The sequence below is a fragment of the Pyxicephalus adspersus genome, chromosome 1 (genome assembly GCF_032062135.1).
Source record: "Pyxicephalus adspersus chromosome 1, UCB_Pads_2.0, whole genome shotgun sequence".
In the NCBI taxonomy this organism is placed as follows: Eukaryota; Metazoa; Chordata; class Amphibia; order Anura; family Pyxicephalidae; genus Pyxicephalus; species Pyxicephalus adspersus.
Window position 1 is genome coordinate 5,658,659 of NC_092858.1, and position 272,229 is coordinate 5,930,887.

General features: G+C 40.4%; 1 protein-coding gene across 4 annotated transcripts; it reads right to left on the minus strand.

The window, feature by feature from the left end:
• Window positions 1-70,565: 70,565 nt before the first annotated feature.
• Window positions 70,566-222,875, minus strand: TENM4 (teneurin transmembrane protein 4). 4 transcript variants are annotated; one of them, XM_072401461.1, is made up of 29 exons: window positions 222,578-222,875; window positions 213,408-213,654; window positions 203,973-204,071; window positions 200,985-201,220; window positions 184,521-184,691; window positions 176,447-176,652; window positions 175,606-175,816; window positions 158,805-158,906; window positions 157,725-157,919; window positions 155,892-156,092; window positions 146,374-146,559; window positions 136,288-136,314; window positions 131,462-131,608; window positions 122,615-122,831; window positions 112,605-112,724; window positions 108,406-108,667; window positions 104,311-104,578; window positions 102,635-102,778; window positions 101,761-102,010; window positions 99,851-99,871; window positions 95,034-95,266; window positions 91,500-91,654; window positions 85,980-86,857; window positions 82,937-83,109; window positions 82,591-82,826; window positions 79,596-79,892; window positions 77,121-78,735; window positions 74,905-75,047; window positions 70,566-71,413 (listed from the first exon to the last, which is right to left on the minus strand). In XM_072401461.1, exons 1-29 carry the CDS (start codon window positions 222,594-222,596, stop codon window positions 70,655-70,657), a joined length of 7,818 nt encoding a protein of 2,605 aa, XP_072257562.1. In that variant the 5' UTR covers window positions 222,597-222,875; the 3' UTR covers window positions 70,566-70,654. The 4 variants fall into 4 exon arrangements, with proteins under 4 accessions (XP_072257562.1, XP_072257590.1, XP_072257571.1 ...); XM_072401489.1 differs by lacking the exon at window positions 203,973-204,071; XM_072401470.1 differs by lacking the exon at window positions 136,288-136,314.
• Between the last annotated feature and the right edge of the window lie 49,354 nt (window positions 222,876-272,229).

A 272,229-nucleotide genomic window follows, 5' to 3' on the forward strand; every position in this document is an offset into this window, starting at 1 on the left:
TGTCTTTGTAATTCAATGAAGATTAGCTGGTCAGTACAGATTGACATCTAAAGGATGCAATGCCACATCCCAATTAATTGAATCAATGTTCATATTTGTGCAGAAGAACGGGACTTTTTAGGCATAAAGTAAATTTGAACAATAAATACTTTAATAATAAATCATTTTAAAAGCACAGTAAAAGTTTGTACAATTGCTTATCACTTGCTTGTCACAAAAAATGTTTTCATCACAAATCTTTTTAAAGATGCTGAACAAGGATCTCTTTCTAACATGTGGTCTCTTAATTGTACTATTCTACATCGACGCGTTTCGCGACTATGAAGTCGCTTCTTCAGGATGAATCAAAATTTAGAGACTACTGTGCAACACTGATAACCAAAATGCAATGGAGTACTTTTTCCAGATGTACAAGCGATCCACAGCAAAGAATGGAGAGCGATAATAGCAGCAAGAGGGGCAGAAGCAGCAGATGTAATTAAGGAGATAGTTAATTCAAGATGAAAGCAAAAAACCCCATAGGGAATGTTCTGTTTGTTAAATAGTGTCCTGGATGCCGCAATGTCCGTTCCAAGAAAATGATTTGTTATTTAAGTATTTATTGTTCAATTTTACTTTATAAAAGTCCCATTCTTCTGTACAAATATAAATACCGTTTCCAAGTTCTGTTTGGGCTGACAACGTTGGATCTGCTGAATTGAAATCACAACCAGCGTTGTCAGCTGGACTATCCTGCTATCCCCCACCCCTTCCTGTCCTATCACACATATATGTCTCCTAGATTGTAAGCTCTTCTGGGCAGGGTCCTCTCCTCCTCCTGTGTCACTGTCTGTAACCAATATTTATTGTACAGCACTGCGTAACATGTTGGAGCTATATAACTCCTGTTTAGTAATAATACTATATGGGTGAATCTCTTTCCCAGCAAGTCAATACCCGGCCTGGTATCCCAAGGGCCTCCCTTATATTGTAAAAATGGGAGATTATCACCGTGTATTTATACAGACCAGTTATAATTGGACATCCACAACAGTAGGTGGCGCTGTTGTGCCAGGAGTCTGAACTACAAAACCGACTCTTCCTGAAGAAGTCAATTTTTTTAGCAAGTTCAAATCTCACTACAAGAAAATAAATATTTTATATAGGGAAAACGATGCAAAGAGGCATTTATAATGAAGTGGCTTTTTAAGCTGGTGATAGGCCCTCTTTAATTAGGCCCTTATTTTTACACTGAGGAGAGAATAATAATTTGTATTGGGAGGTCGAAGAATGAGGTTTTGACCGGTGTGGTGAGCTCTGCAGAGATAGAGGTCACCTAGCTCTGTCCCAGCATGATGAACATAGCAGCATGGAGGATCCTTATAGCAGCCACACAGCTTAGCAATATATAAACCCATGTCCACCTTCCTATCTCACCTCACAGACCTCTCCCGGCTCATCCCCTCCTCATGTCACCGGCTGTCCCTCCTGTCAGGAGACTGTACAGCTTCACATCACCATAGACACAACATCGTGTCTTCAGCAAATCCCATAACGGCCATTTTGGAGAAGTCCAATCTTCATTCAAATGTAATCAGCAGGCTACACAATAATGGCCGCTAAAGTGGAGACATTAAGGAGACTGTAGAGCGTCACATCACCATATACGCATCACCGTGTCTTCAGTCAGTCCTCCGGCGACCATATTTGAGTAGTCCAATTTTCATTAAAATGCATATGACCGGCCACACAAAAATGGCCTCCGCAATGGAGACAATTAGTGACGAGAAAGAAGCACGGAAGTTTGGGGAAGGAAGCATGCTGGGAAATGTAGTTTATTATTTGCAAAGCTTTTTTCACTAATAAGTGAGTTGTGGGTTCAGTCAGACGGTCAGGGACTGCAGACATGGCACGGGAGACTGTTAGGGACTGCAGACATGGCACAGGAGACAGAGACTGCAGACATTGTACAGGAGACGGGCAGAGACTGAATCACAATACAGAGGCCACCATTGGCCTACAGCTTTTTCCCATCAAGCTTAAATACATTTCTGAGTTGAGTGCTGCAGATTCATAATATCCAAGTGCCTGGAAATATAAGGCAAGCACAATCGTCTCATATCGGTTCTTTGGATTTGAGAGGTTTCTTCATATCAGGATCCATGATACGCCGCTTGAAGCATCTCAGAAGCTGCATTGTAATTGCATGGCAGAGAAATCCTTGTAGAAGAAAAGTGATTTCAGGCGCCCTAATTAGTTCTCGTTAGGACTGGTTGATGCAGCGCATGGATGGAATTATTGACAGCTGTCAATATTCTCCAAGCAGGGGCCACAGAGAGGCGCAAAGTGTGCAGCTTCATGAGCCAATGGGGGGCGCCCATTGGGACTCCAGGTCAGTTCAATGGGGGTCTCAACTCTAATCTGCACCAGGGCTCCCTCTGTTGGCCATGTCTGCTACTGCATAGCCAAACTCGATCCTGTTGGTTCAGTCACTTCATAGAGATCTCAATGAGGATTCACCCTGCAAATACATAAACATTATAATTAATAATAATAATAAACAGGATTTATATAGTGCTAACATATTATGCAGCGCTGTACATTAAATAGGGGTTACAAATGACAGACAGATACAGACAGTGACACAAGAGCTTACAATCTAGGTGGAAGTAACTCACACTCCATCCGTGCAGACAGCTGAGCCGCTTCCTCCCGGTCACTTGTTGAAATACGATTGGCGAGCCTCGTTTTACTTTCATTGTAATTAGTAGTAGATATGTGCTTGCTTTTAGCTACTCAATTTTATTAGCAGCATGCTACATCCTGAGAGCGGCCGTTAATAAATCGTATATTATCTGTACAGATATGGCTTGATTTTAGCTGCTGGGCTGCATTGGAGATGTCTACGCGTTTCGCAGCATAGCGCAGTTACGACGCTGATAAAGGCGCGCCTTATCCTTACCGTACAGCTGAACCTCCAGCAGGGAGACAAGTTCCCGGCTCTGCTTTTAGCAGTTTCTGTGCTTTGGGTTTCATTTGTTTGTTTGTGAATGTCACCGGTCATAAATGTGTGCAATAAGTCCGGGGGGAAAAATAAAGTTAACAGGGCCAGACGATGGGACGCTATGTATTCACAGGCAGTACGAATGAGTTTGTCACCAAAATTAGGTGTAATTATATGATAATATATATAAAAAAAATCAGAGAGTGCAGAATAGGCTAATGTATGCAAATACCTTCCTGGCCCCATCCGATGCATTCTTGCAGTGGTGGACCTGCCCACCAGTGGCCCTTGTGCAGAACTGGCTTTGGGCTCCCCTACCAAACTAACTGTGAGGACCCCTGTGAGGAGTGTCTGGGGCCCCCGTGCACTGTGGGTAATGATAGCGGGTTACACACGGCTGCCATTCAGAAATTCCTCCTATCTAGGGGTCTATATATAAAGCAGTGAATCTGCCATTCACTGACAAATACCCTGGTGGAGAATTTTCCAGGTCCCTGTGTTACAATGTCAGTAGTTGATTCTCCACCAAGGAATATTTCAGTGAATGTTAAATACACTGCTTTATAAGTAGACACCTATTTGTGCACAAATTTTGCAAATACTGCACGTTTGCAAGCAGCTTTATGTTAATAACTAGCTCGCCTTTCTAACTGATTTCTGACAAACTACCCCCTGCTAATAAGTAGGCTGCTAGCAGTGCTTCTTGGACAGTTGCTAAAGTAAACACCAGGCAGAATTTCTATTGGCTGGTGGTTGACAACCACCAGCCTATGGTAAGGCTACTCACAGTGAACATTACCTCCCCTAACAACCACAAGCCAATTAAGATGCTGCTTGCTATGTACCTTAGCAATGGGCTCTCTAGGGAGACTATTTTACGGATTTGTGAGTTGGCTTCGAATGGGTTTGATGAACTTCAAAGAATATTAGTCAAGCCTGCAGAACATTCACACAGCCTCTCCCTTGTTACAATGAAAAATATGAATGGATTGAGTTTTGTTTGGAATACATTTAGAATGGATTGGATAATAAGGATTGACCTTGTGATATATTTTGCCAAGGTGTCACCATCATGCCATGACCTCTGCATCCACTTCCTGTCTACATGCACAAAGGCTGCATGCCATTACTCTAGTTTCCTAATAGTGACAGCATTGCACCAATTCTGCTTCTTGTGTAATAAAATGACCACCTATAACCTTCATCAGAATCCCATGTGACAGGGTGACACTGCAGAAGCTGCATTGGGAAACAAAGCCTGAGCGTTGTCACCCTATTACAGGAAGTGCCTGAACCCAAACCTTAACAATAAAAATTAAATAAATGACAAATGCAAATTTCCAAAGATCACATGACTTGCCAAATCATTACAATGTAGCAATTGCATACTGATTGATTTGCTTTGTAAATCGCTGGAATGGCCGGATCACCAGTCTGGGCCTGGTGTGAGTATCTTCCTCCTGCCGGTTGGATGCCGCCCCGGTGTTTTCATGGCATGTGTGGGCACGGAAGGGTAAAGCCTGCTGTACAGTATAAATTATGCAGAGTGTAATAAACATCCGCAGAGTACATTACTGCAGAGATAATGCTAATGAGCATTCTGTGGTTTTGTCGTTTCTCCCAGATAACCCAACCAAAGGCCAATTCTCTTATTTATTCCTCCTCTTATCTCTGCCTCTTCATTTTTATAAGCTCGGGATGCAATAAATTAAAGGCCCTTAACTAGAAACATAGAGGCATGGGAGCCAGATGATCACTTGCATTGCTGCTAAAGCATGAAATAGACCCTTAAAGGATAACTGTGCTTTTATAACACATTAGCTCCTTCCATATATATCCAGAGCACATATACCCCTCTCTCCTTCTGCCGGCTCAGGTCAGTGCAAATACTGCAGTGTTTACAGTGTGTTTGTATCTGCACTAAAACTGCAGACAAGGACAAAGAAGGCCTTCAAGCAAAGAAAGGCATCCAGAACTCTATTTATAATTTATTCCCGTTTCAATTTGCTGATAAAATTTGATTCCTTCCCATTCTTTTCCTATTGTGACCGCTGTGCACTTTTGATGATTGACCACTAGATGGCAGAATGAGTCATTGTTTTAATTGGAGACTAGAATTCACCACCAACAAAATTTCAGAGAATTCAGCTGGGGAATAATTTATAAATGGAGCCCTAAACGTTTATTCTGCAATCACATGTGATGGGGGATGGTTTATGAAAAGTTTCTTCTAGCAGTTTGTGGTCTCTGATGATTATATGAGTGCAGTGCAGCATAGCTCTCATCATTTATGGCACATTGCTAGTGGGTGACACCTGAAATGGGACCAAACAATCCCTGGCAGCTCCTATTGGCTGACAGCTGCTCAGTTACATGGACCACATTGCTCATTCCTAAAGAACCAGCATCTGCAGATTTGGCAGTGAGATGTAAATGAACTGGTAAGCGGTAACTGAACTGCAACCTCACTGTCATTCTGAACGTAACTTTAGTTCAAACAGAATATCTTTCAGCAGTTTGTGGTCTTCAGTGATTATGTGAGTGCAGTGCAGCATAGATATCGCCTATTATAACACCTTACTAGTGGGTCAACTAAGGTAATCCAGGATTCTTCTAGCAGATTGTGGTCTCCGGTGATTATATGAGTGCGGTGCAGCATCATTTATGAAAGTTTGCTATTGGGTCACAGACAAAGTCCAAACATTTTCTCTAGCAGTTTGTGGTCTCCAGTGATTATATAGATATGGCATTATTTGGCATCTTCATGCAGGGTTTACTCTAGCAGCTTGTGGTCTCTAATGATTATAAAAGTGCAGTACAGCATTGATATGCCCATTTATGAAACCTTGCTATTAAGTCACAGTACATGCAGGGTTTCTTCTACCAGTTTATGGTCTTCGTTGATTAAATGAATGCAGAGAATGCAGCAGAGTAATCCCGGTTTTTGTTACTTTATATAAATGTAATGCAGTAAAGTTATCATAAGACACCTTGACATTGCGTCACAGACAAAGTTCTTGCAGTGTCTCTTTTAGCAGTTTGTGGTCTTCAGTGATGATATGAGTGCAGTGCAGTATAATTATCATCTTTTATTATACCTTGCTATTGGGTAACAGACAAAGATCATGCAGGGTATCTTCTAGCAGTTTTCAGCCTACATGAAATACCTAAATGCAGTGCAACACAGTAATCATAATTTATGGTACCTTGCTAGTAGGTCAGGGTTTCCTCGGCCAGTTTGTGGTCTTCAGACAGTATATGAGTGCAGTGCAGCATAGTAATCCCCATTTATGTTACTTTATATAAATATAATGCAGTATTGTAGTATATAGACATCCTGTCATTGGGTCACAGACAAAGTTCATACAGAATTTCTTCTAGCAGTCTGTGGTCTTCAGTGATTATATGAGTGCAGTGCAGCATACTTATCATCCTTTATGATGTACATGGATTACTTTACTTTAATGCAGCACAGTACTCATCATTTATGATACCGTGCTAGTGGGTCAAAAGGAAGGTTCAAACAGGATTTATTTCTAGCAGTTTGTAGTCCATAGTAAATATATGAGTGCAGTGCAGCATAGTTATCATGCTTTATTACACCTTGTTATTGGGTCACCAGCAAAGATCCTGCAGGGTATCTTCTAGCAGTTTGTAGTCTTCAGTGATTATACGAGTGCAGCATAGTTATCATCCTTTATTACACCTTGTTATTGGGTCAAAAGGAAAGTTCCTGCAAGGTCTCTTGTAACAGTTTTGATCTACAGTAATTATATGAGTGCAGTGCAGCATAGTTCTCACCAATTATTATCCTAAATAATAACAACACTATAAACCAGTCAGTCAGTTCTACTACATTGTACTGTGTTTACAATAGGAGAAGACAGCTGAGTGATGACCCCATCAGTGTGTCCCTTCATTGCATCTGCCTCCAGCCTGTTGATTGGAGGATGGAGGAAATTGACAGTCCAAGACAGGGCTGGTTTTAGAGCGGGGTAAAAGGGCAATTGTTTCTATGGCCCGACTGGCAGGGGTGCTAGAATGCTGTGTATTTTATCCCACACTTCCTTTTTGTTTTTATTCTACCCCTGCTCCTCATGCATATAAAACCTAGCTACCTTTTTTCAAACAAAAACATCTGAATCACATGGGGCATTCACAGAACCAGCAGATCAAGAAGATCCCAGCACAAGCAGAGCGATTCAGATAGAGCAACACACACACACTATCATATAAAAGTAATATAAATAAAAGTTAAAAAAGTAAGTCAATCTGTCGAGGCTTCTGGTGGTTTCCTCTTTTTCTATCTGAACACTAGAGGGCAGCAAAGCAATCTCAGTTTGCTACAGCACAATAGGGTGGCTACAAATGAAGACATTCTCAACGGAGCATGAATTGTAGACATTACAGATATGCAGCTCTGGAATTGATATTAGGATTTTATAGGGACTGGTTTACTAACAGGAGGAAGGAATTAGGATAATATTAAAACAAATATGATTTTCTTTTCTGGTATTTGACTTTAGTGACACTTTAAATGTCCTTCTTGCAGCTCATCCCCAACTTTATCATATTCGTTGTATGACGTTTGCATTAGAAAACTTTGTGTGTGTTATAACCAAAAGAATATTGTAGAGTTCACTTTTAATTAAATAAGCGCAGAACAGTGCGGAATGTTCTATTTTATTATCATTAAAGCATTGTGAAGAGTAGCATTGTCCCTCAGGACAGCAACTGTTGGGTATAGACCTTGACCATGCCATGTCACAGTGCTGAACCAATCCAAAATATTATCCATACCTGTTAGGTTTAGACAATGTCATGTGACAGTGCTGAACCAATCCAAAATATTATCCATAACTGTTAGGTATAGACCATGAACATGTCATGTGACAGTGCTGGGCCAATCCCTAAGCAGCAGTGCTCCCACATGTGGACAGACCACAGACCTGATGATGTGAACAATACATGAGTAGAGCGTTGGGAGGCTAAGGAAGAATGGGAATGTGCTGCAGGTTTACTATAAGCCAATTATGGATGCTGCAGTGTAATATTAAACCTTCCTAGTTACCGATCTCCCCTGAGCCAGAATTATTATCTAAGGGTCAGTGCACCATCAGTCTGACGGCAGTCACTTATAACCTTCTAGAAGAACTCATATCAGCCGCTTGTATTTAGGACGTCCATTTATTTTGCATTCACCTTGCAATCCCATCGACTAAAAGTAATACCAAATTGTTCTTAATGTTGGAGATTAAAATTTAAGCACGGCCTTCCAAATCCTTAAAAAAAAAAGCTAGGGAGGCATTTCAGAAGCAAAACATAAACTGTGCAAGGTGCAGAAGCTTCAGATTCAATGACAATGCTTCCAGGGTCCTTTAGAGAACAATGGATTTCGGGGAGGACTGGGAAGCTTTGCCTCGGGGGCAAATTTAACCAGGAGGCCCTTTTACGGTAGGGTGAGGTTTATTTGGTCTAAAAAATTCGAAAAATGTCCATTGAGCCACAGTGAGTGGTGGGCATGGAAAAAGGTGAGGGGTTCCCGGACACCTCTTTTCACAATGTCCATCATCTTATTCCTTTGTGGTTCTCCATATTTGGCAACATCTTAGATCCAGTTCTGGTGGACCTCCCTTTTCCAGGTGCCACGGTTAAGGATGGGAAAAAGGAACAGGAAGCTTTTGAGCAGCATGTGTCCCCAACACTTTAGGTCCCTTTCTCGTCAATATCTGAATGGTAAGGTTTCTTTAATCAGGGCCAGCAATCCAACATATCCTAGAACTGACAGCTCTGACCCCGAATTCCATTTAGTACATCTTAAGGGTCAAAAACAACCAGGAGTCCCTTTTTATTTTAGGGTCAGGTTTCTGTCTTCTAAAAAAGTGAAAAATGACCATGGAGCCACGGTGAGTGGAGGGCATGGAGGAAGGTGAGGGGTTCCTGAACATCTCCTTCCACATCTTCCATCATCTGTTTTCTTTATGGTTCTCCATATTGGGCAACATCTTAGGTCCAATTCTGGTGAACTTCCCTCTTCCAGATGCTGCCATTGAAGATGTGAATAAAGAACTGGAAGATACAAATTTACCAGCATGTGTCCCCACCTCTTGGGGTCCTGCTCCACTCAATATCTGAATGGTAGGGTTTCTTTATTGCCACCCAGACCAGCCTTTCCTGGTTGTGCTTTACCCCATGTCTTGGTTCTTAGTTCAGGGCCAACAACCCAACAAATCCAAGAACTGTCACCCCAGACCCAGAATTCCATTTAGTTCATTTTGGGGGGGGGGCAAACACAACCAAGAGGCCCTTTTTATTTTAGGTTCAGGTTTCTATCTTAAAAATGTCCATGAAGCCATAATGAGTGGTGGGCATAGAGAAAGGTGAGGGGTTCCTGGACACCTCCTTCCACATTTTCCATCATCTGTTTTATTTGTGGTTCTCCATATTTGGCAACATCTTAGGTCCAATTCTGGAGGAATTCCCTCTTCTAGATGCTGCCATTAAAGTTGAGAACAAAAAAAGAAAACGGAAGCTACAAAATTACCAGCATATGTCCCCACCTTTTGGGGTCCTGCTCTACTCAATATCTGAATGGTAGGGTTTCTTTATTACCACGCAGACTAGCCTTTCCTGGTTGGGCTTGCCTCCACATCTTGGTTCTTGGTTCAGGGGCACCATGCCAATAAATGCAAGAACTGTCACCCCTAACCCAGAATTCCATTTAGTTAATTTTGGGGGGCAAGCACAAACAAGAGGCCCTTTTTTTTAAGGGTCGGGTTTCTATCTTAAAAATGTCCATGGAGCCACAGTGAGTGGTAGACAAGGAGGAAGGTGAGGGGTTCCTGGACATCTCCTTCCACATCTTCCATCATCTGTTTTCTTTGTGGTTCTCCATATTTGGCAACATCTTAGGTCCAAAAATGAATAAACTGCTGGTAGACGTCCCTCTTCTAGATGCTGCCATTGAAGATGTGAACAAAGAACAGAAAGCTACATATTGACCAGCATATGTCCCCAACTATTGGGGCTCCTGCTCTACTCAATATCTGAATTGTAGGGTTTCTTTATTCACCCAAGGTTTCTATATTGCCACCCCAGACCAGCCTTTCCTGGTTGTGTTTTCCCCCACAACTTGGTTCTTGGTTCTGGGCCACCAACCCAACAAATCCAAGAACTGTTACCCCAGCCCAATTGTCCCATTCATGCATTCCATTTATTATGCCTTGAGGGGGCAAACACAAACAGGTGGACCTTATTTTAGGTTCAGGTTCCTGTCTACTAAAAAAGTGAAAAATGTCCATGGAGCATTTCTTTTTTTAGGGCCAACAACATATCTTTTTAGATCTGCAACCCCAGACCAGACTTCCTATTCATGAAATACATTTAGTACTTTGGTGAAGGTTCCCATTTATCCAGGTCTTAGCAGGTTTAGCAGCATTCATCTTCAGTTGGACCTCTCAAATGCTGGAGATGTTTTACTGATCATCCAAACAGCTTCTCTCAAACATCTACTCAATTCTACTATTTATAAATTATTCCCCCAGTCAATTCATCTGAAATTCGCTGACAGATGGCCGAATCTCCCTAAGCTTCTCATTTCAGTTCCTGTTATGACAATGACTCGTTCTGCCACCTAGTGGCCTATCATCAAAAGTGCACAGCTATCACAATAGGAAATGAATAGGAAACAATGAATATCATGAGTGAATTGACAGGGGAATAAATTATAAATACAGCCTTAGTGTCAGGAACCTACCCCACCATTTATAGCCTTATAAGTCAATCAGTCACCTGAAGCGAGAGATTAACCAATCAAGTGATTGGTTTAATGAGAGTGACTTTCCTATATGGTTCTAAATTTTAGGAGAGGATCTGGATACTCACGTCAGTAGTAATAGTAACATGTAATTAAAGACTTAGGGGTCTATTGATAAATGATTCACCCAACTTTTATCCAAAATTTACATAAATGATTTAACTATTATTTTTTTTAATATTAGTTAACAAGATTTATATAGCTCCAACATATAACACAGCGCTGTACATTAAATTATGAAATCATTTACACATTTTCAAATTAATTTGTGAATTTTGTGTAACAAATATTTATAAATGCACCCCCTGCACAAGATCCCTTTTTTATTAACACACTGCACCAAAATGCTCTACCATATTTTGCACTACAACCCATGTGCATTATCTTGTAAGCTCTTCGGGGCAGGGTCCTCTCCTCCTGTATCACTGTCTGTATTAGTCTGTCATTTGCAACCCCTATTTAATGTACAGCGCTGCGTAATATGTTGGCGCTATATAAATCCTGTTTAATATTAAAATAATAATTATCTTAATGCGCTGAAGAAGGGGGTGGGGGGTTGTTCATAATGTGGCAGCGCATTTTACGCTGTTACCACTACTAACAGATCTCAATAGATACAACATTTTAGCTATTACCCCATCTGATAACACAATATTCTTCCCAAGCTGCTATTTGCAGTAGTCATCAGTAGGGGGCAGTGTTGTATTACATTTAAATATTAACAAGTGAACTATTCCTTTATTGTAGGCATTGTTTTTACATGTTGTTTTTATCTTTTTTAGTATTAAAGATGCCCTTGTGTAGGAAGAAATGGTTATTTTTCAAAGCAGATTATTCTTGTACAAATAAACCAATTTAATTTTTTTTGTGTGTTATTAATATTGTGATAATAGAATGCAGAGGTCTATTTATAAAGTAGTGAATCTGACAGCCACATTCCCTGGTGCAGAATCTTCCATGTGTTTTAAATGGCAGTGATTGATTCTCCATCAGAAACTCTTGATAGCTAAAAGATAAGAGAGCCAGGTATTGAAGAATTCAGGTTTTCATGTTCTCATGTATGATAGTAGATTGAGACATTTAAATAAAAGTCTACCATCCTTCCATTTCCCATTGATTATCATGCAGCTCTGATGTGATCAGGGACAGAGCAATGTTTAATCAATGTTCAGGGCAGGTGTGACTATAACAGCATTAGTATGCCCCCTGCTGGCAAAAGAAGAATGCCCCATAGGGCAGCTCTCATTAGATTTGAGAATCATTTCTATCAAGGCTACAGATGAGAATAACAAATAGAGTACCTGTGTGTTATATAGCTCCATTTACAGGGGCCAACCAGAAGAATTATAACCCCCCCCGGTAGCTCAGATAATGGTGTAATGTCTCTTCTGTCCCTGCAGATCTCTGAGCTCCTAGATGCAAATTTCTGTGTGTGTGTTATTTTTTGTAAGAAATCTAAAATTTAATCTTTTTCTTAATTGAAATCAAAGCTGGCCATACACTTGTATAATATACTTGCAATATTTTAGTCTATGAGATGATCAATTTGACCAAAACAATGAAAGTGGTGATCACATTTTGGCCAGAAAATTATTAAAAAATTGAGGGGGCATTTATAAAAAACAAATCTTCATTATATTTCAATATGATAATATACAAGTGATTGAATATTGTAATGGAATTTCCAGGATCAGTTTAATAAATTGTAACTGCGCTTGTAATATTGGGAGGAAATCACATGTGCACACCTAGCAATATTTTGAGTTTTTGAGATGATCCATTTGAAATCATTGATTCCATTGAAAATTGATCCAATTAAACATAAAATCATATTTATAGCCCATTTTTGGCTTGGTGTTGCTTTTTTTTTAATTGGTTAAGTATCGTATTTTATGTCAGGACAGATATAGGTCTCTGTTTATAAATTATTCCCCCAGTCAATTCCTCTGAAATTCACTGGTGGTGAATTTTAAGGTCATATTTCTCTTACCGGTACAGGTCTCCTATTCAAACAATGACTCATTCTGCCACCTAGTGGCTGTTTGTTAAAAGTGCACAGCTCTCACTGAAATAGCAAAGAAACTATCTTTTTAAGCGAATAGAAGAGGGAATAATTTATAAATGGAGTCAATACTGATGAAGTTGATCCTAATACTGATCAAACAGGTGGACCCTACATCAAATATTTATAGTCGATCGCAAGGATAGATTAATTGATTGAAATTTTGATGGTAACATTATTCAAAAATTGCAAAATGTACAAGCTGAAGGGAGATAACCATACACTAAGGGCTCTATTTATAAAATATTCCCCCAGTCAATTCCTCTGAAATTTTCTGGTGGTGAATTTTATGTTCATATTTCTCTACAGGTCTCCTATTAAAACAATGACTCGTTCTGCCACCTAGTGGCCAATCATCAAAATGGCACAACTATCACTGAAATAGGAAAGTGGGAATAATTTATAAATAGAGCCAATACTAATGAAGTTGATCCTAATACCGATCAAACAGGTGGACCCTACATCGAATATTTATAGTCGATCGCAAGGATAGAATAATTGATTGTATTTTGAAAGTAACATTGATCAAAAATTGCATATTGTACAGGTTGAATGGAGCTAATTATACACTAAGGGGATCATTTATAAAACAGTGAATATGACATTCCCTGGTGGAGAATCTTCCAGGTCTATTTGTTTTCAATAGCAGTAATTGATTCTCCACCAGAGAATGCTTAAGTGAATGTGAGATTCACTGCTTTATAAATGGACCCGATGTGACATTTTCAGTTCATTAGACAATGAATTAGACAAAATCATTGAACTGATCAAAAATCATTTCAATGTTTGTAAATGTGATTTTTTTTTGTCGGTTAACAATCAAATTGACAGCAAATCTGACATTCCCTGGTGGGAATCAATTACTATCAATTAAACAACTGGACCTGGAAGATTCCCACTAGGGGAGGGGTGTCAAACTCAAGTACACAGTGGGCCAAAATAAAAATTTGGACAAAGTCGCGGGCCAAACTTGAAACTGAAATAGCACCGCTACTACAATTCCCTGCGTCTATAAAACAGTCCAATGTGGGGCCACACATAGGCAGAGAGCCCGCTGGTCTATAGACGCGAGTGATGACAGGAATTATAGTAGCGGCATTATTTCAATGCAATGGCGGGCCAGCTGCAATTCATATTTAGGATTCATTTGGGGGCCAAAAAGAAAGGCTTTGCGGGCCAGATTTGGCCCGCGGGCCAGAGTTTGACACCCCTGCACTAGGGAATGTATGATTCCCTGTTTTATAAATAAAACTCTTGGAATAATAGGCCAGTTACAAGAGTGGCGCAAAGTATGTTAGAGCAGAGGTCCCCAACCAACAGATATAGAGTTCTAAGATAAGTGATAATTGGGTTATCAAGGATGTGGATTTCATAAAACCTAAATCCTACTAGCTACTGATGCAAGCTACTGGTTTGATGAAATCCACATCTTTGAGGGGCATACCTGATTTCTTTTACTAGGGTGGATTAACTCCTATACATTGTACTCACAGGCATTCTGCAAATACTCCTATCAGTCTTTGTTGCCCTTCTTATTATAGATCACCAGATGACGTCCAATAGGAATCGAGATTTCCGGCAGGCATTTCAGTGCTTAGTCTTCTTTCTTTGGCATATGAAAGGATGACACCTGAGTTAGATTTTATTATTCGTTTATTTATAAAATGACAAATGGTTTTGAAATTGCTTTGTGCAAAGGTTTCCTGATGGGAAACAATAATGTTCTAGTTTTGTCTGTACAAGTTATGTATAGGGTGAGAAAAGGTTAAAGGTCACTTCCTTGTTATAAGGATGCAATAGGAAATAAGAGGAAATCAATCCATAGTAAAGAACTGTTATATTTACTGTTATAATGTTATATATAATAATAACTTACCTGGGAATAATGACTCCCAGGGAAGGTAATAATATATTTAACGTTGTAACCGTATTTATATAGCGCCAACATAATATGCAGCGCTGTACATTAAATAGGGGTTGCTGTAAATAGGACAGTGACACAGGAGGAGGAAGGTACCCTGCCCCGAAGAGCTTACAATCTAGGAGTTGTCCCTGGAACAGATGTCCTTACTAAAGGAATGTTATGTTCAGAATGTTATGTTTGCCCCATCTGTCACCATTGGGGGGGGTAATTAATGTTTAATAAAATTGCCTTCAATGAGTGAGAAAAAAGAAGAAAAGTACAGCAAATAACTTTCCCAATAAAGTACTTTTGTATGATGAAACTTTCAAATGGATGAATCTTGTTTGATACAGTTTTTGATGGGTAAATCTTGTTTAAAATGGTCAAATCCTAAAAATTTTCAAAATCCATTGCGGTGAAGAGATTGTGAAAAAACTGGCCAAATTGTGGTTCAAAAAATAAAACAAACAAGCTGAGCTCAAACAGCACTTTAAAAGAAACATCAAACCCCTCTCTGATTCACCTGTACAGTGTCACTTGTACTATGTAAGTCCTATTGTGAGCCCTTGTGACATCATTACAGGGGCTGTAAACGATCCAATCATAGAAGCCAGGAGGAGCTCCTGCCAGTCTCTGTACCCAGTGACCAATCAGAGGCTGGGACAGTGCTGGACAGACAAGGACAGATCTCTGCACTGCTCTCATAGCTCAGCACATTCACCCTTCTTTGGTGTCATTCATGATTCTCATACTCTGCAGTCATGCTTTATTATCAAAAAGTGCCCCCACATAACAATTATCAACCTAAATTTAATTTTACCACCTCCCATTGGTATTTAACAAGCCAAAAAGGAGACAAAACACCCAAATGCTGGGGTAGACCAAAGAAGAGAGTTTCAGCGGTATCAATCATGAATAAAATCATCAAACATGCTTTATTATTGCAGAATGCCATAGACAATGCCACAGATATCACAATCATCTGACTTTAAAGGTCTCTATCCGCCCTTTGGAATTGTCAGTGTACGTGTGCTACAACATGAACTATGTGTAACGTTTAATTGAATCTTTAATATATGGTGTCAATACTATTTGTAAATATTCATGAGCATTTTCTTTCTGTTGTTTAACCACCTGGGCGTTTCACTGATGTCTGGATTTCTGTACCAAAAGCGGTACACTGTTTTTCAATAAATTTTTTTTTTATATTGTAGACCTGTAACTTACCGACATATGTTCAAACAAAGGTCTACTACATATCCTAAATTTAATAAAATTTGAAACACACAACCATGTAACAAAAATAATTACATTTTATAATACAATGAAATAAAAAACACAAAAATCAGCTTAAACAAGAATGCATAAATAAATCAAAAATACTGACAATGCAATAATTCTGTATACTGTATAGTAATATATTTTTCTAAAACACCTCCCAAGTGTGGTACGTCACATACCTTTAGACAAAACAACATAAAAATATTTTGTATTATTTTGTATTGGTTTGGATACAGGAGTTTGTATTGAATCTAATACAAAATATTTGAATTTCCCGCCACGTTCCCCGTCGACAGGCGCACACACCAACATCATCAGGAATCACCCAGGGATGTGAACGCAGAGCGTTTTAATTCTCTCCGTATTTCCATGCAAAAAGCTTTACATTTGGAAATGTATTTTACATTGTAGGCTATAACTCACCAAAATATGTCCAATATTTAAATAATTTAATAATAAACTTTAAATAAAAAAATAAAATAAAAAATGTGTATAATGTAATATAACTGTACAGTAGCATGTATAATAAATATATATAATATATAAATATTTATAATATATAAAGATTTCTTTGTATTGGACTCAATACAGCTATTTTGTTTTGAATCTGATACAAAATTATTTGAATTTCCCGCCCCGCCTCCCGCACGCACCGACGTTACCAGAAACCCCGGAGATCATCTCTGCACACGCCGGGTGAAGACAAAAGACAGAAGACGAAGGTAAGTGTTTTTTTTCAGTTGTAATCTGATTGTCATACAATGTTGTATGAGAATCAGATTGCACTGTAACGCTTGTTTCTATTTTTTGATACCCCGAGCAAGTTTTTTTACCCCGAACTAGACTCAAGGTAACGGCCCAGAAGGGTAATATAGCATAAACAAACCAATCTGCAAAATGTATTATGCCTGAAGAAGTGGCCTTTCCGCGAAACGCATCGGGTTAAAAAAAATATCCGACTGTAACATCAGGAAGAGTGGCCTAGTTATGGATTTCTTTTTAAATAAACTCAAGTGTACTGAATTTACTTTTACAACTAGTTACCCCAGCATTTGGGTGTTTTGAATGTCTCCTTTTGGCTTATACAGTCATGCTGGTCATTATTGAGTGGAGACTCTCCTTTACCTCTCCCACTTACTGAAATCAGAACAACCTCTCATCTTTGTTAACATTAAACTGTGGACAAACCTAAAACTTGCACCTTAACTACCTTCTCCTATGTTAAACCTGTCAATTCATTCTCCTCTGCCACTGCTGACAGAACAAAGTTATATCCCTCAGGTGCTTTGTATTGTTTTTGTGCTTGTGCAGGCACTTAGTTGGCACAGAAGGTACAACCCTATAGAAGAATGACTCCTTTAGCTGCTTAGTGACTCCACGGAGTGCAAATTTAACAAAATTCTGTGTGAAATAAACACAATGACAGCAGAATAGCAAACATTAGCAAGGGCATAAGATTCTTCAGCTCACATCACTGCCTCTCACTCACTGTAGCAGTCCTGGACAGACTACCCTAGAAATTTTTGATATATGAAGCCGTGACTAAATGCTCGACAGTACAGAAGACAAATAGCTGAAAGGGAAGAATCAGGGCAACACAGATTGTCCTGTCCATCAGTCAGGAAATGAGTTGGGCTCATGATATCTGTTGCAGCTTCTAATGCTTATTGTATGGAACTCACAATGATACTAATTGCGTTCTGCACAGAGAACTATAAAAAACGAAAGATAGGGCTGGAGTTCAAGTCCCTAACTACAACTGCACCTAAATAAACAAAAACCTAATTAAAAAAAAAAAAAATTGCCAAATCAACCCACTGATGATGGAAAAATGATCATTGTTAAGAATAAAAGCTGGGTAACTATAAAAAAAATACCTAATATTACCCAAAGTCAAGGTTGGGAGTCATTGTGCTGCTTTCTGTCAATTCTCTATTACCACAAAGAAGAAGTAAATTAGGAAAACCTTTATTTCCGGATAATACCGTCTCTCATCACCACCACACAGACAAAAAAACGCCTTTTCCCCGATAAGAGGTTTCATTAATTACCTAAGCAAAATAGCTGCATTCATTGTTTGCTGCAGTTCGCATCAGGTTGATGAATGAGGACTCAGAACAAAAGATGAAGAGATGAATTAGGCCAGAACTGACCCACTGACGATACCAAATGAATTAATTGGACCGCGGATAACATTGTCCTGCAACACTGCTTGTATGGGTTTGAAAGCATGGAATATTTACTTGTGTCTGGCGGGGAAATAAATTAATTACCATTTAATAAGGCAATGGAAAGAGAAGCACAATGATTAATGAAAGGTTTCTATGGTTCCTGCACTTTGCACTGTACTTTGTGTCTTGTTATAAAGTATAGTTTTTAGAAAGCACAATATTGGGTCATTATTTCAGTATTTATCCTAAAAGGGATATTTAGAGGTCATCTTTATTTCTTATATTCTAAATGAAGAATAATTAAATTTTCATTACATTAGTGTGCACAATGAATGCAATGGTATACAATGTATGGATAAATATTTGTGGACACGTGGTCATTACACTCATAGGAGCTTGGTAGAATTCCCATACCAAAACCACGGGCATCAAGGACTATTCATTGGCAAACCTTTGTAAGATGTTTTGCTTTTCCAACATTGAAGCAACATTTTAGGGAAGGCACCAGAATGACGCTGCCCCTTGTGCACAAATTCAACTCCAGACATGGCTTGATGAGTCTGTTGTGGAGGAACTGACCTGAACCTTATGGAATAAATCTGGGTTGACCTGGATTCAACTGCCCATTGCAAGCCAGATTTTCTCTTCCATATCAAAATACAATCTTATAAATAACCTTTGGACAAAAATTCCCCCCAAAAAAGCCTTCCCAGAAGAACTAAGATTGTTATACCAACAAAGATGGTGGAAGGAGTTGTGGCAACTCTGTCCTTAAGGAAATGTATAAGTGTTACTTTTCTTTTACTTTTCTTTTTTTTCCTTTTTCATTTCTCATCAAAAAATGATCTTTTAAATAACATTTAGGGAAAAATTTCAACCAAAAAGCCTTACCAGAGGAATGGAGGAATGTTATACTAACAAAGATGGTGGAACAAGGTGGAGGCAACTCTATCTTTAGGGGAATGTATATGAGTTATCTATTTTTCTTAATAATTACAATACTATATAATGTATAAATAAACATTTGTGTCTGCCGTAATCTGCCGGCATCTGGCTGCCGTAAGAATATGCATCAAAACAGCCTTCCTCGTTTCAGAAAGTTCGGTAATAGGGACATTCAGCAAATGGTGGACAAACAGTTTTGAAGGCCTTACCATCACCCTATACAAGCTTGTTGGTCATCCCATTCCAAAACCATTGGCAAAAAATCAAGCACATAGCCATACAGGTCCATTGACAAACTAAAGACAATTTGTGCGCTGACCAGGATGAATGTAACACCCTTATGGAGAATTCCAGCTCCACAAAGACATGACTTGATGAGTCTGGTGTGGAGGTACTGACCTCAACCCTACTGAACACATCTAGGGTTGATCTGGATCCATCTGCCCATTGCAGACAGGTCTTTCCATCCCACAAAAATTACCACCAAGAAAAGCTACCATAGAAGACTGGAGACTGGTATTCCAAAAAAGATGGCGGAAGATGGGACGACAAGTTTAGGGAAGTTTATTGTAACAACAGACTAGGTAGGGCACCAGAATGACTCTGCCCCCTGTGCACAAATCCACATCCAAGAACACGTGACTTGATGAGTCTGTTGCGGAGGAACTGACCTCAACCCTACTAAACACCTTTCTAGGCTGCCCATTAAAAATTCCTGCCAAAAAAGCCTTCCCAGAAGACTGTTATAATAAAAAAGATGGCAGAAAGTGAGGCAACAATTCCATCCCAAAGGGAATGTTAGGAGGTTGTGTTGTCTTTCTTTACGTTTTCTTTCTCAAAGTACATGTAATAGTATATAACATATGGACAAATAAATTTTGAATGCCTGACCATCATCCTATACGAGGTTGTTGGTCATCTAATTGCAAAACCAGGGGGATGAAAGCAAGCTCATAGCCATGCATGTTCATTGACAACCCAAGGACATTTTGTTGAATTCCAGCTCCGCAAAGACATGACTTGATGAGTTTGTTGTGGAGGAACTGACATCAATAGTACTGAACACTTTTGGATTGATCTGGATCAATTACCCATTGCAAGTCAGGTATTTCCATCCCACAAACATTCCCACCAAGAAAAGCCTTTCCTAACTTTTATACCAACAAATATGGCGGAAGGTGGGGGTGACAATTCCATCCTAAAGGGAATGTATAGAGGTTGTGTGGTCTTTCCTTTCTTTTTTTTTCTTTTCTTTTTTTTATAGGTGTGACCATCACACCATTATGAGCTTGTTGGACATCCCATTCCAAAACCATGGGCGAAAAATCAAGCTTATTTCTACGCATGTTCATTGACAAACCAAAGACATCTTGTGCTTCCACCAGGATGACTATGCTCCCTAATCAGAAATCCAACTTGATAAAGACATGACTTGATGTGACTGTTGTGGAGGAACTGACTTCAACTCTACAGAACCCATCTTGGTTGATCTGGATCCAACTGCCCATTGCAAGACAGGTCAGCATCAATATCTGACCTTTTTCCAAAAACTCCCTCCGGAAGAGTGGAAGTCCACTTTCCCTTTGGTGGATGAGGTGGAGACACCTCCATATTAGTGGTAACATTCTCATATAGGCGTGATGGTCAGATGTCCGCAAACTGTGAATTCTGCAGCATTTAGCCCAACCATTATTTAGAGCCAGTCTCATTTCATTCACATCTTTACCGGTCTCTTTTCATTCACATCTTTACCGGTCTCGTTTCATTAACATCTTTAGCATGTGCATACTTTATGGTGTGGTGACACATTATGGCAACAATACCCACATCTCAACCCTAGCAAGTTTAAAACCACTTTCCTATTGACAACCAAGTCCAATCATACCCATACCAGTCTTGGTTGTTGCACTAGGCTTGTCCACCCTCTTTGCCACAACTAACATTGAATTATTGGAGATTGCACATCCAGTATTTCTGAATTCCAATTTTCAGCTTCGACATATCTGGACATATTTGAAGGATTTGCATCACTAGGCACATGTATATTGGTATAAGCAACCTGTTGGAAATATTAAAGGAATCAGGAGAAGACTACCATACGGGTCATCCAGGTCACCTTGCCTTTTCCTTGCCCCATGTAGAGGCTTTGCATTATATCTCGCCCTATTTATAGGAAGCAATACTCTGCACCTCATCCTATAATGAATTCCGCAGGCTGTAACCCTTATCCCTTATGGAAATGATGTCACCATGCACCTGTCATGCTGCTACATCGTCTTCTGATCATCCGCTGACAATCACTTTGTTATCAGTGGAGGGGCTGTCACCAACCTATAATGAAGCAGCCTGATAAGCTGACACTCACTGCATTGTTGCTTATTATACATGTGTATATCGGCATATCTTTTTATTATGGGATGTGTCACTGTTTATTAATATTTTGTGTCTTCCCCGGGGTGATTTCTTAGCAGATGTCACATTTAATGAAAAATGACATTTTAGAAACACTTTTCATCTCCTTCATTATTTGGCCTTTCTCTGGATGCTTACTACTTGTGTGCATATAGATTTACCTGTTCCCTCTCCTAAATTAGATCATAAAATTGATAAAACTTGGACACATCTGTCTGGCTGGAAGTTTTAGGACTACAACATTGTCTCCTAATGTGGCAGAAATATTGCTCTTTTCTGTGTTTGTTTTGTTGCATTTTGTTGCATTTATTATTTTAATGCATACACAAGTTATATATATAATTTATCATTATTACTAATAATTATAAACAGTATTTACATAGAGCCAACATATTGCACAGCGTTGTACATTAAATAAGGGTAGCAAATGACAGACAGATACAGACAGTGACACAGGAGGAGGGGAGGACCCTGCCCTGAAGAGCTTACAATCTAAGATATATAATGAACGTTATTATATAACCATTTGGAAGCATTGAAATGGGTTAGTCTGACCATGCACCTTGCAATCTGAACCTCCTCTGCAGATCTGCCAAATCTATTTAAAGAGAAGTCCTATAATCAAATAATTAGACACTTGCCATGGAATACTTTATAATCAGATACATTTTGTGTAGCCAGCTTAAAGACCACAGTACAGTAAAAAGAATTTTGTATTTCTTTATTCTCCAATAATTCCCTTGCGATCTGTCAGAGGGCAGGGTGACAATGCTATAGATCCAGCAGTAAATCCACCGCAATGTTGTCACCTTGTACAGCTGAGGGTTATCTGCATTGTCACTGCCAATCAGAATATTGTATATGTGTGATCCAAAAGAATGCACGTCATGTGCATATGTAGGATGACTCTTTCCAACTGAAGACCCAAGCAGCCCTGGTCATATCATTAAAGGGGTTTATTTCCTCCCAGAGGAAGATAAATGATATGAAATGCATCTAAAGGGGGAAAGTCCCAAATATCAAGGGACAATAAGGGACTTATGGATATGTTATAAGGCTGTACACATGACTCTGGGCTTATTCTTAAGAAATCTGGCAGACTAGTTTAATTTGCTGAGCTCTTTGGGGAAGATGAGCAGCAAGAGGTGGACTTAGGCTACGTACACACATGAGATGGTTCTTGTTCGATAATCGGCTTAGGGGTGATATGGGACGAGAATCTGGTGTCCTCCGAACGACCATCCTGGCGGATCCACAGACGACGAAAAACGAACGATCATAATGAAGGTGAAGGGGAGAGAGCACAGTGGGGTGCTGCTACGTCCTTCTCCCTTCTCCATAGAGCAGAATGACGCTGTATGTACAAAGCTCGTTCACGCATCCTGCAGTCCTTTGCCGTAAAGGATCCTTTCCAACAACAATTATTGCACATGTGTACCCAGCCTTAGAGTTAGCTTTCGCTCTGCTGGGCACAACCTTTGCTCACTGGGCTCAGACAACTTTGGATGTGAACGCCGAAGGGTATAACTTTAAGCCATAGGGGACCATGCACCTGCTACGGGCCCTGACATACTGGGGACTCACAAATATCTGCCGATACAGTGATTTATGCAAGTAGTATTCCTATTTGGCCAATACATTAGGATAAAATGAATGGCTATGACATTAGGGAATTGAATGGTAATTCCTATGAATACAATTAATTTTCTTCATCATCATTGGAGGAACTGCCTGCACTCTTTGGGCAAGTCCAGTGATGGCTAAAGTTTATACTCAAGGCATTGTTTGGTTTGAGGGTAGGAAAAGTTTCCGACTCATTGGGCCTGATTTATTAAAGCTCTCCAAGCCTGGAGAGGATACACTTTCATTAGCGAAGCTGGGTTATCCAGGAAACCTGGAATGGAGCTTGTCCAGGATTTAAAAATAGCAAAAAGCAAATGACTTTTAATAAATCCATTCCAGGTTTGCTACATCACCCAGTTTGACTGATAAAAGTGTCTCCTCTCCCTGGAGAGCTTTAATAAATCAGGCCCATTGTATTTCCCCTTATTTCTCATCCCTATAATTCTTATAGGAAATAGGAAAGGGTTGTTTTGTCGAGAATAAAAGTCACTTTTCAAAAAATGATGTTTTTTTTGTCTGTCTATTGGTGAGATCTCCAAAAAAATGAAAAAATATCACCAACACAGACACAGATGATAATAAAAACCCGGAAAGGCATTGGAGGATGGAGATTCCAATCCAAGCCCAAAACAAGCTTTATTTGTGTTCAATGGGCCAAACAAGAGCTGAAACAGCCCAATACAGAATTAAATCCTCCATTACTCCAGCCCTGATGAAGGAGCATCTCTAAATCCCCCTGAAACGTGTTGGCACATTCTATTGAACACCAATGAAGCTGCTTCTAGACTTGTATCAGTACAGTGCACATTTATCTACCAATCTCCATAAATCTACATTGACCACCCCAAATTAGGTCATTGGCACCAAAGTGTTCTGAGTATAAGTCTAGCACTACTCACTTTCACTATTATACAAGTAATAAAAACCTTACTGGGAAACTTTTTAGAGTAGTTGGCTTTATTGGTTTGGCTGAGGTACCCATAACACATAGTAAAAGTCCTATAATTACACTTGCAAACTTTTCAGAACCCCTACTTCTCTATGCCAGGCATCATTACTTACATTATTTCCATAATTTTTCATACTGTGATTATTTTCTTCAGCCATTTGTCTGACATCTGAAAGATGTGCATGAGGAATACTTGGCAGAACAGATGTCTGAATACCCTTCCGCCAACACTGCCGCTGCCTATTACCATTCACCTTTAACCGTTCTCTAATGGAAATCGGTAGCTCGAGGCTGCTGGTTGTTGGAGGATTGATGCATTTATCAGGGGGCTACAGATATGTAAAAGGCAGCACATTCCACCAGCAAGGTCACATTTATTAATGTCACTTAATTACTTAATTTAATAGGAAACAATTAGCTGACATTTTGCTAAGAAAACAGCGCAGTTAAAAGTGAACTTGCAATTTGCTATTACTGGGAAAAGTCACAGGTTCATGTTATAGGGAAAATGTATAAGGTTTTATATCTGTTTTGTTTTTAATGTGAATACAAGTTTTGGCTCTATTATATATATATGTGTATACTCGAGTATAAACTCAGATTTTTTTGCCCAGGAAATGATATTGGAAAAAGAATCTCAGTTTATACTCAGGTGACACCTAGTGGCATGTCCTGGAACTGCATTTGTCTACACACTTTACCTAAGTACACCAGCTCCTTTTACTGGTGGCCAACAATATTACAATAACAATACAAAATACATTACTTGTAAAAGTAGGGAACAAGTTAAAAAGATTGTATACACAGACACACACACTCTTTCTCTCACTTTTTTTGTTGTACAAATAAACTATTATTAAATGACAAAGATTTTTAAAGCATTATGGGTTAGCTAAAATGACAGTAGAACAACTGGCTTTGCTGCTGATTTGTAACTGAAGCCTCCAGCTAAGCTGTATGCTCATTTCTGATGGTGACTCAATGGGTCTGATTTAATAAAACTCCAAGACTGGAGATGATTTACTATCATAGGAGAACCTAGGTTATTCACCAAAACTGGAATGGATCTGGTCCAGGATTGGAAACATTTGCCAGTTAATCCCAAATGATTTTTAGGAAATCCATTCCAGGTTTGCTGAATCACCCAGATTCTCCCATGATAGTCTATCTTCTCCAGTCTTAGAAAGCTTTTATAAAGCAGGTCCAATAAACATTGGGGGTTCTTTCGACCTGGGAGTGAAACAATTCTTTGCTTATGTAAAGGATTAAAGTTTATTAGCCGGTTATATTGATTCCATTGTATTTTAATTGTATTTTCTATATTTACGTGCAGGCCAAGCTGTACAGCAGGACAAATCCTATAATATACAAATATAGGTGGTTATGACAAGTCTGGTGAAAAGCTTTACCCTATGATGGTATAGTGAAGATAAAAATTAATGTAAAATAAGAATTTGGCCCCACAATGTGGATTAGGAAGCATTTATAGGTCTTGATCCCGGAACACCAATTCTTTATTTTTATGTTCTGTCAAGCCCCTATCTAGTTTGCTTCTTCAGTCCCTTGTTATGTATTTAATCATACACGCACCTCTCTGTTGTTCTCCACAAGCCGCTCGGCATTTTCACCATTTCAGCAATTTATTGATTGTGCCAGTGGATGATAATTTATTCTGAGATGTAGAAATTCCAATTGTAGGCAGTTGGCGGGGTCACCACCATCTTGTCTGTCTGATGTTTTGACAGTAATGAGGTCATTGTTGTCTGTAAGGATGAAGAATAACAGAAACTTGTTCTCATCTCCCTACACATTAATGCATAATGTGTAGAACACGCTACATGACAAGCGCAAAATTCCCAGCATAGCCGGATGTCAGCGTGACGGTTTTTGGCCTTTTTGTAGAATTAATGTGTTAATTAAAGAAAATAATAGGCTATCGCACATTTTAAATTGTAAATCCAGCCAAGTAATCCTGGGTGGGATTATTTTAAAAGTGCATGGACAAAAATATAACCCAGTTCGCTCTTGAAAATTTGGGGAAGAGCCATAATTGGGTAACTTGACTTTGATCAATGGTAAACCAATCCCAACAGTATTGTTAAAATTTAGACAAATTTTAGCGTACACCAGTTCAATATTTGGTGGAACCAATGGGTCGTCAAGACTGGCGTTGATTAACAGGCAGGACACAAGGTAGAGTGGTGACAACACTCAGGGTCATCAAGCTGGTGACTACTTGCCCTTTTGCCCCATATATCTTGTACTGAATATAGTGCCACTTGAGGCCGAAGTTTCACTTTGCCTTGCGTGTAGGTTTACAGATCAACTGCAGCGGGGATAACAGGTTAATGGTCATGATATACACTTAGTACAAACACAGGTAAAAATTCAAACGAGCAATCTGTTCAGGAGCAGACAAAGTACGACCTAAGGTAATCGAGGGCATAAGGAGACTAACCTGTTGATCAGCCCGGCACAAGGTGAATGTCCATCAGTCTAAGAACTGTTAATTAGTAAAAGTGTGCACCTCAGAGACCTGAGCTAAGATGAATAGGACTCACAAAGGTTGGGGTTGATCATCACATAGGGTCTTAAAGACTTAAGGCACTGGAACCACAGAAGTCTTGAAGACTTGAGGCACTGGACCTTTAGAAGTCATAAATACTTGAGGTCCTGGACCCACAAAGGTCTTGCAGACTTGAACCACTGGGACCATAAGAAAGTCTTGGGGTACTGAACCCACAGAAGTCTTGAGGACCTAAGGCACTGGAACTCCTGAAGCATTACAAAATTGAAGCATTGGACTCACAGAACTTTTGAGGACTTGAGACACTGGTCCCACAGAAGTTGTGAAGACTTGTTTCACTAGACTCACATTAGTCTTACAGACCCGAGGCACTTGATCCACAGAAACCTTGAACATTTGAAGCACTGAACTCACAGAAGTCTTGAAGAACTATGGCTGTGGAATTTACAGAAGCCTTGAAGCACTGGAGTCACAGACGTCTTGAAGAACATGGGCACTGGAGCCACAAAAGTCTTCAATACCTGAGGCATTGGATTCACAGAAACCTTAAAGGCTTGAAGCACTGGACTGCTGAAAGCATTGGACCCACAGAAGCCTGGTAGACTTGTTAGAAGTCTTGGTAGAAGTCTTAATGACCTAAGACATTGGATGTAACAAACATGTCATTATTACAGTCTAAGGGCAACTTTGGGGGGGGGGGGGGGGTAGTCAATAAACCTAACTGTATGTTTTTGGAATGAGGGAGGAAACCGTAGTACAAGTTGGAAACCCTCGCAATCACAGGGAGAACCTGCAAACTCCATGCAGATAGTGTCCTGGCAGTGATCCAAACCTGGGACTTAGAGCTGCAAATGCCAGAGTGCTAACCCCTGAGCCACCGTGCTGCCCATAATCACTGAATATGTGAAGCTTTAAAAATTGAGCACAAATTTTACTCAAATTTGTAACTAGGTCAACTTAATTATCATTTCTGACATACCCATAAACAATGGTTTTCAATTTTTTTCCCTTGTCACTTGTATGTTCAGAGATACCCAAAATGTATTACCCACAAGTGTGGCTAAACATAGCTGCCCTGCTGACTTATTTTATCCCCTTTATTTCTATGTCTCATAGAACAGGTCCTTGGCAGTGCAGGATTTATTCCATTTTCCCCATTGACTAAAATCCAATTATGTAAAATGGTGAAATTTTACCCAAATATTATACTAAAAGTAGTTCAATAGGGTGAATCTTCCAACCATAAGTATCATTATATTAGGGATTGGTCCATACCATTTCATAAAATAATACATTTTTGCTAATTGTTTCTTATCACCCTAGTGAGGTATAGGACCAATTTTGCCCAGTTGTCCAGATTTCCAGTCAAAAAGGAATTCCCAATTTTTCGAATCTCTAACTTTGATTGTAATGTACAATAAAACCTTAAAGTAAAAAAATAAACCTCCCACGTACCTCCCATGGTAGCATATTGTAAGAATCTCGGAGTGATGAGGGTAAAAAGCCCCTGATTTTTATTTATCCCCATCATCCTCTGTGCTCGGTGCAGGGTATCAAAGTGCCTGAACACACAGCATGAACAAGTCCTGAATGTATCGTTTGTAATCAAGAAGCTGTGTAAATATATTTTAAAATCTGCATGTATTTTTATGGGCATGTCAGCCGCCTAAACCTCATCTAAATATCACGCATTAAAAATACATTTGCCAAGCGTGTGTTATCTTAACGGTACGATGAAATATGCAGTTTTAATCATGCAGTGCACCGCATTGATTTTCAGTTCACAGCACTCCACTTAGATGGTGAAAAATTAATGTATTGTGGAACCGAGAGCTGCTGAGACTATGCACTACGACCAATAACGGCACATAAATACGGCAAAGAGCAAGAGAGGTACTGTGGCCAGCTCCTCATTTAAAATGTATACACAGCAATAAACACCGTCTCTGGCTTTGTGTATTAAAGGGAACTCATTCTATGCTTGAATATATTACTTTGTTTGCAAGCAATGCGAAAATAGCCAAATGGGCCACTTAGGCGTGAGCATATTATCTTGGGGAAAAGGGTCACAAGGTCACATGAACCTTCATGCCTTTATATACTAGGGTTTCCAATAGATTAATGTAGGTGTGTGTGTATGGAGAGGGGGTTGGATAGCTGAGGAACCTGTAACTTTGCCCAAAATGGATTCACTTTTGTCACTCTTGTGACCCGAGGTCATTATTCTTTTGGGACTTTTGTGACATAGATGTCCAAGCCACATTTAGCATGCATGAGTCAACTTATAAATACATAAAACATTCTAAGGGCTATTTATCCATACACTGTCCTAAATAAAACCCTGCTGCAATTAATTAAACCATTTTTAATGTTGTGATTGTATCTGACAATTACAATACTATTTAGATGAACTTCTACATTTAGGCTGCACTGACCTCTGCTGGCTAAAAGCTTATTTTGTCCATTAAACCTCAAGCCTGCAGGTGTATAGCTGACATAGTGATCACATGACCAGGAGCCACTCAAATGTCAGTGTGATCAGTGATTTTGGCTGGTCGCTTTCAAAGAAAGGATGTTTAATAAAGTATCCTCAGCAAGAGGCGTTGCTGCTGAATTCATTTTGTATCCTCACTGACATTAAGTGCTGACAGTAAGCTTTTTTTTTTGCACGGGTGCTGGTTTTTCATTTGCACCTAACTGCAGCCTTGCATTTGTTTAATATACAATCTCATTTTGCTTTAATCACACAGATTTCATCTGATTCAGTTGTTACTTGAGTCCATTCAAGCAGACACATTTTCTCCAAGGTATCTGCTGTTTATTTCGAAGACGAACAATGAGTTACAGTCCGAATACATACAATGGGTTTCAATTTGACATTTTTCAATATTATATTTTTGTCTGATGCTATATTTATTCCAGTGGTGACAACAGGGCCAATAAGCACACCCTTACATTTGAATATAAATTTGTTTTACATTTACATTGATTTTATATCTATTTGTTATTTTATACATAAATAAATGCTCTTATTGAAATACCATATTTTAGTTCAGGCTTTTTGATTTTGGCAAGCCATACGTCGTAGCATAATGTCTACATTTTCTCCATCTTCTTTGATGCAAACCCATAATCAACATTTAATATTACTTTATGGAAATCGATTATTTTATGTTTTGTTTGGATTCATCTTTTTTTCCATCATTCACATATTTTATTGTGGTATTATATTATTGGGATCCTAGTGTTTTGCATTGCTTTTCCATTTGTTTTTTTATAATTTGAAATTTTTTCTGAAAAACTTATAAAACTTTAAGCAGATTTATTAGGTTGTGCCGATTTTCATTTGATCCTATGTTTTTATTTTATTTTTTTTTTCATTTGATCTTATGTGATATGTTTTTATGCTTTTTATTCACATTTTTGTGGCTTTTTTGGGGGTGATTTTTGGCTTTTGAAACGTGTTGGTTGTTATGTTAAATTATCTGATGAGTGATTGAAGTTTTCTTGAAGCTGAACTAAACTTGCCATACCTGCCCCCATCCCATTAGAGGTTGCTGCCATCCTATTTCTTCTTTAATTACTAGTTATGATCTTTGACCATTTTATTTGGCCGAGCTGGGATGATCTAACTTCCGTGCAGGTGTGCCAGAGCTCATTCAGTCCCGGCATGGAAAGCTGGGATCAACCAAAGCTGTCCTGTGTAAGACCACAGCAAACAAGCAGGTAAGATGAAGTATTGCAGAAAGGACATCACTTTTCCCTTTCAGCAATATTAACCTGGCAGACTAAAAATTCCTACAAATGGAACCGCTCCACCTTCTGCTCAGCAAGCTGCATGCATCACCTGCCTCCCTTTAGCTGTGCATTTTCCACCATTCTCCTGCGTGCGTCCCCTTTCACAGAAAGGCCCTGATTTATTAAAGTTCTCCAAGGCTGGAGAGAATACACTTTTATCAGTGAAGCTGGGTAATCCAGTAAACCTGGAATGGATTTCCTAAAAGTCATTAGCTATTTTTCAATCTTAGACCAGATCCATTCTAGGTTTGCTGGTTTACCCAGCCTCACTGATGAAAGTGTATTCTCTCCAGCCTTGGAGAACTATAATAAGGGCCATACTGAGGCTGTGCACAACTCAAGGGGATCCTGGGGTATGAGTTGCAGCCAATGAGCAGATTGTTCAATCCTGTCATGCCATTGAGTGTCAGACCGTTTTAAACTGCTCCATTTCCAGGCTCAGGTTGCTGGATGCTCAGTGATTTTCCTGCCTCTCAGCCAGTTCTCTCTTCGGGATCCCTGGATTGACCTCAGTCTGACCTGCTTTGTATGCTGCTTGTCCTGACCTTGGCCTGTTACCTGACCTTGTCTTGTCTGCCACTTGCCCTGGCCACGGCTTGTTCAACTACCTTGCTTGACTCGCTGGGCTCTGGTCTGATAACCATTCCTATGCTGAGGTCACCTGATCCCCATCACCCCTTGGTGGGGAGAGCCTGAGGGCTGCAACCTGGTGGCCTCCTTTCAGCAAAGCAGCCCGGGGGCCACTAGGGTCATCAGCCCATCACTCCTTGTGGTGTGCGCTGGTAAAAACCAAGGGGTCATCTAGATTCCATGCCTCAGGTAATCCTATGTCACCTACCAGTGGGAGGCAACCTGTAAAATGACTTTAGCTCCACTTTAAGCTTTATGCACATGTCAGATAACTGTGCCTAGAAATTATTTTACATGATCATTTCCAGTGACAAATGAACAAACGAGAATTGTACACACAGCACTATTTTGTTCGATGGAGAGGAAGGGTGAGTGGCACCCCTCTGTGCTCTTCTTCATTGGAGTGCACACCGATCATTCCTGATCTTCCATTGAGCATTGATGAATGGCATTGGGGGACATTGGGGGACCGCTCTACGATCATTCCAACCCTTCACTCTATACACAAAACTAGATAAAAAAGAGAGGTTAGGTTATACATTTACAGTTTACCAAACTTCTGCACTGCTTAAACAAATCTAATCATTGGTGGAGAGCAGGGAAACATTAAGTATTGAGTAGCCAAATATTGTGAGTTATTTTGACTTGAATTGAGTCAAAAATATCATGAGATCAGTGGTGGACGTAGTCAACAGTGGGTCCATGGACCTCCTCTGCCGAAACTGACTTGGGGCTCCTGAGGGTCTTGGAAACTTTGCACCACACTATGTCCGCCCCTGCATGGGATGTAGATCCTGGGGAAAAAGAAGGCTATTATTAACGTGAACCTGGAATGGCGTAAACTCTTTCTAAGCTAAAGATAGCAAACTGTAATGCAGACCCCTTATGGTGACTTCATATAACTGTATTGGTCTAAATGGCTACTTGTGTTAGTTAATCTCCGTACAGACGTTCAATAATTGTCTCTCTAACGATTGTTAGTGTTCCCAGTGACAGTGGGAACAAATGAGCACTGTAGGCTGCTCAGCTGCTGGAGAAGAGAAGGAGGAGGACGAGCGGCAAGGCAGATCGATTAACAACATCATGGGAGACCCGTACTGACGATAGATTTTCTTCCAAGATGGTCACAAGAGAACGTGATGAAAATCTAGCAACCTACAGAGCTCAAGTCTTTGTTCTGTTCTGGTTAACATATCTAAATAAAGACAAGATCTCCAGCAGATTGATGGAAAAATACATCTGAAATATGTTTAAATGTAGATGGACAATAAGGACATGATTATCAGAGCAGAGCTTACATGGAAATTCTTGAACTGTCGCCCCAGTTTCATGTAAATCCATTAGGTGAAAAAAAATACTGACCGTACACTTTAGTTTCTGGTGACTTCTGCCCTTGTTGAGATTAAGTCCTTTTCATTTTGATATTTAGCCCCTTCCAATGCCATTCAGTTGTCAAGTTCCAGAGTCTCTGTTGCCCAGGTAAGGTTCCAACTGGAATTTTTATTCCAAATATTCATTGGAATGCCATGGCTTTATTTCAGGAAAGTAATAGCTTAGAAATCACCCAAATAATTCAAGAATCTTATCATAGCATGAAACAAGGGACGGCTATCAAAAAAGGCAGGTGGTGCCCCTTCCTGCCTTCTCATACCATACCACACCCATGTCTTCCCGTAACATTATGGCGCCCAATGTTGAAGGACAGATGTGGGGTGCAATGAGAAAGCCTCCTTTGTAGGGGTGACCAGATATCTATGCCCTCCCAGTGAAATGTGTACAGAGGTATATCAACCCCCTTCCTATCCCAAGAAAAAGTTACACGTACAGTGGCTTCAAAAAGTATTCAGACCCCCTTCACTCTTTTCAATTTTGTTATATTGCGGCCTGATGGCACAATCATTTCAATTCTTTCTTTTCCCCATTAATCCACACTCAGTACCCCAAAATGACAAAGTGAACACAGAAAGTTAGACAATGTTGTAAATTTTGTACAAAAGAAAAAACTAAAATTACCCATTCACATAAGTATTCAGACCTTTTACTTAGTTGAAGCACCTTTGGCAGCAAAACAGTTTCAAGTCTTTTTGGGATGCAGCAAGCTTTGCTGGATTGAAGGATATTCTGCTTTTTTTTTTTGCAAATCCTCTCAAACTCAGTAAGTTTGGATGGAGACCATAGGTCTATAGCTATATTTAGGTCTCCAGAGGATGTTTTATAGGACCAACCCGATTATCACCCAATCACAATCATGTTGCTAAATGATACTTCCATGCATTGTTATAATAGTACAGAGAATCCTGAGTGACATCAATAGAACAAATGTGGTCAATTAAATCACCACATACAGATAAAGGTATCACCCAAGCATATTTGGAGATTTGTGTATTTTCAACGTGGCATACAAAGACACATTTTTCATCCTAGGTCTTTTTACATTTTCACATGTCTACCATTGTCTTGGCTGGAGAGACTGCCGATCTTCTACTATATTAAACTATCACTGACTTTGTTGTTACCCGACATGCAGCTTTTCATATAATTTCACCTCAGCCGATGTGAATGCACACTGTGCGTTTTTAGGGTGATGTCCCACTGGTTCTAGGACTGGATTTCTCCCAAGTTTACCTAGGGTGCAAAACCCATTTGGGGTGGCATTTGTCCTGCTATGGTAGTTGTAATAATATCTTTATAATACAAAAAAGTGATCATAGGACTGTTTTGCCCACAACCATCATGGCTCCCATCAATGTCCTTCAACTATCATCAAGGCCACCCTCCTATATTCACCCAAACTAGCTGGCCTAGGGGATAAAAAAAGTCTCAGTCTGTCCCTAACTGGATCACCTTATGTCCATCATTCCCTCTTTGGTGAAACTCTTCACAGCTTTACCTGCTAACTAGTGAGTAGCAACAAAATGGCATTTGGCTGGTTCAGCCAGTTAGAATTTAACACCAAGGCTTGAGGTATATTAGGGATCTTTTAGTTGTAAGATCACAAGTGGAAGGGGTGGGGCTCTCGAACAGAAGAACCCTCCCCAATTAGCTATCTTCCACATCTACAGATAAGTAGCTATAGTCAAAATCTTTATTATTTCTACAGCAAGCAGATTCTGTTTTTGGTAGACCATAGGACTTACTTAGGGAGTAGCAACCGCGTGGCCAAGGTAGGTAGCAATCTTGCAGATGGTAGAATCGCAAAATTCCTATGGGGCAAAGTTAATGAACAGCAATATTAACTCTCTTGCAGATCTTTGCCATTAAGAGGAAACTTTAGACCACTTTTTCTGTTGAACATGGGGAACCCTTGAAATAACGTTCAGGTCGTCAGGGAACCCCTTCTATAATTACTTTATCCACAGCCCAGTTTTTAAGCATGGTGGTCAATGGGAAGAATTCCTTGTACATTGCTGGCCATTGGGAAGAATATCACCCTTACAGATAGTCAAAAAGATGTTTGGTGTCATTGAGAAAAATGCCTGTTTTATTGCTGGCCATTGGGAAGAACGCCACCATTACAAATAGAGTTTGAAATTGCTTATTGCATAAGGAACTCCAAGCAACCTCTAGAGGAAACCTAAAGTGTCATGGAACCCTGGTGGAAAATCACTTCTTTAGACCATCATGGGTAACATGGGGAACCCTTGAAATAATGTTCAGGTCGTCAGGGAACCCCTTCTATGATTACTATATCCACAGCCCAGTTTTTAAGCATAGTGGTCAATGGGAAGAATTCTTTGTACATTGCTGGCCATTGGGAAGGATATCACCCTTACAGATAGCCAAAAAGATGATTGGTGTCATTGAGAGAGGAATGCTGGTTTTATTGCTGGCCATTGGGAAGAACGCCACCATTACAATAGAGTTTGAAATTGCTTATTGCATAAGGAACTCCAAGCCACCTCTAGAGGAAACCTAAAGTGTCATGGAACCCTGGTGGAAAAACACTTCTTTAGACCATTAGCCAACTGTCCCCTTCCCAAAAAGCCAAGCCGTGTTCCATTTAAACCCAAACAGGTAATACCTATATTTTAATTTATATCCCGATTATCTCCACTGAAGGAAATTCTGTCCTTGGTAGACAAACATTTTGTTTGTTGACACTTTTGCACTTCCAAAACTTTGCAAAGAGGCTTGGGAGCCCTCCAAGTAATTACAATCATCTATCGATTGAGTCTATTTGGCACCACACCAGATTATAACAGTGTTCAGGTGAGTGCTCCATCTTGTCTATGGGCATACCGAAGAGAAGTACGGCTGTAATTGTCTACTTAGCCCCCTCGACAAGCACAATAAGGCAGGTGTGTCCTCTCTTCCATAATAGAGCCTGATTTTCACTTCTTGTTGAACATTCATGTCTTTTTCACCTTACTCCATTAAGCCGTCGCAACACAACTTCGAAAACTCCAATTGTTGTCTATTAAAATCGACTTAAAAAAAAAAAAAGATGCATAAAAGTTAACATTAATTAACATGAGCGGACCTTGTCTATTGAATGGCTGGGTATTTAGGGAACCAGGATGCAGAAACATAATTAAAATGTCACATATTAATGAAATTGACAAAAAAACATGCTTTCTTTTAACATTGTATAGTTACTTGGGAAACACAATGCCTTGGCAATCCCGCTGGAAACTGCTGAGTGGTTTTATTACACTTTTCTGGGTATTATTTGAATTAAAGTCCACATTAAAAATAATTGGCAGGTTAATTCCTGGCTGGCTTTTCTGCGTGCCTACAAGTGGTTTATTTATATAACGCAGGGGTCCGCGGATCAGTCCTCAGGGGGGCCACTGACAGGCCAGAGTTTGGAGCGAAGTCTAATTAGCAACAAATTGACCAATTAACTTTGTGCTGTGTATTGCTGAGCAAAACGTTTAGTTGTTCACAGGCTGGAAAACAGACTTTGTCAGAGGCCCTCGAGGGAATGAACACTGAGCTGCTCTGGGCTCTGCTCTGCTGCCGTGGCTATGGACCCGTATTGCACGACAAACTTTGACAGTAATTGAAAGAGTTCTCCGTATTCTGTCAGTGCAAATCTAATGATGTTGGGAGATAGGGAAACCGATAATAAATATAGGGACCCTGCCCTATGCAGGAGGGGCCCCAGTTTTTATGATCAGTCTGGCAATGAAGTTGCAGTGCAGTTACCTCTTCCTTACTGCCAATAGCTTTTACCCATGGCAGCCCTATAGAGAATAAATAAGGGTGGCAGTGAGCGTTACAGTTCCACCACTGCCAACTGGAGTCAAATCTGCAGGCGCTGGTTCTTTAAAAACCCGTACTGTGGTGCAAGTAAGGTGCCAGCCCCAGGGACCTGTGCAGGATTGCTTGATCTCAAGGTAGCTGTGGGTGGGAATATCATTGGGGTATTGATCAGCTTCAGCCAATCACAGAGGGTGGATCAAGACATAGGCTACATTAAAGTGACAACCCATGCTCTGAATTCATGAGCAGTGCAGCATTGTTGCCTGCCCATTACTGGAAGCTGAATTAAGTGGATTTCACCAGCAGAATAAACAGATATTTGTGGCAAAAGGAGAAAACAGCAAGTGAAAATGAATATTATAATTATATATTATAATAATGAATATTTAAAGTGGAACTATAATTATGTGACCTCCGGATTCTGTATGTGAGCTTCTTATCTGTGGGTTTCCTTTGTGGCACCAACATCTTCTTCTATTTATCTTTTGGGTTCAGAATACAAAGTATAAACCATTAAATTAATTTTGGTATACTTTGGTTACACCAGTAGATGGCAATGTCTCCCCATATAGCAAGTGTAACAAACTGAAACTGTTACCATCATAGACAATAATTTGTTACTGGCTTCTCATGTCACAGCGCCTTCTGCCAGTGCCGGAATAGGTGATCCATCCTAACCAATTCAAAAGATCCAAAGACATACACACAGAGTGATTTTATTTTTTTTCCATTTTTAAATAAAGTTTTAAAAAAAAATACCCTGCCAATGTATTTATTTGTTATTTTACTTGCATTTTTATTGATTACCATTTTGAATGATAATCGGAATGGACACATTGGGCCTGTTTTATAAAAGCTCTCCAAGACTGGAGAAGATAGACTGTTATGTGAAAACCTGGGTGATCCAGCAAACCTGGAATGGATTTTTAAATCATTAAAATCATTTGCTATTAGTTGGCAAATGTTTTCAATACATTCTAGGTTTGCTGGATCACTCAGGTTCCCACATAACAGTGTATCTTTTCCAGTTTTAGAGAGCATTAAAAGTTTAGATCCATTCTGTGCTCTACACACAGGTTTATACTCCAGTATTCGAGTTGGAGTAAATTGGGTCAATGTATTTTTAATTTATTTCATACAAAAATAGATATCTGGTTTATTTTCAAATCACTTTATACTTGAGTATATAGGGTATATATCTTCTAAAAGTGTAAGCAAAATCTCCATGAATAAAAGGATAGGTGCCTACTGTAACCCTTGTGATCACCTTGGGGGTCCCAAACACTTGCTCTAGCCAAGTAAGCACTGATAGGTCTAGAATGCCAATACAAACTCACAGGCCTAGGAATAGGGGGACTATTATGCCATGATGTTTTCTACCCAGTTGTCAAACACTAAGGCTCAAGCAGCATTGGGTGATCCAATATTAGGTTGGTGGAATCTGGGCAAACAGGAGGATTGTGGCCATTTGTTGCTCCATAATACGATCTTGTATTTTCATCTGTTTTTCACAGTGATCACCTCTTTAAAGCATTTTGTTTAAAATCCAGAAAGACATTTCATTTATACTTCACCAGTCTTGGTGAGCTTTAATAAATCAGATCAATTCTGTGCTCTAGGTTTATACTCGAATTCTCAAGTTCGAGTAGGTTGAGTCAATGTATTTTTCATGTTTTTTTTTCCATGTAAAAATAGATACTTTGGTTTATGTTCAAATCACTTTAGCCGTGAGTATATAGGGTATATATCTTCTGCCATAAAAAAGTTGGCCTGTTTTCAGATTGTATGTAAAGTTCCACTAGGGCTATAGTTACACTTAGTTTTCCCCTGAGGTGACAACTTTTCCCTGTCTTAATAATAGGATAGGTGTCTACTGTCACCCTTGTGATTACCTTGGGGTTCCCAAAGTACTTGCTCTAGCTGAGTAAGCACTGATGGGTCTACGAGGGCGTGCTGAGAAGTTCCTGGCTTTGCCCCCTTCCAGATGAAAAATGAGTGTGGGGACATATGACAGCCTAATATCTTAGTATGTAACTGTGCAAATATCAAATCTTTGTGATTCTTAAAACTGTTTTTTCTTTAAGTGAGAATCTGTGATGGCAGAGGCACAAGCAAGTTTCACATCATTGGAGTTAAGGCCGTCATGAAGTTTTTGTTTGTCCAGAGAAAGTCAGCAAAGGACATTCACACTGAGATGTCACAAACACTGGGGGAGAAGTGTCCTTCCTACAGCACTGTCATTACCTGGATATGTCATTTCAAGACTGGGCATTTCACCATTGAAGTTGAGCCCAGTGGGCGCCCCCCAACCTCAACTGACCCGGCAACCTGCAATGCTGTCCATGAGCTAATTATTGAGGACTGGCGAATACCCGCAAAAATGATAGCCCAGATACCTGACATCTCACTGGAGCGTGTTGGGTTTGTTATCACCACTATCCAAGACATGCACAAGCTTTCAGCAAAGTGTTTCAGAAGAAGGAAAAAGTTAAAGCATCCAAAGCCGTTTTGGCCTATTTTGAAGCTGCACAGGACTTTTTGGCTAGAATCGTAATGGTGCCACAGCGGGGACCCGCGGCCGAAGAAGTTCCAAACCCAGAAATCTTCCAAGAAAGTCATGGCGTCCATTTTCTGGGACAAAGGCGGTATTCTATTGGTGGACTATCTACCTCAGGGCTCTAGTATCACCGGACAGTATTATGTTAACCCCCTGGACCTGCTGAAGATGGCAATTAAGATGAAACGACGTGGAAAGTTGACCAAAGGGATCCTTTTTTTGCAGGACAATGCACCTGTGCACACGTCCAATGTTGTGGCTGCCAAATTGAACACCCTGGGTTACCAATTGGTCCACCATCCCCCCTACTCACCTGACCTGCCCCCTTCGGACTTTTATCTGTTCCCGACTTTGAAGAAACACCTGAAGGGGTAATGTTTTGAGAACATTTCTGACGTCAAAGATGCTGCTGAGACCTGGTTTGTGGCCCAACCAAAGGACTTTTATATGAACGGTCTAGAAAAACTGCAACTACGCTGTACCAATGCATCAGTCTCAGGGGGGAATATTTTTAATAAATGTGTTATTTCATAACTCTGGCTCTCTTCTTTTTGGGCAAAACCAGGAACTTCCCAGGAACTTGTAAAAATGCCATTAGAACCCTACAGGCCTAGGAATGGGGTGACCCCTATACCATTAAGTTTTCTGTCCAGTTGTCAAACACTAAAACTCAAGCGGCATTTGAGGATCCAATATTAGGTTGGTGGAATCTGGGCCAACGGGAGGTTTGTGGCCATTTGTTGCTCCATAATATGATCCGGTATTCTCCCTTGTTTTGCACAGTGGTGACCTCTTTCCTGAAAGCAGCCAGTTTGTGCGCTCAAGTAAGAGACCGTACGTCTTGCGAGCGATCCTTCAAATGTAAATAAGCCACGGTTAATAAGCCACTAAAAGGTTATGGAGCGCTGAGTAAAGCATTTTGCTTAAAAGCCAGAAAAGGCGACTTTGGTCCCAGCATGCACCAGCTTTTTATTCCTTTTCCCCATGCCTGTTTTTCATCTTTTTTTTTGCGGCCTTTCCCTTATCAGAGAAGCTGCACTTCTCTGTCCTTCATCACGCGGCTGATCCCAGAACGCAGGTCTCCTTGGTAACACATTTCCTGTCTGCATTACCCTTTAAATTATACAGATTTACCTAACCTCTACAGTGTCTCCCGCACGCTCGGTTTTACACGATAACTGCCTCCCATTCGCACAATTTGCCGAAAGGTTCCCGGGGTTTCATTTGTACCCTTTTCACATTTTCCGAAGGAGGGAAAAAATATCACAGTGCAAGAAAAAATAAAAAAAAGACCTCCGCATGTTTATGGAAAAGTGACCCAAATTACAGATCCGAAAATTGCATATTTTAAGCGGTTAAAAAGTAGCGGAACAGCCTGTGGCAGGAAGTCACTCAAGCCGTCTGCAAGTCTAGATATTAGAGAGGTGTGACTTGGTGGAGGCAGGTAGGGAATAAATGTAAAATAAAATTTGTGTTTTAAGTGCACCTGTCATGCTGAGCTGATGGAAATGTAGCATTGATAGGGTTGTACCACTCAGATTAAAGATCACCAAGAATACGTCTGTTAGGAAGGCATTTAAAGGAAGTTTAAGACTTTTTGCTATCCATCTATTATAACTACAGCCAAACAATACTCTATGGAAGTCTTTTCCAGTCTTTATAACTCAAAGGAACCCTTGAAATTTCTTTCAAGTCCTCAGGGAAGAGCTTCTATAATTTTTTTTTATTTTTTTATCGAATTTCACGTAACGTGATTCTCTAAACAAAAACCCTGTGCTTGAAAAAAAAATTGTGCAAACACACCACACAAAAAACGTGCACTGGGGTACTATTTGTGATCCCTCCTCTAAAGAGGAAGGGCCACCCAATTTCCCCAGAACCCCCGGGGCGAGGCTCCTGACGAGGGCTGGGTACTAAGGCCACCCAGCCGAAGCTGGAGTGGACCTACTAGCCGAGTCGAAGTCAGATGGGGTCCTTTTTTTTTTTTTGCATAAGCAGTCCCAACAGATACTAGGCTGGGAGCTCTCCCAAAGAGAGACTCCCAGTAAGGGAGAGTACCTGACCGTAAGGCCAAAGTACTCCCCCAGACTTCAGGGCTAGGCCATAAGGGAATAGCACCCTCCATCAAAAGTGGCACACAAATACCACACCAGTGACATGTGACAACAGAAAAATACATAAAAAATAAGTGCTCAGTGCATAACACACTGGGCAGGGATAAAAAATTGCCCATATGCACTAGCCACAGCTAATGCAGAATGAAAGCGATTGTGCTAAAACAGGAACGTGATGTGCTGGTGTACTCTTGAACTCAAAGTGGGTTCACCACGCCCAAAATTATTTTAGGGTACCCCTAGTTCGCCACTCCAGGGGGATGACACTCAGCAAGATTCGGCCCGCTCTCAAGACCTGATAGCCAGACCAAGTGTTCCCCACTCCAACCAGCGGGACAGTCCACTATATGGGAGCTCCTTATCAGGGCAGGCCTCATGCCTCTCTCTGGTGGATGGAGGCCAGAGGAATTACCATGGGGCGGCCTCTTAAAGAGCTACACCATCAAGCAGTCCATCTTAGCAGAGATACTAGTGCACTGCGTTCTTGCCAGGAATACAGCGCTGTTCCACCCTGCACACTGGAAGGTTTAGGTACTATACTCTTAGCCAAAAAGCAGAGAGCAGCTTCTATAATTACTTTACTCACAGCTCACAGTATATTAGTGTGGTGGTCAGTAAGAAGAATCCCTCTTACATTGCTGGCCATTGAGAAGAATGTCACCCTTACAGATAGCCAAATAAATCATTGGTGTCACTTAAACTGAGAGGCAAAAATTGGTCATTCCTTAAGGAACTCCCAGCAACCTCATAGAAATACTACTCTACAATCTATTTATAAATGTTTTCACCCAAGATTGAGACACTGGATTCCATTAGAGAATGGGTGAATGTCAACTTATCTGGAGGATTCCATGGTGGCTCCCTGGCCTGTCTGTCTGGTTCCCATGCTGGTCTCTGCTGTACATCAAGGCATGGCATGGTGAGGGTGTGCATGGCAGTGCACCCAGGCACACACGTCTGGTTGGGGATGTATCTGCATGGGTGCCGTTTCAGGAGATGGGACCAACTTAAAGGGCCAGAGGCTCTCTTAGTCTCTCCTATGGTAGTGGTTGGTGCTGTGACTTAGCACCAACTAAGCAGCATTGTGGGACGTTCCCTAGTGTTTGGCTGCGTGTACTCTCTTCCTTGTCTTCCTTCTTTCCTGTCCTTCCACCTGGATTACCAACTACACCTTGCCTGCCTTCTACCCAGAACCTTATGCCTGTATTACAGGTTATGCCTTGTGTATCACCTGTCCTGACCATCTCCTTTATTACTGAGTACATTTTGTCTGTCTCCCACCCTGACCCTCCACTTGGATTACCAACCATGCTTTGCCTACTGCCTGCCCAGACCTTCCACCTGGATTACCAACTACACTTTGCCTGCCACCTACCCTGACCTTATGCCTGGATTATAGGCTACACCTTGTGTATCACTTTTCCTGACTCTCCCCTTCATTACTGACTACTAAATTGTCTCCCACCCTGACTTTCTACTTGAAATAAAAACTACGCTTTGCCTACTGCCTGCCCTGACCTTCCACTTGGATTACCAAACATGCCTTCTCTGCCACTTGCCCTGACCTTCTACCTGATATACCAGCTACAACTTGTCTACTGCCTAACCTGACCTTTGGTCTGGATTACAGACTACATTTGCCTATGACTGCCCGGTCTTCCACCTAGATTACCAATCATGCCTTGTCTGCTACTTGCCCTGACCTTTTACCTGATACACCAACTACAACTTGCCTACTGCCTACCCTGACTTTCAACCTACGTTTTACCTCCCTCCTGCCCTAAACTCTGCATGACACTCTGCATTGTCTCTACACAAAAGCTTTCCTCTGGCGGCCCTCCTTTTGGTGAGGTGATCCTGGGAGTCATGACTTTGCAGCAAAGGCAGAGTCCGGTAATCACTGAAGTTACCGACCCATCACTCTTTGCATGGTACTCTGGTACAAATTTTAGATTACTTAGATTCCGTTCCTTGGGTAATTCCACGTTACCTGCCAATAGGTGCGGCATAACAGTAATTCAACTTTCACGATTAATACGTTCAATGTAAAAATGTGTGCAATTTGAGTAAACATTATGTGAAAACATTTATACGTAACCCCCATCTTTGGTTTATCCATGCACAGCACATTGTTCCAGAAGGTCAGGTCTTTTGTCTAGTTATATAGTTGCAATTTGTAGTTTTTGCTCTAATGTTCTTTCTGGACAGCATTTTTTTCACGGCACATCTGTGTTTCAGGATAAATTGATAGAATCTCTTTCTGATTGCAGATGCATGCATTTTGACACCGGCATCCTATATCCTCAGCTCTGTGCACAATTTAAAGATATTTGCTGGCAGGCTGATGAGAAGCTTTTATTTCAGACGTGACTTAGTATGTCTTTCTTTCAATAAAAAGCCTTCCTGCTAGCAAATGTTTTCTGTAAAGGAAAGTTGCACTATAATGCAGGATAATGGCTTATGCACACGGACACAACCCTAAACAGGCCCATCAACTAACCCCCATGGGAAAGGGGCACTTGATCACTGTGAAGCATGGCATTTGTCATCTTCAGCTGTTTGACCAGGTACAGTCAAGACAGATGAGAGAATTTTAGAGCTGTTGGTGCAGTTCCTTTCTCTGCTTGTGTGGAGCCACCCTCTTTACCATTGTTGTAAATATAATTCCAAGATGGTGCCAGAACTTCAAGCTAGATGCTCCTGAAATGAGGTCCCCTCAATTTCTACAATTGTCCATTATAGTGCCCCTTCCCCCTGCCGATGATTTCACCTTATAGTCAATCAGCCCATTGCCTGTTGCAAATACCCTTACCTTTCATTGCTCATATCCTTATCACCTAGCATAACGTTTAATGGGACATCATTGTCACTGAAGCAGACCTGAAGACAAATACCACCATGGATTATCTCTTCATTGCTGTTGACTCTGCTCAAGCTTCTCCTGGACCTCTCTTATCAGTACATCTCAGTGAGTATTACTTTAGTCAGATTTTGGATAGAAGGACTTCTGCACTGGGAGATTGTGTTGCCCATTTATTTAATTCTGCTAAGGCAAGGACTTGCACCGACAAGGTCATACCATCTGGTGGGCTATCGTTCAGTCATCCACGCAGAAATCAAGTCTGGTCTTGGTCTGGTATACAGGTAGTCCCCAGGTTACATGCAGAGACTGTAGGTTTGTTCTTAAGTTGATTTTTGCATGTAAGTCAGAACAGGTACATTATTTTAATAAATACAGTTAGGACAGATGTTTGTCTCAACATAATATTAGGGAGCATGGTTTCAGTGATTGTATAAAATCCTCAATGTGCGTTATTCACAAACAAAGCAAAAAAAAAAAAACTTATGGAGCCTAGACATTTATTAACTTCTGGAGCAAGCTGTGCTTTGAAACAACTGCAACTGCAGTTTTTGTCTTGGTCATTATAGAGTTACAAGAGGCTGCAGAAAGAGCTCAGTCCTTAAGATCACCCACAACCTCAGCTGTGTTTAGCAAAAGATTTCTTCTGCAAGTCATGCAAACTGTCCCTATGGAGTCTCCATCCTGCACAGGAGCAGCAGGGAAGCCCCGTTTGTATCTAGGAGTTGTCTGTATGTCGGATGTCCTTAACCCGGGGACTATCTGTACTGCTGGAGGTTAAAGCCAAAATCAGGAATTGTGAATTTATTTTTTTTTCTACTTTCTTTTGCACAACTAGATAATGAAATTGTTGTCAACTCCAAGTATTTATGTGCAAGACAAAAAAAAGTTACTTTCACGAACATTTGCTAACTGACTTTTGTCAGATCTTTTGCTTCTATGCTGGCACTTTGGATTTGATCAGTGTTGCTTATAATGTGGACAATCTTGGTACAAATATAATGTGCGGTTTAGGAGAAGATGTTTGTCTATTTTATTTAATTGTCTATTTTGTCACCATTGGAGTTTGTGGTTACTTTTCATTAACAATCTATAAATGTCTGTTGGTTCTAAGCCAACCAAAAAACGGATTTAGTTACGAAAAAGAAGAAAGGCACGAGTTGTCTCTTCACTGATGCATTTCACCCAAAAGGCTTCCTCAGGGGAAATTGAGACAGTGGGTCTGTTTTATTAAAGCTCTCCAAGGCTGGATAGGATACACTTTTATCAGTGAAGCTGGGTGATTCAGTTAACCTGGTATAGATCTGATCCAGGTTTAATAGCGATTGAATTTTAACCCCCCTAATGGTAATCTCGAGTGTGGATTTTACCTGCAAATACGGTAATTATCAGTCACAAGCGGGGTCACTTAAAACTTAAAAAATCCCACTTACCTTGCTCCGTCGGTGTCCTGCTGGTCCCTGCAGGTCCTGGGGACACGTCCTCCTCCTCCAATCTTCAGCCTCCAAATCCGAGGTTTCCCGGTGACATCGGTGCATGTGTCGGTGTGGTTTGGAGGATCGGCGGGAAATTCAAATATTTTGTAATGGATTCAATACAAAATAGCTGTATTGAGTTTAATGCAAGGAAATCTTCATATAATATATATATAATCATGTTATATATATATTTTACATGACATTTTAAAGTTTTTATACATGTTTCACCATTTTTTTTTTAACAGACTTTTGTGGGTTTTTTTTTATTAAAGTTTATTATTAAATTGAATACATTTAAAAAAATATTGGACATATTTCGGTGAGTTATGCCTAAGAATTATAGCCTATAATGTAAAATAAATTTCCATGCAAAAAAAAATGTAACACTTCTTGCATGGAAATATGGACAGAATTAAAATGCTAGGGGGATAAGGAACCCAATTCCAGGTTTGCTGGATAACCCAGCTTTACTGTGGAAAGTGTATCCTCTCCAGCTTTGGAGAGCTTTAAAAAATCTGGCCCAGTATATTGTGCTAAACTATAAACAAAGCAATATAAATATATATATTAATCACACATAGAGACAAATATACATGTGTTACAACAAATTAGAACATTTTAATGTATATGTGTGTTTTAAACACTAATTTAAGCATTTACTAATTACAAATTTGCCAAAAGACCGCTGGTAGATTTTATTCTGTTTTTTTTTTTCTATTTATTAGGCACATTTCCTTCTCTAGCATCTTTTTTTTGTGATCTGCACTTTTAAAATAGACCAATTGGATACAAGCAAACAAGTGCTGTAATTACCACGTATGAGCCATATGTGTTATTATTTCCTTGTGTCTCAATATGTGTTATTTTAACCTATTGAAAGCTTTAATTTTCAAACAATATCTATGTTACAAATTGGCAGATTGGGCAGAATTTAAACTGCAAGGTGCAACTTTTTATAGATGAAGATGGCTAGCAAGTTGCCGCACCGCAGTAGTAATGGTTGGGTTAGTGCCAATCGTTACTGAAAAATTTGGACATTATTGCCCCTAACTGATCTGAAATTAGATTCATCTTCAAAGTTTTCTACTTTGGGGTCTGTTTTACACATCTGCTGGGGAGTTTTTTTTTCTATGCAAGAAGCCTATATCGCATTAAACAGATTCCAGCAATTCCTGTGAATCCATATTCATATTGTTCTATGGCGGGAGTCTAATTGCTGCTCAAATATGCAGTCAGGAGCAGGCAAAGTCTTTGTTTGCATAATTAGGTCTCTGATCTGTTTTTGAAATGCGGTAACAGGGAACGGCTTGGAACTTCGATCATCCGCAGCCGCACAGCCATGATTACAAAACGCGGCGAGCTTTTACACTGGGACCCAGGCTGATGGCTCACATACTGGCATGAAAGTAGTCTATGAATAGTAATAGAGACGTTGTTTCCAAATCTGGTGATCATGAGTTGTTTATGGGGAGAAAGGAAGGGGAAATAAAAAAAAACAATATTATAAAAAAATGGTTTTGCAAAAGTAAAAAGTAGGCCATGATATTAAGCAGAGGCAACAGCCTCCTACTGAAAGCAGACCTTTCCATAAAATTCCTGACATGTCACAATACACCAATAATATTATAGGCTACGCCATTTACTATGGAGATAGAAACAATTTAACTGATAAGTGTGCAGTGCAGGAAGACAGCACAGGACATAATGTATATACTCCAAAATACTCCATACTGATAAACCAAATTTTTGTGCCTCAAAATAACACTAAAAAAGAATCTTGCTTTATATATGGGTCACACAAGTAGATGGCGCTGTTTCCTCATGTAACATGTGTAACAAACACTTGCCATGTCACAATATACATGAACAATGTTATATGCTATGCCGTTTAATATCCAAATCAATCTTGAGCGCCTGTTCAGTGGCTTTGCTTAGGATGAGATGATATGAGAAGGGGAAAACTCCAGTCCCAACTCTGCAACAATTCAAGTCAATTTTGGACCTGGAATGTAATTCTGCCTAATACCTGAACAAAGATGGTGTGTCTCCTTTTTGGAGAGAAAAGCAGATGAAGGCATTGCGCTTGATTTATGCTGTTTAAGACTAGAGAAGATACACTTCTTGGAATGGACCTGGAATGGATCTGGTCCAGGATTGAAAATATTTGCTAACAAATAGCAAATGGCATTTAAGAAATCCATTCCAGGTTTGCTGGATCACCCAGGTTTACTGATGAAAGTATTTAATCTCCAGACTTAAACAGGACTTTAAACAGATTTTTAATAAATCAGGCCCAATATCTGTGAAAGGTAAAAAATGTCTGTAAATGTTACATCTACACATATACACTCATATATACCCATATATAGCTTGGTCTACGTTAAAATGTAATTAGTCCCAGGGACACAAATGTATTATATTGCATCCTACCAGTCCTTAGATGCAGTGGTTGGGTTATTTTTTATTGTTTTCCTTTATCCCCCTGTTGATCCTGCCAGTAACACACTTCTTGTCCTTTATGACAACAGTAACTCACTGTACTGTATGGAAGTGCTGCATTGTCACCCTAGGGCAAGACCATCAACTCCCTATAGCGCCATCCCAACCCTTTTCTATAGTCCTCAGAGATTGTATGGAAATGGAAACTGTAACTGTATGTGGAAGTGTAACTGATGCAATGCAGTAATAGAACACAGGTAAACTAGTATTTTTTCCCTGGTTTATACTTGGGCCACACCAGTAGATGGTGCTGTGTTCTCATGTAACATGTGTTACAAACTCTTGCCATTAGACACATGAGTTCAATTCATACTTTACATGAGGACACAGTGCCATCTACTGGTGACCAGCAAGAATGCACACAAGAAAGCAAGTGACTCAATAAAAAATACACAAAAGTACAAATTACTTGAACCTGTAAAGTGGAGAAAATGCAGAAACATGCCTGATACTGTATGCTTCACGCCTGTTTACAAGATGAAACTAGATTTTTTTAATCATTAATTTTAGTGCTTTATCCTTATTTAAAAAGCAGGATATAATTTTGTAAGTAAAAAGCTGAAAATTCAAAAATCAAAATTCACTAAATACAGCCAATCAACACATCTACCAAATTCCCTTCCCGTGGGACCATGGGCTCATTTCCAGCCAAGTACATGTTTTACGTCAAGCGGAAGCGTCCGGCTGTGCTCAGTTTGGAACCCGCTTTGCGTCCTGTCATCCGCTCAGCAAGAAGGCCGGGAACACACACCAACACTGTGTCTCCTTTTATAATATTCTCTTAGCACCGCCGATAAAAAATGCTGATCCAGCTTTTCTGGATAATATGAGATCCTGGGGAATATATGAAACACATTGACGGAATTGTTAGCGATGCCGAGCTGAGTGATGTACGGCATGTGGTTGTGTCCACCCTCCCAATCACACACTTGCCTAAATGTGTTTCATATAGTCAGAGTTTAATTCTGCGTATAGGAGTTCCGCGAGGTCATGTTTGTTTCTCGCACTTTCTGGAAGATGTTTTAGGATAAGGAAAACGCTGAATTTTTTTTAATAAACATTATAAAACATTATAAATCACTGAAATGTTTCAATGCCTTTAAATGTAATATATTCCTAATAAATATATGCTGTAAAAGCTAATATTGAGGAAACCTATATTTAAATCCCTGGTTCACCCAAGCTCAACTCAAATCTATCCATCTATTAATATATTATACATTAAATGAAAGGAAAAAGAGGGCTTTTAGGCATTTAGGTATTACTTTAAATAAATAAATTGTATTGTACAACCATATGATGTAGAACTGTAAAATTTACATGCAAAAAAGGATTGTAAAGTATACAAAAATAGTAGTACAGATAGGTTTCACACCGATTCTAGCATCCAAACCCGACGCGTTTCACCAAACGGCTTTCTCAATGGATTTTAAGAGACCTTTTACTGTACTGGTAGGACAATTACAAGGAGAAATAAAAATATTAACATCTTCAATAATAATACATGTAAATTTTACAACTTTACATTATATAGCTGTACAATACAGTGTACTTATTTGAAGTAAAAATACCTCTATTTGTATTATATGAGAGTTCGATTTGCACTAAAGGTCACATTGATGCATATTTTGCCTTTTTTTCCATGCATATGGTCTTCACCACGATGTGAGCAATTGCACAGCTAAATTGCTTCTCTGGAAGGATGGAGGGGGCTGATACAGTCTGGTTTACAATGTTTGGGGGTTATAGGTACAGAAGTTGCACTGGTAATCCTAATTTTCAATACTAAAGTCAAGTTCAGGTTTAAGTAGGCTTGCTGCAAACAGCTTATTATTGAATAGGGAAGCTGTTCATTAAAGCTGGGTCATCCTCTATAGGTATTGTCTACACATGTTGTTTTTTTCCATTGTCAGTAGATAATATGTGTAATATGTGTAGTCCGAGAGTTTGATTTGCACTAGAGGTCCCATTGATGCATATTTTGCCTTTTTTGCCATGCATTTGGTCTTTTCTTCATCACCATCTCACCAATTGCACACCTAAATTGCTTCTCCTGAAGACTGTTAGAGTTTGTTTTATGATATTTGGGGGTTTTAGGTACAGAAGTTGCATTGCTAATTCTAATTTTCGATACTAAAGTCAAATTCAGGTTTAGGTTGGCTAACTGCAAACAGCCTATTATTGAATAGGGAAGCTGCCCCTTGAAGCTAGGTCACTAGTGAGTTGTGAAATAAGGGAATCTATAGACTATCATGAATCAGTAATAAAGCAAGGTAGAAGGTGGAGTAACATGCGCTAGTGATAAGAAGCGTGAGGAATGGGAGCTAGTAATACCTTGCCGAGGATGCAAGCCAATATGGTTAGTAGTGAGGTGTGCTGTGTGAGGTGTAGAAGGTGACAAGCCATTCTGAGTATTTAGTTCAAGTGACAACATGGCAGGGTGGGCTAGTAATGAATAAGGTTGGGGACAGGCTAACAGGGGCCAGTAATGAAAGACAGGAGGAGGAAGATCTATGGCGGGAGGCCATAGACCAACGTGGACAAACAGTAAGGTGCAGGTGGAGGAATGCCAACATGGATCAGTAATGAGCTTTAGGGGGAAGGCAGGCCAGTCTAGATCAGTATTAGGTGCAGGAAGCAGAGGACAACCGTCGGAAAGCAATGAGGTTCAGGTGGAGGCAGGTCAATGTAGACTAATATTAGGTGCAGGAAGCAGGAGACCAATGTGTACAAATTAAAGAGCAGCTGGAGACAAGGCAACATGGGTGCAAGTGTAGGCAGGCCAACATAAATCTGTAATAGGGTTCAGAGTGATGTAAACCATCCCACTGCAGGTGAACATTGACAAGCAATGAAGGGCAGGTGGAGACAAGCCAACATGGATTAATAGGCAATGTGGACCAGCTTTGGGTGGAGAAGTCAGCAGACCAATATGGACAATCATTGGGGTGCAGGTGGAAGCAGGCAAACGTAGATCAGTAACAAGGTTTTGAAGGAAGGCAGGCCAGTGTAGCCCAGTATTAGATGCAGGAAACAGCAGACGACTATAGACAAGCAATGAGGTGAAGGTGGAGACAAGCCAACATGGTTTAATGATAAGGTTCAGGAGAAGGCAGGCCAATGTAAACCATTATTGGGTGCAGAGACAGTAGACCAACGTGGACAAGTAATGAGGTGCAGGTGTAGGCAGGCCAACATAGATCTGCAGTAAGGTTCAGCGGGAAGTAAACCAGTATGAGGTGAAGACGAACATGATAAGCAATGAAGGGCAGGTGTAGACAATCCAACATGTATTAATAATAAGATTCAGGGGGCAGCAGGCAAATGTTTACCAGTTTTAAGTGGAGAAGTCAGCAGACCAATATGTACAAGTAACGAGGTGAGGTGGAGGCAGGCCAATGTAGATCAATATTGAGGTTTCGAAGCCCAGTATTAGATGTAGGAAGCAGCAGATTACCATGAACAAGCAATGAGGTGAAGGTGGAGACAAGCCAACATGGTTCAATGGTAAGGTTCAAGGGAAGGAAGGCCAATGTAGACCAGTATTGGGTGTGGAAGACCAATATGGACAAGCAATAAGGTGTAGGTGGAGGCAGGGCAACGAAGATCAGTAATAAAATTTCAGGGGGGCAGGCCAATGTAGACCAGCATTGGATGCGGGTGGCAGAAGACCAACGTGGACAAGTAATGAGGTGCAAGTAGGAGCAGGCCAACGTAGATCAGTAATGAGATTCAGGGAGAAGTAGATCAACAAGGGCCAGTAAATACACAGCTGGGGATCCAAACTCCATTACCATATGGCAATACACGATAATATGGGCCCTGTGTAAATCCTCCTAACCTAATGCTTTTTATTAACTCATTACAGATATGCCAGGGACATCTGACACACCTTGCAGTGTTGGGTGCTGAACATTTTGCTGAAGGGAGTTAATGAAGGGCTCATAACTGAAGTAACTAACAATTGGAAGTCTATCATAGATGTGTCTTTATTTAGATTTTTCCCAAATTTGCTTTAAAACTGGCAAACAACACCGCAAAGTGGCAACAAAATATAGTACAGCGATCGTTTCCCATTTATGTTATATATAGGCCTTAAAACATTTTTTAAATTTGCTCTTGTTATGAAAAACATTTTATACATAGCTCAACTTACACTATATGTTCAGTGACCCTTTAATGAGAGCTTTTATGGGTACACTCATGGCTACTCTAAGCCCTTTTTGACTATAATAAAAGGACCCGCTGTAATCTATACCCACAGACCCCTCCTGTCCCTTCTCTAAAGGAGGTTTTACATTACAAGGACTAACTTCCACCAGATGTTGCTGTGAGATACGAGGTCTCATGCATCAAGCTGTGGCAAGACATAATGCTTGTAAAAACTTCAAGTGTTATCACCTGTGATAATGCCGCTTCATACTTAAAAGACGGAAACTTTCGAAGCACTTGGTTGCTTGCAATATTAACACCTGACGCAAAGCTTCTTAGAAACTCCAAATGATTTTTGATTTTCATCTGCTGTAAGCTAGTTGGATTTGGAAAGCTCCAGTGCAGCTTCTGTTGTAGTATAACAACACTGTAGGACTTATTTTTTAAAACATTTTTTATATAAATAGCTCACACATTTAAAACTTATCTAACCTAGAATTCCAAGCGTTAAAATCGCATATCTGCAACAATTTGAGCCAATACATTAAGTATGTAGAATAGATCCATCCATGAGCTTTACTTTGCCATAGAATGCAACTGGGCCTTGGTATTGGACCTTGAAGTTATAGACATTTATGATCTACAAACCAGGCACCGGTCTGTATTGTTCAATGATTGGACAATATGAAGCCCAGGTCATACTAACAACAATCTATATTTACTTTGGGTAAAGAGTAAAGTCATTTGAAAGTACTGGATTCTGATGCTGGTGGATAGCAGAGCCTATTGCACCTTCAATATCTAGGATGGAATATTGGCATTGGGAATGGGTAATATGCAAAATACCATCACACTTTATAACTGGGACTCTACACATGTCTCCTGTCCATGTAAGTGTATTACTGAGCTTCTTCTTGCTATAAACCCTACCTGATATAAAGTCTGGGAAAGTAGCAAATTCCCAAAGCTACCTCTTCTGCCCAAAGGTTTCAATTAATGGGAATGGAACTGGGAATAATTAACGATTCTGTAATTCTTAACTTTATTTAGGCAATAGGTCTCACAAGGTTTACATTGCTTACCTGTTTTCCATTCATAAGTATGGTACCATGATGGCTGGGTGCTAGCTGACCCTCGGCCATAGGGATGCCATTATGGTCATCAACACCAGGAGACATGAGATAAAGCCAATTACAACATTGCCTCCATCATAAAGATCCTGCAACAACATGAGTAATGGGAAAGATCAGGCAATAGTGGTGTCTAGTTCTGTGCCTTTGCCTGCATTTTTGAGCACTGCTTGCAGAGTTCAGTTCCTCTTTAAGCTAATGAGGAAGTCTGAAACAACTCCAGCCTTCCCATTGAACTCACACTTCCTCCCCAGCCTTACTGATCCTGGGCAATCCCTTTTGTTGGATTTCAGTTCTTTCATGCATCACATATGGGTGTTGTTTGCTGTTTTCAGGAAGCTAATTGCAGCTAGTCCTACCAGCATATAACTAGAAGAATAAAATTCAAGACAGAATGTTCAGATTTATGAATGTGGTGACTGGTCCTCTTTATGCACAAGCCTAGCTTTTATTTCATAATAATTGGTTTTACTCAGACGTGCCTGGTGAGCTTTAAACAATATCTGCTTCCTAAACCCCTACCGGCAGATTTATAAGTGACTGGCCAGCGTGGGGTTAACTCTCTCCTCATTTGAGATGCGTACACGTTTTTCATACATTGTGATAAAATCATGAGCGATTTAGGCGAGAAATAGAATACAAACCTCTCTTCGCGCTGATCAGTCGATCTCAGGTTGCTGGATAAGCTGATGATGGGAATTGGCTCGGGGGACGCCGACTGCCAAAGTGAATTGTAAGTTTGATGCAAATAAAAAAATGAAATGACTCTGCTCTTCAGGAAAAATGAGATGAGAAGTGACAGCCGGAGAGAAAAAAAAAATTCTGCATAAAGTCCACGGCGGCTGATTTCTGAGAAATGCGTGTTTATGTCCTGACCGGTGGTTAGGTTTGAGTGTTGGCCGATGGTGGGCAATCGGTGCTGTAACCTGATCCAAAGGCCGCTGCATGATCCGGGCACCTCATGACCCCTGAAATCTGCCACTGGCATGATATGGGGTATTAGATATAAATTTATCCATGGATAAAGAGGGGTAGCAGTGGGCACCATCCATATACCCATGGCCCCTACTATCCAACAAAAGTTCCACCATGCCAGAAGTTCAATTTGGCCAAATGTTCACCTTTAGCATATATCTAAAACCACATTTTTAGTGTTTTATTTGGATAGTTTTGTGAATAGTAATAAAAAAAAATAGAACCCCGTCAAGTTTTGCCATTTGTGTCCCATCGGGGAGATTATCCTTCATGTTTATTCCCATGAACACAACTGGTTGGTCTACATTTGGTTGAAAATATAATAGTTGGCTTTACCCTCTACTTTTGTTGTTATGACCATTTAAACATTTGGTGAAAAATAAGAAAGGGGGGATATTGGGGGTAGTGTTGGTGTTCGAATTCGGGTTGTCCTTATATTTGACCCAAATATGGCTGTTTAAATTCGGATAGACCCGACCCAAAAAACACAGAATTTGACTTTGCAAATTTGTGTGTAAAAAATGTGTTAAAAAAAGGAGGCTTTATTGGTAAAGTAATTTATTGAATGTATGTGATTTGTGTAACTAACTTTTATTTTTTTACAGGTTATCCCCAAATGACAGGCTAAATCCCACTGCTGCACAGCCGTGGGAACCCTCCTGTCAGTGTGGGTTCCCCCGGCACTAGAGGTTAAATGATGACAAGTCTCCCATTCATCACCTCTAGTGCTCTGTGATTGGCTGAGGAAAGGTAAACCCTGATGACAGCTCAAGCATCATCAGGATTTTCCTTTCCCCAGCCTATCACAGAACACCAGAGGTGAATGAATGAGGAAACTTGTCCCCATTTAGCCTCTAGTGCCCAGGGATCCCGTGGGACTCCTGTGTTCTTGGATAGAGAATATCTATCCAAGAACGCATACTATAGTTACGCTAGGGCTGTAAGAGCAATCAGGGGAGCGGAGCTGTCAGCTCTGCTCCCCTGATTGCTCTTGTAGGTCTACACAGTCCGGAAAAATAACCCGAATTTTCCCCCCATTGACTTTAATGGTGTTCGAATTCGAAATTCCATCAACCGAACAATATCCCCCTATTCAATTAAAATAGCTATCGAATCGAATAGTGAGATATTCAACCAACACTAATTGGGGGACACAATGCAATAAAAACCTAACAGGGGTAAGCTTTGATTAACCTTGAAGCAAGTGCCATGCCAAAACCAAAAATATTTTTAGGGCTTTTCTGCAAAAGATGCAAATTTCATGTTTTTGCAGGTCCATGGAGCACAGACATCATCAGGGGTTCTTCTCTGCAGAATTCTGGCAAAGGACAGGCAACGATCTAAAGCTTTAATTGGACTTTAATTGGCCTGCATTGTCTCTAGACTTTTCATAAAATTCTGGACTTTCAGGGACCCCAGTGAAGAGTTAACAGAAATTGAGCTCTCCGCAAATAAAGGCCTTTTCCTGGCAGTGACACACCGGCTTGTTTTGTTGTCACATAATAAGATGTGCTTTGGGCACGATGGGGACTGAATGGCACATATATTCCCAGGTGACGGAGCAGAGAAAAGTAGGTTTTCTTGTTGTTTGTCTCCTGAATATTGGTGAGTGACAGCATCCATTTATGAGGCGGCTGGGAACACAATGGCCCCGATAACAGGCGGGGGTCACGTGACCAGGATTTCTCTCACTATACGGAGAAAGATTTCACTTTATCGCTGCAAGAGACATACGAAGAAGAGAAGAGACATCAGATAAATGAACTTAATTTCATCTCAGCTGCTGATCTGCTTGATCCATGGGATATGTTTGAATTGGCTGGGGGGGGGGGGTCATTTAAGGGCAATTTTGGGTGTTTTTTGGGTATTTTTCATGGCAATTTGCAGGTTACTTGAATAATCAATATATGTTAATGGGGCTCATGCTTGCTTGGGGTACAGTGTCCTAGGGCTTTCCAACAAGTCAACCTTAGATAAATGAATAGCCCAAAACCTTTACATTCCCATTTGGATATCGTTTCCAAGGACAAATAGAAAGAAATATGATGACCATACATTGGACGGTAGATGCAGTACCAAGTTAATGATTGGTATCACCCAGATATGAATCCTTTACTTGGTTACCACCATATGCCAATGAACCAGCCCCATTCCTCAAGACTTCCCCATTCTCTGACCACCAATGGTAGGGAGATCTTCTATCACTAAGTTACATTATTGGTGGTCAACACAGGAGTAGCGGCATTGGTCTCCATATCCAAGGACTGGTAAGCTGCAATATATTGACGGTCTTGATCACTTTGGGACAGCAGGATGGGTGGAGATTTATAGGTGGAATGAGTTGGGTCCCACAGCAAGAGGTGGTGCTAGCAATTTAGCAGTCCTGGGATGGGATAAGGTCCATCCCCAGGCCTGATTAGCATGACCTCGATGTGAGTTTGCATACAGTGCCCTTCTTGGCCCACCTATTGCTTTCCAACCATGGGGCCACTGCACAACTGTTGGGGCAACAGAGGAACAGATGGGTAAAGTCACTATGGGGAATCTGCAACTTGCCAATAGGGGCTATGCATTAAAGGGGGTCTGCAATTGAAAAGGGCTTGCCTCTTTGGGGCAGGGTCCTCTCCTCCTGTATCACTGTCTGTATTAGTCTGTCATTTGCAATCCCTATTTAATGTACAGCACTGCGTAATATGTTGGCGCTATATAAATCCTGTTTATTAATAATAATAATAATAATAATATTCAGGTTCAGAGGTCTGTACTGATTGGAGGTTTGCTCTGTGATGGCTCTGCACAGAGGAGGGTCTTACATTGTTGGAGTCCGTTTCTATGAGAAGTCTGCACTGGGGAAGTCCTGTATTGTGGATGTCTGTCACTGTGGGGGCTTTTTTAAAAAGGGGGCTGGCACTCAGCAGGCCAAGCACTGACAAGGGTCTGGATTGTAGGAGTGTATCACTGTGAGGGTTCTGTTATGGAGAGGGGAATGGAACTGGGAAGGCCATGCACTGGGGGCCTGGACTGTTGTAGTCTATGACTGTGGAGGGACTAACATTAAAGGGGTCTGCACTAGGGGGAAAATCTGTTACTGTTGGAGTTTGTCATTGAGAGGTTCTGCATTAAGGGGGTCTGTTGTCTGTGGGGGAACTGTTAGGGTGGGGGGCGTCTGGCACGGACAGGGTCTGCACTGAGGGGTGGTCTCCACTTTGGGATTCTGGTACTAAGGAGTCTGAGCTGTGCTGCAAGAAAATGGGTGCAGAATTGTGGTGGTGGGGGTAGATTCTGAATTCCAGAATGGAATCCATAGCCTTTTAGCAATGCCCCTTGGGTAAATATAATCCCATCTAAAGTCAGTTTCATCTATAAGGAGATGGTGATTTGTGATGGGTCTATTATGTGTAAGCAGACCTTAGTTGAATCCCCACTTTTTTTTCAGATGGTGTTTTAGCATATTGATTCCAAGTGGTCATCCTGCCAAAACTGAACTGACCTCCTGTATATTTTCGGAAGCGTTCTCCTTCTTGGCCAGCTTCATTATTTGACTTCTGGACATTTCACTCCATAAACCACAATTTTTCTTCCAGGTGTTTAGGAAAATCATTCCTACCGCGCTTAACAATAAGTTCACATGGCGCAAAAAAAAGCTTAGCTGTAACCCGCCACCTAATTTATGTTTAATTTGTGTTCTAATACCGCTCAGCTGCCGCACCGGCTGGAGCCGTAGAGAGATGTGTCTAACACAATCTCATGCTTTAAATCTTTTCCTACCCCCAAATGTTCTGGGGCCACTAAACATGGACACGAGACGAAGGTTTCATTTCAACCTCAGAGCCTTTGTGTGTTATAACTTTTACAGGAGAATTATGCAGGAAGCATATCTATGATTAGACGGCGTTCCCCAAAGAAGGAGTGGATCGAGTGACATTTTATAAGCATGTTGGAATATATGGATCCCGCTCAGTGATAACTTCCATAACAGCAAAGCAAATACCAATGCTGAATTTTAATCTGGTAGCCAACACAATTCTCATATATTTTTAAGGTTCTACATAAACCATTGTCAGTAGTTGCAATCAAATTCAGATTTACAAGCCAATTGCATTGAGTTTGGAAATGCTGTGTGGGTTGGGGTGAAGGGGAGGGGAGTTGTAATTGGAGTTGTAATAATTGCTATTGGCTATGGATACCTAATATACTTATGGGTTTTAAGGGGAATCTATGCTGTATATATATATATATGTGGCCTCAGGCCAAAATGTTATAGACATCTACATGAGCTTGGTGGACATCTCATTCCAAAACCATGTTTTAGTCTTGATCTCTGAAGCCTAGGTAGCCAGCACATGATCCTAATCCCTTTGTCACTCCATTGCCTTGGGCCAAGATAACCTGAAATGCGAAATGCGTCAGGGTAGATATTTCTCTCATATTGTGATATATGACAATAAAGAAGGGATTAAGGTCATGTGCTGCCTACTGGGATTTTCTGTTTAATTTTAAGGGGAGTGCTACCATGCAACACTTGTTGTGGTCTGGGTTGAGAATTATATGGCCTGATTATTGCATTTCATTTCAAAAAGCAGTTTTTTTTACCCCGGCAAAACCCTTTAAAATCATTGTAGGTACCTGGTAAAAACAGTTCTTTTGGGGTCAGTGGCTTGATTAGAACACCTATTATGTAATTTGTAACCAATGATCTCCAAAAGAACTTCATTTGTCCTTAACATGTACTCCACTGAGGATGCACACACCCTGACGCATTTCACTCCAAACAGGCTTTGACATAGAGATGAGATATATCATATCATGTTATATGAATGCCATACTAATAATGTTTTGTGAAATATAGGTAAATGATATAGGTATATGCACAAATGCATGTGACCTATAGTGACGTTATTGAATATGTAGATACATAATAATAATAATAATAATAAGAGCAAACGGGGTCAAGACTAGTAGCAGACAAAGGGGTAGCCCATGGACAGTTCAGGTCAGGGCAGGCAAAATTGTTCTTCAGGTCCAAGAAAAACAAGGGGAAAGATAGACAAATGCTTAGTCTAAGTCTGAGCAAAGGTGCAATACAAGTCCAAGCAAGTTCAGGGCAGGCTACAGACAAAAAGCAGAATCCAGGGCCAAACAATAGCAATGGTCAATGGAAGCAATGCTAAAGTTCAAGAGAACAAAGTTGCTGGTGGAAAGTCAATGCATCAACTGCATCATTGAATGCGCCCCCGCCTACAGACATGCATGCCTGGGGACCATAACTGCATGCCATCCCACCATATTCACCAGGGCCCAGTGGGAGATGAGCACCAAGCCATAGGGAGCAGCATGGAATACTTCAGGACAAGGCAATGGAGACTGCCATGGGATCCTGATGGTAAGGTGCCAATTGATAATACTATGGTTCCATTTATAAAGCAGAAAATCAATCAATTCATATTTTAAATTGCCTTGCTCCTAGCTGCTGCCCTCATAGTCTGTCTTACATTAAAAAAGAAAAAAATTACCAGCTGAATTGATGATTTTCTGTACATTATTGGTATGTTTTTGTGTCAAAAAACTTACCAGGATGCAGAAGAAAATCATTTCCTTTTCTAATGATGTTTATAAATGTTTGTAAAACGCGTCAGTCTGTTTTTATTTTCCTGTTCCCTGATCAGGCTCATTTCCTAGATTTATAATGAAAACCTTTAATAAACTACAGGTTACCCCCCCCCCCTTCTTTTCCCTCCTCAACTTCACCCCAAAGTCCACCTGTAAGCAAGCTGTTATTTAAAAGCCTCCATAGCCTGAAACGCGTTTCACGGATTTGGATTTGGTTCAGCTCTCTCTGCTTCAAATAGATTTACTGTTGAATACTTTATTCTCCTAATTTCTGTGTTATTAAATGTTGTCTTCCCTTTGTGCCCAGATGGTTCTGCTTACCGTTCCTCGTGAAAGTAAGAGGGCGGGTCTGCCAGTCAAAGCCATTTGTTTTATTAATTGTTACATGGCGGTGTCTTATTGCTTCCAGTTACAGAATGAATTTGTTGTAGAGAGCGTGTGAACCTGACACTTGTGTTTGGAGCCGATTAAAGGGCAATGCCAGGCGGTGAATAAAGTGGGAGAACGGGTAATACTGAGCAGACGGAATTCTGAAATGAATGAGGTCATTGCTTTTTATTTTACTCGTGTTAAATCTTTAGGTTACAAATAATCCTTTAATACAAGGTGACATTCAGTACTCGGAATTCACCTTCAGCTAAGAGGAAAGATTAACTGAACATAATTTATTCACCCTTAAAGTAACCTGAGTTTTGTGAATGCAGGGCAAAGCAACAGGTACATTTTAAATAGAACCAGTCACCAGAATATACATTGCAGCACAAATAATACCATAAGATTTAATGGACATTTAAGGTAATTTATGCATTTTATTTACCTGTAGTGCAAATCCAAAAGCCCGCAGACAGTTTCTGGGTGTCACCATCTTGGCAGCCCCAGCAGACTTGCCATTTAAGCTGTAGTATTCCCCCACTTACCTCTACCCTGGTAGCCATATTCATTGTTCTGTAAGCAGGAAACTAAACATGGTTATCTTTTACCAAACAGTACTGCCAACCCCTTTATATCAAAATTAAGTATAAAAAAGGAGCAGGAACGAATATATTGTAATTATACTGCACAAAATAGTGATATATAGATACAGCCAGAATTTTAATGTCCCAATCCCACTGCTCCAAGTGGCATCATTTGGGACAAATTGCTAAACATAGAGAAGCCTCTAAAAGTCTCAGTATACCCAACGCATTTCGCATTATTGGGCTTATATAGGCAGGTAAAGAAAGACCTGAAAAATTCCCCTTTCACTCTGTCTCCGTCCTCTACATTCATGGTTTTGTAAAGGGGTAAAGGGAGGGGTTTAGGAGCTGGACCATTATGGACAATAATTCAACAATTCCAGAACAGAAGGAAGCTTTGATGTGCAACACCGTGCAAGAAAATAAGGGGCTATACTAGGGAATTGACTCTAATGAATAACTTGCTTTTTCTTCTTTAGAGGCAAATTATCTTTGATTTTTCTCTGATTTTACCCAAAGTTTGATGACAGGTTCTCTCTACCCATATACTCAGCTGTCCATTACTTTCTTCCCTCTGTGCTCCTTTTAAGGAAAAAGAAATTCCATGTAAGCTACAATTTGCTTTAGTAGGAGATTACAAAATACTTCTTGGCCCCATGAGACCTCAATGAGAGCTTACACTCTTTTCTTGACCTCATGTGACAACGTTGGGCCAATCAACAAGCATGGTCACATAATGGTAAAGGGTAGAAATCATATTTTTTTTAAAGCATGGGGCATTTATTTCACCAGTGACTTTTTACAACTGTGGGGGCAAGAAACGTGAATGGGAAAAAGCATAAAGTAAACCTGAGGCTTAACTTACACCCATGGAAACGATTCTCCACTGAAGGTATCAAGAAAAACAAAACTGACTGTAGCACATTCAAAAAAAATAAATAAATAAATGTGTTTCCACTGCAAATAATATAATTTAGATATAATAATAATAATAATAATAATAATAATATAATTATAACAGAATGCTGATCTAGGGAGTTGTCCTTCCTATGTGATATAAAACAGTTTCATCTTCATCTGCAGGGAACTTACAGAATGAACCAAAAATTACCTTTGTTGTAAGAATAAAATTTGGGTAAAATCTTGTAAAAGTAAACTTGTATTGGCTGTTTTGTGTTTTTTGTGTCTGGAGGAGACGGAGCCAAACACATTATCGATAAGATCTTTAGAATTCAGCTTTCTCAAGGAGGTCTAATGACTTCCAGGTTTGGTCCAGCAGCAATGTTGGCATAGAGAGACCTCTAACTGATTGGCACGGAGCTCCTCATTTCAAGGTGGCTTAACGCACAACATTGTGTTGGGGCACATGCCTCATCTGTAATATTCGACACATAGCTGGTACTACAATGTTTACAGAATGACTGCAGGCAATAATCTGGCTTTAGTTGTATTGTGTATCCTTATAAAAGCCATAAAATTATTTTCCTATTAAGCCAATGTGCCCACTTTAGATTTAAATTTATTAAAGCCAAATTCTAGGTTGGACTGAAAAACATAAAACTCCCCAATGCTTGTATACTCACCTGATGACCTGAAGACTCACTGATTAACCAATCCAGCACTGGCCATTTCCTAGGTTGATGCCCACTGTCATTCAACCAGCTTACTGAAAGCCCAGTGTGCCAAGGCTCCACCCCCGCCCAACCCCTGAGGAATGAAGCCCAATCCTTCAACATATGTCATGCAAGAAGAGGTAGTGGTGAACCCATCACCACCATGTCCCCAAAACTTACCAAAATGGCCAAACTATGGTGACTGGACAATATGAAGGAGTTAGGTTTGACATTGAAGGGGTCCGAAGTACTACAAAGAGTATGGAAGTACAGTATCAAAGCAGGCAGCCATATTGCTCAGGAGGTCCATTGGTTGAAATAACTTCACAAGAAGTGTGATGGGGACTCCAGGAGGGAGAAAGTCATACCTAGAAATGTAATTTTTGGATTCTGGGACTTTTTGGGGAACCAAAGTTCTTCATTTTCTGTTGCAGCCAATATGGAGTTTTCTCTGTGATCTTCATAGCTGCACCCACTATAGAGATTCCTCCTTGATTTTTATAGCTGCAGCGACTTTGGAGATTCCTCCTTAACCTTCATAGCTGCAATCACTATGGAGATGCCTCCTTGATCTTCAAAACTACAGACACTATGGAGATTCATCCTTGCAGCCACTAAGTAGATTCCTTCTTGATCTTCATACCTACAACCACTATGGAGATTCTTCCTTGATACTCATAGCTGCAACCACTATGGAGATACCTTCTTGATTCTCATAGCTGAAGCTACTACGGAGATTCCCCCTTAATCTTCATAGCTGCAGTCACTATGGATAATCCTCCTTGATCTTCATAGCTGCAGCCACTGTGGGGATTCTTCCTAGATCTTCATAGATGCAGCGGCCATAGAGATTCCACCTTGATCTTCATAGCTGCAGCCACTGGGGAGATGTCTCCTTGATCCTCATAGCTGCAGCCACTATGGAGATTCCTCTTTGATCGTCATAGCTGCATCTATTATGGAGATTCTACCTTGATCTTCATAACTGCAACCACTATGGCGATTTCTCCTTGAACTTCATAGCTACAGTCACTATGGAGATTCTTCATCAAACTTCTTAGCCACAGCGGCTATGGAGATTCCTCCTCCTTGATGTTCATAGATGCGGCCTCTATTGGAGATTCCTCCTTGATCTCCCAGCTGCAACCACTATGGCGATTCATCCTTCAACTTCATAGCTGCAGCCACAATAGAGATTCCTTATCGATCTTCTTAGCCACAGCGAATATGGAGACTCCTCCATGATGTTCATATATGGGGCCTCTAATGGAGATTCCTCCTTGATCTTCAAAGCTGGAGTGGCTATTGAATTTCCTCCCCGATCTTCATAGCTGCAGCCACTTTGGAGATTCCTGCTTGATCTACTTAGCTCCAGCCACGATGAAGATTCCTCCTTAATTTTCCTAGCTGCAGCTGCTGTGGAGATTCCTCCTTGATCTTCCTAGCTGCAGCCACTATGGAGATTCCTCCTTGATCGTCGTAGCTGCAGTGGCTATGGAGATTCCTCTTTGATCTTCATAGCTGCAACCACTATGGCGATTCCTCCTCGAACTTCATAGCTACAGCTGCTATGGAGAATCCTCGTTAATCTTCTTAGCCAAAGTGGCTATGGAGTTTCCTCCTTGATCTTCATAGCTGCAGCCTCTATTGGAGATTCCTCCTTGACCTTCATAACTGCAGTGGCTATGGAAATTCCTCCTTGAGCTGCAGCCAATATGGAGATTCCACCTTGATCTTCATAGCTGCAGCCACTATAGAGATTCCTCCTTGATCTTCATAGCTACAACAGCTATCGAGGTTCATCATCAATCTTCTTAGCCACAGCGGCTATTGAGTTTCCTCCTTGAACGTCATAGCTGCAGCCACAATGGAGTAATTCATTCCGCCACTTCTTCTTTAGGGACCTGGGGTGCAACAATAACAATTAACAATTAACAAATATTGATGGGCTGTTAAATGCCCAATACTATCCCTCCACCAAATACCCCCTGGCCTGTGGCAGAAAAATCAGCACACTCTCAATGTTATACCCTTGTTGGTTTTTATTTGGATAATATTGTAATATTCTCCTGAAATGTAAAGTACCGAATAGTAAATAATAATTCCATACAAATATTGACACAATGGCGATCTTCTGTCCCATCGAGGAGGTGACTGCAAGCCGCTTATCCCTAATCCCGTCTGTGGCTGCGTTGCACCCCCTGTTCCTCAGCTCGCATAATAAAGAGGCGCCGGTGTGTGCACTTAGCAGAGTATTTACCTCTTGGTTAAACACAAAGTGGAACGCTCCGCGCTGCTCAGCTCGCAATCCATACACAGAAAGGACGCGCTGGGACTCATTTCACGAGAAAACAGATCTGCATTAATGAGCGCTAATTGGGTGAAACATGTTTGCAAATTATTTCATTAGCTTAGTAACTCCATCTCCCCAGACTGCACTGCAGCTCGCTGAACGAGACCGACCAACCCTGAAAAAAATGTCCCCGATGAAGCAAAAAGTTATGTCTGAGTGTCGGAGAGGAAACCCTGACCGACGGACCGTCCAGTCTAATGGCCTGCAGTCAAATTATATCCAAAAATACAGAATGCGATCTGTCTGTGGCAATAACGCTGATCCTGCCATCAGATTTGTTATATTTTCACTCCTTTCACCAGGTGACAACACTAAAAATTTACACAGCAGGGTTGTCACACCAAAGAATTATACTATTGTCATATAGTATATACTATATGACAATAGTATAATTGTCGTTCGTGATTGTCACCGATCATAAAATCCTAACTTTTATAGAAATAAAAAAATGAACCCTGAATGCAAAGAGTTAGACCACCAATATGGCAGAAGATGGGCGCAGGTGGGAACTCCTGTGCAGTGATGTCATCACTTGTCTGCCAGAAAATATTAAAGTGGACCTGTCACCGAGAGACGATGGGAGCTGCCATTGCTGAACTCATTAATTGCTTAGCCGTAAAGCTGATAGTTTAGTTCCAGTAGTGTCAGTCTCACACAGGAAACAAGCATGCAGGTAAAAGAAAATTTTCACAAAACCAGCAAATCAGAATTCTGAATTGTTTAACACTTTGCAGTCACTAAATCTGTGAGATCTCACAATGATTGCAGAGAATTAGAGAATGCTGTATAGATATTGTCTGTGAATAAAGGGTAATGAAGGCATATTTGTGGGCACCTTCCATACATATATAATAACAATACCAATTACCTAGTATAACAGAGTTCAATAGTTCAAGCTGAAATTAAAAAACACACAGCACAGCTGAATAATCACTAAACCTTGATCAGCTGACCTAGTCTAGGGTTTCAATCAGACAAAGGGAGTCACAAATCAGGCACTGTTGTATTATCATTTGCCTACTATGCTACCATGTACTATTAACACTTGTATTTCCTAAAAGAAACGTTGTATACCTAGAGTTCAGTAGCTCAAGCTGAAATTCAAGAACAAACACTCAGCACAGCTGAGAGACTGATCACAGTGACTAAACCCTGATCAAGAGTCCTAGTCTGAGGTTTCATTCAGAGAAAGGCAGCCACAAAGCAGGCAGGCACTGCTGTGTTATCTCCATGCTTAGCACATACTGTTAACACTTTGTTGTCATTTCTACAACAAAAGTTGAACACCTAGCATAGCAGAGTTCAGTAGCTCAAGCTGAAATTCAAAAACACACAGCACAGCTGAATGACTGATCACAGTAACTAAACCTTGACCAGGTGGCCTTATGTGAGGTTTCAATGAAATAAAAGGCAGCAATAAAGCAGACAGGCAGTGCCATATTATCTCCTTGTCTAGTGCGCTCTATTACCATTTTGATGCAATTTCAAAAACAAAAGTTGTAAATCTAGTATACCAGAGTTCAGTAGCTAGTTAAAGTTAAAGTTAGCTAGTTAGAGTTAAAATTGAAAAACTCCTATGGCACAGCTGATTGATCACAGTGAATAAACCCTGATCAAGTGACCTAGTCTGAGGTTTCAGTCAGAGAAAGGCAGCCACAAAGCAGTCAGGCACTACTATATTATCTCTTTATATAGGGCACTCCCTTAACACTTTGTTGTAATTTCAAATACAAAATTTACGTACCAACACTAAGAAAAAAAAAATACATTTCAAGTGTGTAAAAAAATAAAAAAAGTCCATAAACCATTATAATTCACCCAACGACAGCTTACTTAATGAAAAAATTACTGCCTAAGGCACTCTTATCTTTCCGTGCAGTTGTACGATATTAATAATTATTATTCCCATAATTTCTTGCGCCGGAAGGCGTAGGGGAGACAGACGGGCCGTATTGGGCTGTCAGGGTTGGTGATTTAAAGTCTTCCCTCTTCTCCAAAATGCCCCCTCATAAAACGAGTTCAAACAACACATGTGGGGTAAGACATTGCTGACTGCGCCGCAATCTTTCTTCTATTAAACAGCACAAATTTGGCAAAAGGCGGCATCCCGGCCAGAACTGGAATGATGGCTGTCACTTCCCATCAGGCGGCACCTCTGTAATATCCCCGGCCTGACAGCCGGCTGCACCTGTAACCGCCAGCAGCGGGTTTAAATCAGCCCTAACCAGCAGCACATGTGAGAGGGCGAGGACAATTTTATATGACAAGGCCTCTTAGAGGAAGGGGGTGTTATAAAGAGGAACGTTTGTTCTCTAGCAGGAACAGACCCCCTCCCCACCCCTCAAATCTCAGAAAATACATTTGTAGAACCAGAGAATCATAAAATAGAAGGGAGATGGAGAAAGTATTTACTGGCACTGAAAAAGAAAAAAAAGGGAAGAAAGAAAAAAGTTCATGCAGGAAATGTTTGGCTGTTTGTATTATTTATTATTATATATTTTTTAATTAATATTAATAAATAGTATATAAAATAGTATATATAAAAAATAGTATATATAAATAGTAATAAAATAATGTTTAGTTTGAAAACCATGCAAACAAATCCCAAAAAACGCCAAAGGCACCTTTGGACCTGCACTGTGAGATTTTCTATCTATGAATGTCTGTGGACATGGGGAAAATTGGGGATTTTGAGGATTATTCCATATCCCCCCCCCCTACAATGTGGCTCTGGATGCGCTTGTCCTTTCTGTTGCTGCTTTATGTATGTTCATGGAACTATAAAGTGTAAAACTTCAACTGATTGGAGGTTTTTACATCTCCTGATGAAGCGGGCATAAAGATCTGCGAAACGCGTTAGTATTCAAAAAATGAGACCACTTTTCAGTCCGCATGTTTGATGACTTATCTTAATGGCTTTTGCCATTCTCTTTTTTTTAATTTTTTTTAATGAGTAAGTTTTTATAAAATGCTTTACACAAAATGTGAAATTGGATGCCTTCCAAATCCCTTATGTTTCCCGTCCTTGGGAATTGTTTCTAGAAGAGATTGTGTTTTTATGCTTAACCTAAATGTAGCTGCCAACGATTATTGTTATACAAATTTAAACTTTGTTGAACACTTTTGGTTTATTCAGTCCTCTTGGAACGGAGTCCATCAGCATGGCACATCTTCACTTCTATTTGCCCCCAAATCTTTCAGATTGTCAGGGCATCTCTTGTATAGCCCTCTTCATGTCACCCCACAGATTTTCTTTTGGCTTTAGGTCTGGGCTATTCCAAAATTTTCATTTTCTTCCAGTGAAGCCATTCTTTTGTTGATTCGAATGTATTATTGGGGTCATTGTCATGTTAAAAGGTGAAACTCCTCTTTATCTTTCTGAACAGATGCATGAAGATTTTGGACCAAAACTTATTGGTATTTGAAACTATTCATAATTCCAGCTGAGGAAAAGCGTGATACTACAACCACCATGCTTCACAGTGGGGATGGTGTTTTTTTGGTGATGCAAAGTGTTGCAGGAAGTGTTCCCTTTGTTACATTTGCTGTATATATATTTTTAAATATTTGATAAGTAAAAAATGAAGTAAAGAAATTCATTTGCACCCTGGCTTTGCTGTTATCAGTTTATTTTGAACTAAGCCACCTTCCTTCCCCTTCCTAGGACAACATACATGGAGTAAGTGTTGTCACAACAGAACAAGTTTAAAAATAAATAAAAAAGGAAAAACAATTTAAAAATATAAACATAAAAGTCCTGAATTTTCATACCTACACCTGAATGATTTACTTATACCTGATGACTCCCACAAGATAATGTTTTGAGATATTGTTCACATTTATTTTCCAAAACCAATCTGTGCTTCAAAATAAATCAGTTATTCGGGTATTTCTATAAAAACACACCATGATGTTTGCTAAAGAGGGCAGTTTAGATAAAGCTTAGCTCCCTCAGCTCTTAGTTTACTCATTGCCATATGGATGCCCCAAGTTAGGTGCTCGGTAAGGCTAAGCTCAGAACAGACGATCCTCAGTGGCCCCCAGCAGTTTGCACCTTCCCGGTTGCTTGGCGACCTCAAACACTGCACTGGTTCTATGAACAAGAATTGAATATTTGCGGTAAATGGTACTTAGCCGCTTACTACCGCTCCCATTTATTCCCAACATGTAAGGTTGAAACTGCAGGCATCGGTGTGAAGACAACTGAGCAAGGGTGACACCACTCCGTCCACATCAATGCGGCATTTTGTCAGCCCACAACAGGATTCAGGAAATAATTGCATTCCTGGGGGAACAGTGGGTATGAGCTGCTCAGTGTTCTCTTTGCTGAAAGCTCTGATATGAAGAAGCAAAGCCCTGCCCCTACCAAGATGGCGGCCTCCATAGAGACACATGGCATGGTCAGTCAGTAATTGGGAACAGATCAATACTCTGTCCTCTGCAGGTATTTTCCAGGGTGCAGAATGCCAAAAAATGAAGATTTGTTTTAAGAAACATTGGAGCTGCTCATTGTTCTCCTTGCTGGAGGCTCCGATATGAGGAAGCAAAGCCTTGCCCCTACCAAGATGGCGACCTTCATGGAGACACATGGCATGGTCAGTCAGTAATTGGGAACAGATCAATACTCTGTTCTCTGCAGGTATTTTCCAGGGTGCAGAATGCCAAAAAATGAAGATTTGTTTTAAGAAACATTGGAGCTGCTCAGTGTTTTCCTTGCTAGAGGCTCTGATATAGGGAAGCAAAGCCCTGCCCCTACCAATGTGGCGGCCTATCAATTTAAAATGCTGAATGAGTTTGAATAAATTCTGAAAATGTTTTGTATCTTTCTGCAGATTTCTCTGCCCATCTGGTAATAAAAAGTTGCCATTTTTGATGTTTTTGTTACTTTTTGAACATTGTTACTTTGTTTTAATTAGCAGCTGACATTCCATCTCATTGCGGCAGCCGTCGTCCAGCAAAGATAACCAACGCTTTAAGCCTCGGTTCCTATTAAACGCGGGGTGCGATGGGGCAGACATCTGCGTAGAGAAGGGTGGGAAGGTGTTTTGCGTCAAACGCGTTGGATTCCAAAATTTCATGTTAAGTGCATAGACGGCATAATGAGCAGCGCTATCATCTATCATCCTGACATTTACAAGTCACGGCTCAAAGGATACTTTATTAGTTTTCTCTTTTTTAATTTTTGTTGGTTTATGCTTATTACGGTGTCAGTAATGCGAGGATTACTCCTCCAATGCAGGTGGATAAATAGCTGGCACCCTCATCAAAACAACCTAAAAACAAAAAGCGGAACTATGGAGGAATTTGATGGAGGTTTCCTCATCATGAATTGCTAATGACCTAAATCTGTAATTATATTAGCAATGGGGCGTGCAGAACCTGGCCCAAAATGCATGAAGGAGTGGGAGCACACAGGTCCCTGCACGCTGCCCTCCTGTAAGTATGTTCACTGTGTTAGACTGACAGCACTGGATTTGGTCAACAATGAAGAATTGGGTACTTACTAATTCTATGCAAAAGCATGTAAGTGTTTCTCCGGGGCAAAGTGACTGCAGCTCTGCATAGGGCGTCCACCAACCGTCGTATACTCACCTTTTCTGTGCTCACTTGCAGCAGGCTGCCATGGGAGGGGATGCTTTACAAATGGGCCCCAATCCAAAGAGCTTGACTTTTGCAATGCTGGAACCTTTAGGGGGACTAGGGGGCCACTTGCACCCTGTACTTCCAGGTATAGGGGTGTAGGGTAGCCCTGTGGCAGAGCCCTGTCAGATGACCCTAATAATGTCCCCAATGCAATTTTTTTATTGCTGCAAGGGACAGCAGGTAAGGGAGTATAATGGGGTGCAAAACGTGTGAAGGCCAAATTTAAAAAAAAAATTAAAATTGAACAAAACAAACCCAAAAAAATTGAAATGTTTAGTTCAACCATGTGACCATTCCGGTCCAAATAGTTTTGTCTTAAAAAAAAAAAAAAAATTCAACACAGTTCGGGAAGGCGGCCATCACAGCAGCTGTCTTTGGCAAGAAGTCAATTTTTTTTTTGTTGTCTTTGTCACCTTCTGCCCATCTCACTCTGTCTCATAAAGTGGATGCTGTTAGCGCTGTCTGAGATTTCGGGGTACTGCTCGATGGATATGGCATAATAGCCATCATAGCCCTGCACCCGACCAGTGCTTAATAACTGCTGCTTTTCGCCCTCAGTCCAAGCTCGCAGCCCTTCCTCCCCATCGCGAAGTCTTTGTTGCTCTTTGAGCCAGGCTTGTGAAATGGCCCTTTGACGAGCCAGTTCCAACACACGGACTTTCTCCTCATCCAAGGAGGTCCCGTAGCGGGTATTGATGCACAGGGTGCCATATTGTAACTGTATATCTGTGTAGCGTCTGGTCCTTGTTCCAAGAACTGTATTGATTTGTGACACTGTTACGTTGACTCCATTTTCCAAGGTTCTCCTGCCGCCGCTGAGTCCCAATATGGACAGGTCGTTGTCGGAAGGGCCCTGCTTGACGAAGTAATGGGTGTCTACCCCGTCGATGGTGAAATGTAGGTTCTCCAAATACTGGGCATTATTCAAGATGGCAGCTATTCGTCTTCCATCCTCATTGGCAACGCTGATGATGTCGGTGGTGACGCGGCTGTCTTTCATCGCAAACTTTACGCCTTTTCCAAAGATGGAACCCAACGTGGCAAATCTTTTACTCTCCTTTTCTCGGCGGCAGCCGGCAAGAGGGGAGGTATAGACGGGATCGAACCGCTCCAAGGTGACAAAGGCCTTCAGTTGTTTTTGGACCTCACACTGCACCCCCAGGATTGACTGTGAGAAAAAGAACGGAGAGATGTTAGATTCTAAATAGGAAATCCAAGCCCACTACATATATTTATCCTTAACAATATAGTACAAACTTCCTCAACTTTGGCCCTTGGTGATCACCTAAGGTGCACAAAACCACTGTCATTTGGGCCATTGAATCCCTCCACTAATTACTGCCATGGGGTCAGAGTCTATACAAAGGGCACTGGCTGGGCACCAGGAATAATTTACATAAAACCCTCTCAAAATTAGGAAACATGTTAGTGTTGATTGCTTCAAGATTAATACCCAACTCTGAGCTCACACCCCCAATGGTCCATCCAACCCACCCTGGAGGTTCACCAGTTTGTATTTCCCTTTTTCAAGGCCTACCAGAAGACATAGAGTCTTCTTTCCGTTTTTTCCAGCACTGGGAAATTGTCAATAATGTAGAGCACTGCTGGCATGGTGCCATAATGCCCTGAACTCACAGTATGTCCACAGTCTTTAGGACATCATTTAAATAAGTAGACTAAAATCTACTAAAATCTAAAGGACATCTAGAAGTACTGCAGGGGAAAACACTGAAGAAAAAGTGATTACTGAAGCTAGAACTTTTGAAAAACAATAAAATTAGCGGAGTTGAGTCTTAAGGCAGCTCACTATACTTCTTTCCATGTAATTGCTGCCTTTTCACTATGAATAACGGGGTAATTTTGTTATTTTCAAGATTTTTCCTGCTTTCGCTCTACTTTAAAACTAATGTGCTATTTGTCTATCAATTTTCACCAAGAAAAACGTTTAAGCTGCATTAACATCAAAAACTCGATGGCAGCCATTATTTTCAGAGGTGATTTGTCTTTAAATTAGTTTGAAGTCTAAATGTCAAAATTACTGATAAAAGTGACAACTTGTCAAAAATGAGTAAAATTGAAGAAATGTTTGCTGAAATTTGCATAAATCACATGGCCAATTAACAAATAATTGGTTAAATCATGGGGAAAAAGTTCTATAATTGGTAATGAGAGAAAGGACTTTTTTAAACGCCCATACAGAATAAAATTTTAAAATATTTAAAATGTAGTATTTTAATAATATTATTTAATGATAAAAATAGCTACAGTTGCATGTCTGTACTTTTCTATTCAACTACCTCTCAATAAAATATTGGTGCCCAACTTGTGACCCATTGTCACATGTGACCCTTTTGGTGTTCGTGGTATCCCTGTGCAATGTGGCCAGTACAGCCCCAGTGGTCATTGGAGGGAAAGTTGATTTAAAAAGGGGCTGATCTCTAGAAATCTTATTTGAATCAGTGTAGGTGTATGTGATTTAATCCTCAGTGTCATAACACAAAACCACCGTCCATTAATGGTTGCTATTGTTCTACTAAAAAGGTGGACGTATGGATCTGGTCCGGGAATGAGAACATTTGGCAAATAATAGGAACTTTAAGATTCCAAGTTTGCACCAAGGTTCTCCCATAATAGTTTATCTCCTCCACTCCTAGAGAGCTTTATTATATCAGGGGCATTGAGTGGTTCAACCTCTCCGATCCATTTCAGATCAACATGCACTATAAATTCATAGAAACATCCAATCTTTTTTTTTTTATTATTTCACCTGACTTGAAATGAATTTTACAAGCCATCAAAACCTAACTAACTGCATACAACATCACTGTGGGCAGAACAGTGCCGTGTCTGTGCAAGTCTCTGTGGGTGGGCCGGTCACAAGGGACACCGGGTACTCGGACCACTTCTTTTTCCATCCGCTGAAACCGGAGCTTTTAAAGTGACTGATCTGTCCAGTTTTTAGTGCCAAAGCTGTCAAAGCCAAGTGTTACATTTTTCAAACAGATTTGAGGATCTACTTTCAGGAGTTTAAAGAGAAAGGTTTTTGTTGTTCAGAAGGGGTCGAAGGCCAAAGAATAGAGGGGTACAGTTAAAAATTCTTTAATGCTAGCTGCTTTTGGAGCTTTATCCAAAACCAATGCAGACTTTTTATTTAAATCGGTGAGCACATGAAAGTGTGTTGAAAACTTGCAGCTCAGAAAAATATTAATATTAATCTTATTTTAAGTGGCCGGACTCTCTCCTTTTAAAACGTCAGAGACAAGTGCGGCTTGGAAATGAACCTTTGCTACGTTTGTTGGGTTTTGACGCTCTCTTTGACTAATGGATGCCTTCAGCCATACATAATTGATTGCATAACAAATTAAGAAGTCATTTAGCTGTTACCACTTAAAAGTGTAAAATCCATTAGGAGTCGATAGAGGCTCAGGGTGTGAATTCTCACAGAGAAAAGTGTTTTTAACTAGAGACCTTGGAGACCAATGGAATAGTACAGGATGGGAAATAAAGGCAGGGCGGTGGAGTCTCTCTGGGTCATGGCACTGGTAAAGTGGACCTAGAGTTATTTTTCATATTCGGACAAGTAAGATACAAGTTTGAGGTCTAGGACCTATGCAGACTTTGTGGATGATACCCATGGTGCTAGCTTCTCTAGGGTGCAAAGCAAACTGCTGTATAATACCCTTGGGCAGCAAACCAATGCCAATTGTAGAAAGCCTGGTCCTTGGCATTTGTGGTGGGAGTGCGGTTCTTCCTCAAGAGAAGGAAAAGCATCTACATGCCCAAAAGCAACATGTTGCCTTCAGGAACACAATAATGGCAACACAAATGGAACCATGTAACCATATTAGGTTGAATGGGAGTGGTTGGGTGGTTGGCTGTGCCAGAAACTGTTGCGACTTACCAGAAGTCTGAGGGAAATCTAAGGTCGGATTGGCTTAACTGTGAACCACACGGTGAACTTAACTGACACTAACTTGCTGTGGGTACAATCCTGAAGTAGAATCAATGGAAAAGGGAAAGTGAGGAAATGAATGTTCTCGCCTGCAGCAGACTCTTAGTCTAGGCAAAGTCGTTGGGGCTCAAGAATTGAAAAGATAGAAGGTGAAGCTCTTTTGAAAACTATACTGTGACCTATCATGAATTTATTTGTGCAGACTACTGAAAGGTCTTCTTTATTATGTATGTTCTGTACCAACAGAAAAACTGATTCATGTGATCTTGGGATTTATAATATTACCTAGGAAATAGGGAATATGCCTATAATGTATCTCCAACCAAATTTTTCTTTTGCACTTGTAGAAGAAGTAGATCACCTGTCAGTTTTTCCTATTTTCGGTGGCCCCATTACAGGGATTTCCCTCAATTTTTGCCCCAGTACACTGTTCTCCCCAGCCACCTTTGGCTCTGTGCACTACCCAGAACCTTTCTGTAACCACCTTGCTATTTTTGGGTGGTTTCTGAAAGCTTGGGTCACAGTACAGGGGCCACCACCCGCCTACAGCTTCTTCTCACCCAACCCGAAAATCTCTGGCAACACCGCAGTAACAATGTTGCCACCAGAACAGGAAGCCTGGTGAGGTCTCCAAGAGCCAAAAGACACAAATGGGGGTCAGTGCAACACATTACCATCAGCGAGACGACATAGATTAGCCACATTACCTTGCTGTTATCCCATTCCTGAGTTTTCATCTGAGTGTTCAGTAGTTCGTAGGACGGCTCCATGGCATCGATTTCAGGTCTGGGGTATCCGGGAATGACATTGTGGAGCTGGAATCCGAAGGTGAGGAGCCAGCTGTTCACATCTGGGGGAGAGAGGGTGACAACAATGAGCACTTTGCAGTCTGGGTTCGAGCTTAATGGATCTATAAGAAGTTCTGTATTATAGACTGGTCACTACTTCTCCCTCTCTTTGTGCAGTGTGACTCGCCTTGTGTCTGCCCCCCACCCTTTTGTTTTATAGATCACCAGAAAACAGAAAAGCCTCTCTACTTATGCTCCTATCAGACCCCCTCTAAAGCCGGTGATTTCAAAGTGGCAGCACTGAGCTTTGTAAATAGATCTTTTTAAAATTCACAAAGCAGGTTTTGCAAATGAAAAAAAAAATATGTGCCAAAGAGATTCACCATCAGAGACGATTATTTGTAAGCATATTTGAATAACGACAACAGCGAAGAATCAGGAGCAATAATCGGCCTCGTCGGCTTGTAAGAACGCCATCTGCACTGTACAAGGATGGTTAAACGCCTTGCACGCTCTGCGCTCGTGTCCTCGTTCTTCATCCATTATTTGAGTAATGATTCCTAGTATAATAATCAATCACACTGTACTCTGCCTTTTAATAATGTCCTTGATGAAAAAAAACAGAGGTCGTGATCAAATGCCATGTTTAATTAACTGCCAGCTTGCTACTTGTACATGTTACTCCTTAATGATGCTGCCACGAGACGCCTTCATTAAGGGTCCGGCTGTGCCGGCTGGCATCGCTGAGCCAGGTCGAGGGATGAGCCACGTGTTAAAGGACCAATAATGCTTCAAAACACAATGCTTATGGATAAAAGAGCTTTGATCTTTTTGATAAATATCTATGGATTTTTTTCACTTTAGCCTTAATTACATGCCCAGTGCTTGAAATTAATTCATAAACTAGTATTCTTCCCAGAACTTTTTTTAAGCTGGGTGAAAAGAAGTTGTAGACAGGTGGTGGCCTCCCTGTATTGTGACTCAAAACAGGCAGGTGGTTACTGAAAAGTGCTGGGTGATGATCCCAGCTAAAAGGGACTGGTGAGAACCCTGAATGCAATGCTATTTGTGGGCATATGCTGGTATTTTTCAGTTAATTTTACACGCAAAAAGGCACACTAAATAACAAAAAAGGAAATGTAAAAAATGAAGTCACTTTGGACTTTGTTTCAAGTATTTTGTTTTTAGCTGTTTACAGATCTCAAAAGCTCAAGTTAAAATATGCAGATGTAAACCAAATATTGAATCACACCTCCCTGCTAACAAAGTGGCAAAAAAACAGCTTCTATTTCCTTTAAAAGTTAACTATAATCAGGGCTGGTCAAGGGGCAAAGGGGCAAAAAAGAACTTGACTTTTTCAACGCTAGAACTTTTAAAAATGGGGAGGGAAGGCCCAGGCAGGTTACCAAGTATGGGGCCCAGAAACTTCCAATGGCGGCCCTGCCTATAATGTTTTGTGAATCCAAAGCCCTGAGCACGACTTGCATTGAATTACAATTTGCAAAATAATAAAAGCTGTAATGCTATTTGTTCCTTTTTAAAATGATATAAAATAAAGATTTAGATCTACAGGAAACATTGAATGCCTTTCTATTTCTTCATAGAAGTCACATATGACATTTTTGTTCTCAAATGACCTCCTCTAGATGAAAGTCATGGTAGCTGAACTTTTTTTTTATATATAGGTCTAGGAAAATCACCTCCATAATGCACTTTCACCTTCCCCAGATTAAAGCGTTGCCTATCCAAGGAACGAACGTGCCATATTGGGTGATTAAGATTCTTTTTTACAACGTATGTGTACAGCTTCTTACAGTTCTGAGAAACGCATCAATTAGACCTTTGTCCCAGGCTCTGAATGCTCCTAGCAGTCATGAGTTGCACAAGATAAAGCCGGGTGAATGACAGTAATTATGGCCCATCAAAACCGGCTGTGCCATCAACACAATGATGAGCGACATTGACGTAACACACGCCGGTGATAAATAAGGTACACGATGGAAGCAAAGTGGAGAAAAATGGGCATTTAAGTTTCATACGAGACCCAATTTGCGGTGAGACATCAAGGGTTTGACATTTAACCTTATCACTTAGCCCCTATAGATAAAGCAATTTTTTTCTTACATTAGACTTACCTGTCATGTAGCACTTTGTGTCCTGTGGTCGGCTTACTGGGTTGTTGTTTTTGAACATATAAAGATTAAAAGGCAAGATGTTGGTGGTGCTTAGCTGCTTCCAGATGTCATGGTCAGGACTTGTCCATCGGCCTGCTAATACATCATACTCACGACGGCCCATGTGTATAAGTTTAGTTAGAGGGTCGAAAAGGCCACCATGGTAGCCAATGATAAGCTGGAAGTTGGGGTTGGAGTCATGGTAGATTTCGCCATAGGCAGTATACAAAATCTGCTTGATCATAAGCCCTGAGCCGGTGAAAACGGCCATGGGTGTCCCGATATTGTCACAGGCAATGTAAAACTCATCCCCGCTGCTTAATTCCATGGCAAAGAGATGGCCTTGAAGATCGTAATACAAGGAAGCAATCTCAGAGCTTGAATGGTTGTAAAAGTGTGTGATCCTCGTTGGGTTTGCAAGGTCAGCATAAAAGAACTGTAAGTGCTGACCGTTGTTGGTTTTTCGGGAAATTCTCCTTCCAAGGCCGTCATATCTATACCGGACACTCCAACCACTGACTTTATTATATGCTTTTACAAGAAGGCCAGCAGAGTTGAACTCAAACATATCACTTCCCCTTTGCTTAAGGAAGCCATCTTCATCCATCCGATATTGGACATCACCCAATCTGGTAATCCGATCCCTCAAATCATATCGTAATGGCATGAGGCGAATGCTGTTACCTGGATTGAGCAAGTGCAAATTTCCATTTAAGTCATAATTGTATCTCCACTGCTGTTTATCATTGACAAATACGGTTTGTAGCTGTCCATCGTTATCATACTCGTAGGTGTACCTGGTGGAGTTTGCATAGGGCCCAACCTTCAACTCCTTCTTTACCACCCGGCCCATGTTGTCATACTGCAACATCATCCAAAACATCATGGACCTAAAGATCTCATATTGTAATTCCCGCACGCGTCCATAAGTATCAAACTGTTTAGTGTGTGTCATGACCGCAGTGGTTATGATCTGGTTAATGTTATAGTAGATGACTCCAAATTTCCCAAATTGTTCAGTTTTGCCCGAGACATCGTCATATCTGTACAAGTCAATCGGTAACGGTGTCTCATTGATAACGGCCTGCATGCTGGTGACTCGAAAACTATTATCATAATTGTAGTCGAATCTGGCATTCACCATGCCTTCTTCTGTAAAACGGAATATTTGTCTATCGATCAGGGGTCCAATCTGCCGGTAACGGATGGTGCATGTGAAACCATCATTCTGCAAGTTGACAGTTTTAAGCATGCCGGCAGTTTCATCATAAGTAAAAACCACTCTGGTGGTGTCGTACAGAATCTCAGCAAGTTTTGATAGTTTGCCATATTTATACATTACACGCCTCCCAGTGCCCATGTACAATGTTTGTAGGAGTTGTCCTTCTTCTGAAAAGTCTTGCAGAACTGAGGCGTTGCCCTCTGGAGGTCGGTATATGTTTCTGTAATATCCGATGGAGCGGACTGTCTCCAAGGTTTGTCTGGCTACGTTGGGCATTGTAACAGAAGACAGACGGTTGTTTTTATCGAACTCAAAGATGTACTGTCTCTGGCTGTGAAGAAGTAAAACCATGGACTGTGGAAGAAGAAGAAGACAAAAAGCTTGATGAGTACCAATACACTAATACAGCAATCATACAACATTTCTAGCCTTCAAAAGTAAAAAGCAGAGTTCAGACTGAAATACTTTGTATTTTGAAGGCCCACATGTAGGATGAGGTCAATAGGTTGAGTCTGCAAATGTAAAATCTCCTCTACATCCCAAGCTAGATGTTTCTGTGTACTTCATCACAAAACTTGGAAAGCACAGGAATCAATTGTGAAACCAACCAGTTGTCCTAAAAAAAAGTGAGAACCTTGGTCCTACGATTTCCTTCAAAAATGGGGTGGCTGCACCCACTAGTGTGTGGTAATTCAATTTGCATAGTAAGTTTAACAAAAAGCCGTGATCATTGATCACTATGGTCAGTCTAGAGCTGGGACTCATGGCTAAATGGTTCAGAATGTTGCCTATAGATTTAATCACTTCCTTAAATAATAAAAAAATCTGACCATAAATACTTATTTTTTTACAGATATAAATCAAATATGCGTGGTTGTATTGCTTAGATAAAAATAGGAAAAAGAACATGGAGAGAAAACTTTAGAACTTGCCTATCTCAGGGGAAAAAATGATGATTGGCCTGAAACAAACTCTATACAGTCATCAATCTAACTGGGCCACCGAAGGGCTTTCCTAAAGGCATCCATGTAGGATATCCAAATGGCTTCAACTGTTTGCTCTCAATTGACACAACTGGGAATTATTTGTACAGTATTTCCAACATTTCTTCAAAACTGCATCGCAAAAAACATGTTACTAAGGTTATTATTGCAGAAAAAATATAAAGGAATTTTAAATTGAAGAATAATGGACAAATTAGAAGTGGTCCACACCTTTTCTAAATATGTATACGTCCATGATTTTCCATCAGCAAATGTGCGGGATATAATTCTTCCAGATTGGTCATACTCCATCCTCTCGGACATGGTTCCTCTCTGGATTCCAGCCACATGTCCCCCTGGGGAGTAAGTCACATTTACTCCATTCAGTCCATTGGATGGAGACCAGAGGCTGGGTCTTCCTGCTTGGTCATACAGGATCCTCAGGGTAAACTTTCTATGATCATCGTTAATTTTTTCCGTCCTTGTAACACGGTCAAAATCCAGGGAGAGCAGATTTCTGTTGTGCACCTGTTGGAAATGATAGCATAAATTAGGTATGAGCACACAATGGGTGGACAGGTGAATTATTGCAGATCTTCAGCCAGCTTTATTTTTTTATCTTGGATAAAGCAAGGACATAAAAACAACCTTGTGCAGTATTTACTACTCAGTGCAGCCCCATTGGGGAGACTCCCCCTCACTTTTTATTCAGGTGCCAAAATAGAAAGTGAAGGTAAATCAGCAACAGAGGTACATACAGGAATACAACATTCATGCTTAAAAGAGTAGGAGAAGAGTGAAAAAGGTGTTTTTTTTATTACTGTCCCCATTAAAGATTATTCCCCATTTTTTGTCCTGGTAACCACATTGTCATCAGAAATGGAAATGAAGAAAAAAAATAACACTGTGCAAAACAGCTAAAAAGAAAGCACACTTTTTTTATTAAGTAATAATAATTAGAGATTTCTGCAAAGCATACAAATTACAGTTACAATTAATTATCACATCATTGCTGTTAAATGAAAAAAATTGTAAAAGCACAGGGCTATAAAAGAGGTCACGCAAGCAGCACTGGTATTCAAAATACAAGGACTATTTCAGTCCTTGACTGTTACAATTGTACATATTAATATAATATTGATACACCACTTTACGGAGTACAATTGTCAATATCATTCCCCGCCCCTGAGGATCTTACAATCTATTCGTTCTATCTAATTCATGAATTGGCTATTTATATGTTCTTAGTATGTGCAGGGCAGCTTAATGATTACTTTAATACCTACTTCACCTCTCTGCTCAACCTTCCACCACCAGATCAAATTAAATTATCTGTGGACAACCTCTGAATTGGTTCAGGACTTTCTTTACCACTATATAACACCACTTGGCCAATCACTTAGCACCTGCAAATTTACTAAGAATGCTTCTTCGTACTCTGTTGCCTTGCCAGGTGTGGAACAAGAACAGGTTTGCTTTAAGAGCATGTTTTGTGAATGTGGGAAGAAACGGGAAATCCAGAATAAACTCATGTACATACTTTTGATCTCCATGCAGATCAGCTTGTAGATGGTGACCCAGACACAAGAGATACAGCTGGAAAGATAATCACATTTACTCTGCATTCTCCCCCAATTGGCTGCCCATTTTAACTACCTTAGTGCCGGTTTTTGGTTTCTAATCAATGAATAGACTGAATTCCCATGAATACTTTTTCAGCCCTTACAAGCGGCATCTCGGCTGTGTGTTGATAATAGACTATCTATCATTTTGACGTTTCGTTTTAAGATTTGTTTGAGTAATTAAGCATAAATAAAACAGATGCTTGTTCCGTGAATTTATAAAGCAACAAAGAGGGTTCAGAAATTCAACATCACTGGCAGCTCGTTCCTAGGAGTGGAGATATAATTATATTACTTCACCTCATTATTCACACCATGGGCGTGAGGAGGAGGGCCCGTTGCCAGAAGTGTCGATGAGATTAACCAGGCCCTATGAACGGTTTTATGATCAGTTATCATGCGTGTTATCACTCCTGGGACCAGAATTCACCTCATTATACGCTGACGCCAAGCAGTTGCTGAATCAGCATATACATGCACGCGGAGGAGGCTCAGACAGATGCTTTCCTAGGTGTTTCTACCAATATGTTCTGATACACAACGTAAAAGATGGCAAAACCAGTCATTTCATGATGATACATTGCTCCAAAGTTGTCTGCTATATAAACTGTAGGTGAGGGCCAAGGCTGGAAGGTATTGTTTATTATGGTTCATGGTACTTAAAAAGCCTCCAAACTTTTACAACTCACCTTATGGTGACAAACCTCTGTCCCCCAGAAGACACTTCATCTACCAAAATGGAAAGGTGCTTCACATGGACCTTGGATAATAAGGACTCATGACAGCGGCTGCACTACCGGAGTGTTTTTACATTTACAAGGATGGTTTAAAAGCCCAATTGAACTCAATCAAAACAAAATGTGTGCAAAGTTTTAAAATAGGCTGAGTAGAAAAATGTGATCCATGCCAGCCCCCTGCAAAACTAGACCCTTGCTTTCCATGTAGATGCAGCAGAGGTCTGGCATACCCCTGCAAAGTCAGACCTATGCCTAGTTTAATAAGTCCTATACTCTAATCAAGTGTTTCTCAACCTTTTTAACATAGGGGAACCCTTGAAATAACCTTCAGGTCTCAGGGAACCCCTTCTAACATTACTATATCCACAGCTTACAATACATTGGCTTAGTGGTCACAGGGAAGGCTTTGATGGTCACTGGGATGGCTGCCCACATACAGATAGCCAAAAAGATTATTGGTGTTACTTAAACTGACATGAGAGGCACTGCTCATTGCTCAAGGAACCCCTAGAAACCTCTGGAAAAAGCCTGGTTGAGAAACACTGCTTTAGGCTGATTAGAGAGTTCTGACTCGGCAAGGGTGTGTTTGACTTCTGTAGGAGACCTACCACCAGACGTACAGGAAATACAAGGTGCATCAAAAAATAGGAAGGCTTCTATTGCCCAATTGTCATGCTGCAAAACAGTGCAGAGTTCTGATGTCACTTGCTTTCAATAAGTGAAACCATTCAGAAAACAAATATTTGGTATTAGGAACACACCCTCCAAAAAATCACTGTAAAAAGAGAAGACAACAGCTGTATGTACAGCTGCAAATGTATGGGAACTTCCCAAAAAATCAGATACAGGAAAAAAAAAATGGCCTACCCTCAGCCGACGTCCAAAAACAGTGACCTGTCCTCGTGCTTGTTCTTTCCGCTGGCGCCATTCTACCAAATTAAGTCCATTATCTATTGGCAAGGTGACATTACGTTTGCCCACAGTAGGGTTCACTGTGCCTGCCAGCAAGTGGGGTTCAGTCTGAAGGGCGACCTCCATTCCGTTAGCCAAAATAAGGCGGAGAGAGCCATCGGCGCCAATGTAATAGCTGTTGCGCACTTGATCTGTAGACAATAAAATATATTGAGTTAGCAAATCACATCCATCGTACACCAAGAAACTATCACACAGAACATGAATTACATTAAGCTAATGTAAGTAAAGCATAATCTACCTTGAAGAAGGGTGTAGAATGCCCCGGAAGCAGACAGGTTGGTTGTTATCGTAACATCTTCCTTGTTAGATGTCTCTACTTGTACGTGAACTGAACTGTCTGTATCACTGCGGAAACTGCTGACTTGGCCGGTGGGGAACGTAACGTTGGTCAGCCGCCCAAAGCTATCATACCTGATAAACAAGAGACAAGAACAAGGTTGAAGTATACGTTACTAAAGATGAACATTATGAGAAGACTTGACTGCTTGTGTTGGCCATTTCATGTCCAAGGCTAGAATCATGGTACTATATCTATGCACTTGTTCTTATTTTGTAGATGAAAACAATAGAAAACAACAGCTTGTCCAATTAAGTTGATTTGGAAGGAGACTTAAGGGTAAGTAGACAGAAATTTAAAAAAAAAATGCTCAGGCTATGGATGGAGGCTTATTATACAATGGAAATGAATTACACCCAATGAAAGTTGTTATTCGACCCATGTTGTATAACCTGTGCTGAGCAATAAGCTAAAGTTGAAGAGTTGCACAGGTCCATCCCAAATGGACTTTGGTCCCTCAGTGGCCAAACTCTGGAGAACCATAAAGTCAGCAACAAAGGAGCAAAGTTTTAGTGTAAGGCCCTTATAATGGACATTGGGGTGGAGGACTACGTAAGAACAAACACCAGTTCTTTCACACCAACCAGCCTGAGATGCACAAGATGAACTTTGCTCCCAAAACACGACTTTCTACCATCGCAAAAGCTGCCCAAAGTTGAAATTGCATCTTTAGATAGAACAACAACAAAAGAGTCGGAAAATGAGATGCAAAAATGCACAATGATATTTACCAATAAAATGTTACTCGATTGAGCTGTTGAAGACTAATGTCTATAGGATTACCATCATACCCATTTGTTGATTTGACTGTTCTCTAGCATGGCCATGTAATGTTCACAACAGGTCTCCTGACACTGTGTGCCCATTAAATGTTGCCAGGCTTAATTTGCAATGCTATTAAGCATATCATAAATTATGGAGAGACAGTCAGCAAGGAATGTCATGGCTCAATGCTCCAGTATTGCAGCAGAGCACACAGGCTTCTAAATATCTATAAGCTATCGGCAAAAGATGGATTAATCTACAGAATTATGAGTGCAGACATTAGCTTTGCTAGAAATAGTCATAGTTCACTACCCCTCCTATAGGAAAGTCTCTAAAAAACTGATTTGTTTTCCCTAATAACCATACAGCCACCAAAAACCAGAACCATAGAGAGAGTTTATACATTGTTCTCTTCAAGAAAAGAAATGAAATGGTGGTAGAAAGGAGATGAAGTGAATATGTGCTATTGGGAGGGGAGATAAAAGTAAACCCATTGCTTTGCCCAGCATACTGTAAATTGGTAATATGGTCAAGTCGGTACTGCAATTACTTACTTGACTTACTTACTTACTAGCTTACTACTCTGCTTTACTTCTTTTGCCAATGTCTATGACCCACATATACCACTACTATTGTACTACCCACTGTTCTCCATGCTGTAGGCTCTGACTTGAGAAAGTAAACCCCTGCCTCCACCAAGATGGCAGCCTCTATACAGAGATACAGTGCAGGACAAGGCATGGCAAGCCAATATTAGGTAAAAGACCAGCTGCAGGGAGACCACAGATGCTGGTGGCCAGTCCTTTGCCCTCTGAGTTTCTCTGTAAACTGTAACTAATACACGCAGCCATATTTTGCATTCACTGAATGGCCCTATGTATCTGTATGAACTATCTGAACATGCAAAGCTATTCCTAGGGGATGAAAATTGGAGTGTTTACCCAAAATCACCTGAACACTTGCACCTACACCAGTAATGCACCTACACCAGGTTATGGTGAATTCAGACATGCGGCAGGAGCATTCAGTCCCATATGGCTGCTGTGCAGGGGACAGCAAGAGGTTGATAACAGGCTGAATTTAGATACTAATGCAATAAAAATGCATGCAATTATTTAGTAATAAATATATATCTGTGTAATTTCTCTGCCTTTTATATCTGTTGGAGTCCAGCTTTAGCGAGTTCGGAACAGGCAGATGCCTAATTGCCGTCGTTCGCAAATGCAAAGAGTGCATAGCCAACATCTATAAAATTACCGACAGGAGGTGAATGCGATATATTTACAGATGTCCTGTATATATGAGCATAAAATCTGCATGGCTATCTATGAAAGCATTATCGGCCTCATAAAATCTGTTTTTCGTTTTACTTTAACTGACTTTTACAGCCGTGTCCACAATAGGACCTCGCTCTCCTTATTCGGCAAAATTTTATTTTTATGTATAGAAGAAAATAAAATCTCTTTGCTTTTATGTAAGCTGTAAAATGCAGTATAAGTAACACCCCCCCCCCATCCCTATTATCACCACCACCCTCTGAATCTAATTTCATCCTTCCAAGGCCGTCCGTCAGTTGTCTTTACAGTGGAAATAAACTCAAATGGAAAAATCTGACCCTTTCGAGTTCGTAGCCAATTTAACACTGGCAGAATTACATGCACAATCGGCAGCGTCAATAATTTACACTGACACGCTTTTAGCTTTAACGTAGAACGAGGGGAAAATGTTTTCTCCCACAACTAAAGTACAATAATCTTCCAGGGTAAGGAATTCATCATGATGTACTGTAGGGTGAATCGGACTTAGAATGTGTTTGGAAATGTTCCTATATTATTTATTGGAGATTGCAAACTGTTAGTAGCAAATGTTACCAAAAGGAAAATACGGGTTTCAAGCACTTTGATGGTCATTGGCTTCTGTATTTGTGCAGTTCTGTCAGCGCATATGATATGAGTCCCTTTGGGGGTGAAAATTGGCATTTTATGATGCTCAAACCATCTTTCTGAACACCTGACATGTATAAACTTTGCCTGTGTGTGCTATCGAAACACCTGTTTTACCTAATTATTCCGAATAGAGAATGATGATACAGCCAGGGCTTCAGGTAGCAGAACCTGCAGATCTCATTATAGTGTATTAAAAGAAAGAAATCAGAAAACAAAGGTGTGCAATTACTTACTCAAAGAATGTGGTCCATCCATTCTCATTGCTCTTGGTAGCAAGAAGTCCTGAGTTTCCATGGTAGGTCATTGAGGCCAACTCATTACCCTGTTCTGAGATACTTTTCAGAGCACTGTTGGTGCCAATTGTCAACCAGAAAACTTGACCATCAGGAACTACCAACCAGAGGGGCATCCCCGTAGAATCTCGCCGTATGTTCAGGGTATTCCCATTATTGTCTGTAATCAAAGTCAAATCACCATCTGCAGTGTAGGTGAAGTTGTAGAGAAAGTCTCCAGTGGTAAGGCTTTGGGTGTATAGGTGCCGTCCTGTTGTGTCGAAAAGATACAACTCCTGGTCAATAGGAGAAGATACCTCGTACATGTTCTGACTGTTCAGGAATGGCTTGTTGGTTCGGATAAACCGGATCCGGATATTTCCAAGATCAGCCACGTACAAGTCACCATCAGCGCATACAGCTAGAGATGAGGGAGAGTTTAGCTTGGCATCCTTGGCATAACCATCATCTCCAGAAAAGCATTCACAGCTGGCATCATTTTTGCAATCGCAGCCACTTGGTGCACCGGCCACCAGTGAGATTTCCCCACTGGTGGTGACCTGCCTTATTCTGTTGATCTTCTTTTCATCAGTTTCGGAAATATACAAGATGCCATTATGAGATACAGCCAAGGCGGTGGCTGCTTCTAAGGTGGCGTGGACTGCTACTTTGCTAAGGAGGAAGTGGTCGATGCCAGGAACCTGGCAGTGCATTGGCCTTCCAGCTACAATACGGACCTGGTGGTTTTCTGAGATCTGCAACACTACATTGTTGTCAAGAACGTAGAGGGAGTTATCCATTGGGTTTACAGCCAAATCCGTGGGCCATTCAAGTCGAACCTAGAAATAAAAGGATACAAAGAAATATTTTAGGTAAAGAACAATTATTCCAATAGTATAGTAGAATGTATGTGTATGTAGAAGAAGGGACCTAAAAATAATGCTGATTTATTTAATGGGTGATGGCTCAAGCAACATGCACACTTGAACTAATAGATCAATATATATGGCAAGCTTAACTGAGCAGCTTGACTTGCATTCTGGTGGTGCCGGAGTTTGGTGCATGATCCCTTGTTGGCAAGTTCTCAGCTTCCCGTAAGCACAAATTAGAGCGACTTACAGTTTAAAAATGACTTCCTTTTCTCAAACCTGTGGGCTGAGGGATGGGGAGGTATAGGAAATGTTGATAAGTGTTGCAAAGCTCAAGGTGTACTTACCAATGATATGCTGAGAAAAAAAAAGTGTAAATGAACACAAACTATAACTAATTGTAGCTATTTGGACAATTTAAATCTGCACAGTAACACAAACATTAAACGAGGGAGTGGCATTACCCCAAGTCAAAAAGGGTTTTGTTGCTCTGCAATGAACATGCTGGCAAGGGATGAAAACATTATCCCATTGGTGATCTGCTGTTCCTTTATTGTGTAGTCACAAACTTGGGCAGATCCTGGACCATGCTGTATCTCATACATGCAACGTAGGGGTCCAGGGCTTGGCTGTGCTGCCTCACCAGGGCTAACTGAGTCATGAGGCTGGCTGAATGGAAATACACATTCTTGGGCAAGAACATCACCCATTATTTAGGGTTTCCAAACATATACTTGTGTGTTCAATTTCAAGTAACCAAGATTCGGGACCAAATGTGTGTTCCAGTGGCTATATTCTAAAAGCATCTTCCAAAATGTTGGCCAACACATTGTGGGGTGAACCCATTGCCCTTTGTACACCTATCCTCACCCTTTGGATTACAAACTTTATTGTAGCAGGGAAAGGATTAGTAATATCAGCGTTTCATCTAAAAATAGATGTGTGCCAATTTCTTTTCAAGCCAATAGTGATTACTGTGATGCAATACTTTCCTTTTAGATAATTGCTGTGTTTCTGCTACATTAATGTTTATATTGCACAACTCAAACATTTACAGACTGCATTAAATAAAATTAGCTCCACTCTAGTCTAATTTCATCTCTTTCATTTTTTAATTTTCTTATTTTCTTTAATTAAAGCCACAACAACAAAGTGGCTAGATTGGAATGTCACTCACTGACAGGCTCCTCTTTTTACACAACCTGGTGAACTACAAGAGCTGGCATATTTAGCCAGATAGGCAAAAAAAGTTTGGATTGCGATTCTGTGGTATGGCGAGTTCCAGAAAGAACAGAGCTTGGTTTGCCAGCCATATATATTTAACCTGGGGCTCCGCAGAGGCGGGGCTTACTAGAATTTCTAACTGCATAGTGAATAATATACACCACTGTATGACATCAGGAACTGGGCAGCTTTTGTGTGATGGTCCATCTTGAACCTTTGCTATCATTACTCAGAACTGTGCTGTGCATACCTGCTCTCATTAGTGGACTATATAAGTAGACCAAGCATTCAATCCAGCATCTGACCAAAACATTGTTTTGCTCATACATTGGATAGAGTTTGGTCTGTCTACTACTGGACTGTTCCTGCTTTGGATTTTATTGCATTTGCATTCAGCTTGTCTGTTCCTTTTCCTTTGATGATCAGCCTGGTACACCTGGTATTGGCAGTTCCTGTTTGAAACTGGACCCTAACTATCTGTCTGAGAAAAGGTAGTGCACTAGAAACCATTATCACCCGAGGACCCTGGAAAAACCGGGTGTCTGCTGAACTCTGCGAAACTTTTGGATCAACGGTGAACACAGTGTTCTGTGGCAGGCTCAACTACAACCCCAACCTCCACCAATCAAGTCTATGGGAGTGGTTGGGACCCTTTTTTCTGCACATGGAAGATTACAGGACAGTTCACATATCACTTTCGGCCACACAGTCGTAGCCTAATGATCTGCTCCATGGGGGGCATGCAATTCTTTTTGCTCCAGGTGCCATTTGGCTCTCCCAGCAGCAAAACTGTACAAGCACTGCCAGCTGGGTGGTTTGATTCCGTGGGTCTACTCTCTTGACTGCATTTACAGAATTTGGCAAGTCCCGTTTTTCAAGCTATATTCTGTTTATAGGGGACACATTCTCTTTTAAAACCAGAAAAGGTTCTTAGTTCTGAATTTCAACACACTGGAGCAATCGTATGTCACCTCTGCCTATGTGACATTGCCTAACTTAACTAGTTAGCCCCTTCCTTCTGTGGCGGTCTGCCTGCGGGGCCCACATATCGTCTGGATTTTTTAGTCTACTTCTGTCTTCGTTCCTTCCTGGCTGCCAGCCCACCGCGCCCTCCAGTATCAGAACATTACATTGTGTGGTTTGCTCATCAATAATGCATAGCCCCATAGCCAGCAATAATCTTCAGAGCAACGCTTACACTGCAGCTTTGTGCAAGGCTCGCTCTGAACCGGCGGGGGGATGTTCAATTTTTAAACTCAGTTTCTTGTCATCGTTGCCGGTTAAATATTTCATAACCTTCACACCCCCCCCTCCTCGGCACCCCCGAGACCTGACCGCACAACCTCTCTAGTCATAAGTGATAAGATGGAGGATCGCTGCTGTTTGTGTCTGTCATGGAATATTACAAGGTCACCTGTCATGCAAAATGTTTTTCATAAGGAGAGCACAGCACCGGTTATGGGCATACAGAGGTCTAAAGCCAGGCAAATATATAAATACAATGATGAAACACATAGAAGGAAGTTGTATTACCTGGATTTGTATTTTTATCCATTGTGCTCTGAGATTTACACAGCTTAAGCACACAGCACATCCCTGTCTAGTATTGTAGGGGGATTTCATTTTTTTTTCTGCAGTTAAACAACAACGTTAATGGGTCTTGACTCTCCTGCAACCAGTGAACGGGCAATAAAAGGAGAACAACAGACTGATGAGCTCATATCTCCATCACTCTGATTTCTCCTATTAGCATGTTGTTTCCTAATACATGATCCCTGCAGCACATCGGATTGGCCCATTGCAAGAATTCCCATAGGGCCAGGCCAAAGGGTAGCTAATATGCTTCAGAAGGAAGGGATGCAAAAAAGAGAGGAGCATCAACTTAAGTAGGTTGAGGTGGAAAGGGGACATTGAAGCCTTTGGCCTTTTCACCTTGAGTTATAAATTACCTTTTTTTTTTTTTACAGATTCTTAGTTTCGGCCAAATGCCATCTGCCTATTTTTGGTGGAACTCCACCAATTGATTTATGTGCGAACATCAAGGCACTTGGTTGTGCACCGATGAGAACAATCAGCCATTCCAAATACGACCTTCAGCCATGTGGCCAACACTAAAGGAAGGTTGAAGTAGCATTTTTTGAAGTAGGTAGGTCCGCCTATTAAAGTGGTAGTTATTAATTAAAGTAAACCTACAATTACTCACCTATGCCCGCTCTATCGCAGGGTGCTGCCATCTTCCTTCTTCTTTACTTTCTGAAGCTCATCTCTCTGTCAATCTGTTTTCTACTATCAGCATGTTGCTTGCTATTACACGATCACTGCAGCACCCCCGGATTGACCCATTGGAAGACTTCCCATAGGAACAGGCAAAAGGGTAGCTAATATGCTTCAGAAGAAAGGGGTGCAAAAAAAAGGGGTCCTTCAACCTAAGCAGGTTGGGGTTGAGAGGGGCCAATTTTCAAATTGCATTGATGAGAAGAATCAGCCATTCTAAATACAGAGGCTTTCAGCTGTTTGTAAAAGCCACCTGTAAAATCCATCAATTAGATTGGAAGTAAACCCACAATAACTCACTAATACCCATTCCATCACAGGGAGCAGCCATTGTCCTTCTTGGGTCTCGGTCATCTTTGGTCATCTTGATTGGCCATGCCAAGATAATGTATTTCCTATGCAGGTGGGCGGGAGATCATTTATTTCCGGCAAGGGAAGCCAGGACTAGGTATTCCTGGCAACCAATGGTGAGCTGTGTATGTGCAGCTTACCAAAATTTGGCAGCTGGGTGGTGATCAGGCAGGTAGGAGCAATTATTGCAGAGGGGACATCACCTGTTCCTGTATGGAATAACCACCTGCCTGAATCACAAAAGTTCAAAATGGGACTTTAGTTCCATTTGGGTATTGAGAGTAGGTTTTTAAAGCGTAGGTTTTTGACATTTTTTAAATTACAGTCTCTTTTATAAAATTGCATTCATATGTAAAACTTGACTAAAACAAAGAAAAGGTTGTTTATGAAAGCTTTGATACAGATCAACTAGTAATTAATCTTTACCGGCCTTTTAAACTATCAGTGTGTCATTCAGCAGCCGAATCTGCAGAACGAGCGGACTTTTCAGCACTTGATGAAACAGCTCGCCTTAAACTATATCCTTTGCGGTCCAGACTTATCTGTATTCTAATAAGCAAAAACAAACGCCAACTCGTTTTTGATCCTGAGCTCTTTAAAGCACAGCATGACTCCGACTGCAACTAATTTGCAATCTGATACGACCCAAATCCTCTTACATTTCTGCGGCTAGATTTGGCATATGGGAGGGAGACGTCGCAGAGCCGGAGTGAGTTCATCTGGTTGGCTTTGTGAAACCTAAAGATCAAACTGAACGCCGTACCTGGGAAATGTCCATGACGGAGTCACAGCTCAAAGGTCTGGCCGAGGTCAGGTCGTTGGAGCCCAGCAAAGTAGAGATGATGCCATTTTGGTCAACTCGGCGTATCATGGTGCCATCAACGAAGTAGATGAGGCCAAACTTGTCCACTGTAATGCCTGGAGATGAAGAAAGTTATGTTAGATTGTTATCTCTTCAAGAAAATTACATATCTGTCAACAATTACATATCTGTTTTCTTTGTGTTCAGAAATTGCTCTTACAAAGCTCCTTCTCTGGCACTCCCTTCCTTAATATTAACTTATTCATGATGCTCTGTCTGCGGGCTTTACAGAGCCCATAGTGATGTCATTACTGTCTCCTAGAGGAGCTCACAATCTAATGCCCCTATCATGATCATTTGTCATGACATAGTCTTACCTACCAGTAAAAGTTTGTGCTGTAGAAGGAAACTCATACAAACATTGCATGAACATACAAACCCTTGCAGATAGCATCCTGGCCAATGAATCGTTGGCCAATGACCACTGAGTAAGCCATTGAGGCACCATGCTACCCAATGCCTAAACCTTACATAATCAAGGATGGTTGGCACAATTTTATTGTTGGTCTCACGAATAAACTTTATCGAACAATCTGTACAGACTCCTCCCTTTGAGGCATTTTAGCCAATGAGATTAGGTGTAGATCGGGCATCCAGGACACAAAAGTCTGGTTATTTAATAGCCCTGAGCAGGGTAATATTGAACATGTCAGTTTTCAATGCATATACTCACCATTTTACCAGACTTTCATTGATTTTAGAATTTTAGATACAATTTACCTGTATGTTTGGACATGAAGAATGTTTAAATCCATTTCCCCCTATTATGATATAATCAGTGAGCTCCTGACCTCTGGTATCGGGTATTGAAACAGGAACTACCTAAAAACAACCCCAGTGTGCTCATTTGACTAGTAACAACCTCCTCGGGGGCTGGGCCTGTTGCCATTGGTTTTTTATATTCCATGACATGCTCTAAAACAAAGCAGCCAATAAACAGGAAAAATGACCACAATGGTAGTTAAATTCAACTCTATCGTTTTACCACATGATAAAATTTGATCAATGAATCTTTATTACTTATTTCTTGATGTTTTCTCGTGTGACCTTTCTTTGCACTGCTGCAAAAATATGTAAATAAAGATACAAAAGACGGTTCAGATAAAAGTTGTTCTCAATCCCTTTGATCTAAAGCAATGTCATTTATTTGCCATGTTAATCGTTCTTGTTTGATTACTGCACTCAGAATTTTTTTGCACGTAATTATTAGAATGACTTAACTGCAAATGGAGCTGACAAAAAGAAACAAATCAGAACTGTGATGATAATGGAGTCACGCGGCATCGTCTGATCATTGCTGAACAGAGGATTCCATCCAGCATGTAAGATAATTGTTGGATGGGCACTGGCCACCAAATTTTAGAGAGGGGAACCTGAACAATTTTCATACACTGGAAGGCAGCGGAAGGTCACGTGGTATTCTCATGTGATAAATAATTCCTACATATCCAAGACAAGTTGGTGGCAAAAAGAATAATGTAAAATCAACTCTCTGTTCCTATAATTAATCTAATGGAATACAAAGCTGGAAGGGTCTATATAGGGATAAAATGAATTATACATAAAAAAAGGGGTCAACTTACATGCTTAACCTCATATATGGTTATCTGGCTCTATTTCTGACCTTGTGCTCTGTCGTTATGTTGGAGTACCGATTTACTATGCATAATATTCCATTTTGCTCCTCCCGTAAGAGCTCCATGAAAGGTTATGTAGGGAGTGGCTGAGGATCTGGACCAGCACCGACAGAAATTAGACACTCCCAGAAGAAGAAAAGGATATGATGAGGAAGGAAGGAGACGGCTGTACCTCTCTTTACTGCCCCTATTCATTCCCTATGGAGCTGCTGCTACAAAGGTTTCTGGAGTGAGGAGCCGGTAAATGCACTGCATCCTCACCTGCATCCTCAGCACAAGTGTAAACCTAGCTTGAAAAAAACTCTGAAAACATGTATTTGTTGTGAAAAAGTTTTTTTTGATACCTATGGCCCTATCACATTATTACTTTGCGATAATGCATGGCAAACGCAAGTCACCTGCATTTGGCGTGAAATTACACCCCAATGGGCCATGCTGACAGGCATGCATAGCGGTGCAGTGTAAATTGTGGATATGTCTATCCAAAATTGGTGTCTCAAGCAGCCCATTGAAATGCCACAATGCAGAATACCAAGCAAGCACTAACGTACCGCACTGTTCTGGGTCCTATTTGTGATTACGTTAGGGTTCACATCTACATTACCATTTTGGTTTTGGTAACCGCCTCGTTATCTGGACCCTCTTATATAACCCATAAATAACAGGATAATGGCATCATAAAAGGTCTGCGATCTATTAATCTAAAAAAAATGGATAAAGCATGACACAGGACAGAACACTGCAATATCGAATTCCCTAATCCTGAAAGTTTCTGCTTTGGGCCAGCGTCACGGTTCGCTGCCACGACAAAGTCTTGCGGAGAACTTTTTCCTGAAAACGATCCCTTTGGAAATAGAAATTCAGAACATGCAATTCCGCATATGGAGGAGACATTAGCTGTGGACAAGGATTACAATTAAATTATGAAAATGTAGTCGAGGCTTCATATGGCTTGATTTAAGAGGCACTTGTGGTTTGGGAATGATTGAAGGCAGCTATGCCGAGGATTTTCTCTTTTATTTTGGCTGGGGAAGGAACGGTTTATGGTGCATTAAGTACATCTTTTTGTATGTTAATGTCGGCCCTCTTGGCATTTTGTGATGGAACCGTCTGAAAACCTGCAAAATGGATACTTACCGGATCAGATCTACGCCTTGTGACACATGAAAAGGTAAATGGGCAAAAAATGTATTTTACAAAGATGGATCAATGTTCCTTTTACAGTATTCACACCCGCAATCAATCTTTTACCAAAAGCAAATCAGATTGATATGTTTCATTTTAAATCATTGAAATTTTTAAAGGATGAGGAGGAAATCTTAGTCTGTGAAAGGATTAGAATTTCTTTCAGGATTTATTGATGTCTGTTTCCCTACTGCTGAAATTCCCTTTGCTTCTTGGTAAAGAAGAAAGAGGAGGTCTCGAAGTGAGAACAAAGCCCACCATTACCAAAATGGGAAACCTCCAATGGGTATATTTGTCCTAGAGGAAGGCAAAGACTGGCATTCCCTCTACTTTGAACAAATCCACTTCCTTTTAGGTCTATGGGTTAGAAAATTAGGTGAAATATACCCAATGGGAACATAAACAGCAATAAGAAACCCGAGAAGGGTTCTACGCCATCCGCATGTGATGGAATTTCACCTATCAGTTCAAGCCCATAGGAAGCCACCAGGTTGTTTAGCCCCTTAGAAGGTACCCATATCAGAAATATCAGTCATTAGTGGAGATACAAAGGCTTTCTGGTAATCCATACAATGAGTACTTATATTTTTGGAACCCCTGAACCCGTCATTACCTCTGGGATTGTTGAGTGAAGCTTCTGTGGCTTTGCCACCATCTCCGCAACGAGTATCATCGAATGGAAGGCACTGATCTCCTGTCCCGGCCACCACTTCTGAATTCTTCACAATGTCCTTCACCACTGTGGTAGACTTGACTCTGTAGACCCGACGGCTGTTAGTGTCAGAGAGGAGGATAGCGCCAGTGACTGGATCGGTGGCCAGGTAATATTTGTGTGCTGGGCTGTGGCTGGAATAAGTGAAAAGAATATGTCAAGATTGGAGATCTCAGACACAATGATACTACAACTAAACCCTTATTGTTTATCACTTTCTTTCTGAAGAACTCCAAGCAAATATATATATATTGTAAATATAACATATTTTTTTATAAACCTAATAACACCTACTGGGTCAAAGCTTTGACTACCAAAGGTGAATGGGTGGGAAAGCTCTACCGCAGAATGAAATCTATCAAAGCAAAGAGTCTTGATGGGCAAAGCTTTGGCTTTGTGTCAATAAGGTTAAGAGAATTGACCATGAATGGAGATGGGTTCCATTATTTTTTAATTTGCAGGTGGTTTGAGCCAGCTGATAACCAGGCCAGCACCTACCTAAGGGTGGAACATTGTATGGTGAGACCCATCAACTGGCTTTTGTTCCCAATGGGGGATACTTTATAAGCAAAGCCTGCATACAAGTGGTGAATACCTTGACAATTGGGAAAAACTGGGCCTGATTTGTCAAAGCTCTCTAGGACTGGAGAAGATAGACTATTACAGTTGACCCAGCAAACCTGGAGTGGATTTCTTTAAATTCATTTGCTGTTTTCTGGCAAATATTTTCAATCCTAGACTGGATCCATAGATTACTTTGGTTCTCCTATGATAATCTATCTTCTCCAGTCTGGGAGAGCTTTAATAAATCAGGTCCACTGTTCTAGAAGTCTGATGAGCAGAAAGAAGCCCTGGTGGTTGGCATTGTTGTAGAATGTTAAAGGGTGTGTTGTCCACCTTCATATAGCTCAGCAGGGGTGGTGATGCATCTACAGCTGTTCTAAAATAAATTCTTCAGCAATAAAAAGGTTCTACCCTCCTCACTACTCTATCCAAAGCTAAAATATACATTGGTTGGGCTTTTAATTGTTAACTCCAAGTAACACACCACTATAACTATTTTTTAAAAAACGGTAATGATCTTCTAATGGCTGTGCGTAATTTTAGAATATAGGAAAAGGACAATGTGATGTCTGAACGCATATAATTTTAAAGGTAAACAAGCCGTTGCAACAGGGCAGCTGGAATGGAGCAATTAAAGTGATATACAAGACCACAACAGAACCTCCCAGAGACTGAACAAGATCATGCCGAGTTTTATTGTACGAGAACTAGTCTTCGGAGCATTACGGAGACTTCCCTCCCGAAACTAGGTGAACTTGATAAATCCCATAACAGTATTTAAACAACTTCCTGAGCTCACTGACACAAACGGAGTTCAGCGAGGGTTGAAACCACACAGGCTGTGTTCTGGGGACATTTAAATACTCTTGTTCCAAAGCAAGGCTTTTTATACTGCTGAGTCCTAACCTTCTCAAGACCACAGATTGGGTAATGGCAAATTATTAGGCAAAGCAAATAATATTTTCTCTATTTTCAGGCAGAATATAGTGTAAAAATTAGGCTTTTTAGGCTAACAAATGACCCGTCCTTGGAATTGTATTCATTCATCAATTTAGAAAGATATGAATGTTGTAATACATTTTTTTGAATATTTTAATGGCTTTTATTAAAAGCAGTATAATGCTGAAGAAACGTTCAATCTGGTCTTTGATGTTTCCTTAATGCATTCTACCTGTATACCTTGGCGTTCTTTCTAATTTTCCCTATTCCTCCTAGCAAAAGCACCTCATTCTTACAAAATTCTGGTTCCCTGTATATGGTCACCTAAAAGTCTGCCAGTTTACCCATTTGGGGCACAAGATGGGTTCTCTAAATGAAGCTTCTCCTTCCCACATATTTTTCTCTCTGTGTGCACTCCTGATTGACTAATAAAAGCAAATCCTGTGACTTAATTCACTAAAGCCTACTCAAAAATTAAACCTTTTTTGGTAACTTGGATATTTATATATGTTGAATTTGGCCATAAATCTTTTTTGGGTTAAATTCCCAATTTTTTAGTGTACCTACAGCTTAGTTTGAGTAGATTTAAGAGTGGATCAGGTTTTTATACAAAAGACAAAATGCTCTGGGCAAATATGAAGTTGGGGCCCCAAATGCATAGCATTCCGTTTCCATCCACCTGTGCCATTTGGTCACTTAGGGCCCAGAAGACAGCGGTACAACTGTCAAGTTTACCCCACCCTATAACTGGCCATGAAACAGCTAAATCCTCCATTGTACTGAGTTGCACAGTCCAAATGGTGCTGGATCAAATAGGATTCAGAGAGTGCTTGAACTGACTGCAAAGGTTTGCGATTGGGGTCCTGGAGAGGCCCCCAAAAAAGCCAAATAAAGCCTTCAAATTGGGCACAAGCAATATGAGATGCTCCAGCTTTTGAATAAAAACAAAACTGTAATAATCCATACCATGGAAATAGTTCTTAAACCAATTACTTATCATGTCAACTCCTCGATAGAGAACCTGGAGGGACCCACCAAATGCTAAATTTGTCCGCAACAACGAGCCGAATTTCCAAAACCCCATATGACCAACGCTGACTAAGAGCATTCATCGGTCGACTCGGCTAATACACTGCTAATCAAGACTGGTGGATTTCATGGAAGTGATTATCTAATGACAAGGAAATATTACCCCCATCCATCAATATTTCTTAAATAAACGACGGAGGAGCCAAGTATCCATGAAAGACGCATTGTAATCGAGGGTTTAATATTTCAGCTCATTGCCGTTTCACAGAGGTGGGAAAAACAAGAAGCAGAACCCTCATTAATCACGTCCTATGGTGGATAGCACAGTGAGCCGGGCAATTAAGCAGCCGTCCTCCGTACTAAATGGGGGGAGTCCAACTAGAAGCGGCCTGGGTGATGCACCCATCCATTCCTTACTTCCATCCATAACGGCACGCAGGATGCTAAGCTGGTGACAGAGCCAAGACTTATACAGGGGTATCACAATCTCCACTGATGATAAATGACATTGGACCATTGGCTTGGCCAACATAATTGTGTTGCATTAACTAACATATTTTTAGGAATTACATGCTGAATGACTGGATTGAGTTGAACTGAAATTACTGGATTGAGTTGAACTGAAAGTTTAGCATATTTTCAGTTCTAATTACTGTGTTCACATTAAATATTTTTTTTAACATTTTCTCATAATTATCTTACCATCTCAAAAATATCTTATTATTATTGTATTTAAGATGGATTTTCAAATCAGCCACTAGAAAGGGTTCTTGATATGAAACTCAATTGCTGAACAGCTGTAGAAATACTGGCCACACAGGCAGTGCATTCTTTTAGAAAAGCAGACATCTCAAAAGGGTTCATTTACCAAGGGACTTTGGAAAATACATCCCAACCTGGATGTCAGTAAATATGGAGGAGATGTTAATATAACTGTGCTAGCAAAATCATGTTTTTTGTGCATATCCCTTGCATGTGATTGGAAATCCCAGGTGCACTCAGGTTTGCTTTATCTACTGACATTCTATATCAGAGGTAGACAGCCTCTATTGCATATATTGTATATAAACCCCATATAGTATATACATATTCTCCCTAGAAATATTTTTAGGCTGGGTGGGAAGAAGCTGTAGGTGGATGACAGCCCCTAGACCAGGGGTGTCAAACTAAAATACACAGTGGGCCAAAATTAAAAACCTAGACAAAGTCACGGGCCAAACTTGAAACTAAAATAGCACCGCTACTACAATTCCCTGTGTCTATAAAACAGTCAAATGTGGGGCCACGCACAGGCAGAGAGGCTGCTGGTCTATAGACAGAATGATGTTGAGAATTGTAGTAGCGGCGCTATTTCAATGCCACGGTGGGCCAGCTGAAATTTATATTTAGGATTCCTTTGAGGGGCCAAAAAAAAAAAGGATGTTGTGGGCCAGCTTTGGCCAGGATTTGGCCAGCGGGACAGAGTTTGACACCCCTGCCCTAGATTGTGAACCAAGACAGGGAGGCCACTGCTGTAGATTTGCAGCACTGTATTAATGCACAATTGTTCCACCAACACCTGTCATTTCCTGTGTCATTGCTTCCTCCCTTTAGCCCTTGGTCACTACAAGACACAAGGTCAGGGAAAGAACCATTGAGACTGGGGGGATACAAGAGTTAAACACCCCTGGAAATGTTCATTTCTAAGCAGGCGATTTCTCAATAATAAAGTAGTAATCCATGATGCGGCCAGCAGAAGAAGCAAGATTTTCCATTACTCTTTTTGGATAACATGCTAATCAGGAATTTTACATTTGCAATAGAGGTGATTTAACAAACATTGTTAACAGAGGCACAATGAGATCCATAGCAGTGCTGCAAACACAGGTGAAAGCAGTAAAGCGATGCTGAAAGTTTTATGCCTTCCAAGCAAAAGGTAATTTTCTGGTCAAAATAATTTTACCAAACCTGCAAAATTAATTCAAATACAGTAGGTCAGCTGCAAATCAAATATTGCCTATCAATAATTCTGAATGATCTCTGAAACGTCTCAATCTGATGCCATTGACTAAGGCCCATTAGAAGCCAATACTATGCATTATAAAAGCAAACAAAGAGGCAGCAAATTGATCAGATGATATAAGCCTTGCTTAGCGCTAAAAACACAGAAAGCTGCAGGATAATACAGAGCGGACAGGTTCTCTTACCTATGTCTGAAATCTTTATTTCTGTAAGATGGCAAAGGAAATAAGAGAATACAAGGAGTTAGTAATAGACGGAAAGCAGAGAGGTTAACAAGAGCAACAGAGAGATGGAAGTTAGAGACTTTCTAATGAAGAGATAAGTTGTAGACAATCAACATAGAGTCTGTGCAATACTATGGAACATGTTGACAAGTTAGATAACCAATTGGAGCATACTATGGGCAAAGTAAAACCTTAATTTTAAAGAAAACTTTAAACATAGGGCTTGTTGTACTAAACTCTTGGATGGAATACAGCTAAAAGTCCTGGAGTTCCATTGGTATCTCAAGAAAGAAAAAGAGATGGAAATGTGGAAGTGACAAGGCTGCTGTGCCAGCCTGGTGAAATTACACTATGGCAAATGTGGAGGTATAATGTCATAATGTCATTATGTGACAAGTTTTGGCAATAGTAGAGGGCATTATGAAAACTGGGTACCATTAAGGAACTTCCAAAAAGGAAAATTAATTCTGGTATAAATGTTAACAAGAGTAGGGCCAAGGTAGTATGGGCAATATAGATGACCCATAACTGTACACCAAAAGAGTGCCGTCATTCAGAGGAAGCCATGTTATTAATGGCAAATTGATTGGATTATAACAATGCTGTTGACATGATTGCCTCTTGATAGCATAGGTATGGCAATGGTCCTTTGGCCGTCCTCACAATGGGCCTGTTTTTTGAAAGCTCTCCAATACTGGAGAGGATACACTTACATCAGTGAATCTGAGTGATCCAGCAAACCTGGAGTGGATCTGATCCAGGATTGAAAACATTTGCTAACAAATAGCAATCTAATTAGGGAATCCTTTCCAGCCTTGGAGAGCTTTCATAAATCAGGCTCTATATCCTAAGGGAATTATGTCATGTACCATGACAGTATTATCAATATGGAGGCACCATGGTAATATAGCCAATGGGAGGGTGCCATGATATTTGCCAGCTGATCAAATATGGACCTAGAAAATGTAACAACATTCCAAGTGTTTGGTACCAGGACATTACAAATATAAGGGCTATGAACCAGGAGAAGCTGTGATACTATAAAAGAAAAGTAGATGAGAAAAGAAGAGGAACAGGAGCTTTAAAATTTAGAACAGAGAACACTTGTCCTTGTCGGCCACTAAAAACATTTAGGCAAATCCTTCAACCACATGGAAATCTGATTGCTCTTCTTTTAGAAACCATTGTGAGACAAGTAATATATAAACGTTACTTTCTGCATAGGTCATGAATGCAACAACCTGTCCCTTGAAATATTTTGTGAAACTGTCACTTATTTTTTATGATCATAAATTAGGATATGAATTTTGTAAACTTTTTTTAACAAAATAAACTCTTTGTTTCATTTCTCTCTAAGAACTAGAGATTTAGTATATATTATAGGACATCATAGGGATCATCAGAATGTTGTGTAGTCCGGCAGAGGAGCTCAGGCCGGGATGATATGAGTTATTTTTTACCATATTGAACACATGTAAAACAATGGTTTCAATGGCATATTTACTATACCAAAAGCTAGGAAATAAGAAATTATCATAATTCATATTAGGAGGGAAGAGAGAAGAAGGAACGGGAGCACAAAGTCCCAAAATGGACCCTAAAGGCTGGGCTCTCATCTACAAGTAAAGCCCAATGGTTTCCTATAAATATAAATTCTGCCAAATGAATAAATTAAAAGATTGATAAAAAACACAATGCAACAAAAGTATAAACTCCACAAATTTAAATGATATTCTTATAAAACGAAAAAAGGAACCCCTATGGTGACTAAATCTGCTGATCAATGCTACTTTAAATGGTAGAATAATGATTAAGTCTTAACACAGAGATTTCCATACTCCATGATTTGCAAACGTTTGCTCTGCGCTTACCTTAACTCCAGGATGTTTGTGACATTGCCGGAGGGAAAGATTCTACGGATATAGTTGAAATCGCCGACGTACAGACTGCCATCTGCACCGCATGTCAAAGCAACCGGAGCCAGGAGTTTGTTACCATCTGCGAGGCCATTGCAGCTTGGACAGGAGATGCTCCTGCGTCGCCCATTACCCATTATACTGCCGATCACAGCGGGCTGCTGGGAAATGAATTGGTTTTCTCCGTTGCCTTTGTGCAGGATGCCTGATGAAGACATTAAAAGTGAAATAAGTCTCCGAAGTTTCAGAAACTTTGAAGGCAAACTTGACTTTCAGGAAGGGTAGAAAGTATGGTTTTATTATTCATATTCTATTTTTATGCTTTAAATAAATACTTATAAAACTTTATAATATTTTGTATTCCTGTATTCAGCCAGCCTTGGTGTAGTTTAAGCTACTTATAAGAAAAAACGTAGATGTCCTTTTAGGATTTATGTGAATGGGCATTTGTAGCATGCTGCAAACTTTGCAAATTTGATTCAGATCCGATGCGGAGATCATCTAGATTCTGCCTTGTGATAAACCTGTATGCAGGCACAGGACTCTCTGCATACAGATTTAGAACAAAGAAAGAATCTTTAGAATTCATTTTCATGTGTGTTCTCAAGCCTATGCAGAAATAATTATGGGGCTTTGGCATGTAAAAAGATGCAATCTCCCCTTGGTCCATGAGAAAATTTCCAGACACGTTCGTGAAGACATCGAATTAACCAATTATGGAAAGCAACACAACCCATCACAGTGTTGCATGTTTTCTTTTCAAACCTGTCAGTCTAAAAACAATATTCTGGCCATGCTGAGACCTCTGAGAAGTCATAATCCAACTCACCAGTCTGTATATTGAGAGCGTGATGTTTATCCAGCGACCATCCGCCGAGCTTGGATGCCTCAATTTCATAACCCTGAAGAATGGCGGTTCTTTTCTCCCACAAAATGAGATCGGGACATGATTCATATTCATAACCTACAGAGACTGAAAACCAAAGACAAAGAGATGTGACCTAAATATCCAGATAAAACGTGGTTGAAGGCCATCGAACACACAAATCGGGATTTTCACTGGCAGGTGCCAATCACGGCTAAAATATCATTATGCTAAAACAGCTCATAAACACCCTCAATCCCCTTCACAGAGGGTGTTCGGAATACCGGCGGTCATCAAATCAGTCACTGCTAACATGATAACTAGAATAATGACTTTCACACAGGCAAGCACCATAAAAATAAAAATTAATCATATCAGGTACTAAAGGGTGAAAATGTGTTATTCATATGCATAGGAAAAAGATCCAAGGCTGGTTTAGACCACTCGATTCTCACCGTGCAGCTTTTAGGGTCATGAAGGCTTGAAGTGAACCCAAATATTAAAGTAAATGTGGCCATTCATTTTAAAATATTGACATATTCAAAGGTAATGGGCATTAAACCAAGCCCATATTGGCTGTTCTGCATATAGGCATGTTCCTTAAGGCAAGTAGGCATGTGCCCACAATCCCACAATTAATGGGATGCCTACAGGCAAGAGCTACTTGGCCTATAGGCATGTGTTCATTGGTCTACATTTTTTCGGCTACTAGGTCATTTTAGAAGGTCAAGAAGGCTCACTAGGCCAGACTCTCTCTCTCTCTGATGGCCCCTCACCAGGAACACCCCTGAAGGGAAATACCTTCCCTCCGCAATGCATACAGAGGAAAGGGAATGTCCCCTTACCCCGGCAGCAGAAGTGTTAACGCCGGTTGGGGTAAATAGGGAAGGAAGGCATAACCAGGAGGCTCAGGAGCCGCGGGTTGCCGACCCCTGCTGGCCGGGATTAGGCAGATTGACCAGGGGGGCGTTAGGCCAGGATGGACTATTGGCTAGACCATATCTGGCCTAAAGGCTGGAGTTTGCTGACCTCTGGTCTACAGGAATAAGTCTATTAGCCTACAGGATAGCCTACAGGAATGAGCCACTTGGCCCATACTGACTGTTCTGCATATAGACATGTGCCTTAAGGCAAGTAGGCACATGTCCAAAACTATAATGATCTTCATACAGGCATGAGCCACATGGCCTACTGTCATGTGTCTATTGGCCTATAGCAATGAGCCACTTGGCCAGCAGGCATGTGTCTATTGCTCTACAGGCATGTGTCTATTGGCCTACAGGAACGAGTCACTTAGTCTACAGGAACAAGCCACATGTCTATTGGCCTACACATATGTCTAATGGTAAATCTTGCTTCTCCACAAGGTATCAAATTCAGCAAACATTTACAAAACAATTAAATTGGGGCTGTAGATCTAAGTGTATGTTCTGGTCATCTGTTCTATACCACTGGATAGATTTCTCATGCTGGGTCAAAAACTACCAACCACACAGATCAAGTGGCAACCTCAACCACTGGAATTCTGTATCACTGTTTAGTGTGGCTGCTAATAGACAAGACTTTTACAAGTTCAAAACAGAATGACAAATTTACTTTTAGGAGTCTGGTTTATAAACAGTGCAACCATCACAACTCACCGAAGGCTTCAGACAGTCCGTAAACCTTCTGGCTGTAGACGTCCGTCTTGTCCCAAATAAAGGAATAGGAGAGGTCCGGGGCAGCAGCAAACCACTTTCTGAATAGCCGGCCCTCCACAGCGACCATCAGGTGCACTTTCATAAGGTTGAACGGAATAGTGTGATGAGTCAAGCTAATCCTCAGAACCGATTTGTAGCCAGCGTTCCGGGTGCTTAAATAGTTCAGCTTAATTTTGCTTCCTGGGATTGGAATTTCTTCCTGCAGAGCCTGGAAAGAAGAAGCAATTTGATAAAATGTATCTGGTATTTGACCATAATATTGCTGTATGCTCCAATGGGAAGGAAGAAGCTGAAGGAGAGTGGTGACCCCTGTATTGTGACCTAGCTTTCAGTAACCACCCAAAAACAGCCAGGTGGTTACTGAAAAATGCTGGGTGGTGTGCCCAGCTAAAAGAGTCTGGAGAGAACTGGACACACACACACACACACACACACACACACACACACACACACACACACATATATATATATATATATATATTTTATATATGTTGGCATGCTGCTCTTCTTTATGGATTGCTATATACGTCCTGCATTGAAAGCTCAGTTTTGAGTCCGGGATTACACGTGACAAAAATGGGAAATTGGACTAAACCATCAAACTCTTTTATGGTAGAATGCTTAGTTTCCTGTAATTATCCTGTAAAATCCTGTGGATCAAAAATACTTAAAATAACTAAAAAGAAGTTTAACTCCAGCCAATGAAGTTTCTGGCAGCATGCTGTAAAGGACTCTTGATCTTTGCGTAGAAGGAGTGGTCTATCTGCAGATATCCAACACACCCCCTGCTAACTCAAACCAATAGCTATGCAAAACCAAACCTATGCTCTTTGCTGATTGGAGAGCTTGAACTCTGACTCAGCAGGGGGCATGTCCGACCTTTACAGATGATGCTTCGCCACAGCATGAAGGGCAGACTTTTCCACTGAACTGTAAGACTTTGCCCTCCTTATGTTTTTTGGCCAATTTAAAGTTTACTTGGACTTCAAACTAAACACACAAATCTCAGAAACCAACAATAAAACTAAATATAAAACCTTTTATTTTATTTTTTATACAATATTGTCCATTTAAATCAGGAATCCCATGGAGCAAGCATTGTTACAAATACCTAGCGCAGTCGGTAAGCCTTTATTTATATTTACTTGGTACTGCCGGAACCTTTTGTACATTAAGAATTTCTTTGGTCTATTATATTTTTTTTTTAACAGCCGCTCTCTTATCTTGTGTATGAACGTTTGTGTGTCGTTGTTACTAACTGCGCTTTACAAAGTTCAATTTTCCACTCTGCTTTGATTAACAACATAGACTTTGCTGTGCTGAAGTGGATTGCGAGAGCTCGGCAAACAGATGACACAAACGTAAGTGCAGCCGTAAAATAAAAAAAAACCCACCAGGCAGGCAGAACCGTATAATTTGCCCCTCAAAGATCTCGTCTGCAAATGTATTCTCGCCGCGAGTGAACAATGACTGCAAAACTTCAAACATAATGTTAACGTGTTTGAGTTTGCCGAGACTGTTCTGACGGAACCTCTGGGAAGGGGGGAAATGTGTTTTTTGAACTCCTTACTTAATATGCATTTATTTTTCTGAAGCCTGTAAGCTTTCTATTCACGAGAAGATTTAAGGAGTTGAAGATGTTAAGCGTGGATTTAGTTTGTTTTGTGGGCAGGCCAAACAAGACGAATATAATTATCTGAGATTAGAATGTCATCTGCATAGCTGCCTCGTGTTTGAGTCCCACAGACTGGCGCTTAAAGTGAACCTGTGCTATTCAGCAACTGCCTTCCCTTGGCACATATACTCTGGTTTTCTTGATAGGTCAACATGTGATTGCTCTAGTTCATCACACATGACAGTGCTGGTGCTTGATGATTGGATACTCAAAGCTGTTCCTCAGGGGTGGAGTCCTTAGCCATGTGTAGGCTTTAAGTCATGACTTAGAGCTTACACTGAGGCTCTTTATTTGCTGGGGGCAACACCAGTTGGCTAAAGAAAGTTACCATGTACATCTTTGAAGCATAGTTGTCCTTGCATTAAAAATGCACAGGTTCAATGAAGCAAAAACCTCTCATGCATGATGTGCCAAACATCTTTGTCCTGCTGTCTGGGTTCAGTATCTTCCACCTTCTGAATCAGCTGGCCCGGGATGCAATAAAAAGTTATCCAGCTCACAATTAGGTAACTATACTTCTGCTTTAAAAGGCCCTAATACAGCCCAAAATCTTCCATAACTGGCTCCAGTCAATCAAACAACAGAATGATCTGAATATAGTTCACTATGTGTTGGGTACCAACCTTCTGGTCACCAAATGGTTGCATTAATACAAAATTTTTACCAAAAAATCTTCAACATTAATTTCAACCATAATTTTTGCAAATCTTTAATACTTGTACCCGCCATGAACGTCAATGCTTCTGTCCACCCAATACTTTGGTCAATGACGTTACATACTTCGTTATTCTTGATAAACCAAAGACCAAAGCAGCTTACAAAATGGCTGCTCTTGTTCCATGCAGGTGGCAAACTTAACTTTGAAGGAAGACAATCTAAGAATGAGACAACCTGGTTGTTTTCCAGAGGCTGTAAATAACTCCGAACATATAAAGCACTCTTTAATTTTCTCCTCATTGAAGTCTTCCATCACCTTGACAGTCCCATTTATCCAAAGTTAAATGTAAACATTGTGCAAAAGGTTGGAAGTCCTGAATTTGATCATTAAAGCTACTCTGCTCCACTTCACCATCTTCCTGAGCTAATTAAACAAATGACTTCCATTAAGCAGGTGGCCCCACCTAGAACCATTTGCCGCATCCATCCGGGCAAAAGAAGCTTGGATAATAAAAGCAATGTATTATTTATTTTTTACTCTTTGTAGCCTGCTGTCATTTTGTCTAAGGCTGCAAGATGGATGGGTACGTAGATTTTCTATGCTTAACTGAGTTTAGTGTTCGGTAATGTGTAAACCTGATGCCCTTCTGCTTCTTATACCAATATCATTTTAGTAACCAGCTACCAAACATTAGGTGATGTCTCCAATGGTAATACAAAGATATTGTAAATGTGACGGGTTGAGCACAGAGGATAGAATCCTGGGGGAAAATGCTTCCCACCCAATACCCCAAAATAATGGTGTGCACTCATCTCATAGGAACTTTTCTGATAAAGAACAAGTATAGTCATTGGTGTCCCATGCAAGCTAACCTAAATCCCCTTGACCCAGCTTATGATATTGTCTCCGTATGGCAACTGGGGTCTTCTTTTTACCAGTAGAAAGCTGCCATGAGCTTAGCCTGGACCAAATTAAAAGACTATATGAAGCCAGATTATGAACCTGTTCAAATCTATAAAGGCTTACTGTGTAGACAAAGTTAATGCCATAGAATGTTTTGGTGTTGAAGATGCAAATGATGGAGACCACAGTTGTCTTGGTGGGACAGTTTATTGGTGCACATGTTACCAAAAATGGATCTGTCTCAAAAAATATTTTCACATTTCCCATTCAGAGTTTCACCATCCATCCAATGCTAAAGCATACTGCCCTATATCAACATATCTGTTGCAAGTCTTGGTGGTCTGGTAACCAAAGACATGATTCAGGTAATTCAGAATTCATGTGTTTGTTCAGTCCCATAAAGGTTTAAGAATGCACAACTCATTTAGATACAAACATTAGTGGTGCCATTTCTACAGAACAAGGATTGTGCACTCCGTGGCGATAGATCGAAATCACACTGGAAATATATTTTTTGCAAATATCAGGATTCTGAAGGATCATTAGTGGGATATAATGCATTAGGATTGTTCCCTAAATGCAGAATAAGATTCAGCTTTCGTAATACCACATAAAAATAATCATCCACAAGTCAATCTAAGAATGTAAGACTTAGACCAATATGTGCAGAGATGTAGCTCAGAATTTGCAATAAAGTTTGTTAAACCTATAGATGACCTATAACATTTTTCTAATTCCAAAACCAGAAGGTTCATTTAATTTGTGACATCCTTCTAATTTTTAGGGTTTGTACACCTACCTGGATCTCAGGCACGATGGGCCCTTTTTCCGAACACGAGCTGGCAAATGCAGTAAGTGGGGCTGGAGACAGCACAGGATTGGGACGGGCAAAACTGCTCAGGTCACAACTGGAAATCTCGTTCTCCTCGTGACGCATGGTGATTGTCTCCATGACAAAGAAACGGTCCCAGGGTAACCATAGGGTGTGTTCCTGCGTGATAAATGGCGCTCGCTCAAAGTGCAGAGTGGCAGAGATGCCGCCGTGGGTGACCAGATCAAAGCTGTTTTAATAGAGACACAAAGGATACATAGATGATACAATACAATTTCAAGAAAAATGAAAGCAGAGCACATTTTAATTGGCCATTATTCATATTTTATCTTACATGGGAAGTTTATATCATTGTATAAAATATATGTAATTAGGCTAGTGTAATTTTATCAAGCCCTATACAAAAGAATTGGTTTTCCAGTTCATCAAGGTGTTCAGTAGAGGTTGAGCATGGTGTAGGTTGAGGTCCGAGCTTTGTGACGCCCACTTGAGTTCCTCCATATCAAACTCATCACACCGTCTTTATGGAGCTGGCTTTGTGCACAAGGTACAGTCATGCTGGAACAGAAAAAAGTCTTCCGCAAACTGTAATCACGTAGTTGGAGGAACACAACTATCTAAAAGGTCTTTATATGCCGTAACATTACAGTTCCTTTCACTGGGAAAACCTCAAGTCAATCTTCTGAGTAATTTCTACCTAATGGCCACATACTATAATTATCAGTTCAATCTTCAGTAATTTCCATGATGTTGCCCAGCTAACGACACTTTTAGATGCAACTGCCTTTCATCCGTTTCATAACCTGGTATTTGTCATTACCTGAATAACAATAATAATTAAAAAAACATAGTCCGCTTGCATTAATTTAATAGGCACCGCTCAGTCATGATCAGACATAATCGTCTCCCCTTCCATCATTGTGTACGGATCCCGGAGAGACCTCAAACAAATGCATTCATGGTGTGATAACTTATTTATGTTGATTGCTCCCAGATGTTTCCTTATTCCTCTTCTTTGTCACATAAATCTCATTCCGTGACAGTTTTACATGGCTTCTCCAGTATGCATTTCCATTAATTTTGCTCCCTTCCAGTTCAACGCTAGGAAAAAGTCTGCTTAGTACATTGACTTTCCAAGCACTTTTGTCTCTGGATAGGCAACACCTAACAGGGCTGAGGAAATGGTGGACATTGATGAACCATGAAGGTGGACATTGAAATCCTAGAGAATGATCCAATATTTGTCATTCATTGAGGACAACACAATGATCACCTGGACAAAAAAAAAATTGAATTTGCCCCCTCAGTGGGGGCAAAAAAACCTAATAGGTTCTAGCTGATGACTAATCTATCCAAAACTTGAATTCTTTTAGGTATAATTGCAAGGTGGTCCAAGATAATGGAATACTTCTTCATCTAAACTGCATGTTCAGAGACTAGCTAGCTGTACCAATGCATTTGGGTTTTCATTATTGCATGTACATTTGCACCCTACACATGCAGGCTCTGCTTCGGACACATTGGTTCCCACAATGCTTGCTTCTAAGTCAACAAATTTGACAGATCCAGGTTCACAATTATCTGGGACTGGTTACGTAAATGGAAATATAATACTCCTATGAAAATTATTTTACCCATAACGCACTTCCAGAGATTGTTAACCTTGCCATACCCTTGCTATCGCTTGGCATAAGGGCAGTCTATTGCCTGGTTTTGTTAGGGTGAAGATGTCCTATACGCAGGTTTTGTGTACCATACTTTATAATCTTCCAAACCCATTTTTTATTGTGTCCACCAGCCAATGCACCTCCTTCTCCTCAGTTCCTACCCAATCAGCAGCTGGGATAGGGGAAAAGGAATATCATACGGATGTCCTACTTAGCAGAACCTTCAAGTTAAAACATGGATGCTCCCATCTACATATATAGATTTACAAACTATACATAAGGGCTCTTTTTATAAAACAGGAAATTGGGAATCTTCCAGGTATATGTGTATCAGTTGCAGTATTTGATTCCCACCAGGGAATGTTTGAGTAAATGTCTGATTCCCTGTTTTAGAAATAGAGCCAATAATAATCATGTTTTTTAAAGCAAATAGGCATGTAAAATTCTCTTAAATTCCAAACAGCTTTCACATTGATCAAACCAACCCAGAAACATCTCTTCCACACAAATGTATAACCTGTTGCTGCTGGGTTGTTTTGTTCCGCTCATTCTTTTCTTTTGATCAAAAGCTCCCTGGAGTGGTCAGAGTTGTGCGGAAAAAGGAACAATGATAGGATTACTTGAATTAAGCTGATGGTATTCAGAAATATACCTAAAATACTTTAAAATGACCATAAATTCCCTGTAAGACTATTATTTTATTAGGATTACCGGTATCAGTGACCTCTCGGGCTACACAGTGAGCAATTGCTTGTATTATAAATATTTAACAGCAGCTCATCCGCCGTGCACAAACTGCGGCCACGAACATGTCAAATCCCAGAGGGGCTTCCTGTCAATATGAAATCCTCCATCGGGGTAAAAGAAGCACGCGCTAGGGACTGTGCACCAGGCCGGTGTTATTGGAAAGATGGAGGGAGGGGGGTGGGCTGTAGTATAATTCTCTTTTCAGACAGCTCACCCATTGCAGGCGGACACCCCCCTCCTGCCTACCTCTTCCCGGGCGCTGCTGAATTATCATGTTGTGGTGCTGTTAAAATTCTGAAAGGCTGTCTCAGCGATTTGCTTGTTCTCTGCTAACTGCCATTAATGATCGGCGGCTCAGCAATGCTGCATTACATTACTACGCTAGGAACGGCGGCCTTTGCTGGAGGTCACAAAAGCGTTAAGCATTTTCCTCTCCCCTGAGACTTCCCTCTAGTTCATCTTCATCATTTCTCGTTACCTCGGGGCCCCGTGTATAGCAACTGTCTGAGCAAAATAACTGTTACCCACAGCAACTGGATAACTTCGGCCATCACTCCACGGCAATGGGTGCTGTTGACTGCAAACGTTCTTGTCCCCCCAGTATATTAAATGGACAAGACTCATTTTTATCATTATATGTAGATTAAGAATCTACAATAAGAAAAACATTAGAAAAATAGCAAGTCTGCCGATTCAAAACCTGCATAGAAAATTGCACAATGAAGGGAGAATTGGATTGGTTAGTACACCAGGTATTGGGTTGGAGGTCCAAACCTACAGACTACATTTTTTTTATAATTATTTATAGTCATGTCCTGCATAGTATCAATCACTTTTGTAGCACTTAAATCACTTTTATCTGAAAAAATCAATGTAGTGTTTTGGGACTTCTATCAATTGGATGGTTTGGCAGAAATTTGGTTGAAGATCTGTTCTTTTTCTGTGTCCTTGCTGGCAAGAAAAGGGAAAATCTTTCCAACAATGGTGCAAAAGACAATTCAAAACTGAAAGGGGTTCTGACTTTTCCCTGAACTATCCAAATATATACAAAGAGCTTTAACTCTACAAATGATAAGCTAAATTCATGGCCATGTGACACATTGGGTTCTGCATAATTACAAAGGAAGGGACCTTTTTGGGGTGTTGCTGCCCAGTTACATGGATACCTTCCATTGGGTCTATCCTATAGATCCTCTCAGGGTCCCAGACCAGAGAATAAGCAACACGAAAAATAGGCATAGGGGTGCAGGAGTGCATCATCATTATTTACTTCTGGAAGGGGTGCTGAGGATGGTTATTTGATGGCCTATTCAACTGAGGAAAAATGAATAATTTTATTTTTTTTATTGTGAATGGATAGGGAAGCTTGCAGGAGGGATGGGGAATTAGTAGGGAAATTGGCTGTAATAAATCATCAAGAAATCCCAGTTTCCTCATCCCCAACCATATTATGCTACAGTTTTAGGCTAAACACTAGTCCTGCACTCTTGACCCTTTCCATGTGATAAATATAGACAAATATATAGTTGTAGGAAATTAAATGCAAAGTATTGGTCAGTCAGAATATCCCATCTGAACCATTGATCCCGCCATCTATATCTGGTGAGAATGGATCTTCTTACATTTATGGGATGATTTAGACTTAAGGGTTTAGGGGACTAAGAGGTTTTGCATTTGCTATTTACCAAATTCAAGGAACTAAAATACAAGAGAAGGGTTCAGTGGTTCATAATGTACAGTTTATTTTGTTACCTGCCATCCTGTCTGCTGATGGTATATCCCAGTAGAGGAGCGTTGACGAAACTTATGTTCACACCTACTAGTGGAGTCCCATCTGCTGTCATAACCTGACCGCGGATTACACATGCGTGCCTGCAAAAAAGATCAAAAGAATAATGTAAATGTAAAACAGAAATGTATTTCTGGGTAATTTATATAATAAATAGCACATACACATAACACAACTTTCTAATATGTACCTAAAGCATGGAGAGTAAAGTGTAGGACCCTCATCATTTATACAATCTGAACACAACACACCATTGAGAGCCATTTAAAGGTCCATTTTAAAAGAGCTATACCAAACTGAATATGGAGGGACATTCACATTTGGACACTGCTTCTAATTGGCCTGATATTCCAACCATCACAAATCATTGAGTTACGTGGCTATGCCCGGTGGAATACCCCTCCTCTGATCTCCATAATATAGGGGAGAGGTAATCTGTATTTATATATATTTGTATATTTATGTCTATAGATACAACTGGGTTCATAGCAATGCAGAGAGCACAGGAAGATACAAACTTAGTGGATTCCAGGTTTTGTTCTAACCAAAAGGTAGCAGAAAACAGCATTCCATTAAAGGAGTCTCAGTAGTCTTTATTTTTCCCTGGCATATTACATCCTGAAACCCAACTTTCATTCTAATACCAGTATTCTGCCCAGCAATGTTTAAGCTGATTGGAAGAAGTTGTAGGGGGTGGCAGCCTGTATTGTGACCCAACATTTAAGTAAGCACCTAAAAACAGACGGTTATTGAAAAGTGCTGGGTTGTGTGCCCAACTAAAAGGGGCTGGGGGGATCACTGTAATGCTATGCACACTATGTGATTTCCTCTCGATGTAGTTCCAATCATTAGAACTTTGGACATACAAATCAATACCTTACCATCAACTACAAACTGGACGTGCCATCCACGTGATCCATTATTGATCTGTATTGCCACAGTTCGACTGTTACCAACTGATCCAAAAACCTTAATACTTAATACTGAAAGTAAAGCATTTTTTGATCAGTTGTTCTAATAAAATCTTTCATAGCATGTAAATGAAACCCTGTCATTATTATTCCTAAGCCAAATGCTAACAGTAAACCAAACCCTTTGATCCATGTACTCACCTCATTACGATCCAGGAGCAGCAAATACCACTGGCTCCAATTTGTCAGTACTACTGATGAAGGTATATTATCCCGTATATAGTACAACCCCTATTTCAATTGGACTTTCCATAATGTTTGTACAAGTGGCACATTATGGGTCATCCACATCTGTAAATAACAACCCCATATGACAATATGTGACTATGAATTCAGCTTATAAGGAATGGAATTGTTTGCAAACTGCAGACCGCCCTGTTTTTGACTCTTAGCTATCTCCCTCACCTTATCCGGATCTGTGACAGATTTTTATTTATTAACACAGCAAGGAATAATTCAAAATGTCATCTGGGACAGCTCAGCAAAAAAGGAGTCTACCTGCCTCTCCCCCAGGAAGGCCGAGCCTTGCATTATTTACAGCATTTGTAAAGGAAGCTGCAGAGCTCCATTCTCAGATGGCGCTGATAAGAGGATCCTCGCATGAATACAAAAATCAGCAAGGGCACTGATAACCGAGCTTCAGATTGACGCATAAATGTATATCTTTCACAGGAGGAGATGTGTCACAATGGAAGGGAGAATCATTTTTGTTGTTAGAGCCAATATTCAGCCCATCGGCACCAGGAATTGGTGAGATCTCAGTGGCACAAGGCACGTTTCGAAATCATGGGGTCAACGAGCTGTTAATAAGCAATTCCCACTTATACATTTGCAACGTGCGGATTGAGTGATGACCTGCAGAACCTCTGATAGGGCAAGCTTCTGTTCCTGGGCCCCAGATAATAAAATAACCTTTCTGGAGGAAAGATGACCCTGACAGAATGCTAACAGGGGTTGTATTAATCTAGTCAACTGTGTCCTTCAAAAATTCTTCATGGTGCAATAAGAAAATAATAAAAATCTAAAAAAGAGTTTCAGATCACCTAGACTTCCCAGTGTACCATTATTATAGTAGATCCAATCCCAAATAATGACATTTAGCATGCTACCATTTTTACTCTGTTTTTCTCACCTTCTACAGCCCATTTGAGGTCACTTTCTATCTACTTGGACTCCATGGTTGACATGATAGCCACAAATCAGTTCTAAGTTTCCAGTTAGTGCAGAAATGGGCAATTATATCCAATAGAAGCCCATGTGACAACACAGGAAAACCAACGGGTAACAGATTTGGAGCATTGTCACTCTAAAAAAAGAAGTAGGTTAAAAGGAGAAAAGAGAGGGGCTTTAGGCTCTTAGGTTGTGTAGACCTAAAACAAGAGCCTGAAGCCCCTCTTTTCTCCTTATAACCTGTTTCTCATACATACACCAAGAGGAGTTCACATAAATTCCAATCATCTTTTAAGGAAAATGGAAAGGAATCTGCCCCCATACCCCTGAATTTCGTATATAAAAGGAAGTACCTAAACAAAAACCTTCAGGCAAGATCACCTGGCACTGGTTTAATGAAAGCTGCAGATTTCAAAATACAGCACATTCATTTTGATATGGCATTAGTAAATAGTATAGCTGTCAAATTTCAATGATTGGGTTAACGTAAAGTCATTCATCTATCTCCGATCTGAAGGAGTATACAGTCAACTGAAGTTACATTCACACAACTGGAGGCCAATTTCTAAAATTGTGGGGGAAAACTCATAAAGCCCCATTTCTCATCATACCAATCCTTTAAAAAGGAGAAATAGGAATTGTCTATTAGACTACAACTTGCTCCTGGCGCTGGAGTCACACTTTAATAGCCATTGGTCATATTTAGACATCCCATGTAACTGTTGTTACAAGAAAGGAGCTCATCCATGACTTTAGAGATAAGTCTAGAAGTAGGGGTCTGCACCGTGGGCACTGTGAGTCAACCAAAGTATTTAGCATGTAGATGCAAAAGAATCCAAACATAAAAAAATTATTGTACAAACAAGTCTAACAATAGCTTCTAAGAAATACATTAATTGGTGACAATTCGTATTTCATCATTGATGAGCAAGTCTGTCTGATTCACTTTTCCTAGTCTTTTTGAGCTGACGCGTTTCACAAGTAATTTTCATCAGGAGTGGGTAAGTTTTACAGAGCATGCATCAGTGGTGAAAGGATAGGACTCGATGTGATCTTTCACAGTTGAAGACTGAAATCAAACTGAATTCAGGTATGATTCTCCTAAGAGTGGATGCTAAGAATTCAGATTCAAGGAGTGACCAAGGTCTTAAGGTCAAAATATTTCTTGTTCAAGTGCCGCTGCAATATGCAGTTGTCACCTGTAATAGATGTCCTAGGCAGAATACTTCCACGATATGAAAGTATGAACAATCAGCTAATGCATATGGATGGAGATAAATACCCTTCCATTGGGTGCTACATGAACAAGTACCCACATTGGAGAATGTTCCCTGCTGGTTTTGTTTTGATGAGTACATTTTTTTTCTAATTTTCAGTTTTGATGCCAATGGTCACCATCAAGTAAAGTGAATCTCTGGGGTTCTTGTCTAGTGTAGCCCATACTGCACACATAAGAGTTCCAAAGGCAAAGGAGATATGTGGGCATGCCTATGGGGTGTGTCTATAGCTCCAAAAAAGCTAATAACTTCCGTTCTTTTCCATCCATAATAGTTAAGAAGAATGTTTGTAAACTTTAACAACCCTGCAGTCGAATTTATTTAGGGAGTTTAAAGCTGTGTTTGCACTTGGTAGGCATTCCTCTTGGTTCAGTTGATATACTATAAGATATAACACTGCTTAAGTACATAAAGGTCTCTCGTCATATACTATATCTTCAAACCAAGGAGCATAAACTAGATTCATTTTGTCCAATGTGCAGACTTTCCTAGCTGGGGAAAAAAAAAAACTAAACAGCCTACAACATAAAACTGCCTTCCGACTTCATATTCGGAATGGCGAGGACATGAAAAACGCGGTTTTATTGCTGCACTTGTTATGCTCTCATTTTATTTATAAAAAGAAAGTACATTTCGCCCTCAGGTTAAAATAGAATATATTATTGTAGCGGAGCCATTTACCTCCTCCCACTGTTTTCTGCAGTTTTCGTGCGGCGGATTTAGCAAAACAAAACAAGAAAAAGCCATACCCCCCTCGACAAACAGCAATATATATATTTTTTTATATATGCACAAAACCAATATGTTTTATTTATTTTCAGCCGCTCTCTGACCAGCAGATAATCCCAATTATTTCATTTTCACATCAGGGGCTGATTCCGATTAAATGGAATAAGTTGGAAATCGCGCTGAGCGGGAGGCGATCATAAGTGGGACACCAGTTGTAAAATAAAATAGTTTGTTGTATTTTTCCTGTTTAACAGCTTAGAGGAACTTGTTTGTTCAATATGAAGAAAAACAGCCAACAACAGAATATGTTTCTATTGTACAAAATGTGTTTTACATTAAAGGGGTTCTCTAGTTTACCTGTAAACTAATCTAAATTTCTTTGATAATGGCAGAGCATTATGAATTATTGACATCAATTCCTGAAGTTGAAAGAATTTAAATCCTAAGGCCAAAGTAACAGCAGCTGGACAGTCATCTGCTCCAACAGCGTCCACTTCCCTGGCCGAACCAGTAACTCATTGCTCTGTTGCCACTTCAATGCAAACTACCCAGATTTAGTTTTTTTGGCTAGTGGATGAGCAATGCTGTAGGAAAACCTACAAAACTGTTTTTTGAACATGAAAAGTTCATTTCCAAAGATAATATTCAATTGTTTTAAAATTTTGCCTTGTTTAATTTTGGGTTCAATTGGGCTTGTGAATCAGGTTGGCACTAGGAGTGCCCCTGTTGGCCAGCAAGAACCAAAAAGTTGGCTGTTGGATTTAAAGGTTTACTGTAGTTAAAACTAATATGAAAACTTGAGATTTTTACAACACAATCTACATTCCTATAGTTTCAGTTTTTAATACAAGCTTTGCTGTAAACGCACACGTCAGCCCACTCTCTTTTGTCTGCAACCTATTGATTTAGATACCACCTGCAGGAGAGGATTCCCAAACACACCCGCCACACCCTCCTACCTATCTCTCCCATACAAAATGCCTGATAAGTCCGTGATTTAAACCTGACCTGGAACTCAGCCTGATTGTGATGCTTCACATGCTTTAGAAAGTAACACAAGGTCTGCACATTGTCTTGCTGGCAATGCCAGGCACATGGAATACTGGCGGGGTGCACACCACACCTGAGATGATAATCTAGATATTCCTACTGGCATTACCTTCCTATACCATCATTCATCTGGTCTTCTACATGTTGGAATATGTGATGGGCACTTCCAATCAACACTACATTTAGTCTTCATTGTGGGGGTAAAGGCTATTGCATATGGAACATAAAATACATCAGTTGTAAAAATATGCTTATGGTCTGAAAAAATTTTGAAGCTTGATGTTTTGAAATTTGAACCCAACTTTCATGAAGAAAGCATGGTACAAACATGGAGACAAGGTTACATCTCTCTCTCTCTGAAATTACAGTCTTGCTTGAAACTGTGGTGTGAACATATATTTTCCAACCAGATTTTAAAATGAAAGAGCCAAAAACATTTGGGGTAAAAGGTTCATTTAGGTTGTGTAAGAAATTATATAGGAGAAGCAGTGACCACAAAGCAATAGAGCTGGTCAAAGCAAAGTATTGATTGAATACCAATGGGAAGAGGTGACCACATAAAGGAAGCACCGGAGCAGTTCAAAGCAAAGCATCCAGACAATGCCGAGGATAGAGCCAAGAACTGGCTGCACAGAGAACTACATTGCAAGCAGCAACCATGCTCATGTACAGTGTACTATGAAGTTCTTCTGAAAAATGTTCCTGCAAGCAAGATGGACTCCATCACTACACACAAGTTACTCTGGCACTCTCAACTTTTCCAGACTAGTTTTGCAGTATCACACAGCCCCGTGTTAAAAAGCCAATCGAAAAGTAATTGTTGTTTTCTTTGAAATGTTTCAAGGGTAAGGGGAAAAAAAAATCTAAAACAAGAAAAGCGAGGGAAAGATTATCCCTAAATACACTTAACGCAGCACAGCGCCATAGTAAAATTTGTGCAATAATGGAGCTGGCATGGAGAGCGAAATGGCAAATTCTCTTCCTCGCTTGGCCTCATTTGGGATCGGAACGTTGAAAGCTTGCAGGGCCAGATCCATTTACTCGGTTTGAAAACAGATTTAATTCAAACTGTTCTTTCACTGAATGCATTTACGCAGGTTTTCGAAAGCAATCGCCGCCGGAGAGACATGGCTGCCTAATACCAGTTCGCATCAGCATCAAGTATGACTACTAAGTCTTCAAATTCAATTCCCAGAAAGTTTGACAAAAGGGGATAATAAAGTCAAATTACTACAGAGGATTTCTATTGTTTTTTTTTTCCTGCTAACCAACTTTTAGCTAATCATTTCAAGAGAAACCCCATTTTTGTTACGCAAAACTATTCTTTCACATCATGATACTGCAGGGATGTATCCGACAATGGCACCCAATAATGGCGGACACTGGATATCATTATTCTCTGTTTGTAATGGTCCATAAGGTTACGCATTGTGTTTTACAGCCCTTTTATAAAAGCAAGGCTTTGGTGTGGAACCTACGGTGTTCTATGGGACTCTGTTTGCTCAACTGTGATACAGCTTTAACATATCATGTGACTGGGCTCAACTTCTAGATTTTTCATCCTTAATTTTCCTACTGCTCTTCTAGTTTTAGAGAACCAATGACAATGGGTGCTTGGCAACTCGTTTCTGTACTAATGAAATAGCATTGCTTTCATGGCCAGGCCATTCTTTTGCTTTTTAAATCTACCTGTTAGTAGCAGATATCTGTTTTTTAGATTCTGAGACACGTCTTTTATGAAACTTAGTAATGTACTTAGTACATTAGTAATTACTTAGAAAGTAATGGGCTAGAGAGAGGGAGAAGCAGACATAGGAAGGTGCAAAGTGTACCACTGAATGAGTGCCCCCGAACTTCCCAGCCAACAGGTACCCCAAGTCATTTGGGCTACGTCCGCCAGTGGAGAGAGGGGTCAGCTATAATATTTACCCGTACATGGTACCCCGACTCACTGGTTGAGCTCCCCTGCCTCTGTTTATCTGGAGCCCCTTAGAACTACTTTGCATATGACTTGGGCTCCAACAGATAAGGAGGCTAGCATGGGAGCAAAGGAAAATAAGTATCACTGGATACGGTATGGGTGGCTTGCCAAGGGAACCTGTCACTTTGCTCTGAAGTGATACTCAAACAAACCTTTAGGCCATTACAAACCCTAAAAAGCAAAAAGCCACAGCAAGGCAATTGCAGTTATCATTGAAAAGCCAAAAATTCCTCCTCTATGCACCCCTCTGATATGGCCTTATTTTTGCTCTTGAAGGTTGGCTTTACATGCACAATAACAAGTGGTAACTATGTTCTCCAGCAGGCTTGTTGTGGGGCCGATTTGGCCTGTGTCACATATCAGTGGGCACCTTGACTCGGTTTAAACTCACAGTCTGTCTGGTTCTGCAGTCGGCATACACACAGAAAACCTGGAGCAAGGAGGCGGAACTCATTTGAATCAATTATTGTTTGGCAACTGCCCGAAATAGTTCATAAATATTCAGGCAGTCTAATTACAAAACAATAACACGCCGAAGCAGACTTCACACTGCAAAACGGCGAGCCGGGTAAACACGGCTGCAATCCCATTACAATCTTCGGTGTTTGCGAATAAATATTAGCTGCGATGATGAAGCACCAATAAGCGACGGCGTTACGAGGCCCATGTGGCCAACTTCCCACCAAAGCAATTTACTTTATTCCATACAAGACTTTAAACACCCACAACATGTGTATGAGGAGGGATAGAGCACACCATGCCACCTGACATGATTAAAGAAAACCTGTCACTGCTTTGGAGAAGACATAATGCTGCAAAGCGGGCGTTTGTTAAAAGTTATTCATTAATGGGTAGCTCTAGCCAAGGCGATAAAATACAAAAGATAAATATGTATTTTGAAACGTACTGCAATATTTATTAAGCAATGCAAACATTCTTATGCCCCTTCCCAACCATCTTCTGAAGAGATATATGGCTTCATGGAAAATAACGGACAATAAATTGGAGCCGGTGGGAACCATTTTTTGCATTCAGCTGCGGCAGATAGGGGCCCTGTTCCATAAAGTGTTGAGTCGCTTTTCGGCACACAAAAGCAGTTGGAACATTTGCACCACAGCTGCATGCAAATGTGGTTACCTGCAGTGTGGATTGTCTCTCCCTGGTGCACGACAGCAATTTGCTGTGTGTCCGGGAGTGACCAAATGCACCATGTTCCACCATAGGTGTAAAAGTCCCCCTACAGATCTGAAAAAATGCACAAAAGATAACAAGAACATGCATGCCTCTTATTCTTAAACAATATTTGCCTAGCCTGGGTTTCAGCTTGGGCATGAACCAGTTTAGGACATTAAAAAAAGTAAATTCAGCACAATGGCCCTTTAAAAGTTAAAAACAAGTTGGAGAAAAAACAGAATATGCTACAAAACAGGTCACAGAGGAAGATAAGCGGACATCATAAGGACATCTAGGAGATAAGAGCTGGAGATGTATCTGTGTGCACCTCGCTGTGGGTTTAATATTTCAGTCTCGGGTTGTCTGAGATCACGGATGGCTGATAAAACCACTGGGATTTATTTCATAGTCACATATAAATCTCCTTTACCTGATATAGCCCAGGGGGAGACCTGATCCCAAAGGGAGAATAAAATGCAGCCTTTTTCCCACTCCTCCAGCAGCCAGGGGTTAAATGTCAGCAATGTGAACTATACAGGAGATTGACAGCTGGAGCCAGATTGGTTTTGCTTAGCAGCTATGGCACCAGGGTGACTACATATGCCACCTCCAATAGAATGGTGTGGTCATAGAATTACAATGCCAATAACTCAGTCTTTGGTGACCAACTTGCATGTGTACTTCAAATTTTAAACCCAGCCTCTGAGTTATGTTTCTACCCACCATACAACAAACCACTTAGGATCTCTAAAGGATGGCTCCTACTTGGAATTTCTGATTGGTGAGGTTCAACTAAGGAGAGTCAGAGTCTACCTCTGAGCTGGATCAGAAGATAAAACAAATCTAACCTGGGGTATATATCTGGGCATACAGCTGCACAGGTTGAATTTTTTTTCTTTTTAGTTGTTTTGAGTGTAGCTGAATTCTAAAGATTTGCATACACAAGGGTTGTACAACTTCATTCCTCAAGGTGCCCAGGTTCTGCAGATATTTTTAGTATGATGGGCTTACAAAAAGACATAAAAAAATACTTTGTACTGAAACTTTGGCATGTTTGTGACCCTTGAAGACTTGAGTTAGACAGCCCTGGCATTGACCCACCAATAAAACCTAATGACAAAGATTCGTTTTGGAATTCTGGGATTTTGATTATTATACCAGGCCTTCAGCCCCATACATTGGAGTGGATTTATAAAATCTCTCCAAGACTGGAAAAGAATGACTATCATGGGGAGAACCTGTTTATGTACCTGTGATAGATATGGTCCAGGATTAAAAAATATTTTCAATTAATAGTCAAAATCCGTTTCAGATTTGTTGGATCACCCAAGTTCTCCCATGATAGTCCATCTTCTCCAGTCTTGGAGAGCGTTAATAAATCAGACCGACTGGCATGGTCATTAAAATGTTCAGAAAATCCCAATATTGTAATAATTCCCAGCAGAGCATAAAAAAAGGCCATATAAATAAATCACCATTTCCACAGGAGTGGCAGGTAAGCTGAAAACCACATAAACTTTGGCACCAAATAGCACCACGAGACTCAAGATTCTCACCATGTGCTCTTTCAGGAATGGCTCTGACCATACACATAATTTATATGAAGCTAGGAATTTACTTACCCTCCTTCAAAAGGATTTTCCCCAGGAATGAAGTGAGTGCTGTCTCGGCCAACTAAGAATTTGATTCGGTGGTAAAAGGACTGCAAGTTCTGCTGGGACACGGGAGCTTGTGTCTCTTGGATGATGTCCAGAGGATCTGGAGAACCCATGCACAGGGCGTTGGTGTGACAGTTCTGTTGGAGGCAGCAGTCTGGATCCATGCAGTCTACTAAGCCATCTGCAATGCAAAATGTAAAGATCAAGAATTGGCATCAACAATATAACAGAAGGAAGGAACAACAGAAGGGAAATGTATACAATGAGCCCTGAAAGTAGCTTCTGTGAGCAGTGCCATCATACAAGGAATTGGATACAATGGCCACCAAATGCCAGATAAGAGAACATATTCACCAGCAATGGTACAATCTTAGCCAACGGACCAGAAAACTGACCATTGCAGGCGATCTGATATATATATATATATATATATATTTGCTGGAGCAAAAACTAAACAGAACATATCCTGGACATTTCCAACCCATGTAAAGCATACAAAATAATTCCAATAAACAAATATCTGTGCAGCAGATGTTAGATGTTTTATGTGTCTCCAGGATCTTAGTGGAGCCAAATTTTGGAGGACAGCTTTACCCTTTCCTTGCTGACTCCAGAACTTTAATACCAATCAAAATGACATTTGCTTTGTGCGACTTGAACCAACTGAAAGGAACAGGATTCTCTGCAATTAAACTGATGATTAATATAAGTGGAAGATGAATGGAATTGAACTGCTTTTGTGAATGAGTGATTCATATTGAACCAACTAAAAGTCAAATTTGAGTTTTAAATGCTGGAGGTCCAGAACATAAATTCAAGTATTTGTAGTGGCATTTAAATCAGATCTTATCATTTATTTTTTAGTTTACCTAAAACCATAGAATGAAGAGGAAGAATAGAGAAGGGCCCAAGCTGGCCAAGATCACAATATTCTGAAATAAATTCCAAACCCCCAGCCAGTAACACCTAACCAGGGTGCAGGTGGGTCATTTTTGGCATGAAGATTGCATTACTAAAATCACTTACAATTAGTCATCAGTCAATTCCATAAATGTGGAGCATTATGTGATCATTAGTGATTAAATTATACTACATGCTACGATCCATAGGGTTCTATTTGCTATCCATGTGTAGATATTGATCACTGATTATAAATATTGAGTAAGGTTAGCAGCACAATCACACAACCAAAAATTGCCAATGTGCATCCAAGCTTTAACCCATCTAAAGCCTTGCTAAAAAATCAATGACTCTACTCATTTCAGCCCATGCAAACATGCAAAGAATGTACAAGAAAGGACTATATAGTGACATAAAGCCACAGTGCAGGTCCCTTCCTGGCTCCATTTTCAAATGTGGGGGATCTTTGACCCAGTGAAATGCTTTGCACATCCTAGTCACTCCCTGGCTGTCCTCCTGTGAAGATTTCACATCCTTGTGGATAGTTAAAGGACCCAAACACTGGACAGCCAATAGTAAGAAACTCGGAGAAGGACCCATGCTTTGTAAATTGAGGAAATGGGCATCACAGGGTGGTGGGTTTAGGTAAAAATGTGGCTTACATAGAATTTGGAGTTAAATGGAATGGTAGGGATTTTTAGGAGGAGAATTTACTTACATATGTTAGGGAAAAATAAAATACTTGTGAAAAATCTGTGAAAAATCTTGTGTAAAATCTGGTGAACATGTTACTTCCTGCACACTTACAAGTAACATTATCATCCATGCCAAGTTCATCCCTGTGAATATACAACAACCCTATAGTATGGGGAGGAGAAGAACGTATGTGTCTTTTATTTCACATTAGCAATGAGCTTCCTAGGGTGGCAATGGTGCTTGAACATAGAAAGAACCATGAGTAAGGGTTGTGATCCTCAGGACATATAGTGCTAGCAGGACCACCAGGTAAAAATATGGAAAAAAGCTTTAAAATGAGAACTCATGCAGCCATCACAACTACAGATTGTAATTTGCAGCATATAACATTTTAAATTCTGGATTTTAGATATGCCTAAATGGCTATAAGCTTCGGGGCCGTCCTCAGTAAACTTGGCGATGGTCTGAAGATGCAGTCATCTGTAACCGTATAAAAAAATACCGACCACATGGCTTACTTTCATTGTAGTGTCTGCCAGATGGAATGTGTGTGTATAGATGGGGTGGGGGGGATCATCACAGCGTATCACAAGGAGGCGGAAAGCTCTGGAACGATTCAGTTACACCGGCATATGATGCTACAGGCTGGATGAAACTGCTTTCAAGGGCATTTGGGAAAAGGAGAAAAAGCCTTATCCTCCAATCATGTAAACAGGATAAACTGATTTCCATGTGAGAATGTCGATTTACTGCTAGATGCAAATACAGCTAAATCATGTCAAAAATATCTGCTGTAATAAAACACTGTAAAACAGAAGAGTGATGCCATTTTAATTAAAATTATTATTGTGTTTAGGATTTCCTCTGTCTCTTGTTGGGCATATGGGTGGAAATTTAAAAATGTCTCCTTAACCTCCCTAGCGGTTCATTTCTTTCTGGTTTTATATGTCTAAAAGCGGTACATTGTTTTTCATGAACATTTATTTTACAGTATAATAGTATGAGTATAATAAAGTTTGAAAATCATGTAAAAACAATAAATTGGATAAATTAAAAAATCTATATATTTAAAAAAAATACATATTTTATTCATACTAATATATATACTGTAAAATAAATGTTCCTGAAAACAATGTACTGCTTTTACACATATAAATCCAATGTAATGCATTCAATACAGTTATTTTGTATTGAATGCGATACAAATGTATTTTGAATTTCCCGCCCCGCCCCGCCGGCAACGTACACATGCACCAACGTCACCGGGAACTCCTCGGTGACTCATCGGATGCAGAAGCAGGAAGAAGGAAAAAGAAAGAAGACGGAGATCGCGGCGCTGGACAGCACGGGATACCAGCGGATCAGGTAAGGCTCTATTTACTATTACCTTCCCATTGGTTTACATACCCCGAGTGTGACTCGGGGTTACCACTTTTAGCAACTTTTTTCTACCCCGAGTCACACTCAGGGTTACCTCTAGGGAGGTTAATTTGGTAATGCACAGGCAGGTGCCTTCATGAGAACAAAACTTACCTAATAAATCTCTAAAACACTGGACGCCCCCAACCCCCCACCCCCACCTGTGATTCAGTGGTGTAGCTTTGAGTGTACCTGAACTCAGGAACACTTTTGCAAACTAAGGTTATAGCTGAGCTCCCTTCACAAGTACAATTGCACATATACCTAACGTTGGCACATCTCAAGTGGTTTTCAGAACGTAGTAACTATTTACTTCATTGAGTGAGCTAAGTCAACATTACATTAGAAGGATCAGCAAAGGTAAAGAAACAATTTTATCTCAGAGGAGGGGGAAAAGAAACCTTTTAGAGTCATGAGCTCGGCAGGAATTGTTATTTTCAGAATTTGCAATAGGCAATATGGCTGCTCCCATGAAGCAGAGACAACATATTCTGAGTTCTGTCCAGCAAGGTGAGATGTGACTGCACAGGAAACAATGTTATTAGGTATGAAGAATGTGGCAGAGATGAGATCAAATGAAGGAACGTTTAGTTAAAGTCTCTTTGATGATAGGGCCAAGCGTCTACTGGCTTTTGTTTGATTCCATAAACGTTCATGGGAGTCCAAAACTTTTTAAAGAAGGTGAAATGCTGAAAGAGTCCACTGGAGGTTAAATACCATTAACACAAAGTAGTACCAGACATTGCTGATAGCGGGCCCCTGTGCAGAACTAATTTGGACCCCCTAGAAGGGTCCCTGTTGGCTGAGGAGGGTCCAGGGACCTTATACAGTATCATGATTTGCTCCTCCCTATGTCTGCCCCTGACACAAAGTCAAAAAGCCATCAACAGGGACCCCAATCCTTACCCAGTTTAACACCTCCTCTCCCCTGACTTATTAGTAAGAGGGAAGTACCAGCAAAACAGCGAGAAAGAAGTAGCGAGCAATATTAAGAACTTAAACTATTAACAGAAATTTAAAATGAATGAGATGTCTGATAGCTGCAAATGTAAATCCAAGCACAACTACACAATGGGGTTTTCTTAAATCTGAGAAGTTCAGTTCCAAAGGAAATACTTATATTGTACACTAATCAACATAATTGCTATCATTCAATCTTGGCTTTAGTTGGGTTTATATAACAAGAATTCCAGCTGATCCTGAGATGTATATAAAATGAAAAAACAGTCCAGTAAAAGTTTTGGATGTCCAGATATTTTCCTGCAGCTGTCAAGAAACGGATATTGAGGTTGGTGGTCCTGCTGACACACATGGCCCGCTGAGTGTACATGTGGGAACATCTGATGTTGCTGTGTGTAAGGCATTAATTGAAATGCAAGTTACTAAGCAGAATATAATATGCTGACCTTTAAAACTAATCTTGCTTGATTTTCTCAGTTGATCCTCGTGAATAAATTAAATTAGTTATATGATTCCTGAGCTAAACATCAGCTCGTGGGGATACCCAGGTTAGAAGCTATTGTATACAGAGATGAGTCCACAAATGGACCCACACCTACTGGACTTATTGGATCCACACCAACTGGACCCAATGGACCCACACCAACTGGACATAATGTATCCACACCAACTGGACCCAATGGATCCACACCAACTGGACCGACTTAACCTGTGTTAAACTGAAAGAGCAGGAGCCAACCCTTACTCAATCCAACCTTCCTCCATATCCGGAGCTTCAACCAAGCCCCATTAAACTCCAAACAACCTGAACTGATGGGAAGAAAAAGTTTACCCTAGCCTAATTCCACAATCCAAAACCCAGTGCCATTGCACCAGATCCAATACTGCAATGGAGAGGCGAATTCTTTTGACCATAGTGGTTAGTGTGCCATGTGGAAGCCCCCTTGGGAGGAAATATTGGCTTTTTTGAGAAAATTGGTGCAGTCAATGGAAAATTTACTGGTGGGGTTGACTGAATGTATGATGTGAGTAATGGAATGGAGAGAATTAATAGGTGAATAATTATCTCTCCTAAAGGATATGCTGTAAAGTGTAGTCATTTGGCTATTTGAGTCCTGGTGAAAAGAATGATCAGCCAAATCTATATTTATCATAAAGGCCTAAATTACACAAATCTTGGATCAATTTGCATTTTTCAGGTTAAGAACATGTGTTAATTGTAGGATCCCCAGCTCAAACTGAAATAAAAAAGTCAAGAAAATGAATGCAGCCAACAAATCCAGGAAGCTGCAAAATTTAACATTTTTAGTTTTGGGTTTAGATACAACAAAGGTGAAGATGACAAGTCTAAAAATATGTTTGTACCAACACCTTCCATTTGGCCTTTCCAATGGTACCCTTTAAAGACTAATGAAACCCTCCTCCATATACAGTAATATTACCATTTTCGAATATAATAACGCCATTGACCAAGATCCTCATTTTTATAGATATATTGGGTCTTCCTACTGGGTGCCACTCATTGACTTCCTTAAACCTGAGGTGCTTCCACCATCCACCAACCTCATACAATAATTATGAGCATGCTCATTCCAAAATATGGGGTGTGAGGAGCACCATGGAAGGCTTAGCAGATCTTGACACCAGGATGCTCACTCATCCATCCTTCCCACCGCTCCTCTTCTGCTGCATCTGTTTGTAGTTCTCTACATTGGCTTCCATTTCACCTTAGAATCAAATTCAAGCTCTTGTGCTTCGCCTTCAAAGCCCCCCACAGTTCTTGTCCCACTTACCTTTCTGACCTGATAGAAAAATACTCTCCTAGCCGCTCTCTCTGCTCCTCCAATGACCTACTACGCACGGCTCCAAGACTTTTCTAGAGCTGCCCCAACTCTCTGGAATGGTCTCCTCGTCCTATTCGGCTTGCTCCTACTTTCTGTTCATTTGAAAGAGCACTCAAAACCAATTTTTTTCAAACTTGCCTACCTATCTTCTTCTGTCTTTTGAAACCGTCACCACTTCCCATCACTTCATATCTCCCCTTCTATTGTGTGTTAATTCCCCCACCTACTAGATTGTAAGCTCTTCGGGGCAGGATCCTCTCCTCCTGTATCACTGTCTGTATTCATCTGCCATTTGCAACCCATATTAAATGTACAGCGCTGCACAGTATGGTGGCGCTATCTAAATCATGTTTATTAATTTTATTAATAATAATAATGTAGGATGCTCATTATATATCACTATTAATATCAGAGGGAGCTTCAGAAGTGGACTGTGTTAGAGTATTTTGAGAGGACCTACATGGTGGACGTATTATTTACTTTTATTTTAGATGCAATGGTTGAGTTTATTGTTTTTTCAAATCTTTATCGAACATTTTTGTAATCTACAAACACAGGTGACACCTCAAGCACAATGTAGCATCTGACATGGGAGAAATGTGTTCTCTCCGTCACGAGGAGAAAAGTCTCTGTCTATCTTCATGGCACAGGAACCGTTCAGAGAAAAATCCTATTTTACGATGCCAATTAGAGAAATCTCTGGCTTTATGATAGCTCCACTTACACTAATCCTGCTTTGTGAGCCAAGTAATTTCAGTGTCAGACACGGGCGGATTACTAAAGAAGTCATTTAGCATACAGGATGGATGAAGAGGAGTCATGTATGATTGGACCTTGCTTTCTTTGCCACATTACGTGAAATGATTGAGGTGCCGCTCTACAACAGAGCAGTATGGCATTAAGGGGAGATATCACGGGGGCTAACTTTCATTTTGCAAAATTTTATAAAAAGATCAAATGCGTGGTCACTTACTATACCATCCTGGGAAAAAATTCACCCACCTACATCATCCTGTTACCTAACCACACAAGGAGCTGAGAAGCTTCACTGATTAAATGGTAGGTGTTTTCATTTTTAGTTCAGAGCCCTGAGCAAATACATTGGGTCTGATTTATTAAAGCTCTCCAAGACTGGAGAAGATAGACTATTATGTCAGAACTTGGGCAAACCTGGTTGTGGACTGAAAATATTGTTTTAAGAAGTCCAATCTAGGTTTGGATCCCCAAGGTTCACCCATGATAGTCTATCTTTTCCAGTGTAGAAGAACTTCCTACGGAAAATCAGCCTCACAGTACTAAAGAACTGGTAAATAACCAGCTGGCCAACCCTAATCACCTAGCTGTGGCACCTCCATAAATAAATGGTGCAAGGGTTTGTGGAACTGGACACAGGTTTGCAGGTTCAGTTTTGTACATGGATGACCATAAGACTACAGACCATGGGTTTGGCCCATAAAAAGATAATATATGGGGCAAATTCAGCTCCCCTCTAATTTTTTCTATTACAGTAGAAAGAACATCAGGACAAAATAGAGAGTGAATCTCACCAGTAAAAATACAGACAGCCAAAAAACATGACAGAGGTTGCATTCTTTTGCTAAAATCTAATCAGTATTTGCTTTATATATATTTTAAAGCTGAACCCCAAACAAATACAAATAAGCTCTATAATTAACATCCCATTATTTTTTTGAATGCAAGAATTTGTTTGAATATGCATAGTGCATATATATATATATATATATATATATATATATCAGATAATTATAGTCCTGTGCATAGTGGAGTTTAGGCTTGGTTGGGTAGGAGCAGCTCGGAGTGTGATGTAGTGCAAGAAGCACTCTGATAAGTAAAGATAGCAAAGTAATAGAAATATACTACACCTGTACAATATAAAAACTGCAGCACAATAAAACATGGAGGAAACCATTGGATATGTGCAATTCTCCAAACTGGATAAACAAAACTGGAAAAAGTAAAAAGAAAAGGCGATTTCCTGACTTCCAACAAGTAAACTAAATTATGTTATTCCTTAATCTTCATTCTAAAGCAATTTATTCATTAAAAAAGTGAAGGAGAGGAGGGGGGTGGATGTAAAAATGTCATCTTAGGTAAAAAGGTTGTAATTATATGATAGGATTTTTTACACGCTGTCCTATGTAGGAAAGCTTCCACTTGAAAAGCGGCAACGGAAAAAAAGCTTTATGAAAAATCCTGCATAAAATTGAAAATAATTGGATTATGAGCAGCGGAAAATGGATCCCATTTTCAGAGGGGAAAAAATGAGCTTTCGTAGAATCCTTTCTGTGTCGCAGTACGGGAACGACCGACAAAAAATTGATTTATTGTCTAAGGGTAGTATGACACGGACTGTCCCCCAGTTATTAGGGAAAAAATGCCTTCAGGTTCGTTGACATAGCTGTGCAATATGGCAAAGTGGGTGAATCGTTCAGGATGGGAACTCTGCAGGTTTGTAATTGCTTTCTGTGTCCTTATTATGGAGATTCACCCATCACCAGAAAAGGAACACCAGAAATCCGTGGCACATATATGGCCTCCATAAGAGGTAAAAGAAGCAAGTGTGAGCGTTACCCACCAGATACCGAGTTATAACCCAAATTATTCCTTGTGGGTGGACCGGCCCTTTAATATTTCTGAATCCCCCATTCTGTTATATAAGAGCACATTGGATTCTTTCTTTTATTATATGATTCTGGCGGCTTCTTTTCCATCACCGGCCTATTTTCCTTCACAGAGCTGACCCCGGGATTGAAGCGAAAAGACTTTGCCGATAATTACAGGGGAAGCAAATGACAAACATTACCTGTACGTATCGTTCATTTACAGATATTTAGGAAATAATAGCCGCGCTGTCCCCATGCATCCTGCAATTACCCCATCATGGGAAAGCGTGAGTGACAAGCACTTCATATAATTATGGTGATGGCGATGATTCTGCTGTAACAAGAAGGGGAAAAAAAGCACTACTTACCGGCATCATTGTCCTTCCAATCACCGCAGGACGTCTCCATGGATGTGTCACACCCGGCTCCTCTCCATCCCAGCTGACAGACGCAACTCCAGCCATTGAGGTCCAGCGTGCATCGTCCGTTGCCATTGCAAAGGCCTGGGCATCCCTCTGGAAAATCAGATCAGCACATCGGTTAGGCGTTATGTAAGCTATATTTAAAACCAACATTAGAACGCTGAGAGTGTATCTAAACCATAAGAACAAAAATAAATACAATGCAACCCTAGAACAATATTTCTCAACCAATGCTCCTCCAGAGCTTGCTAGGAATTCCTTGAGCAATGGGCAGTTTGCACCTCTTAGGTCAACACCAATGACCAATGAAGTGACATTCTTCCCAATGACTAGCAATGTATTTGGAATTCTTCCCACTGACCAGCACAATAATGTACTGTGAGCTGTGAATATAGTAATTATAGAAGGGGTTTCCGGAAAACCTAAAAGATTTTTCAAAGGGTTCACCAATGTTAGAAATGTTGGGAAACCCTACCCTAGGTGTTTCTGATTGGAACTACAAAGACCTCCACCTCACCTCATCTTCATTACATAGGGAAGATGGGTTCTGTAGGGCATACAAGATAGCTGGAAAGGCATATTATATTGTTTAAGGTATTAGTTAAGTGCTCAGGATGTTACTCTAAATTCGGGAACTTTCTGCAGCCTGAAAAAAGAAAAACAATGCCCCAACCACATAAATGGACAGGTAAGCTGCCAATATATTTGTGATCTCTGGTTTAGATATTCTTTATCAAATGACAAATGACATAATAGGTATTGTTCACATACAGACACCCACAAGTATCAACATCCTGCTCTAAGGACCAAAAAAGGGGAAGCCAACCCATAACCGATATTTTATTTTTTGGCAGATAAATTGAGGGGTAAACAAAGTTCCACCCAGGTCACACAGGTGCGCACCTGCTCTTCCTGTTAAATTGGGCTCTGCTCATTCCTGGAGTTCCCAGGTCAATATACCTGCTGTGCCCATTATAGGAGCCCCTACCCTGGCTCTCAGGTCTACACGTCTGTTGGGGCCACCATGGTTATCAACATCCCTTTGCCAAGTTGCCAGGTCTGTACACCTGCTGTGCCCATTTTAAAGGGTTACAACCAACCCATTGTTGACTTCCTGGGTCTGTACATCAGCTGTGCCCATTATGAGGGGTCCTACTTTTCTTTACGGACAATATTTAATACTAAGGTAACAGGCAAGCCTTAAACAAACAGACCCCAAGGTAGGCAGGGACGAGGTTGGGAGTTACGCAGGGCATCAGGTTTTGAAATATCCAAGATGTAGGCTTATAACCAAGGCAGCCATTTTGGTGGCCTGACGCTTTCAATGGATCATGTAGACAACTTATCATAGAATTAGGTTGGACAACATTCAGGCAAGGTCACATTTGAAGAACTCTTAATATTAAATTCCATAAACATAATTATAAACTTTCCACAATCACTTGACTGGGATATTTTATTAATGATGAATCACAATGGAACTGTGCAACAAAACTAAGAGAAACACAATAAATGGCACCAGTCAACACCAACACTACTGTGTGTTACAGTAACATGTGTGGTTATGTGTGGGTTGCTAAATCATGGCAAGGTGAATGGAGCTTAAGGGTGCTGTCCTTTCACATATGGTTGGCAGCTCGCGGGCGCACAGCAAACTGGAGTGGTAAAAGGTATAGCAGGTAACCATCTGTGCATGGCATCATTTTCAAACTATATGGCCAAAATGTATTTGTTACTTTTGGAAACTGGGTAGCAATCTGCTAGGGCTACATGCAAAAAAATGGTCCCCAACTGCCCCCATTCACTTGGATGGAAGAAACTGGGACTGTGATTGAGCCCACGGCAGAAGAGGCCATATAAATCTATAATAAAGACACAGGTGCAATTTAGGCATGACTGCTCATTACAATTCCATTATAAGGAACATTTACAAATCTGGATATAAAATACATAATTGTGTAACAAAACAACAAGAGAATACTGCGAACTTAACAGAAAACATTAAAATCACATATATAATACAATAGCAGTTCAGTGCATCATCCATCAAGCAATCCGAACCATTTCCAACCAGTACCAACTACCAAGTCTGACCTAGATCAAGGCAAAAAATCATCTATAATTTGTACTAAAACTCAAAAAAGTAGGTTGCCTCAATCCCTTTTCTAATCAAAAATTAGTATTATTGGGGATGAAAATACGCAAGAAATTGCCAAGCACTATGACCTGTGCTACATTTACAAAATGAAACGGAATGTGGCCACATAATTCCCATACCAAAAAATAAAAAATACCTAATAATGGAAAGAAGGAAATCAAATGTAAACAAAGGGAATGTATCAAAGTAGTAAAAGTAAAAATGAAATTTTGTTTCTTTGTTAAAAATTCATAATGCAATGCATGTATCCTTCCCATATCACAGTGAAAGCTAATAATATAGGATGCTGGGTTGGAAGTGATAGGCAAGAACCAACAATACAACCAGTTGTTTACCATTTATTCATCAATGTCCAGCGGGAACCTACATGTGCAACTACATGATTTGTCTGTTCCTTATGCTCAAAGAGACAAAAGGATTTCCCTAAAAGACTATAAAATGGAGCTATAGTTAAAAAAGTAAGGTAAAAGGTAAAGGAGGTGTTCAATGGTAAAAACAATGGGATATTAGTAGGGACAAAGCAGTTACGATTGGCCTCAGGCTCCAATAACCAAGGCTGGCAGCCAGACCTTCTTTACTACTTCTTATTGCAGGTCACCCATTGTGGTGCAGTATTGCCAATTACAGCACATGGCTCTCCATGTGATCCCACAAAACACAAGGGGAGCATCAAAAACCCTGCAAGAGAACTTGGTGACCTCCCGATGGAGCTCTTCCCTAAATTAAATAAAACTGCCTCTGACCGGAGCTGGAGCTGCTACTTTTATATTATCATTATACTTTTATATTATCATTGTTGGGTAATAAATCTCCGAATCACATTTAAATGATGGCTATGGAGACCAGGTCTACATACCCTTATTGAGCATATCTCTGCACAACCTTTAAAATGTACAACATATTACGTATTCATGCAGTGCTTTGGCCACCGTGACAAAAAAGATTTAATGAAATATGAGGCCCTTAAAGTGAAAAATTGTGGAAAGGGTTCAGAAGAGCAAAATAGTCATAGCTGGCCAAGGCATTTCAATAATTAGCTCATCGAAATCATAACAAAAGTCAATATTTAGGAAAGACAAATGGTCTTTAAAATGATGATTCCGGTAGATTTAGTATTGTCTAAAGCCAGCAGACTTTTACATCTTTTTCAGCTTTTTGTCTGCAGTGCCTCAGCTGACTTCTTTAATTTCCTTTAGAGGGCAAATACAACTTTTACATTTAGGGTTACGGTAAATGATGTGCTTGTCCATGCAAAGCACAGCAACAGAGCCACTTTATTGCAACTTTTTTGCTGCACTTTTTGTTCCACCCGCTGCTGATCTGTTTTGCTGAGGACTCAGGGGAGGGACCACCCCCAAGGAACAGCACTAGACCAATCATCAAGCACCTGCTATCTAACTGAAAGGAAGGAGTATGAAAAATATGGGGCAAATCCAGAAAATGGCTACTGGATCTTATATTGTTCAAGATAATAACTAAGATACAGACAGGCTAAGATCATGGGAAAGATAGTTCAACCAAAACAGATATTTTAGTTATAAGTCAAATTTAGTTTACTCATTGGCTCTCCTTAAAAAGTAAAGTATCCCTGCACTAATGCTAGACTTTGTTCTATTATTTTGGAGTACTGGGTGCTCCTACTCCACTGATTGGCTTTCATCAATCAATAATAGGGAACCATGCTAAATGTATTCAGATTATCAATGACAGTCAGAGAATACATTTCCACGCAGCTCGTTCAACATAGATCAATGTGTGCCTGATAATACTATTCTATGGATTGCATAAGTCTGTGCGATCACCAACTAACAGCTTAAGTGGTTGGCGTATTTCCAGGTCTGGGATCTCTGTGCTGTATGATCTTATGTATAGCTCCTTCTATGAAGGATGTGAAGATTCTACTCTAAGGCCAGGCTGTCACTGACAATAACCATACTTCTGCACCAGGATCCTCTGTGCTGAAATCCTACAGCCTTATGTATGGCTTCCGGCATTGGTATCTTGCCACAGGGGGCAAAGAGAATGATTTTCTATTTTTAAGCCACCTTGAGCATAGCAAGAAGAAAACCAGCCTTCTGTTAGAGTTCACAAAGCCCTAAGCAAAAATCGCAGTGGCACCAGAAGGTCATAAACTATAAGTTCTGGGTAGGCTGACAATGTAAATAGTTTTTTGCAGTAAATATAAAAGATAAATACTTGCTAGGATCATTAAATGCCTGCTTGGTGGTTTTAGACTTCCCAAAATAAACACATTGGACACTGCTTTAAGAACACCTGTCATACTAGGTTAAATATTGGCACAGGACATATAATTACTGCCAGAAGAGTGAACATTTTCAATAAAATTGTGCAAAAGAAGAACTATCCTTGTTGCCCAATACAACCCATTACCATTATTTTTCAATCTCCCACAATGGACTGGAAACATCACAGCAATTTGGACTATCTGCCATGGGCAACAAAGACAATTCTAGCTCTGAGGTTAATTTCAAATTGTCAACAAAATTTTGGTAAGTTCTGCTTGAATGGAAGAAGACATTAAATAATGGCTACAACATTTGTGGTAACACACAGACAGTATGAAAAGTAAAAAAAGGAAAGACTGATACAATACCTTTCACTACCTTATCCAGATAGTGGGCTTGGGAAATAAAAGACAGGACATTTAAGGTAGGGTTGAATAAGTGCTGGGCACCAGTCGGCTGTGCAGGGGATATAGAAGCACAAAGGGAAACAGAAGGAGCCATGTTACAGTGATATGTTGTGGTACAGACAGAGAAGGGATGAAGGAACACAAGTGCAGGCTTGGAAGGCAACATTCATTGTAGACAAGTTACTAATACATGACTGCCCCATTTGCAAAATCATCACACCCTACCCAACACCCAGGACTGACTTCAGGTGACTTTGGAAACACTACAGATAACATTTGGCCACAGACAAGGTGTGTATTGGGGGAAACATGGCTTTCATAGTAAATCCTTATAGCTGCCTGCCAATTTAGGTTTTGGTTTTCCATAAGCAATTCCAGTGCACCCATGCCATCGACACCATACACAGACAGCTTGAGGTTCGTGTACGTACTTCTGATAACCTTCTAACTTATTTCTATGTGTCTGAGTAGCAAATTACACTTGATGACTTTTGGGCACAAACAACAGCTAAACTTTCCCAGTCATTTCTCGGATCAGTACTGGGGACTCCACTACTGGGTTTGTGTTCCAAGCCAAGTGGATTGCACCAAGAAAAACACAATTAGAGGATTATCAAAGGTACTTGCAGAAGCAATAAAGTGTCTGTGGTTTTTCAGTACTGCAAACATAGATGTGATACAGGTACAAGGTCCGAATTTTGTAAGTCCCCACAACTGCTCTGGGAGGCCATAGAAGGCAGATACAGTATGGTGACTGATTCCTGGACACCAGAATAATCTTTAACCTGACATAAGAAAAGAAAAGGAAATCTCCCTTACATTTGCTACTCAGAGTACCCATAGACATTAGATAAAAGCAGAAACAGGGGTTTATTTGTTGAGCATGGTGTGCAAACCATCTGTCTGAAGTGTCGGTCAAACCCTATATATAGGTATATGTGTTTATTGGCCCTGTACCATAATCTTCCTGAGAATAGCACATACACTAAAAATTAAGGAAAAAAGAATACTGATAAGGAAGATGCTGTAACAGTGAAAATGATCGATTATTATTAAGGTCTTTCCAAGCTGTCATTCCTTCAATGCTCCCTAACCTCTCCCCAATCTCAATTGTTAAACGTAAATATGTACCAAATACTAAACCCTTCTCAAAACAGAATTCTAACCCTTGACCTAATCCATAATTACATTTTTAAAAAAACTAAAAATTTTAATGCTATTAGGGTTCTTTCCCAGAGACTAGTTTGAATCTCTACAGTTGGAACGTTACCAATAAATCTGGCATCTACAAAATGCAGCTGTAGATCGTGCCAGAAATGGAGACTTGGTGTCAGTTCCTATGAGCTGAAAGAAAACTACTACTACCCAAAAACAGCCGAGTGGTTACTAAAAAGTGCTGGTTGGTGCACCACGCTAAAAAGGGCTGGGGAGAATATTTGGCAGATATTTAAAAATCCAAAGGTACTTTTCGGGATGAGGAAGGAATTTGATTTTTGGTAAAATACGAACAGTTGCCCAGGGCAGGTGTATAACTTTTCTGGACAGGCAAAAAGTTGAGTTTGTTGGGCAGTTGAACTGTATTGGGCAGTTGAACTAAGAAGTCTTCATTCAACCACTGGCAGCTCATCCTTTTAAAATTATACTGTAATTTAGAGAAAAGTCCTGCTATTTGGGATCGGTGGGATGTTTTTTTAAAAAATGTGAGTTAATTTTAGGTTCATTTTCAGATAAATTAATTTTGGAGAGCTTCAATCTCAGATTTCTTTTTTTTTTAATTATTTTTGAAATTAGTGACTATCAGAGAGTTCAAATGCCTCTACCTAAGTTTTTTACCTTGATTGTTTGAGAATGCTAATATGTAAGAAACCAAAGGTTCCTTTCAACTTCTAAACAATAGTCAGGAGCAGGGCACCCCTAGTCGGTGTTGGTAAGGATGGCAAAGGGTGATGAAGTGGCGTGAGAGAGTTTTAAGGACGCAGTGGGAGATGTGTAGAATGCTTGTATGGCCTGCAGGAACAGATTTGGAAATCCTATGTATCACAAGGCAAGGAACATAAAGGCCAGCTTAATCTATTAAAAGCCTTTTTGGCATCGAGGCTCAATAACAGAGCTGATCCTTTTGTCATCTACTAAATCGGCTGTGGGTTTTGTGTTCTCTGATGGCTGTGTGGCACAAAAACTCCCCTATGAGAGAGTATGAGCATTTTAATGAATATATGAAATTTTGAATTAAAGGAGTTTGTAGATAGAAAAGTCTAAATGTATTGTCCATGATATTTCCTTTAGGGGAAACAAAACGGGGATGGATTTTTCATAGTGAATGCAGAGCCTTGGAGCAACAAAGTTAATGTTTTAGTGCAATATGCTTGAGAAAGGGAAGGCTCCTTGAAACACATTGTTTGCAGCCAGCCTAACTGATAGTAGGTGGCCTTCAGCAGTTACTGTAGACAGAGATGGGCTTGGCAGGGCCGTACATTGAACCACTGATGTTGAGGTCACCTTTTGCCAAAGTCAGAACTTTGTCTTGGATCCATACTACTGGCCACAGCATCAGAGAGCTCAACCAGTATTCCCCTTACCATGGCCAAAGTTACAAATCCTACTTACGTGGGCAAAAGTGAGTAAACTATGGTCTTTTCTAAAGGTGGAGATCTGTGGGTTGGGTTATATGGAATGTGAAGGGACACAGAACATTTGTTGAAATAAATAGGATGGCTACCACTGCTGTCCACCTTCTTAAAATTCTGGTTGGACAAAATACTAGTCTGGCTGCTCCAACAGTTCCATGCTCTCTACATCACTGGCCTATGATGCAGATCAGAAGTAGGGATAAGAGAGTGAGAAGTTCAATCTTGTGGCAAATCGGACCTTTCTCGCTTACGGAAAATGTAGACGAGAGCGGCCTTCTGATTCGCTGAGAGGTCAGGCTCTCGCCGAGCAGGAGGATTCCTCTGCGATCCCCGGGCACTATTGGTAATTAACCTCTAGTGCCCCGGGGATCGCACAGCTGCAATCACTGAGAAGATGCCCAGCACAGGAGAACCTCCTGACACTGTACACAACTGTATTTGTAATACTTGTATCTGTGGCCACAGCCACATTCATTTAGAAGATCCCCAGCACTAAAGGTTAATAACCTCTAGTGCTGGGGATCACAAACAGGAGGATTCCCAGGAAATCCTGTGAATCACCTGTAAATCCTCCTGTTATCATTTTCTCTAACTTCCGATGGTTGTGCGAAATCAGTTTGCCAAACTTTTGCCTACTCATCGGAAGTTCAAAGAATTTTTCGCGAGAATGCCAGACGCTCTGCCGAAGTTCTGAGGTCAATGTTGCTTTAAAATTTCAGTTTTTTTTGTACTATTTCATCCAGCCAAATAAGCAACTATTTAATTTTCTGAAGGTAGTCAACAATGGCATCATACATGTTATCTAAGTAAAATTTTCCAATGAAGCCTATTGCTTTGTTGATGACTCCTTAAGTGGGTCACTAAGATAAGGACCCGGTTCCACAATGTAATCCACAGCAGAAAATGGTGAAACAAATTTGCTTTTCCCATACCTTCTATACTGAAATAGTTGTCATTGCCATCCCAGGACCTATAATTCAAAATGCTGTAGTGACTTCACAAGTATTTTTGAACCCCTGCCATTTCCCCGGGTCTTGCCAGAAGAATGATGATTTCACACTAGCCCAGGTGTTAAAGGTATACATAGGGAAAAGGTCTCTGCAGCAAATGAAGGTGAGGGAGTCTAAACTGCGTAAGTGGCCCTGCCATGTAAGTGTAAGGTCCACTTTAAAAAGCATATTATCGTTCCATGTTTGTCCATAAAGGATCATTGTATTCCATGTGGCCAACAGATGCTTTATCTCATGTTTATGGGTTCCAACATTGTAAATTCATTTAGAAAGTAATGAGTGCACATTCCGTGTTCCAAGCCCTTGTCTGTCATGGGATTATTATAACAAGCATCTGAGACCATTAAATATTATAGTTTTTATTTTGTTATTCTCATAAGTGAGAAAGAGTCTTATGCAAACTATATCCAAACATAATTAGAATATTCAGAAACATTTGACTAGTGCAAATGCAAACTTTTAATTTAGCAGTATGGCCTCAGAAGCTCATTAGTAAGGGTATCCATCTTCAGAGTACCTAAACTTGCTGGCTTGTGTTTATAGCCCCGAAAAAATTACCCCAAACACTGTTCTTCTTCATCCAGGTACCTGAAATATGATGCTTTAGCATTGCAAACTGATCCAACTCACGCACCAATTTCACATTTTCTTCAGTAAATTTTGAAAAGTCACCTGACACTATGGTCTAAACCAGTATTTCTCGACCTTTTTAACATGGAGGAACCTCATGGTAAAGCTCAGTGCTCAAGAAACCCTCAGCATCTTCTGGAGGAACCCTGGTTGAGAAACCCTGGACTAAACCATAGCAGGGTTTGGGATCTATGTGAGGCAGTCAGTCATAATCTCTGCTGGTGCACAGATGCAGAGATGGCGGAAGCACCTGGAAAGTTAGCATTCATGTGATTTTAGTAGGTTAAGAAGCTAGACTTGGTGAGGAGAAAGCCAAAAATGATTTTGGGAAAAAGGGTCCTTTATAAGAATAAAAGCAGGTCACAAAGAACCATTGGGTCTTCCTATGGACCACCCATGCGGTGCCTCCCAACTTGTTTAAAAGGAGGCACAAAATCTAAGACTGCATTCATGATATCCTTTATATAGGGTTGGGGTTATTTATTTAGTCTTTCAGTAACCTCCTCCTATTTTATTCTAGTCATAAATGTTCAAGCAATTCATATAAATCTGATGTATTTGCTGCTTTGGGTTCCAACCCAAAGTTTCCTTTTCTTAAGCATCTGAAAAAAAAGGAGATTGCTTTGTATCTAGAAAAGCCAATAAATTCAAGTCTTCTGAAGATGGAAGGGCCCTTTAAATCCCATTATTCATGGATGCTTTCTAGTCCTATAAAGACATTACAAATGCATTAGGATGAGCAGCAATGGATCACAAGATATTTCTTCCAGCGGTGAAGCAGACTAAAGGCATATAGATTAGAGACTAGAGACACATAGATGCACATAAAGACCGACACACATAGACATACACATACGGAGGGAATGCCATGCAAGCAGAAATTACACAAGGACAAGGAAAGCGCTTACCGGCACGTTTAATATCATTCTGAGTCAATGTCCTTTCATCTGTGCCAATATTACTGAATCTTATGACTTTCTGCTTTTCTCACTGCTCCCTGCTATTCTCAGTGACGTTTATGACTTTGCCAAATTGTCTTAGATTCAATAAATTTATCGAGCCAATTCTCCAGCTAATAAAATTTACAAGGTCAGCAATTGCATTTTTTTTTGGAGACTCGATGAATTTGGCTGTTGGAAAATCTTTATCTCATTCCCAAAAAAACTATCTGTGAGGAGTTGTTTTTCAAGAAGGAAATATTGTGAGACACTGTTGTCTGTATGTCAGACAAGTTAATTACCATAGACTGAATGCCGAGTAGAGAAATCTTTTTTAACCACTGAGAGAAAGGAACAGTAAGGCACAATCACTGTGCAGATCTACTAAGCAGGAAGCACAGTCTATAGAGTGAATGAGCAAAAATGGTTTTCCCCAATGTAGAGATGAAATTTTACACACAACAAGATCTTTAAAATGTAACACACATTCATCAAGAGGTTTACAAGGAAAAGATCACATTCACATAGATGAAAAGACTTAAAATTCTCTTGAATGCAACCTACAAAGAAAACCCACCATGGGAAACATAACATTTCTGCTACTGAAAACTCTAGCTATCATCATCAGTCATTTCAGCAGTAATCTTCCAGAATATCTCATATGCATTAATGTATTTTATGCATGTTTAACTTTGAAGGTCTCTCCTGTGTGGACATCCAAAAACTCCAAGGCTGCTGTTAGGTGCTGCCATCTTGGATGAGACATTAGCAACCCCAGCAGACTCTGTTGAACTGTCATTCAAGTGATATTCTATAGCAGGGGTGTCAAACTCAAATACACAGAGGGCCAATCAATTGCTACTGCTTTATACAATAATACCAGGGTCTCTTTAAATACTCCAAATACTATTTGGCCAAGAGCCAATAAGCAGACATTGGCCTTTCTAATGTGCATACTTGTTACAGGTCTGTTACTTACAATGGCAGACGCTGAAATCAATTATTAACTTTTTTTTTAAAAAGTAGGAAAGTCTATTAAACAACATGAAAATTTCTGAGCACTCCAATCAGCTAAACAGCACAAAATACCCAATGAACCGTAAAAACTGAGATTTTGGTTGGATACAATTGAAAATACATTTGAAGCCACAATGCCTCAACAAGGTACCTCTGTAACGTTTGCACCACAATGATAAATTTTGGGGCATATATATGTAGGGTTCTCCCCAGAAATTCACCCAAAACAGGCTTACACCGGAGATAAACCCTACTCTTTAAATCCCAACTGTGGATGGTTTTTCCTTATTTAATCCCCTCTTTCTCCTTGGAAGTTAAAAAAAAACAAAAAAAACATCTAGAGCTCTCCTCCACAGTTCCTCCTCCTTATCAAAGGATGTCCTCAGTCCTCCAGGTTGACTTACGGCCAACGACCTAGAAGACTGCAAACACAGGATGTCAACGATCCACCACCTAGGAATGGAACCCTTCGTTCACAGTATCTAGACATAGAGACTGAGGTGGTAACCATAAGAAGAAGATGGAAGATGGATGAGCACCCAGTGCTTGTGACGAGCCAAAAAATATCAGAAAAAGGTCCGACCTTTACAGATGGGTGCTGGAGATGGAAGGTTATCCAATCCAGGTCCTGTTCTTCAGGCTTTTCAAATGCTAAATCCATTAAGCAGGACAAAAATGGCCTGCGCTAAGAGGTGAAGTTTACATGCTACAGGTAACATTGCTTAGAACATGTGTTGGTTTGTGTAGATAGGCATATGCAGCTTGCTTCAGGTGCAATTAGCCTACATTTGATATAGGTAGCACACTAACAGATGCAGTTGGCCTCCTCCCAAGCCCATTTTGCATTCCCAAAGACCTGTTTGGAGAGAACGTCACTTCTAACACACACACAAAAAAACCCCATCAACACCGGCCCCAAAGCTAACACTTCAAAGTGCTCACAAACCTTCAGATCCTATACATCCTTGGAGACCATTGGTAAGGAATCAGGAAAGAACACCTTGTACCCCCTTTTGATGCCTTCAAAAACAAGATATAAATGAAGCCCTCTGTAGCAGACAGCATACTTTAAATGTACGGCAGTAATGTAAGTCATTCACCAGAGCAATGGCATATAAATGTATAATAAAAATTGTGTATTTATTGCAGTGTCTGGCCTTGTGTCTGTGCTGTAATCAGATGCAGATTGCTGGTGCATGGAATGCTCTGTCAATACGGAGCAATACACTATAAAATAAAGCTTTTGGCTACAAACAGGCCCGTTATTACGGATGAACTCATAAATCAGGTTAACCCATACGTGTAAGGTCTTTACCAGCACAAACTTCAGCTGCTGCAGAAAGTTGGTGCTGAAAAATTGTTTGGAATCAAAGATTGGGAAAGACTGTGACATCTACAAGCATAGCAAATTTACAACCATGCACCCAGGCACCTCAAGGTGCATACATGTATGTCCTGTTGACTTTTGAGAACACCTGCAATCCCCAAAAGTCATTCTAATAAGCATGTGACAACCATGGCTTGCAAAGTCATGCTCCATCTTTCCACTCTACCATTTCTCCATTGGGAAGAATGTCACCCTTACAAATAGCCAAAAAGATCATTGGTGTCACAAACTGATCTGAGAGTCACACGCTCATTGCTCATGGAACCCCGGTGCTCCGGATTGTCCACGCACAACCAAGCCAGTGTACACTTTATCCTTAGCACACCCACCTAGATGCCTGTTTGTTAATGTAATAAAGGATAACCACACTCAGAAATGCTCAAATTCTAGATTCCTGTAATCATATATACATGTGGCTTTTCCAATGGGAGAACATTTTTAAAATATTAGAAATTACCCTATAGTGTTGCTATGGGTGGGAGTGCTAAGCTTTCTTATTAGTAAGCCTAGTATCCTCTATAAAGGAAGCAAGCATAAAATATCCCTATAATAAATTCTTGTTACCTTTCCAATGGGGGAAATGGTAAACATGTTTTTGGAAAAATCATCCCTGACTATTCTATATTTATCCTGTACTACTTCTGCAAATGGACTGGGTATATCAGAGGGAAAGGGGAATGGTGATTACAGTCCCTGGCTTAAGCTTAGAAATTGACCTCCATGCTATGGAACTGTTACAGAGAAGTAGTCAAACACTTCCAGCTATAATGGTGTCAGGAGCTGCAAAGGAATTAAGGAACGGTGATAATAAGTAACACCGGGGTGGGGGGAAGGATATGCTTTTCCAGAGACACTGCCATCTTGTATTGCCTGGATAAATTACCACCAGGTCACTAACACAAATTAATCTTAAACAATTTAGCTCACCGTAAATAGGAACATTTAAAGCCCCATTGAAGCCTCACTCCTTTTTACCTCTTTAAATCCCTCTCTTGTTATGTATGACTGATTTCTGCCTTCAGTTGGGTTTTTTAATTATTTTTTAACCAGAGCTCCAAAGTGCCACTCCAGAACAAACCCATGGTAATAAAGATGAAACAGCAGAGGGTTAAAAACTGTCAAACAGCAAAAAGTGTATTCAAACCTTCCATATTCTATTTTCTGAGGACTATGAGGGTTATGAGCACTTACCAGCAGTCACTTAACAACAAGACTACACTAATTACAACACAAACAACAAGAAACACTAATCAGAGAAAGCAGAAAGCAGATCGATAGGGCTTAGGCCAAAGTCAGGAAAATCAAGGCGCTTGACAAGCTAAAACCTATTTCAGAAGAGTGTAGAGAGATAACAAATATATACGGAGCTCTTGGATGAGACTTTTACATCTAAAAGTATGGAGTGGGTCCACACTTGAGTTTGGGTGTTCCCAGTGAAGGATATTGTTATTTCTACAGGATACAATTTTAGACAATTGTGCTCCTCCAACCTTGTGCCAAGAATTTGGGGAAACCCATTTCTCTTAAGAATACCTGGGCCTTTGTGCACAGAAACCAATTCCACCAGGGCATGGTGTGACTATGGGGTGTAGGAACTTGAAGGTCTTGACTTTGACTTTATTGAATAACTTTTTAAATAAATCAATACACTGATTGAGATCTTCAACCAGCTCACATAGTAATGGGTCTGAGGTCCACAACTCCTGACCATATATTGTATAACTGGGCAATATTGCTACCTGGGGCAGTAAAACAAGCTTTCCAAACCAGTAAAAACCCAGTATTGGGCAAGAATAAAAGAATTAGGTATACTGTAAAATTGCATGTACCTGAGCTGCTGAAGATATTATTGCTCGTCCATGATTATAACCCGATTTTCACCCATGCTCTACACCATGGGTCGTTGCCAAAAGATAGATTTGGTCAAAATGCATCAATAAAACCATAAATAAGGTTTAGTTTTTGTCTAAAGCTAAAAAGGTGATTTTAATGTAATATGTAAAATGAATGTATAGTAATATATAAAACTGTCCAAAATAACAAGCAAAGTTATTAATCAGCATTAACGGCAGGTCTATTCCATCTATGAATCTCGTAAAATTGAACTTTTTGACGAAATAGGGAAAAATTCCTACTAAATAAAAGGGGCCTTAATCCTGAAACATCTTAATAACAGTAGGGGTACTACAATAAATAAATCCATAAACTCCAATTCAAACATGCATTTGATTTTTTTTAACCATTTTCATTCTCCTAACCACCAAATGAAAGGACATTTTGATACAATCCAACATGGAATATGAATGAAGCTGAGAACCTAGGACGAAGCCAAACATGCCATGAGGACACTCCTTTAAATATAAAAGCATGCCTCACTTCCTGGAGCATTTCCATTTTTCAACATTTTAATACATTTTATTTTTCATTTGCCCTACCAATAGTGCAGTGCTCTCCATTCCAGCCAGGGCTGCATTCGCATTTGCCGTCTCGACAGGTTCCATGCTCGTTACACCGGGGGTGGCAGGCTCTCTGATCGCAAGCGGTTCCCATCCAACCCTCGTCGCAGCGACAACTGCCTCCGATACATGTGCCGTGACCGCCACAGTCTGCTGCACAGATTTCTGTTGGAGAGGACAAAAAGCAGATAAGGTAAAAGAATACTCAGATAAAATTAAAATAAGTGGAACTCCAAAGAAAATAGTTTTTTTGGCGAGGAGTTGAGGGTTTTGTTGACTTCTTTGACCTCAGTGGCAAAAATCCCTCCATATCTTCTAATGATAACAAAACAGGAATTGGAAATATCTCCAATGGCAATAAAATATTTACCTACTTTGGTTTGTTAATAATTTTACTTGTCTCACAATTTTACTATAGTAAAATAGTTGTCCTGTAAGAGATCATAAATCAACACAAACAATGAACAACCAAAACAATGAACAACCCCGCTTTAGGTTCCTCGTGTGCTTCTCACCCCAAACAGCTCTGACCTGTCAAGCCAAAGACACCACAGGACCTCTAAAGGTGTCCTGTGGTATCCGGCACTCAGATGTTAACAGCAGATCCTTTAAGCCATTCTGCCTCTGCCAACCTGCTCTCTTTCCATTCATTTGTCATCCCTTTCCCAGACACGTACACACACGTACACAGATAGCCAAATGACCTAAAAAAAAACTGATTAATCGGACTGGATCACTGGTATTGTGTCATGGTCCAGTCCTGATGCTTACATGCCTAATATAGAGACAGACAAGGCTCAGAATGGGCAGCTTGACTGGCCCGTGCCTTCTGTGGGATATGACCAGGTAGATTTAGGACTTAAGGAGCCATTAATTCTGGATGTGGGTCGGGAAGGAGAAAGGGCCTGCTCCCAATGTCAGGTAGAACCTAATATTTTGTCACTGGCCAATTGGACAGAGTAATTCTATATAATGCCCGAACTTCTCCTGGTTAATACCATCCAATTGTCAAGCAGAGTGCATCATTCTCATTAGAAGAGAAGGTGGTAGTTGTCGTCTGACCTGGTTCATAATATCACATGCTGGTATCTATGTATTCATACAACAAAAATAATTTGTACTTAGACATTAACTAAATAGGATACCCTGAATACGGTCTTGCCGAAAGGCCATTTGGAGAAAATAGGCCTGATATATAATTAAGCTTTCCAAGACTAGAGAAGAAAGACTATCATGGGAGAACGGGGAGACCCATCAGAACCTGACATCACAAATGCTCCTTTGGATCACTTGGCACAAATTCCTGCAGACATAAAAAAATATTCCCAAATGAGTGGAAACTCTTTTAGACACAAAAAAAGTGACCAGCTCCATTATATTGGCCATAGTTTTGAAAGTCAACCAAGCTCACATAGGTCCACAATCATGTGACCATGAACTGGTGGTTAAAAAAAAACATTTCTTTATATTTCAATATACAAAAAAAAGAATTACAAGAAACATGGAAACAGAACAATACTTGTCTAATTATTACTCCAACAAAATAGAAGAAAGGGCAGTTTTCATATAAAAGAGTGAAATTGACTATTGTGATCAAAACGCAGGATGTCAGCAGTAGGTTACAATGGTCCAGATGGGAAAGGAGAGTGAAAAAGTTTTATTTACAAATCCTTAGTCAATAACACCACAGAGGATTACTAAAAAACCCTATATTATGTAGCAAACACACTTGATGCAGACGATCGATCAGAAGATCCTCTTTCTCCAAAACAAGTTTGGTGGGCAACACATGGGGAGTTTCCACATCAATACCTCTCCATACGTATTGTAATAGAGAAAGAATTCCTGTAGCTCATAGCACTAATCCTCTCAGACAATAAGAATCCTATAAGACGATTACAAAGAAAAGGGAGAGAAAGGGAGAGTGAAGACGGGACTGAAATTGTGAAGGTCTCCCTTGATTGATTTGCCTATTTATTGCCTAATTCTGTCACACCAAAAAGCTTTTGTGCCAGGCAAATCCGAAAGGGAGATTCGGGAGGGGTGGGCAGCGAAATCTCCTCCGCTGAATGTTACAGAAGTCATATTTAATTAAAAACTGGTTAAGTGTGAAAACAATGCAGAGAGAAATCAGTGATAATGCAGTCGAGAGCTCCAAAGTCGGTTTTGTAGCTTGTTAACCTGCCATCCTGACAGAATTTCATTAATTTGTGTTTTTTTTTTTTACCAGGCCCTGTGTTCTCAAAAAATAACATTATGCTTGTCTCAAACGTATGTGAATGTTGATGAATCTTATATTTATAAGTATGTATTGAAATATAAGGTTTCTGTGGAACCCTAGAGTTCCTCCAAGGGTTGGTAGGGTTCCTTGAGCAAAGAGACATTTGTGCCTTTAATCTCAGTTTAATGGAAACCAATGATCCTCTTGGCTACCTGTAAAGGTGACATTCTTTCTGATGGCCTGCAATGTAAGAGTCCTTCTTCTACTGACCACCACACTAATGTACTGTGAGCTGTGGATATAGTAATTATAGCCAGGATTCCTTGAACCCTAAAAGTTACTTCAAGGTTTCCCCTCTTGGTAAAAAGGTCAAGAAGGCTGGTCTGGAGGAACCCTAGAGTTCCAGGAAACCCTGGTTGAGGAACAATAAATAAAGATGCAGTGACTATTATTAGCTGGTATTTTTTGGGCACAACTTCAAAAATAGGTGTTGGTTATATAGTGTAATATAAGAAATGTGTTCATAAAATGTATTTTTCTGCTGGAGTGCCAGCTCCTTTGGCAATGAAAATGAAAGACCCACCACTGACCAGTCCAGACAACACCATCACACCACCATTAAAAAAAAAAGTAGACACACATTTCTGTTGGTGGTGCATGGCTCTCTTTGAAGCGGACTGTTGCAATCGGCTTTTCTCTAAGCCAGTTCAATTCCCTTCTATTAGAGCTGACCTGATTAGTACAGAAGCTGTTCACTGGGTTTTTGGTTTAGATAATGAGATAACAACCTACAATCGGTTCGTAGGAGCAAAACCTAATTTGCCAAGTACAGTTTGCTTAACACTTTGCACATATAACAATTTTAGAACTGTAATTGGCCTTTTTTTTAGCAGGTTATGCGTTTCCAGTGTTTCCATGGCAATCAGCCTTTAAACACCACCTTGATTGACCGAAAAAACATGCTAACCAGGAGGGAAGCGACTCCTGCCCATTCTTTTATTGTTTACCTACAATTCTCCAGGGACGCGTTAACGGTGAAAGTGCAGTGTATTTTCAGCAACCACACATTTTCAGTTATTATTGCAGTGTTAGGATAATTTTAGATGTGAATTTTTATTACCTTTTTTTTTTTTGGTTGTGTATTAAAGAGATCCTGTTAGTGAAGAGTGAAGGCAATGAATATTTACCTATCTGTTAGCTCGTGTGCAAAGCTCCATGGCATGGTAGATCTCTGGCTACAGCAGCTATCCAACACTTTCCATTAGATACTTTCTGCCTTCCATGATCTATGGTTCCTCCAGCCAAGTCCTAGGACCTAAGTGCCATTTGAAGAACCCTAGTAAGCAACTGTGTGGTTTAATTTTTGTGCCATAAGTTATTCCATAGACCCTCCATAATTTTAAAAACAAGCCAAAGATGGCCACATCAAAGGACCATTACCGAAAGTCTTTGGCCAGCTTCAGATCACGTCATAATTAAGATGTTATATAATTAATAAGAAACTAAATATTCAGCATACTAAAATATCCATATATGTAGTAAGTAAATATGGCAAAATTTTTGCTACCTATACTTTAAGATTTCATTGGACCACCTTTAGATTTGCCATGGTATCATTTTGATAAGCTCATGCAACAGTACATCATTTATTCCCATTCCTATTTCCATTGCATTTTTTTTTTACAGAGATCTTGAATTGATGATGGGAGAATCCGAGTGCTGTGTAAAGTGTTCTCGAGCACATCCCAAAGAATCTCCATTGGGTTCGGCTCTGGACATTGTAGTGGTCAATCTAATGATTTCTCAGGCTTCTCAGACTCAGAACCACTCTCACAATTTTAGCTCGATTAATACTATCCATTGGTGGGAGCAAACATGACATTGCTTTACATATCCCAGCATCAGGCTCCATTTTAATAAGCATGCACATGATTTTAGGATGGCGAGATAAAAAAGGATAATGGCATTCACGTAGAGATTCTTTCAAGATGGCAGCAGCTTGGTGGGAGAGTAGACTGCCATACACCATAACCAACAATAAAGGCCGACAATACTGTACAATGAGCAATTTGAAGGCTTTAGTGATAATTTTTAAATGCTTTATGTGCTCTTGACAGTTCCCCAAATGTAGTTCCACTTTAAGAATGACGAATGAGCCTACAGGACTTTTTACATATATTCAACTTCCCCCTATTACAACACTGACTGATATGACAAAAGGCCTGGCTGTGATCTACCACACTAAGCAATATTCAAAATCCATTCATTTTTCCTATTGCTGATCAATGGGACAATGAACTTGGTCTTCCTGTGTGTTCAAACACACATCCCTGTATTTAATAAATTGTAATCCCAGCCTCGTCTCACTAAATCGATAAGACAATGTGCATTGAACGCTGTAAAAAGAAGGAGGAAAACATTTAAAAAAAAAAAAGGAAGCGGTGAATGGGTGTCCGAGTTTGCAGATTTCAAAGAACAGCTCTTGAGAAGGAGACTCGTTGCCAGGGGCTGTGATTGGCTTTTGACCTCCCTCTATTTCAAGATCTGAAAAAAGCACTTGTCCTTTCGCAGCTATCACAAGGGGCCAATCCAGTGAGGAGAAAAACGCAAGCATTGTAAAGAAAAAAAAAAGTGGACAGCCTTTACAAGGTTTCTGAAGTCATTTTTTTCCCCTACAGATTGCACGTTTGACCTTTGACAATATTGTGAAAACAACTTCAATAGCAAAGGATTAAGGAAAAGCTAAAATCAAATCAAGTCCCCAGAGTGACCAGGCATGGTACGGGGCTATGTCAGAGCACAGGACAGGTCTCTTTTATTTCCTGAAGTTAACAGCCTTTTCATTAGCGTGGAGGACCGGGCATAGGGAACAATTATTATGCAGCTGATCAGTGTTTGCTCTACTCTTTAGAAAAGTTTTTTAAAAGCAAGAACGGGATCAAAAGGCAACTCCAAGCAGCAAGTTAAGTTGATCGAAGTACTGCTAAGGTTTTTTAGACATACTTAAAAGTGGGAACGTTCACTTGAATTTTAAAAATCTCTTTAGACATATAGGATCTTCCATTGACATGACTGGGATACTAAAACATCAGGTTACCAGACTGTCATCCTCACCCTAGTCACACCACTTGAGATAGCTGAAGCTGATCTCTGACCAAAATACAACTCATCCTTACCCAACCTTTGACTTCTGGCAGTTTTACTCATCTAAGGCCACAGTCATTTAACGCTCAAGCCCAATCTTTCTTGGTTTACTTTTTCAGATGTTCACATCATTGCTGGTGTATTGTGGATACTACCTGTTTGCTTGCCAGTGCATAGGACTTTAATGGAGAACATTAGCAGCAATGATATCAGGAAAAGCACACTGTCAGGGGCCAGCAAACATAAGCAGATGAATAGTGGTTGATGAGTTAAGTAAAGCTGCCAACAGACCTTAATTGGAGATTATAGGTGAATATTCATTCATTCATTCAAGGTAAAGAGTTGTTGGGTTTAAGACGTTGGAGTAGGGAGCAGTCCTATATAGTCTTTCCATTTTAGATGGGAATTAAATAATACCTAATGCAAAGACTTGCTTTGGATAAAGTGGCAAGAAGCTAAAGTCCCCACTTGGGATATTCGCCCTTAATATTTGTCTTGATGGCCATTGTCAATAGGATAGAAAGTGGCAGAAAAATCAAAAAATTGATAGGGTCACCAAAACCTTCTAAGATAACCAGGAAGATCAAGTTTACTATTTCCTTTTTTGTGATCTGAATGCTCTTCAATAGTTTCACCACTTCAAATTCCATAGTCAGTGTCTTCATAGAAAAGTAATTACATCAGCAGGATATCATTGGCGACCCCGTTAGTCTTCTGTAAATACGAGCAATATAAAAACTTCAGTTCTCCTTCAAACAACAGGAAAAGGGGGCCATCTGCAAATCAACCCACATTTGGGGTGCTCTGTCAGTCTCTATGGTTTCATGGGACATTCTGGACATTGAAAAGAATTGATTTACCAGAGCAAGCTCCTTTGAATGGCTCAACCAAGCATGAGAACCAAGATTTCATTTTGTATTTTTAGCACAAGGGTGATAAACATGAAGAACGAAGTAAAAGAAAACATGTATCCTCTGAACTGGTTCTTCCTATCTGGCAATATATTATTGAATCTAGTAAGTACCTTGCCTATAATGAGACATTACGTGGCAGAGAAAATATTGATGCATATGTGCCTTTAATACATCCACAGTCAGCCAGGGTCCACTTTTGATTCAGCTCCATGTTAGATACAGGTGATGTTAGTTTTCTTTATCTTTGAGAGCAATGATTACCTTAATACCATTCCATTATCTTTCTTGTCATTACTAGGAAGTGTATTTTTTTCGAACAATTCCGTGTAATTATGCTTTATTCCATAAATGCATTTGAATGTTCCTCTCCTTTTAGCAGAGGGGAGCTGAGACAGATGTAGCTTTTCACTGTGTGGGCTTTAGAAGTCTTTATAGTCCTCCCACAACTGCTGCCCTGTAAGCTAATGTCAGAGACCATCTGTTATTGTTCTGTATATGTGAATTAGTTGTTGAAGAATAACCTGTTATTGTGGCATGGTATATATGGAATAGTAAAAAACAGATGGCCTTATGAAGAAGAGTACCCGAAGGAAGGAGTATACCTGATAAAAAGAGAGTTGTTGTCATCATGATTTACGTGATGATTTTCCTAAGCCTGCATTTGTTTAGGGAGGACATAAGATGATGTAAATGCAATATAGAATGAAAAAATATATTGCGTTTGTCTATGTATATTATATATATATATATTTTCTGCTCAAAAATAGCCGGTGGTCACTGAAAAGAGACGGTTGTGCGCTCAGTTAGAAGAGACTGGGGAGAATATGTATGTGTATGCGAGGGGTGCTGAGAAGTTCCTGGTTTTGCACCCTTTCCAGATGAAATAGAAAAACGAGAGTGGGGGCATATGAGGGGCACTAAAATAACAAACAGTTTTATCGCAAACACCTGATATTTGCACAGTTACATACTAAGATATTAGGCTGTCATATGCCCCCACACTCATCTTTATATTTCATCTGGAAGGGGGCAAAGCCAGGAACTTCTCTTGTATATATATATATATATATATATATATATATATATATGTTTATATAGAATATATTCACACACATAGATACATTTTAGACAGTTAGGGGCGTGGTTGGTTAGAGGGGACTGGGGAGAACAGGTGTATATATATATAAATAGACAGTTGTATGTTGCCAATCTTATGGCAACAGTGTGCTACTCCATCATGGTTGCACCCTGTACATGTGGCCGCATAAATAGCAGTTTAGTGTGAAGAAACTCAATTGGTCTGCCCAGATCCCCTGAACTCTACACTGATGAACACTGATGAATTAAAACACTGAATGCATGCCAAAATTTTTGACCATTGATCGTTTTTTTGCCAAATGGCCACAGATTCCCACATTCAGACTGCAACATTCTGAAGAAAGCCTTTCCAGAATGGAAATTGTTGGTTGCATGAGATCCGATTCCATATTGCTCATGGTTTTAGAATAAGGTGTTTGGTGGCCAAAAATGTTGGGTATATAGTATTTCTATACATAAGACTTAATATATGGATAACATTAAATCATTCTCAGTCTCTTACTCCTAAGGCTCTCTGTGACTCGCAGAGAGAATAGTATGATGATGTCATGACATCTACAATAATTTCTTCCTGAATCCAAGCCGCAACGGGCAGAACCACCCTTCTAGGGATCTGCAAGGCATAAAGAAGCTTTCTAAGCTGCCACTTTTAAGTAATGTAAACCATACCCAGACAGAAGTGTTGATCTCTATTTTTCGCCTCTCTCCTGGAGAATTTTGAGACAAGACAGCCTTATGACCTTACAGAACGGGGTAACCAGCTAATTTTATACTGCTGCAATACTGATACACACTTTTCTCTCCGGATGCACAGGTCGCTTCGAGAGCTCTTCACGCCCCTGAAATGAAAACCCTACAGCAAGAAGAAGTGTGAACTTCATCCGCCAAATCCTCGTGTGTTAACGCTGTGTGTGTGGCCTTCGGCACGCCATGAATTTAACATGAGAATTCATTTACAAAGTTTGGAGACCTCTGAGGCCCCAAGGGAGGGAGCCCGGCCTCATCACAAGAGTTGTTTGATCAATGAGATATGACAATGTCTGGAAAGATACATTAGACGCTCTGCAGGAATGCCAGCACACTGTTGCTGCTAGCGGTTGGAGTCGATCCATCGATGATTATATAAAAGGCTGTATCATATTTAAAATCTGTTTAGTCAACTGCAAGGAGAGTCTGCTTAGATGAGTCTATGGCAAGATGCAGCTTCTGGGTCAGTGGATGAGGCAGCTGTAGGGATGCTAATCATGATCCGTGACAATGTTTAAAGCTGAACTCCAGGCAAACAGCTAAAAACACAGATGAGGTATTTATTTTTCACCTGCCAAAGGATTGGTATGTCTGTTCATCCAGCCCAGAGATTTACATAGCACTGCCCTACAGCACTTCCCTGTCTAGAAAAGAAGACCAAATTAAGGCACAGTGGCGAGACGTTTGATCCCTTTCGGGTTTTAATAACGGTTTGTATCTCTGCTGGAGAGTTTTACCCCTCTCTATTTACTTGGTGACCATTATTACTAGGATTGAATGCAATGCCCAGCAAAATGGGCCCACAGACTACCTGTAGAGAGCTACAGGGGCAAGATGGTCACAAGACCAGTCACCCTGCAGGAGACGAAAGAGCAGAATGACCGGTCTATATCACAGGAAGCTCCTGCACATTTTGCACTGCATTGCTGCACAGATGTAGAAGAAATGCACACACAGCAAAATCCAATGAAAACATTATTGACTCCTATTGTTTATCCAAGAGTTCAGTTTTATGCTACGTGCAAATGATGACTTTCTGTATTCCGTTGTTGCTGTTTCCCCCTTTTTTTATTCCTCCTGGTGATGCGTTGTTGAGTTTGTTGAATATGGGGCAGGGCTAAGTTTGACTTTTGTAGGTCAAGTCAATATTTACGTATAACTTCAGCTGCTTTTCACTGAATCCAATGACCAATTTTACAATTGTCTTTTATTAACTATAGCCATTACATATGCATTTTTCTCATATGCCAAGTCATAATAACTAAGGATTGTCAGGCGATCATGGCTTTACAACAATAAATACTGTAAATGTTGGTCCCAAATTTTGCTTAAAAACATTCCTTGCCAAAGAGAAGACTATCATTTATTCTTACCTATAGAACAGTCATGGCCAGTCCAGTTGGGGTCACATGTGCACACACCAGTCTCAGAGTGGTACGTCCCATGTCCAGAACATTGGTCAAGGCAAGTGGCTCGTGGGTTCTCACAGCTTGTTCCACCCCATCCAACAGCACAATGGCACACTCCTTGTACGCAGACTCCCCGGCCAGAACACGTGGGGTCCAAGCAATCAACTAAAAATGAAGCCATAACAATGATATTATTAGTAAATAAGATAATAATACACCATTGTATTGATAAATGTGGTATTCTGGTAACTGCATGTGGTGCAGTAATAATAGTATTCAGTACGTGAATTTAGGATTTAAATATACTTGTTCCAACACATTGACACCCAAACCAAGCTGCCCAGAAAAGAGTGGGAGAGGTTGGGACAAACCACATTGAGATGAAATATTTTTGTGGTTAGATTTATTCTGATAGTAAACTGATTTGTACATGCATGGGGTAAGTTTGGTTACATTTTCCAAATAGTCTTATTTAATTGACTGATGACTTTGCAGTTACCCGTAAGAACTGCCTTAGGAATATTAATGGCCGTGCGTCCAAAGTTGTTCCCATCCCACCAATACTTCTCCCTTTAAGGCCCGGTGAAGAAGTCGTTTTAATTTTGGCGCACTTAGCTATGCACCAATTTTCTTACATGTCCCTAATGACTTTTTCATGAGCATTTTATGCCCATCTGTTTGACTTCTATACTGAGAAATCCATAAGACTTACTACAGCTGCACCAAAACAAAGCCGCTTGCTTCAATTAACCACACAAATGAGAACAGTGCTGCGGACCTCCATTTATTGTATTTTTATGGGGGGAACGGCATGAAATCCGGATGTAAAAGCAATATTCAGGAATAAAGCTTCTTTCTCCTAGGGATGGGGGGTGGAAAGAGGCAGCGAGCTACAGCACAGCAGATGGGATGACCATAGCGAGTTGTGTAGCATCTAACATATGACAAGCAACCATTGCAATGCCATTAATCATTTCCTCCGAAGGTCAATGGGAAAAAGAAAGACAGGTTCAAAAAAAAAAAAAGAAAGGGTCTCTACCACATCCATGGGCCTTTCTGCTGCCTCAGCTCACAGCTTCGGGATTAGGAGACGGGAATGTGTGTGTCAGACCTTGCCATTTATCATAATCCAAGTCCCATTTTTCATGTTGAAATGAGAACCTTTTGAAAAGAGTTTGGTGACAATGGCTACTTTAACTCCCCCTCTCGCTGACCGAGGTTTGCCCTGTTTTGTGTGGTCAGGGTTTATGCAGAATTGGGAGCAAAATTTTCTTAGCCTGCCTCATTTTCTTGGTCGAGTCAATTTTAGAGTGAATGGGGGCGAGTGCAGAGGTGCTATGGACAGCATCTACCAATGGATTTTACTAAATGTGTGGATTTGCTGTAAAGTTTTCGTACACCATGGACAGCATAAAAGTATCAATGAACACAGACTAACTTGATCAAAAACAAAATGCAAAGTGTAGATGTACATGAGAACAAGGGGAAGAAAAAGAATGAAAAGGGGGAAAGATGGAGGGACAGAATGAGTGAGAGGGAAAGGGATAGAGACAGAAATATGGAGAGAGAGAAGGGGTAAACAGGTAGAGAAAGACATGGGGAGTTGGGGAAGAGATGGAGGGAAGAAAGAAGCGGTGGCGGAGATGGAAGGCAGAAAGAGATGGAAAAATGCAAACACATTAAGAAATGAAAAGTTAAAGAAAATGGGACAAAAATAGGCAGAAAAGATAAAAAAATAATACATACAATGACATATACCATGGTTTTCTGTAAGTAACCCCCAATGATCTATTTTACCTTCTTCACAGTTCTCTCCTTTGTACCCGGGGTTGCAGATACAGGTGCCCATGATGCAGGTGCCATGATTACTACAGGTGACATCAATGCACTGGCTGGTGGGCACATCGCACTCGGCTCCTTTCCACCCGCTATGACACAGACACCTTCCTTTCATGTACTGGCCATTTCCGCTGCACAATACAGGGCAGGATGCTAGCAGAAAGAGCAGGAGGGAAAGTTAATTTCAGCAGCAAAATAATTTCTCGCCCTCCACTATGGCTCACCCTCTTCCCAGGATAATGAATCAAGGGCTGAATTATTCCATGGCACAAATCACTTCAATAATTCAAATGGTAACGTTTTGCTCTGAGCCCTCTGGCGGGAAAAATGGCATTGCGAATCGGGATAAAATGACTCCATGCCATTATTATGCATCGCTTCAATTTTTCCCTCTTCTTAAATTAAAGAGACGCTTATGCAGCATATAAAATATATAAGTTACGTTGGAATGTGCATTTTAAGGTTCTTGTCATTTCTTTTCTAAAAGTTTAGCTTTTAGGAGGTATGTTCCCTACACAAAGAAACTCAGCAACTGCTTGGGTTTGAACTAACAAAAGTAATACATTTCATCATGGAAGTGAAGCGCAACTAAAAATCATAGCCTTGCCTGACCTGTTCTTTGATTCTGTTGCCAATAAGTCTTACAGGTCTTTTCCCTCCCTCTGCCATGACTGGACAGAGAAAAGAAGAAGCAGCAGCATACCTATCTCTCTGCTACTCTACTTCATTATTAGTCTATCCTCCAACAAATCACAAAGTAGTATGGAGGTACTCTCCCAATGGTGATATCATTATCAAGCAATGTTTATTTTACCCTTCCCCTGTTGATCCCTTTTCTATACATCCTATCTTCTACACTGCGAGGAAAATTCCCTTTGTAGAACCAGGAGTCTGCAACCATGACCAATTATAGGGACTGCAACCCCATGCAGTCATAAACAGCCCAAAAAACTGCAAGCAATATTTAAAATCAAAAAGTCTGTAGTCCATTTTGCCACCCTTAAGCCAGAAAACTACTAGACATCACTAAGTCCTTACCTCGTCCACAGTCTGGGCCAAGGAAGCCTAAAAAACAGTGGCAGTTTCCAGATATGCATTCACCATTTCCATAGCAGTTACTGGGACAGTCATCCACCGATTCTAGAAGATAAAAAAATATATAAACTTCTATAATCTTGTACTCTCATGCTGTAATTTTCAGGGGTTCACTGCAAAAGATTCAGAATATAAGTGTTTATATCAAGGTAATTAAGCTAGCCCTAAAGTGTTGGAAAGGTGCCAGTCCTAAACATATATGATCAAAATACCATTGGTAGCACTCAACAGCTTTTTAGTAATGGTGACCCCCAGTTTTCCCAATTGGAGCTCCTGCAAGGTATCCAGCACATGGGAAAGTATCCATATCCAACAAATACTAAATATCAACATCATAAACATGTCATTGCACTGAAATCCTGATGACCCAATCTGCTCTGAAGCCCATTGGAGGTAGCCTCCTGCTTCACTGACTATGGTGTCACTTGATTACAATGGCGGACTGGGGGAAAAAAAAACATTCTCTCTGCAAAGCAAAAATATGTTTCATTGCTGGCAATTCCCTGAGCGGAGCATCAAAGGAGGATTTTGCAGGCTATCATTTCGGAGACCATCAGAGTTAAATAGATGTCAGGCACAATTGTCGGGAAAATAACAAAAAGTAGAGGCAGGAACTTGCTTTTTCCATTAGAGCACTGTGAAAGGCTAGGAGGTTACAGCACCTATTAATTTATTGAACTGGTCTGCATTTTCCAGTCAGTCCATGTGATTGTGATCACTGGGTAGAATGATCGGGGATGACATCACATCATATCCTTTCATGATAGCCTTTACTGGATGGACGGCAGGCCGGTGCTGAATTCCTAAAATGTAAATCCAGTTGTCACATCTCTGCCTAATTTGATGCCTGTATATCAAGATGTGTATACAGAGTACCAATTACTGTATTGTATATGTCTATTAATATGGAAATTAACATCACACCAAAACTAAAAAATAAGAATGAAAAAAAAACAGACTTCATACCCAAAGCAGTTGGATTTTGTATTGAATTGGTGGTATGAAGCTCCAGTGCTTTGGCCACCAGGTAAGTATACGTGAAAGCTAGGTGACAACTACCTTTGTGGATCTCCTACACCAACTACGTCTGCTCATCATGCACTTCAGCAATGGCTGAAAGACATTTCTTAGGGATCGGTTCCTTGATAGGATCATACAAGTGTAATATTTTCTGAAATGCACACTTATAGCCTCCATCAGAAGTCGTAAGATGGTGACAACACAAAAGCACAAACTAGGAGAAGGACTGTTGATGTCCTAGTGAAGGAGGTGCCTGATCTATGACCTTAAAGAACAATTGCAGCCAATATATGAACAAACCAAAATAGATTTACCATAAGAAGTTACCTGCTCTGTTGCTTCACCCCACTGTCCCCATCCTCCATATGTAGAAACAAACCCATCTCTTGTTCTTTGGGTATATCAGTATATCAGTCTGAACATAGACTGACATTCACACATGGTTGATCAATCACTACCATTTACAACACATGCACCTGGAAGGTTTACCTGCGGAGATTATTTGGTGAATATCTGTTTTATAAAGTATGCCACTAGTGACATTCGTTTAGGATTAAACATGGCAAAGGAGGCAGCTTTCCGTGGCACAGTTTTGCACGCTAAGATTTTTAGATGGATTGGTTTTACCGACATGTTCTATTTCCCACCCGACCTTACTGAATAATAATATAAGCAGCATTGACTTCCATTGATGATGGCTGGACAAAGCACAGCACTGAGGTGAAAAGCTGTATCGGAAGCAGACAGACAGCCCTCCTAATCTCCAGTGACCCCCATATCCCATGTATGAAAGCCGCTAACTTCGAGCAGAGCCGAACAACACACATGGTACGTATTAACACTGAAATTCAAGACTTCGACTTGGCTCTCTGAGCTCTGCGTTTCCTTTAAGTGGCTCCTGACAAAGCAGACATGTCCGATTCATATGGCATACACAGAAAGCGTAGCATGCTGGGAACCGAGAATAATCCTCCTATTAGAGCATTTAGTGCAAATCCGAAAATGTGCATGTAATATCTAGCATATGCCATTAAAAAGGGGGCCACATTGGTCACAGAGTGCTGCAAAGTCGAAAACAGCTCCAAAACATTTATTAACAATGCCATACCGCTCCCATCTAAAAATCTGGACTTATATTTCCGCAGCTGGTGTCGGCAAAGCGGTACAAGGCTGGGACAGTCTGTCTCTGGATTTGGCCTTTGATTTTGATTGTAAAAAAAAAACAGTCCGCCACAGATGAATATTCTGTTTTTAACTGCTTACTGCCAAGTTGATTCACCCACCAGCGTCCTATACCTTATAGAAACTTGGGCAACAACAATCTACCAGGTTCAGTACAAAGTTGCTTGCTCATGGGTCTTGGAAGTCATGGGACTTCTTTGGATACAAAGTTTTTATTACTTCTAGTACAAGGCCTTCTACATACGAGCTTCAGCTTAGAAACTGTTTCTGAAGCAATCATCTACAACTTCAAAGAACCTTTGTTGAAGCCTTTGAAGAACTCAGATTTATCTGCCAGGGTCCTCAATTATAATTAAAATTTAAAGACCAGTTCAACCCATTGGTTACCCAGAGGATTTTATTGAAGACACCCTGTCGGGTCAAACTGCTGAATCCTATATTGTCATAAGGAAAAGAGGCAGAAACAATATTTGGTGAGGGAAAAGTGCCTCTGACATATTTGAAAATGTTGTAAAAAATTAGAAACACCAGTGAGGTGAGCTTACTGAATTTTGAGTTGTTTTTCTTCTTAAGGCAGTCATCAATTATGCTTACTGATTCCCATATCACCAAAGACAGCCCTTCCAAAGACAGACCAAAGCATTAATTGCTTTGGTCAACACTGCTCCAAAATGGTCCACCTCAAATTATATCAGAAGAACTAAACTGCATTTGAATACTACTGGGCTGGAGAGTTCATCCACCAAAATCAAAGCCTTCATTGATCTGAATCTTAAAGAGGAATACTCTACGTCAACCAACCTTAAACCATGCTTACATTACTATTTTGGCTTATGGGATTTTCTGGCTGTTGCTGTCAAGAAACGGAATGGTTGGACCACTAGTCTGGCTGCACTATTTCCCAGCCTGGTGAATTGGTTCCACTGGATAAAGGTGATCACAGGATGAAGAGTGAACTTTTTTTGTTTTAAATACCCCAAAAAACTCTTTAAATATATACCAAAAATATAAACCTTCCTTCTTGCCAGAGAAAACAAACCCATTGCCTAAATTTCCTGATCTTCCCTCCAGGCCTTCTCAGTGGACATTTATGAATCCGATGAGACAGTCGAAAATGACCTTGTTTATTATTTCTTATACAATATGATCCTTTTTTTCACTGCCAGGCAAGCCATTGTTCCAGAAGGCTCAGCTCCTGGGGATTCGAACCATGCCGCAGATTTGCATAGCAGGTATAAGACGTATTTTTACTATTCTCTTATCTGGAATAATACAATCAGCAGCTTGCTGGAGAAGAGGCTCAATGCAATAATGGCACTTTCTTAAAATTCAGATCCTAACAACACATTGTGCCCTTGACAGATGCAACTATTTTCTGTCTTTACAGCCCGTTCCTCAAGCCTTTTTTATTTTTTTTATTTTACCATTGTGTTAGTCTGGTATAAATGAGGATCAGAATATAATTACTTTCTTTGTATGGAGATTCCTTGGTTTCAAAGAAGTAAATTCAGAAATCGTTATTTTCTGCACCTTCATACAATGGCTTCCATTGCTAGATTTTCAAAAATGAAAATATTCTTAAAGTTAATAGGGAACGGGGAATGTGGCATGGGCACCTCCTTGATCCTGATTGACTCTTCTTGGCCAAGCAAGCTCGAGGGAATATTTACTGGAAGTTTTCGGAATGATTCCTAGTGCTGCTGCCCTCGAGACTGAAACTTGCACCATAGGCACCAACAGGCAGCTCTGCATTGACCGCAGTCTAATAAGGTCTGTAGGTTTAAGGATTGCCCTGCCCCTCTCTAATCAAAGATTGTTCTCTCTAATCAAAAACAACTTTCCTTCCAGGCCATAATCACGTTAAAAAAAATGGTCACATCAAGTACTTCTTTCTCTAATTAAAGACAGCATCGGGATCATGAAGAAACTTCTTGCTGGTACCTATGTGATTGGCCCCTGGCTAGCGAGACCACGAACAATGCTGTCCTGTTGCCAACGACCAACATTCTGTAGAATTTGGGGCCAGTAAGAAGTTAATAAATAGAGTTTAATGGCCTTGTATTAAAAAAGAGAAATAAATTCATAGTCAATAAAAACCCTCTTGCTGACTTCAACTCATGAAAAAAAACTTGCCCCAGCTTGTCACATAAAGAAATGTCCAGGCATTCCGGTCACATGATCAATTCTGTAAGTGGAATCGGCCAGTTCATATCCCACTTCTTATATAGCAGAGATTATATGACCAAAATAAGAATTGGACTGGACACTATATGACTCCAATGCAATTGTTTCTTATTTTTTGAATAATGAAAAAGAACACCTCAGCAAACTTATCATTAACCAATGCTTGCACAATTTTGGAGCCACCATAAAAGTTTTAAGGTGGTCGGGTCATGTGTGTATGGTTGGCTCCATCTATCCCCACTCCTATGGGTCAGGGGTGGATGAAATAAGTTGGAAGAGTAAACCACAATCACAGACAATACCAAGTAGGATGCAGAGCCTGATCATATGAAGGCAATGATGGCGATAGCCGCATATCAGATTTCATTATATTGATTATATGAAGAAAATGAAATTAAAACACAGGCTCCTATTAAGATGCGGGCATTCATTTTAGAATGGTGCTAACATTCCTCGTACATGGAAGAGCAGTTCTAACACAATATCTGTGCATGTAATAACATATACACACTGGAGTGCCAGGCTGCATACAATCACTGTCCAACTAAGGTTCCAACAATCTAACAGCATTCCAGAATGGTCCTCATGACTACAGGACACCCCCACAATCCAGCAGGACACTTACAGATGGACGTCCAATGACCCAGAAGCCCCGGAGCTGTTCTGAAAATCTGTCCTTGGAACGCACATTCAGCTCTGGCAAATGGAGGCTGGAACTGGCGACAAACTGCACTATATAAAACCCCGCAACATCTTTTCTGAGACGTTAATGTTCCCAGTAAGCATAATCCAAATTAAAAACAAGAGCGCCCAACAAAACCCGCTGATTAAAGTGGATTTTGGAAATTAAAAAAAAAGAAAGGCAATTAACATTTTTATTGTGCTTTTTTTTCTCTTTCTTCTTCCACTGTGTTCTTTACTCAGCTTTCTGCTACATACTGGCTGATTTGATAACCTAATCAGACTTAACAATCCGGGAATCTCACAGTAAACTGAAGGCTGATTGCTGATTGGTAGCTACAGGTTAGAATCCTTCGGCTATATTAAATAAAAAAAAGAAGAGGCAAAGGTAATACATATATATTTGCCTATTTACATATGTATTCAAAACTTTTCTGTTGTGATCTGTCACAAGTATTCCTTCCTTCTATTGAAAATTTTACCACTCCATGCAAGAAAACAAAATATAAATCAAGTTAAGAGTGGAAGCCTTTATATTGAAACTGAAATAAGAAAAAGTGCAAAGTGTAAAAGTGAATATGGCAAACTTCTGTCTGTAAAGTAGTCTCATAGTGTCGGAACTGACGGAGAGTGGGGGTGATCTTAAGGCACCACATAAACTTCTGCCATGTCAGGTAATAGGTGAACATAACTACAACTACAGGTTGGTCCGCCTCTGCTCTCTGTTCACCGGTTGCACGTCCAGAACTGTTAATGCTGCAAGGAAGCATAATGGATCAGTGATTTCTTTAGGTTCAGTGGTGGTGGTGGTAGGCCAGCCCACCACCCAGCACTTTTCAGTAACCACCCGACTATTTATGGGTGGTTACTAAAAAGTTGGGTCAGGGGCCAAAAGCCACATACAGCTTTTTCACACCCAGCTTAAAAAAAATTTCTAGAGAGAATACTATAGATGACAGCTTAACCTTATGGTAAAAAGTCCCTACTGTAGAAAAAGGAAGCATGGAGAACAAGGTATTGTTGAATAGAAATGTATAATGTTCTACGAAGATCAGTTCTTACCTCTATAACCACTTAAAAATGATTTTTTTGGCATAAATAAATAAGCATAAATAAGCTTTAGTGCAACAGATGCTGCAAAAGTGAACTACCCAAGATCCAAACTCAGAATGAACATGCTTCATTTTAGGTATTCTGGATCAGCATACTGCTGTCCACCCTTTGCTTCATTTTTGATGAGCATTTTCATAATGTTGCCTACTTGATACCTTTAAGTAAGCCGATTAGTGATTTTTTTTCCTCTCTCCAATGTTCGCATAGTGTTCAAGAGAATGCTAATGAGATATGGGATTTCATTAGCAAATGCACCACCCGGCTTTGATGTAGACCACCTTTTAACGTCAGGGAGATTTACCGGAACCAAATCAATCCTTATTAACCTGGCTAGATCAAAGGAAGGAAAAACTCACAGTTTCCAGGATAAACAGCAGATGAGCCAAAGAACGTGAACATTGGCGAATATTATACAGATATTACCACCCTGCCTGTCGTGTATTAGTGACATTACCAGCCAGTGGAGTGTTTAGAAAAGAAGATCTGAACACAACTAATGTCTGCTATTTGATCTCTATTCTACTTTTTTCCGTCCTGCTTTGATTATAGAACACAAATGCATATATATCGCATTCAAATTCTATAACTAAAAGCCAGAGGCTAGATGTAGCAGCAGGGACCAGGCTGGAGGGTGCAGCTAGTCAGTCAGTGGTTTCATTGCCAATAATACAGAAAATAAAGTATGTTGTAAGCAGTCAGTACTAATTAATTAGTTGGAGTACTGTATAGCTGATTTTACAAGTTGACTACTCATTGGGCCTTATTTATTAAAGCTCTTCAAGACTGGAGAAGATAGACTATTGTAGAAGAAACTAGGTGATCCAGCAAACCTGGAATGGATTTCTTAAAAATGATTTGCTATTAGTTGACAAATGCTTTAAATCCTGGAGAAGATCTATTCCAGGTTCTCCCATGATAGTCTATCTTCTCCAGTCTTGGAGAACATTAATAAACTAGGCTTGTTGTGTAATTTTTGTTTAAAAGCTTGTGGGCCCTTGACCATATTATCTAAACCTAATCGTCAATAGTTTAGGTGTAATCAGTCCAGGGTACTAGTACAGAAAACAAATTAATTCTCGATCAGTGTTGACCTGAGCTTTTTAACGGGGGAACCCTTGAAATAACTTTCAGGTCTTCAGGGAACCCCTTCTATAATTACTATATCTACAGCTCACAGTACATTAATTTGGTGGTCAGTAGAAAGAACATATCTTACATTGCTGGCCATTGGGAATAATGTCACCCTTAAAGATAGCCAAAAACATCATTGGTGTCACTTAAACTGACCTAAGAGGCTGCCTATTGCTCAAGGACCCCCTAATGACCTCTGGAGGAACCCTGGTTGAGAAACACTGTTCTAAATTGTGTGCTCAAGTGCCCCTGTCTACAAAACCAACTCCATAAAGACGTGGTTGGAAGAGTTTGGTGCAAAGGACCTTGAATGGCCTGCACAAAGCCCTGACCTCAACCTTACTGAACACCTTGAGTTTGAATTAAAATGAAGATTGCTTCAAGTACCAGGTTTTCTCATCCAACACCAGAGCCTGACCCTCCCTGAATGGGCACAAATTCCCACAGACACACCCCAAATTTTTGTAGCAAGTCTTCTCAGAAGAGTAGGAATAGATGTAGCAGTAGCTCCATGGTTTTGAAATTGGATGCCCAACAAGTTCATATGACTGTGCTAGTCAGGGGTTAACAAACTTGTATCCATGAAGTGTACCCAATTCTTTTTTCCATTTTTGTGGATAAATTGTTGAGAAGTTCAAATTTTGGTTGGGTGCCTCTAATTCCACTAAAAAGAATAATTCCCCTACAATGTCTTGGTGACCATCATCACTGGGACTAAGTGATGGGAAATCGAAAATTGTACAGCTCTCACCAGCACAACTGATAAGGGCAACCTACTAATTAGCAAATTTAGTTTGATAACAACTGTCCCCTCAAAATATCCCCATAAGAATCCCAAACTCTACCTGCAAAATTTGGGCTGATGGAGACTCTTCCAAGGTCCATGTGTTTCAGTGGCAGTAATTGGTTTTCCACCTGGGAATGTTTCAGTGAATTTCGGCTCTACCACTTCATGAATAGATAGCTTTAAGTCTTTCTGTAAGTTCTTGACCCTTCAGGTCATTATTTTTAGGGCAGCTAGCTAGAGATTACAGAATTATAAAAATCTGAGAAAATGGCAAAGTTTGAGAACCGGTGAAGTTTGTAAAACTGAATTAATTTTTATAATCTTCCATGTAAATAGTCCCCATGGTCAGTTTCTGCTCATTAGGAGAAAGGTATAAAAGAGTTATGAATTTTTTGGCTGGCACATTTTTGTGAACGTTCTGTCAGAGTCAGACTGTGTACTTGGACGGCATGTGGGAGCCGTAAATGGTGAGATCGCCAAAAGCTCCGGCTGTGAGTTATTGCGAAAGCAGAGTCCAAATCTTCTCCTCTCTGTAGGGGATGTAGGTGCTGGAGGACGTACTTTCTACATCAAAAACACTGCGTTCTTGTACAAATTATTTGGTACTGATTCATATAAATTCATGAAAAGGCAATACTATGCAAGCGCTGATACTGGTTTATTTCCAAAAAAACTACAGCTTTTCTTCATAGAATGTTTCAAGATTACTGACAAGACTGAATACTAATCAGGAGAAAGACAAAACAGCACAATGGCAAAGCCAAATATTTTATTGTGGCAGTGCTGAATTCTTTAAAGTGAAACTATATTATATTATGCACGTCCACATTTATCGTAATTTTAGGATATAGTTTTTACTTGTTTGCAGTTTTCAAGTTGACGCAATCATGTCTGAGTCATGTATAACCACAATCTCAATTCATAAACTGGCTTATATGGTGGGGATTATTCCACTACAATATTCTCCCCAGCCCTTTTTGCAGGGTGCACCACCCAGCACTTTTCCACCCGGCTGTTTTCAGGTGGTTACTGAAAAAGTGGGTCACAATAAAGGGCTGCTACTCACCTATAGCTTCTTCCAACCCAACTTTCCCAAAAAGTATAGGAAGTCTACAGATGACTCGACAGCTCAGCCATGGTAAAAATGCAACCTTCACTGCAAATACGTGTATGGTTCTCTTTTTCTGTACCTTACAGGCACCCCAGTGTGACTTTAGTCTACTTAAAGAATCATTCTGCCCAATTGCTGTTAGCCCTCACTGGACTCATAGTACTCCTAAATCGAAGGGCAAGATGTCAAAAACATTATGTGAGCAGAGTTTGGTCTAGGCATAGGAAACAACAAGACTATGATACCACATGAGTGGGCTAAGACATGTAGGGAAAAAAGAAGTAGAAGGTGGGACAGCCTAAGGAAAAAATGATGGTACGGTTGGAGGTGGTAGTGGTGGTTGGCGGGGTTGATTTGGGATCCTAAAACAAAACTTTTTGTTGACTGCCCCTTTCAGTGAAGTCAATATTGTCCTCCACAGCTTGAGGATTTAGCTCCAAACCAACAGGGCATAATAAAGAGAAAGAAAACCATTGAAAACTGGTATATTAGGAATATGATGTGTGCAGTGTGCCCGAGCTTCCTTTGAAGTAACCAACTGTCCATTTGGATGATTTCCTGGAACTTAAGTCATTACTCTTATATACTAGCATATAGCACATGGTATGAGTGTACTGCCCACTTTCACCAGGAGAATAGGGTACTTTAAAGCATTTCCAACCAGTTTACCATCATAACCTGACCATACAAGACTATAAAGAGAATTAAAAAAAAGGTGTGAGACTTCAATCGGAGTTTAACAGACAGTACAAAGCTCTGCAACTTGATGAGTTCACTAAGTGGAAAACCTACTCATGCTCCAGCAATGGCTGCTGCTAGATAAGCTTTCTGCTTGATACGGATACCCCGTCCTGAGCCTTTGATGTGACTCTGGCAGGCGGGAAGAGCAAAGTCAAGTTCACAGGCTGATCCAAGCACTTATCTAGCTGCCTTCTTAGCTTTTATTTAAAGCAGAGGAAAGGCTTGAGCTCCGATTTTCTCCCTTTACTCTAAATTTCACTGGCTTCCGGCACTTTGACAGCATGACCCGATGATAAAACATTAAAAAAAATGTTATGTTCTGCAAAGCCTGAGCAGAATTATTTTAATTCAAAGTGTAAGGTGAAATCACTCATAAACAAAGATATAGAAAGGTACGCTCCCCATCATGGAAGTTGTGTTTGAAGTGCACCGGTGTTCGGACTATGAATAAGTTGGAGCTTACACCGGGCTGAGGACTGTCTTCCAGCTGCCCTTTGACACCCCTGGGTGTCTGAATGGCCAATCACCAGACACCAATGCTACCATGAGATGCAAATTGAGTGAGCAAAATGCCACTCTTGCACTTGAAATACCAAGATCGAAAGGATTGGCTTTCATTGCCTATAGTTCTCTTGGATACCCTGAATATTCTAGCTAGCAAGGGAACATATACGCTTTTTGTTGTATATATGGTTTTATTTATTTTTTTTTCAGTTAAGTCTGTGAAAATGTGGAATCGGCTCGATCAGGAAGTAGTCTCAGCAACTTCTATAGATCGCTTTAAGAAAAAGTTGGATGATTCCTAGAAGCACAGAATATAACTGGGGATTAAGGCATTAAAGTAAAAATAACAGAGATCCAGGGAACATCCAATTGCCTCATGGAATCGGGAAGGATTTTTTTCCCTTGTTGGAGCAAATTGTACCAGAGGTTTTTTTTGCCTTCCTCTGGACCAACTATGTCTTATAGGGTTTTATATCTAGGATATGTTTATTTCCCTGGTGGTTGAACTTGATGGACTTTTATGTCTTTTTTCAACCTAACCTACTATGTAACTATGTAATTTCCTAACCCTTTGTCTCTTTCAGGGTTTTATTCCCACTATAAAGATGTGGTGCATTTTACTAAATGCACATGCATTTCAGTGTATGTTGTAATGTATTGTGTTTGGCAGCCTGTTTATTTGAATGGGTTGCTAAAGGTAGCCCATTGCAAGCAACTGTAATGCATGTTTGCACATTGTCAAGTGTTGTGCTAAAGAGACTTAAGAAAATCCTTCCTCTAATCTACACTGGACTGGTATTCAATGGTGGCCTTTTATGATAAATGTAAGAAAGGGTTTACATTTTTTTAAAAATTGTATTGATATATGGTATGACAAGGTAACTTTTATAAATGTAGCGTAGCTGGTATTGCCAGAATTGTCAAGGGGACTGCTTGACCTTTTATCAATAGGCACACTACAGCCCCATCCGCTGGCTGGCAATACAGATTTGATATACAGTACTTACCCGCAGCATCTTATATTTGAAAAAATAATCATTAGAAATGTATGTTTTAGCACTACAAATATATACAAGAACTCTGTACAACAACAGACTTTCTTTCACTAAGAACTGCAACAGCTGTAGTACCAAACACAAAAAAAGTACAATATAACCTGAAACCCAGACTGGATTTTATTGGCGCTGCAGGTCTTCAATGCAAATAAAGATGACGGTCTTTAAATGCCATCTGCCTTTTATTAGTGTCTATCAGAGACATTTGAGCTCAGGCCAGGCATCTGTTTTCCTGTCACTTCCTCAAAACACGAAATAGACATTAGTACTGGTCCTGTGTGTACCTGTCTTTGAACATAATTGCAAAAAATATACAACTGTTATCTGACCGATCGCTGCCTTGTTAAGAGCCCGGGATAGGGAGAGGAATTGCTGTATGATAAATGGTGTGGTTAATTCATGGCTGCCTATTAAAAACAAAAATAAATCATCCAAAAAGTAGTTCCATAAAAAAATGAGAGCAAATACTCCCCTGGCTGCCCGCTCTGTTAAACAGCCCTCAAAGAAAGAATTGTTCACTAAGGCTTGTTTTGACGTTGGTTGACCAAACTCTTCAAACTTATGTGTTTATGAAGTTGGCTTCGTACAAAGGGTGCACAATCATTCTGGAGCAGAAAAGGGCCTTCACCAAACTGTTACCAAAATGTTGGAAGCACACAGCTGCAGTTGGTGTTCCAAATTATGCCAAAGGTATTCGGTAGGGTTAAGGTCATGCCACCATGTTGACCTGTCTTTATGGAGCTGGGTTTGCACACCGGGGACATAGTCATGTTGGAGCAGAAAACAGCCTTCACCAAACTCTTACCAAAATGTTGGAAGCACAGCTGCAGTTGGTGTTCCAAATTAAACCAAAGGTGTTCAGTAGGGTTAAGGTCATGCCACCATGTTGACCTGTCTTTATGGAGCTGGGTTTGCACACCGGAGACATAGTCATGTTGGAGCAGAAAAGAGCCTTCACCAAACTGTTACCAAAATTTTGGAAACACATAGCTGCAGTTGGTATTCTAAAGGTATTCAGTAGGATTGGCACCACAATGACCACTTAGGTTCCTGTCTTTATGGGGACCACCATGGGGACAGTCATACTGGAGCAGAAAAGAGCCTTCACCAAACTGTTGGCACAAAGTTGCAAGAGCACTAACCATACCCTTCATCACCTGAACTCAATTGTTTGGAGAGGGTCCACATAGTTTTTGCCATGGTCCAGTGCCCATAAACTCTTAGCCGTATAATGTATTTGTCCACAATGCGGATGATTTACTAAAGGTAGTGTAAACTTTCCTCATTGCTGAAAAGAATAAACCTCTGCACATTACCGGGAGTTTAGTAATGCCACCAAAGCCAATCAAAAGAGCTGACGCTTCTAAAGCCAGAAGAGGAACTGAGGAAGATGCTGGTTCGGCCAAGAGAAGCTCACAGATGTTGCATTGTTGGAGGTCACAGGATTTTTTTTTTCTCAATATATTTTAAAATGTATCTCCTAAAGCAGCATCGATTTTTGTCATTTATAATAGCTGATTCTATTCTTTTTAATGTCACATGTTCATAATTAATTTATTTCAAACATATCACATTAATAAAAACAAAATAACTAGACATCAGATTTCTTTGAATTTTTTTTTTTAATACAACACCTGCACAGCACCTGAGCTATTTGCAGTTGGAGCGAATCTGATAACCATGGAGAGAGAGACATGTTCAGCCGCAACTCTGTGTAATGGTTGACAGTAAACTTTGAAGTTATGCTGATGTAAATACCACGCATAATCTCTTAATACTCACTGAATGATGTGTTCAGCTTCTAACAGTAAAAATGCGAGGATATGAAAAACAAAAATACACCTGTCGCATAAAATCTACCAAGATAATTTTTTGTGGGTCTGCAAGCAAACCATAGGTATGCCATAGTTGTAAAACTCGCTGTGTTTTCTAAATGTAGGCAATCTGAGTCCGAAGCCTATGCTCAATCAGGATAGATTCTAACTCAGGGCTCTGCTATCCACCCCCCACTATTGCAATAGTCAACAAAAGCACCAACCCGGCTAAATGTATAAGGGTTGGCATAGGTCAAAGCCAGGGCTGAGGTCAATGCTTTAATTCAGAGTCCCACTGGAAAATGGGGCTTCCCAGACAAAAAAGAGTTTATTAGTAATATCGGATCGGATTAGAGCTAGGCTTACCATACAAGTTCAACTGCACACAACTAGTCTCAGCCACTAGCCAGGTTCAAATCTGAACCAGCAAAACCATTTCTAATTTAGTAATGAGATGGGTTTTAATGGAAAAAATAAAATAAATGGTTAAAGAAATACCATGAAAAGGAGCCACCTACATGGAGCACGAGTAGACCTCTACATTTCCAACTTGATTTTGGAACCAACTTCAATGCCAGTAGTACACGTCAAAGCCTACAACATCTGGACATTAAGAGAAGGATGGTGGCTCCTTATTAAATTATTAATCTCCATGTCAATGACTCCGGTCATAAAAGGATGAACGGAAGTGATAAATAAAGTCTTGTCTTCATTCTTATATTGTGAAGACAGTGGCAGAAAAATGTTTTTTTTTACTAAGGTCCTACAACCCCCTGCCTATCAAAGCCTAATAAGCAAATTCTGAAAATGGCAATGGTTCCATGGAGCAGGTCCACATGAAATTCTCTGCATTACTATAGCTCTAGGACCCATCACAGCACAGATCACAATGCTGTTCACATTTCCCAACATGCACATCTTCCCCATTCTACTTTTGCTTTGCTAACTTGAAAGTGACAAATGTTTTGCAAAGCCATGCAGAAACTGTAAACCAGAATCCATGCCAATAGCTAACATGGAGTCATATCTGTACACACCAATAAATCTTCTCTTTACATTGAAAAAGAATCAGATGTAACAATATATTATCTTCCAATCCTCTGGGAAAATAAAGCCCCCATGGACCCCTCCCATATAACTGATTTATAACACAGCTGCTAGGAAATGGCCATGACCCCAAGCCACTCAAATGACTGATAGCATTGTATTGGGTGCCCTAAATGGACACGCTACCTCGGAAAGCAGGATCGGCTGAACTCTTTGTTATGTCACTTTCAGTACACAAAATTTAGAAAATTTACATTTGGGAAACTCTGTATTTATAACTGCAGAGTTCAAAACAAAGACTTTATACCTAGGAAATATTAAGATGTATGCTGCCAAATATTATAATTTGCAATGTATTATCTTAATGTGAATTTTAAGATTATGCCCAAAACAAGGCTCACAAAATCAGGATCAGATCACAAACCGGCTTTCTATAGTTCTCCATTTAAAGTTCAAAGGTGACCTAACTTTTCAGCTTTTTAGCTCTCCCGCCCTCCTGAAGAAATGGAACGTATTTCCTAGCATGTGAGAATCATTAGCATACCTGTACCTACAAAATTGGGGTGAGATTTGGGGGCACCAACACCGTGCAGCTCACCGTTCTCCTTGCTGGAGGCACCGACATGAGGAAGCAAATCCGTGCCTCTACCAAGATGGCAACCTTCATAGAGACTAGTCATGGTATAAGAGCAATACGGAAGGGAGCAGCTGACGGAGAACCACAGGTGGTGGCTTTTACCAACCGGCCATTTACCAATTGCCTTTCTTTAGCTACAGCTTTCAGTTTTCTCCATCATAGTTTAATGATTGTGTCCAGGCCTGGCAATTGGCCACACAGTCCCAAGTACTGCATGCTACAAGGGGGTCAAATGCTCCCCCATACCCAGAACATCTTGATATTTGTGAGAGCTCCAACAATAGCACAAAAAGTATGAATTTGTTAGGCCTAAACAACCAAGAGACTATCACGTGTTGTCCTTTAAATGGAAAAATCTTTAAAGCAAGTGAGCAAGTGAACATAGGGGTGTATCATTAATGTCACTAGGGTATACAGTACTTTTTTTTTCTTGGTGTGTCAATCCCACTTGCATTACAACTGTGAGTATAATCATCCTGTGGATGAAGAAGCAAGCTGCGGACTGACAAGCTCTGCTTGGTACAGAGATAGCCCCGGGCTAATTCAGCAGCTGGTCAGTCATCTTCACTACTCCCCCACCCAGAATGCATAGAACAGACACTCATATGCCTGCTGCTGCTCACTGTACAAATTGTTGGCTTGGCTCAGATCTCTTCTTCCAAAAGGGTAAAAATATATACGTATACAGATGTGAGGTCATTTATGACTGGAAGCATTCATCACAAACTTCATCCTAATAGAATTCAAACCATTCTGCAAGGTGCCATCAAAACAATTACACAGTTCTAATCGCCTACCTCTTGGGGACCCAACTTTCCCCCATTCTTTCACAATTTTCCCTCTATTATGTGCGATCTGTAATGCCAGGCAAACAGATAAAGACACATATTAAACACATTGGGCCTGATTCATTAAAGTTCTCCAAGACTGGAGATGATAGTCCTTTATGCGGGAACCTGGGTTCTCCAATGAACGTCTATCTTTTCCAGTTATAGACCGAACAGCCAGGTTGGTGACCTGGCTTCTTCCTGGTGCAAGTAAGCAATGAAGTTTGGTGACCCCCCACACCCCCAACTTATGGCAATGAAGTTGCATTAGCAGATTACCCTCCAATTGCACTTCTTTGGCTAGTGGTTGTCGGTTTTTGCTGACCTCCTATGAAGACTAAGGCATAAGTTGTGAAGAAGTAACCACAATACTACTACAACTGTCCATGTGAACTATTCCTCAGCTCATACAAATTTAAGGACAAAGGCTCAAATCTACAGTGAAACACAAATATCTAAACCATTTTTATGACCGGGGCAACAAATTACATTGCACATGCTTATTCTGAATGAAAAGTTTACATAGATGGGGTCACTGTCAAATGCTTCCTTTTACGTTTGCGTAATGCGTAATACGTAATGCAGCCCTACTCAAATGCAAAACTGTCCACTGATTCTGCCCCCCATTTGTTTTCCATGCAATTGCATTTCAACAGGCCCTGCCCTGACCAAAAAAGGCAATGCAGGACAATACCAGGACAAACAAAGCCTTAAAATGGCCATCCAGACTGTACCACTGAAGAAAAGAGGAAATGGACACAAACCCTAAAACACACAATAGGCTAAAGAAACTTTGCCATGTGTAACATTTGCCATAAAGATAATTGTAACTTTGTGAACCGAGCCTTCTCCCCTTCCTTACATAATTGTATTGCTCATCAATCCTAAGGTTCTAGAGAAGAGCACTTACCAATAGTTGTTGTAAGGAATGACACAACCTCGGTCTCTTTCCCATCGTTGTAAAAAGCCAGATGCCAAATTCCAGAGTCCAGGTACTGAATGAAGCCCGTCTCGTGACTAGCCACAGGAACTACCCCTCTGTGCAACCTCTGAGGACCCTCCAAACTGCGGGATTCTTGTGCCAAAAGACGTCTTCCATCCAACAACTCAACAAAGTCAAACTGAAAAGCCAAGGGAAAATCTGATGAGTATATTTCCAAAGTGTACATGAGGGTTGTGCAAAGGAGAGACCTACCAATAGAAATCCCAAACTCTGGTGAGATAGCAGCTGATTATATCACTACAAACATATCACTGAGGACGAAGCCTATCCATTCACTAGATAGCAGTAATGGCACCAAAAATAGAGCCCATCCAATCACTTAGGACCACATGATATCAGTGAAAATGCAAACTCTGCATTCACAGTAACATTACTGAGAATACAGGATATTCATTTATTTAGGACCACATGACTGAAAATGCAGCCTATCCATTCACTAGAGACCGGTGACATCACTGAGAATGCACCTTACCCATTCGCTAGAGACCAGTGACATCACTGAGAACACAGCCTATCCATTGTTTATGAATGGTGACATCACTAAGAAAACTGCCTAGAAATTCACTAGAGACCAATGACATCATCAAGGATACAGCCAATAAAATCACCAGGAGTCAATGGCATATTCAAGGCACCTCGATGTAAGAGTGGCCAGAGATACTAGTGAACTGGAAGGCCACCATTTTATTGGTTCACAGACTGGCTGTCTGCGCCATATTTAATTACCGCTTCCATCAGCTCTGGTTACCTGTGTGTGTGATGGCGGTAGACCTCTTCTGCCATAAATTCCAACAAGAGCTGCTTTTCCGAGGGACACATTGAACTTCAAGTGAACAGGGTGATCTATGAAAACCTGCGACCTCCAGAATATTCCAGGTGGTATCTTCTGAGTGGCCCTCCTGCCGACATCAAGCTCTCCAGAGTCAATAAAACTATCGTCGGCAATGGTTTTCCCTGCGTTGAATAAAACATATGTTAACGGAATATTTTCATGTTTTCAGTGACTGTTCATTTTGAATTATACCATTTGAAGAAAAGTCATTTTAATGTGATTTTTCTTCTTACACATTTGTTATGACATGTTTTCTGAGCAATAATTCAAACAACTCATGGAACAAAACAAGTCAATAGTTCAACAGAGGTTCTATTGCGGGGATTTTGGTGAAACATGGCGATCTTTTCAATGGCAAATAAATATTTTTCTGGCAGGATGTTGGCCCATTGATAAATGAACCTCTTATGTTAGGTCTACAGGAAGTGAGAGCAAATCTGGAATGTTAGCCACTCTCTACCTAATCAAAAATAGAAAAAATTGGTTTTAGATATATTTTATTGCCCCATAAGCCAAGAGTACTTTCCACGAAAAAGTTTCCCATCCCCATTTCCCAAAATGTATACTTTAGTTTGCAATATGATTAAATTTTGACACTGATTTGCAGAGATCTTGAATGCCATATGTTGCTCATATATTTATTCATTTTATGATATTTACATATATAGAGTGGTCAAAAAGCTTCCTTAGAACAAACAAAAAAAAGAAAGACAGCACAATCATGATGTGTGCCATGGCAAATGCTCAGACCTGGTAATAGATGGAAAGGTATTGCAGTTAGACATTTAAAGAATAAATGGGAACACATTAAGGTAACAAGACAAAGACATTATGGTGTTAGGAGATTAAGGTCAATGGAAAATTAAATTTCAGTGCTACAACACTGAAATGTAGTCATTTCTAATCTATCATTTCCATTTATTGACTAAATAAGTCATTACTATAGGGATCTCAGAAGCAACATTTTGAAAGTCCTGCCAACCAAGGTCTGGTTAGTGTCCACAAAGGCACCTACCAATCATTCTTGTTGGTTCCAGTTATGTAATATACTGGTCAATGGATAAACTTCCAGGACAAATGATAGTTACCTCTGAGATATTGAACATTTATCTGGTTAGTACAATGCACCTATCAACCAGACCTTCCCACCAACCGCAGGGATAGCTTTTCCGGTTGAGTTATAATATTGGTGGGGAATGAAAATAATTGGGCAAAGAATAGAAATTACTGATCTATGTTCGTTCATTATTAAACAAGGACTGGGAAAGTCCTATTTTCTAAAAGATTTGCATTAGATTTAACGTTCATATTGATTCTGATGCCAAGTCTATTACAAAAATTGACCAGTGTAGGATCAGCAATGGGAACGTTCACTGACCAACAACTCATGAGGGGTTTTTACAGGAAAAATGGGGATAGATTTATTACTCCTTTTGCTTATTAATATTAATGTATTATGCAGAGCTTTACAAAGTCCAAAGTCATGTCACTGTATATCAAGGGGACTCACAATCTAAAGTCCTTACCATAGTCATATGACAATAACATATACCTCTTAGTCTACAAATATTGAAAAAAAGGTTGATAACTACCCTTCTGATCATGAATGCCAATCTCAAATTTTAACAAACAATAACAAACAGAAATGTGTTAACAAAAAGCCACCTAATTAGGATTTTTTTTACAGTCATCTTTATCTACTATTTGGACCATACTATGGCCAAAGATGAGAAACCGAGAGCAGAGATCCCTAAGCTCATATTTCCCACCAGTCCTGGGTTCCTCGTATCCAAAAGCCCATTAAGATCCAAAGCACTGTCAATAGAAATAAAAAATCGAAGCCAAACATTCCACTATATAAGTTTATTTATCCACCGATTCTGGAAATACATGGCAGCGGAGAGTAGTGCAATTGTTATTTTATTTCATTAATGACCTTTTTTTTCAAATATAACCCCACCCCCAATTAAAAAAAAATTAATAATTAAACCTAAATGAATATTTCTTTGATTTTAATGGGATTAAAACTACATTAAACTTTTAATTCATTAAAAAATATCTAAAAATAGGCAACCAGAAAACACTCCAGCAGCAACGGGATGCGTTGTTTGGCACTTTGCAGAAGGTTCAGTGTAAATAAACGACTCGGAGTGATGCCTGATTGAAAAGCCAAAGCAGAGATTTCTATTTAGATAATGACACAATAGCGGACCTTAATGGGGCCTTCTAATCAACATCTCTATAATAAACCTCATTTTAATCTTATTTTTAATCTAATTTAATTTGGCTCCCACGTGTTCCCGACAAAACATTTATTCCCTATGTGCGTGTGTGTGTTTCTTTTCCTCTCTTTTTAATCTCATTGAATTGGCTTTTTTTTCTTCATCAGTTAGTAGAGGAGGGGGATAACATAAAGGCAAATAAAACCCAGCAGCCATTTATCTGCGCTCGTTTTAAACCAAAGATCTAAATATCTTTTTGAATGCCCGAAAATCAAAACAGGGCCTGAGCGTTGTTGTGTGTTGATCTAGCCGTCGCTAATGAGACAGCGGGAAAGCGGCGAGGTAATGTCAGATTTCAATCTGTGAAAAAGCGTGCTTCGGCTTCCCGTCGATCGTCGCCCAGAGGCAAAATTATGTTTATGTAACGAGCGCATTGTTTTTCAAAAGCACCTGTGTTACAGGGTTATGTCTTTTTCATAAATTCTTGGCTTAACCACCGTACAACAGCAATAGTGCCCAGCTGGAATACCTGAACATGGTCTACGTCACGGCTGACCTCATGTACTTTGTCTAGAGGTCCAACTCCACCACATCGCTTAGGCACCATGGAATGTCAATTTTTGACGCATGTTACTGCACATCTGTGAGCATTTTTGTGCATTTTATATGCTTTGTGCATGTAATTATGCATTGTTACGTGATGTAAGGTGAAAGAATGAAGATTTGGAACAAGGATTTTTTTTATGTGCACCTGAATTTAAAATGTCAAAAGTTGTGCAAATGAGACTTTATGCACATATCATAACTTATTCATGGACCTTCTTAAAGAGACTCTGTGATCACCAACCCCAATGATATTTATCTCTCCAGTGCTCCCACCAGTGCTTCCTCCATTGCAAAACATAACCTAATACCGGCCCACTCCAAAAGAAAATGTGTTACACTTTCTTCTCTTCTCTTGATTTTGTTATTCTGCTGTAGCCTTCCTTAGACTCTTTGGAATGCAACATCTCCAGAAGTGTTGGATGGGTGTTTCGGCCCATGGTTGGTACTTTTGCCTACCCCTACTTTGTTGTGCTCTGTTATGACAAATGGAAGGGGAAACAAAGATAAGAGATATGGATTACTGGGGAAGTTTTTTTTGTCAATGGCATTTTTTGGGGGCAGCAATGTTGCTTGCAAGTGGAAGAATTGATCAAGCACATGTCACCAGCATGTCAATAGTGTTAATGTATGTTTTATTACTCAACAGATCTGTTACACAACAGATTTAAGCTACGTACACACTTCCAATTATTATCGTTGGTAAACGAACGACGAACGATCCTGCACGATATCTGCGAACGATCGTATAGCACCGATCCTGTACATACAGATAACGACACGATCGTCCGTAGATATTGTACACACAATAGATGCGATCGTTTGAACGATACAGGAAGTTACGTGCACCACAGGAACGTTCGTTCATCACGCATGCTCAGACCATGGACGATCAATGAACGATCGTACACACGAACGATGGTCAACGATCGTCGTCCAATCCGATCCGCCGGTCCGGTCGTTCATTTCCAACGACTTTCGTCGTTCGTCGGCGTCGTTGGTTACTTTTTTTACGAACGATTTTTGCCCAATCGATCGTTCGTCGTTCATTTTGAACGATAAAAATTGGAAGTGTGTACGCAGCTTTAGATTGATTCCAAGGTCATTCTATGACCTCCTTTATTATGGCCATTACCATTACTATGGGGAGATTCAACCACCAGCTTCTCCTCTACCTGGACACTCTACTGGTAGGGCCTCTGCACCTGGATTCCAGTTGGATGTGTGTGTGAGAACGGGAGCCACCCCTGTTGGATTTTTCATTCCATACCACCAGGAGAGGTGGATGAGAACATAAATGAGAGATCCCACTGCTCCAGTCCCTTGGGGGATATAAAATTCCTGACTCAGGTCCATTCCATTACTGAATTATAACTTTGGAGTGCTTTAGGCTTACATCAGTGTGTTGTATTACAGCTGTCCATTTTTTAATGTATTGCCAATGGAAACAATGTAATAGGAATTTCTGTGCCATTCTAAATAAATGGCACTGCCATGCACCATACTGTGGATTGTGTGTTGGAGTTAAAGCAGCCTTTTATGTATGGCAATGCATTGGTATCTTCCTGTTCCTCCCTCCAAAAACTATCAGTATTCTAAAATTGGCAGAACTCAAAAGATTTCTTTGTATCCAGTTGTCCTCCACTCCCCAATAATAGTACAGCATCTACTAATAAATCTTTGATATGCAAAAAGCAACATAGAGCAGAAAATATACCATAAAAACCATGTTTAGTATGAGTTTACAGAATAAATTACTTTATATATACAGACCACAAACACAGCAGAGTTTCGCTTTAAGCCATGCTTTATGACCCGAGCTGCAGTTTAATAAAACAAATATTACAGAAAAAAAGCCCCATTAATTTTGTCAGTCAAATTACTTTTATTTATGGGATCAGGAAATTTGGCGTCTGGTTGAGATTATAAAAGAGCGGCAGGTTAAGCCCACCTGAGTATTAAGTGTCAGAAATTACCCCGCACATTCTTTTATTAAACCAGATGTAATATATAAAATAAAATGTAAAAAAAAAAATAAGAGAGAAAGCAACCCTTACCTAACCTTCTACATATGGCCGTGTTCCTTCCATGGATGTTTGCTGCACAGTATGGAGCCAGAGCTGAACCGAGCAACAAGCAGACCTAAGCTGGCCCTATACCGGTCAATTCTCCAATTCATCTAAACAGTCCATTCAACCAAAAATTGATTCTCAATATCAAGTGTAGATTAGAAAGGTCAAAAAATGTTTGCTGACTGTACCATTGGTATTTTAATCAGATTTTAAAGTTTGCACTCGGAAACCCGCTGATACTTCCTGTCAATTGTGCATTGACTGCACTGTTTGGTTCTACGATCAATAGATCGGAAACTTACAATGTCATTCAATCAAATTGATTATCAATAGAATGACAGTAAATTTGTGTATGAGTAGCTTTAGGTGAAGAGAATATTATACTCTATAAGGCCCATATGGGGCTAGGATAGCTGAGAGAATACCTATGTGCCCCTATAGTGTTGCCCCTTTAGTGGCCAAACATCCTCCGCCATTGTGCCCTCCCAAACATGCTCCGCCATTGATCCCTTCCAAACATGCCCCGCCATTTTGCCCTCCCAAACATGCTCCCCCATTGTGCCCTCCCAAACATGCTCCGCCATGGTGCCCTCCCAAACATGCTCTGCCATTGAGCCCTTCCAAACATGCTCCTTCATTGAGCCCTTCCAAACATGCTCCGCCATTGTCCCCTCCCAAACATGTTCTACCATTGTGCCGTCCCAAACATGCCCCGCCATTGTGCCCTCCCAAACATGCTCCCCCATTGTGCCCTCCCAGACATGCTCCGCCATTGAGCCCTTTCAAAGCAGCTCCCCCATTGAGCCCTCCCAAACATGCTCTACCATTGTGCCCTCCCAAACATGCCCCGTCATTGTGCCCTCCCAAACATGCTCCGCCATTGAGCCCTCCCAAACATGCTCCGCCATTGTGCCCTCCTAAACATGCTCCGCCATTGTGCCCTCCCAAACATGCCCCCTCATTGGCTCCACATATTTTGCAGCCTCAGCGAGGGAGTCAAACATGGAAACAAATGAGTAGTGTTTTTGGTGATACTGAAAAATATTGTGACATGGCCCTAATGGAATTGGTGGCCTTCAAGACCAACATTTTCTGAAAAAGGCTAATTGCCTCTGAAGATCACATGACTGCTAAAAGTCCAGTAGCACTTTGTGCTAACCAGTTTAAAGGTTAACAAAAACAAACCAAACAAAAGCTCCCAGGAGGTGCGCCATCACTGCCGGGAATTCTGGGAAATCCTGCCGATCTGCAGACTCTGCACAATCTTCACATTGTTGGCATGTATAATGAACCTCGGACGGGTTTAGAACTTCCTACCCAATTAACTAATTTGTAGCTTTAGAGGGCTTAAATTATAATCACGTAACTGCCGAGTAATCACAACTTGTGTTTTTCTGACTACACAAGGAAGGACGATGAATTGAAAATTACTTTGCCCCCGCGTCGGTTTTCCTATAGCAATTCTTCTACAGCTGGTAGACATCATAAAACATACACTGATGATATAGAACAGGGGTGCCCCATCAAAGGAAGGTGCAATTAGCCCAAAAAGAACAGAACATAACTACATCAGGAGTCTAAATCGAATGGCCGGCGCTTAAACTCCGCACGGTGATACAGAGCAGACGTTTGTTAATTGTCCTCGGTCCGCAATTTCCAAGAAAGGTATTCTCAATTATGATCATTTTCCAGCTGGATTAAGCTGTCACATGTTTAATATAAAGCTGAAGGGTTATTCCTGGCCTATTTACTTCTGTCAAATCCTGATGCTAAATTATATCAGTGGAAAAAAAGCGGAGTATTTTTGGAAAGCTCATCAGGTGAGGTTCAATATTCAACTGCACAACTTCAATTCTTGGACGCTGAGTAAATGGGAACCAACAACAATTCCGGTATTGCAAATTACAAAGAGTTTCTAAACCGGTGTTTGTCAATCTTTTTACCATGTGGGGACCCCTTGAAAAAAAGAGGTCTTCAGGAAACCCTTGCATAATTACTACAGTATTCTTCCCAGAATTTGTTTTAAGCTGGATGGGAAGAGGCTGTTGGCGGGTGGCAGCCCCTGTATTGTGACTTGGCTTTTTAGTAACCATCCAAAAAACTGCCAGGTGGTTAACGAAAAGTGCTTGGTGGAGTGCCCTGCTAAAAGGGCCTAGGGAGAACACTGTGCTTTATCTACAGATCACTGTACATTAGTGCAGTAGTCTCTAAGAAGAATGCCACTTACATTTTTAGCCATTGTGAAGAATATCACTCTTACAGATAGCCAAAAAGATAATTCGGGATTGCTTAAAATGAGGCACAAATTGCTCATTGATCAAGGAACCCCTAGCAACCTCTGGACGACCCCTAGGGTTCCACAGAACCCTGGATGAGAAATACTGACATAGACTAATAATAAATTAATTTTTAATGCCATCAAGAGGATATAAATGGAAACAGACAAGGGGATCTCTCTAGTTGTGCTCCACTTGTTGAAATGGGACTCAAAATGTTTCTATAATACAACTTAACCCGAGCTAAAACTTGGGATATAATAAAGAAGGGTTATAACCTATTTTTGGTTCACAGGGAAAATATAGTAAAATTTATGTGGCTAATGGTGTTCAATGGCTGATAAAATATTTACATTATATGAGTGAGGAACTTTAGCTCTTCCTGGGCTGTAATTTTTTACATATGGTTGTTCAGGGTTCTCAGAATTGAGTATGGTGAAGCCAAGATCAGAGGACTAGTATTTTTTTGGAGAGCATCAATGGCCTTCTGCCTTATCCATAATACTCCCTGCACAATTTACTAAAATATATTGGGAGCTGATGCCTTTGGTGGAGCCAGTAGAAGGTTACATATTAGGTTGGTGGCCTTGCTTGAGGTCCCATGAGTAATTTAAAATGCTGGAAACTACTGGCAATACAGCAAAGGAGTTTTCATATTAACTTGGAAAAGACCAAAAAAATCCACAGTATACATTGCAGGGCAGACAGACCCCTTGTGTTTAAGGACCGTGAGGGTTGGCCACAGATGTACGTAATGTTTACAGATGCTTGATGGGTGACACAGGACAACATTTAAGACAACTATAGCACATCCTACCTTCACCAGGTTCTTTGACTTTCCTTTCGGGTAACACTAAGCCCGTCCCCCCTGATGGGTACAAGGTGACGTCTGTAGGTAAGGGCCAACTGCTGGCTTTGTCGTCTGGGACCTCAAACATCTGTCTTTCCGTGGGCTGCAGGTGCCAGTTTAGGCCAAAAAGGTTCATGGCTGTGAAGAGTAATGAAGAATAATCATTGGTATTCATGGTTGGACTTCAATTATTACTCCAAGTTTATATATATTGCGCAAAAAATGCAACACAACGCAACCAATCACTTTGGTCAGTCATACCAATATTGTCATAAAACAGCCATTTTACAGGAGAAACCAATTTTCAGCCTGGACAACCAGGAACATTTGACATCATCATCATTAATGACATTAGACAAGCTGCTATCACAAGGGTTTACTAATAAAACAGCTGATGTGTATCTTCAGAATAATTTGCAACACCGTATTGGGAAAAAAGGCATTAAAATTACATAGCGGTTCTTTGCCCTCTGGGTTATGGGACCAGCATGCTTGGCTGGTTAGAGTGTGGTGTAAATAACGCCAAGGTCATGAGTTTGACCTCTGTATAGACCATATGCTCAATGTATAACCACAAACAAGCTGTGCAAACATTCCACCACCAAGAATGACCATGAACCTTTATTATGAAGACCTCACCAACAGAGACCTAGAAGGATGTATTTGGTGACTTTACTTGGCTGGTGAACATGGAGGATCCAGCAAATCTGGAATGAATTTCTTAAATATCATTTGCTAATATTAGGCAAAAGATTTCAATCCTGGACCAGATCCATGGCTTAGGTTCTTCCATGATGGTCTATCTCCTCCAATCTTGGACAGCTTTATAAAATGGCCATTGTGTTCTGATAACGGTGTGGGGTAATACATGTAAGGATAGGGATTCAGTATACAAATCTCTAGGCAACCATGACAGGGGTGCCTACTACATCACCAATGGTATGAATGATCCAAAAAATTGCAGCAACTGCCCCTTTGGCAATGGTATAAAGAAACAAGTAAGAGAAAGTCTCTAAGGTTTCAAGGTTTTAGGGTAAAACTTTTTATTTTTTTGTTTTCAGTACATAATGCTTAAGACCCTGATTACCTTTTTTGGCACATAAAGTGTTGATGCGGTATCCCTTGTTGCCTTGTCCCTTTTGTTCTATACCCTTTCCCTTTATATGGGAGGAGTTTTCAAAAACTGGTAATTATTAGATACATTTGCATACATGTGATCACTGTATTTATTATGTACAATGGTATATTGGTGATAAAACTGTTTGTAATATATGTATATCTTTTCAATTGTAGAACCAATCGCTCCTGAAGAAGTGGGCTAGTCCCACGAAACGTGTAGAGGTTATGTGTCTAATTTTTAGCTGCAATTGTTTATATTAGAGTCCAGAAACATTTTATGTAATTCAGTGTTTTAGGAAATTATATTAAAGTGATTGTATTAGTATCAAAATGGTAATTATTGGAAACGGTTAGGAATATTGCCAACAAAGTTCCTTCATTACTTTCTTTCCTTTTTACAATCAAAGTATATTTGATACAAAAGCTTCAAGCCATAGGCATTGTATTTTTATTCTCAGAGTTCAATGTTTGCAGGGTTTGTGGTTGTTTTTTTTTTATCTGCAGTTCATCCAGGGTCACATTATGTTCACACCAGTGTCATCTTACAACACAAGCATTGTCCTGCTGCTTGGTGGACAGAGCATTGTTATTGTAACCCAGAACTCCATGCAGCTCTGATCAAACAAGGGTGCCCTGCTTGTTACAACCCCCAGGGTCACACCGTGCAATGACCCGCACCCCCCATCACTCCATCCAGAGGATGGCAGAGGTTTACACATATTGCTCCACCTGTGCAATGCCGAGTTACCAGCTGCCAGACCACGTATGATTTATCGGACAGCTGCTATGAAGTATGCAGATGCCAGAATCCATTAAACCCAACCGTGATCTCTATTAATATTTTACTATGGATCTGTATTGATTACGTGAACAACATTCAAGTCGCTGACCTTTGTGAATCAGGTGGAAAGAATGCAATTAAGTCTGACAGCAACAGAAATGGATGAGGAAGAAGCGTAGGTGACATCGGCTTGACAGGCACAGCGTTTAACGGCAGAGGCCTCGGATAAAAAATACGATTTCACAAGGAAATTTTTTAAAGTGGAATTACAAAGATTAATTGCAAAAATGTCTGCAAATGAAGAAGAGTAAATAGTTATCTTCTCTGCTGCCTGCTCTGTGTGAATGGGAAATCTTTCTCCAAAAGTCACTTCAGGGAGTGCAGATCTTCTGTGTCCACCATGGTGCTCACTGATATCCCCCTCTTCCCCAATCTCCATGTCATTGCTGTGTCTAGTAACGCGGCTCTTTGGTTGGATTTACACCACACTCTGGGGTCTCTGTTTCAAATCTCAACCAGGACAATATCTGCACAGTGTTTCCATGGTCTCCCCAAGGCGCTCCAGATCCCTCTTCCACCTACACCTCTAAAAACATGCAATTTTAATTTTTTTTTCCCACTTCCCACTAGGACATTCTTGTCCCACTTATCTTTCTGGCCTGGTAGAAAAATACCGTCCCCATCCATTTTCTTCGCTCTTCCAATGACCTACTAATGACTTTCTCACTCATAACCTCATCACATGCACGGCTCCAAGACTTTTCTACAGCTGCCCTAACTCTCTGCATTGGTCTTCCACTTCTTATTCGGCTTGCTCCTATTTTCTGCACCGTTAAAAAGCACTCAAAACTCATCCTTTCAAACTTGCTCACGCGTCTTCTTCAATCCATATGTCCCTCCTATTGTGTGCTACTTCTCCTCCTCTTAGGTTGTAAGCTCCTCGGGGCAGTGCCTGTATCTGTCTGTCATTTGCAACCCCTATTTAATTTACAGCGCGTAACATGTTGGCGCTATATAAATCCTGTTTATTAATAATAATAATATTAATAATAATAATAATAAAAATAATAAAAATGGGTAATTGGCTCCACCCAAAATTGTCCTTGGTGGAAAACACGCAGAACAACCAAAAAGCATTGCGGGCTGCTGAGCACGGTATGGATGCATGAGAATGATAGGAACAAAACTAAAGAACAAAGAACGTTATTGGTGGGATGGGGGCTGCTCTCACGAGACCACGCGTTTCACCTCCGTTTCGGTAAACTGATGTGAATTGCGATCTCCAGCAAATTTAACCTGTACTAAGCCAACATTGCGCCCATGATGAAGGAGTTAATGAGCTGATCTACGAAGTGTAAAAATGAAATCGAAACGACGGTTAGACAAGGCAAAGCTCACAAATACCTTTCTCTCTTACAGAAAGTAATTTGTAATGCAATCTCGTTTGCGGTCTGAGCACTGAGAGGTAACTGCTTTGTGTTAAATAGATAAATACATCAGTGTGAATAATATGCTCTCTGACTAACCATCAGTCTCGCAAATGAACAAAGCGCTCCCAAGAACAAACACCGGCCTTAAACGTAATTGAACGGCAAAGATCAAGTAACGGCGGAGAGACAGGTGGCGTGAATGCCGTGCAGTGCAGGCAGATAATTACAATATGGATATCAGCGGACGCTACTTCTTTCAAGAATGAGAAATGGTGCTTACTGAACGAGTCGCCGACATGAGTACACGCAAGTGATGCGGATACAAGATGACTCTCCGAGTTGTGGGCACAGACAAAGCGTTTCCAGGCAAACATCTCTTTCTGGTTTAGCATTTGAGCAAAAAAAAAAAAAAAAAACACAATATCAGAAAGCTTAGGTACAGGAAACATTGCTACAAAGCATATTTATATTACAGAGAGGGTTCAGCTGGTATTTTACCCTCTGTGTAGGCCAATGTATCCTTTTACAAATGAGATCCGCCATCTTGAATTGTTTAAAACTACCCCTGTGTACTTTTTATCATGCCTGTTGTTGTCATTGTGCTTATCATTAGAAAAAAGGATAAGTTAAAATCTCTCTGTGAACCATTGAAGAAACTTCTATTCATTTTCGGTTCCAGATAGACAGCAGAAATTTAGAGGAAATCTCCCAAAGTGTCCCCATTGGAAGATTTCCCTATACTCCATGCCAATTCATCGGAACAACCCTTGTTAGGGAACTCCATGCTATTGCTCCTTTCTCATTACTTTCTCAGGCTCTGAATCTTGTCTTGATCTTGCAGGATTGAGCTGTACATTCGGCATCACAGACAGCTGAAAATAAAGAAACTACCACAAGAATTCTTCTCCCCAGAGTTGGGGAAGTTGGGTGGAAAGAAGCTGTAGACGGTGGCGGCCCCTATATTGTGACCCAACTTTTCAGTGACACCCAAAAACAGCCGGGTGGTTATAGAAAAGTGCCAGATAGTGCGCCCAGTAAAAAGGGGCTGGGGAGGATACTGCACGTGCTTGTTCACACCCTTTATGAATTTAACATTTTAGGCATGTCATCCCTCCACTTATTCCTCAAGACATATTAAAGTTTATGTCCAGGTAAAATATTCTTTTTAGATTTGGATACAGTTGGGGGTTGGTTGGAACCTTTTCCAGGTTTGCTGTTTTTTAGGGCTGTTAGATTTTCCTTACTTCCTGTCCTCAAGGATTAGACTGGAAGTAAAGGGAACTCTACAACTGTGACACAGACTGAAATACAAATATTCTTCTATTGTGGAGTACAGGAAAGGTGAAACCCCATTGCAGATTGCCCTTGATCCACAACCTTGCTGACAACGGGTTCTTCCGATAGAAAGCAGGGTTGTACCCTTCCTCTACTCTACTACAGAACCATTGTATCCCAAAAAGAATTATGACACACTTTACATTCCTGCATTTTCAATACATTTAATCCCTAAATTCCCTCTTCCTAAACGGCGTACGATACGCCGTTTACTGTTTATCCATAATACAGTCTGATGTAGTGCTAAGTGAGCTGGCAGGGGTCCTGGGAAGGAAGATGAATGTGCGGAGAGAGTCTCCGGTTACTGAGAGGGTGATGATACCGGCAAGAAAAGGTCATATTGGGAGGCAATACAAGTGACAAAGACAGATGGGCCAAGCCTTGGATCACTGGGCCACAGTGTGTGGGGTTCCCGAGATCACTTACTGCAATGATGACTTATTTAATGTTCTTTCATATCAATGAACAAATCTTCACACGCTTTTGTTTTTTAAATTTGGAAATAAAAATTTGCATTTATATACCTGTACATAGAATTACATGGGTTTAAACTAATCTATTAGTTTAAATCTATTACTAATCAACCTTTTATTAGCATGTTGCCAATTCAAAGCATGGAAATACAGCCCCATATAGACCCAAAAAAACAGTGTGGTGCATGGCAACAGTGACACCATATCAATATAGAACAGGAAATTCAGAACTAAAGGTTCAAAAAGTTCATTTACTGTGATTCCCAACACACTACAGCTGGCCTAGTTGATCCTGTAAACATTTGGTGAGCTGATAAATTAGCAATACACTCCTATCAGTTCTCAATCCCAGCTCTCTATGCAGACTATGAGAAATTTCCCCTATGTTATGGAGAAGATAAGAAGGCTAAAGTCATATCTTGGAGAATTAAGGCTGCTCTTTGTACAGAATGGTCAGTTATCACTTCCATTTTACAACAATACATGTGTTACTGGAAGGATCGACAAAGGAAAAAAAGGCCTACAAAGAAAAGAAAGAAAACTAAGGGGATCACCAAATTTAAAACATGGTGGACATTATTCTTGGGTTGAGAAATACTCCAAGTTTATCCTCCAATAGAAGTGTAGATGTGTCTAGATAAAAGTATGTAACGTTCATATTGAATTTATGACTCCTTGGCTAACAAGTCGATCAATTAAGATTTTTAGTGTTTTTGAGGGTTCTGATTTAATGACGCTCTCTAAGGCTAGAGAGGATACATTTTCATCAGTAATCAGGGTGATCCAGCAAGCCTGGAATGGATCTGGTCCAGGATTCAAAACATTTGCTAGGAAATAGAAAACGACTTTGAAGAAATCCATTCAAGGTTTGCTGGATCACCCAGCTTCAGTGATGATAGTGTATCCTTTTCAGCCTTGGAGAGCTTTAAAAAATCAGGGCCAAGGTTTCACATGAAATGATGAGAAACTGTCACCAGGCTGGTGAACAATGTGCAAAGTCGTACACCCAACGGCATTTAGCTCACCAATGTGCCAGATCCTCATCTGGACATGGTTCCATTCCAAACATTGCCCCCAATAACCTTTACTGAAAAACTGTTGAATACATATCCAGTTATGCAAACAAAAACCTATAAATCTAAACTCCTATATAAAATTCCTTCACATTTTTTCTTTGCAAAGATGGCTTTATAAAACTGCATCTGATTTAGTTGAAAAACGATCTACAGTAACCCCATGGTATAATATATAAAAATGGCAAACTAAAATAAAAAAGCTGCAAAAGAAATTGCAACCAAAATCCTGGCACAGCAAATTGCTGCAAACACCCTTTACCTTGGATCTACACAAGTCAGCTCCCTTTAAAGAAAAGATTTATCAGCGATTACAAACCTCCAACAAGCAGAAGAATACAAATCAAGAACCTAAAGGGTGCTAAAGATGATAAAAGATGTTGTGAGACAGTAATTCACAAGGTCAAGATAATGGTTGCCTCTCGGGGCACCAAGATGAAATCAAAGGAGTTTAGCCAACAGAGAGATGATCATGATAGATTGGCTTGAGGTACAAAGAGACACGACCAGCCGAGTGGAGGACCAAAGGACCCCCAACAAGATTTCTGACCAGTCAGCAAAAACGCTAGGAAAGGAAAAACACAAAACACATACACTGCTGTTCTGGCATTTTCTCGCCTTTCCCAGGCCTCAAGTGTGGTTAATAAACAGCCAAACTAATTAATTACAGAGTGTGAAATTAAAAGCTTTTGAAAGAGGGCAACATCTGCTGCGCATTATGTGCTGCCGGCGTGAGGGCGCCGGAATAAAGGGGCTCCATGACGAACAGAATGGTTGGTATTGGACTGATACATAAAACCAAACCCAAAGGTGACCTATGTGGTATCGACCATACAGGATCATGCAATGGGTGGCCAAAACCATTTTTTGTCCTGTTTTTGGATATCTGTGGAGAAGACTGCTGGAGCTCCTGGAACTCACTACCATTACAAATCAATGATCCTTTTTGCAGAATTGCCTGCTGGGGTCACACAACAACTACAACCCAAAAACGGCTGAATGGAGCAGCATAAAGTGTCCCCCATCTGTGTTTCATTGCCCCCAGCATTAAACCCATTGGTTTCCACACCAGAGGTTTTTTCTTTTTGCCTCATCGCATCTCTCTTCCCCTGATTTCAGTCAGTTGTTTGGATGAGAGCTCAGAGCTGCACTCGATAAACCTCCCACAGTTCAGAGGGTGGATTTCATCATCTGCGCTGGTGTCTCATTCTCATCACCAGTCCAGGAATGATCTATTGCTTGTCTCATCTTTACCTTCAATTTACTTGTGGTTTTAGTTCAATTCTTTTTTTTTATATTACTCACTGCCAAAAAAAGAAGACAGACAGTACCGATAACCCGACCTTGTGAAATTACGGCAGATTTGCAGACGGTGAGATAATTTCTAAGAACTCCAGCAAGGGGGGAATGATTGCTGTTACTCCTAGCAACAAATTAACTTTGGGGAACAGTGAATTAAACATTTTTTTAATATAAAACAGATCCATGTAACATTTACAGCCATGGACAGGGAGGTTTTACATTGGAGATATTTGGCATTTATATAAAACCTGGTGGAGCAGCCTGTTAGCCGCCCTGTTAAGCAAGCACTGTACCAGGAAAACACGACCCTTCACCTTCTTTAACATGCTGGGTGTTGGAGAGCTCGGAGTGTAAACTCAGCAGCCCATCAGCATTATCTATGATGGATCAGGTCCGTGATCCTAAAACTGCGGGAAATTCACCAGCAACAGGACCATTAAGGAGCAATGGCCTGCCTCTATGGCGGTTCCACCTTGCATAAACTTGGTTGTCGCAAGGAAGCGAAGACAGTGGTGCTGTAGAAGCTGGAGGGAACATTTTCTGCTTTCTTAGCAATCTTGTCATTTGTGCGCTGTCTTTTACATAGGCTTTGATGCTCCTATGCTTCCCTCTTGTTTAGGGTAACTGCTGATTTTCTTTTACGTCAGCGTTCCTCAATTAGGGTTCCTCCAGATGTTGCTAGGGGTTCCTTGAGGTCAACTTATTAGATACGAATGATCTTTTTGGCTATCTGTAAGTGTGACAGCCTTTCCACTGGTCACTAATTTAATTAGCATTCCTCCCAATGACTAATGTACTGTGAGCTTTGGATATAGTAATTATAGAAGGAATTCCCTGAAGACCTGAAAGCTATTTCAAGGGTTCTCCCATGTTAAAAAGCTTGAGAAATGCTGCTTTAGGTGGTCCAGTCTTTGTGCAACACAAGCATTACATTGGGTATGTTGCATCTAGCCAAACTGATCCTATAGCGATTGTAGTTTGGAACATATATTGGACTATAGGCTTTTTGGGGTGCAGCGGCTGGTCCTATGTACTGCACCCCTTTGATATTTCTAGGCATGGACTACAGTAAATGTCATTTTTGCATGAAAGCAGCTGGGAATGGTGCAAATGGAGGGGATGGATCTCCAGAATCAAAACTGTTGTTTCTGCTTTCATTTCAGACCCGAGAATGGATCAAATGGGGACCGGAATTCATTTATGATATGCGATAATGCACTGCATAGGTTTGATCGCTGCCTAAAATAATTGGTGACCCTACCATGAAAGTCCTTGTTTAGACACTTTCTGCCATAGTAAGGCTATATACCTGTCTTGAAATTGTTACTTGTGTTTTCACCCTATGGCGACCCCATGCAGACATGCCAACACACATTTGCTGTTGCCAGCAAAACCCAGCCAAGAATTTCTATACAGCCATTGCTCCTGATATTAAACATAGAACGAAAAACAAAAAAGGTGAAAACCAGTATTTTATTTTTGAAAAATGGCAATTTTTATAATGCACTGTTCTTTAGCAAATCAATTGTCACACAGTTAGGATTTTCATGTACTTCAAGTCTTTCCATTTGCACTGCCTTACTGTAGAGGGCGGCTAATGGAGTTTTCTTTCTTTTCTTTTCACGCCCAACTAGTACTGAAGTTCATTTTTGTACAATATTTTCAGCACAGTTTTTTTTCTTTTCCTAAGGAAAAATCTGCCCTATTATCAGTCACAATTTAGCAGAGTCAATTATTGTATAGCCCCACAGATCTGGTAATGAAGATTTAATTTGTGTGTATATGTATTATTAGCAAGGGGTTACTTTCAATTGGGTATTCAGTTTAATTAGCAAAACAAGGGCAGGCAGCTATAGCGAGAGGCCTCCTGCCAGGCTGTGCCGAGGATAAGCGGTCGGCTCAGCATTTCATGGATGGCCGTCCGCCGTCTGATGAGGCGTGATTGCGGCACCTTGGCCTATTGATGATGATTAGTGCTCTCAAATGAAGCTTGCTATGGGTTTTGCAATTGCCTGGTAATCAGGTGGCTGGGCACGGCAGCTTCAGACCGCCATGTACTATTTATTTTACCCAGAGCATCTGCAATAGAGCTAACCAAGCACAACAGCTGGCATACTTATGGGGAGTGAGGATATGGCTGTGCCGTCACCTTATGCCTTATATAAATAGACAAAGTTATGAAAGAACATAAAATATGGTATTTATTTAAACCAAGGGACTGCATCTTACAAAGATATGCTCAATCAGGATCCCTACAGAGGTTGCTGGGGATTCCAGATTTAATAATGCCTGGGGCCAAAACCATATGGAAGGGCCAGCTGAATGACTCTAACTATAGTTGCCGATTGTGGTGGCATTTAAGACATAACTGTAAAGGGGCACCAATGAAGAAGGCTTTTTACCAACTGAACCCCAATAAATTGGTTTAAGCAGGGATTCCCTGAGATCTGAAGTTAATTACAATGGTTTCTCAAAGGTAAAATGATAGAAAAACATTTAAATGGTGTCCATTGTTGCTGAGGTGTCCAAGGGCTAGCTGCCTCCCCATTTGCTTGTGGCAAACTGGCCCCCATTCATACTAACTGGTAATGTAAATCAGCAAGGAACACTAACAACTAGCAACTAAAAGAAGAGTTCCGTGTTGTTCACAAAAACATCAGGTATAGATGGCAGTAATGTGTTGTTACTGTAAATGGCTTCCATTGGCTGCTGGTAGTTCGAAAGAGCTCCATGCTGTTTTACAATAGCCTAGCGGAGAGGCACCCAATCAAAGAATAGGCATTTCCAATCAATGATTAGATCTATAGATATCAGATATAATGTTTCTTTGACATAAATCTACTGAAAACATCAGCCAATGGATGGCAGCGTATATGGTTTTTTACCTTACAGGCATCAGAAAACGTCCGCCATCTTTAATAAAGAACCAATCCCAATCTATAAATATGATTTCCATTTAAAGCCTCCCTGGGAATAACTCCCATAAAAGCCCAACAAGCATGTGAACGGTCACTCAACACAAAAGCCCTCACACCCTATTGTGTTTCATTGCTCGCAGTTGTCTCGTGATAAATAATTCCTTCCTCTATGACGAAAACCGTTGCCTGAGCCGCCAGGCAGAGCACCACGGCACACGGACACCGAAACATCTCATACTTAAAGGGGGATATACCGTACTGTGGGATCCAGACGGCACAGAATCCATCTGTTAAGCTGCATAGTGCTTCACTTAGGGGATTTACAGCGCCAATAAAAATGGATTAGGGACACGATCATGTAAATGCGAAAGATATGGTCGGCGGGTTTATAGAGCTTTTGTACAAACAGTGCAAATGTGACAGACATTCAGAGTAACTCTAGTCTTCCCGAACAATCAGCCATGAAACCTAAGACTCCCCTCAGGCTGATCTTAGCTTTCTACAAGGCATCTTAAGCCCGTCATAGATCACGGTGACATGTCCTATGGAGGCGTTAAGCAGCTATGCTATTGTTTGGCTTCCACCAATGCTCTGCCAGATGAAACAAGTAAATAAAAAATAGCACAGCCCGAAAAGAGGACCAGTTGTAACTGGGTCTATGATAAAAACTAAATATCAAATGCTAACTTGGTCAATGTATTCCTTAATTAAACCTAACTCGGGGCAAACAGCCAAGTACACCATTGTTTTATCTTCCACTTCTATATCTGTCTATCTAGTTCTAAGAGTTACACAGCACAGCCCAGACGGTGACCTGAACTTTTTGTTCTGCGTTAATTCAACACAGCTAGGTCACCTTTATACCCGTAGGAGGTGAATGGATAGTAAAGTTTTGTAAATCTGCCTGGGGTTTAGCTTTAAAATTGGTAACTTTGTAAGAGTGTGAGCCAGAAGCCAACAGAAGTGTGGACAGCTGTTACTCTGCAAGCTGCCTGACGGTACACAGCTAAAAGGGTATATACTGGCTTGGTGCCATTCAGGGCAAAATGACAAAGGTTTCTTTAAAAACCAACTGACTAGATCCACTCATACTCACTTGTGTTCCCATCTTGCTCCAACAGAGCTCTTGGTTACAATGATGTAATTAGAAATCATGGAACCCTGTAGCAAACCTTTGGATGGGACCCCATACCTTCAGAAAGGAAGAGGAGAGGCAATTACTGGCACTCCTGCAACCTGTGTGCCTGTGTCCAGGGCTACCTAACTAGTGACCCCAGCTGTGATAGTTATGGGCCCTCACACACCTAATAGAACACATATTGTGCACTAAACACATACCTACCTGGTCTCTTTCTGGAACCCTTTAATCCTACAAAACGTATCCCCTGTGATGTGCTCTCTCCTACTGTAATGCCCTCCTATCTTTGGAGATTCTATTGGCCAACAGTGGGGCTAAATCTACAGGATGTGGCCCATAAAAACCATTTAGCTGCCAAAGTGGCCACTTTCTTCCATCTTGTGGCAAAAGGGATAAGTAGAAGGGGCATAGGCAGCAATCAGTCAAAAAAAATATTCCCAAGGGCCTTCTCCCTGTGACTGTAATAAGGTAATAGTGGTGATAGCTACTAGCTATGGTGGATCATGTAACCTTCTCCTATTATAAAGTGCTTGGACCTGTGTAGCCTTAGTGGTTCAGAGCTTACACAGGGCTATGACTGCAGACTTGAAGAGCAATAATGTGCAAAGTCATTATTATTAGGTTGGGTGGGGTTTAATGAGACTTTACCTTGACCAAATATCCACTCTTTCTGTACACTGAACTAAATAATGGATTGTATAGCCCATTCATAAAACTAAGACAACTTTGACAGCCTTGGGTATTCTCTTTACCTAAAACAGCAGAGAGAATTCCATGATTGGACGAGAGGCTGGTCATGTGACCGATCAGCAGAGCTGAGAGAATTCCATGATTGGACGGGAGGCTTGTCATGTGACCGATCACATACCGGGGATCTGCCGCCATATTTAAAATTTTTCCCTATATTTGGGCTTTTTTGTTCCAGAACAGTTCATTCAAAAAGCAGGTTAATGGCTGTAGTAAGACCATACCAAGACCTAAATAAAGACATGTATTGTATTCAGCATGCTTACATTGTACTAATACCTTCTCACTTTTCACTTCTCACTTAGTTACCTAGTTACATAAAAAATCCTCATAAATACTAAAAATGATTTGAACAAGCTGCTATGGGTAAAATCAGAATTTATAAAGCTGTCACAAGATTCAGTCTCTTTAGGTTTCTTCGCCTAAACATTCTGATTGGAGCCGATCAGTCTTGTATGGAACACAAAAGCGAGAGCAGTGCCGAGGTGAAAATCCATCTGCTGGCCTCCCTAATATTTCAGCCATGGGCCCAGCACAGGAGATAATCAGAGGATGATTATTTATTGTTCACGCTGGAAGACTTTCAATTTACAGATCTGCAGAACTGTCACAGAAAGTAATCGATATAAGGCTGCTCTTTAGTAGAGGGGCCTCTTTATTCTACAACTAAAAATATGCGTTCACTATGTGTGATGTGTGGGCTTACAAACTAATATACTAAAGGATATCATTTCATCCAATCCTGATCTGCTTCATGTGAATTTATAATGTGGAACAATATCCTAATGTAGGAAATGAGTGCCACACTTTTCAATTTGCTCCAGTCTTTCTTTTTAATATAAATAAATCTAAAATGTTTGCAATTTTTTTATGATAATGGTTAATTATTTTTTATATCATTCATTTCAATTAGCAGGTCAACCTAAATCTTTCATTTTCGTTCTTGGTAAATAGATAGTTAACAGATAGTTAAACCCTTGGAAAGTTTCTTCTACATTATATTGCCAAAAGTTTTTGGAAACCTGACCATCATGTCAATGAATTTGTAAAGCTACGTACACACGTCCAATGGTTCTTGCCCGATAATCGGCTTGGGGCTGATATCGGACGAGAATCTGGCATGTGTACAGCGCCCGTCGTCCATCGTCCAAATGACCGTCCTGGCGGATCCACGAACGGTGGATGACAAACGATCCTAATAGGAGTGAAGGGGGAGAGTGCGCAGCAGGGTGCAGCTCCCTCATTCTCCCCCTCCCCTCTCCATAGAGCAGAACGGTGCTGTATGTACAGTGCAAATCTTAGTCATTGGAAAGGATCGTGAAAGATCCTTTCCAACGACAACAATTGCACGTATGTATGCAGCTTTAGAATTTCCAAAGCCACGGCCATTAATATGGTGGTTCCTCGTTTGTGACTATACCAACTTCAATTTTTTGAAGAAAATCTTCGGCAATGTTTCGGAGGATATCTATGGGAACTTGTGCCATTTAGCCAAAAATATGTGGTATAGATTTGGATTCTGGAGAAGAAAAGACCAACAATTGTCATTCCAATGTATCTGTTTTGTAGGGTTGAAGTCATGGCTTTGTGCAGTACACTGCCATTCCTTCATGCTAAACCCATCCAACCTTTATGGAGTTGGCTTGGTACACAGGGGTGCAGTCATGCTGGAACAGAAATGGTTCTTTGCCAATCTGTTCACACACAGTTAGAAATAATTTTGTATGCTGTAGCATTAGCAGGAAACATCTGACCTCAATAATTTGGAACCATGTCCATATACTTGCATATACAGCTCTCCTTATCCTCCAATGAATAATGTAAAATGGAAAAAAGGAAACTATGCTGGAAATGCTGTTGGAGTTTCCTGTGATTCCAAGACACTAGAACACTTGCCTGGGTTGCTCCCCCTAACTCAAGTCACTTTTGATGAAAAAAACTGAAATTGATTCTATGGACCTGATTTTCCAAGACAGGAGAAGATAGACAATCATGGGGGATCCAGGATTGAAAACATTTGCCAACTGGAAACACAGATGCATAAAATAAGCTGAAGCAGGGAGATTCTTGCATTGCAGGATCTCAGGTACAGTTTCCTCTCTGGGAAGCAGAAGAATGAGCGAAAGCATTATCAGATCTCACTTCAAACTGGGTGAAACTAGAAGTCAGAGGCAGCAGTGGCCTAAATGATCTTAAATATATAAAGGAAAGGAATGAGGGACAGCAAAGAGACGGAATGCAAAGGAAACGGGCTACCTAAGAAAAGGGTATATTTGCAGGGTGCACACAGTACACATTTTGTATGTTTCCTATCTTAATTTTTTTCAGCCAAGGGTCCATTTTAAACTGAGGTATAACAGGTCCCCTTTAAGTCTAAGGTCAGTGTCCCACGGAATACAGTTATCTGGGTAAGGTTACAGAGGTTCAGGGTGATAAGCCAGCTTGGCATTCATGTTGATAAATGCCCTTACAAGATGTGAGTTTGTCTAACACAATTTGTAGCCCTTCAAGCAGAAGTGAAAAGGACGGAGTATATCAATATCGACAACTGTGTCTTTAGGAAACCGTCTCTATTCCGTTTGGTGGCAGGACGTAAGAAATAATTACTCACTGAAAGGTTATTCATAATTTTTAAATGAGTTAATTAGTAAACCCAGCCAACTCTCCTTATTGCAGTAATTAATAATTGATTATGTAATAAATTAAACACAATTTTTCATCAAAATCTAATTAAATATCTTTTTTTCTCTCTCTTGTTGATGAGATCAGATAGAATCTTTTTGTTAAATATGTTTGTAGAAAGCCGAACGGATTAATTTGAATTTTAATCATTCATGGCTTTTTTAGAAGTGACTAATTATGGTTAGCAATTATAGCGGTTAAACTTGACCAGAATTAACGGTCCTTGTGACGGATACGATGGGTCAGTGCGCAAAGGTCATGGATTTACTTATGATGGAACGGGTAAACAGAAACAATGAATCAGCCTTTTTGGTTTGGAGGATACAGGTGATTGATTAGCTAGTGGTTACTAATCTATTAAATATTTTGTGTGGACATTACATGGAATCAAGTTGGCTGCATCAGTTAGATGTAGAGGCTTCCTTTTCAATGATATCACAATTCTGAATAGATAGGCAACATTCCCAGTGATGTCACTGGGAAGTAATGAATGGATAGGCTGCATTGTTAGTGATGTCACTGGTCTCTAGCAAACGGATAGGCTGCATTCTAAGTGATGTCATTTGGTCCTATGAAAAACAGAAAAGGTTGTATTCTTAGTGATGTCACAGATCTCTAGTGAATCGATAGGCTGTACTGTCAGTGATGTCACCGGTCTCTGGTGGATAGATAGGCTAAATTACCAGTGATATCACTGCTATCTTATAAATGGGTAGGCTGCATACTCCAGAATATCGTTGGGATATATGGATAGGCTTCATTGCCAGTAACATTGTTGATCTCTAGTGGATGCATAGGCTGCATTCTTAATGAGATCACTAGGTATGAGTGAATTGATAGGTTGAATTGTTTTGATGTCAATGTTCTTTCTTCGGGAATATGGGCTAATATTCCAAGTCCCTCAGGTTTATTGGTGGCCTATAAATGGAGAAGTTGCATTTTTGGTGATGTTACTGGTTTTGGGACAATGGATAGGTTGCATTGTCAGGGATCCTATTGGTCTTTTGTGAATGAATAGGCTACGTTCTCATTGATGTTACTGGTCTTCAGTCAATGGATAGGCTACACTGGCATTGATCTCGAGTGAACTCAATGATGTCACTGGAAACTAATAATTGGATAGGTAGCATTGCCAGTGATGTCACTGGTCTCTGGTGGACGGTAAAATTAATTACTCAGTGATGTCATGTTATATTCAATAGGTAGACCGTATTATTAGTTAGGTCCCTGGTCTCCAGAGCATAGGTTGCATTTCCAGTGATCTCACTGGTCTCTAGAGAAGTAATATGCTTCATTCCTAATCATGCCACTAATCTCTGCTGAATTACACAGCTTGTATCTATTTATTAGTGGTTCAGCACACATCAGTTGGTATCAATTTTGTGGGAAACCTGAATTCTAGAGGTAAAAATAAATAAATAGCAGACACTTACCAATGAAATAGGCCAGGAGGATCACCAGTGTGACAGAGATAATGATAGCACTTAGCGCCGCACATTTCCAATTGCAATATTTGTACGGCTTCTGCAGGTTAAAGGCAGGTCTTGAGAAAGTGCTTCGTGGAAGTGGCCGGGGTGGTGGGGAGTACACAGTGCTGGAGGTCAGGGGATATCCCGGAGATGTTGTACAAAACAAAGGAGAGGTGCCTCCGGGTTTAAAGAGAAAGTGCCTGCAAGAAAGAAGGAAAAGCAGATCAGATACTGACTGACTGCTGATGGCTCATTTATGGTGTCCCTCAACCCTCATGCACAAGCAAACAGTATATATAAGTTTTAGATATTCATATGATTTTTTTCAATTATAAACAAATGTTGCACTGATTGTCCATCAATTTTGTTGGAAAATAAATAGAGACGTAAACAAACTATATTGGAGTCCCCATTCCCCTAGGAAGCTTTCATTCATTGGTAGAAATCCACTGGTATTCCAAATGCAGGGCCCCTTGAAATGGTACAACAATTGGGAAATATGTAAAAAAATCTCAATGGAAAAAGGCAAGGATCAAGTGTCCATATGGTTTAAATTCGGCAAGCTTCCCTGAGCCGAAGACTAATGACTATGACTATAGAGTCTGGAACTTTCTACTGAGGTCTTCAGATATTGTACTCTGTACTCTTGTACTCTTGCAGTATTTTGGAAACCAAATCTTTGGGGACCCCAAAACAAAGACAAAACAGCCCTTGTGTTCCAAAACATTGACCGAACACCTTGAGGGATCCAAATAATTGGCTTTAGGATCCATTGTAAAAACACAATCAGAGGAACGTTGCCAATGGGTTTCTACCTTTAAGAGATGGGGACTACAGTAACATCCAAGACAATCACTACAATGAACTATAGTAGCAACACAAAGCATGCAACATTGTTAACTGAAAGAAAGCTAATTATTCTAAACAGTGTACATTTCAGAAGAGAAAATGTAAAATAAAAATAAAATCACTTTAACCAACAGCAGATAAAAGCACAGAGTGAAGCTATTGAAATTTCTGTGAATGTTTTTAGCCTACGTGGACTGAGGAACTGTCTCACCCTTATGGAGGCCAGCTAGTGCAGACAGGGATATTTTGCCAAATATGTGCCTTAGTAGTAAACTCTTTTGATATTCTTAAATATATTCAAATGTTAATTTTATCTAAATTGTCTGCAGAAATATAAATTTGATGTAAATTGTATAGAGCAGTGTTTCTCAACCAGGGTTCCTGGGGGTTCCTGGAGCAATGAGCAGTTTGTGGCTCTCAGTTCAGTTTAAGTGACCCCCAATGATCATTTTTGCTATCTGTAAGGGTGACATTCTTCCCAATAGCCAGCAATATAAGAGGCATTCATCCCACTGACCACCACACTAATATACTGTGAGCTGTGGGTATAGTAATTATAGAAGGGGTTCCCTGAGACCTGAAAGGTATTTCAAGAGGTTCCCCTATGGTAAAAAGGTTGAGAATCACTGATCTAAACATTTATTAATAAAATTGTCAAAGTCTGCACTGGGTGGCTGGAGTGGAGATCTGTTCAAAATTAGCTTGAGCACTGAAGGGTCCTTTATGAAGTTGTCTTATCATTCAAAATAAGAACAATGAAAGTCTTACCAGAACACTTGATGGCACTGCTGGGTGATACCATGTATTCTTTGCATGTTTTCATTTTATTGATTTATTACTATTTATTTATTGTTATTATTATTTATTTATTGAGTTATTGTGCGGACTTTCTTTCTTATCCAATCAGAATGATGGAGCCTAACCAAGTTGCGGTTGTGGAATTGGAGTGACGGTTGAGGGTTTGGCTCTGCAGATTTACTGGGAGGTTCTGGATTATACGAATCAGAGACTCTTAAATCACATATATGTATTTCAGTTTTGAGTTTTGGAATTGATTTGGGGCCCCTCCTGGCTGCCTCCAGGGTCCTTGTGCAGTGGCACACTTTGTACCTCCCTATGTCTACCCCTGTTAACAACTGCCCATCATGTGCATGGGGTCTATGTTTAACAAGCGGTTTAAAAGAAAAACCCATGGGGATATATTACACAAAAGAACAAGTAAATTCCAGATGGGGTAAGGGGGGGCAAGTAAATCATCAGGCTACTGAAGCCAAAATCTTGCATGCAATGACTGGTTTAGTCCAATGGAAGGCTCACCCAGCAAACAAGAATATAGTCTGTGACCATACTATCAGAAGTAATAACATATTCTTAACAAACAGTAAAAAAGTTATACCGTTGATCACAACCATAGACACCAAAGTGAGATTTTTAGTTTGTTTCTAACAGCTCAGAAACATCAGCCATGTGTTCACATTGCAGCCTGGCAAGATTTGTTCTCCATAAAATGTAATAGGGAAAAGCAAAGATTTTAGTGCTAACGTTGTGACCTTATTGAGATTAACTTCTCAACAATGCCTATAGCTGCTAAGGCGAATGAGGGTTCATTATAAAGTGATTTTACTGTTTAGAATATATTATTAATATTATGTTCATAGTTTGAGCACGGGGACTTTTGGCTCAGTTCTCTGATATTTTGAGGCCAATTGAGAGTAATATGAAATGTTCCTTCTTAAAAAAAAAGGTCCAAGACTTATTTGCATACATCTTTTCCTATATGGTTTATATGGTTTCTTGCATCTGCCTCAAGCTGGAGTAACCAATCAAACCTAAACCTGTACTGAGGATATATGACAAATCTAAAATTGAATGTGATTGGCTAAAAGAGGTGATCAATACATTTCATTTAACAGAATGTATGAACATTCACCATGTACAGTTCTGTATACAGTAGTCCAATGTTGTTGGTTTGGCAGGGCCAGTTGTTTCTTGTATCACCCAGCGGTGCCAATGTCTGGTAAGTGCAGCGAGTAGAGAGGAAGGAAAGGTGAGGAGATGAAGTTCATGCAAAATGGCAGACAATCAATAGGATGTGTCACATACCCATCATTGTAAGCACCGTCATGTCGGGAGGTGGGGAGGATGTCCATTTCAATAAAGTTGTCCTGCAATGTCTCTAGGAATGGCTGCTTTGCTATGTTTCTACACACAGATGGAGACATGAATGAAGGCCGTGAGTCATGCATGAAGTGACTTCTTAAATGCACCCAGTGGGCTTACAGAGTTAACATCATCAAAATACACATTTTTAAAATCTTGTGTGTAAAACTAAATATAGATACGTTTTCATACCAGTTATAACCTGTATGTGTTCCACTGCCAGACCTGCTTTTAGAGAACATGTCCCTTGAAAAACATGGAGGCTCCTGTTGTTGACCTCTCCTCCTGACAATACCACCTGTCTGGCTCTAGTGCCGATTCACTACATTGCATCACCTACAGAAACAAGCTTGTGACCTTTCTACATTTTTACTGGTTTCGTGTCATTGACCCAAGGTTTTGGAGCCGGGCAATTATTCTTGTCTGGTAATAACTAGAAGGTGGTTAGCAATGGACACATCAAGACACCACTCAAACCAGTGGCCACCAAAAAACCAGGAGTGGTCAGGACCAAGACGTGGTTGGGTGATACCGCCTTGATGACATTTCAGAAGGTTCAAACCCTTTACCAACCCACTCAAAACTCTGAAATCCGAAAGACCCCTTTTGAAATGTGCAAAAAGATGGCTTTTGTTACCCAAAGTGACCAATACTAGAAGACCCAAAGAAACGCTATTCAGCTATAACAGTTTTGGAAGCTTTAAGTAAAGGACTGAAATGATGGCAATGCTCTGAATGGTCTTCAGAATTTGCCACCAGATATGTCCATTATGTCCTGGTAGATACCTCCAAATCTACATTGGTTTAAATGAATTACCACCCCAAGTTCTGATCATTTTGTTACTCAAAATCATTGCAAACCAGAGCAAGTTGCAGAATACATAAAACCAATACGCTGCTCACAATCATTCTGAGATATACAAAGTCCAGGTCCACTTTAGTACCTAAATGAGCAAATTTGTGAAAACCAAGGGCTTAAAAACATTGAAAAACTATGATCTCTCCATTCCAAAACAATAAAACCAACAATGAAGGAAATATAAAACAGGAGATTAGGCTGAATTATCTCAGAGCCACCAGTTCCACCTCCTACATGGGCAACATGAAGAACCTCATTGGGTTCCTTGAGGATGAGGCTCTTTGTAGTCAATAACAAAATGGCGGCATCCCCAAAATAGGACAACTAGTGTTTGTAGAACCAGAAGACACAATGTTATGATGTGAAGCCATAGCCAAGAAGAAGTAGATGTGGCCTCCATGATGGTCACCTTCACGTTGGCTTTAGTTGCCCTTTGACCTTTATATATTTAATTTTACACATCATTTAAAAATATATTCTGATGATAACAGTGCTTGCTTTGTGCATGAGGTTAGAATGACATACCAGTGATGGAGGATTTATACACACACATCAGCAATCTCTTTTACCTGGAACACTTTTCCCAGCATTTCATAGGCAGCCAATGACATAACAATAAAATACAGCCCTGTGGAGGCCAATTTTCCAAACTGGCAGAGAGGAGAGGCGAAGGTTTCGTACCGAGAACCCACTGAGCTACTTGTTTTTATTTTGTTGGATGGATGGATGAAATGAGCTTCATGTAGAGGAGTCACCCAGCTTTCACTGTGTGAATGAGGGACTCTGAGAAACCAGCAAATTCACTTTAACTGTTAACATAATCCAGAAATATTCGCTAAAATTTTAGTACAGGTTGTTGGGTCAGACTGTCTGAGAACAAAATAATGTCTGAGCAAATGATTGGTTTTATCTCGGCGTTAAACAGCATAGATGTAGACTGCACTGACATACACAAAGCTATTGAAGGAAAACACCAATGCCAATGCCTTTATCACTGAGGGACGGCACCATCTTTGTGGAGGCATCATCCAAGATCAACATCTACTTTCTACACTGTGAAGCTTGCTCATTGTTTAGTTGCGTTCATAAATATCTAAAAGGGATCACCTATAAAGTTACAATTTAATCCTGGGGAGAGGTGACTAAGTATACGCTTCCTTTTCCTGCAGCAAACCTTATTTCAAAAAAAGTCAATGGCCTGGAGCTCAAAGCTGGCACCTTAATGATAAAATATTTTTTATACTGTGACATGCAAATAATTTATTAATTAGGATTTATTGGGTAGGTTTAGGGTGGCATTTTTGTTACTTTCTTGTTCTTCCATATTGTAATTTTTCTATTTTATTAAATAATCTTCAAATGCTCCCTCTTGTGGTTACCTGCCCCTACTGTACCTGTTGCAGGTCTGAGCGAGTCCATCCCAGTATATGATTTAAAAGAAAAATATCAAAACCAAGTGTGGACATAGCCTACATGGGCCCCTGTGCAGAACTGACTTAGACCCTTACTGCCAAACTTTTTTGGGGGTCCTTGTTGGCTGAGGAGGGTCCGGGGTCCTCGTGCAGTGGAAGACTTTGCCTCTCCTGATGTGTTCCCCCGGTCAATCTACAAAAATGCTTTAGATACATAGTAACACTAAAGCTATGACCATGAGGTTGTGGTGCAGTTGCCACTTCCTCATACCAGGGAACCGTTGCCTTGGGAGAGACCCTACATGTAGCTTCTACCCATGGCAGCCCCATGGAGAATGAATGGGGGTAGCCGAATGTACCAGTTGTAAAACATGCAAATACTGGTTCTTTAAAAAAAATCATTGCGGAGTGAGTGACCGGTTAGCCACCGGGAGCTGCACAGGTTCACTCGATACCACGGTAGGTCTGAAACGCCACCCAAAGTCAATCAGTCAAGCCAAATAAAATCTAAGAGGCTCATTTATAATGCAATTTGACATTTTAATTCTTCATTGCTTGTTGTTTGAGTTTGAGTAACACCCCCACTGAAAATGTTCTTTAGGGCCCATGTCTACTAAGCTGTGCACAATGCAAATGGGCAGCCGACACACAACATTGCACAGGTTGTGCTTTGTCAGGGTTTTGCTGAAGTGCATTGGTACGGTGGGTTTGAAATACCAATAAAAGCAAAGGGCAACCCAGTGCACTAATGCATGCCTTGTATTGCTGTATATTGCAATAACGCATGGAAATGCACACACTCCTGAAATTAGCTAACAAACAATCAAACTATTTGCTGGCCATTTCTAATCTCAAACTGGAATGCAGATCGTTGATGGCTGCTGGTAAAGGTTGGATGGTTCACAATCTCTTAAAAATGCTATTTCCAATATAGTTTTTCTTTGGTGGGGGGGGGGGTTCTCCATTCTTCTTTATACATGGAAACATAATTTAATAGAAAGTATGGTGGAGGAGGGGCACAGGGCAAGCGGGGTCATGCAATGCTGGGAAACCCAAGCACATCATCACCCATCAAAATCAGTTTTATTCTGCCTGTATCATGCAATCCTATTACTAATGTCACGGTGCAGCGAAATCTGCTCCAATCAATAACCAATTAGAGGCCAGGCATCAATAAAATGTATTTTAAATGCAACAACCTTACAAGCAAACAAATATCTCATTAACCTGGATGGGGATTTACCCTGAATCCTTTGTGAAGAACAAACAATGATTTTAAGGACAGCGGTGTACATGGTGATTGGTGGTTTGTGTTTGATACAAAATTCGGTAGGCATTTTAAAAACTGATCTCTCCTGTCCATGAATACTGATGCTAATTTTAATCATTTCATTTGCAACACTCCTGAGGAAGCAGATTTTCATTAGCTGCGAAACGCGTCTCTGACTTGTTGCAACTTCTAATGCACATTGCGTGAAGATCACAGTGTGCAGTGAAATTAGAGGAAACAATTACTGTCCAGGAGAGGAGGCGGTACAACTAAAGGGAAGGCTGTAAGGCAGATTTAATAAAGAGGAGATGGGAAGGCAGATTTAACAAAGAAGAGGCAGGAGGGCAGATATAATAAAGGGCAGCGGGATGTCAGAATAAAAAAAGGATTCTGGATGGCAGAGTTAAAAAAGGGAAGGCAGAAGGGCAGAATGAATGAAGAGGAGGCTGGGGTGCAGATTTAATCAGGGAAAGGTTGGAGAGCAGAATGAGTAAAGGAAGGTTGGAGGGCAGTATTGAAAATGGAGGAGGCTGGAGGGCAGATTAAATGAAGGGAAGGTTGGAGGCCAGATTTAAAAAGGGAAGGCTGGAAGGCAGAATGAATGAAGAGGAGGCTGGGGTGCAGATTTAATCAGGGAAAGGTTGGAGAGCAGAATGAATAAAGGAAGGTTGGAGGGCAGTATGGAAAATAGAGGGGGCTGGAGGGCAGATTAAATGAAGGGAAGGTTGGAGGGCAGATTAAATGAAGGGAAGGCTGGAGTGCAGATTTAACACCTCTTGGACACCCCAGCTTCTATTTCTTTATTCCACTCACATCCTACATCGCGTGCTGGCGTGTCTGAGAGTCATTTTACCACTCTCATCGATTGGTTTCACCTCTCGCTCCCAAGCAGACAGTCTGAAGCACGGCGCTCTTTTCATTAAACACAGAGAGGCTCTAATTCTTGTTAATAACTCTTCGCCACTCTCTACACATTTTAGCCGACTTCTCTCCTTGTCGAGTTTTGTTTACAGTTCACTTTGGTGACGAGTGAAGAGCTTTGGAGTGCTGAAATGAAACTCGGATCAATGCCGGTCACAGCGCTCTCTCTCCGCGGCTTTAAATAGCTGTAGGAAGTATAAACTTCTAAAGTCTTGCGCATCATTGATAAAGTACTGCCGTTCATTAACGTAGACACGCGCATCGTCTGTTGGCAGGAGCCCAGAATCGGCCTTTTTTTTAATTTATAGGTTATGACTCACTTATATCAGAGGGTAATGGCGGCCACAGATGCTTCAGTGAACCGCCATGTTTATCTAGTAAAGAGAACCTGTCATGAACATAAACTGTAGGTCAAGGCATAGCATTTTTTTTTTCTATTCATTTGTAATGTTGATAAGAACTTTGCAGAAAACCTAACTTCAGGAAAAGCCAATATCCTACACAGTCCTCCCCCTTCCTTGGACATTATAACTTCTGGGAGTGTCTAATCACTGTCTTTGTTGTCCCAGTTTCTCCTTCACTTCCTTAACCTCCCTAAATAACCTTTAATGTAGCTGTCACAGGAATGAACCAAGAGGAATACTATTGAGTGTCAATTTCCCAACATACTGGACGGGCACTGACCTCCCTGCACTTCATAGCCAATCCTATTCTGGTCTAATTACTGCCTGTGCTGGCCATGCTTTTTTACCCCTCACCTACCTACTACATAACCCAATATGTAGCAACCAAAGAAAGAAGGAAAGAGGAAAATGTGTTGAAATGAATGGCCTGGTCACAGGTTCTCATGAAGTAAGTTACTGATATTGGAGTAAGGATGCAGCTTGGGAGTTAGGACTTAGAGACTTCATGCCTGTTCTGGGTTGGTGATTCACTAAGGAATTAGGGATAGATAAGGATGACAGTTAAAAGTCCTACATCTTCAAAAACAAGTCTACAAAACCAACATTTGTCCGGCTGAGCTCTCCTCCATGCTCTGTATATATATTGTAACATCTTCATTCAGACACTCCGTTGTTTTTGGTATTGGTCCACCAAGAAGAGGGACCTGAGGACAGAAAAAATGGGGACCAACTGCAGGCCATTCTTTTTACTGCTAGTAACCTCCAAATACGAATCATATCTGAATAATCAGCTTTATAAGGACTTGGGTGGCTGGGTTTGGTGTAAAAGACCTTGAGTGGCCTCCACTGACCTCATCCTTACTGAAGATCTTGTGTTGGTTGTGAGTCAGTTCTTCTTCTCCTTCAACACCAATACCTGACCTCACAAATGGTCTTCTAGTTCAATGCACATAAATTCTCCCAGAACATCTCATTGAAAGCCTGTCCAGGAGAGAGAAGGCTGTGACAGTGGCAACTGGAGTAGGGGGTAGCTCTATATTGGTCCATGGCCATGGTTTTGGAATGGGATGTCCCAAGGAGCTCATATAGGCGCGATGGTCAGGTTTTCACAAATGTTTGACTACATGGTGTATTGGTGTTTGGAAAGTTGAGTGGGGACCTGGGCTAGGTTGTCCTGGCCAGCATTCGCTTGATCCATAAATCTTTCTCTGAGTTATATGAAAATCTATTTTCCTTAACCCTCCCTCATATTGCCCCACCTGAACAGCAACTTTTGTATCCTTTGAGCTGTGGTGGGATTGCCATCAGGGACCAAAGGATGCTCCCGTCCATTTTTTTATTTAGAAAGCAGTGTTCTTCCATCAGGGTTCTATGTAACCCTAGGGATCCTCCAAATCTTGTTCCTCTTTCCAGGTTGCGCCAAGAAAACTGGATTACGTTTGCATATTTCCAAGCTGTATGTCCAGCGCTGCATACGTAAGAAGATGCAGATAAAGCAATGGATGTACAGATTTCAATTACCTCCCCACCAACACTAAACCTAAAAATGACTGCACGGATCCCCCCTCCACTGGCAAGAAAGGTTAAAGGTCAACCCGTGAGCAAACACAACACAGCAATTTCTCTCCAGAAAGCCATCGGTCATATCGGACTGAATAATGATCTCCAGTTCTGACCCGCGGTTATTAGCCGAGTAATATGAATGCTCGGCATAATTGCCTAATTAGAGAAAATGAGCCCAGTCACTTTTTTTTTGATTAATGTGTTATATTAAATGTCAGCTTTAGTTAGTGGTCACTGAGCGGCTGTGCGTGTAATCCGCTGTGTGATTTGCTTGTTAATTTATACAATGTGAAGGAGAACTTGGAGACCTGAAGAGAGGTCACATGGAACTTTCAGAAATCCATGGGGAGATCAAGGTTAACCCCAATCATCCTCCACACTTGGACAGTCTCTATTTGCTGAAATTTACAGAACATCTCCAGTCTGTATTCATAATGAATTCTTGAAATGCATACAAGGAACACAATATTTAGCTGCAGTGCACCAGGATTTTTTGCTGTAAATCTGGCAACCCCTCTTGAAATTTAAGTGAAGACTAAAACACATACTGGTGTTTATTGGGGTCATGCTACCCAAATACATCTTGGATATCTCATGATACAGCAAAGAAAGTAAAAGGTTTCGGAAAGCAAACCCTCTTCTGACTTTAAAAGTGAAATTCTGTCTGGACTTAATTTATTTAATCCTGATTTGCCTATGTTTAGCAGCCTATGGACTTCTCAACGTGTTCCTCAACAGTTTCCATCAAAATTTTTTGCTGGGGAATGACCAGCATCATCTACATTTCTTCCCTAACCTGACTCTCATTGCCAACTCCTTTCACTTATTGGAATTCAGTTCTACAACATGAAGGCTCAGCATCACACAAGGGCAATACCACACCTTCTGGATTCCGGAAAGCCAAGTACTACATCCTGTAGGCCCTTCCCACCAGCCTTTATCTGCCTGAAATGAAAAGAGAAGCATGGAGATCAAGTGATATCACCACCAACTATGATCTGCTGAATTGAAAAAAGAAAGACAGAGACTCAGTAATGATATCACCACCAGTTTTAATCCCTGTTTGAACCGAAAAGAACAGAGACTTATTGATATCACCACCAGCCTTGATCTGCCCGAACCAAAATGAGAAGAATGGAGACCCAGTGATATCACCACCGGCTTTGATCTGCCTGAACCATAAAGGGAAGACCGGAGACCCAGGGTTGATATTACCACCAGCCTTGATCTGCCCAAACAGAAAGAAAAAGCACAGAGACCCAATGATGAGATCACCACCATTTATGACCTGCTTAAACCGAAAAGAGAAGAATAGAGCCCCAGGGATAATATCACCACCAGTTTTGATCTTCTTGAACGAAAAAGGGAAGAACAGAGACCCGGGGATATCACCACCAACCATGATCTGCCTAAATTGATAACAAAAAAATAGATCCAGGGATGATATGTGATAATTGCATTTTCATGAGAAGAAACCAGGGAAGGCAAAATGTTAGCCCATAAAATGTAAGCTTTAAGGTGTGTCTAAATTTGTGTTCACTTTTTCCCCCTTACAGATGTAGTTTATCTTCTACTGTAAAGAGAATTTTCCACAAGTCTTTTTGCATTCCAAAGGAGGCATATCAATCAGTAAGAATTGAAGAAATCCATCAGTCAAACACAGAAAAAAAAGATAAACAGTTCTGTTGGTGAAAAGCGGATCTTCTTCATGCTAAGATTATTCCTGAAAACTTACCAAGGGGTGGAATTACATTTGAGGAGACCAGTGACCCATAAAACCATGACCTCCACTGCAAGCACTTAGTGATTGGAATTTCCTTCACTCTCAGGCTTAGGTGATGGCTTGCAGAATTCTCTCTGACAACTTCAAAGAGAACTTTAAATAACTGAAATAACTGCTGCATGGAAGTGATGGAAGCTCTATGACAGGCATGTCAAACTGGGGGTCTCTGGAGCCCATTTCTTGCTAATTTCCCAAGACGGCCGTTTGCTCTATAGACCTTGTTCCTGCTCAGGTTCCAGGGGGCTGTTTCTTTGGCACCTAACTGAACTCAACGCTGGTTGGGCTCTGCCCTAGGCTGTCGATGCTATAAGCAACATAATGCTAAAGTTTTTCAGGACAAGTTGTAGACCTATGACCTCAACATTACCTAAAGGATGACCCCAATACTAACCCCCTACCCTATATTGTACCCTAACATTTTTCTAACCAGAATTCCAAGATGAACACAAAATAGAACGATAAAGCTTTTGGCTTTCAGCAGGTACATTTTTTCTCTCCCTTTCTTTTATTGGATTTCACAGAGACTCATATGTGGACGTTACCAAAGCTTTTTGATTTAAGGAAATTATGTACAGCCCATCCCACCAGCCATGATCTGAATGCACTGCAAAGAAAAGCACCAACAATAAAATCTCTTGACCTTACATCATTAGCATTATGAAAACGGAAAAAAAAATAAGTCACACGCTCTTCCATACCTGGAAGTATGGAATTAAATGGAGCAGCACAGAAGTGATGGAAGGGTGAATATGTGTTACTAACCTGGGGATGAGGGAAAGGGGTCTTGGCTTGCATGGGCATGGCTGTGGCCATAGCATCCCCTTTGCCCCCCCGTGGCCATAACATCCCCCTTGGAAGTTTTGGCTTGCATGGCCATAGAGTATTTTCCCCTTTGAGTAAGGTGAACCTACTGTTTCTAGTTGTTTTCAAAGCATTGGTGGTCTGCTTATTGTCTTGTCAAAAGGCAAAGCTGATGATATGATGTGATATAGCGACACTTTCCTTCATACCTCCCCACCTTAGCTATGAACATATATTAGGAAACATTGTATATAGCAAGTTCCAGACTATCAATGACCAATCTTTTAACATCAACATGCCTATCTCTAGCCAGAGCACAACCTTCAAACCAGTACCCAATCCTAATGGCAGCCACCAAGCTGTACCTGGTCTCCAGAGGGATGTTGCTATTGAGGAGCCAGTTGTCCTGGGCATGGGCAGGATCCTGGCCACTCCCAGGTGGCTCTCCAGAGAGTGAGTGGTCCGTGGGGGCTGGGCTGGGATTACTGCGTGGCGTGAAGTTGCCCCTGTTCAGGGAGTTGATCGAAGCTGCATGGTGGGGGTTCGGTGGGTGTGACAGTGGCGGAGGTGGCGTCCTCAGTCTCAAATGATTCTGGAGACCCAATGGCTGATCTGAAAGAAAGTAAAAAAATTCAGTTATTTCTTGCTCCAAATTCCCCCCACATAAAAGAAACAATATTGCACTGAATGTATCTCACACACACAATAATGGTCAGAGCCAATATAAAAACGATATTATATGCCACAACAGATTATTCCCAGTCTCCCCTGAGCCACCAACACTTTGGTGCAACAACAGAATCAATGTACGATGAAGGTTCCCATGTACATTCCCTCTATTTCTCTCTCTCTGCATCTATTAACCCATCTCAAGCCCCCCAGGGATTTTTCCAATTAACATGGCAATATACGGGTCAATTTTCCACTTTGATCGAGAAGTTTATTCAATCGTTTCATAGACCATAAGTTGATTTTGAATTTCTGAATTCAATTATCCAAAAGCATAAAGGTCAGAATTGGTTAATTCCAACCAGTGCATCGCGGAAACAAGTACACCACACAACCCTTGCACTGGTGCACTAGGTTTCCATTTATTACACAGCTCAACAAAAACATGTTATTTTCACTTGCCAAGAATTCAGGTCTGCTGAATCCAGAAATGACATCAGTTTCATTGAATTGGCTCTAGTTCTTACAGGAATCGGAATAGAAGATTTTACCAACAACAAATGTTAACACCGCATATATTATCAATCTTTATTTACACCGATTTTTTGCATTTTATATATTAAACGTAGCATTATTTTCATGAAACTTTTATTTGTCTTCTTTTTATTCATACATTTTCTTTTTTTACAGAAATATGGGTTCTTCAAGTTGTTTAAATGATCCTAATGTATTTTGCTTCATTTGTAGTGAATATTCTCAGCAAAAACAGAGAAGAAACATTACAGAAGTTGTGAAACAAGCATATCTTGCATATTTTGGTATTAAACTGGGGGACCAAGATAAGTATTGGGCTCCCCATATGGTATGCAAAACTTGTGTAGAGTGTCTACGTCAGTGTTGTGTGAGGGGGTGTGGGGATTTTATACAATCCAACTTCATGGCTATGTTCAGATTGGAGATGAGGTTGCAAGTGCAGTTACCGGCTTCTGTACGCCACCAAAATTGCAGTTCAGTACCACCCACTGCCACCTGCTGTAAAATGTCCAATCGTTGGACCAGCTGAATGGTGCCAGTGGTTAACAAGGTGCCAGCTGCCGGAATCCACATGGGGCCGCTTGTTCCTGCAGCAAATCTTAACTAATCATAAGTGACCAAATGCAAATACTGCTTAAAGAAAAGTATCCACAGCTTCTAAGGCTAGTTGGAAATGAATGATTGATGACCGATTGCTCAATATTCGTTAACAAAAAAGTGCACAATGACAGGCCGAGGATTGTCGCTTGAAATGAATGACTGTCCAATTGTTCGGTATCTAATGTGTGTACAGTCGTTCAGTGATTGTGGATTGTTCTGGGATTGTTCACTTTCCCCTGTACATGTCACTTCCTCCACCGTTCAAACGATCGTATCTAGCGTGTGTACATTATTGGTGGATTATATTTGAACAATCGTATCCATACAGAATGTTCAAAATAATCATGAACTGTTGATCTGTCATTAGCCATTCGTTTTCTAACGACAATTCTTGCACGTGTGTACCTATCCTTAGACTCGGCATTTGCAAATAACCCGCTTTGCCCGCTCTCCAAACACACCTCAGTAGGAGATTCATCTAAAGAAACGCAGCTCAACGTGAAACGGGTCAGACGCCGCTTTCAACCTTCCATGAGCATTGCTTTAGAGAAGTTAAAGGGATTTTGATGGCTGATGTTTGAGTTGTGTGCCATACGATGCCCATGGACCCTAATAGAGTTCTTCTATAACCACCCACGCTCTTCTGTCGGATGACCTTGTTGAGTGGCCTGACCCCCGAAGGGCTCACATTACACCCAGATCCAAACTCTCCCCTTAATAGCTGTAGAGCTGCTGTGTTTATCGCAGCCCCGAATTTCAGATTATTATGCTTGAAGCATCTGAATCACATCATACCGCGCCGTCATTTTAACTTTGTATTTGCAAAGCGTGGCGGCTTCTTTACTTAGTACCGGCTGAATATTTGTACACCTTCTGTCAGTGTGATATGTTATGTGTATTATTTTACCGCTCTGTCCCTTCTTCGCTGCTTTCTGACCTTTATTTGATTTTATTAAATTCCTACAGCAACTTACCGCTTTTACTGCTGCCAGGGGACTACAAGTCCAAGCAAGGGCAAGCACATGGCACTATTCTAAGAGAACCTGTCTTGGTAAGAATTAGGAAGCAGAATTTTGGGGCTTTGGTTAATAAAGAATCTCTCAAAAAAACCCAACAGGCTTCCATTGCCCATCTGTGTGTTGGAGGCTGATTGGTTGATTTAGGGGAGCACAGACAGTTCTGTTCAGATGCATTGATAGAAAAGAATGTGGCTTTAGTTACTTCTGAGTTACCAACCCAAAAGAAGTGCACACAATAAGAAAATAAATCAAATATGAATATTTATTCCAGATCAATGACTCAGAGGGGGTGATTTAATGAAGCTAAGACTGGAGAAGATAGACTATCATGGGAGAACCTGGATGATCAACCAAACCTGAACTGGATTTCTTATAATAAGTTGGTATTGGTAGGCAAATGGTTTCCATCTTGGACTATATCTATTATAGGTTTCCCGAATCACCCAGGTTCTCCCATATTAGTCTATTTTCTTCAGTCTTAGAGAGCTTCATTAAATCAGGCCCAAATTGTCCTAGTCAGAGGGCCAGGATTTTTGCAATGGCAGCATAGATATTTCCCCCATGGGCCATGTATATCTTTGCAGTGTATTAACATGCGTTGAATGCCATGCATTGGCATATGTAACACACCAATGCAGCAAACCACAATAAAGTACAGTGCATTGTCTTCACATTTTGGTGCATTGCACACAGGTTTGTTGTGAGAAGAAATGGCAACATAAGGCACCCAACGCACATTTTTGCATTTACCACAATGCAGTTAGGCAAAACAGCACAAAACTTCACATATACTTTATGTAGAAAGATTTAAACAAAGGTTTTAATTGTTGTCTGTATCTCCACTTAGAACATTCACCTTCTCCATTCGAACTGGAAACCACCACGAAAATCCAACATTTTACATTTTCCTCTAAAAAAGAACCCAGGGGCAACCTGTGTCAGTGACAACTCCAAGAAGGGAATTCCCTCACTTTCTGTTGTATCTCTGGGACAGGAAATTAAATCTCATCTGGACAAAGACACCAAAAAAAAAAAAAAAAGTTTTTTTGCCCTTCTCTACTCCAGAAACAAACATTTTGGCTAAATTGACACTATAAACATTGGGACAGCCCTGGCAAACTATAATCCAAAGGAGAACGCTGCATTCCTTTCATGCACAAACTTAATTTGCCATTTGGACCAGAGTCTACCTTTATTTTTATTTCTATGGGTCGTAAACTTGATTAATGTAAACACCCCGCCACGCTAGGATGGTGGAACACAATATGACAATTATACCAGTATACAAAAATTGTACATTACTCAACAACTAGGCCCAGAGATTGATTGAAACTTTTGTAAATGACGCCAACAAATTCTAGGCGTTTAATGAGGATCCCGCTGAGCGCCATCATCATCACCATTAATGGCGCAGGAACAGCTGTCACATGTAAAATATGAACCTTCATAATCGTATAGAAAGAGGGGGGGTAATAAAAAAAACATTTTAAAGTACTAATGAGGCTTAATGCATCAAAAATTGTCATGCTTAACTTTACCGCTGAGTTCTGGAAGAAAAAGGCCAGAGGAACTTGTATAAGAGATTTGGGAGCATACAATGTAATGGTAACGTAATTACAAAATGGCAGCAGGGTAGACTGTCATGGAGCTCAGCCCAAATAATAAGATCACAGGCCAAAAAATGTCTTGCAGATGGATCAGATTGCTCCCAGCAGTGTTGACATCTGACCATAGTGGAGGTCTTGTTTTTGGAAAGGGATGTCTAGTATTGTGTAAACCCCGTCCCCAGCACCATACATTCTGTCCAAGGGGTCCCCTTGAAAAAACCTTCAGATCTTCAGGGAACCCCTTCTATAATTACTCAATGTTCAGTAGGAAGAATTCCTCTTACATTGCGAGCCACTGGGAAGAATGTCACCCTTACAGATAGCCAAAATAATTATTGGTGTCACTTAACTGACCTGGGAGCCCAAATTGCTCAATGAACCCCTAGCAACCTCTGGAGGAACCCTGGTTGAAAAACACTAGACTAGTCCAATGACTACAAGTCTGTCCTTTTCTCCTTCATGGTGGCAGTGAGTGGTCCTAACTGCTTAATTTAATGACTTATAGCCTAGTGTCCTATGAATTGGGTTTACTGGTTATCATTCTACCCAGAACACAGAAATGTCTAGTGGTAGCAAAGTACTGCAGCTATAAAATGAAAGCACATTTTATGAGTTTTTTGACTGTTTTGTTTAAACCATTTATAAGGTCTCACAAAGCAAAGTGACGTCTCATCTGCAGAGCAGTCACCATCTATTGCCGAACTGAGCCCTAAGTACCCTGCCCAGAACCCAGATTCACTTTTGCAAGCCCCAAACTTTTGGATTTGGAAGAAAGGTGGACAATTTCACAATACAACATTTTGTTGCCTAAACAATGTGCCATAGGCATGGGGGTATGGTGTCAAGTACCCATATAACACCAGTGGCTGGGATGCTCTACTCTAAAGTCGTGATTTTTACTCTCTGCAACTTCAACATTTAACAGGCTTTTTTCTATACAGGACACAACTGATAATATCTAAAAAATACTATAAATATCAAATAATTGGCAATATTTTATTTTCATGCTGGGTGTAGAAAAGAGAATTAATTCCCAATAGTATCAATTGAAAATCCCATAAGGCTGTATTTTGGCAACCCCAAGTACCAGGATGCTCGGGCCTGCAAACACCTCATTAAGTTGAATTACCATACTTTGGGAATCAAGCCATCAAACCTATTGTGTTCCATTAGTGTGAAGAGTGCCGGACTTACTACTTTTTCCAAATGGACTGCTGAGAGGGCATGTAAGGACCAGTCGGAAAAGATGGCACAGGTAACGTATTGAGTGGGCTAGAAAGAGGACTGCAGATTTTATTTTTTTGTTGTCTGGTCTAAAGGACCAGAGGCAGAAAGACAGAAAAAGGAAATGCAGAATCTAAAAAATCTAAGATTTTTATCTCCAAAATACATAAAACTCTTCCCTTCATTCGTCCATAGGAGCTTGTGACACTGTTGTAATCAACATAAAATAAAATTCACTGCCCATCATAAAATATCTCACCATAGACCAAAGCCTGTAAGTTTTCCTCCAAATTCAAGTTTTTTTGTTCATTGAACAAAATGGCTTCCTGACAGGTATATAATTTTTACTCTCGGCCTGTCCTAAGGTGGATTGGCTTTCCATGCACAAACACGTCCGTGTTTTCAGCTAACAGAAAACTTCTCTGTCACTGCGCAAGCTGCCTGATTTACAGCTTTAACTCCCATGAATCATAAACAAGACATGCTAACTTTTTCCTGATGTGGCAAAGTGCCTCGGCAAAGAAAAATATTGACTTTTTCTCCACGAAATCAATAAGTATTTTTTTCTTCCTTACAGCCGGGCTGTCAAGTTTATTCATAGAACATTTTCTTCGCCATCAGTATTCTTGATTATAAAATGACAGCCTAATTTTTTTTTACGTAAACTCACTGGGGAGATCCTTTTCCTCATGTTGTACCTAAATGGAACCGAAGCTGTACCCTCCCTGCTGTGAACACCAGGGGAGAAGTAAAAACATTGCAGGTATAGAGTGATACCATCATTGTGAACTTGACAAGGATATCACGATGTACCAAGGCCGTAGAAACAATTCAGGTAAGTTAAAAGTAGGAAGTAACCCAAAGCATACAAATAAAAGATCTGGATTACTATGGGAGCTACAGAGTTTAAAACTTGAACCCATATAGCAATTGGCATCCTCCAATACAGGCAACCCCAGCAGCTGACCACAAAGATGGAACCATTTTTGTAAGTTAAAAAAATAATTAGCATTAGTTAACACGAACATCATATGATCCAGTGAACTGAAAATTTAGAACAACCAAAACTGAACACGACAAATGGTGGGCTAACATTATTATGGCCGGTGGTGCTAAGATGCTGTGCAACAACTGGTTTGCTATCCCATTTGCTTTTCAGGGAAACAATAATTTTATATCCTGTACCATAAAAGCTCCTGGTCAGATAAAATTGTAATATATAATAGACATTAAGAGTACCAAAGAACCAAAAAAAAATATGAAAGAATACTTGGCTTGGACATTTCCATGATAAACCAGTTGATGGTACCAATGAGTTGGCCTGGTATACTAAAGGTATATCATGGTGAGAAATACCAGAGCTATCTGTGCTCTCTCTAGAAGCAAAGTGGTGGGCCAAAAATCTGTTTTATGACCAGTGGTGCTTGGACACTGTGCTACGGCTTACTTGCTCTCACCTTTGCTGTTCATGACAATAATCCTATATTCTCTATTATAAAATTTCTGCAGCTCCTAGTCAGAATAAAAATAGAATATATAATGTACTTAGAAAGAACTTAAGAACCTAAAATAGGTAGAACAGAAAATACTTGGCCTGGACATTTCCATGACTTAATCAATTAGTGGTCCCAATGAGTTGGCCCGACGTACCAAAGCCTGGCAATTCAACAAGTTGCTTCTCTTGCCTACAGCAAATTCAAGCATATATATGATGTCCAATTATCAAGCCATCAAAGACAAATCAAGTGATAGTTTTGTGCAGCTCGATAAGGTAACAGCAATGGGTGGTTAATGAAGTTCACTGACCTTTAAAACACTGTGCAGTCCAGGTCTTACAATGATGGAATCTTTCTAACATCTCTAGTTATCCAATTGTTTTTTAAGACCAGCATGAAGACCATCAATGGTCACCTGAAACCCCTGGAAAAAATGGGCTGTTTATATTCGTGCTAATGAAGGACCCTTCTACACAGCACTAGTCAACGGGAGCCCGGTATGAAAAGACACAAGCTGTGACTGCTGGTCCATTGCTAATCATTAAAAGAACATCTATAGTGACTTCAGTGTGCAGGTCATCGAGCTTTTGTTCCAGGTCAGAGGAACACAGAGGGTATTTTTCTTCTAGACTGGCAACAACCTCTAATCACTGGACTGCTCGGAGGATGCATTACTAATAATGGCAGATCCTATAAAGACAGTGCATGTACAATGAGCCCCTGATTCACACCACAACACTTCCTAAGGAACAAAGCTAGACCCCCGGAGCTGGACAGAGCCACCACTGCTCATCTGGTGTCTTTCAGCCATTTAACAGAAGGGTGGATGACATCTGGGCATTGAGGACCACTAAACATTAATGATACATTTCATAAATAATTGATGTAAAAGAGGTTTATTGGGTTTATATCTAAAAAATGTCTGGAGACCATTTACAATTAGTGGAAATTTGCAGACCCAACAAATTAGGGTTCCTCAGATTCTACACCCAATTTTAATCACTTTTGGTTGATAAAATTCAGACTCGAATTATGATCAGTTCTATGAAATTATCAAATGGTCTGCTCAATCAAATAGAAAAATCAACCCATCCATGGCTAGCCTTGTCAAGCAAAAAAAATCTCTTTCTAGTGACCTTACCAGAAGTAACAGAAGATCTTCCCTGGAGGTACAGAATGACAGAATTTAAACAAAAATAAACCAAATAATATTAGTTTGTCCCTCATGGTGTCACAACAGCTTCACACTTGATACAGTAAGTCATTTAGAAGGTTATTTTTTACTTTTTGGTATATTATTGACACTCTTAAAGCCGTCCAGCTCTGATCCTAGAGGGCCAGGATCTACCTTGAAGACTGGAGTTGGACAGCCCTGCACCAAACAGCATAGTTTTCTCCAAAGGGTTTTCTCCAAAGCAATTCCAAGCTCCGACATCCTTATGGATTTCCAGGCTCCCCAACCTTTAGAATTAGGTGGCCCCAGTCTCATTACTTACCTACTTGAATTTATTTTATACCTTGGAGGCAGAGAGAAGAATAACACTTTTTATAGTGGTGGTAGAGGTGAAGAAAGACGTCAGAATGCCAACGGGAAGATGAAGAAGAAAGAGCCCATAATTGTAGGGCTGTGACTCTATAAACAGGGCTACTTGGAATCCCAGGGTTTCTCCAGATGTTGCTAGGGGTAATTTGAGCAATGGGCAATTTGTGCCTCTTAGGTGACACCATTGTTCATTTTAGCTATAGGTAATGTTGACATTCTTCCCAATGTAAGAGGCAATCTTCCCATTGACCACCAAGCTAATAAATTGTAAGGTGCAGGTTATTATAGTAGGGGTTCCCCAAGACCTGAAAGTTATTTTAAGGGTTCCCCCATATAAAAAAGGTCAGGAAAGGCTGTTTAAAGGCACCCAAAGCCATAAGCAGCCGGCACATGATTCCATCCATCATATCCCATCCCATAACTGGTCCATTCAGCCATATTTCTAAACCTATGTCGACGTAAATCTCATGACGTCTTCTTAATAAATGACAAGCATACAGTGCACAGGGGAGATTTTATACACTACATATTTATCAGCTCCGCTGAAGAGCGATGTTGAAAGAGCAATGCTGGTGATTTGCAGAAAACACCGAATACTGCTATGTATTATTGATGAACACGAGGAGCTGATGTTACATCAAGGAGAAAACCAGGATTACATGAAGCAGAAACACCAACCACAGTTCTTAGAAAATCTACTTGTGGGGGAGAAAAAAAAAAGAACGGAACATAAAAGGCCTTTCCGCCCTGACATCCCCTTTACAAATCACAGACACAAAAGGGTTAATGGCATTTATGGAAGAATCGGTGGAAATCTATGAAGACAGCCTTCGGTTCACTTACGTATTCCATCAAGAGCCATGGAATCATCCTTCCGTTCATTTACGCTAGCCACCCATGCACTGATCCAAACGTTTTCTACTTTTTCAATCGGATCGGGGACTCCTGCTTTTTTGATTGTCAAGTTTTTGGGTGTTTTTGAAATTTCTTTAAAAAAAAAATAAAGAAAAAAATTATTAATCTGTAGTTTTCAAATGGTATTGAATTACTATTTGGTTAATAGGTTTTAATTATATATGATGGAGGAATGGAGGTAAATTAAAAAAAAATTTGCTAGATACGTTATGTACTTGGTGAAAGAACTTGGAAAATGTTATAATCTGTTTATTTGATAATGTAATTAGGTTTATTGAAAGGAATTAAAGAGATGATGTTACATTGTTTATCCAAGGTATAATGAGTTTGTGTAAAGGGAACCATCACTCCAAAATACCCTTCTATGGTCTTCTTATATGGTGTGGTGCCCAGGTATAGTGGACAATTGCAGTCACATGACGCAAGGGGACGATGCCACCCATAAACAAGATTGTGTATTTCCCTAATTTAGTCATTTCGAGCCGCACTACTTATAATATCATCCAAGTCCCCCGGAAAACATGTGACCCACTATGAGCTGAAATGATCTTGCCAACCAAATACCTTTATAAAATGACTCCAAAGCAGATCAAAACCCAACCAATAAACCCCCAAAAGTTTTAAACTCCAAACCTCCACCAGCTAAGGAAGCTGTTTGACTCCCCAATGGATTTCTATCCAGTTCTGACATTTCCACAGCTATGACTGGACAATAAGAAGAGAAGCAGCAGACTAAAGAGCTCATCTCTTTTTCTTCCAATCTCTACACATGTTCCACTGTAGCACAGCTGATTGTCTCTTCATGTGCTACCACTTCCCTCCAAGAAGTGGATACCAAGTCCCATAATTGGATATTTACACTGCTTGCCTTTATCTTTTCTTATATCTTTTCTTTTCTTATAGTTTCTTAAACTTTTTAAGATGACATCAAAAGAATAGTTGCTGATCCATCCAGAAGGGTCTTTGTTTAACCTTTTCCCATAGAACTACTGCCATGCTATGCTAGGTGTTAGTTGTTCCCTCAGGGCAGAGATCTAGAATACCACTTTGCAAGCTTTTATTAAACACCAGTTAAAGCCATTTCCTCTCTGACAGGATAACTACTTTATCTAAAAATGTCAGTAGCAGGACCTCATTATGCTGGTGCTGGGGATGAATTGTCCTCATTGAGCCTCATGATAAGGCTGGAATGTCAGGACTCACCATGTGCACAAGTCTGAAGGCTCCTGTGCTCAGCTCACCTTTGTCCCCTTTGTTTGCAGTAAATATACAGGATTCTTCTCTGCTTTAATTAACCGGGTCCCAGCCCCTCTGGCTCTCAGAGGATTAAGTGTCAGTAAACAGAGCAGAGCTGCTGTCAGTGACCAGATTGAGAAACACAATATCTTCCAAGATAGGACCTTCTCAATACACAGATTTCCATAGAAAACAGATCAGTTTCTTGCTTGGCAAAGTTCCATGATCTAACGGAGTGGGCTGCATCAATGTTCTAAATACCCGAGCCCAAGAAATGTTTTTAAGCCAAGTGAGAAGGAGCTGTAGGTGGGTGGTGGCCCCTGGATTGAGACTCTACTTTTCGGAAAACGACCCAAAAACAGCCGGGTGGTTACTGAAAAGTGTGGGCTGGTACGTCCGGCTAAAAGAGGCTAAGGAGAACCCAGGGCTGTCATTTGTATCCAGAACTATGAAGATCATAGCCCAACAACCCATTCTAATTCCTAAAATAACTAGATACATAAGAGTACCTTCCAATCTATGGTCAAATGAGTTTTCATATGAAACTCCCATCCATAAACTTGGATTTCTTCCAAACTAGTCTCAAAAAATATAACAAAAATATTACTTTCAAAAAGTGAGATATCCAAGGTTGCCAGGTCCTATTAAATTTGGAATTTTTTATTTTATATATTATATAATATAAAACAATATTAAACAATAATTAATGTCAGCCACCTGGGGGTTCAGAGTCCAACCATTAGTCAAGGGATCTTACAAAAGAAACATAATTTCTGGTTCTGGTTCTAAACTGGTCCCAAAAACATTATATATGTTACCCAAAGTTACCCGATCCTATAAATTACACCTTCATAAATAATATAGCTATTTGACAGACAAGGCCTCATCTATTAAAGATGTATAAGACTGGAGAGGACCTGGAATAGAATTCTTAAAAAACATTGAAAAAAATTCTTGAAAAACTTGGCAAATGTTTTCAACCCTACACCAGAATAATTCCAGGTTTGCTGGATCACATAGCCTATCTTCTCCAGTCTTGGAGTGCTTTAATAAATCAGGCCCATGGTTCCTAATTTTGCCACCCACTCAGGGTTCATATTATCCCAATCCATGGGTCAAGAGGTCATATACATGCAGCATTATTCCATAAACTGTTCTTGGTTCCAATCTGATCCTGGTACCAAAAATATTACCTAAAATGTATCCATTATTGCCAGAACTTTTGAAAATGCATATTTCTAGTACAATTGTCTTTGTATTGTTTGATCATCTTATCTGATCTCTGATAAGATAATTACCTTCTAGGTGCATCTATTGTATCATAGGATGACTTATTATCTTGTTAAAGGATAAAAATGCTGGCAAGATTGATGACTTCATTTGTATATCCAGTGGTGGGTTCCTACACTGTTTTGAACCCAGAATTTTTTTTAAGCTGGTAGGGAAGAAATTGTAGGTGGGTGGCAGCCCCTGTATTGTGAACCAACTGATTGAGCAACGCACAGTGGCTCAGCTATTAGCACTCTTTACAGCGTTGGGTCCCTGGTTGGAATCTTGGCCAGGACACTATCTGCATAAAGCTTGCAGATTCACCCCGTGTTTACGCGGGTTTCCTCCCATTTTCCAAAACCATGCAATCGGGTTGGTTGGCTTCCCACAATAAAATTGTCTTTTGTCTGTGTTAATGACATATGACCATGGTAAGGACATTAGATTGTGAGCTCTTTTGAGGGACAGCTAGTGACATGACTATGGACTTTGTAAAGCCATACGTAATATGTTGCTGCTATATAAATATTGTGTAGGAAAATAATAACAAAAAATCTACAAAATAAGACCTTCTCAATACACAGATTTCCATAGAAAAAGACCCGTTCCTTGCTCAGCAAAGTTCGATGATCTACCAGTGTGGGCTGCATCAAAGTTCTGAATACCTGGGCCTAATATTCTGCCCAGAAATGTTTTTAAGCTGGGTGGGAAGGAGCTGTGGGCGGTTGGTGGCTCCTGTATTGTGACCCAACTTTTCAGTGAACCCCCCAGAAACAGCGGGATGCATACTGAAAAGTTTCAGGTAGTACGCCCCGAATGAAAAGGGCTAGAAGAACTATGGTGAGCATTACTTCTTTTAAAGCAGTACTAAACCCTAGATAGGTAACATTAAGTACTGTATGAATATCTGACAATTCTTTTACATATTTTGTTTTGTTACCCTTTGTTGCATTTAAATGCTGTTGACCTCTTCCATCATCTTTGCAGCACTCTCGTCTCTTGGATCTATTATCTCAAAGTACCAAAGGCAGATCAAGTCTGTACAATGTGCGTTGCTGCTTGCAGTCCTAGCTAAGGTGCATGTGATTAACTGACCATGCACAAATGCAATTGGGAGACAAATGTCACTCCGGAACAGGAATACCTAAACAAGAACCTACCTACAGGTATTTAATGAAAGTTATAGATTTACAAAACTGACTTTGGAATTATATATAGAAAAGAAGAGACTAGACAAAGGCAGTGTTTTTGTTGGCAAAAATCTATTTAGTAATTGCTCCTATAGTATCACAGGTGTGATACTATGCTTTGCTTTGACTTTGCTAATCATTAAACTCCTGAAATATAGTTATGCCTTGTTTAATATCCATGGAGGGGTTACAGTACATAAAGGATATTGAGAAAGATAATTGGTCTCTGGACCCAACGTGTTTCACCCCTATGGGCTTCCTCAGGGGAAGATAAGACACCAAACATAAAGCTGTTACAAGAAAACTATATAAAAAGGCTGTCTAAAGATTATGAAGGATGGACAGTGATGTGTTCAAACATGATAATACGTAGTACATAAATATCCCATATATATATATATATATATATATATATATAACCTTTGGAATTACATTAACATGTTAAAGTGTCTATAAGATTTCTGTAAGATTCTTTAAAATGATAATAATAATTTTAAATTCTGCATAGACATAAGATACTGACAAGTAACAATCCAACTTTGATGAAAAAACGTTGAAACAATCATCACCCACTAAAACCAAGACCTTTATTGAATAGAGCTCTGTTACAAGCACAGATAAAAGAATCTTCCCCTACATATTGTACATTCCTTAGGCAAGCAATGTCATCCAAACCTTTTCATGAATGCAGAACAATAACAGGTGAAGGTCTTAAAATGGACAACCTTGGCTACAAATTTACAACCAACCATAGTTAGAAAACAAACTCTGTTATGGTCTTTAACATCTTTAACAATCATGTAACATCCATGGCAGATGTGGAAAAAATAAAAGACAAACATACCCCAGCAAAAAGAATACATTTTCACCAACTGCAACAGAAAACAATCAAAAACATCAAGCCTGGTTAAAATGATTATTGTATTTGCTAAAGCTCCTGGGATTTGTACTTCCATGATCCATGAGGGCTTTAATGACAGCCCTGTTCATTACAATCTTCTTTGCATGAAAATAAATAAATTATACCACTTACGATATTCCAGTTCTTCATCATTTTAACACCACCAAAGCATAAAAAAGCAAAAAAATAACCGATGTTGAACAAATGAAGGAAGCCAGCCCTGAAATCTAGTTAAACTTCATCGACAAGTCTATTATTGACTTTCCCACCCCAATGTGAGCAGCCCATCCTATAAACATTAACCTTTGTTCAGGTCTGACACTTCCTTCTATCACCCCAGCTCATCCTGCCAATGTCCACTGCACTGAAACAAGAGATTCTTCTAGTCAGGCGTGGACAATGAGAGAGTCATTTATCACCTGCAAACAAAACCCAAGACCATCTCATCTGCCCATACCTTGTTGTGCAAACATGGAAAAATCAATTCCCCCAGGTGACCAAAACTGATCAACCTTGAAAGTAACAAAGTGACCCATTGAGAAGATGGAAGGGAAAAAAAACAATATATAAAGGGAAAGAAATAGAAGACCTGCAGAGGAATTGAGAATTCCAAATGTCTATTAGTGCATAAGCAAACAAAAATCTGCTTACAGAAGCATGAGGTATAACTGATTACCAAAGCTGGGGGCAGAAAAAGCCGATGAGATCACGTATGGAACACAAAGCCGTTCTGAAACTGAGCTAGGAAGCTAGGAAGTAGGAAAGAAAAATCTCAGTTCTTGCAAAAAAAAAAAACAAACCTTCAGAAGTAATTCTTAGCTATTGCAAAATTCTGCATGGTATGAATCCACACCATGTAATGTAAATGGAGGTAAGGACCTATTGGGAGAGTGCAAATCAGAAGAGCAGCCTAGGTGACAAAAGCAAAACAGTGAATGTGTTCACTTTAGGATAAAAAGTGTGTAATTGGACAGAAGAAAATAAAAAATAAGGAATGCAGGAAAACCCAATGTAGCCATCATTTGTAAAGAATGATAACAGTGTTATCCCCAGCCCCTTTTAGGCAGGTGCACCACCCGGCACATTTAAGTAACCACCCAGGTGTTTTTGGGTGGTTACACATAAATTGGGGCTGACATCCACCTATAATTTCCTCTCACCCAGCTTAAAACTAATTCAGAGTTCAACACTGGATAAGCTGCAACACGATTTTACCATCTTGTGTGTTGGTTCAAACATTAATGTGTTGTGTTGGGGAAGTCCATGAATGGGTTTTCCCATGCACCACAGCAAACCAAAATTATATTGTATGCAGATTTTTCAGTAATACGCCACAATTCAAGTCAGCTCATTGTTAATAAGGTCCATTGGGGTAAGATTCAAAATGCATAGTAAGCCATCATACCAACATACGTTGTAGTAACACACATGGGTCAAAAAAATATTCTCCAGCAAGTATAAAGAAACATCACATCAATCCCTACCCCACAACAGCTTACATCAAATGACCTTACCAATCTCAGACACACAACTTGGTGAGAAGTCAAACAAGCTTCTAAATTTGTATTACGGGTGGAATCCATAGTGCGTAGAAAAAAATAATGTGTGCCGAATCCATACAGATAGTGTCCCCAGTGGGATATAAAACCAAGACCAGGTTCAAGGCAAGAGTACTTCAGTCTTATGCTTCCAAGACAGGTGCTCCCACGTTATGACGGATTCCCTTTAACCTACACAAAAAGGCTTCTGCATATTGTGTAATGTAAGCCGAAACTGATCTTTAAAACTGATAGCAGACAGTTAAATAAATCCAGGCATAAAAAGGGGATTAAGCTGCCCACTTGTGAATCTGCCTCTGGGACATCTGAGTAAATAGGGAATGAGAGAGAAAAAGCTTGTTTTCTTTTCATCAATCACTGCTCTGGGATCGGCAATAATGGTCATGTAAAGTTCCAGAGGAAGTGGTTTTGGGTGTTAGGGGTCGCGAGTTCAAGCCGTGGAGTGAGGAAAGCTCAATGAAAAGCCAAATGACTTCAACATTATTGACTGCAAATGGTTTTAGCTTCAAATATGGATTTGCACAAAAAAATGTTGTTGAAATGAGGTATAATATGGGAGGGGAACTTTGCAAAATCCATACTGGTAGTATTCTACCCAGAATATTTTTTAGCTAGGTGGAAGAAGGGGAAGATGGGTGATGGCCCCTGTATTGTGAACCAATTTTTAAAAAATCACTGAAAATAAATGGGTAGTTAAAATGGGCTAAAATGGGCTAGGAGGAACAATGCTACCATTGCATTGAAAGAAGGTGAAGAGGTCCTGTGCAGCACATCGGGCAAAGGATTGAATTTAGGGTCCTGTGAAGGACACCGGAGTTTCTTCACACCACTTAAACCAGGTCCCCTATATATTTCTAGAAGTAAAAAGAATGGTCTCCAGATTGTGGGAAGATTCAGCTTGCAACTCATCCCAAATGTGGTATGGAAACAAGGTGGAAACATTCATTGGCTATACTCAACAACAGCACAGTCCTTGAACAATATCTGTCTTTCTTCTTGGACAGGAGTCATTCTTTAGGTTGCCAACAGGAAGAAGAATGACATAGCAGTTTGCTCAGAAGGTCGGAGCCCCCTATACAATGACAGCTAATGAAAGTAGCTCTCATTAGATGTAAATTCCAGCGGCAAACAGAAAGGACGAAAAAAAAAACAGCAATCAAGATAAATCCATAGCAGGCAGGTAATTACGGAATCTGTTAAATTACCATGATTAGGAGACACCGAGGAGGAACACGCCACAAATTTTCGTCAACTTTTTTGCGGAGAGGGAGGAAAGTTTAATTGAACAGCTGTACGTCTGAATGACAGTTTTTATTTACAGGCTTGAAAAAATAGAAAGGGGGTAAATAGCAAAAAAGCAAATAGAAATGAACTACCCTATAATATCCAACCACATGGTCAAAGATTGTCTCATTCCAGTGTTCTACCCAGAAAAAAAGTGTCAAAAAGGCTGAGCGGGGAAACACACAAGATATTTAGTGTTGCCCAGTTGTTGCCTATAATTTTCTCAGCTTTCGACCCCTCCCTGTACTATGTTACAACTTTCTAATGACCTCCCACTTAGTATGGTCCATTTTTTCATCAACAAAAGTCCGGTACCCTTGTATATTGACCAACTTTTCAGTAACTACCCAAAAACAGCTGGGTGGTTACTGAAAAGTGCTGGGTGGGGTGCCCAGCTAAAAGAGGCTGGGGAGAACACTACATTTCAAAACCAAGGGTGTTCTCCTCCACCTTGTGTGGCAATAACACCTCCACATCTTTTCTTCCCACAAGATTGGAGTCTGTTGGAGTCTGATTGGAGTCCAAAAAAACATTTTTGGGGCCAGGTTGGATAGAAAGATTCAGACAAGGGTTCTGTGTAGGCCACAAAAAATTCACCAACTCATCAAACTTTGTCTTTCTGGAGCTGGCGTTGGGTACTGAAACGGTCAACAGTAATGGACCTTCAATGAATTAAATCCACAAGGCTGAAGTTGTCTAAAATTTTATTAATGATGATGACCCTTAAGCAGAACTACACTCTTTGTTATTTACCTGTTCCGTTGTGGGGACCATCGTCATCTTCTTTTTTCTCTTCTGTAGAGGATATTTTGCCATCTTAATTGGCTGGGTTGGGGTGACGAAATTCTGGAGTTGATTCATTCCCGGCACGTGCAATGGAAGCCGGGATGTGCCAGGTATCCTGACAACCAAAGCTGAAGCTGCACATGCGCAGCTCAGCTTTCTTCTAGATTCTTGGCAATAGGAGGGTTTATTGCAGAAGGGACATTGCCTGTCCTTGTGTGTATTTCTAAAATTGGAATTTTAGTTCCACTTTAACTGTAAACTCCTGAACCTATTTGAGAGGGGTGCACACATACTTTTGGTAAGTGTGATGATCAGGCACCAAATTTTTATTTAGCACTTAAGAACAGGAGCTTTGAGACTAGATCCCACGTGGCCTGTTTAGAAATATCTAAGTAACTGACTTTTTGGCACACAAGAGAGTGAAAAACCGGTGCCCCTAAGCTGTACAGTTCCATAACTAGCTTAATATTTCTCCCTATCAGACTTTTCTGTCCATAAAACAGGCAGTTACAGCCGCAACAAAGTAATGCGACACACAATCCCTCCTCAACCTGCTAACAGGAGCTCCGCAGGAACTTGTTTTATGGGTACTGGATTACCGAAGGCCTAATTAAAATTAGAAAAAAGCCTATAGAAGCAAATTGGAAAACGTGCTCTAAAGCCGTATAAAATCTGCCACGCTTTTTAATTTATAGATGATTGCTGAGACCTTTAGCAGTAGAGATATCACACACATTACAGAAAGGAGAAATTCTGCAAGAACTTTCGGACGCAATTCACCAAAATGGATAATGTTTGACAACCAGGAACAATTTGTTTTGTGAATCGCCTACTAATCTCTAACTATTGAGAAAGGAATTACACCGGAGGACACCTCAGGCACCAAAAAGACAAGGAGTACTAATCCTGTACAGACAATGGCCATAATAAGCTCATCTCATAGCCGCGGTAGGTGCAGAGAACATCGACAAGTAGATCTCATGTGTGCTTGTAAAACGTCAAAAAACACCTAAAAAGTGAGACCTGGAAAACCCTAATCAAAAGGTAAACCAAAACTGTGGCTTTGAAGTTATTCTTCCACCACTGATATGCGTAGGGAAAACAAATGTGTTGCAATAGGTGTTTTTGTATTTATGTAGATCCATTGGCAGTATTTTCCTCAGCAATTTTTTTAAGCTGGGTGGGAAAAAGCTGTAGGTGGGTGGTGGCCCCTGTATTGTGACCTAACTCATCAGTAACCACCTAAAAACATTTAGTTGGGTGGTGCGCCTACCTAAAAGGAAGAGAAAAACTGTATTGTATATGTAGATATAGGCCACATTAATATGTGTATATAACTTAAAGATTTAAAAATTTCAAGTTGGTTGACACCCCCCTATGCCATAGTATATAGGGAGTGGCAGGTAGTCCCTATGGAGAGTCCATTAGATCTCTTCTGTACCTCCGACCCATGTAGATCAGGATAGCACTGAATGGGAACCCCCCAATATGTGGCTCCAGTTGATATTCCGACCTCTACGAACATAGGTGTTCTTGTTTTCAAGTTAACCAATCCCAAAAAGGAGTTCATACAAAACCTCACCCACTACATTAAACCTTTTTCTAGTCCCTTCTTCCCCATTTTAATCTCACGGCAATGCATAAAAGAAGTTTATTCTAATAATACTTACACATTTGCAAAACTTATCACAGCAATTCAGCTGACCACTTTGTGCAAGCTCAGTTTAGGAATAAAACAGCGACTTGCATATTTCCGTGTGCGGCTTGTATCGGCCAAGACCATCGGTTTTGATCAATAAACTCTTTAGCTGTTTCTTTCCAACAATAGAAGCAATTGTCATAAAGCAAAGAGCTGTGACTAGCATAGTAAATCAGCCTTGGGCCGATAGTAATCTTCGGTGATAGCCCATCTATATTTCACAATACATAATAGATGGGCATTTCCAGACACTGCATATCCTTTTGTTTATCAGCTTGAAATAATAGGCCAATTTAACATTCGGCCAGGACTAATGCCTGCTCTGAAATCCCTTTGTATTTTATCCTTTTGGGCCGCACAGCTTTCCTTCCTCAAATAAACAGCGCTGATTGATCGTCTTCTCTCTAAACACCGCTATCATATCTACTCTTAATCTCTGTTCCAGACTAAACCGATCAGCGGTAATGAATCCAGACCCAAACTCCTGCCTGATAATCCAACTATTATTTTAATTGATCTGAACTTGTGTCAGTTCTATTTTCTTCCGTATAGAGAAGATAAAAATTTGACGTAAAGCCTAACTAAACCCAAAATCGAACGCGGCAAATTCTTTAAACAATCAGGTTGATTAGTGTGAATTAAAAGTATTGGCTTTGGAAATGAACTTTACAAGAAAAAAACCCCATGGTGTAACTGTGCAACTATCCATACAAAAAGGACCTTGTGGTATCAGAATAAGGTCCTACAACTGTTCACCACCTCCACAAGTCTTACCCCTTCTCAGGAAATCATAGTGGTAACTGTAATGAAAGAATGATGGGAAATCACAAAGACACATGTCATGGTGTCACAGTAATCAGAGATAGATGGAGGACCCTCCCTGGCACCAGTCTGCATGGCAGGGATGTGTACAGGGTGCAAATTCTGAAGCTACGTACACACGTGCAACAATTATTGTTGGAAATGAATGACTAACGACCGATCGTCCGATAATTGTCAACAAAAAAAGTGAACAACGACTGGCCAACGGCGCCGATGACCGAGGAATGTTGCTGGAAACGAACGACCATGCAGTTAGATCGGATCGGGTGATGATCGTTTGCTATCTATTGTGTGTACGGTCATTCAGTAATAGTGGATTGTTCTGTGATACACTTCCTCCTGTACACGTCACTTCCTGCATCGTTCAAACGATCGTATCTAGTGTGTGTAGATTATTGGTGGATTATATTTGAACGATTGTGTCGTTTCACCATGTACAAAATTGTGCATAATATCATTAAAAATAATCGTGAATATTCCTTGATCGGTCGTTAATTGTTTGTTTTCTAACGACAATTATTGCACATTGGTACTTAGCCTAAGGCACCAGCCTCCAGCTTCACCCGTACACCCTGCTAGGAGTAACAGGCTTTAGGAGGTGGTAGGAGGTTGATAATTTGGGCTGGTAACTGTTGATTGGGTAGGAACCCATCACCAAAGGAGTGCTGGAGCTGAGGCAGCTCAAGTGGTGTTCACACTTCCACCAGTAGATGAAGCGGCTCTCAGGGAGTCAAATAGTTCCAACCAAGAAGCAAAGCTGTCTGAAGAGGTGGGTAATAGAGTAGAAGGCACAGATCCCTTTGCTCTACCATGAGCTGTAACAGCTCATTTGAAGGGGTGTGTGTAGAAAGCCACAGTCAAAGAATTGATTTCTTTTAGGCCTTTTTATACTATATGATTTCCAAGGTATATTTTCCAAGGCACATTTATTATAGCTAGACGTTCCTTATCTTTACTTGTTGAGCTCTGGTTCATTAAGGTTTATAATTTCTTACTTTGCAATGCTATCACCTGCAGATTGTTTTAGTTACTATTATATTACTAATTCTCTCTTGGGTCAAATTATCCAACCCATCATCCATCCCTACAATCACAAATGGAATGCTACATAGAATGAAACCATGGCATTATATAGAATCCATTCAGGATATGTCTAACAGTAGGGGTAAAAAAGGTAAGAAGAGGATTAGGGGAAAAAAAGTTGAGATTTCCCGGGAAGCTCAGAGGAAGACTTCAGCCTTGGTGGGTGGGTCCTAGGTTAGACTGGGTTTACTGCCAGGGAAAAATGAATAATCTTGTCATTTAAACTTCTTATAATTTATGGTATGTATCATTTTATCCAAGCACAAGGCTGGCCATAATGGATTATTAGCTATGCATGCTCTTCTTCCTGGTTAGCCATGCTGCACAACCTCTGTGCTCTTCTTTCTCGGTAAAAGTCTACAGATCAGCTGCATGTATGGAACCAGTATAGAAAATTAAATCCTGGCAAAAAAAAGCAAAAATATTCCCAAAAATATATTTTCGTTATGCAATGGAAGTTTTATTCTAGATCAACAGTGATTGCCATTTGTATTCACATAACTATGTCGACATTCAGGTATCACTTGTATAGTGCCGAAAGCCATTGGTTTGCACTCTCCTCATTCTCTTCTGCACACCAAAAACCTAGATGGATCAGGAATCTGTAGAATACGAGGAGTTAACCTCACCTTCACAGGCCATTTAATAGACAGAGCTTTCAAACCCACTCCAGTACCGTGTGTCCTCATGTTAAGTGGTACGCTGCTGTGTGCCAGAGTTAATTAGCGGAAAAGATGTCTTAAACTAGCGTAACATGCTGTAAACAATTCGAGAAGTACAAGTTCCTAGCAGCAAATCAATTATTGCTTTGTGGAATTGTATTATCAGATCAAACCTGAGCAGAGTATATTCATTTAGGTTCTTGAAAAGAATAAGAAAAAAAAATTACACACTACCGAAAAAAGTGACAGCAATGACGGAATAAAACTGGTAATTTAGGCAATGGATAGGAAAACAGTTAGGTGCGTGCCAGGAGCCCCTAAACCTGGGGCATGTTTAGTAAAGAAATATATCCAGAATGGTTCCAGATGAAACTTGGAAGACTCCCTGCATATTGTAATGTGGTGAAACAGGCCATTTGCATTTTTAGGGGTTCACAAGGGGTGTCCAATCCAAAAAATAACTATATTTCAGCTTGGCTGTGCTTAGATGAATGGTAGCTTCAGTTTTTTTTACTTTTTAGGGTTTTTTTTAACCAATATTTCTGCCTACAAAACACTTCCTGACCTGAAGTAGCCACATGCACTCCTCCATTGCATCAAGAATGGGGCCATGGTCACCCAGTCTAGACCAATGCTGCTAAATTTAGGAACTAGTAAAGTGGCAATATATGATTTTTGTCTTGTTTTATGAGCAAATGCAAAGTCAACAGATTTGTCCTATCACCAAATTAATTTTCCTTTTTTAATATCTTTAAAAAAAAAACTAACTTGATGGATAGCATTCTGATGAAGAAGCCAGTTGGAATTCTCTGTAGTATATAATGAATGGCATAGGGTTGGTACCTAGGGTTCTGGTGGAGTAGAGTTCAGGGCTAAACTGATTGGGTAAATAAAGCATTTTAGGGGTTACATATTTACATAAGGTAGAGCTTTATAGGTTCAAAGGTATTTTTCAGCAATAGGTGTTGTGGCTTATTAGTATGGACGCCAATGGACGGATCTATTCTGGTGTTTCTGGAGGCAAAGAAAAGCAGAGTGGGCATCATCAGTTCAGACATTTGAGACCAGTGCCCAGCATACCAAAAAGCAGCAGTAGGGTACAATGACATTCTCTCCATTTGGGACCAAGGTAGGCATGTTTTTTGCAGGTGATCTGACTTTGAGGGGGCATTTATTTTCATGGAAGGTTTGCTTTAAGAGGAACAAACATCAGCACATCGTTCCTGGTGCGGAAAGCCAATGCTACAGTCCATTGGAAGACCATTGTGCACTCAAGGGCATGTTGCTGCATCGAGCAATAAATGAAAACACAGCAACATTAACATGCCTGTATGAGTATGAAAAGGAGCTAAAGCAGTGCCAGACTAATCGACTGATTGAAAAAAGAAACAGTACAAAGTGCAATGGTACTAATTGCAGTGAATAAAGATAAGTGAAAGATGATTGGCTGCTATGTAATTTAGGTTTTATTAAACTTAAAAGTTTGCAGGTGTGGGTGCAACGTTGCAGAATTTTATAGACCCCTCCAGAAACCACAAGCTGCCCACAGAAACCACTTAGCCCACAAGACTGAAAATAAAATCCAGCACTACCACTTTGCCGTATTTGATATAATTGTCTTCATCCAAAGAATATTTTTTTTCTTGCCGTGTTCTTCTAACAGATGTGGAAATGTCAGGAGTCTCTGTGTTTTCATTGAGCAGTTAACCTTTCCATGAGATGCGGCAGTACCAGCCAGCAGACAGCACAGAGATACTATTCATTCCCCTCGTGTCCTGTCTATTGACTTCCTCTGTACATGAGAGGGGAGAATGCTGTGAGCGGGGATTAGTGACTAGGCCTACGTTTTGTCAATAATACTATTGGCCTTATTCAATAACCAGTGGAGGCCGAATGGAGCAAAGTGCAGGAAACCGTGGAAGCCAATCCCAATTCTCTCCCAACCAGGCCAGATTCTCGGGGCTATGATTATTGTATATTGCACTTGTATCTCAATTTAATGGAACAGATCTTAAAAGTTTGCAGTTCTTGGCAAAAAGTAAAATGTAGGCAGTAAAAGGGCGCCATTTTGAATTCAACACTTAGACAATGCATTTACAAAACAAATATTACATTTTTGGAAAAACTTCCATGCAATATCTTCAATCATAGAAATGCTAAGATTACCCAATAACACTACAACTGTGACCAAGTCCAAGGTCCATCGGATGTAAAAGTAACCTGAGTACCCTAAGCAAGGCCTTCTTTCATGTTCGAAAGGGACCCCATCCCATCATCTTTCCCATGCAGGTCAAAACAACAGCAAAGCAACGTATTTTTGATAAGAACCCAACCCAGTTATACTTAGCTTGGTAACAATGCTGGCTAATGTTGACGCTAAGGTTGACGCCACTCCATCTGTCATGCAAAGGGGTCTAGTGACACAGAAAAGGATTTCACACCCTCCACCCCATACAAAAAAGTAATGGGCACCACAATGTAGGAGAGGTGAGAAAGCATTGAATATACCTGGAACGGATGCTGTACCAAGCCAATGACCTGAATGGACAAATGCCAATACCTCAATAAAGAATACAACAACTTATTTTCTTTCCGGATTCCATGCAACCTCTTGTTCCTATTGCGGACACTACAATTCTACCAAGAGGTCTCAGGATACATTTCCAAACCTGCAGCCCCTTCTACCTATCCCTGAGTCCAGTCAATGGATTTCTGTACTGAGCAAAATACTGAGGACAAATTTAATCACCACCACTGTGGTATTGCAATCCAGGTACAAATTTATATCAATGTAAAGTCAGATGGAAAAGCCAACACTTTTTGGGGGTGAAGCCTTGCCCTCCTTCATCAAGGTTTGGAAATTACACAAATTGTGTCCATAATAAAGTAAAAATAGTATAAATAGTCCATAATAAAGTAAAAAAGTATAAATCAATCCCCTCAATGGAATCACAGACAATACTTAAAAGGTTTTAAGTTTCTATAGAAAAAAAAAATCTAGAGATATATTAACTTTTTTCCCATAGGACAATATTAGGAGGTCCACAAGCCCATTATGTTGTGCCTGGTATCGTTAAGATATTAAGACTGCCATTTCTCAAAGTGTCACCCTGAATCCCTCGTGCAATATTCTGAATGGTTCTTTCACTATACAACAGACATTTTCTAACACATGTTTCAGCCACATCAATTAAGATGCAGCAATGAAAACAGGCATTCTGATAAGGGAGGCCCTGTGTGCAAAAACCCCGGATTGCTTGCTCTAGTTTACAACAAATGAGCACCCTTTGCATCATGTCATTGAAAAAAAAAAACATCTACAGACTAATAGAAGTAAAGCCTTGATGCTGGAAAGTCGAAAGGCATGAAAGCCGGCTCTGGATAATTCAGCTGGGGCCCGGTAACTGTACTTCCTAGTTACAGCACTGATGAAATCCAGCTGAAACTTCACTACTCTATTTATCCATCGGTTTCATGGACATGAAGCAATCATGAGCTGCTTGCTAGTGGGATGCCAGGTACGATTGATGGAAACGGTTCTGGTGGGACACGCTATGCAACCAGAGGTTGGCCATTATAGGTGCAGGAATGCATTTCTTTCCATACAATTTTATGGATCCTAGCAGCTTTTCCAGATGGGTAAAGAAGAACACAATGGTGCCCCAAATACATTTCAATTACAAAGATCATCAAAGAGGAGATAAATTGAAGAATACGTGAGCATTTTTTTTTAATGTGTAGTGATAGAATAGATGGAGCTTTTCCAAAGTTTAGAGGGTATGGAGTAAAGTGATGTCATATTAATGGATGTGCAACAAACAAAACAGCTTGAGGACTATATCAATAAAAAATGATAATAATATGATTTATTCCTAATATCATTATTAATACTGTAAGTGATACCTACCGATTCGTACCAACTTGGACCATATGGTCTAAGCACTACTTGTTTCATTATGAACTGCAAGCAAAAGGCTGAATGAATGGATTGAATATATATATATATATATATATATATATATATATATCGGGATTATATGTAATGTATATATTAATATATATCTAAAGGATCATATTTTTTGTTCACAGTTCTATGTGTTACGCAGCTCTGATGCACACCTCAGTTAAAAGGTGACCACATTTTATATGCTGAAGATCTGCACCAATTTTGTGCTCAAACTTGTAAGTGATCCTGCACTTACTTTGCTTTTTATGGAAAGAAAACAATTGCAGTATTTTCCCCAGAAATTTTTAAAAGCTAGGTGGGAAGAAGCTGTAGTTGGGTGGCAGCCCCTGTATTGTGACCCAACTTTTCTGTAACCACCCAAAAACAGCCGGGTGGTTACTGAAAAGTGCCAGGTGGTGCATCCAGGGGCTGGGGAGAATACTGGTTTGTAACTCTGATTAGATGTACTTAATTATTCCTACATATGATGTAGCTTGGGTACTTTGATCAATATTAAGCAATGTATTGGGTTGCAACGCTCCCCCACCCCCAAAAAGAATCTGCTCAATCAGATCAGTTTCAATCTTTTTATTGGACTGGGAATAAAACCCTATGAACCCCAACCTTAACGCCTTGCCATTCCTGTATGGGGCACCTTTTATTACAATTTTCTCTTTACCCTTCTGGCAATCTTGCTAGATCAGAAACGTATTGGCATTTGGGGGGCTGAGAGAAAGTAAGAAATTAATAAAAGCATTTGAAGTTCCAAAGTAAGCACCAAATTTCTTATATCCAGCACCAGAAAACATCCTTTGTAACTACCAAAAATGCCCTATAGGCAAGAAGCCCAGGTGGTCGTTCTGCTTTGCCATACTTGCCATACCTATTTCCAATATATAATATAACAAGACTACGGCCAAGTATGCGGTCAGGGGTCATGTCTTGTCCTTAAAAATAAAAACATTTTGTCATCAGCCGGTGTCCTCTTTCTTGGAGAGGTATGGATACAGAAACCCAATTAATCATTCCCGCATCTCCTGACATTATCTAACCACAGCTGTCCAAAAGGATAAATAAAGTTGCATATACAGCCATCCTCCTCTGCAGCCACAGCTGTCCGCCACACAGGAAGTGCTGAAATACGTAACTGACAAGGTGGAAGTGGACAGAGAACGGTATTCTTACCCCGGGTCAAGCAAGCAAAAACAGAAGACTACAGCATAAACACAAACATGACCCCTATAGACCAATGACTTTAATTAATCATTTCATTATGTAATATTATCACAGTTCTGGTGGTACATCATAAACTTTAAGGATTTGCACCCAACAAGGTCTAAAGCTAAGTGCAATAACTGTCGTTAGAAAACGAACGACTAACGACAGATCAAGGATTATGCACGATTATTTTGAACAATCGTATTGTGCACGATTCTGTATATGCTGTAACAATACGGTCGTTCAAATATAATCCACTAAAAGGGTACACACGCTAGATACGATCATTTGAACGATGCAGGAATTGACATGTAAAGGGGAAAGTGTACTGCAGAACCATCCACGATCACTGAACGACCGCACACACAACAGATTGTGAACAATCATTGCCTAATCAGATCCGCCAAGATGTCGTTTGTTTCCAGCGACAATCCTCACTCATCAGCGTCGTTGTGCACTTTTTTTGTTAACGATTATCGGACGAATGGGCGTTAGTCGTTCCTTTCCAATGATAATTATTGCTTGTGTGTACGCAGCTTAAAACCTTTTTTTCCCTCTTCATTCATACTGTGGAAAACCAGTTGGCTACTCTGGGCGCATGGCGAGCTGTTGCTGTGTGCCCAAGAGTGGGAGACCAAATCAAGACTAAGACATTTGCACGAGATTGAGGTTGCAATACGGCAGTTTTTCTAAAAGCAATCATGCAGTCAAAAGCTTCTTGCCACTTTCTGGAATTCCACCATCATTGGCTGCAGGCACAAAAAATGGTTCTCAACCACTGCCATTCGCATGAGTTACACCGGGCTATAAAATCACTTGGATCAATCAATCAATCAATCAATGGAAGCAATTGGTAGTGTGGTTGATCATGCAGAAGAACTCTGCCATTCACTACAGGTCTGAACTGGTCCTTATAGTCCTGCATGGTATAATGTGTAACCACATGGCTTTATGCTTTGGTGCCATTCAGGCACCCTAACAGACATATATAGTGGAAAAAAATACAACTGCACCAAAGTGGAATGCAACACACAAATGAAAAGCTTTTCTGCATTGTGGTTTGTTGCATTAAAAAAAATAGCATGGGTATATTTTTTGTGCAGTGTTACCAGCCGATTCAAATGGATAGGCAAGTTAACGCCCCATGCCCTTACTCCTAATAATGCATACATTCCCACAATATGGCTGATTTATTAAAGTTCTCCAAAGCTGTAGAGAATACACTTTCATCAGTGAAGCTGGGAGATCCAGCAAACCTGGAATGGATTTGGTCCAGGATTAAAAACATTTGTTAACGAAAAAGAAATCCATGCCAGGTTTGCTGAATCACCCAGCTTCACTGATAAAAGTGTATCCTCTCCAGCCTTAAGGCGCTTTAATAAATCAGCCCCAATGCAAAAAATGAACTGACTCCTATGCCTTAAAATGAGAATAAATTGAGAAACAATAGCAAAAAAGACAGTCATGATTTATGTTTGGCACCTCAATCCTCCTTCCTACAAATTTTGGCCAACCACAATGGACAATCGGTGGTCCATATCGGACACTTATTCCTTGCGGCCATATTCCTTCTGATCCTCCCCTCTCCTTGTCTAAGAATGATAAAAGCGCTGACAGACTCTTCTGGAACCCCCTCTATCAATCATATTAATTCATTTTCCATTGTCACCGGGGGATTACACTGCCAATAACATCTTTAGCATGACACATCTTTTGCAAGGAGCGTGTGAGCTGACTAATTAGGACCACGCTCTAGCAGAAGCTTAGTTTCCTGCCATTCTTATAATATTCATGGAAAATGATGAGGGACATAAAAAAAAGAACAAAATAAAAGAAAAAAATTGCAGCATGAAAAATCCATTTTCTTTGCTTGTTAAAAAATACGCAATTCTGCTTATTATTCACATTACAAAATAGTAAAGAATATGCAACTGGGCACGGTAATATGCAATGAAGAGGAAAAAAAATTATAGACACTGCAGAAAAAAAAGTGCAATGTACAGAAGCAAAGTTTCTTTTCTTATATGTGGTTGTATATTGTTTCCTCTCAAGGCTAAACTCCGGGCAGCGGTGAGCTCCGCAGTCTGCGTCTCCTTTGGCTGTCCAGTTGCAGGGACTGAAATACAAATCCTTGGCATGAAGGACAATTCTTATATATGTATTTATTCAGCTTTCTGCACACATTTCTTGGTATGTTTTCACTGTTCTTTCACGTGGCAATATTGTGCACAAAGCCAAGATTCACATAAAAGTCATCCTTGCATGACAGCAATGCAATGACATCATCAAGTCAAGCCTGAAATTGAACTGATAGTACTAAATATACCCTGCGAGTCCTGACCTTATGAACAACGACGGAGAAAGACCATAGGGCTAGACATAGGAGGATGATCTGATGCCCTGATGGTCTCCTATGCGCATGTTCTGCCCAATTTATACTTCCTATCATAACCTAATGCTAACAAGATACAGACTTCACAGTTACAAAAATCAAATATGATGGACGAAGAATGGAAAGGAAAAGACGAGAGGCTGAAAGAGACAGTTGGTCCATGGCGTCTGTCCAGCTAGATCCAAAGACTTTAAATGAAGGGCAACCAGTGGTCACCCTACTCAACTTTTCAGCTGGAGCTGTCTGGACCTAGTATTGGTCATCTGTGGAGAATACACTTTCTACTCACTACAATACCCAAACTGCTTAATTTTGCATTGGCAAGCAGTTTGGCGAATATACTGAGTACATATTTAAAGACCTTGGAACTAGTGTAACAGGACAGTGGAGGTAAGACTATGATCGAGAACAATGTTTCTCAACCAGGGTTCCTCCAGAGTTTGCAAGGGTTCCTTGAACAATTTGTGATTCTCATAAGTGCACCAATGATCGTTTTGACTATCTGCAAGCGTGACATTCTTCCCAATGGCCAGCAATGTAAGTGTCATTCTTCTAATTGTCATCATACTAGTATACTGTGAGCTGTGGATATAGTAATTATGGAAGGGGTTCCCTGAAGACCTGAAAGTTATTTCAATGATGCTAAAAAGGTCAACAAACACTGACATTGAGGTTGTTGATATACAGGTTGTCTGGCATCTACCAAAAAGTCAAAGACACATTTTGGGTGGACTGACATTTTGCCCAACACATCGTACATGTGAGTCAAAGAAGACTGTATAAGAAAATAGAGGACACCTAGGTATCTTGCCATTTGGTGGACCCATTGGTACAGGAGCACTTGGGAACCCCAAGCCCCAAGTATTCCACCAGTGCCCAAGATGCCCGGTGTTGACAAGTAAATTTATTTAGTTTTGATAAAAATTAGGAATGGCTTAGAACCCCTATTGCTAATAAACAATCCATTTCACATCAGAACCATGAAAGCTTTGTTGGAGGCCAATGATAATACAAAAAAAATTATATAGAAAAAAAAGCCAGCACAATCCCTATGAAAAACTCCGACTGGATTCTTCTACATACAAAAATCCTGAACAACAATGCAATGTATGAATAAAATGCACATAAACTCTACACAAGTTGTCAAGTGTATTTAACATGTGTCAACATGAACTGAATCCACTGGACCTGGTGATGAATCCAGACTGCAGCTCATCCGAGCATTCCTCTCCAAATCAATGACCCCAATGTTAGGGTGGGAGGCCATAACAGATAAGCTGCTGCCATTCACCACTTTCCCCAGAAATGTTTTAAAGCTGGGTGGGAATATAAAGATTATCTTTATAAATGTTATATTTTATTCTGAAACTTCTCTAAATATAAATGACCAAATAAATTAAATAAATGAAATATTTTTGTAAAATAAAAGTGAAAAAGTAAAAATAATATAGACAAGTTCATATTACAAACAAACAAAATCAAGGCTATCAGGGGCAACTTTTTGAACAAAATGAAGCTTGACAATATGGCTTTTTTTTTACGTAGATTAATCAATACTAATTATAAGATTTAAAAAAAAAAAAATTTTTTTTTTCTTGTATAGACAATGAAATAAAATAAAAATAAAAAAAATCAGAACCACATGGTAAACAAGGGGCAGTTTTCTGACCTGTTTGATCTCTTTGTTTTTCAACTATACTTACTACTATAAAAGTAGTAGACATAAAGAAAAAAAATATTTTTCAAAGATGTGATAGGAATACAGAAACAAGTTGGGAAAAATATATGTGGGCACTTTAAGCCATCACCTTACAAGTAAAGGCCTGCAAGTTCGTCTTGTACAATAACAATATCACTTTTATTTTTACACCATCTATACTCGTCTTATAATTTAGCTTGGTGCAGATAAATCAGGATTGGCTTTGGGCAGAAATATTGCTTGTTGATTAGCTGCGATTAGTCTGCCACCCTTTCCTTTCTGACTCAATAAACAATATAAGAATTTAAAGCACGACTATGTAACAAATAACACAAGCACTGAACTGATCTGTCTTCTTCTATTACAAACTGCAATAATACTCCATCAATACTCAATTTTTTTTTAAATCCATCGTACCAATACGCAAACCATAAAACAATTCTAGCAGATTAATATTACTTACAACAACAACTAAATTCCCAAACTGCAACATCTGACTGATAGCTATGAGGAGGTATAACCATCGTATAGTGTGATAGAGATGGCATGTAACACTACGATAGGCATAAAAAAACAATAGAAAAAAAAAGAGAATCATAAACAATTGACAGTCAATTTATAAGGACGGCTCAATAAGTGAATTTGGGTCTAAAACAGAAAGCGACATAAATACAAGTTATTAATATCAATAATAAAATAATAACAATAAAAAAAAATGCAAAGCAAATTGTAGCAGAAGACTATTTGTACTTTAAATACCATTTCAGTAATGATTTTTACATAAATGTGTTGGTTGTATGTTATATTGGGGATGGGCATCATTGGTTGGCATGTCATGATGTTGGCACTATTGCACGACCACAGTGATCAGATTTAGAAAGTAACGTAGTGCCTTTGTGATGAGTATTCCTGAACTCTGCTCTTTCTGTTTATTTTGTTTTTTGTTTATTCTTTCGTTTTTTATTTTTTTGTACAAATCTGGAATAAGGATGGCTGAAAACAGAAACTAACGCAATGCCTTTGTCAGCTGATTGTTTATAGAAAAAAAAAGAAGAAAATAATGAATAAGACAACCCACTGATAAAACACATAAGGCCTGATTTATTAAAGCTCACCAAGGCTGGAGCTGATACACTTTCATCAGTGAACCTGAGTGATCAAACAAACCTGGAACGGATTACTTTTTGTTAGCAAATGTTTTCGATCCTCGACCAGAATTATCCCTGGATCACCTAGGTTTACTGATAAAAGTGTATCCTCTGCAGCTAGGGAGAGCTTTAATAAATCAGACCCATAGTGCCCACTGACCTGCGGTCAGTCCCTTATAGTCGACTGTCCCTGAGCCTGGGAATCTTTTTTTTTTCCGTACAAATAACACAAACACCAGCAATCAAAAAAAAAGTATGTTCAAAAAAACAAAAACAGCCCATGAGGCAATATTTCAAATCACAGTTTTCAAACTATGAGAATCGTATATATAAATATACAAAAAAGATAATATAATATATATAATATAATATATATAAAACAAAAGAAAAACAAAACTGCACAATAATAAAAAAATAGAAAAAAATTTAGGTGAATAATCTATTTTGGATTAATTAGACTAACATGTAAAATTGTTCAAAATCAATAAAAATGTGCTTTGTGCTGATATTTTAAACAATCGCGATGAACATAAATTGTAAACCTGGAAAGGTTTTTGTTTTCCTGTTGATCGGTTGACCAGCGTATTGAAATAGAATCATTTTTGCGTATAAATATAATGGTAATAATCAATGTTCATTGAAGTGAATGGTAACTTTCATTCAATCATGAAGATTGTAAGAAAATAAAATCACCACCAAGCTATAGACGACCCACCGATACACGACGGACCTCTCCAGGCTTGTGGTTGGTTTCTCTTTCATACGGTTACATATAAACAATGACACCATACACGCTTTTACTAAAAAACTCCACCGGCGCAAGCCGGAGGATATGGAAACATTGTTTCAAGGTACAGGAAATGTGAATAAAAAAATTAAGATAATATGCGGTCTATTTAATAAAATTTTCCCCCTAGATTTACCAAAATTTTACCAAAAATTCCAATTAAATTAAAAAAAAAATACAAATCATGCGTATAATTCACACCAATGTAAAAAATGTGTAAATGTTGCTGAGTGAATCTTGAATGAAAGACATTTATAAATACCAAAATGAACACGTCATGCAACACAAGAACAATCAACACGTTTCTGTTTCCCTGCACAGAACAATGACGTTATTAGAAATCTGCTCGCTGTAACGGACCAGCTTCAGACTTCTGAAGTCTATGGACCGCTCCAAGCTGTGGCCCTTAGAGAGATGCTGGTACTTGTAGTTCCAGGCTGCTTGGAAAGTCCCAGACCTGGGCATAACCAACGTATAAAGGTGATGGCACTTGTAGTGCCACGTCTATTGGAAATGGTAAAGTAGCCTACTGGCTCCTCAAGGTTCTTGTAGTTACACAGGTAGCCTAGTGCACCTGTGGCTTCTCAGGGTATGCTGGCACTTGTAGTCCTGCGTTAACTGGAAAGCAACAGGTAGCCAACCAGACCCAGCAATGGTTTTTTTAGGAAGCTGCTGGCACTTGTAGGTCATCGCAGATGGAAGCAGCGGCTACTAAGGATATACTGGCAGTTTTGTATTTGTTGGAAAGCCCAGGTATCCTACCTGACCAGTCGGTATACTCCTAGAACAGGCTGGTAGTTGTAGTTCTTCGTTGGCTGGAAAGCCACCAAGACCAAGTAGCAGTGGCTTTTAAGGCTTTGCTGGCACCTGTAGTTCCCACCGATATCCCACCTTAATTAATAAATGGCAATAAAAAAATAATACAGAATGCTAAGAAAACGGGCTTACATGACGTGCGCTCGGAGAAGGTTTGCAGGCCAGGTCAGGCTGGCAAGGTGTAATGCTCGCAGCAGAAGAATGACAACAAAGTGAAGGCAGCAGAGTGTGACAATGCAATGGGTGTCATCATATTGCCAGCTCTCCTATTCAGTGTAATGATGCAATTTGCATTAAACACAGTCAGCCTGTAATCTGTGTCATCATCATATTCCAGCATGGCTCATACACGGCACACCGTCTGGCTGCGGAGATTTCACCCACCTTGCAGGAGGGCTGAGAAAACAGAGACATCTTATGCAATAACATCCAGTCCCTCACAAGTCTGAATTATTAATAACCGGATTATTTAAGCTGCATTGCACTGACGTGTCTGTACGCTCTGCCTGGCTGCAGGTGATCCATTCACACAGCAATGTCATCAATCCCTAAGATATTATTATTAGTATAGCACCAACATATTACGCAGCGCTGTACAATAGGGGTTGCAAATGACAGATGAGCCAAAAGATTTTACTATATACAATTGAGATTTAATACTGATAATATTTGAAATGAATGAAGTTTGTTTTTTTGCTGCAGGTTTATTGTTCTTTTTTGTTTTTGTTGTCTGATTAATATGTACCGATTGGGAAGAAATTCTTTTATTCATACCGCCTGATCACAAGTTTATTTTAATGCAGAAGGGACATCGCCTGTACTGTGTGCAATATACAACCGGCCCGCTCACCTTTCTTTTTTTTTTTCAATTGTTGACATTTTGTACACTTGACATACAAAAACAAAAACGAAATAATGGATAGGGGAGCACAGGAATCAGATATCAGACACTCAATCGGCAATTTGAGCCAATAAAAGCCGCCTGCATAGCTTACCCTGGAAGGATTTGTGGAATGCTTTTCTCTTATGGCCCATTCACACCTACACGCTCCATTTAACATGCATTGAGTTAGGTAGCACATTCATAACACCAACACACCTCAATGGGGCAATTAACACCCATACTGCACCTTTCTTCCTAATGCCCTGCATTGAGCATTGGCTGCTACTATACAGTGATTGTCATTGGAATGCAATTGTGTGAACTTTTATTTTTAAATTAATCAAAAATGGAAACACCATTGTTTACAATGGGCCCGATTTATTAAAACTGAAAACCTGGAGAAGAGCACGGTGGCTCAGTGGTTAGCACTCTGGCCTTTGCAACAGTAGGTCCCAGTTTCGAATCTTAGCAAGGACATTATTCGCATGGAGTTTGCAGGTTTTCTCTGGGTACTCCGGTTTCCTTCCACATTCTAAAAACATGCAGTTAGGTTAATTGGCTTCCCCCAAAAATTGACCTTGGTAATTACACATGACAATGGTAGGGACATCAGATTGTGAGCGCCTTTAAGGGAGAGCTAGTAACATGACTATAGACTTTGTACAGCGCTGTGCAATATGTAGGTGCTATATAAATACGGTGTAATAATATTATAGGAGAACCTGGGGAAAAAGTTTGCTTTGAAGCTAAATCCAAACAGGTAATTGCACAATTGAAATGCAAATGAGAGATCTGGTTTTACTTGCCAGTGCACCCTCCAGCTTGTGATGGAGCACTAACAGGTTGATGATGTTTTTGTCGGATCTCCTCTCCAACTGGCATTTTCCTTTTTGGCACAAATCCATAAAAATCACTTTTCTTGTCCTTATACTCCAGTGCACCATGCTGGTAAAACCAAAGCACAAGGATCAGTAGGCAACATGGTGGCTTAGAGGCCGGCCTTTGCACTGAAAATTCCCCAGTTCGAATCTCAGCCAGGACACTATCTGCATGGAGTTTGCAGGTTCTCCCCGTGTTTGTGTGGGTTTCCTCCGGCTACTCCGGTTTCCTCCCACATTCCAAAAACATGCAGTTAGGTTAATTGGCTTCATCTTAGACTGTGGTAATGACGTATGACTATGGTAGGGACATTAGATTGTGAGTTCCATTGAGGGACAGCTAGTGATATGACTATGGACTTTGTACAGCACTGCGTAATATGTTGGTGCTATATAAATACAAGTAATAATAATCAGTCCAAAAAGCAAATCTTAATATTAGAAAAATACAGAACAATGTACGAGCGGCATGGAAGCAGAGACGCAGCTGCTGCCCTTATTCATCTTTCTGTCTCATACATCCAAAATCCTCTCCTAGCTTCTAGTAAATTGATGAGCTAGGAGCGGGCACAGCACATACCAGGCCCCGGCGCTTGGCTGTAGGTGGCACTGTGTAACAGATAGAAAAATCACTCGGCTCAATAGATCAGACAACAAATATACAGCAAATAAATGTCCGCTTTAATCCGATTCAGTTTATATTTTGGCCGAGGGTTCTGTTGTAGATTGATAGTAATTAACAGTAAATAGTCTACTTATCGATAGCCTAAAATAAACTGATTTTATGCTTCCCTTTAGAGATGAGCGAGGAAGCACGGCTGTGCCAGTCTCCTGTGACCTTGGATTTCAGAACAGAAAGGAAGAGAGACGGGGAAAGCAGAAATCCCACTCAATGCTTTCTGCATGAGCCATTGTTACTGCATATTCCTCATTTTGCTGTAATCAGAACCAGCTTCGGGTTTATGTTTTTCATGTATGCTAAGTATTGTGTAGGGCTTGGTACGCATAAGCCAAGCCGTTGCCAATGCTGCAATTGAACCAATGTTTTGATCGATAATCAATCGACTTAAATGCAAATGTCCCCCCTTCAAATCATTTGCAGTGCATAGACAGGATCAGAAATTCCAATCAGGTGTCCCCGATCATTTGTACATATAAAAATTGTCAGGGATTGGGATTTAAGGGAAAAAAAGGTCTCCTGCCATGCTGAATTCCTGTGTGCCCTAGACGTACCTTTTCCAGATCACAATATTCAACAATCCCCCTCCCTTCCTGCCAAGGACTTCACCTGCTTGATAAAGCCCGGTGTTCTCCTTAGCCCCTTTTAGCTGGGCGTACCACCCGACACTTTTCAGTAGCTACCTGGGTGTTTTTGGGTGGTTACTGAAAAGTTGGGGCACAATACATGGACGCTGGTCAGCTAAGGTATACATAATACAAAGACGATGGAAAAAAGGGTCATACCAGGGGGATGGGCATTGGAAATATGGAACAAACTATAGCGGATGGTAGAAAGGAAAGTATTCTCCCCAGAAATATTTTTAGGCTGGGTGGGAAGAAGCTGTAGGTAGGTGGTGTTCCCTGTATTGTGACCCAAGTTGTTAGTAACCACCAAAAACCATCCTGGGTGGTCACTGAAAAGTACTGGTTGAAACGCCGGCTAAAAGGACTGGGGAGAACACTCTAGGGGTTTTTAGATTCCTATGGTACAAACAACTGGGAACACATCATGTTTTGCCCCCGTCAACTTTTTGACCACTTACCTACAGCTTCTTCCCACCCAGGTTTAAAAAAATTCTAGGGAGGACACTGAAGCCATTTTTGTTCTGGCGTCAAGGTCACCATCTACTTTCTACAATGAGATTCTGAGATATGACACCATCATGCCAATCCTGGTGCAAAGTTAGGATGTTGGACTGGTGGTGGTAGGGTAAACCAGATGTAACCACGCAACCCAATAAATGGAAAATATCGATACCAGAATCATTTTGCATGGCTCCGCGTGGCTGGCACCTTGCCAGCTGCTCCAGTACTAGTACGACAGCGCTGGTCCAAAAAGAACCAACATTTGCAAATGTGACAGTCCCCATTCATTCCCTATAGGGCAGCTGCAGGGAGACGCAACACGTGGTGGCGCTACATATAACCGGCTACATGTAGCGTCTCCACATGTGGCAACATTTCCTGGCGTAAGGAAGGCGTAAACGCACTGCAACCTCACTGGCTGTGTGAATTTGCCCTTACTGTGCAATCCATGCCAGTATATAAGGAGGCAGACAGGAAAGAGGTGGTGATCAACAGTAGGACCCCAATCTGTTCCTAAAAGGAACTCGAGAGATCCTGGCTTGGTGGGTAGGTGCACATCTACAGTCAATCACGGGTACACATATGACTTCTTGAATATAAAAATTTCACTTTCATAGGTAATACTTTAATTTTACTCTAATTAACACGAATGCTTTAGTTCGATTTTGGGTTTATTAGGGTCATCATTTGGGTTTTCATTTGGAAGTTATTTCTCACCGTAGATAAAACCGATGCCTAGGTACGTCTACAGACATTGCTTTCATCCATCACTGCGGGATTTACCACAAGCTGTTCCTATAAAGCTCTGTAAAGTGTTACACACAATGGACACTTGAGACAGCAGGCGGCTTGCATTTAGCAGATAAGCGAGGTGAGTGTATATCGGCCGCAACACGTCTACACAATCATCGGTGCCGAAAGCACGCTAAGGCCACGCTATGCTTTCCAAACTTCATTTTTCCTTGCATGTGTTTTTATCCTGATTTTTTTCACAGTCACCTCTAATGTCCATTAACATTCCACTCGTCTCAGAACAAATCTCCATTGTACTCCATGTAAACCAAGTAAAAAAAAGGAGCTTCGAAAAGCATAGACTGGGCAGACAATTCATTGAGGTTGATGGACACACTTCACTAATCCAAGCTGCTACACAGGTGTACTCGGGGATTAGCTTTCCAACAAGGCTGCCACTTAAGCCCCCGTTTTTTTCCCTTGCTTCCAGAAAAGGGTCTTTCTCTTTCCCTAATCTGCAGAGAAAAAGCCCCGAGGCCATCATGGACCGAAGGAAATCTTTACCAGATGGTTTTCCTCATCGGCTGGGGTGCAGAGGAATTTAAGTGGCTACTGGAAAATTCGGAGTGCTGAAAGTCTTAAATTCAAATGGGGCCCACGGGGAGTGCTGCATGGCTTCCAATTGCCCTTTACATGGGGCAACTGTTACATTTTTAGGATCAGATCCACTTGTCCTTCTTTGTGACCTCATGATCTATCAATCAAAGGTCTTCATTAAAGTGAAGCTAGAATCAGATTGCACATTGAAGTAGACCGGGAAATGCTTCCTCCTGCCTGCATAGACCCATGAGGTCATTTCAGCCTAGGCAAAGCAGTATTCTCCACAGTAATTTTTTAAAGTATACAACCAACCCCCCTCTATTTCTGACAAGGACTTCACCTGCTTGGTGTTCTCCCCAGCTCCATTTTGCTGGATACACCACCCGGTACACTTCACTAACCACTAATCAGCTGGGATATACTTAATAGAAAGACATCGAAAAAATTGGACATACTAAAGGCAGGTAGACAAGTTGGAACAAAATATACGACGGGGGTATAGAAAGCTAATATAATAATAGTACAGTATTTTTTAAGCTGGGTGGGTAGAAACTGTAGGCAGCTGGTGGCCATCCAAAAACAGCCGGGTAGTAACTGAGAAGTGCTGGGTGGTATGCCCAGCTAAAAAGGGCTCAGGATGCTGGGCTGATGCTCATGGTTGATTTTTTTAATAATCAAAGGGGAAGTTTTCCCGAACAAATATATATACTTTGATATATGGGAGACTTGTTGAGTTGGAACAAACACCACTGATTCTTATTGTGGGCTATGATGTTCACCACTTTGTAGCCATCTATGCTAATTGCCACATTTAAATGCCACCATCAGGTGTATCATGAAGTGATGACCATGTCATGGGCAAAACCATAGGCTCAATGGATTGGCTTCCTCACCGTTGAAGTACAGTGCAACCCAGCCTAGGTTCAAATAGTCCAGGAAAGGTCCAGGTAGAATCTCAGCCAGGACATTATCTGCATGCATTTGTATGATCTTCCCATGTTTGCTCGGTGTTTCTCTCACATCCCAAAAACACGCACCCAACCAAAAACTGACCTAAGACAATGGCATTCCAATCAGCGTATCGGGGCATCTCCCACTGAACCACCCAAAATGAAAAAGTTTTACGTTTAGGCGGTACCTTTGATTCCAAATTATTAAATTTACCATAACGAACTCTACAAGGAACTGATCAAGCTAACACATTGTGAGTTGTATCCCCTTGTGAATATTGGTTCGGTGCGGCCGTCATTGTTTATGGAAGTCAGGTACACTTTCATTTCTTGGATGGATGATCTGCAGCACAGATATCCCAGGTTTGACGTTTACATGGTTTGCCCGTGTTTTACATGTGTGGAAACAAACACGGCTCTTAGTATGATCAAAGTGTGTTTAGTGTAGCTGATGCTGCAATAATAAACAGTTGTAGCGCACACAACCTGTGCGCCAGTGTCGGTTACCTTTGTTTATTTTACATGTGTCCCCAGTGCACACCGAGGGCCTTGTATATGTGTGTGTATATACAAACATTGTATACATATCAAGGTGTGTATATATGTGTGTACAGACACACAGTCGTATAATAAGCAGACAGCATACAATTCCTTCCACCTTTCCTTGGTACCTCCATCTCAAAAGAACAAATCTTCGCTAACATGAAACCATCAGAACTCAACAGGAAAGGACAAGGACAACACATTGGTTTCTTTTAAATTTACAAGCATATAAATCAGGTTTTGCTAAGACATTTCCATTAAGGTGTCCCTTTATTTTTGCTTCTTTGGGATGGAAGTGGGGGAGTCATCCAATTTCTTTATGAGGACAATCTGGCTGCTGGACACGTTAGCATCTCTTTCAGTTCAAAAGGTTGGCTCAGACACGTGATAAACTCATCCACATGGAGGTGGAAATGCTGCTTTTGCCGTGCGGTATATTAACATTAGCATGTCCTGTAACAAAAGTATCCTCCAAAGTAGCCTTTGTCAACCCTTTTAACATGGGACAACCCTTGGAATAACTTTCACGTCTTCATGGTACTCCTTCTATATTTACTATATCCACAGATCATGGTACATTAGTATGGGGGTCTTTGGGATAAATTCCTCTTACATTGCTGGCCATTGGAAAGAATCCTTACAGACCATTGGTGTTAGTTACCCTGACCTTAGAGGCACAACTTATTCAAGGAACCCCAGTGTTCTCCCTAGCCCTTTTCAGTAGGGTGCACCACCCAGCACTTTTCAGTAACCACCCGGCTGTTTTTGGGTGGTTACTGAGGAGTTGGGTCGTAATACAGGGGCTGCCACCCACCTGAAACTTCTTACCACCAAGCTTAAAATATTTTCTGGGTTGAACACTGGAACCTCAAGTTGAGAAACACCAACAATGCAAGGGTCCTTAACGCCAGCCCTTGAAGGCCACATTGAGGTTTGGATTTTGGCATGGAATAATTTTCTAACTTTTTCAAACCACACTGCTATCAAAGAAATAAGATCTTGACCCATGAGGACTGAAATGGAGGCTCTCTGTTCTTAGGATTGAGCCTGAGGATGTAGAATACATTCTATAAGCCTACAATGTCCATCATGGCAATATTCAATGCAGATTTTTGTTTTGGGGGGTGGGAAAAAGCCGTAGGTGGGTGGTGGGCCATATACTGTGACCCAACAGCTAGGTGGTTACTGAAAATGCCGGCTGGTGCGCCCGGCTAAAAGGGGCCAGAGAGAACACTGCAAAGTCACTGGGCTGATGCTCATTGACTTTTTTAATGAGCTTTCCCAAACAACAATATACTCTCTGTATACTGTAAGATACAGAAGACTTGTAGAGTTGTTTGGAACATCCACTGATTACTATTGTGACCTATGGTGTTCACCACTTTTAGAGTTATGCGGCCATCTGTGCCGATTGTCCAAGCAGGTCAGTGTGCACCCCTGAAGAGCTGAAAAGCAAGAACCATGTAAATGCAATGTCTTCAACCCATTCATTTCCAGAAGTAACATCAAGGAAAGCTAAATCTGGTTAGGCTAAATGTATATCCAGCCAAAATCATCAACTCCAACCAAAAGCCGGCAAACATAACCCCTACCCGAGTCCTAGATAACTTTTGATGGAAGTACCAAACTAAAGAAAAAGTTTAAACGATAAACCAGGACATATTAATAAAAGTGAAAATATTGGTCATCTAATTATAAAAATGAAACAAGTGATGCCATAATTCCTGATCTACATACAAAATAAGTATCTAACTATACAACTGGCCCAAGGAATCCAGATTTAATGTACAGTGCTGCGTAATATGTTGGCGCTATATAAATCCTGTTTATAATAGTAATTATAATAAGGAAGGAAAGGCCGATTTGCTTGTAGTAACATGCATGCTTATTGATGGAATCTGAAGCTCTCTTTCTAAGTTACGTCACTCATCCTTAATATTATGCATTAGTCTGTCCTGAAAAAAGAATGAACTGTAAAAGGGGACGACCTTGGGATTGAGATTTGTCGTGTGACATGAACTCTCTAAGGGGTAAGGGGGTTCCTGTGTTTCTGCTGTACAGCGTGCCGTATAAATAATCGCTTTCCAGCAAAAGGCAAATGATAACAAAAAGTCACTTCACACCAGCCAGATCCTGTCACCCCATTGCTCTCCGGCTGCATATTAATCAAGGAACTGTCACCGACCTGCAGACATAAATCTTTCTTTAAAGAAACAGGGAGGCACCAGGGAGATGCATCAATTTTAACCTGTCAGTAAAAAAATAAAAAATAAATAAAAAAAAGGCACTTGATTTTTTTTTGCAAGAGTATTGCAATACATACCTTCATCTAGGTTAGAATAATTGTGCAGCACTGGAGATATGAGAAGGCTGAGTGCTGCAATCATAATGCAACACGCTGTAATGACAACACAATAATCAGCAATTTGCTGCAATTAGTTGGGTAGATATTAACCCTGTGGGGATTTAGAATCTGCACTTCTGGTGGAAGGGGATTAAGGTAACTGACTGTAAGGAATTGGTAAAATAGAAAGCACCATTCACCAAACTGCTAAATCTACAATTCAACTGGCATACTTCTCTCACCTCCTAGATTGTAAGCTCTTCAGGGTAGGGTCCTCTCCTCCTCCTGTGTCACTGTCTGTATCTGTCAGTCATTTGCAACCCCTATTATTATTATGTTTATATAGTTCCAACATATTATGCAGCGATGTACATTAAGGGTTACAAATGACAGATACAGACAGTGACACAGGAGAAGGGGAGGACCCTGCCCCGAAGAGCTTACAATCTATTTAATGTACAGTGCTGCGTAATATGATGGCACTATATAACTACAGCCTAATGATGATGATAATAAAGTGGCAAACATGAAAAAAATATTAATAAAACTATCCCATATCATCACTCCGGTATCACCCAACTTTTTTCATAGTTTGCTATTCTGAAGCTTCTTGTCCAAATCCTCATCATGAATCTGTTAGTGACTACACTTCATAATTCATTTTTATTTCTTATTTGTAATAAAATAATATAGGATTAGCCTTTAGGGGTGGCTGCCTGATATCCTGGGGGACCATTTATCACAATGTGAGGCTGCACACCATTTCCCAATCCTGGAAGTTTAAGCTTTATTGAGTTGTTGGGTCACCACTTATTTTGTGATTTAACACACTTGCCCCCAATGATAAAGCTCTAAAAGAAAAGCAAAAAAGTCAGCAATAAAAAAAATATGAAAAGTGCCATCACCACTTTTTGGAGTTTGGAGTATTGTGATTGGGGAGAGTCGTACAGCCTTGCAGTATTGCGTTGTAGGAATAGAGGAAGTAACAGGTGGGGCTATCAGCCGTAGGTGGTGCAGCTTTGCAGGTAACATTAAAGAGCTGTTCTTGGCTTGTGTGGAGGGCCTGATGTATAAAAGGATTAGCATGTCAACACATCAACCATGCATGGCCAAGCAAATCACATGCTCACCAAATTTACTACGCAGCCAGTGTGCACAGGTTGAAGTATATTGAACCTGATTTATTAACATTCTCCAAGACTGGAGATGAGAGACTGTCCTGGGAGAAGCTGGGTGATCCAGAAAACATTCAATGAATTTCTTAAAAACATTTGCTTTTAGTTGGTGAATGTTATCAATCCTGGACCAGATCCATTTAAGGATTGCTGGGTCACCCAGGTTCTCCCGTATATCTTCTCCAGTCTTGGAGAGCCCAATGTTTGGTTTTTCTGTAAGCAGGTAGGTTGTTTATTGCAGAAGGGACAGGGGATCTATTCCCAATCTTTTTCATTGTGCACACTGAGCTGCAAATCCCAGCAGACTTGAGGAGTTACATGATTCTGCCCTGGCCAATGAGGATGAGTGAAGATCCTGAACCCGGAAGCGGATGGGGTAAAGATGCCGGCACCCATGATGGAGGAAGGGAAGGCGAGTGTACCTAAAAACTGCAAATAGGTAGGTAAGTTTATTTTATTACAGAAATAAATTACTTGTTCTACAATACAGAACCGGCCTAATCGCAATTTTTTATTTTAGAAGTTAAGTTTTGCTGGAAATCCACTACATATGGGCCCGGCGTACCGATCAATCACTTGATTAAATAACCCGGCCCTACTATCCAATGAAAAAATTGTTCAAACTTTTGTAATATTACTCAGAAATTCAGGACACAGGACAGGCCATGTTCCATTGAATATTGCACCCTAATGAGAGTCACTGTGCTCATTGTCTCACCATCAGGGGATATAAAATTGCTTGGATCAAACGCAAGCTCACACAGCTAACATGAAAAACACTGGGAAGAAGAAAGTGCTCGGCATTTGTGATGAGCTAGTTATCAGCGTGTACTTGTGGTTTGTTAAATCATACAGATAGCACACGCATTCCTTTACAGCGGATGCCCACAAAAATGTCATTTTTCATGGCTTGCTGCAGAAGGTCAGACAGCCCAAAGCATCTCCAGGCTGCTGAGTGATTAGTGGAGTATAAAGATGGGCACCCCCATCCCCCCACCGCCTATACCTGGGAACTGTCAGTTCACACTCCTGACCCCATCACCTACCAAAATATAAATTTATGCTGTCAGGCATCCATGCTGACTCTGATTAGTGATAATGATGGAGATGTACCCAGGATGCACCTGGCACACTCTGGGTGGCCTAGAAAATAGCATGTGCATTAATTATAGAGTATGCACAAGAACAACTAACCTTGTTACATATTAAGCTCGACATCGGCCAGATATCGGGCGAGAATCTGGCGTGTGTACACTCAGCGTCGTTCATTGTCCGTGGATCCGTCCTGGCGGATCCACGAACGATGAACGACGAGCGATCCTAATGCAAGGAAAGTATCCAATCACTGGAGACCAGTGACATTACTGAGATAGCAGCCTATCCGTTCACTGGAGACTAGTGACATCATTGAGACTGCAGCCAATCCATTCTCTGGAGACCAGTGACATCACTGGAGACCCTATAATAAGGGTGCAGCTTTTCCACACTCTTGTGGCTTGGATACAAACCTGTTGTATGTGTCCAGCAATACTTCTGAATATTTGGAAGGTTCTTATACTCCAAAAGAAAATTAATTCTGTCAGCATATTGCAAATAATATGGGCTTGTGAAAAGATTTTTTAAAAACCTAACTGACTGTTTAGAAAACACAAATACCAAGGGATTGAGATCAGCTGAATGGTACCAGGGGTTATCTGGTACAAGCTGGCTCCAGACACTGCTAACATCACTAGGGACGTCAGTGCCACCCTCACCGAAGACCACCCAAATGGTTAGGTCAGAACAGGAAGCGGAAGCTGTAACCTGACTGACCCAATGACTTTTTAAAAAAAATAAACCTCAAAAATCAATAATTACATATATATCTATGTGGATGGGGGTGGGGGCAAAGTTTGGCTTCTAGCTTTAGAACCCATTCGAAATTGATTACCCCTCTCATCTTCTACGCCCCCCATGCAGTTAGTGATGTGGTATCTGAAGGAGGCCAGAGTCTTGTTACATTGCCATCATCACAACCTCTCCCCGAGTGTCTCAAATTCAGTTTTCTGTTGGCCAGGTTTACACAGCTGTACCGGAGTCTAGATGGGATCAATTGAAATGCACATTTACAATACATGGAAAGTGTTCTAAGACACCTTTTCTGCTGGAACATTCCCAAAATGTGTTAAAACTCACAGGGCCAAGATGTGGAAACGGAAAGGACTCCTGATGCATGGTGAATGTGTTGGGACTTCGAGTTCCTCCACTGGCTCCAACCAGTCCAATGCTGCAGAGCTGTACTAAATAAATTTTTATTATTTTCCTTTTCCTATTCATCAACAATCACCTTGATTATCTTTACTTCTTCTTACATTCTTGTATGGTGGCCCCCCACAGTCCCATCAATACCCCCCATAAGCCTGGTAGACGATTACCCAACAGGAGCTCTTTATGATCCAACAGACGATTCTTCAAGCTGGCCTGATCAAAGTCCCAAAACTGAACAATATGGTTATGGTCAACCATACGGAGATGGGATCGAAATTCAGTAATCTGCCTTTGATGAAATGGTCGTAGGTGTTCTTTTTTTATTTGAATTTATTCTTCCATAAAACAGAATTAAAGCTGTGAATTTATTGCACATTTTTATATAGTTCTTCTCTGCTAATATACCATCCTTAGGGGTTATTCACACTTTTATGTGAATTGAAGTTCACGCATTGAGGTCAGAATTCTTCCAATTTTTTTTTTAAATCTGGGTGGGAAGAAGCTGTAGACGAGTGACAGTCCCTGTATTGTGACCCAACACCCAAAAAAAATCGAGGCGCCCAGGTAAAATGGGCTGGGGAGAACACTAGAGGTGGGTTAGGTTAAAAAACCCCCACACTAGTATTCATATTTCCCTTTTTACCATTTATATGCAATGGGTACTATCTAGAATGATATCCAAGCATGACCGTGCTTGCAATGAGGGCATTTAAAGGTTTTAGAACCTAGATCTTCAAATTGGTTGTTCAAGAAAATGAACCGTTTGGAGCTCATTGTCTAGAAATTTGGTACACTAACACAATGCATTCACCCAACATTTCAAAAATAATTGCTGCCTTACTTCGGAGCTCCAAGTTAAACACAATTAATCCATCTAAAGTGGGTTCAAGTGTTTTTGGTTAGATGGAAGATGCCCTAGTTTAAAGCCCGGGGATTATGTTAATTTCCTCGCACAATGCCATAAATCACGAGACTTACGAAAGTGACATAACCGGGAATGCGGCCCATCCAATCACTCGAGACCATCGACATCACTAAAAATGCGACCTTTATATTTACTAGAGACCAGTGACATACCTTAGACCACAGCCTACCTGTTCACTAGAGACCAGTGACATCACTAAAAATGCAGCCAATCCAATCACTAGAGACCAGTGACATCACTGAGAATGCAGCCAATCCAATCACTAGAGACCAATGACATCACTGAGAACGCAGCCAATCCAATCACTAGGGACCAATGACATCACTGAGAATGCAGCCAATCCAATCACTAGAGACCAGTGACATCACTGAGAATGCAGCCCATCCAATCACTAGAGACCAGTGACATCACTGGAGACCCGATAATAAAGGTGTAGCTTTTCCATGCTCTTGTGGCCTCATATTACATTCAGGAAATATTAGTCTAACCTTTCAAATATAATTGCTGCCTTACTTTGGAGGATCCTCTACGTTAAACCCAATTAATCCATCTAAAGTGGGTTCAAGTGTCTTCGGTTAGATGGAAGATGCTCTAGTTAAAAGCCTGGGGATTATGTTAATTTCCTCGCACAATGCCATAAGTCACCGGGACATCTGAAAAAGGTCAGCTTTGAGTTGGGTTGACTTGACGCCTCCCCCGGGGTCATGGTAAATCACACCTTACCTGTTCTACTCATTACAGACAGCTGAAAGCATTGCGCGGCCAGGCCCCAGACACCGTGTCTCTGTGTGGGACAAGCTTATAACCGACCTGCAGATTTTTAAACACAAATGATGCCCCCCTGGGACAAAGCAAAGTGTCTAAAAAACCACAAACATTGTGCAGAGGGCGTAAATAACCCAACTTATTAAGGGCCTGTGCTTTTACTAGCTTCCTAGGTCATCAATAATGTATTATCGACAGTAGGACCACCACAGAGTGCAGGCAATAACCTTTTTAATGACTCAGTGAGATACCCAGTTGGGGTATTTAAATGATGTTGACCTTTGCAGTGGATCAGTTTACTGACACTAATTGCTAGGACTTTAAGGGGCACGGGTCCGGGTGGAGACAGAGCAACCATTCCAGTGTTCTACCCAAGTTAGGTGGGAATAGGAAGGTGGTAGCCCCTGTATTGTGACCCAACTTTTCAGTAAACCCCAGAAAACAGTTGGGTGGTTACTGAAAAGTGCCTGGTGGTGCACGGGTTCCTCTAGAGACCTAGGGGTTCCTCCAGAGATCCAGGGGATCCTCCAGAAATCTAAGTGTTCCTCCAGAGATCTAGGGGTTCCTCCAGAGATCTAAGGGTTCCTCCAGAGGTCCACGGGTTCCTCCAGAGATCTAGGGGTTCCTCCAGAGACAGAGCAACCATTCCAGTGTCCTACCCAAGTTAGGTGGGAAGAGGAAGGTGGTGGCCCCTGTATTGTGACCCAACTTTTCAGTAAACCCCAGAAAACAGTTGGGTAGTTACTAAAAAGTGCTGGGTGGGTGCACCCAGCCAAAAGAGGCCGGGAAAAACAATGTATTCTCAACCAGGGTTGTATGGAAACTAAGTGTTCCTCCAGAGATTTAGGGGTTCCTCCAGAGGTCCAGGGGTTCCTCTAGAGATCTAGGGGTTCCTCCAGAGATCCAGGGGTTCCTCCAGAAATCTAGGGGTTCCTCCAGAGATTTAAGGGTTCCTTTAGCTATGACTAACTGTCCTTCCATCTGATGGTGTCTGCATTGAGATGCTGTTTGCATAGAGATATATATGATGACCTAGGATGCTAGAAGAGGTACATTCTTCACGCTGACCATCCTTGTAAAGGGCATCTCCCCAAACAATGTTTTTTAGCAAGGGTTCCTCATGACTTGAACCTTATTTTATGGGTTCCTCAAAGGTTCCATAGGGGAAAGCAGATAAGAGCCTTAGACATGAACCCAATGGAATTCTCCAATAAATATTTGTTTTTGTTTTTTACCTTCCCATCTGTGTGGTTTGCTAGGATTTGCCACCATGACAATAATCTCTGCACACCCTCTCCAAGACTGGAAAAGATAGATTATCATGGGAGAACCTGTATGATCCCTCAAACTCCAATGATAGTCCATATTCCCCAGTCTTGGAGAGCTACCATAAATCCATCCCAAAATCTCAGCACTCTGATTCCATTCTCATGCCATAGGCTTGCTGTGTTTCTCAGAAGCCTGAGCTGAAATTTCAAGCATCCCCAGCTCTATCATCTTTGGTGCTCAAATACACCAATGGGGTACTGGGGGCACCATGTTTTTTGTTACACCATTGGAAGTCATAATTTGAATATAGCAGGATGCCCCTTGCACTTGCAGAGGTTTTACCCCAATGGCCTCTCTCTGTACTCAGGGAACACAAGCAGGTAATAATCTAGCAATGAATGACCCAGGAAGGATTGTTACTCTCTCAACAAAAGAGGAATTTAGGAAGACAGAACAAATGGCGTCTTTGCAGGAACTTTATTGTCTAAACTTCACAGCTAGAGCAGCCAGGTGTGCTCCTATTTAGGAAGTCTCGCTCCTCCTGCTGCATGCTGTGAAGTATAAAACACACTCACTGCAGCAGGAGGATTGCAGAGGCAGGGGGAGGGGATGTGAACGCCTATACAAACATTGCTGGAGTCCTTTAGAGTTGAAACAAGTCAATGGGAGATTCAACCCCCCACATCCAGCAATAAGTGGTGATACCAGAGCTGACATTCTATGGAGCACTGGGAGGTTGGGTGCAATGTTCCTTATACACAGCACATCCATATTTTAGAATATCGAGGGACAACTTTCAATTTTTATTCTATATTTAAACTTGCTAGCTTTATATTAAATTGTCCCGTGGACGATAATGCAATATTTGGCACATCTTTAGTGGGAACAGACACACATCTGTCACCTAAGAGCTAAGCAGCCACGTGGGACCTTTTTGTGCCTTCAGGGACATTGCTGCCGATGAATTCCCAAGAAATTAGATTCTTCATGGTTGTCTTTACTTTATAGATTGGACACCAATTGAGTTTACAACATGGCGCCGAGTCAAGATTGTCCAGGTTCTGTAGCCCAATTGTTCTGAATTTGTAAATGGCCATTGTCTGGCTAATTTGGCAAAGCCTGTGTGTCCAATATTTTACATTTGGAGCACTTACCCAACTCACATAAAGCGCAACCCATGCACGTTCCAGCACAAGGCACCGCCATCTTCCTTCTTCTTTCCTTTAAATCTTGGCTGTGCCAGGATGACCTAACTCCCACGCAGGAATTCATTCATCCTGGCATGCGCCCCGGAAGCCAGGATTGCCAGGTTTCCCTGGCAAACGTAGCTGATGGTGCAAATGCTCAGTTCAGCTTTGACTCCAAAGCCGGGAGCGATCAGGCAGGTAAGATGCATTAGTGCAGAAAAGTCATCTCAGATCTCTTTCTGCAATCACAACCGGCCTGATCATGCAAACCTAAAGGTGGAACTTTGGTTGTGTGAAACGTTCTTTGGTTATCATTTCCATCAACAGTAAAATGAATGAGCGCTTTGCACACTGCAGTGATCAGTTTTATGGAGAGGGTCAAGGCTCCCCGCTGCGTCCTCCTCCATTGGAAACGACGATTGTCCGCGTTGGCTTGTTTATTAGCCTACCATGGCTGATGGCTTAAGGACATCAGGGGATACGCTGAAGTTTTGTCTGAGATGATCATGGATGGTGAAATGTGAAAAAGCCGAGCTGCGCATGTGTGTGCCGGACTAAATAGGCTCCCATGCGCCTGCACAGGAGTGATGTTTTTCCGGCACAGCAAATCAAGATGGCCAATGATTGTCTCTGGGGAAAAAGAAGGATGATCAGAGAATTGCGCAGCTTTAGTTCTGCATTAATGTCGCTGTCCCTGCAAATGCAAACTTTCTCCCGGCCATGCAAAGAGTTCCTGGAAGGACATTGACCTCACTTAGCCCTGGCACAGAAGGTGAACCATAATTCTAACTTCTTCTCTATTCTTTCTACCAAGATATTTGAGAAGCGTCCGTATGACAGGTACACTTTGTTCCCAAATTCCCTTTTTGTTTGCTTTTTATTTCCTTTCAACATGAACTGCAGTCAATAAACCGGTCCGGCAGCAAATGGCCGCCTCGTAAACCTGCAGCATTATTTGGCAGTCCATAAAGCGGGCAAGGTTCAGTTTTGGGGTAATTCAGCTTTGTGTACACAGGAAAGGCCGGGAAGAGGCCTCTGCAACGCTGCCTTGGCGGGCATCTGCCTGCGCCTCATCCATGCCAACACCTCCAGGAAGGGGGGGAGGGCTAGAAGGGTTAAAAAGGTTGCATACCACAGCAACTACTGAATAGGTTTAATGAATGGCTTCAATACGCTTCCATTCTGTGCCGCAGCTCCCAATGAGGCTCCCTGTTTTATTCCCAGGTGACACCGGGCCCTGGCAGGGGGACAGCCAATCCAACAGATGCAAAGGAACTCGTTTTAGCATCAGCCCAACCAACCAATCAAATTTATTTTGGACAGAAATGGGTTAAGGATTAAAGGATCAGAACCCCCGTTGGCTTTTTACAACTGTCTGTGGCTCCATCAAAGCTTTCTTTTTTCATTGGCATTGCTTTAGGGTAACGCTTTTGTTTAACGCAGCACACCGCATTAAAATTGTGCATGTGCAAAATCGCAGCCAATGGCGAAGCACAGCAGACATAATAAAGTGCAAAATGTGCTGCACGAGGGCCCCGGACTCAACCAATAGGATCAGTTCTGCACAGGGGCCACTGTTGGCTACATCCACCACCACACGGCAGCCATGAGTTGCACTTGCAAGGTGCAGGGTGCTATTAAAGTGTACCTAAACTCAGAACTTTCACTTCACATAAAATGGTAGACAACAATTTCATGTAAGATGAACCTCCTGTTTTTATGTTTTTTTTTTTAGGTGCAACACCCTTTAAAAAAAAAATGGTGCAGCACAGCCCCCTAATTCTCGGCTGCCTAGGCGATCGAGAATGATCGGGAGCGCAAACCCCCCCGGATACCTACGCCAGGCATCCCAGAAGGCTCTTGGGCGCTCTTTCTGCATCTCAGGTATGCACAGAAGGATCTTTTTTTGCTCAAAGTGATAAATGTGCCGATCTCACGCATGCGCAGTGAGATCAGCAACATCATCATCCTACGTCAACCGATCTCCCGTCTGGGTCACGTGATGTAGGATAAAGAACCCGGAAGAGAAGGCGAGGATGGCGGCGCAATGGCTCCAGGACAGATGCTGAGAAGACAATGCCCGATGCCGTACACCCCCGGAGTGATCGGACTGCCCTGCGGGATTGAAGGTAAGTGTGTTTTTGTTTTTTATTTTAGAGTTCCTCTTTAGGAACAAATAGAAACCAAATGAACCAGCTCCTGCCACATGGGTTGCATTGACGCATTTCACATTTGTGTGTTAATATAATGCACTCGTGGGAAAAGCCCAGATTTACCCCCACTTCTTGTCTCAGTGACAACCTTCTTATCTCTTTAGCAAATGTGTCACTAAGGCTGCACACGTCAGATAAATCTTGTATGATTATTGCCTGATATCAGACGGGAATCTAGCGTGTGTACAGCGTTCCTCATTCCTGGATCTGTTTGAGCGTAACCACGAACTATCGTAATGAAAGTGAAGAGGAGAGAGCACAGTGGGGTGCTGCTCCATCATTCTCCCCTCTCCATAGAGCAGAATGGTGCTGTACGTACATCGCTCATTCATGCATCGTGCAGTATGATCCTGAAAGATCCTTTCCAATGACAATTGGAAAGTTGCAGCTGGCAGTTCCTGTGTGGCATGGCGAGGAGAGCCTAACCCCACTGCATGCGGCTGCAACATAAATCCGCAACTACATGGGCACTTTCATAAAATGAGCCGCAATCTGCCGCATGCAAAACTCGGCCCCTCTTCAAGTAAATAGGAGCGGCTGGGACTGTGATTGAGCACACACAGCAGGACTTTGACTCTCAGTGAATGGGGAGTCATTCCTAAATACCCTTCCCCCATCACCTCCATTGCATTAAATGATTTCCCTGGTCTGCAGATTCCCAGAATTACAATCAATGCAGAAAAGAAAAAATTGCCTTTCAATTAATAAAACTTTGTTTAAGCAAACGTCGAGCTTGACACCGAACGTCTGCGGAAAGTAAATATTTCATTCAGCTGAAAATACCATCAGAGGGATGACAAATATTCATCATTTTATCATATTAAACAACCTTTAACATTTACACAGCCACACAAAACGCCAATTACTGCATCAGATATTCTAGTTATGAGAAAAAGACCAAGAACGGAATCACTCGCTGCGTGTTAGAATCGCATTACTTTTCTGCATAGAGTGGAGTGGTGATAGAAATGAACAAGTGACCCCATTAGGGTGATTCACGTCACTTCCTGTCCTGGGGTCACCAGACACAAGAAAAAATGTAACACTTTTATTTTTTTCATTGGAAATGGTAACAAAGTTGCAGACAAATTCTTGCTGTCTGTGTCCCCTGGTGAGAATAACTTTGATTATCAGAAAGTGAGGGGAAATCCATCATTTTCCATCATCCATCACTCATCCATGAGTTGTCCTCAAAGCAAGGATAAGGAGACATAATAGCTGGTGATCCTGCCATGAAGGTTCAGGCACTTCCTGTCTTCCAAGGTGCCTTTAAGGTTACATACATCCTGATGGATACCAGGGGCAGCCATGCCAAGAATGATGCATGCTATGTATGTTGGTGCCAACCCAATGGTACTCCAACCCATCTGATGGACATCAGCACAGCAACACACGCAGAGCTGCCAGAAATGGTACATGGCCGGTCATGACCACAGGGCTATGAATGTTCAGTTGTGTGAATGTCGAATGGTGTGAATGCCCAGTGCTGTGACCAGTCGTGAATGCCCAATGACATGCCCACTGGTGTATATACCTCATAGTGAAAATGCCCAGTAATGTGGTGTGAATGTCCAATGGTATCCTCATTTAATGTACAGCACTGCGTAATATGTTGGCGCTATATAAATCCTGTTTATTAATAATAATATTAATAATATTAATACCCAATGCTGTAACCAGTAGTGAATACTGATTAGTGTGAATGCCCAATGCCCAATAATGTGAATGCCCAGGTGTAGTCATAGGTAAATGCACAGTTACATGCCCAATAGTGGGAATGGCTAATGGCATTCTTAGTTGTGTCATAACCCTTTGATTCCAGCAAGACGTTTCCCTGCACACCTCTCTCCTCCCTCATCTACGCACTTGGCATTTCATACATTTAGAGACCAGGAAACATCTGTATCTTATTCCACATTCTAACCCAAGGCATCATCTACATTAAATCCATATCAGCAGCAACATTTATCCTTATCATCTGTGTCATACCAATCGCTTAGACAATTTATTGCGCTTGTTATATACCCCTGAAGAAGCCCCCATGGCGAAACGCGTCGGGTAACAAGACAAGTTTTTCATGCACACTTTCTTTCTAGCCTAGAATGCAACTGCTCTGCCCAGCCAATCACCACCCCATGATTCTCCGAATAGGGAATGGTCTTTTGTGATGTAACACACTATTGTACGGATGTGACACCAGACTGGTAAACTGCTTTTTAAAACAATACACATATGTATGTCCTCTCCTCCTCCTGTGTCACTGTCTGTATTTGTCATTTGTAACTCCTATTTAATGTACAGCACTGCGTCATATGTTGGTGCTATATAAATTCTATTTATTAATAAAAATAATAATAATAATAACTACAATATAACTAATATATATAATAAAACTAATAATAAAACAAGAGCCTCTCTTTTCCCTTCTAACCTGTTTCTCATACATACACAAAGAGGGGCGGCTCACATATATTCCTTTTAAGGAAAATAGAAAGGAATCTGCCCCCCATACCCCTGAATTTTAGTGGTGTTAATGTCCAATGCCATGTGCAGCGATGCCAATGCCCCATGACATTCCCACATGTGTAAATGCCCAGTTACAAGTTCAGTGGTGTGAATATTCAATGACATGCCCATAAATGCCCAATTGTGTGAATGTACAATAAATGGGGTCTTAGGTTTTCTCACTCCATGCATTCACCCTCTGGGCATCTCTGGATTGGCTGTCCTATAATAAATATCAGACCCTGGCACCTCTCCTGGCTCCCCAATCATCACCCAGCACAGCGTACATCCACAGGCACCCTACTCACAGATTCAACGCATGGCATCCATAATGGATCAAACTCCACAGATCGAATTCCAAAGCCAACCCACCATCTGCCAATCTAACGCTCACACAGACAGCAAGGTGGCATTCAAAGCTTCACCCCCTCCATCCGGCCCTGAACACCAATCCAGAGCCCGTGTGCCGAACAATTGCAGCTTCACTACACACATTTACAACAGTGACAACAGTGACAGCAGTTTCGAGGGGCACCTTGCTGCTGGGCTTGAAAAAAAGTTTGAAGGACCCCAAGCAAACTTTTACCCTTTTAACCCCTGGACTGCCAATAGCTGAATGTCATTGAGATGATAAATAGGGAGGAAGGTGGAAATGAGTGGAACTTTGTAGCAGCTTTGTAATGTAAATCAGCAAACTCTACCTGAGCCACTACAAACCAGAGACAACTTACTGCACACTATATATATTGGAAAGTGACAATAGAAAAACTAATTGATGATGACAGCCAATCCCTAACAATTCCCTACTAAATCCATTGAATAGTAAATAGCAGCTGAAAGTAAATTCCGGGGACACAACAGCTGCCTATTGACAACAAGCCAGGAGCAGGCAAACTGTTGGACATAAAAACGGAAACCCTGGGACTGTATCTGTAATGAAGTCTCTGAGAGGATAATAAAAGGAAATGGAACTATAAAAACATAAAACCACAACACACGATGATGATCCCAACTATTCCTAAAACCTGGAAATCAGGAGAGGTCAGCACGCTGCATCGGGTCAGCCATTCTCCAGCAAAGGGAATTCCAGGGACACGAATGTGGTTTAAAGGCAATGATAAATGGATGTGACACAAAAATGGAAACCCTGAGATTGTATAATATTTGTATTTTAGTTGTATATAATTGTAAAATTAGGAAAGGAAACAAAAGAAATATGAACTCAATAAGAGGACTAATCCCATACTGGTAATGTGACATAAAAACAGAAACCCTGAGATTTTATATTTATCGTTTTAAAATGTAAAAGAAAAATAAAAGAAATATAAATAAAAAACACAACAAGGAGATGGACCGATCTCTGCCAATGCAATGTGACAAAAAAACGGAAACCCCTGGATTGCATTGGTTATTCAGTCTTTGAGCTGATATGTTGGCAATAGAATTAATGGAACTTAAAACAAAAAATGACAAATGATCTCTAAATATTGTCAAAGCCTGGAAAATGAAAAAGGTCGACAAGCTGCAAAAACTCTGCACCCAAAACATTGATCAGCCATTACCCAGCATTGTTATGTGATTTCCAGGGACACGACTGTTCAAAGATTGATAAGTGATTGTGACATAAAAACAGAAACCCTGGCACTGCACTGCACAATAAGTCTCATTGATAGAAAAATTAACCGGATGATACTGACCATGCTGCCGGATCACATTCACCGTACACATATTGGATATTCACCAGTACAGCAATGTAAATCCCAGAGACACACACAATACACTCCTCATGCTTTGCATTGGCTACAAATGTGACAGAAAAACAGAAACCCTAGGATTGCATTAGGAAAAAGTCTAGATTCGAGAAAAGTAAATGTTTCCAAGGACACAAAAAACAGCCCTGGCAAACCGGCTACAAATGTGACAGAAAAACAGAAACTCTGGGAAACCCTACATTGCAAAAAGCACAATTTCCAGGGACACCAAATACACAACCTGGCAAACTGTGTGCATGATGGGACGGAAAAAGAGAAACCCTAGAATTATAATAGGAAGCACAATTTACAGGGACACACAATACACCCCCCAGTCTGCATTAGCAAGTAGTGACATAAAAATGGAAACCCTGAGATTGCATTAGGGAGCAGATTTTGGTTCAAAAAGTGCAAAACTCTGCACTGGCAACCTGTTTGCAGGATGGGACAGAAAAACAGAAACCCTGGGATTGCAATGGCAGGCAGATCTATATTCAAATCAAACAAATGTTTCCAGGGACATCAAATCCTTTATTTTTCACATTTACAAAGTGCTTACAAGCTTGGACAGAAAAATAGAAACCCTGAGATTGCAATACGAATCAAATCTACATTACAAACAGCACAATTTCCAGGGACAAACCTCTCAATTTCTGCTGGGTATAGGATGGGACAGAAAAACAGAAACCCCCAGATTGCCTGGAAGCAGATCTACATTCCAAGACAGCACCATTTCCAGGGACACAAAATACACTTCTCTCTGGCAAACTGTTTGCAGGATGGACATAAAAACAGAAACCCTCTGATTGAAATAGGAAGCATTAAGCAAAATGTTTCCAGGGACATAAAAGAAATCCTTATTCTTTACACTTGCAAACTGCTTTTGGACATAAAAACAGAAACCCAAACTTTGCAATAGGAAGTTCCTAGGAACACAAAATAAACAACTTAGCCTCTTCACTGATTTAAAGATGTGACATAAAAATAGAAACCCTGAGAATATATTAGGAACCAAATCTACACAATTTCCAGGGACACAAAATACACTTCATGTGACATAAAAACAGAAACCCTGGCATTGCAATGGCAAGCAGATGAAACACATATTTCCAGGGACATCAAATCAATCTTTATTCTTCACATTTGTAAAGTGCCTAAAAGATTGGACAGAAAAACAGAAACCCTGGGATTGCAATTAGTAACAGATCTACAAAAAGCAGAATTTCCAGGGACACAAAATACACTTCTCTCTGACAAACTGTTTGCAGGATGGACATAAAAACAGAAACCCTGGGATTGCAATAGGAAGCATAAAGCATAATGTTTCCAGGGACATCAAATAATTCCTTATTCTTTACACTAGCAAACTGCTTACAAGGTGGACATAAAAACAGAAACCCAAACATTGCAATAGGAAGAGCAACATTTTCCAGGAACACAAAATAAACCCTTAGCCTCTTCACTGATTTTAAAATGTGACATAAAAATAGAAACCCTGAGATTATATTAGGAACCAATTCTGCACAATTTCCAGGGACACAAAATACACTTCATGTGACATAAAAACAGAAACCCTGGGATTGCAATACGAATCAAATAACATTACAAACACAATTTCCAGGGACAAACCTCTCAATCTCTGCTGGTTATAGGATGGACAGAAAAACAGAAACCCCAGGATTGCATTAGGAAGCGATCAACATTCCAAAACAGCCCAATGTCCAGGGACATCCTCATTCATCACACAAGCTGTGACATAAAAATAGAAACCCCAGGATTGCATTAAGCAGCCCCCCAGTGTGCCCATAGCCAGGAGTTGGGAAGTTTTGCAGACATCGCTGTAACAATGGCATGCAGATCGGGCATGCAGGCGATCAGAGGGGTGAAACACACAGACTCACCATTCGCCGAGACCCCCAGATTCGCTGAGCCACTTTTTACTAGGAATGAATTGTGCAGCAAGTCTCCGGGCTCCGGGGCCCCTGGCTGCTGGCACCCCCCGCCGCTGCCTATCATCCTCCTCTGGCAGCCATTGGCTCCCGGGCTGGGGGGAGGGCAGGGACTTGATGAATCGGAGGAACAATGCAAAGGCAGACCTGCGAATACACAACACAGCATGCTGCTACCGCTCGTAGCCACTGGGGGCGCTGCTACGAAGGGATGCACAGCCACCCCCTCCACCTGCCTGAGTGTGGGCAAAGCTCAACGCTGATTGGCTGATGGGATGTTGATACAAAGTAACAATTTGTAGCATTTTTATCAGGAAAATGATTGAAGGGGAAGAGAAGGAGAGATCTGCAGCTAGGAATA

Bases quoted from the DNA above. Each gene is read 5' to 3' on its own strand.
- TENM4 (XM_072401461.1), bottom strand. The intron at 102,779-104,310 runs GTGAGTTGTGAT...TTTGGTTTTCAG, and splicing joins CGGACTGTCTGAAGCCTTCG to TCTCTGTAGGTTATGAATAT. The intron at 83,110-85,979 runs GTAAGTAATTGC...CTTGTTTATCAG, and splicing joins GGATGGACCACATTCTTTGA to GTATGATAGCTTTGGGCGGC.